This window comes from Myiozetetes cayanensis, unplaced genomic scaffold (assembly GCF_022539395.1).
Source record: "Myiozetetes cayanensis isolate MyiCay16 unplaced genomic scaffold, myiCay2020 scf4, whole genome shotgun sequence".
In the NCBI taxonomy this organism is placed as follows: Eukaryota; Metazoa; Chordata; class Aves; order Passeriformes; family Tyrannidae; genus Myiozetetes; species Myiozetetes cayanensis.
The window spans coordinates 69,821,372-70,109,729 of NW_026087631.1; the positions used below are offsets into that span (position 1 = coordinate 69,821,372).

Sequence of the window (288,358 nt, forward strand, 5' to 3'; positions counted from 1 at the left end):
TTGGGCTTTTGCTTTTCTTACTTACAAATCAGAAAATATATTTGTTGATTAATATTTATTTTTTATTGAATATAGTATTTTTCACCTGCTTTATTAAAAATTACCTTCCTACTTTACCTCTTTGTGTTCACATTCCACTGCTCTACCTCTTTTTCTTCATTTGTTTTTCTAAATATTTGCCATCAGGGTATTTGAAAAAAAATGAAAATAAAAATAAAAAAATAAAATATATTAAAAAAATATTAAAAAAAAAAAAAAAAAAGGAAGTCCTCATAGCTTTCAGGAAGAAAAGACTTAAGCAGGCTGATGATTAGTTTATACAATGATTTGTCTCTTATGTTGTTTAGAAAGCCTTAACTGTGAGACAGTATTTTTTGTCATATATCATACACACTCTTACACTGAAGCAGCCTTTATTTGACCTCTTAATCAGAGTGCCAGTGCAAAGAAAAAAGAGAGATACAAGATAGCTTATATAAACGCCAAGTTGGCTGTGTTCCTCTGAACCATCTGCACTTCTAGCCATGGTCAGACTAAATGTCTGCTAATGGCCCCCTTCTTCTGTGATCCATTTATATGTCCCTCTTTCTCTTTTTTGCCTTTTTTTTTTTTTTAAGTGAAAAATAAATGGCATTATTGGACTTGCTCCGCTTCAATGCAGCTGTGAATTTCAGGCCTAGAAATGTAGCCAAGGAGAAGTCAGACAGCAAAGCCCTTCTGCTTAGAGAAGCAAGGCCAAAACTCCTGATTTGGCTTCATTTTGATACATGATATAATTTTTTTTTTAACCTATAAATTTTAATGTGGTCCTTAGAAGACAAATTTCAAATTGATTCTTTTTCTATTTCTTTACTTCTTTCTCCACCCTTTAGAAGCAAAGAGGTTTGGTGGACTTATTCTGGGTTATAATTACTGGACCTTGTAATTTTTTAATCCATCTGCAGGTAGGATGAAACCTTTAATCCAAACAAGTCGTTTGTGGCTGATAAGACAGTCTCCATGATTTGTATCCTGGAGGAATAGGCATTGGCCATAAACACTGTCATCTCCATAGTGCTTTGGTAGTAGTGGAAGGTGTATTTTGTGAGAACCAGGAGAGAGGAAGAAGAGAGGAGCCACCAAACAAGACCCTGAGTCCAGTTGAGATCTCCAGGTACTCCTGTCACATAAACAACAGCTAATCATTGTTCCTTAAAGCTGCATCTGAATCTTTAGTGCTTCCTCTTAGAGCCTGGCTTTTTGCAACAGTCTGTCTTTGTGGTGCTGATTTTCCCTATAGTCAAAAGAGACTTAAATAATCAAGTATTGAGTCGTTTTCAGCAGCATCAACCCATTGTTCACAGGTTCCACATACATCTGTAAGGAAACTACCCATCTTTGCTTTTCCAGGCTTTGTGAGTGAGGCCTTGCTCTGATCTGGAAATCCCACAGCTGGGCCAAGGTCCTGTATTAGGGCATGTACATGGCCCTGTGAGCAGCTCTTCATTCATATCAAGATGAGGGTTTGGACTCAAACCTGGCTCACTCTCTGTGAGGTCACTCACTACACTGAACCCTTCCCTATAGTGCTCCTTTTTGCTTATGATAAGAAAGCCTCCAGGCACGTCACCCCAGGACTGAGTGACTTGGGGAAACACACAGCTGAAGTGTCAGCATCAGCAAGGGCCTCCTGAGGGTGTGTCGTGTAGGTTTTACCTACTGAAGGGCTGTTCCTCCTGCACACAGCCACCCACTCCTCGCAATTCTCTATTGCCTTGTCAGGACAAGGAGAGAACTCAGGGAAAGGAAATGACTTTTTAAATTAAAGCAGTGCACTGCTGTGCCACTTTTAAATAAATAAATAAATAAATAAATAAACAAATAAATAGCAGATACTAAGCTCCATCAAAAAGTCATATGTAAAGTTAAGCTTTTGGAGTTCCTCTCAGAGTCTTTAAACTGTAAACTAACATATACGTGTGAACAACCTCTCCTAAAATCTACCTAGAACCTGTGACTGATGTGATGTGTTGATGCACTCACACCATCAAAATGCCTCGTTAAAGTTGAGGGCTGGGATGTTCAAGGGTAGCAAGATTTTCATTGGAAATTAATAATATCTCAAATAGTCTTTACTGAGGGTCTTGAATTAGAGCCCCCACGTCCATATTTCACAAACTACACATGGATTCTCATTTTCAAAGGTGCCAAGCACTTAACAGCCCTTACTGACATCAGCAGAGAGTGTGTTGTGCCCAGGGCTGCTTCTGAAGAGGAAAGCTGCAGTGGATGCTGAGCCCTGCCTGCCCTTTGTTATGGCCAGGTGATAAAACTCAGCTCTCCCATGTGTCTCCTTTGCTGCAGGGTTATTTGAGTGCACAATCCACTCCCCTCCAACTGGAGGTGCTCAGCACAAGGGGCTGTCCTCAGATGAAGTTCACCTTACAGTCAGTTGATTTGGCAGAATATTTTTTTTTCCTCCATCTCCTTTTTCCCAGGAGACATCTCTGTGAATGTGTGTGTGTGTGTGTGTGGGAGTGGGGGGAGCACGTAACCTTTTGGAGGGTCGTATTTTCTGGGCAGAAAGCCAAGTGCTACACATCCTCCCCAGCCATGGGCTGTTTCAAGCCTTGGTGAAGACAGCAGGTTAGATCAACTCTTTGTGTAATGACTGGCTCCGCCGGCTTTGGCACCGGGGGAGAGTTTGTGTTTGGAGATTCCTGAAATTAAAAATAAAATCGGCGAGGAGTGCTGGGAGCAGAGGCCCCTTTCAGCTCTCCGCGTGTTAAACCCTGATTAGGGGCGCGCGGGGAGGGGTTCCCAGGCACGTTGCAAATGAGGCCGGTTGAGCCAGCGCTAATCGCGCCTTTCTGGCAGGTGTGGATTTCCCGGCAGACCCCAGCCTGACACCTATTCATGAGCTGCTCTCCCCACAGCCCTGCCTCCGAGGCCCCCGAGGCCAGGTTTCAAAATTGCTTCCTTCAGTTTAATCCCAAGTTCAACAAAACTGGAACAACTGTGGAAATCTCAGCGGTGGGGAGCGCTGAAGCAAATTGCGGGTGCAGCTCAGGAGTTAGAGATGAGCTGTGCCTCCTCTTCCTCTGTTCTCCTGGAACTGCAGGGACTGATTTATATGTATAGGCAGATTCTACTTGTGAGCAGAATCACACAAGCTCACATCGCCAGGAATAACACCATTACTTTTAATGGAAATAAGCCATTCGTGACCCAAAGCTCCCAAATAGTTCCACACAGTGTGTTGAATACATAAAGTCTAAGGTTTCCTTCTAAAGAAATGTGCTGGGGTTTTTGTTCCAATCCAGAAGAAAGGGAAAAAAAAAATAATTGCTTCACTATGCTTTCTCCTCCCTATGAAAATCTTCTTTGTGGAAGCAGCAGGTACTGGTTATAAAAGCAGAAAAAAAAATTAGTGGTGAATAAGACTATAATACAGGAAAGATAATTCTTGTCAAAAAATAGTATTAATTATTGCAAAATTCTATTCACAGATAAGTAGAGCCAGTGCAGAAATAACCAAGATCCTCAGCCAATCACTGGTTTCAGTTGTTGCAAATTATTAATTATGGTGGATTCTCTGTTTCATTTGAAATAATCTACCCAACAGCCAGGGTTGTAGGTCATGCACTTGTAGGATAGCAAACAGGTAAAACCATGAGTCTGCTCTTTCATAAAGAAATGTTTGACCAGTTTTCCTACAAAAGCTTGGGAATAGACTAAAATCCTAAACCCTGTCTGTATGCACTAGATACATTCTGGTCCTGATCTTATACCACTGAATTTAGTAAGAATATGGTTAAGCCACTTTGTGGAAGAGGTTCTTGGCTGTGTTTTATATGTATTTCCTTTTACTTTCTAATATTCTTCAAAGTTTTATGCTATGAGATTTGTAATTGCAACAAAGAGGATTAGTTTAATATCAATCTTGCATCTGTATCAATGCACAAAAGTACAAGAAAAACCTACTACTTGGATCAAATCCAGAGGAACATAAACACTGGTGTGAGCAGGGGAGAGAATATTGAAGGTGCTACAATATGAAGTCTAATGAAGATTAATAGAGGGAGAAATGTAGCAAAAAAAAAAAGTGTGTGCCATGGCACATACTGAAGGAAGCATTTGTAGATTTTAAATGACTTCTCCTCGTCCCCTATTGTGCAATTCATACAGTTTTGTAATTACATACCCTGTCATATGAATAAGTAAACAGGTGCCAATAGAACTGACTTTTGGAACTGGGGGTCTGTAGACAACTCCTTCACTATTTTTTTGAGGAAACTTCCCCAGAGTATCACATAAATCCATACAGTGGCCTCAAATGAGGGTGGTATCTCATGTCGAAACACAAGAAAGAGAAACAGAATTTTATGTGTCCTCATGTGCCCATGGCAGGATGCAACTGAAACACAGGTGTCTGTACAGGGCTTAGTGTAAATACCCAAAGTGGTTGTTCCTTCTTCCATGAATGATTGATCCCATAGCTTAGAAAAAAATATATGTTCTAGGTTTGTGGCCATGTTCTAAACTTGTAATAAACTTGGTGAACAAAAGTATCGAAACATTACATTTCGAAGCTTCCGAGCATCTATTTCTATAAATTAGATTGTCTGCTGCTGAGTATTATGCAAATACTGTGCTAGTAGTTACAACTCAAGATGCAAGAAAATCAACTAATTAATTGATTTTCGCTTTTCGTAGTTTCTTTTTTTTTTTTCCATAGCAAAATTAACTTGTTCCCAAGGGCTCATGTCTTCTTTGTAAAATGAAAGCGAATGAATAGAGACACAAAAAAGCAAAGGAATTTAGCTCTTCTTTCTCAAGCCCAAACCCTGTTTATATGTTTCCTTCAGTCACGTTCAGCTTCTCTAGTTTAGGAGTCGTGGAATGAATTGTTCCTTGTATCACAGTACTTCCCAGAGACCCAGCTGTGTCGATCGAGCTCAGTGTACACTTAAGACACAGGCTTTCCCTCGTGAACTCAACTGTCTAAATTGAGAAGATAATGAGAAAGGGGAGAAAACTCTCAACAGGTCATCTGTTTTAGAAATTAAACACGGATCTTCCAGTCCGACATGGACTGGGCCCATTAGCCCTGTGTTGGAGATGTTTGGAGACCTTATAGAGATGATTGTGTACTCAGCTTGTTACTAAGATCACTAACAAATTTAGCACAGCCTATTAAGTGTTCAGGTACTACGGTAATTAGCTCGGTCTAAAATCCTCACCAGATAAAAAAGTGCAGCAGAATGACCTTTAAATCCCCTTGCCTTGGTTTTGACATCTTATCAGCATTTCACAGTTCCTTCTTAATATGTGGTGGTGTAGAGAGGTTCATAATTCATTTCAGCTACTGAATCCAAATACGCAATTATTGTAGGAATACTCACAGGCACTTCATACAGAGAACATTTGTATTTGAGGCCTGAAATGGGTTCATCCATGGAAACCATTTCTAACGACTCAGATGGTGTCAAGCTCAAAATGAGCAGAGAGCTTCATTCCCAGCAGAACACAGTACACAGTGTGGCTAAACCATTCCTTAGATTATTGTCTGCAATTTAAGATGAGTCGGAGACAGGCTCTTCTCCTTCTGTCAAAATCAGCATCTGAAACCCTTTCAAATAGCCCCTGTGTTCTTTGAAGTGACTCCTCTCCTCCCACAGGGTTTGTTGGCAGTTCGGTCAGAGTTTAAGGTGCTTTGGGTAAAGCCCCCCCTTTTAGTGTTGCTACTCACAGGGTGGTGGACAGGGATGTGGTCTGTCCTTAGGAATACTCTTCACAGAACAGAGAGACGAACAGAAGACATGTCACAGTGGTGGGAGCAGAACAAGGCAGTACTGATAGCTCTTCTTTGGAGGTTTGATCTCTACATCTTCACATGCCAGAGAGTCTCATGCTGTCAGCCTCGCAGAGGGAAAGAGTAGAGCTATTTCACCAGCACTGCTGGATTGAAGCCCTTAACTAGGATTGAAATTTGTAAATGTTGAGCTTTTGATTATATGTCAACATTTGTAGAGTGGTAGGAGCAAGAAATGGCAAATTTGCTCTCTAAGGAAATTTTTTGTAGCTTTTCACTGGGTACTTTTTCACATAAGACCAGTTCCATTCACCGTTTTAGGTGAATAGGTACAAGTTCAGGAGAAGAGTTCTTTATCAACAACTATGAGCAACAGCCACCTGTGATGCTGCTGAGGAAAACTAAACAAACCAGGTCTAAATGAGTAGAGATTGCTCCTCTCTCTTTTGAGAAATCCTTTGACTTCAACTAAACCTTTGACTTCAACTACATTGATGAAAACACCATCCTACTACAGCACCAAATATATCTGAAAGAATAAGGTTGTCTAAAACCTCAGGATTTCCTAAAAGTCTAGAGCTTTGCATGCATTTTCCTCCTCAATATAATTGTTGTCTAGTAGAGCTGATGAGGAAGAATCAACATAATTATACACTTCTAGCATACAGCTAACCTCAATCAGTCAGGGAGGGAAGTGAACAGAGCTAGTATTTCAGGGTGTCTTCAAAAGCAAAGAACGAGCATTTTTTTTTTAAGTTCTGAACAAAGTATTGTGTGCTGTAATATTGCCATTGCAATTAAACTGTTGGGCTTGAAACCTCAGGCTATAAGAGCTGTGGATTTCACCTACTTGGAGACAGATTACATTTTCCTTTTCCTGGAACCTAGTTATAGCAGTGACAGATAGAGAGAGATACTCTTGTGATTTATATCATAGCTGCCACCATGATATGTGATCACTTACAGTGGGACACAGGGATGCCAGTAAACCAAGAGTTACTTAGATTTCAAATCCTATAATGTGTTGGCAGAAATCTTATGACTCCATTAAGTTGTGTTATTCTGTATGGAAAATAGACATATCAATCATCTTCAGTTACATATTTAGAACTCACGATATTTAAAAGAACAATGATCTTTAAGATATAAAAATAGTATACTCAATTAATCTATTCTGCTCTCTCACAGACTCAGTTCAGGTTACAGGGCAAGTGAAATTGTCCCAGTGATTTAAATCCACAGCAGGGAGTACTAAAATTAACATAGTGCTGAAGGTTGGGTGAGAATAATGTGCATGGACAATGGAGCTGTGATCTATCCCAGAGCTTTGTGCAGCCTACCAGAAACAAAGACAAAGTGAGGGAGTGATCGGTGATGCAGTAGGAAGAGGAATGATGTTATGGGTGCTTGTCATTCTCTCCGGGAGGGTGGAGTTTTGTATCCACGGCTGGAGGTTTGAAATTCATGGGCTGAACTTCCACTGCAGTGAGGGAAATCAAGTCAGGGATAGACTGCACCTATTTTGGAATACATGGCTACATAGCAAGCAGAACGACTGATACAGAGGAGGGAAATGGCAGTGGACACTTTTCCTGGAGAATTCTATCTTCAGAGACATCACGGTGCAGGATAGTTTTACTTTCTGTTTGCCTCCACCATCCTGTACTTAAAATCAGGTGTTCAGAGGTAAGGGGAACACTGCAGGAAAAACAAACTAATTTTCTCCAGTTATGTTTTACCACTGGTAAAAGGGGGGGAAAGAGCCAGAATGAAGTGAGAAGTGCCAGATTGGATCAGACACATGGACTAGCTACTGAGCATCCAGCCTCCAGCAATGGTATCTGGGCCTAGAACCTGCATGGAATGTGTACTAAGGGTGTAGAAGGCAGATGTTGAGTGATTTATTCTCAGTGAGTGTTTCAACCTGAATCATTGCAGATTGGTCTTAATCCTGAAACATAAAGTCTTACATTTCTTGATCATTCTGGATACTCCTGTTGCTTGTGTAGATCTTACTAATTTCTTGGCCCCAATGACATCTTGTGGTGAGAAGTTCCATACCCTGGTTCCAGAACTTCAGCCTTTCCTTGGTTTTGAATTTCTTGCCTTTCCGTTTATCCAAGGTTTTATGTTTCTAGTTGTTTTGCATAAACGTACATAGTTCATTGTTTATTCTTGGTTTTCCAAATACACTTTGTGTCCCAGAACTAGATGCTGAACCTCTTTAATGTTGAAAACTTTTGTAGGATGGACTAAATGTCTCTACCCATCTGAAAACCAGGGTGAGAAAGGCAGGAGTTCAACTCTCTCTTTGTACAAGAAACAATAGTTTTACTTTTCATTGAATATCCTCAGATGGAAGGGACCCACAAGGATCATCGATGTCCAGCTGCTGTGTCATTTATCTCTACTGTCATACCTCTAAGAGTGAACAGATTTCCCACATACAGCAACCCCAGACTTCCTTGTATCACTTTGCATAAAACAATGAATAATTCAGATGGTTTAAAAGAGGAAATTTAGGTCTGTTATTTCAACATAGTGCCCAAAGGCATATTAATAGTGGGGTGCACGGATTACACAAAACCAAAACCAAAATGAAATGGCATACCTCAGGAGCCCAAATTTCTCGTCCTGTTTCTGGATGCTTTGCATGCACAGATGCAAGCAAAAATGCTTAGGCAACACAAACACTAAAGTGGAATCTAACCACAGTCTTTGACTACCAGAGGGGATTTATCAGATTGAGAGATCCAGGCCCTTCTCAGAGAGGAATCACCAGATGTAGCAAAGGAAATACCCACTGGATATAAAGAAATCTTTTTCACTTGTAGTATGGTTATTATACGTGGAAACAGTTATGCAGATCTCCTTCCTTAGAGATTTTCAGGGCTCAGCTGAACAAGACCCTGAGACACTGGATCTAACTTTAAGGCATAACTTGCTCTGAGGAGGAGGTTAGACAGATGACCTTCAGAGGTTCCATTCCAGTCTGAACTATTCTATAAATTTGCAGCACCATATGATCCCTACCTGGGAGTAAACCACATGAAATTTGTCCAAGATACAAAATGGTATTTAGGATTCAACTATTCAGAGCTCTAATTCAAACCTTTAGCTTCAAAAGCAAACTTCTCAGGAGAATTAAATGTTTCAGAGGGGAAAAAAACCCAAAATTTTACTTTAGGAAGATTTTTTACTCCCACAAACATTGTCCAATGTTAATTAAATTCCGTAATTGAACTTCAGTCACTGCTCAATGATGAACCTGCTGCCATCACAGCCTGACAGTTATTTGGATTTATGACTGTAGAGAAACCTAAAGCTGAGGAGGGATTAAATCAAGCTAAGTAAAAGAAAGAAATAAAAAAATAACACTGTGTTTTGACTACAAATTTAAACCACCAGAAGAAAGGCCTAAGATTTTGTGAGTCTGATTATGCAGCAAGTGCTGATGTGAAGCAGTGGAGTAGTTCCATAATTATACCTATATCTCCTCTACTTTTCATCAGAAAGCAGTGTTTTGGCACTAATGAAAAACTCCTTCCTGATAAGTAAGGGACAGAAAAGGTTTGGGCCTTTTTTTTTTTTTTTTTTTTTTTTTTTTTGCATAAAACCAAATTAAGAATCCTGTGAACTGTCTGTTCACTAATCTTCAAAACATGATGGCATGAGGACATTTAATCCTGTTGTTCACTGGCAAAACAAGTTCAGGTCACTCTGTCCCTTGGAGACCTGGTGCAGAGCACTGCAGAGAGCAACACTGGTAATGAATGGATAGAGTGATGGTGTAATTACATCTGACATATGTTGTTATAAATCAAACCTGACAGAAGTCCCCGAATTATTTTACAAAGCTCTGCGCAGACTGGAATGCCCAAGTCTTTCAAGCAAAACATAAAACTAAAGTCCTGACCCTTCTTGTCTTTAATGAGACTAAAACAATATTTTAAATAACCGAGCTGTGATGACTGTGAGGGCAAAGAATTTCCTGATCAAGGGCAGTAAGATATACATTAAAAAGAGGGGGTAGATTGAGGTTTTTCCCTCTCTTAGGGATGTAATATAAAGTTGCAATCACTAGGTGTATAATATTGGCACCTGGACTTATTTCTGTGCTCCCGGCAACAAGAAAAGAGCATGATGATCAGATCTTTAAGATAAAACAAACAAACAAACGTGTATATAAAAGAGTAAAAATACTTTTCTCTCAAAAAGATAGAAAGGTGGTTCTCAGTGAAAGTTGTCCACACTCCATACTGAATGCAGGGAGAATAAAAGTCATAGACAGGAAGGGTGTCTGGAAGTCATACCATAGAATCACAGAATTGATTGGGTCAGAAAAGCCCTCTAAGATCATTGAGTCCAGCCATTCCCCCAGCACTGCCAAGATCACCACTAACCCAGGTCCCCAGATGCCACATCTACAATGCTTTTAAATCCTTCCAAACACCATTGCCCTGGGCAGCCTGGGCTGGACAACCCTTTCCCTGAAGAAATTTTCCCTAATATCTGATCTAAACCTCCCCTGGCACAGCCTGAGGCTGCTTCCATTCATCCTGTCCCTTGCTCCCTGGCAGCAGAGTCTGACCCCCACCTGGCTCCATCCTCCTCTCAGGGAGTTGCAGAGCCACAAGGTCCCGCTGAGCCTCCTTTTCTTCAGGATGAGCCTCCTCAGCTCCCTCAGCTGCTCCTGCTGCTCCAAACCCTTCCCCAGTTCTGTTCCCTTCTCTGGACATGCCCCAACCACTCAGTGTCTCTCTTGTCTGAGGGGTTGTCGTGGGTTTGCTCTGGGCCAATTTTCTCTCACCCCCCACACAACTGCTATAAGTTGAGAGAAATGTTTATGCAGACAAAAGAGATCTGATTAGGGAGAATAATATTAGGATTTATTACTAGTAAGATAAAAACTATAGAACTATATATATACAATAACTCTAACTAGGCGAAAGTGCTATGTATTTATAGAAATACCCCTCCCCCCTTGCATCAGTTCAGGAGGAGAAGCAGTCTCTTTTCCATTTCTGGAGCTACAGGTCTTTCAAATCACTTTACAGTACTCGAAAGTTCTTATTCTATTATCTCTAGGGTGACAACTCCGATTTGTCACAGCTGGAACTTTTTCCCTTTCTCTCTCTCCTATGTTGACCTCAGGGCTGGGCCTACCCCGCTCCTGGGCCAAGATCGGAGGCTGGGGAGTTACCCAGGCCCTGAAGGTCTTCTCTTCCATGGACTACAAAGGGGCACTTGTTTTACCATGGATCTTCACCACAAGGCCACAGGGGATAATGGCTTTTGAGTCCACTCCTGTTTCTTGTGGGGTCCCTCCTCACGAGAGACAGTCCTTGATGGACCTTCCTACCATGAGTCTACCTTCAGGCAACAGTTCTTCCATTCTCTGCTGTCCCTCAGGGTCACAAATTCAGCTGCACCAGCCTGGATCCCTCACTGGGATCACACAAATCCTACCCAAGCCAACTTTCTCCAGCGTAGGTCTCTCCCTCCATGTGCCACAGGTCTCCAGCAGGACTCCGTCTCATTTAGGCTTCCCACAGAGCCCACTTCATGCCCTCTGCTTTGGTGTGGGCTCCTTCATGAGCTGCACAGGGGGGTCTACACCCTCCAACAATCTTCCACAGGTGGCAAGGATTTTTAGTTTTCAGTCTTTTCCCTGCTGAAGGGAGAGAGAGAGATGGGGAGAAAGGGAGTTCCCCCCCACCACCCCTTCTGGCTTCTCTTCTCTCTCCTGCAGCTGCCAGCTTTGACCTTGGTGGCTCTGTTATCTCTGCCTGGAATTCCCTCTGCAGTATTTTTCGTCCAGGCACTCTTCTTTAGAGTTTTTTTTTCTTCACTCTGTTACATGTCTCATTCAGGGGGGCTTCAGTGCCACACCTGCCCCTGGCCCAGGGCCGGGGGAGGAGGGAGGACTGGCCCCCACCCGGGGCCTGACACCACTCCCTACATGGCTCCTAATTTCACCTGTGCAACCACCTTCCCTTCCATTTTGTTAAATATGTAACTGGCAAGGTGTCACTAAAGCTTTTGATTGGTTTTGTTCCGGAAATCCACCTGGAAAAAAAAACTGTTTTCAGCCTCAGGGGGGCTAATTTGGTAAACACATGACAGGGGCCCAGAACTGCCCCCAGCACTGGAGCATCACTGCGGGCTCCTGGCAACTCCTTCTGCTCCCCCTGAGTTTCCCTGAGCTTGGGAAACCCCTCTGTGCATGGCACTGATGTGCTCAGCTTCCAGTCGTGTTGGCACTGGAGCTGCTCCCTTGGTGACTGGTCACGACCTCCTTCCTGCCCTGATTCCCCCACGGTTTTGATTGGAAATAGAGCTATACAACGTGTCCTGCTCTGAGGGCAGTGTTGGGTGAACTGCAGAGGTCCCTTCCACGAGATTACTGCAAGATTCCATGATTCCCTCGTAAACCGTTGTGTAATAGTCAGAAACATCCATCATACTTGGCTGTAATCCAGTTCATACTTCTTTTTTTTCCCTAGCAAAGATTGAACTAAAGAATTATACAATTTTGCAATTAAAATAAGAAGCTTTAATTAAATTGTGTTCTCTTGTTTCTCCTGAGACTACACGATCTTTGAGTTCCCACTGACAATATTTCACACTGACACACCAGAGGGATTTATTCCTAGAATTTTTTTGTTATTCTAGTTCCAAATGTTCCATGAGAAGAAAGGAGTGGCTTCAAAGTGAGATTTTCTGTGTTTCCTGAAGTTTTAATCTACCAAGATTTCCAAACACTTAGTAACTATAAGAAGTGAAAACAGGAAAGTCTAATGGCAAGGTTTATAAAATCAATCCAACACTGAACTGCAAAATATTAGTACTATATAAATTGCTACAATGTCATTGGGATGCATACGCCTTCCCTTTAGGCATTTCACCTATTTTCCCATGATGACCAGAAAAGCAACAGCATCTTCTTGTTCTTAGTAACAAAACAGGGCAGTGGTTTACAAACTTTGTCTCTCTCCAGTTAAGTCACGAACATCCATCCTGTCACTTTCCTCTAACAAACCAGTTCATCTTACAGAGCTGGCAAGTGCTGAATAGTTTTCACCAGGCTTGCCTGTGTAACTGCCTTACAAAGTACTCAGAATTGGGTATCAGTCAAAACAAGCATATGCAAAAATTTACCATTTTAGCAGATGGAGTCAGAAACAGCTCACTTGCATGCAGTAAAAGCCATAATATTTCCACAGCTGGCAAGTTTCCTGTGGTCAAAAGGATTGGAGCTTTTGTTTTCTGAGACAGAAGACGTCAATCAAGCTGTAATTCAGAAAACATTTTGTGTTTCAAATATCAAGGTGCTTTACAGATTTTACCCCCTCAAAAGACATAACTTAAAGGTTTAAGCTATTTGGAAAGGGAAATTATATCCCTCATCTTCTGTCCCACATTCTGAAGCAAAGGCGGTGATATGGTATAAGCTCAGTTTTGGCTTCTGTGCCTTTTTTTTTATAATCAAGCTTTTCTTGATTGCTGTTCTACAGCCAGAGATCTCACCTCTTGCCTCTCCTGACCAATATAATTGTGTCAACAGAACTCTGCAGTACAGAGGAGATACACTTCTGAAATTTATTGTGCTGCTTCTGTGAAGTCCAGTGTAACAGGAGAGTGTGTTATGAAACCAGGCAATAATATTACAGTGTTATGAGTCACTTAATATACACTGGTTTTGTCAAGAGCAAAAACCCTTTATCGGAAACAATGTCTGTTGGAAAGTTAACTATTTCTGATAGCAGGTCCTTAGACTAGAGCTGTCTTGTTTATGAGGGAGCCAAAATCTTATTATGACACTATGTAAATTGAAGCAGTATTTGTCCACACATTTCCTGACATCAGAACATTTTAAACCAAAAGAAACTTTACCAGAGCTGAAAACTGTTATGGAGTTGCACTGGTTCCAAAGGATACTTCAAGGGAAGGGATAATTTTTCTCCTACTCTACATGGCTTGGGGGTAGGTACTGACATGAAGTTTATAGCTCTTGCCCTGACACTGAGGTGGATGAAGGATGGCCAAACCCTGTTCAAAATTAGAAAGAATAAAGTCCTGAAATTTTAACCCACATCTGCGTTTTAGCCTCTCCTTAAACTACAAGATTCAGCTTTACCTCAGAATGTGGATGTTACCACCCCCATGCTAAAGAAGTCAAATGTCATATTTTCTTCCCAATGGGATCTCCTTTTGAAGCAGACACAAACTGAAATTGAGAAAGTTGCCTTGAAATGGATCTGTCACTATCCAGCCCCCTCTATTTTAGTGTGACCTTCTCTTCAAGCACAGGGGTGAACTGAAAATCTGGGTTCTCCTCCCAGCAGTTGCCGCACTGATGGGGCTTTTTGGATAAAAAAAAAAGGTCAAAATATGTTTCCACATTTCTATGACTGGTAGAGCTTGTTGTTGTTGAGAGGGCATTTTGTCACTTCCAGCTGCATGCTCTATTATTCAAAGGCAGCATTTCAAAGGAAAATTACTTTCCCTTGTCCTACCTACCTGTTTTCTACAGGCTGCTGTTGTACTGCCACTATGCTCTGTAAAATCTCTGCTAATACTGCTCTCTGGATAAATAGAAAAGATTTATCCCTCTGATTGCATGTTGAAACTGCAGTTGTAAGATTGCTTGACTAAAGTCTAACCACATTCAGGCAAATAAATGACCGGGTTTCAAGGAAGCTATCCATGTATATACTCACAGTCTAGATACAGCAGTTAATTCTTCTTAAATATAGTAATCAGAGCAAAACCCACATGAATGTGCTTGCTTTATACAGTCCTGAAGTGTTTGGGCTGATGCACCACTTTACACCACCTCTGCAAGTGAGAAGTTTTGGCCCTTTGTACAGATAGCAGCTTCTGAAAAGTTTGGAAGTATCCATCCCTCCTCTCTAACAGTCCAGCTGACACAGTTACTGGGACTCACATGTGGACATTCAAAGGTCCAAATGGACTCAAACAATTTTTACTATCTTTTTCACTTTGTTTTTTTTAATTAACTCAAACTTCTTTACTATCCCAGCCATCTAAATTATGGTGGCTATGTATGTCCCAGCTATATAGGGAAGATGGTGCCCTCCATCCCAAATTTCGTGGATGTAAATGGAACACGTATCAAGCTGTGCTGCATCATGTCTGCTTTATCTCAAGAAGTCATACTATACTCCTTTCTTTCTCACACTGTTTTTCATCTGATTGGGGAACACTAAAAACAAAACCGCAAAATCCAATTGATTTTAAATTTGTTCTTAGCAAACGAAAGCTGAAATAATAATAATAATAATAATAATAATAATAATAATAATAATAATAATAATGTTTTTTTAAAAAGTAAAAAAAAAAAAAAAAAAAAAGTAGAGCTGAGTCCTTGCTGAGTGCAGACCCTGATGAAACAGGACCACCTGCCTTCATTCTAAATTCACTCTGGCCACTCCTGCTTTCCCACCACCTCTTGCTAATAGCATTAGATATCAGACACCTTCTTAAATTTCCACAGATCTCCTGTTACTTTTCATTAAAGAAAGAACCCATTGATGCAGGCGGAATTTTTCCCCTCTGGCTAGATAACACAGGACACAATGGTGAACCTGCACAGAGCACAGCACTGGCCTTGACAGGGAGCTGGTTCCTTGTACAATATTTTAACAGACAAATATGCAATGAAAATAAAAAACAATACAAAACAAAACAAAAAAGGACAGTTACCCTGTGAAATGAAAGCTCTATGATTTAAAAAGCAGCAGTGTGTGCGAGGGAAGGAAGGAAGGCTGGGGGATGGGATGGCAGATTTCACTTGCCAGGTCAGGGGTAACGAAAAATTATCCTGATCCAACAGACCATGTGAAAGGATATTACTGGGGTATGAAAAAATTCTTTTGGGGGGACAGAATGTATTTCTCCTGCCCTTTCTCTAAAGCCCTGTTATTTTTCTGTTCTTCGCTTGCATCTGTTAAATGCTGGAATGTCTGCAGGGACGTTTTTAAAAGCTGCACAATGTCAATTAAATTTGCCGAGCAGTATATCTTTTTGGAGTACGTGTGACCTTTTCTGTTTGTCATTTCCTGGGCATCACACCAAGTGATCCTCTTAGGATGCTGGCTTTGTGAAGCAGGCCCACAGCAGCAGGACTGCAGGAACTGCAGGTTTCTGGGACCGCTGCCAACCTCCGGATAATTGCCATCAGCAGGAAAGAGCTAGAAAAGCTTGGCTGAGTCCATCTTTTACAGATAGATTGACCCCTTTCTGCCACTGCAGAATCACAGTCAGAGAGAAGCACATATCCAAAAAGAGAGAGAAGGGAGGGGAGGAGGGGGGAGAGAGAGGAATGATTACAGCAGGAAGGCTGCATCTGATCTGAACAGGGGAGATTTGGAGGTTACGCTCGCTGCTTCGCCATCGCCAATATTTATAACATCTTCTGTTTTAAGACAGACAAATCTGAGAGCGGAGCTTAAATGCTGAGCTCTGTTACAGTAAAACTGATGCTTCTGTGTGAGTAGTCAGAGCTCTGAGGGAGGGGTGGGAAGGGTGGGAATTTAGTACCTTCACGCGATACATCTGCTGGGAAATAACAATTTGAACATATATGCAGCAATCAAGAGAGAGACAATGAATGCATGCTGAATGCCACCAAAGGTGCTTGCTGAGGGGATGGGGGACAGGAAGAGGGAAGAGAAACGAGGCTGCATGCCCACAGTTTAGTAGCTAAGCTGAGGTGCTTTGTAAAGCATCAAGAACCACTATTGCTCTTTATGAAAGCTGGGAGTGGAAAGCAGTGCCCTTAACATCCCTGTGTCCAGCAAGTTGCTGAGTGGGGTAAGTGGTGGTGACGTGGCCGGGGAGTGATTTCAGTAAACGAGGTTTCAGATGCATCACCTCCTCCACGTGCTTGCTCACCTCACTTACCTGCTGGGTCCAGCCAGTGATGCTGTAAAATACCTCCAGCGACTGCAGCACAGGAGCCCACAAACTCAGTGTGGGAATTTCCAAGCAACTGCTGGGATCTCCACCCCGAGCTCGAGCTGCCTGCCCTGGTATATCTCAGCTGAGCTGGAACAGGCAATGGTCAAAGTCTGACTCAAATATCCAGCCTCTCCTAGGCAATCCCAAATTATAAGATGCAGGAGCAATTCTCTCCCCACATGGGAAATGAAAAGAGATGAGTGGGTTATGGGGATAAACAGTTGTTCTTCACTGCAGTTGTGTGATCTGCTAGGTATGGGAACTGCAGTTCTGCTGTCTCTCTCCTCTCTTGGAGGAAAATCCTTCCATCACTCACTGAACTGCATTTATCATGTAGAAAAGAGAAATTCTGAGCCACAAAAATGTATAACAATATGTGCAAGCTCTGAAAATCAAGATCTTTATGGAAAATAAAGCTTCTGGGACAAAATCTCTCTTCTGTGTTTAGGTTAGTGCAGCCTTGTATTAATATTAAGATGTTTGATGCTGTGAGGGACGTAGCACCCAAATTCATTCACTAGCAGTGCTTCTTCTTCTCTTTCCTCACCCATGATCTATCTCTCAGTTGCCAACATAAATAATACTCATGTTACAGTAATGTCCTGTGGCTCCAAACTGGGGGAACTTCACTGCATAAGGTGCTGAGCAAACATGTATGGAGGCACAATCCTGTCAAATGTTATCCAGGTCATACAATCTGTATCTATATTCCTCCCTGTAGAGAACACACTCAGCTCGGCAAATGCTTGGCCTGCTTCTGTATGTGACACTGAATGTCAGTGAGTGACATCTCACAGATGATACTTTATTGGTAGAGCAGGTGCTGGTGGCAAGAACTATATTTATACAGCAGAGGTCTAAAAATGGCTCTGTGCTTAACAGGTCTCAGTCACTTCCAAATCAAATCTGAGTCTTTCGTAAGACCTTTCTCCCCTTCCTTCACTGCTCACAAAGTTTCACCAGAATGAGAAAGCCAAGGGGTGCTTCCCTGGAACCCCAGAATAAATACAGGATATAGAATCCATATCCTTTAAAGGAAAGGAGGTGTGCCTGTCAGAGGACTTTCCAGATCCATACATCACAGGGCAATCTTTTTCACAGGATAGAAGGCAAACACTGTAACATCAGCACTGCAGCAGCTTCTGGTTGTCACAGCCCAAGATTTCCAGTAGTCAAAAGCACATGAACATATAATCATGAACCAAGCAACACTGTGCATTTTTGGCATGTCACCCCTCTGTGATAACACTGCCTATGCAGACCCAGTCAGAGGAAAATGTGAGATAACCTCTGTTGGAGTGGCAGGAGTAAGCACATGTGTGCAGCACTCTCTGGAGGATACTGGACTACCCTGGGGTCACTTCTCTGTTTGCCCTTGTCCTGTTACATTTTCTCTCATAAGCACCCTAAACTGTCAAAGCAGTTTGCACTTCAGGCAAAAGGCACATTTCTGGGAGCCAGAAGGTAACTTGGATCTCTTCAAATGATGTCCAGCCACCAGCACACCATCTGCAGTGTTTGGGATTTGATGACTGACCTTAAAACTGCACTTTTATATGAAGGTCTTTCCAGCTGTTAGAATCCAACACCCTGTGCAGAGGTTAAGTCTGGATTTACACAGAGAACATCCTCGACAAGGCAGAGAAGCAGTTGAGGCATTTTAGTCTGTGCCCAAGATGTAAGTTTAATTTTGTTTTCCTGGAGGTAGGTTTCATATGATCCACCTGTGGATATGTGCTGGGTGCAAGAAAAGGTGATGAGATACTGGTCTACTGGCCAAAAAAAACGCTGCTTTTTGCTCAAGTTAAATTGAAAAGTATTGCCAGACCTCAGCTTGTAATATGCTATTTAATTACACTTTCCACATGCTGCCTAGAGTAATGCTAGTCTGAGTGTGGTCCATGGTAAATACGAGGGACCAAACTTTAAACTTACATCAGGAAACCCATTTGGTCATTCCTCAGAAACTAAACAACAGGGAGTTTTTAAAAAAATCTTTAAGAAACTATATTGTGGCTGCAGGACCTGTCAGTGTCAACAAAGTAATTTGCTATTTTGGGCAACATATAAAACCTCTATATTTCGTTTTGTTTCCGTTTTCCACCTCCACTTGCAGCCGAGACATGTGAATGGTCAGAATAGTCTCACTGAAATCAGGAGGACAACTCGTGGGCTTAGAGGGAGGCACATGGTGGAGGGCTTTTACCAAATCACCCTCCAACACCAGATGCTGGAAGGCACAGCGTTGGTAGCTGCTGGCAGCTGACCTGAAGAAGTTAAGCTGAGCAGTGAATGGAGCCCCCCAGGCTCCGCAGCTCAGCTTCCTTTCCTCTCTTTGGTACAAAATATTTTAAAAGAAACTGAGACCAGCAGTTTTTCCCAAGCCAACAAAAACAAAAGCACTTGCAGCACGGTGAGGTGCAGCATGCCTGCCTGACTCCAGCCTGCTATGCCAGGGAATCAGAGGGATGGATGGCTGATGAACAGCAATTGAAAGATGGGTACAGAGGCCACAGCACCGTGGCTGAGGTTCAAATCCAGACCAATGAGATATCCACAAGAACTATTGCAATTGTCAGCAGTGGAGAAATGCAATTTGTGATTTGCAGCCTAGCTCCTTAAAACAAAACAAACAAACAACAACAAAAAAAAAAAGCAAATACCTCAGCTGTGTTAGCTACCTGGTCAGGGAATGGCTGCCATATAATGTTGATATAAACCCCACAGGTCAGGCAAGTTCCACTGGATGGGTTTGATCAAGGACCAGTGCATCTTTAGGAATGTGAGTCAACTGGAAACAGATGTTTTCATTCTGTGGTGCTGTAGAAGCAAAAGTGCCTCCCCTCTGTCCTTTTGCCATCTTTTCTAATCTTCAGATATATTTCTAATACATTTTTTCATCTCATTTTATCCGTGTGTGTTAAAGCATTCCTGCTGTACACTCCTCAAGTGGAGGGAAAAGAAAGAGAGAAAATGCCAGCAGATCAGTCCACAAATAACCAAACCACTTACAAACCTACCATCAACAAACTCTTCTCATAAAACTTCCTTTCTCAGTGGAAATCCCAACCTCACCCACTAAAGTCCTTCCCAAAAGCACTGCAATTGGCACAGTGTTCTGATTGTATTAAGAAATTTAGGTTATTCCAGAACAAGAAAGAACGGAAAAAAGCCCTGAGCCCTTTGGAAAAAGTGACCTTCTTGGAGCTCTGTTACTGTCAAGAAAGGGGAATTAAGAAAGGGGGACTCAGTTTAGACACTTTAGTGACACTCCACTGAAGCAGGCAAGTCTGTCGGAGAGTCCACACCTGAGACAAGGAAAATTCACCTGGTGTTATTTTCTTTTTTACATTATTTAGGAGAAAGAGATGCCCATTCCCTCTCCACTGCTGCAGTTCTCTGTCAGGTTCCTCTCATGCAGAACCATCCAGACAAGCACCACCAACCAACCCTGCATCTTTCCTGCTCTGGTCCTCCTCCTGGATTGTGTGTCAAACTCTGTCCCAGGATGGTTTCTGCTGACACACCAAGTCTACCTGTAATAATTACCCCCAGTTATTCTGCTTTAATGCCCTTTTTGCATCCAATTTCCCACCATCACTACTAGAGACCCACCAGTACTACCAATCTGCTCACATCTTCTCACCCTCTGGTATTCAGGATGACAAGTTGTTCCACCTTTCCTCATCCAAATTCCTCCTTAATGCTCACACTGTCATTACCAAAATAAAGTAATTAAGGATCAGTTGGATCAGTTATGTGTTCTTGTTATAAGTTATGGCACTGCAAGAGCTGTTCCTGGGCAGGAAAGAATAGAAAAAAAAAAAAAAAAGAAAAAGAAAAAAAATCCTTCTTATTTGTATTTTGAAGGGAAATCTAGGAAATAGGAGAGGGTGTGCTCAGACCATATTCATCTTCATCTCAGGTGAGGTCCGAAGTGTGGGGAGGGATATGAAACATACCTCAAGAAGGAGAAAAAGCCTAGGCAGAATATCAGGCTTCAGATGCAAATAATTGGAAAATGCTTGTCCTAGGGCCTGACAGGGATCATAAAGAGTTTGTCTCCACTCTGATGGCCACTAACTCTTACTGGGTTGAGTAAAACCATGTGTGGGACAATTTGTTAAAGAGCTCATTTGTTAGAAAGAAGTATTTTTATGAAGGAGAGTAAGATGTGCCTTGTTCCCACAACTATCTACACCCTTCTCCTCATGTTGCCACTTGTGTCAGACAGCTCTGTACACATTAAAGTTACCCTGAGCTCTGACTCGATCAGTGAGTCAATGGCTCCCTGGAAACTGGTGAGAAGAGACCTGTGGATGCTCAGGAAACCTTTGGAGAGTCTATATGAAGCTTCAAGGTTAAAAGAAAACCAGAAAGAAAGCAAGTCGTTTGTGATTTTGCAGCATAAGGGTCACATGTGAAATTTCCTGATCTCTACTCTCTTTTGGGGTCCCTTCTTTATCTCTTTTGTATAGGAAAATTAAAAATAAGTTTCCATTTAATTCCTTTTCTCATCAGAACTTGGTTGATGGACAAATAAATCAATTTACAAAATGGTGAAATGTTTCTTTCTCACTCATCCTAGGTTAAGTATGAAAATCTAACCTTCTTGTTCTCATCTATCCAGGTCCCTCCTTTTCTCATGCAATAAATGAACAAAAAAATCCTACCCGTTACCTCTCTCCCTTTCAAATTTCTCTTCAAGTTAGGAGAGGTAAAAATGACCTACTGCAAGAGCGGGTAATAAATTACAGCCAAAATGGCAAAAGAAAAATATTTCTCCTCTAAATATGTTGTTTTTCACTTTGTGTGTCTTGGCAGTTTAACCCTCTGAAAACACCCACCTGAATTCTCTGCACTCAACAAAGCAGCCCAAGGATAAACCCTCCAGTAAATCCTATGTGACTGAAGATATAGGAGCCTGACTGTGAGTAGAAACATTTTAAATATGATTGCTATACCTGTTAGTAACCAAAGAGCCCTTTTGGAGCAAATAATTTTCCTTGGAAACATCTGAATCCAATCATCCAAGCCTGGGAGCCCACGTTTAGGTAATACCACTGCTCTCCTCTTTGCATTGTCTGTCCCCTGCCTCAAAAGAAAAGAGTTTGTCCTGTCCATCCATCATTTAAATGGTAATGAGCTAAATGAATTCCACCTCACTTCTGAGCTTCAGAGTAAGCTTGGGTTTATTTATTCATTTAAAGGCATGGGAACTGGTTTGACATTGCTGAAACATGTCCCAGATTTATGGAAAATAAAACTGTACTAATCTGGTGCGTTTATTAGCTTTTCTGTCGGATGCCTCCTTGAGTATTCAGAGATGTGAGTTTGCCCTGCAGTTCTGTTCTGACTGGAACAGCATCTCCTGAAATGTAAATGTTATCTTAAGGTCATATGCTGATGAAAACCCCTGTTTTGCCAAAGTCTAATTTCTTGGTCATTTGACAAAGCAGCTGCTGTGCAGTTACAGGGCACAAAGAAAGCCATGAAAGATGGATAAGTTACATGTTTGATTTGGCATATATTATACTGCTTATAAAGATAAAAATTATGAGGGATGATTATTTTTCCTGATTTAGCTCAGTAAATAAAAGACCTCTCACGAATATATACACAGCAATGATACTTTTGAGTGAAATTGTTCAGCTTCACCTTATGCAGTCCTCTGAGCGCTTCTGTGACGCATTTTAAAGGGTCAACACAAATATCCTAACGTGTGATAAAATTTATTTGCGGCATCATAGATTGGGATGGAGAAAAAATTCCTGATTTGGAGGAGAATACAGAGATTAGACATTTGTAAATGTTATGTGACAACAAGCTCTGCAGCTGATGTACATTAAGGAAAATAAAAATTACAAGGTTTAGGTAACCAACAGCTGGTGTCAGCTGGTATGGTACCACATCAGTGCCTCCAAGGTCTGTGAAGATTATTTTTTACCATCTGGAGGCTATCTAGCATTGGTCAATGTCAGAAGTACAATACTGAGGGCTTCTGCTGCTGCTTTGACAAACCAGGACAAATGCTCACTTGTGCAAGTGGGGAACATGCGGTGTGGAGAAAGACAATAATGTGACATGTTTTAGGAGGTGGTGCTGTCAAATCTGGTCATTCCAGGCTTTTTTGAGTGTGTGAGAAAGTGCTGATGGGGGAATCACAGTGCAGGGATGTGAGTTTTGGGTTACACAGAGGTCCATGTCCAGGAAGAGCTGGAGTGTTCAAGCTGTAGCAGGGTTTGGTCTCCATGTTTGAGCTCTGAGGAGTCAGTTCTGGAAGCAGAGATGCACCTGAGAGCTCAGTGTCTGGTGATGGATGGGGAGGAAAGTGTTGCCTGCACAGTGTTTGACCTTCATCTTGCAAGGATAAATGTCAAATATCCTCAGAAAAATATCAGCAGTGTTTTCTCTCACCAAAAATTCCTCTAATTCAGGAATAATTGGTACTTTGCAACAAAGAATTAAGAAACCCCTGGAGTTTTCTTTTCCTCCCTTCCTCCTCTTCTGTTTTCTTTTCCTCCCTTTCTAGTTATGAAGTTCAGAGAGGTTCCAAGTGACAAACACAATTTAGCATTTCAGATAAGACTTTACTTATGCAGCACATCCAGCATTCATTTACACATTAACCCTGTCACTACCCAAGGAGGTAGGAGAGTTGCCCCAGTGAGAAATAAGCATAAGTAATAAAGAAGAACTCATTTTCAGATAAGAAATTCACTCAGAAAGAATAAGAATAATTCAATATTCAAAGAAAGATACATTCTTCTAAAAATTTGTCTAGCAAGTTGGCAGGGCATCTCCCTTTCCCAATTACTTACAACTTTGACAGGTTACATCTCAAAATTTAGTTTCCAGATCAAGATTTGGGATCAAAAAGCCTCTTGGATATATTTTAAAGACTAGGCCAAGCATCTTGTGTTTAATGATTGCATCATTCATTTGAGGGATGTGTGGTCCTCCCAGTCAGCTGCAGACAAAGAAGGACTTCCCTTCTTTGGGACAAACGAGGGTTTTTTGCAAGGGATTGGGTGGGACTTCATCTTTTCTCAAGGAAGTTTTCCCTGTTTGCTTGTGACTGCCACTAGTCTACTAAGAATACAGGAATAGCAACTGAGCTCGCTGTGTGCCTCAGTTTCCTAACACAATATCATTCACCTTCCCTATGGAGGACTCTTTTTTTATTTACAAATTAAAAATATTTATTAATAATCAAGAACAAATACAGGCTGGGTGGAGAATGGATTGAGAGCAGCCCTAGGGTGGGATATTGGTGGACAAGAAGCTCGTCATCACCTGGTAAAGTGCAGTGACAGCCCAGAAACCCCCTGTGCCCAGGGCTGATCCCACAATGTGGGCAGCAGAGAAGGGGGGGATTTTGCCCCTCTGCCCCATCAGGTGAGACCCCCCTACAGAGCTGCCCCCAACCCTGGGGAACAACAGCACAGGGACATGGAGCTGTTGTGACAAGCCCAGAAGTCCAGAGGTGGCCACAAAGCTGATCGGAGCGATGGAGCACCTCTCCCTTACAGCAAAGGGTTGATTAAAGGTCCCTTACAGCCCAAATCACTAGAGGATTCTGTGACAGCTTCAGCTGTCAGCCCACCCAGTTGACCTGCTGCAGTCTCTGTGGGATGGGATGGTACTGCCTGCAGTTTTTTTTCTCAGTACAGGCCTCTACCATGATAAGAACATACTGCACTTTGTGTGTCTCTTACAAAATTTAATTCACATGCTGAGGCTTCCTGCTCTTGCAATTTGCTTTTTTGAATTAGCCAAGATACCTCTCTGTGGCACATAATTCTTGTGAAACTCCTAAAAATAAGTAACTAACTAAATAAATAAGCAGGCTGGAATTCATTACTGAAATCAAGTAACAGCCCAGCAGAAAATTCAGCAATAAAACATCCATGTAGTAAACCAACAATATTTGCAGTAAACCATGAGCTGAGAGAAGGCTTGATATAATAGGTTCTTCCACTCATGAAATACCATAACTTGGCTGTCAAAAATATAGCAAGCCACAAACTGAGCTAAAAGAGAATTGCTGCAAGGCAACTGCACAGCACCTTGTCCTTGCTTGAGGTAATCCCTCTTTGGGCAGAGCGCATTCCTTCTCCAGAGCTCCAAGTACGGAAAGGAGAGATCACCAAAGGAGCCTGGTGATGAAGTAAGGCTTATGTACATCTTCTCTACCTACACAGGCTTTATGTCACCCTTATGGTCCCAAAATATCCACTTAACATCCAGCTACTTTTAAGGTGTAAAAAGTGAATGATATGGCGCTCCTCATCATAGAAAAACCTCATAGTTTTTGTATATAATTCCTCTGCCTCTCCAGCATTTACACTCTGGATCTTTTTCCATTGCTATATAGAGCTTTGCTCTTTACCATCCCCATTTTAAGGCCAAAGGATCATCTTGCCTAGATCACCTATGTCACAGGTTACTAAGTTTCACCCAACTGCTCCCAAGGTTGATTCCAGTAATTGATGTCAAGTGAAAATTCTCTTCCAGAGAGACATCCAGCTTTGATTTCCAGGAAGGATGAAACAGAGAACATGCTGCTTTCCTTAGCAGTTTGTTCTGGCTTGTGATCTTCCCCACTCCAAATCACACTGGTCCTCTTTTGTCTGATGAAAGAGCTCTTTTCCAAACATGTTCTTCTCTTCATACAAATATTTCCCCAGTAGTCAAATTACGTCTCCATCTACTCCTTGTCCAAGTAGGCAGTACAATTTTGAAAGGCCTCTTTTTCACACTCTCAGGAATTTTCTGCTGTTCTTGTCTGGAGCTTTTCTGACATTTCTTTGGGTTTTAATCTTTTGTTTTGTTTTGTTTTTTAATTTGCATTCTAAATAGAAAAAAAACTGGGATGCATGCAGCATAACCATTTCACTCACCCTCATTTTTTGCAGACGTAAGTACCTATAGATTTAGATACTTCTTGACTCTGCAGACTAGTAGCCATAGGAGCATTTATTCTGTAGTGGTGTGGACTGTGCTTTCAAGTAGATTTAGTGGACTAAAGCCAGTAAAGGAAAAACAGGTGGAGAGAAGTCAGAATTGGGATGTGTCAGAAACTTGGAATTAATCAGGGTCTTGCATAGGCGTGCAGAGTGAAAAACCCAATGAGGTTGGTAGACTTGCTTGCCTTATCTAGATCTAAATTAATGTTCAGCTCTTAGTGGAGACCTGCTGCTCTGAACTCATGGTCAGACAGAGGTTCCTGCCTGCTCCAAGATCTTTGCTAAAAATCTGATCTCTGGATCACAGGTAAAACTTAGTTCCAAACAGGCTGGGCTCCTTTAGTATTACCTACAACAGAGTTAATTTTTTGTGCACATTGCCATATGTATCTTTAAGCAGTACCGTTCGTACTCACTCATTCAGGAATTCATCATGTTGCATTTATATCACGTTCCTTGTTCCCTGACTGTATCACTTAGTCAACATTTTAATTAAAATACTATCACATGTATTGCTGTGAAGGCATAGTTTCCGTGGATTGAGCTCCCTAGTTCTCATTTCCCAGATTTTTGTCCAGGGCAAAACAGGCTTTACACAACACAGCACCACTGCTGGTAGTGGGGGGCATCATTCTACAGGGCTTTCTCTCCCCCCCGCCCCCCGTCCATCACCTTCCATTGCCTTTTCCTTTGAAAACTAAAACTGCAATGTTCTTTTCTACATCATCTTGCTGGCAGCTCTGTTAGGAGTAGTGGGTTCTTGTCCATGGGAAAGCATGTGATTATGCTGAGCCACAATGTAAATTGAAAGGTAGAGGCCATTTCCTATGTTCTGAAATAAATACAATCCATGACAATAAAAAATAAATGCACATAAATACAAGCTAGTTCATCAAAACTCGTCAGTTCTTTTTGCAGGTTTTGGATATATATTGCAGATAGGTTTGAGGTTTATGTTTGGTTTAATTTTTAGCACTGTTCTTAAATAAACTGATTGATTCTGTCTATGTGTTTTGCTTTAGCAGTGTGGTGTTAAACACATCCAAAATTTTTTAGTCAAGTAAAGATTTAACTTTGTCCAAAAAAAACCCCAACCCACAGAACTGCAGAAACAGCCAAGCATTGTAGCCATTCCCCAAATAGGGTGTTAGGATTTGGCTATAAACCTAATCTGTTTAATATGGTTTGGGTTTATGCAGTAGGTCATGGTGGTTAATGTTTAGTGAGCTGAAACAAGAATGGAAGAAAATTATAATGGAAAAGATTGGTTTGAAAAAAACAACTCTTCATAGATGACTATGAGGGGATGATTGGACTCGTGGTGTGTATCACATATTTTGGCTAAGCTGGGCTTTGAAAGCCTTTCAGCTGAGATAAGCATGATCATCCAAGCAGAGCTTTTTAGCTCAAAACACTCTTAATGCTGGACTATTGGCACGAGGTGGTGACAGCTGCAGAAGACAGAGGGGGAGAAAGCAGGGGGAGAAAGCTAACTTTGATATGGGGAGCAGCAGCCCAGGAGAGACAGCATGGCCTAAATCAGTCTGGTGTGATTTGGCGGGGAATGATGGTCCAACCCTGAGCATGAGCCCCCAGCACTGCCATCCCTCCCTCTCCTCTCCTGTCTGTGCCACCACAGGCTCTCCTCTGCTGCTTTCTAGCAGTTCATACAATCACATAATATCCTGAGCTGGGAGGGACCCTCAAGTTTTTTTAGCCTGTTCACCATCAGGGTCATGTCTCCACCATGCTGATACACCAGCTTTGGGATCCCAAAGCCCAACAACCGGGGGAATATGGTGATAAATGCAGATTCATTAAACCCAGGGCACTGACTAGGTGAGATATTGATGATGGTTCTGCAGCTAGTTTGGTTTCTCTCTCTACCAACCTCCAAAGAGCCAATATATAGACAGGTTCTAGAAATTATGCACCAAAGTTTTGCTTGCTCACAAACCTCTAAGAGCATTTGGCCTTTTCAGCCCTCCTCCAGGTAGTTTGTGGAAGCCCTCTGTCACTTCTTTCTCTAGAAATAACCATGTTTTAGAGATAACCCCATGAGCTTGATCAGGTGGGAGAATCCAAACCATCCTCCCTGTATAAAATGCAGAGGAGAAGATGTGGCCCACGTGGTGATAAACATGCCTACACACCAATCAACATCAACTCCTCTGTTTCTGTGTACCTTTGAATGACCTGATGTTCCTGTGGGGTAGCCAGGGAGCAGTCTGCTCTCAAATACTGCCTTTTGCTTTGTCCCTGGCTTCATGGGGCCCTTCAGAAGGTCCTCCAGCCTCATCATGTGGCTCAGGGGTGTGGTCTGAGGTGAGATGAACGATAGACAGCTCTCAGTTTAAGTGGTGAGTTGGGTCAGGTTGAAAGAAAGAGTCTTGTGAACTCAATGCATAAAACTTGGGGAGAACAATCCCATTTTAAGTTACTTTCAGGTCCAACTGGTTATAATGTTCTTATATTCTAATACCACCTCCAAGCCATGCAAGGGCTTTTCCTCAGTCTGTTTTCTGCTGGAGGGAGGATCTCAGGGGAAACACCTGAGAAAGTGAAAGAATCACTTCCTTTGACTCCATCCTCTGCCCTGGCACTTACCTGCTAAAATCCTTCCAAGCACAGCAGAACTGGTTTAAAAAGGTTTCTGAAAGAAATAAAATAAAGTAATAAAATCATTCTTTTTAACATCAGTGCCTGCTCATCACAGCCTGTTCAAAGGTGTTTTTCGTCTGACACCTGGAACACCTAACTGGGGAGTGAGTGATTTTGAATAATATTCTTAGTTAATGATCTAACAAATACTTGATGTGCTAGACCTGAGATAACACCTCAGGACCTGACTTTTTAGAGGCACAGATTCACATTTAGTCCCACAAGGGCTCTTATTTTTTTTAAGAAGCCTTATCATGCATTTGACATGGCACAAATATGAACAGGTTTCCCATCTCTGTTTTGTTGCAAAGCCACCTTTATTTCACAGATCAGTTGTAGAGCTGTTATTAAAAAGCAAAACTCTGAACAACGGTGAAGACACAGCTCCCACATCTTTCAGAAACCCCTTTCTACCTTCCCTTCCTTATCCACTCTGACAACATTTAACTGTGTCAAAAGCCCAAGTTTTAGCGACACAATTTCCTTTCCCCTTGAATCTTGCAGTGCAAGAAGAGATTTGCTTTTATAAAGACATGTGGTTTAGTCCTCAAGTCATCAAGGAAGATCATTGGCATCTCAAGTGCAGCATCCCACCTCCAAGCCAGCAGCAATGTGCTGGAGAGGCTGTTAGCCCATCATATGTTCCTTGATGTTCTGGACTCATGGTCTCGGGGGAACCCATTAGCATTTACACTTTCAGGCAGTTCTCTCCTCCCCTGTTAACAATTACCCAGGGAGGGGATAATTAAAATAGGTTCTGAGGCTATGAAGAACCTCTGTCCGCCTTCGCTAGTTACAGAGCCAAATGAGAACTTTAATATAGATTTGGAGACAACTCCTAAAGGGTTTTGCACCTTTGTCATGTTCTTGTTGTCATTAAGCACGATCTAATCCTCCATTTCATTTCATTAACCTGAACAGAGACAAATTTTGAAATGTGACTGCAACACAGCACCGGTAAAATTTCCCTAGATACCTGATAGAGTTCTTTCATTATAAAGCAGACAATGTCATGGGGATAGACAAGAATGCAGGAATTAGTAACTGGTTAGCACAGATTTCCTACAGCATTCCATCCAAATTACTGAATCTCTCTATCTTGATATTATCACATAAAATGGAAAATTTTCTTTCATCCAGTCATCAGTTAAACAGATTTTGAGCAGGGATGTCTTCTCTGCCACGTGTGTTTGTCTTGTGCTGCAAACAACCAACAACAGCACCAGAAAAACCAGGTCTGTGACTGAGCCCTTTTGGCTGGGCAAGGCAGGAAAGGGCACAGGTTAACATGCTGTGTGAGATGTATTTTAGCAAGACTTAGTGATGGCTTTGAGAGCCATCACAGAGCTGCTCATCACTGCCTGGTGTGAGTGTGCCCGCAGCGATCACTGCTGATGGCCTCTTGACACTCCAGCAAAATAATATAGTAGTCAGTGTTCGTGGTACAGGAGCCTCGCTGCAAAAATAGTATGGGAAGTCTCATGGCATATTAGGAAGAGCTGATTTAAATTCAGGCTCAAACACCTTCACAGTGTGTCCTTTTTTAAAACTGAACTGAGGTGGCTTGCACTGGGTTTGTACTACCCATTGCACTCCCAGCAGTCTGCAATGGGAGCAGGGGGACACATGCAATGCTCTATGCACATCCTGGCCCCTGGACTGGAAATCTTTGGCCTGTCTCCCTTAGAAGATTACAAAGATTGGAAATCTTTGGCCTGCCTCCCTTAAAAGCTGTCATTCAATCCAACTTAAGGGGGGGTAAAAAAGAGCAGATGAAGCAATCGAATATAAATATGCCTCCCATTTCTCAAGATTTGATCTTTTTTAACTAAAGCCTATATTATTCATGTGCTATATATTTTATTGCTGTTAGTTTCAAAGCTGTTCGAAATCACAGATCAGTTCCTCGACCACGATGTCTTTATTATGCGTACATAAATCATGCATGGAAGGGCCCTGACAGTTGACGACGTAAACTCTCAGGAAGCAAAGCCCCTAAGCCATGTAAAAAATGTATGTCGCAGAAAAAGGAGTATGTCATCTTTATTTCCTTTTTATGGACATTTTTGTCTTGTCATTATCAAGGAAGGTTTTGTGTTTTTTGTGGTGTTTTTTATTTTTTTTTTTTGGCCCCTGTATTTCTATTTAAATGTAGTTAGCGCAGAGGTAATTTGCAATGGTATTTCAATGACACAAATGGAGTACACTTCCCCACATCTGCCTGCATCTTCAAGGATGAGCGTGTTGTAATTATTCAGTTCCAGTTTCATTAACAGCTCTGCTGTGCCCAATATGGTTCATAAGTATTCTGGTGAAATGCAGGACAAAGTTCATTGAATTGTCAGGAGCATTTGGGTGATATAGGACTCATGCAAATTATATTAGAGTTGGGTTGTTTTGAAGCCGTAGGTTCGTTACAAGATTTGATCAGATTATTGTGGGGGGTTTTTTGAGCAGAATAAAAAGTAGAAGCCTTATTGTGCTGCAGCTGATAACAAAAAAAAAAAAAAGGAAAAAAAAGAAAAAGGCTAAGAAGTGGAAATATTTAGCTAAGAATATAAAATTATATTATATATATATATATATATACAAAATATATAAAAAAACCTACTTGAATTTCCAGTTCAAATCTTCGGTTCCTCAAAGGTGGGTTTTTCTCTTCACTTGCTTGACTCTTTTTTATAGGGGGAGCAGTTCAGTAAATGTACATCTTTAACAAAAAACATTTTTTTGGTGAAAAGTTTGGTGATAGTCATAAGTAGTAAATGGTAGCAGATAAAACCTGAAAGGAATCTTCTGTTCAGAAAGCAGAGAATAACCTTCCAAATAGGAAACTGGAGAAACTACCTACTGAAACAGTGGGTTTCTGTATGTTGGGCTAAGGACCAAATTTTAAATAAATAAATAAATAAAAAGTGACGGGGCAAAAATTAATTTATTTTTTCCTGCTATGAACATTCATACACTGAGCTTTCAAAAGCAGGGCACTGTTTACAGACTGGTGATCCCACATTTCAACACCTGAAGAGCAGTGAGCACTTAACAGCTACCCCCCCTATTCCTATGTTTACTGGAGTTTAGGGTGTTGTCCTGTGTGTTGCCACTGCCTGGTGAGAAGGTACCTCCTAACTGATGTGTGTGGAAAAAATTGCACTTTTTTTCCCAAGCAGCTCATCAGCTTTGAGCTGAGTACATCCCCCTCTGCTCACAACCATCTTCCACATCCAACTTACTGCTGTGTGATGCCTCCCTTTACTGAGCAACTAAGACTACTTTACTCTAGCTGCAGGATAAGACAGGCACCTATATAGTCATCAAGGGGGAAATAAAAGCTCATTCTTCAGGCTGTGCATTAGGAAAACTCTCTTCACCCAGGGGGTGGTAAGGTACTACAGCAAGCTCCCCAACAAAGTGGTCACAGCCCCAAGTCTGCCAGAGTTCCAGGAATGTTTGGACAACACTCCCAGGTAGATGGTAGGATTGCTGGCATAGTTCTGTGCAGGGCCAGGAGTTGGATTCGCTGATCCCTGTGGCTCCCTTCCTACTCAGGGTGTTCTATGATTCCTCCTTTGTTCCCTCTCAACTGTTTGTGGCATTGCTGATATCTCGCTCATGGCTCCTCTTCATTACTCCAGTGCTCAGTGGTCACGATGGGTGATTCACCAGAGCAAACATGAGCCCAGATGAATAGCTCTTGTTAGGCCAGAATTCAAAGAATCACAGAGTCATTAACAGCCATAGACCTCTAAGATCATATAGTCCAAATGTTAACCCAGCACCACTGTGTTCACCACTAACTCATCTCATTCCTCTCCTTCTGATGGAGTCAATGTGTTCACCACTCATTGATCTTGTTCCTCTGCTTCTGATGGACTCCCTGTTTCTCTGCAAAATCTTAGCACTAGAGACTTTTGCTCAAAGAAGTCCCACTCACTGTGTCTCGGCTCCTTGGGGAATCCTTTTTGGGATGAAACTAAAGAGAACCAGGAGCAGTGAGCGAACACCATACTGTCTGTCTCCTGAGAGAAACAGGCAGAGAAAAGAGCAGCAGACATACAATTCTGTCTGTGGGGGGAAATTCATAACCAGCTGAAATGTTTGTTACTGCTTTTATCCTCTTACCCATGCAAATTTGAGGGGTTCAGAATTAAACAGAAGTGCGTTTGAAGGAAATCTGAAAGCAGGATCTGTTTCATACACTAGTTCTGCTCTCTTCCTTTGGAAAGGCACCTGTGGATAGATTTTCATTAATAATTTCACCCTGTCTCTTCTCTGATGTAAATTTACAAGCAAGAAGAAGGAAAAATGCCAAATCAAATGTTGCAGGCAGACTGGTGAGATAATTAGCATATGATGCATAAGAAAGAATCCCAAGAAGCAAAGCTAGAAGTACATGTACCTATTTGTGACAGCCTTTGGGGGAAGATTCAATTCACTGAGGATCAGCTGTGTTTGCGTTTTGCTCTTTCCTTCTCTCACGAACTGAATCTCTCCTAGGAACCTCCTTTTTCCTTAAGCTTTTGAACTGATGAAGTACCTGCAAGAAAGAGGGGGGGGAAAAAAGGCAACTTTAAAATAGATAAGCTGCTTATCTCTTTAGCTGACTTGAATTTGCTGCTGTGTGGAGGAGGATGCTATCAAAACCAGAAGTTTAGAAGTTAATAATGCTGAAAAAGTTTCTAGATGTGCATCACCAGTACATAACTTGTGCTGCATGTTATTCTCTATATTGCTCCTAAATCACTGCTGGAGATAAGATTAATCCAGGTACATTGAATTTTCTTTTTCAAAAGTTATTTGTGGTTTTCAGCTGAGAAAACAGGACTTCTGTGATCATACTTTGTGCCTGTCCAGCTACCTGACATTCTCTTTCAATAACCTGTAAACCCACAGATCAACTTTGTCAGAAGGGTAGAGGTCTCAAAGATATTAAATTTCAGTGTTTTTCATGAACGCAGAAGCTTTCCTCTTCAGTTCTAGCCACACTCTGGATTTTATCCATGAAATTACTGGTCACTAATCAGCACATGAGTTTCTAAGAGCCACAAGTGCTGCTTCTTGCTAATTGGGACTCAGAGGAAGGATTAGAGAGTGCTCAGAAAGACAGGAATTGGGGATTGCATTCCCTTGGCAGCACCTGGGGGAACAGAAGGAACTCAGGTAGCTGAGGTCATTCCGATGAGGGGGGAAGGAAAACATGACACAAATCCAGAAGAAACTACACTTTTTAAATACCTCAGTTCATTCAGAAACCCCTTTTTTTCAGAGGCATTTGATTCAAGACCAGTGAATATTAAAGCAAAAATTCCCAATGGCTTCTGGGATCTGCTCAGGGCTGGGGAAAGATTTATGAAAACAGCAGCCATTCATTAAAAAAGAATTTTGAGAGATGCTTAGTGCTGACATTGTGACTTGGTTTCTTGTACAAATAAATAGTTATTTGAACAAGAAAGCCATCTTTGGACTTCAACAGGAAACAAAATGCTATATTTAGAGGAAAAAAGATAGATATCGGCTTACTGTCACAGACAAATTTAAATAGCAAATATTGCATTTTAATCATCCTTACTTTAAACAGGGTCTTTGATTTGGTGACTTTCTGTGTTTTCCTATGGTTTTAAAAAATCAAATCTGTTTTAGGAGACAAAATACCACTTACTGTGACTTGAATAGTGATGAGATCCAACACTAACCTGTTGCTTTCCAAGACTGACTATACTGTTTGTATGAATAGTAACACAATATCTGCCTAAATCTTCCACTCCTGCTTGGCCATTCTTAGTGGTTTTCTCTTAAAACCCCAGTTTTTTCTACCCTTGACAGCAGACCCAGCTCCTCTCGTACACTGCTGGAAGTGAATTGAACCAAACTCACTCTGTCTGACTATGAATCTTGAATTCTTTCCTACACCACTTTACAGCCTAGTGGTTACAGCAGTTTCCTGAGAGGCCAGAAACAGGGATTTGACACCCTCATGGAGGGAAAAGAGTGGGTATGGATATCCCCTTTGTGCAGGAGTTCTGCTCTCTGAATGAAGGGTCTCCCTTCTGGTGTGGTAAAAAATGGCAAAAGTCAAAAACCCTGGCTTTGGAGGTAATTTGAGAAAACCTATTGGCTCATGCATCTCATGGGAGAAAACCAAAGTCACTGCTGATTTCTGGAAATTTATTGGGAGTGAGGGAGGGGAAAAAAAAAAAAAGGCACAGGCATCTGGAAAAATTAACCATAAAAACCTGAGGTGCCCTTGAAATGTAACTCCTGTGGGGCTACCTAACATCTGAATCAGCATCAGGGTGCTGGATTCAGGCCTTTGAAAGTCACACTTGAAGCACCTCTCCTTTTTCCAGGCTCTGGCCTCTCTGCTCTGTGACAGGAGAGGTAGCTACAGCCCTTCTGGTGTGCACCCACCACCAGCACCAGGGGAGCAGGCAGGAGATCCCGGGCTGTAAACGTTCTGGTTCCTGTGTGTGCAGCATGTGACCTTCCTCGTGGCAAAGCATCGTGGAAGGAGACAACCTGAGTTCCCAAAGAGCCTCACAGATCTCATTTGGCTCACAACTGCCTTTGTCTTTGATACTCAGAGAGGCCTGAAGCCTGAAGCTATGGGAACAGTTTGAGAGAACTGGGGTTGTTCAGCTTGGAGAAACTGAGGGAAGACCTTAGAGCCTCTTTCAGTGCCCAAAGGGGCTCCAAAAGGTCTGGAGAGGGACTTTGGACAAAGGCATGGAGAGACACAACAAGGGGGAATGGCTTTAAGCTGAAGGATGGTAGATTTATATTAGATATTAGGAAGAAATTCTTCACAGTGAGGGTGGTTAGGCCCTGGCACAGGTTGCTCAGAGAAGCTCTGGCTGCCCCTGGAAGTTCAAGGCCAAGCTGGATGGGGATTGGAGTAACCTGGTCTAGAGGAAAGTGTCCCTTCCCATGGCATGGGGTAGGAATAAGACTATTTTTAAGGTCTCTGCCAACCAAACCATTCTATGATTCTGCAATTCTCACGATTCTGGTCTCTGTTTTTTAGCAGGGAAGTGTTCATTGCTGTGCTATGATTTATGAGTTTTAGGGGCAGAAGAGACCAATAGTCTGACCTAATTCACAGTGCTGGCTACACATTTCACCCAGTGGCTCTTGCATCTGGCTCCACAAATCAGGGCTATGGATCTGCAGCATATTTATTGCATGGGAAAGGTATCAGGTTGACAGCACTGGCTATTGAAAACCTCTACTCAGCCACTCAGATACACCACTGTGGAGAAAGCTTTCTCTCCCACCACTACCCACTGTCCCAGTTATCTCAGCTAATGAGATTTGGTTGCTGTCTTAATACATCTTTAAAAAGAAAGATGCTTTTGTCACTGCTCATTAATCATCTGAGTCATAAATTTCTCATCTAGTATTTATTTTATTTTTACATTTTCGTGCCCTTTGTATCATGCCGGAGGCTACTGCATGCACAAAGTCAGGCTCTAAAATAGTATCAATATTGCTTCTTTCATGCCAACTGCATTTTACTTCAATTTTCTTATATTGAAATTTTGGAGATATTAGGCTACCTTAAAATAGGGTTCACCCTTCAAGACAGTTAATTTTCCAGTGTGCTCTCAGTCATGTTCTTTCCTCTTTCCTTGGTGAAAATGCCCCAGCTTTCTCCTAAAATATTTTCCAGTGTTGAAATTTTGTCCTTAAAAAAGTCCTTGTTCTTACTTCTCAGTGGAGGGACTCGACAAAGGGCAAGAGGAATGTTTGGAACATGTCAGTTCTGACTTAGTGGTGTGCTATTTCGGTGATACCCAAAGTTGGAACACCCCTGTGAGTTTGTGTCTGTGGCATATCGTTGTAAATAGCACCCCACAGAAGATGCAGCAGGTAACCCTTGGCATGACTGCACTGCAAATGAGCTGCAATTGCAACTCATGTAATGCACCCACTGCTTCAGATCAGCTCCCTTTGGGCAGCAGTAGCACTGCAGTGAGTGAGCTCAGGTCTTGCCCAAAATCCTGGTTGAACCCCTACGGGGCTGATTCATGCAGATCCAACCAAACTCCATTGGTAGCAGTGTTTTCAATATCAATCCCATTGTTCTCACACAAGGTACCATCCCACCCTTGGCCATAGTACAGGTATAACTTTTGAACCTGTGAGTGCTCCGTGCTACAGTTCCATCCTTCCTTTTTAACATTTATTAACACAACTACATGTTTCAAAACAAAACCTTTAGGTTTGAGGAAACAACCATTTCACTACTTTGAGCTTTACTGATCCTTCACAAAGCTCTCCTGCATGTAGCTGATATTTGCCTAGCCTGTGCCAGACAGATATTCTATAAACCCTGTGCTATGGCACTGTGTAGCCCAAAAATATCCTGCCCACTTCCATACATCCACTCTAAACAGTGACCAGTGGGTCAAGATGAGACATTTTGGTGAAATTTTGAGAAACATTGTAAGAAGAACACCAAAAACAATTGCTTCATCCTCTCACCCTCCTCCTCAGCCCAGATGCCAAACTGGGGGTCTATAAGTTGGCTTTCACTTGGAAAACACTTCCATTCAGGTACAATCAATAAAAGTGGGCTGTGAAAGAAAGGCATAAACTACAGTCTTACCCCAAACTGGATATTCCCCATGATCTGGCTTCACCCAGCCTGCAGCAATAATTCTGGCTCTGCAGACCCACACACACACAGAGAACAGCCTTGGGCTGTCCCTATTTACCACGGGACCACGCATGGGCTTTTTGGGGTGCTCTGCTCCAACCAGCAGTGAGCATGCTCCTGCAAGGAGGAGCAGAATCCTGTTGGTGGGAAGTACTTTTTACAGCAAGTTCATGGTTAGCCTGGCATTTGGATATCAGCCAGCAAGTTACATTCGCTGCTTATCTAATTCTTTATGTCTTTTTTTCCGTCGAGCATCCTTTACACTGGTGCTGTTGGTAGGCCTGGGGATGTTCTCGGGGTATTGAGAAGAAACAGGGAGGGAAAGGAGAAAACAGCAGAAAAAGCAGAAGAAGAGGAAAAGGATAAGGATAAGAAAGGTTAAGAGAAAGCAGAATTACTCTGTATCCATCAATGAAACAGAAGGATACACGCACTGGGGGGGAAAGAAAATAAAAAAGAAGAGTTGGCAAATACTTTGAGGAGAAAACTGGAGGAAAAGAAACATGGAAAAACAAAGAAAGACAAACACAGCTGGGTGCAGGGTTTTTATAGTTTAATACCAAAAATATGCAAACAAAGCAATGTAAAGGCTGTGGTGTTATTTGAGTATGTAATGGCAGCAGCTGCTGGAAAGAGTCAGGTCCTCACCTGCAGCAAGCACACACAACCCCACCAGAACAACACAGCTCACCCCCACCCCACCCCCAAGGAGCCAGTTCAGCTAAAAAACTGATGCGTGATATACAAAGGATTATAAATTTTAGGTATTTTTCAAATCCAAGGTGACATTTCTGCCTAGTTGAGCACCAGTCAAAACAGCTCCAAGAAAAAAAGAAATACATTATCTGAGAAAGCATTTTAGTAGAGGCAAGAGTTTGGTTGTAGAGCTTGGATGGACAGAACTCATGTGCAACCAGTAAACCCCTGTCTTTGTTCAAGCTGGGTACAGCAACGAGGTGGGTTTGAATTTGGTGAAATGAGAGAAAAATTGAAGGAGGGCAGGAAGAAATCCAGAGCTTTACGTTTTCAGAGAAATGTTGTTAATTTTTTTTTTTTTTTTGAGTTGGAAAAAGGCAATCTGGCTTGGATGCATACAGATCTGCTTGGATGCCTTCACTTCTTTGTAGCTGAATTTAGACCCTTGGGGGTAAAAGCTCTTTTCAGCACTAATAACATGCAAACACACATGTGCATTAGTGGATTTTACTTTTTTACAGAAGTTCCTTTTTCCTTATATCATCTGTCTCTTCTTGTATCCTTCAGAAATAGCTTAGCTGGGAAAATAGATGCAGCTTTTAATGTGAAATCAGATTTTTTTTACGAGATTTCCTTTACTTTTTAGCCAAATTTTTCCATCTGGACTCTGAAACTGCCATCTCCTGATATCGCCATTAAAAGCAAGCAAACTTTGCATAATTTTTAGATATTCTAGTGCAATCTCTCTGTCCTCTCTTCATCAGCTTTTGCCCTTTCAGTGCCAACCTGATGGTATTTTTTGAAATGAATGCCCAGGAGTGTAGCATAGAACTACCATTTCAGACTGTCGGCAAACTCAGCCTTGGTTGAACTGGTGACAACTCACTGAAGTTTTAAAAATACTATTTATTTTTGGCTGGACAAAGAGGGTTACAGGACTGAGACACCACCAATTTAATAAGGATTTGGGAAATCATGTGAGGCTTTTGCTGTCACATAATCAAGACACTATGAGCTGCATCAGGCAGTGTTAAATGAGGAGTGAAAAGCCGACTGTCCTTAAACTCCCTTCCACAAAAAGATGGAACAGGAAATTGTCCTTATTTCTTACAACAACCCAACTTTGAACCCTGCAAAGATAAACAGCATATAGCAAGTTAACAGCACAATTCCAAATTTAAATTTGCACCCAGCACAGACACAATTTAGGTTTATGTTAGTTGCTGGTGACTAACACTACCCCTGCCTCTTGAGCCTGATTTAATGGATAGTGAGCAGAGCTCTGACAAAATATAAGACAGTTTGCCATGCTAAGTCATTACATCTTTGTTAAAGGCAAAGGCTCTCCAGCTTCAGTGGGTCCTTCTTGGCACAAGGAGACATACGAGCACTGCCAAAACATAGAACACCTCTGCCCTTTCTTAAAGTAAAAGCCAACATATTTGGAGGACTGCCACTCATTTAACTAGACTCCCCAACTGCATCTTTAATTGCAATTTATGGAATGCATTTATTGCTGCGAGATAGGCACAATAAGCTTTCACAGTTGGTCTGTAGCACAGTATCTCTCCACAATCTGTAACTCCAAGTAAAAGGGTCTCCAGAGAAGAATATAACAGTCCATCCTGTTTTAGCAAACAAACAAAAGCTTAAAGGGCTCAATTCCCAACAGCGCATGAGAACTGAAAAGGAAACTACCATTTCTGGAGAATATTGAGGGTTTCAACCATTATTCCGGTGTATTAATCTTGAAAGTTAATTTCCTGGGGGCGAGTGGATGAGCTCTAGGAGTGCTCTAGCAGGTCTGCTGTGCCGGGGTAAGTACCCAGCAGACCTCCCTGGCTAAGGTTGGATAAACTCAGCGAGTAGGTAGATGTCAGATGCTGTCACTGGTGATTCAGTTGCTGGATCTCTTCCATCTGACTCAGTGTTGAACGAGTGCCCACACGTATGCCTCTGGAGAGGCCATCTCTCAGCAGAGCAGAAAGCCCAGACTACTAAGTTGTCAGAGTCATTAAAGGTTTCCTGGGCATTTTCTGCATCATTGGAGGAGTTTATAGATGTCTTTACAAAGTAAAGCCTGGGTCATTCTGTTTTTTATTTGAACTGCGCTGAGATTTAACAGGGCTGTGATGGTTCCCAGTACATGCAGAGCCCCGAAGCCAGGGCAAAAAACTTGGTTCAGCTTGTACACAAAGGGTGCACAGCATGGAGGGGGGAAAGGTTTTAAGGTGTTTTCTCCAAGCTTTGTGCTCTCATTAGTCATAAAAGGAGTGTCTGAGGTCACCTGGTTTCTTCAGTCTGGAGAAGAGGAGACTGAGGTCAGACCTCATCAGCGTCTGCTCATGAGGGTTATCAGAGGGACAGGCACTGATCTCTGCTCTCTGCGACCAGTGACAGGACCCCAGGGAATGGCCTGAAGTTGTGTCAGGAGAGGTTTAGGTTGTATATGAAGAAAAGGTTCTTTCCCCAGAGGGTACTGGGGCATGGAACAGGCTCCCCGGGGCAGAGGTCACAGCACCAAGGCTGACAGAACTCAAGGAGCGTTTGGACAGCGCTCTCTGGGATGTGATGTGCTTCTTGGGCTTGTCCTGTGCAGGGCCAGGAGCTGGACTCAATATGCATCCCTTCCAACTCATGATAATGTATGATCAGGAGCAAGTCTTGGCTCCATGATGCACATTGCCCATAGGATTCATGGAAAAGTGCAGCCCACATCATACTCCAACCTCTGCTCCCCACACACACGTATTGGTGATTTGCCTCAAACCAGTCTTCTGGTAGCAGAGTAACTTATTTTCACTGCATAAAGACCTGTGCAGTGGGAAAGGGGAAAAAAAAATTATCGAAGCGACCTAAATCTTGAGGAGATGATATTTAGCCCGATTTTCCAGCCCCATCACAGGTTTTAGGCCTTGTCACAACTCAAGATTCTGAGTCAGCAGGTTTCAAACCTGCTCAATAGCTGCTGGCAACTAGTTTCATGAAGATTCATTAGAAAAATGGTGGCAAACTCCTGTGTCACTCTCTCAGCCTCCTCATTTCAAGGTTATTTCTATTTTAGCTGCTCTCGGCACTTAGCAGTGTTTTTATTGCTAGGGTCATGTAGGCAGTGCAGAGGCATGGAATGATTGCCATGCTACATGGCAGCTTGGTCATGCATTAAAGCTGGTTGTTAATCAAGCTCCTAACAAGACCATTAGCTCTGTTTTCTCCAACAGGCCAAATGTCCACCGAACCAAGGCAGTGTCAAATGAAGACAGTGTTTCAAGTGTCAAATCTTTGATTTCAACTGTAATATTTATGAGTTGCACTCAAAAAGACAGAACTCAAGACTGTGGTTTGGTTAAAATTTACCTGGCCTGTGTTTTTCTGTGAAGATAATGCTCAAGATGCAGGAAAATAATGAGCTTCAAATGGCCGCTTCTTGCAGAGATATAAATTTATTTTCCCCTAAAGTCTGTGTCCTCAGATTTTAGGGGAAAACTTATTTGATAGGAATATATGTGATTTCACCATGATTTCAGATCAGTGGTCCCCCTCTGCAACAAGAACACAAAGCAAGAGCCAAAGTGATATTTTGCTTTATTGCACACAGGGAAAGGTGGCCTTACCTGAGGCAGGAGAGTTAAGATCCCAACTAAGACCTTACCTCAGTCTCCCCATGTAACTGCAATTTCAAGTTCATTTGCAACAGGTTTGATGGCTTAAGCTTAGCTAAGGCCTAATATGACTCAGTGGTCAGCTAGGCCCAAGCAAGATGCTGTCCTGAAAGCCAAACAACATTTCAAGTCTGGGGCTGTTCATAAAAGGGAGTTTCAGTCCGTCTGTACCCATCAGGATGGATACCCACCATGAGATTCTCCAGTGAAAGTTCTACCCCAGGAGTATGATTTTGATTTTTTTTCTCCGCCTTTTATTCTCCTTTTATTTTCTCCTCCATTCCTCCATTCTGTGAATAGCACTTGGACTGCACAAAGAAATAATTCTTCAGTTTGCCTGGAAAACAGGAAACACAAACTAAAAGTTGCAGAACTATAAATAAAATAAAGCTTTGCAAAACGCTCTAACAAAACAGAGAAATTCCCCCAAACATTGCTGTTTGAGCCAGGATCTGTTTTCAGACAGGGCTACCAGAAGCTCAGGAAACAAAAAAACAAACTCACAGAACACCATCAGCATCTGCTCCTGGTCCCCTTCCTCCCAGCAGTCTGCTCAGGAGTGGTCCGAGTGTGGGGATCCTCTTTCCCTGGGGACCTGCAGGTGTTGGCCTGGAGACATCTTATTTCAGATCCATTCTAAGCAACAGGAGAGAGAGGAGTGAAAAGCTTTCACCCCTTCAGGACACCCTCCTCACCAGCAGCTATGCAGCATGGAGGGGATGAAAGTACAAGTTAGGCAAGATTGAGGTTAAATGGGCAGCAGTCCTTATTAAATACCCCCAGGAAAAGACCTTCTAGGGTAACTAGAACATGCACTTCCTCAGTCTATGGTTGAAACCAGATGAAATTATTACACTGCTGAAAAGGACTTTCAGCAGCAGCAGTGAAACATCACTTCCCTTGGTTGATGTTGTATTTCTCTTTTAGGTTCAAGACTCTACAATCATATCAGCAACTTCTTTCCATATCTTTTTGAAAATTCCCTCACTTTTTCCTTCTAACACTGTCTTTTGTTATGAAAAAAAAAAATTTATTTGGATTTACACTTGGAAGGGGTGACATCTGATCACAATAGAAAAAAAATTCATACCCTAACAGTAAAAAAAGTCATTCGTAGCTACATGGAGATAAACATGAATCTCTGCCACATGCCAGCTCCAGGAAAACAGAGGGAAAAAACAAACTTAAAACAGATCCAGAGCTCTTCTTCAGCTGTGGTCCTTCAACCCTAGGAATGCCTCCTTGACAACTGGATGCTTTCTCTGCCTTTGTTTATCTTTTTAACTGGATTTGTATATGGGACAGCATCCACAATATGCAAGAGGTCACTATTTGTGAAGGTATTAACGTGACTTGCCCAATAAGCACTGTCCTGCTTTTTTCTAAGTTAATCCAAGGTGAATATCATTAATTTTCTGGGAAAAGAAAACCCACATTTAAAAATGCAGGGGGCCTGCTTTCCACAGTCTTTTTGAGGCAGTGCTTAAGACAGGGACATTGCAGAAGCTGAAGGACAGAGTTAAAATTTTACTACACATGTTTACCCATCTCTAACTCTAATAGTTCCATGATAAGTTAATAAATTAACATACCAATAGTATGCTAGGCTAGTTGTTGACCAGATTTTGTAGATAAGCACTCTGGTGGCCAACAAAGCCCTGGTCAGGAGCATCTATAGGTGTCAATGCTTTTGCTAGTTTGGTAGTGAAGCCTTCAGGATTCTTGGCTTAATTTTAAGCTGTTTGGAAGGAGTCAGTTGGTCCCACAGGTCATATGGTTGTGCTAATAGCTGAGCCAAAACTGAGCCTGTTTGCCTTGTCTTTGACCACTGCACTCATATTTTGTTATTTTTACCTAATCATCGTGTGGCCAAGGACAGCACGGGCTCAGGTTCACAATATCATACCTTAAATCCCACCGGGGATGGACTAATTCTGCCCCACTTTAGACATCAACAATATGAGATACTTACATCTGAGCTAGTTCTCTAGAAATAGCACTTTTGGGACATGATTCATCTGATCTGCAGAACCAGACGTCTAAAGCAGGTCAGTCTAATTCTGCTTTCCAAGTCTTACTTGTACCAGCTAAAAAAGGAGTTGGGAGCTACAGAGCTCTTGGTACTTTGTTAATGCTGCAGCAGATGATCACCTTTGACTCTCCTCAGATGCTTTTAGCTCACCCAAATGTATGCACTGAGCCTGTGCTGTGTTCTTCTATGTGGTGATCAGTGACACGACCCAGGGGAATGGCTGTGCCAGGAGAGGTTTAGGTTGGATCTCAGGAAAAGGTTCTTCCCCCAGAGGGTGTTTGGGCACTGAACAGGCTCCCCAGGGCAGTGGTCACAGCACCAAGGTTGACAGAGCTCGGGGAAATGTTTGGACAATGCTCTCAGGGACAGGGTGGGATTGCTGGGGTTTCCTGTGCAGGGACAGGAGTTGGATTCAATGATCCTTGTGGGTCCCTTCCTACTCAGGATATTCTGTGATTCTTTGTGAGTGAAGAGACATTTTAAGTCTCAGCAAAAGGGCCCTGACACAGGCATTTCTGGCAGCACAGCTCACCTGTATCATGTTCTCAGGCCATTACAACTTGAAGGTGAGTTTGATTCCAGTGCAAGGTGAGGACTAAAACAAGCATCTCTTTACACTCCAAAGAGCTGTCAGAGAGCAGCAGCTGTCTTTTAAGACCAGTGTAGACTAGACCAGCAAAGTGAGCATTCACTGGAGATGAAGGTGTGAAACTGTGGCTAAACAACACCCTCCTGTTCCTCTTGATTTCATCTGAAAATCATGCACAGTTAACACTTCTAAAAATCACAGCTCAGACTGCTACATCTCAAGTGTTCTAAATCAGGATGTCACTTCCTCATAGAGTAATTTTTTCCTTTGATTTTTTTAAGAAGTTTAGATAAGTTTGAAGATGAGATTTTATTTACACCTATTTGAATGACCCCAGAAAAACAGGCTTGGGTGACCACACAGGACATTCCACATCTACAAGGGCTAAATATTGACTCTTGGGCGTTGTCTTGCTAGATTTGTTTACAGTGGAGCATTTTTAGGAAATAGGTGAATAATAACCTTTATGGTTTCATTGTTGAAGATGCTAAAATGGCTTTTCCAGTGAGAGGAAAGCTTCAAATACTAACTTATAGATTCATCAGGAAGCATTTCACCTCTGGGAGGTGTAAGAGCATGCCAACTCTTCCATATACCTTCATGGTGCAGAGCCAAGGTAACATGTCACTGCTACTAGAGAAACAGTGAGGTCCACTCCCAGAAAACCCCATGTGATCTGCAGGAAAACCTTGCAGTTTGAACAGCCCTGACTTATAATATTTGCAAAGGAGTTTTAAACCGAGTCTGTTTAAGGTTTTCAGGTACTTATTACAGCGAATTTTGCACGACTGAATCTGCGCTACCCGAGCCCAGTGGCTTTTTTCCTCCTCTTCGGTCTCCTTCGCACACCACAGTGCGTTATTGCCAGCTGACATTTCACAAAAGCCATTCTTCACGCTGGATTCAGCACTCCCTCTGTGACCAGCGAGTCTTCAGAGATGTTCATCTGTGGTTCAACAATGCTGCCAGCATTCAAAATCTTCCCTGATCTCTTGTCAGGCCTTACACTGGCTTAACCCTTCTCTCAGAGAGGCCAGGGAGGGGGTTATTCTTATGCTATCTGAAGTGCTTTATTTTTATTTTCCTAATAGGATTCCAGCTAAATTGCTTTCCCATGCAAAGGGAGAAAGATGTATTTTCTGGGCTGAAGGGTAAAGTCTTCAGCAAAGTTTTGAAATTTCAGTCTGAGGGGGTGAAGCAACCCCCTTTTTGACAAGAGATTACAGTAGCAGTGACCTGAATAGTGACTGTGAGACCATCATACCCACGCCTACCGTTCCTGATCCAAAAGCAGATGCTTCTGAGGGTAGCATGAAAGGGCCAACAGGGCTCTGAACCCCAGCTGAGGAAATGTCCAAGGTTATGTCACAACCAGCTTCAGGGTTTGATCTGTGTGTTCATACACAAGGTTGCCAACCAGTCAAGCGTCCCCCTGAAATATTGCTGAATACAGATAGCTACTGGACAGCCTGGCAGAGGTACCTATTGAGAGGACTGGCAGACTGTCTAGCACTTTGTGAACAGTATCACCAGTTGTAACTTCCAGGAAAGGCTGCCAGTTACCTGCAATCTGAACTTCAACAGTGATTATCAGATTTCCTTCTTTTACTTAATTCTGCTTCAGTTTAAGCACCCAGGACGCTGGGTTTTCTCTTCAGTGCTATAAAATAAGTTGTTAGAAGCTCCAGTGACACACCATGTCACGTTGCATCAGCATCACCATGTAATCAAGGGATTACACAGTCTGAGAGAGAAACCTGGTGAGGCCAGTGAGGAACTTTGGAAGTGTTTTTTTTTCCATGCAGAACTCAGCCCTACTTATTACAGAGGGAAAGGCATCTCATGGTCTTCAAGCAGGCAGAATTCATCTCCTTTCAAGCCAGGGTTTTTCTGTCAACAGCTCCAAAAAGGTTAGGTAAACTTTACTTAGTGAATTCTTATCATCTGAGGAATTTTTGGAGCAAAATGTTTTGTCATCAACAAAATGAGTTTGATGGAAACAAAATTGTTCAGAGAAGCACATATGGTTTAAATTTTTTTCCTTGAAAGGAGTTCCAATCCACGTGACTGCTACAGAATGAAGGTTCCTTCCAAGCACCTGAAAACATGGACTTTTAAGTGCTAGAAAGTCCCACATTTTAACCCAAGAGTGAATTAATTGGCTGTTTTGAGGATAGATCTCTCCTATTTCCCACGAACATTCCCAAAGATCTCAGTTTGGAATGCAGTGGTACTCTTTTTTTAATATAAGTTGCTCAGCCCAGGAAAAAAAATGCTTCCCACACAATTCAGTTATATCAACCCCAGTAGATGTGATTCCCCTCTTCCAGAGAAAGACATTTTAGTTATGGGAGGTTTCACACAGTTCAAAGGAAGTGACAAAAATAGAAGCTGTAACCAAAATGCCCTCTGTGCCCCGTCTGTCTGTCTGTCTGTCTGCTCCGTAATCTGAAAAGTCAAAGGGGATGAGAGATCCCATTTCAGTAGCAGGTTCCAGTCTACAACATCTGGAAAAATCTGGAGCAAAAGAATTAAGTTCTCTTTTTTCACTGAAACATTTAAAACAGGAGTTGATCTTCGGCTGGCACAAATCAGTTCTGCCACATTAACCCCACCAGACCTGCACTAATCTATACTGCTGAGGGGCACCAGAATAACCCCAATACCTCATGATGAATTATAATCCTCGGGCTTTTGGAAAAGTTTTTCGGTTAATCCCATGTTATGCACACATTCTCCATTTAGCAAACGTTCAACAAAGTGTAGGAAAAGACCCAACAAAGGTGGAGCGAACCCTGTGTGTGACCTACAGATTCCTAGCTGGCTGGGAAATTCAGCATGGCTCTTCCAATCCGTCACTCAAGCGAGGTTACATGTGTGTTTTGTTTGGTCCAATTCCCAGCTGACTTTTACAAATTGTCCATCAACTCAGCCTCTCTGAGGGTGCCCGTTCATCACTCACAAATCCTCCCTCTTGCATTTGAATTCCACGTGGTTCCCATGAGTGGTTTCTAGGCCATGAGGTAGCTTGTTTCCAGCTAGACTGGCTTTGTGCTGAGCTGTGGAGACGAGCAGAAGTTCCCTTTTCCTCTCACAGACATCTCCGTGATAACATACGAATAAGAATCATGTGATTGACTCCTTTCCCAATCTGCACATTTTTTTCTTTCCCCCACTATACAGGATCACCATGAAGCTTATTATAGAGAGTTGATCTCTGTGAGAAACAACATTTTCCAGACGTAATATCTTTGAAACAGGCTGTTCTTTGCCGGGTTTGGCCCATTCGCTTCTAGACTTTTAGTAAACAGAAAAAGTATATTACACCCTGTCAATCCCCCTCAGTTTATGCAGAACTGTCCAAGTCAGCACAATCTTGCACATCATATTTTTGGGAAGAGCCATCTGTCATAAACAAAACGTGGCCATGTGTGGCTTACTACCATGCACTACAGCGTGGAATCCCAGAGCAGGATTTCTGATGTGCTTCCACCACCAGGTTTGGAGGTGAGCAAGGGGTGTAGGACAAGGAGCAGCTGGTCTCCAGCCAGGAGCTCCAGGTAGCTGGATTCTCCTTTGCCTGTAGCTCACTGCAATTTTTCATATTTACGTGCAGAATGTAATCTTGCTGACTTAGCATATTTTTTCTAAAATTGATGGAGTTTTCTTAAAAACTTAACTCATTAAGTTTTCCTGTGAAGACAGGCTGGGAGAGCTGGGGGTGTTCACCTGGAGAAGAGAAGGCTTCAGGAGAGCTGGAGAGGGACTTTGGACAAGGTCTCAGAGGGACAGGAAAAGGGGGAATGGCTTCCCACTGACAGAGCATGGGGTTAGATGGGATGTTGGGAAGAAATTCCTCCCTGTAAGGGTGGTGAGGTCCTGGCACAGGTTGCCCAGAGATGTTGTGGCTGCCCCATTCCTGGAACTGTTGAAGGTCAGGTTGGATGGGGCTTGGGGCAACCCGGGATAGTGGATGGTGCCCCTGTCCCAAGGGGAGCTGGAACTCCCAGAGGAGTTGAAACTGGGTGACCTTGAAATTCCCTTCCAACCCAAACCATTCTATGATTGAAAATAGAGTTGCAGACTCAGTCATTAGGAGGATATGCATGAGGAAGGAAGGCCTTGGATTGGATTGTAACTGGATGTAGCTGAGAATCTGGACAATGTGTACAAATTTGACTGTATTTGGCTTTTTCTGTAGAAATTTCAACCTTTAAATGCCTTTGAGTTGGTACTACAAGCACCCAGAAACTCAAACTTTTGTGGGTGCTGTGAACATGCTAAAATTATGTTTGCATATTGAACTAGAATAAAAAATAGGAAGTATTTGAAGAGAAACTTTCAGACAGAAATTTTGAAGGTACTCATGAAGAATTGTTGATGTACTGCTTCAGAAAAGTAGAAATCCTTCATTGATGCAAAGTTGAAAAACGCTGTAATGAAATATTTAATATACTAGACTATATTAAACTACATGATGAATTCAGTAATTGCTGTAAGTCAAAACAAAACAATATGGTAAATTCAAAAACACATTTTTTGTTTTCTCAAAGAAAATAATTTCTACATTAGTGGCACAAATGAGAAAATCAAAGCAATTTGCTGAGACAATTTTCCCGTAAAAAATATCATTGAAATAGTCATGTTCCTTAAAAAATATTCCAGCTTCAATCTGCTTTCATTTTAAACACTAAATTGTTTTATCAAAAACATTTTCACTGGATTTAATGCATGTATATCATAGGCTATGAAGTTTATGTCTATATTTCTATTTGATTTTGCTTTTTTATGATGTTCTAAAACTGAAAGAAACTTGCATTAGCAAGCAGTTATAAAGTCATGAGACACATTTCTGAGCAGTGTAAATACACAAGATGATACCAGCAGAGTAATTGACTTTGTGTTTTGAATTATTGCTACATAAAATGTAGCTTCAACACATCTGATAAAGATAAAATACATAATATTAAGATTATGATTCTTGGCATTCCACAGGGCCCACTCTGTATTAAATATGAAGAATCAGTGGGGTGGTTAAGCACATTCTTATTTAGTGTATGAAAAAACCTCACCAAAAGCCCTGAGATAACTCCAATACTGGAGGCAGCTGTGTGCTGCAGTATCTCACTGAATCATGGCCACACACTTTGGGAAGACAAAATTGCTGCCCTGAAGGGGCTGACCCAAAGCTTATTGAAGTCAGTGAAAGTTTTCCGTTCAGTTCAGAGGTCTTTGGATGAGACCCAAAGAAGACAAGTAATGCATGAAATAGGCAGAGGGGGAAGTTGATATGTATTGTACTTGTTTATTTTATCCTCGGGAATATCTGCAGCTGAGATCTACAGATACAATCTCCCCATATTTCTTCATCTCTAACAGTATTTGTTGCTTATTTCTTGTAAGTCTTGCTGTAGAGGAACAGTGTTGACTACTGGGAATTTAACCACTACGTTGGACATACCCATCAAGCACCAGTAGGTTAAATAAAGTTGATGGTAACTTAAATCAGCCTTGAGGAAAAGAGCATGGATTCAAGTAGCAAAGTCAGTAAACCAGGAGCCAAACGCTCAGTTCAAAGGTGTGTGAACACAGGGCGGATTTATCACACGATAAAGGGCACAGGGTTTAAGGCAGTCGTTGCTGAGACAGCAACATGAAAAGTAAAATTTAGTTTGGAACTCAGTCCCTCACACTGAGATCTGTTAGGTAATAAAATTGTCTCTCAAGGGAAGTGACTGCAGCCTCGCTGTTTTGAGACATTAAATGCTTGACTGGACAGAGCCTCAGAAAGTGTGTTGGAGGGAACAATTCTACACTTATCAAGAGAAGCCAGGATTTCCTAACAGATCTCTTCTACCTTTCATATCTCTGATTTGGTGATAAACCTATGCCTGACCTTATCAAGAGTACAGGGGAAGGCAGTAGTTCCACTGTTATCTATAAGGACTAATCAGATTCCTAATATTACCTTTTCCTTTTTTTCTTTTTTTCTTTTTTTTTACTGCATAATGTAAAAAAAATGAGATTAAAATTAAAAACGTTTTGGAAAATTTCTAGTTGGGTAGTTCTTTCACTTTATTTCCTTGCATAACTCTTTATATCCTATAAGAAGATGCCTTGATCATTTTTATCTGACTGGAAGATTTGACCATGCAGTGTTTCAACGAGCAGGCTTTTAACATGTGAATATGTATGTTTAAAATTGTCAGGAAGTTTTATGGGAAATTAAGAGAGAAGCACATGTTCCATTTTGAAACTTAATAATTGATTAGAAAGATAAGTTTTCTTAAGTGCAGGAACCCAGAGCTCTGAGTGGAAATATAAAATTTACATGTATCTGTTTCACTTTCCAGCCAAAACTGGTCCTGTAATTAACTTACCGAGTTTTCCGTAGAGAATAAAAATGATCACATCAAATTTCCTTTCTACTACCAGTTTTTGGTAAGAGTTACATCATGTGTTTCTTCTGGGCATTAAAGGACAACATGCAGAGGAGAAATTCAGGGTCCTGCAATTATGATTGATTGTATGGTGAGTCATTTATGGTTTTGAAGGCAGCTCATTTGAATATATTTACTGAAAGCAAATGACATTGTGAATTTTAATGTAGTGTGGAGGAGCCCAGAGCTTTGGATGAACGCCTGTCATTGTTAAAAATTCAATGAGAGAGAGGAAATAAATGAGTGGCCAAGACCAATATGACCTTTACAAGTATCCAAAAGGAAAGGGATGCACAAAGTCTGACAGCAAAAATGCCCTTGCAACGGGCGTGTAGCAAAGGCTTATGTCTGCCAACTGAGATATTAGGTAGAGCTTTACATCAGTGGGTTTCTGCAGCAGGTTATATTGGTGTCAGAGGTGGACATCAAAATAAATCCGGGGGGATTTCTTGAGGTCTCCCCTGGAGCTGAGCTGCCAGCCTCTGCAGAGAGTTATCCATCATCCAACCAGCACTCGTGGGACATGTGCTGACTTTAGAGCAGGGCTTATTTTGGCATGTTGGACCTAGTTCACGAGATTCAGGAGCAAGGAGAGGATGACTGCCTGAACCTGACTGTATGTATACACTCAGAAACTCCCAAAGTGGCTGCAAAACAGTCACCAGGAAAATGACTTTTTACATGGGCAGATAGTCACCAGACAAGGCCCTGGTACCGGTTACCCAGAGAAGCTGTGGCTGCCCCTGGATCCCAGGAAGCGTTCAAGGCCAGATTCCACTCTCCACTGTGCGAGTGGAAAGTGTCCGTGCCCATGGCAGGGTGTTGGAACAGGATGGTCTTTAATGTCCCTTCCAACCCAAACCATTCTGGGATTCCATGATGGCAATACCAGACTAGACCACCTACAGGGCTACAATAGTGAATTCAAATCACCTCAGCACATAAGTACCCTCACTGTGAAAACACCCTCAGGAAGGTTTTGTAGCTGTGTCCTGGTTTTTGATTGACCTTATATTTCAAAGCATGTCAGCCACTAAATAACGGAGAGTTCTAGGGGAAAACACTACTCAAATTAGGTTAATCTGCCCATATGATGTAATTAATGTCACTAGCATATCTGCATGCAGATTAGAAGAGACTTTTCGTGTCAGGAGGTGTTAAACTCCTAGCCACAATTTTTGGGAATGATTTCCTCTAACTTACGTTCAGAGGCAGAATTGGAGAGTAGTGGGTGTCTGGGTTTTTCTAATGCTGTCATTCTGAGACTGCTTCCCCACCTATAGAGAAAAACATCATTCAGAAGGGCACCTGCTCCCTCCAGGTGATCACGTCAGAAAACTTGGGCACACTGAGCAGTTCCAGAAGGCTTGACATTTCTGTATTGCATTTGGTGGCTGAGGAGTGATCAATACTGTAGTAAGATAAATTACCTCCTTTGTCAATTCCTTGTATGGTCTTGTGGGTTTTATTGTTTATGTGTCTCCAATTCTAAAACATTACCATGCTCTGCCAGAAGATGACAAGATGATGACTTCAACTTTGTCAGCAGATAACCAGGTAATACTGATACACCTTACAAATGCTCTTTGTATTAAGGCTCAATAATCTTTGCTGCTCTGTGCTTTGGTATGAAGGATTACCAGCTTTTAAATCATCCTAGGGGTTTTCAGCTGCTTAGGGGATGTTATTATACCCCACAGGTTAAAATCACTCTTGCTAAATCAGGAAGATCATAGAGACGAGCAGTTTATTTTCAGCAAGCTGCTACTTGTGCCTTGCATACTCCCTTCCAGTTGTTTACCCATTTTCCTTCCTGGCTCTGGCCTTGACTGCAATATATAACACACCACCACTGAGAGGTCCCAAGCAAGACAGTACTGCAGCCAAAAGCATTTGTGCTGTATCAACTCAGTGATAATTAATCCTGCTGAAAGGCCAGGCTAATTAGCAGGCTGCTCAGCCCAGGCCACAGCACAGCTCTGCTTCCAAGACCTCAGCTGTTGTCTTTGCATGGCAGGAGCCGTGCAAATGAGATGTACCACACAGTGGGAACTGTCTCAGGTTTTTTAGCACAGGTGAGCCCGAGGCACTTAGGCCTAGGATGGTTTGCCCTGTTTCCTCTCCAGCTTCTGCTTCCTTTCCTTTGAAAGCACTTTACCAGGGGCTTGATCCAGCTATAGGCTTGCCTTTGACTCATCCTCTCAGGGCCAGCAGACAGAAAGCCCCCCTTATGGAATCGTAGAATAGTTTGGGTTGGAGGAGATCTTAAAGATCATATAGTTCCAAACCCCTGTCATGGGCAGGGACACCTTCCACTATCTCAGGTTGTTCCAAGCCTCGTCCAACCTGGCCTTGGACACTTCTAGGGATGTGGCAGCCACAGCTTCTCTGGGCAACCTGTGCCAGGGCCTCACCACCCTCACAGCCAACAATTCCTTCCCAATATCCCATCTAATCCTGCCCTCTGTCAGAGGGAAGCCATTCCCCCCTGGCCTGTCTCTCCATCCCTTGTCCCCAGCCCCTCTCCAGCTCTCCTGGAGCCCCTTTAGGCCCCTGGCTCTTAGGTATCCCTGGAGGGATACTCTTCTCCAGGTGAACCCCCCCAGCTCTCCCAGCCTGGCTCCAGAGCAGGGCATCTCCATGGCCTCCTCTGGACTCCCTCTAACAGGTACATGTCCTTCTATGTCTTATGGGAAACTTGACTCATTTTGGCATCTGGAGACCAGACGTGAAAGGCCTCAGTGTCTGAAAATACACTGAGTTGCCTTGCCTGGGCTGGTTTAACCCTTGGGGGGGGTTCATAGAAGTGGCAGCAAGTAGTTAACAGTATAAAATTCCAGACTGTCAAAACAGAAATGCAGGAAGCATTTGAAAGTTAGAATTCAGTGAAGCCAAACAGTCACTGATTCTCAGTGCTCAGTGGGATTCACCTCCTCCCATTTCAGCTATCTACAATTTATAGTCTTGCTTAAGCTTTATTCTAAGTTCCCTGAATGGAGAGGAGACACAGAGACAGAGAGAAAAGCACCTCTAGGAAATGATTCATCTGCTCTTAAGATAGTTGCCCATAATATGTGGATGAATAACAGTTGAAAGGGGATTATCTTTCTCCTTTGGTGTAAAGAGGAACTAGATGACCTGCTGAAGCCTGCTGAAGTGCAGAGTCCCACCATCAGGGACTTCAGCTGTGTTTTCTAGCTAAAGCCTGAGAAAAAAAAAGTGGTATTGCAAAAAGTGTCTAAAGGACTAATTGTGATTAATTCTCGTTTCTGAGATAACTCTCAAGTAGACATTGGTAGGAACAGATACAGGCCAACAATGGCTGCTTTTGAAAGATATTCTTCATAATGGACTTACTTCAGGGAAGAAAAAGCCTCCCTGAAACCTGTGTGGGCTGTTGAGTGTTCAGTGTTTTGTTGTTTGGGTTTTTATTATCCATTTGTTTAGATGGATAATACACACTTAGAAGTGCAACTTTGGCCACTTTTATTCAGAGACATCAGCCAATGCTATGAGGTCTGCAGAGAGAATTGACATAACCATCTCTGTTCACTCCAGGGGTAATAGGAGGGAGAGAGAAAGATGCCCACCTCCAGAGCAGCAGTAGATGCCAAACTGGAAGGCATCCAGCTCAGTGGTATGCAAGAAATATAATACATTATTTCAATGCTAGCATTTGGGTTTATTTGGGGAATCAATTAACAATAAGTGCATACATCCATTTACAAAATGGTAGTGTACCAGACACATACACACACAAGTTGTAATTGAAAACTGAAATAACACCAGAAGGAATAATCATTAAAGCAAAACAAAAAACGTCTCCAAAAAGCCAAGAATAATATTTAATAAAATAAAATAACTCATCCATCTGCAGTTACATCCTTAGGGGGAGGCCACAGACTAACAAGCAAACAAATCTAGATGGAAATGAAAATAATGTTGTGAAGGTGATGGGAGGAACAAGGGGGAGATTTCTTTGCAGATTAGCTGCTTATGAACCAAAGGTATTTCAATTTGATCACTTGCTTGTAGATATGTTTATCAGAGGATGGGGAATTCCATCATATGCTCCTACCATCCTGAAGAATAATTATTCTTTTCCTCTTCAGACATTTCACTCTATTAACTGGCACAGCCACAGAATTCAGGAGCTCTCATCCAAGATAACAGCTGAGGTCTCAAGAGGTTACTTTCTTTCCTTAAACCATAGGAATCCCACAGGCTGATCCAATGTGGTTCCCTTCATCCTTGCTCTGAATATGTACAACCTGAGGCACCTAAAATCCCAGCCACCAAAGAGACACTAAACAGCACCCAGTGGACACTCCCAGGGAAGTTGGATGCCCTACGAACCTCGAGATGTGTTGACCTCTAACTCAGTTCCCTTAACTTAACTTGTATGCTGGGATTTATACTCTTTAATTATAGATTTTAAAATAAAATTAAAAAAAAAAAAAAAAAAGAGAGAGAGAGAAGGAAAAAGAGAGAGGAAAAAGCAATTCTGTATTCTGTAGATCTGGACATATGCTACATAACCAAATGGGCCTCAGTGGAAGAAGTCTCAGGGGGCCCTGTAATTAAGGCAGTGATTTTATGGGAGACACTCATTGAATATCAACCACTGCACTTCCATTAGTTTCCTGCAGGTAGGATAGCCCTGCAAAACAACCAGTGCACTGCTTTTGTTTGTATCTTTCTGTTTTTCCCAAGAATGCCATTCATAGAAATTAAACCTCTGCTCATATTGGAATTTTTGTAACCTGCAGAAGATATGAATTTTTTTCCATATCATATGAGTCAGAAATGGAAAAGATTTGCTAAGATATAGGAAGAGTCATGCTGGATGCAATTAGCAATTCTTTTAATCCAGTATCCTTACTCCAAGAGTTCCTCAGAGGAAGACACAAGAATTCCCTTTGAGCAATTATGGACTAATTTTGCCATATAAACCTGTCAGCAGTAATGATTGTATACCCTGAAGTGTGAGTGTTTATGTTATATTGTATTTCCATTATGTATTTATCCTCTGTGAGATAACTCAGAGTATTCCCAACTATACCTTCCTCCTGCAAAATTGCCTATGCCCAGTAATACTTTATAGTAGTGAGTTCCAGAAATCAATTAAGCGTTGTAGGAGGAAAAAAAATAGTCTTAATTTACAGTAGTGAAAAATGTTTCTCCCCATTGCCCAGTATCTGACTCACCACGTCCTTACCAGGCCTTTGCTCTAGTCTCTGGCCTAATTCTAGAACTGCATGCCTGTGCTTAATCTCACCAAAATACCTCACCACCTTCCAAAAGTAACTTTGCCACCTTCAAACCGTGCCTCTTTCCTTACCTACATTCCACTGGTTCCTTATGAGGCACACAGAATTAATTTGTCTTTTGCCAAACCCTTCTGGAACCTTTTCCTATTAGAAGACTACCACTTGCTCTTTGGTGGCTTATGTGGCCCCTAATCAGAGATGAGGGGTGAGAGTGGGATGTCCTGAGGCAGTCTGTCCATCTGTCCTCTGCAGTGTCACCCTTTGGGCAATGTGCAAAGGGCTCCAGTAGAGAGGAGGATTGTGTTTTTCCTTTACAAAAGCTAGAGGCACAGAGTTTCAATTGTTTCACATGTTTTAACCAACTTAGAGAGTGGTTTGGGTTGGAAGGGACCTTAAAGACCATCTCATTCCAAGCCTCTGCCATGGGCAGGGACACCTTCCACTGGACCAGGTTGCTCCAAGCCCTGTCCAACCTGGACAGCTTCTCTGGGCAACCAAATTTACTTGGCCACTAACCAGTTTCTGAAAGTAGAGTTTTCCTTCTGCTGTAATAGAATATGTCAGGTATTGCACAGCTCTGTCTTGCTTCCCATTGCAATTAATCTCCGTTGACTGATGGTTTAATTCTAGGTGTTGATAATTTAACTTCCTCGTTCCCTCCCTCTCTCAGATCTCTCTGTGATTTTTCTGTCTCTCCAGTCATGTATCCCTCCATCCTGGCAAGCAGTTGCAATCCCGATGGCTCTTCTGATTGCTCAGCATTCCAGTTCCTCTCCCATTTGTGGCAGACTAAATAAGGAAGGGAAAAAAAGGAGGAGAAAGGTCAGTCTGTAGGATGGGGCATTGACCTCTGGCCCATATTGGTCCCAGTTAATCCCCGTGCACTCAGAGAAAGGGGGTTGGAAGCTTTTTTAGCAATCTGAAAAAAAGTGTACGAGGAATGGGAAAGCTTAGGGTCTTGGACATTGCTTGACCAGGACACTACAGGCATGGCAGGGGAGGAAGGAGATACGCAGCTTGCATGGAACGTGGGGAGACAGCTCAATAAAAGTAAGTGAAAACATGGCACAAAGTTTGCTACTATTGAGGAAAACAAGAGACAGTGTGAAGGGTGGTTTACAGGCTGAGGGCTAATCTTCTTAAAGAAATCCTAGATTGCATCTGGAAAGCCCTACAGCCTACCCTTGCCTTCCCTTGCCTACTCTGTGCTCCAGCAATGAATGCCTCACAAGGAACAGCTTTCTCAATTGAGGTAGTCCAGTGTGATACACCCCCCCTCAGACTCTCCAACTTTCCTCTTTTAATATCCACCAGTTCATTTGGAGTTGGATCTCAAGCCACGTGCCAACTGACCACACTACCTCAGTCCCACCTGAAATGATGGTCACTGCCTGCTCATCATCACCAACACTCTCAGTACTTGCCCCTGTTGAAATTTGGCCACCATATATTTCTGTCTTACAGACTTTCAGTGCAGGAAATACATGGACTGAACAATCCCAGGCTCACAGTTTACCTTCTAATTTATTTTTTTTTGCTTCTTTTCCAATTTGAAAATAATATCAGAGGTCTCCATGCTTGAGGAGTGTAAGCTGCCCCTCCTCTATCCCTCCCCATGGCCACAGCATCAGCTTGCAGAGAATTTATTATTTTCCTCTAAAGCCAAATGTGCTTCATTTTGCAATATCTAGATGAGCTGACTCGGACTCCTAATGGAGTCCTTACCATCAAGGGTGAGTGATAACCACACTTAGTGCAAAGTCCTCTAAATGTACCTTAGATATCTATTTTAAGAAGACAAAATAGTATGTTTAAAGTGCTTTTGTCACTGCTAACAGTAAAGAGGATTCATGGTGAGCAACTCCTCCACAGAAATTTACATTTAGTCAGATGACTGCCACCATGGGTGGACAACCTACATATTGCACGACTGAACCCTGCCAAGTTTCTGTGACTCACAGTTTTCCATTGCACTGATAGCGTCCTCTAACTTCATGTCGCCAGCAAATTTCATCAGTGTATTCCTGCTTTGTGTACGTATTAAATCAGTTCAGTGAGATGAGAAATTCTACCAGCAGCTACCCTCCATGTGAACAATCAGCCTCTCACTGAGACCTGATGCAGTTTCCCATGCAGTCAGTTTATCAGTCGCCTCTTGGTTCCTGCATCTCCTCTTTAATGAATGAATTGTTATGAGGCAGCGTGCAAAACGCTTTCCAATGGCTGAGGCTTTTATTTTTTAAGAACTTTGTCCTAAGAAAAGAGGATAACAACTCTCTGTCCCTCCAGGTAGCTGCAACACAGCAGTACTCACTGTCTGCAGAGCTGTTTCATATAAATATTACGTGTGTTTAACAGATGCCTTCTGATATCAATCCCATCCATGCATGTGTTTTATCTCCTATATTTTCTCCCATTGCATGATTGTTGGCTCTGTTTCACTGCACTGTAAACGTGCTCAGCTCATGACAAACAAAAAGGGTATCGGCAGGAGTGATGGTTGCACCTTGAGGTAATCAGGGCTGAAGCACATACCACTGAGGCCACCTGGTGTACAGAGCAGAGCTGCAGTCCATCTGCCTGCTGCTTCAGCACAGCCTAGCACAGAAAATTAAACACCAAAAAAAAAAAAAAAAAAAAAAGGAAAAAAGCCCTCAGTGTGTTTAGTGAGATCCTCTCTGCCCTTGCTCTGCAGAGGAATGCGTGTGGCTGCACAGAGGAGCCTGAAAAGCAAAAGAGTTCACTAGTGTGGGAGGGAGCAGACCTATAAAACACAGAGGGCACCAAAGCGGAAAAGCCTCATTTTGTGAAATGGCTCTGCAATGCTGACAGCACCAGCAAGAGCGAACAGGGATGGGCTCTGTTCTTGTTTGAGATATGGGGAAAGCATCCCTTCAGCCTCAGCATCCTTGCATGGTGCCCACTTCCCAGCACAGATGGATAAACTTGAGTGTCATCCTCCTTTATTTTACATGGTTTTTTCCCTTTTTTTCCATACATCTTGAAAAGGAGTTTGTCTCACTGCTTGGGTGTGAGAACAGCCACAGTAAAGAGAGAAAAAAATTCCTCCATGAAATCAGGATTTGGAGTGACCGCATGTAACTTGAGCTTAAAAGACTTTCATTGCCCTTGGCTTATACACATCTTACAGGCATTTGTAACTGAATTTCGGAGGCCAGGACCATATGGCTGTTCAGACAGATGTGGCTTATGGGCCTCTCAATGCCTCTCATGCCTTTGAATATGTGAAACTCAGTGCTATGTCCTGAGTGACAGTAGCACATCAGATTTGTTACTACCATGTGACTGACACCCAGATGTTTTTGTGGCCACCACGGTCACAGGACAGGCACAATCCTGCATGGGCCAATAAGCTGAACTGTGGCATTGTCTTGACAGCTGGAGCTCATTAGGAGCCATCCTTGGGGTGAGGAGCTACTTGCCCACATGCAGAAGGTCCAGCATTCGCGTCTCCTGCTCTGTGTGGGTGATGGAGCCATCTATGAACCAGCCTTGGATATTCTCCAGCCTGCCTTTGTGGTTGCTCTACCAGAAACCTGATAAGCTGAAATTTTTCTCTGGTTTTGAGACTCTAGTGCTGCTCTGCGAAAACACAGAATGTCATAGAGTTGGTCAACGGAGAGGAAATGGGCATCAAATGTACTATATTCTCCCTGACTGAAGAAAAAATTAGCATAATCAAGTTACAAATTATTTGAAATTTAAGCAGAGCCCTTAGAGAAGTCAGTCTGCATAGAAACTTCATGGGAAAACCATGCAGTCTCCATGAATGTGAAGTAGATTATTTTTGTTAAATCAAAGACAGAGTGCTGTATTTGTCACCCATCTGCTGCAGTCTGGCTTGTACAAAAAATCCTGCCCATACATCTTCCATATGTTAGGAGGCAATTTGAGTGTCTGGAAGTTAGTCATCGAGATAAGAGAGAGATGCAGTGTCATCTACAACGAGGGCAAGACTGCTCCCTGAAATACATTCCACAGCAGAGACAGAATATCTTTTTTTCTATTTTTTCTGTTCAGTGCCCTAAAAGAAAACCAAGAGAAAATCCTGGGCAGGTCTGCTATAAAATATGTTCAGTATTTCCAACTCAGCAAAGAAAAAAAAGCAAAATAACCAACTTCATTTGGGGTCAACTTGAAGGAATTTGTTCACTTCAAAAATAAACATCTTCTTATGTTCTGAGAGTATTTAGGTTTTTTTTTTATTTAACCTTTTTTTTTTCCTTTTCACTATAATCAATTTTTAAATTAAAAAGAAAATGTTTTGAAACAAAAGTCAAAATATTTCTTAAAAAAATACTGACAGGAATTGCTTTGGCATTTCCTGAAATGAAACATTTCATGTGGAACAGCATTTCAGTGTGAATGCTTTCAAAAACTGTCTTTTTTGGATAAAAGAATTTCCTGAAATAGAACTAGGTTCGTAAACAGTTTGGGGTCTTGCTCAGAACTCCATCTCTTTACTTCCATGTCATGTTAATTGGGGGATACTAGAAAGTCCCCCACTTACATTGCAACTGCTGCACAGAAAATCTCATTAAGAATTACATTTCACCTGAATGTCTCTCTGGTTTAATTTTCTCACTGCTTGGGAATATCTTTCCCAATTTTCCAACAGAGACTCTGCTGACGCAGCTGCTTTCAAGCACCCAAATTGCCTACTAGCACAACAGACACATAAATGGCTTTTTAGAGGCCAAGAACTCAGCAAGTAGACAACATATCAACAGCTTTTGTTCCCTCACGACCAGATGCTAAAAAAGAATTTAAACAACCAAAGAGAGTATCTTCTGCAGTGTCCCACATGGGTAAATACATTCAGGGTACCATTATATCAGCTAGGACTAGGTCTGGTCTGGAGGTAATGCTGAGTCTAGACAAGCTGTTCTTGCAGTGACAGCCAGGGCAGGTGTGGCTGTGGGTACAGAGGATTTTTGTGTGTTTGTCATAGTGCACAGACATTTACTGCAGAAAAACAGTTAGGGACACACCAAAGATAAATGAACCACAGTAACCTGGTCATTACTAAAGGGACTTACCCTGTTGAAGCCATCAGGGAGAAGAAATCAAAATTACAGAATTTAGATAGAGAAGAAATCAGTCAGACTGTCCAGGCAATTTTCTTATTCTTGTGAGAGTTATCACCAGAATATTTGCTGATGTTCTGTTTTCGCTGGCTTAGAATCTTTCTTTTCAGGGATTTCAAATTATTCCTTACCCCCATAGGTCTCTTTCTCAGAACATTTTCCTGTAAGGTCTGCCCAAATTTCACATTTTCTCTGTCTTAATTGAATCTTCTTGCTGCTATCTTTACCCTGGGTATCACGCCAAATAATTGCTGTTCTCCTTCTGTGTTAACAATCTCTTGAAGTTTGGCTTCTCCTAACTCCTCTTAATTGCCTCTTCCACTGTATGCATATAGATATGATTCATTTAATTCTCCCTATAAATCCATGCCTCCAGCCTTCTGATCAGAGGAGAGCAACTAAAATGAAGCGATTCTGCTCCTCAACAACTTTCTGGCAATACAGAGCTATTAATCAAATGCAGTTTTCCAGCTGCAGTTGAATCATATATAAACAGAGACAGACTATGCAGGTCAGAGATGCAGTGATTTGTTTTTGGCTTACCTACCTATCTTTACATGTCTAAAAGTTAGCTGGCTAATCTACATTAGGCATCTGGCTGTCTTCTGAAAACTCACAAGAGAGAGATATTAAGTTCTGGGTGCCTTGCAGGCAGCTTTGAACAACCCCCTGAGGGAAGAATGTTTCTCTCTGTGTGTAGGAAAGCCAGGCAAGTCTCTTGGATGCAATGTGAACATGCTGACATTTAGTCAACAGTCTTCCTGAGTTTAGTGAGTGAAGCCTAAAGAGGGAGGCACCTGACCAAGTGCTGGTGTTTTGGAAGAGCAGAACTGGTCTCTGTCATCCCTTCAGTGCATGACCTGGGTGGCCACTGACTGCAATGGGAGCTGAGACATATGCAGGTGAATTCATAGAATCACAAAATCACAGGTTGAGGTTGGAATGGATCTGAAAGACCATCTAGTTCCACTCTGCAAGGACACCTTCCACTATCCCAGATTGCTCAAAGCCCCATCCAACCTGGCCTTGAACACTTCAAGGGATGAGGCAGCCACAGCTTCTCTGGGACACCTGTGCCAGGGCCTCCCCACCCTCACAGCCAGGAATTTCTTCCTAACTTGTAATCTAGGTGTCAAATTTTCAGAAGGCAATAAGGGGAGAGATGTGTCCCCTTCTAAGTACTTTTTCAACTTCAACCCTCCTCACCGAGGGTTTTCCTTAAGCTGCTCGAAAGTGTTCCAAATTTTGACAGATCACATTCCCATCTTTATTTCCAGTTTTATAGGTCAAGTTCTTGGTAATGTTGTCAAAGGGGTTTCCCCTGAATTAAAGAAAAACATGGATTCTTTCAGGTTCGACTTAGGGATTTTTGTGTCTCAAAGGGGTTTTATTTTCATTCATCAGTATGCAAGAAGTATATCTATCAAATTTTTTACATAATAAACTTTTAGTTCACTATGAATCACCTTGTATTGATAGTTACCTAATCATTGAGGTTATTTCTCTTGGTGAGACCACAACACTGGTGTTTCCAGAATGCAAAAATCTGATCCATTAATTAAAGGCAGTATGTAGAGGGTTGGGATAGCTCTTTCTGCTTCCTTAAAGCTCCATAATCCCATCTTTCAGAGTCCAAGTCTTTTAATGGTCATCGATGTTTTCCTGTTACGTCTTCTCAACAAAATACTTAAATGGCACCTGATTTTCAGGAGATATTCCTGTCCTTTCTGCTGAAAATCAGGCTGCTCTGATGAAAGGTGCAATAGAAGTCTCCCTGTATTCATGTTACTTGGAATATTTCATGGATTTACTCAAACTTTAGCCCAGTTTATGACCCTGAAGAACAGTGCTTTCTAGCAAGGCTCCTGTGAGGTTACGTCAGGTTGTGAGAAGGGTGACCTTCCAACCAGGCAAAGACACATCTGAGTTGCAGAGCCCTGAGAAACAGACAGACTTCTCAGTGGAGTGAGGCAAAGAAAATCTGGAGGTTTCTCGCTGAACAAAAATAATTTCAAAACTGAGTTTTATCACCATCGTCATCACCATCACCATCATTATTATCCATTACTTTAAGCAGTTTCCCTTAACCTACTCCAGGCATTGCCATTAATTCATTTGAGATAAGAGAAAGTTGGGTATCTTTACTTCTGAGAAAATGAACCTTTTATTCAAATAAAATTGTACCATCAGGAATTATTTTGAAAATCTGGCAGTGCTGGGAACTGGAAGGTAGTCTTGAATTGCTACACAGCTCCTGAGAAGACACCAGAAGTGTGAGCTGTCCCCTCGGTCACCTCTTCACTCTCTTAGAACAGTTTTGGGTAGTTAGATTTAAAAATGCACTGCCTTCCAGTTTCAACCTGACATCAGTGTCTGCTACCTGTATCAGAGTCTCCCACGAGGGGAAGTATGGACCTAATTGTTTTTGTTTCATGAGGGTGTGGGAAATTATCGATCTGCATTAAATTGTAGTAGAACTGAGCTGTGTTGTGTTGAGTTGAGTGTGTTGTTTTATTTTTCTCCTTGCCCATCATGGAATTCCAATAATTTGTCTTGAAACACCTAGTGCTGATGCTCATCTCTAAAATGTGGGACTTCCTGCAGCACAGAAGCTGCCAGCTTTCAGAGACAACTCAGCAAGAGTCAACAAACAAACAAACCATGAGGGTACTGCCTGTTGAGGGTTTCTGAGTCCACCTCCTTCTACTCTCTCGTAATGTGTGTCTTAAAGCCAACACGGTGAAGCAAGAAAGCTCCATAACAAAGGGAAGCATGGTGGATTTGTTGGACTTTGACCAAAGGTGGCCAAACACCCTGGTCTTTACTGGGACACAGAGAGGTTTCTCTTGCCCCCAGCTTGCTAAAAGATACCCCAAACTCCTATGTGCTTTTGGAATAATTAGCATAGGGTTTTGACTGTGTTAATTTTAACTGTGTTTAACTGTCAGCCTCCTAAGGAATAATTCCCCCCTGGTGCCTGTGTGTCCTCTAGGAATAGCCTCCCACAGCTCTTTCCAAAGCTGCAGCTACACAATACCACGCTCGTTGTCAGTAAAAAGTAATAGATGTAGAGCCTGGGCCTAGAGAGGAGCATTATACCCACTACAGTAAATATAATAATTACTACCCAAGTATTATAATTCTAATTTGCCACTGCCTTGATTTGCCTGTGACTATATAAGTTCATCCATACACTAAAGAGAAAACCAAAATAAAAGGTAACTTCATATTAAGAAGATAAGTAAATAACCTACATTCTCAGAATGCTTTTCATTAGTATTTAAAGCAGTACTTGGAAATGAGGACATTTATTTGCATCTCAGATTTCACTTGTTAGGTCTGTCCTACACGCATTGCTAGTTCTCATTTCTTAAAGTAAGGCCAATACTGGCCATTTTGTTTAAAGAAGTACCAAAACTGATGATTTGTCTGATTCCTGGGCATTAAACAAGTATGAATACAGCACACAGGATTTTGTAGAAGGTGATAGACATGCATCATAACTGGACACGTTTGACTTTCTAACCACACTACAGTTTAAAGAAGCATTGGCAGCCTTCAATAAAAACTCTGCATCCATAGGAAAATTTCTTTAACTCTCCTACTAGCACACCCCAACTGGGATTCAAGTCCACTGATGTCGGTCTGCTCAGGACTCAGCCATGGATTTGGACACATGCCTTTTCCTAAACATCACTGGATGGGAATGTTCTTGGTTGGTGTTTTGTTTTGTTTATTTCCTTTGGAGTCAAGCAGATCAAAGCATTCAGTTTAAGGAAAAAAACAAGCCCATCCTGCAAAGTCACTGAGCAAGTCCTGGAGATTGATGCTGATGTTCTCCAAGTGCTGGAATTCATTTTGCAGAGTTTGTCACTTTTCTAATTGAAAAAGCTGTCTCCGCAACATTTAGCAGCTAAAAATGCCAAGTGATGAAGCACAAGGAGGGGAAAAAAAAAAATAAAAAAGCCAAGCACTCAGCAGCAGACATCTGGCACCCTGATTTCCAGGCTGTACAACAAGGACACCGAAAAATGGAGCATGGAGGTGTCCCCATCAGCACATCTCCAGGGCAATGCACCATGGAGTGGGGCATGCAGGTTTTCAGCAAAGACAAACAAGGAAAATCTTATAATCAGCAGTTGACTGTAAGTGTGGGAATAAAGATTTGCTTGACACTTTAGTGCTTAGTATTAATTCTGCATCCCAATGATAGGCAAGCCAGATACAAGACTACAGATCTTAAATATTAAGATAGGTTCAGCCTCAAAAAATGAATTCTGCCCCTGTGCCTTCTCTCTATATTTCCATATCTTGTTTTGTAGTAAAATTTATGGTAGAAAAAAAACCATCTGGTTCTCAATTAACTTCTGCATAACACACAAAAAGAAATCAGATTCCAGATCTTCAAAAGTTAGCCTGAAAGAAGATGAAGTCACAAAGTACAATTAGTGATTATTTTTTTCACCACTGTTTTAGAGGAGTGTGGTTGTGCATGTATTTATTTCATTGGTTTGGGGGGTTTTTTTTGATGCTTTATATGTGTAAAATGGATCTGCTGAATGAAAGACTCAGCACCAGTGCTTCTCTCACTGACTTTAATCAATGCAAAGGTCTAATTGAGTTAGCACTTGGATGAAGTAAAGCTGCCCAAATTTCAGGGCTAAGGATCTCTTAGCTTCTATGGGCTCCTTTTCACACCCATAACTTTTACAACAAACTTGGAAATCCATCCAGTTCATTATGATTAATGCAGGTCTGCCAAAATGTTCTGAAACTTGATATTTCTTATGAAACAAAATTCTTACTTTCCAGAAAAATGGGCAGTTAAGAAGAAAGTAAGTATCTTCTTTCTCTCACTGAGAAAATTCAATGACTTATCAGTGGAAAATTTTTATGCTTCCCTAATTTTAACCATGTCAAAGTGGGGGATTAATCTAAACTAGGGGAGCTCTTCTTGAAAGGGGTGTGGAGCATTCCAAGAAGCTGCTCCTGAGGCTGGAGCCCTTCTGCTCTGCAGACAGGATGGGAGATCGGGGGGTGTTCAGGATGGAGAAGAGAAGCCTCCTGGGAGACCTCAGAGCCTCTTCCAGGGCCTAAAGTTGGAACTGGATGATCTTTAAGGTGCCTTCCAAGCCAAACCATTCTGTGATGGCCATCTGTGACTGTCCCAAGAACCACACAGAGCATGTGGGACAGCTGTCTGAGGTGAATACCCTTAACCAGAATACGTTTTTCTATTACCTATAAAAACAGTCAAGCCACTTAGCAAACATCAAAGCGTCTACATTTTACATGACTAAACTGAGGCCACAGAAATCCTACTCTTTGGATCTTAAGCTGCTCTTAGCAGTTTCTGTAAGCTGGCAGAGTGTTTCGATGGGTTTTGGAGTGAGAAATGTAACTGTGATGCTTCACCAGTATCAACACCAAAGCACAAAACGCTGACTGCTGAGAAGACCTTGGCAGCATTTCTGTAAACAGGCACTTGAATACATTGAGAAGCAAAGGAAGTCAAAGTCTAAAAGGAGCTATGATCTATCTCCTGATGTAAATGGAACGCACTGCTGTTATTATTCTGCCCATCAAATGGGATGCCAACGCAATGCCAAGCACACTTCAAGAAAATTTCAGTACTCTAGGAATTTGGGAATATGCATTATCCCCATAAGGATTCACTGAATTTTTGCTTCCAGCCCAGGCAAAGCCACTGAGTTCAGAAATGTAGAATTCTTCATCTCTGCCCTTGTCCTATGCAATTTGACCCAAAGTCATCTCAATGTGACCTCACACACAAACAAACAAACCCTGCAAATTTTTCCAAGAGGATTCAGAGCTAGAGGAGTCCACGTAGGATTATGAATCACAAGGATATAAAAGCACTACAATATAAAAGCCCTTTTCCAGCTCTGTTGACTCTGGCCAAGTTCCTTAGCCCAACTCAAACACTGCCCTTTCTCATTACTGTAAATAACAGTAATAAGGCCTCCTTTATCCTCAGATACTGGAATTCTGAGTGAAATGACCAGTTTTGTCTCAAAAACACAAGAACATCCAAGGAACTCTCTGCACCTTGCCTTTTACTGCCTTGTCTAGTGTCACTGGGGTCCTGACTCTGCATTTTATGTCCCTCTAACTCGACTCAATGCACCATCCCATTTGTGTACTCTTTGCCCCCAAGCTCTTGCTATGGGTTGCTCCCCTCAACAGACCAACTTGGCCCCATTATTCCCAGGGGCACCTCCTGCCACAGAAGGTCTTGTCTGACCTCCAAAGCCCTGGATGGACCACTGATCCAATCCAGTGGGAGTGTGCTTTAGGATAGTCTACAAGATAGCAGAAATGCCACAGAAATGCTTTGTCTTTCCACCACCAAAGTTGGATTCAAAGGGCAAATTCAGTCCAACCACACATAGACCAGATCTGCATTTACTTTAACCTCCTTAAAGAGATTATTTCCTACAGTGAGGTGTCAGCCTCTGCTCATTACCTGCTGATAAGAAATACAGGGAATGATTGAGGGAAAGAACAAAATAACAACAAAGAAGGAGAGTAGGAAACAAGTCAGCATGGAAATCTGCAAGCCTGGGACTTTGGCCACAAAAATAATAGTTCCTCTTTCATCCTCCTTGTCATTACTAATATTTTCTTTTCTTAAATTATCCCTTCTTACTAAAATTAGGCAATAGCAGAAAACTTGATGCAAACTGAGCAACATATCCCTCAAAAAAAACAACCTGACTGGTGGATTGGCAAGGGTAAGGTCTTCACAGGGCTGGATCCTGTTTGCCACTCCCAGCATGACTTCCCAGCTGCAAACAAGCCAGTGCTGCTCCTGGTCCAGGGCTTGCTCCAACGTTTTGCCAGAAGTAGCATGGCTTGGCTGGTCACTCTCTCCTGTGATCTGCAGCCAGCACTGTCTTTTGCCTGAGGATCCAGGCTGGAAAAGAGCATAGGAGTTGTCACACCGGATCAGTCTAATGTTCCAGTGAGCCAGCCCTTGGGTTTTGAAAACTGTTTTTTTAACAGGTGCTTCAAAGGAGCTGGGATGGCTGGAATGGAGCTGTCTGTGCACAGGGCAGGCTTTTCAGTCCCAGATAGTTTGTGGGTTGGCTTGTGCCCTGCAACGTGGAAGTTTAACATGTTCTCTAAGAGAGAAAACATCCCAGATCAGGTCACCCAGACCCCCTCACCCAGCCTGGGTGAGGATGCAGGCTGGCCTGAGCTCCACACAGGCTTTGAATCTATGGGGTTTGTGTCCAAACTGGGAGCACCCCCTTCCATGCAGCTGCAAATGCTCCCACCACACATATAAACCTCTAACTTCTGCTCTCTGCTGGGTAGAGCAAACACCCTGCACACTATACCCATTGCTGTCACTCTTGGCTTCAGTTTATTTTTCTGAGGGCTGTGAGCTGCTCTTTAGTGAAGAGCCGTGCTCTACTTTCTGGTGTGTCTTTCCAACCCATTGGCAACAATGACAGCTTGAATTTCACAGATTAATCCTAAGATAGGTACAACAAATCCCTTTCGTGCATTTGAAATTCTCCTGTCTTCAGATTGCATCACCTTTCCCCCGTTGTCTTGACTATAAAAAAACAGCTAATCCTACACTTCTACAAGAAATCACAATAAAAGCAAAAGATCAAAGGCTTTCTCAAACCTCACAGAAGTCTCAGGCCCCAGTTTTAGCTCTTTTTAGGGGATAAAGTGAAGGAAAATAAGTATTTTCTCTCTCTAGCACATCTAATCCAGGCAGAGATGCCATCACAGAATTTGTTGGCACTATTTTTCAGTGTGCACATCGGGTTCCTCTCTTGAAGTCCACAACGGCATCCCAGCAACCCAAATGTCCCTGCTGTTTTTCTGGAAATCGATGACACTGCCCTTAAAATATGTGACAGAAAACAGCATCGAGAAACCTGCATATCCGGCAGCGCTGCCAGGGCTGTACAGATCCCCAAAAGCTAACAATGGCCATGGCTTTGAAATACTGCTGATTCCTTCATTTCCCATCTCCCCCCGTCCCAGCGGTGTCATTTGGAAATACATTACAGCCGAAAGACTTTGGGATGTTTTAATTACATGTGACTAAAACTTGCTGTTGCTAGAATTAGTGCGCCTGTGCTTACGATTTATAGGTCTCTGTTTCGACACTAGCGAGGCCATAAATAACACGAAATGGGCCCTTTAGTATTAGAAAATTCAGCTCTCCTCTCTAAGCCTCGACGCACATGTACACTCAGAAACCCTCGTACGGCCTGTGCCGAGTGTGGTGTGAAATACTGTGCAACTGCAGGGGGTGGGGGAGAGGAGCAGGGCAATAAATAATTTATCTGTAGAGCAGGAACGTTGTCCCTTTGGGCAAGAACGTCCCGTTGCTTCACTGGCGTGGGAGAACTCGCTGCGCCTGTGGGTTGATGTGGGTGTTTGACGGGCGTGGACTCCACTTAGACCTATCCTCTCCCAGAGAAGTGTGTACAAGGGAAATAAAAAAAAAAAAAATTAAAAAAAAATTAAAAAAAAAAGGTAAAGGAAGCATTTTTGACCTCCTGTTTCAAAATGTGAGGGTGTATATTTCAGGTGAGGAAGCATTCAGGTGGCACGGAGCTGTGCAGGGTAGCGAAGAGCTGTCTTCCTGGGCACTCCCTCTGACTTGCATCTCTTTGGCAAAGGAGCTTGTGGGGGGAAAATAGTGGAGGATTACACTTCAAATAGCTGAAGTCTGGGGAGGATTTCACGTGCTGGATAATTTTCCATGCTGGAGTATCCACACCACCCCCAAATTCAGCTGACCTATAGGGGCAGGGTGGGAAAAAGGCCTGTCCTAGCTCAGGAGAGAGATACATGAGCTGTGTCTCAGGCATGATTTTATCTCTGTAGACAGATGGTCTGGGATTGCTGTCAGGAAAATGCTTTCAGATTTTTCCATTACAGGCACTAGAGAAGTGTAAAGTTTTAACATGATAGGAGTAACACAGACAAAGTTCACCTTAAAAAACCATTCTGTGAATTTTGCCTTCATTCTGCTCTAAGATCAGGTGAGAAACAGTTTATATTCTGACTCTTGATGTTCCCTCATTTGCTAACTAAGTAGTTTGTGCATGTGGGACCCTTCATGCAGTTCCTAAGAAACTCACTTTAGCAATTTATTGTGTGGAATTCAAACTTTAAATGGGTGTTTTTATCTTGACACACAGCTTTTCCCAAGCTATTGTTTCTGTTCACCAGTGAGCCTGAGCTTCAGGATAAGGTGTGAGAACCTGAGTAATAAATACAGCATTTTATTTCACTACTTGTAATATTCTCTATTATTTTCAAGAAGAGTAGGTACATTTGCTGATTATATATTTTAAAAAATGGCTCTTATTAAAAAAGCAGTGAAATAAAGACAAAAAGACACTCATGAATTTTCCACTTGCAAGAGGGAATAATAACTTAGCTACTAAGGCAGAACAAGTGACTATAAAAGAATTGGGTTTGATACAAATTTGTCTCAAAGCAGCCAAAAATTTGAGGCACAGAGCTAATTCAGACAAGGATGTCCAAGGAGATGTAGTCTCTTGTACTGCTTTTGTAGAAAGTATGGATTTTTTTAGGAAAATGACAAAGGCAAAAAGTTTACAGCCAAAAAAGCAATCTATAACTGAGAGGTTTGGTTTGTCCTGTTGTCATTCTCTTGGAAAAGCTGAGATACCTTGCTCATATATATCGTCCTCATACCCTTTTTCTCTCTTCATGGTGAAACCTGTGTGATTGGCCAAGCTGCAGTGTGAAATAGTAGATGATAGAGAAAAACAAGAGTATAAGGAAACAGAAAAAAATGTCATCAAAACATGTTCAAATGTCAGTATTTCTGGGGCTCTGTATAGTGTTTGGGAGGAGAAGACAATTTTGTTTCTGTGGAAAACAAGCATCATAACACATATAATCGCTGGCAATAGGAAAAATAAAAGGTTAAAAATATGTTGCACAGACCTCAAGTACGTGTTTGAACCATACTTGCAGTACTTAACACTGTAACTCTGCTTGCATCAGCCTGTAGCAAATGCTGTGATGTGCATAAAATCATAGAATGGTTTGGGTTGGAAGGCACTCTGATGATCATGTTGTTCCACCCCCTGCCACGGGCAGGGGCACCTTCCACTAGCCCAGGTTGCTCCAAGCCCCGTCCAACCTGGCCTTGGACCCCTCCAGGGACGGGGCAGCCACAGCTTCTCTGGGCAGCAGCCCAGGGTTGGGTGTCAATGCCACTGCTCAACTTGGTGTCACCTTCACGTTTTACTGAGCCTCGAAAATTTCAGATTATGTTCCACATCTCTTTCCGTTGCCCCAGTCACAGTTTCTTTTTGATACTCCTGTGTGTAATTCCCCTATTATCATGATTACAAACTCTGTCAAGAAGGGACCTTTGAGACTATCCATCTGAGTAATTTTGTCATCTACAATCCAGTCCTGCTTGTAGCTTGCACCAGCTGTATTTATTTAGGATTTTCTTTTATAAACTCCTTAATAAAAACCCACAGCAGTGTCAAAGAGTATTTTTGTGTCATAAAAAATGATCCCTGGTGGGATTATAATTTATATTTTTAAATTGAAATCCATTGTCTGAGTCATAAATTTTTTGATTACGAAAACCTGTGCAGTTTTTGTGATTGCAGATGTTATTCTTGACTGCACTTTTTCCTCCCTTCTTAATCTCAAAATACTGTATTTAAAATAAAGAAAAACAAGATAATAACACAGATGATAGATGATAGAGGAAAGGTGTCTTTACACCTAGAATAATAGTTTGTTGAGTTTGTTAAAATACAAGCAAGGGGAAGACAAAAGACAAACCAGAAGTGATCTTGGATAAACTTGATAAGATCACTGGAATCATGGACTGATTTCCTGGCTCAGGCCCATACCCCTTGTGTTACCTGAGATAATTCATGTTGCTGTTGGTCAAGGCAGCAGTTAAAAAAGTTTTACATACATGCTCAGGACCCACAGATTCTAACAGAACTTAAACAATAAAATTCACTCACTTCCTGAGATATAAGCTGCTTCCTGAGTCAGGAAGTATCTTAGTCCCTATCTCAACCAGGAATGTAATAACATTATTTCCTCTTATCCTTTATTTTTCTTATTTCTCTGCATTGTAAAGTCCTGGATTAAGGCCATTTCTTGGACACATTTGCACAACACCCAAAATACTGGGGCCTGTAATATCTGCAGTACACTCTGGACAACTTAACGTTTTTTGAAGAGGCATAGTAAAGAGAGAGATGTAAAGAGAGAATTGGATGTAAAAAATAATATGTTGGCGTGAGCTGTGCAGAGGGAGATTCCTGTCGAAATGGGAATGGGGGTTTGGGGAGCAGACAGGAAAACCAACTGGTGTCAGGTGGAGGCAGAATAAAGAAATGAAATAAAAAAGGAATGGGGAAGGAGGGAGGGAGGGAGGGAGGGAGGGAGGGAGGGAGGAAGGAAGGAAGGAAGGAAGGAAGGAAGGAAGGAAGGAAGGAAGGAAGGAAGGAAGGAAGGAAGGAAGGAAGGAAGGAAGAAGGAAGGAAGGAAGGAAGGAAGGAAGGATGGATTATAGGGTCATAATGAGCACATGTAAATACAAAAATCCTTGTAATTGAGAGCTGAACAGCACCCACATCAGGTGAAAGCAATAGATTCTGTAGTATTCTTTGTGATTGTGAAAAAATTTTGTGGTTCTTTTTGCTGGGTAAGGTAGCCCATTGAGGCTTTGGTCCTTCAAAATCTGCTACCAGTGATGTTGTCTCCAGCCTCACTTCTAACATGCCTCATATCTCCACCACCCTTTTCTTTCCACCTTCATCCCACTCACAAAAACTATTCTGCAGATTCGTGCTGGAGCCTCAGACTCAGCCATAACCACAATGGCAATATCCTGGGATGGAATCAGTGTGCATGAGAAGACTGTGATTTAGAGGGAGTAATAGGCAAACATACAGTCCAACAAACTTTATAGGTTTTTTTTTTTTTTTTTACTAATAGAGACATAGCACTTGGCAAAAATGTCCAGCTTCTCAGCAATAACAGTATCATCCCATAAGGAAGAATCAAAACTTGGGCAAGGTCTCAAAACGGATTTTTATGCTTTCAAGGTCACAAGAAAGACACTATCCCAAGGCTATGAAAGGTTTCTAAATTTAAAACAGACCCACTTACCATGGTAGGCAATTGAAACTGTTTATCCACTTTGAACAGATAGAATTACCTAATCCTTCTATGATTAGAGGCTAGTGAAGTTAAGTTAATTCTGTTTCTGCAGGCACTGCTGCCTTTGATGGAAGCAGCTCATCTCAAGGAATGGCCTGCTGGTGTGGTGGCGAAACAAACAGTTTTGTCCTTTTGAGCTAAGGGGAAAAAAAAAAAAAATTGCTATTGATTTTGGCTTAAGAGTGGTAAGTACGATTCTCATCGTGGCTAGAGAGCTATTATTTTGGGCATTAGCTTCACATACCTTGCTGTGGAAGACTGCTGCAACACAGCACCTCGCAGAAATCATCTGAGGGGATCCTTAGGTCTCTCCAGTTTTTGGTTTTCAAGCTGGGAGAAAAGGGCTGAGTATATGAAACAGCCTCTCAACTGGCACACAGTTCAATAGGCTTGACAGCCTACACATATTGACTATTCTGGGAGAAAGGTCAAGAGAACACACGAGCCCTGCTGTTTTCCTACCAGCAGCTGGGGGTTGGTTTATCACAAAAGACCACACAACTATTGTCTAAACTCCCCTTTAAAACCAACAGCCTCGCAGGGCTTTCAGGCTGGTTACAAAGGGTCACAGTTGTTTTCTGGATGGAGGCAGCGAGCCTGGTGAAGCCCTGCAGACTGGCAGGGCTTGTACAATAGTGCTGCAGCGAGCAGAGCTGGGGGGAGCACGATCAGAAGTGCTGCTGGGGGAGGTGAAAAAGCAGCAGAGGAATTCCTGTGGTGGTGCAGCACGCTTTGAAGATCAACCTTGTAAAGGCTAGGTCTTGAAAATGGTCCTTCCACTGAGATAGATCACCTGGACTTCGCAGAAAGAGTGTTTGAGCCAGTAATAGATCTCCACCTCTTGAGGCTATATCTAAGGGACACAAAGATTTGTTGTTTTTTCCTGTGTCAGTCTTCTGCATAACCAGAAAAAAGTCATTTACCTTCCCCTTTTTAGGTGAGTGAAAATAAAATGTTCTCCTTACTCTTAGTTACACTGAGGAGAAGATACATGGAAATCCTCTGTAGAGAAAAGCAGCTCTATACAAGGACAGCTTGACAAATCCTGATGCTAGGTCTGAAAACTAGAAGTAGAGAAAGTCAAAAAAACCTTTCCCCTCAAAAAATTAAAAAAATAAAAAAATGAAAAAAAATATCCTGGATGTAGGCTTTAAAAAAAAATTCATTTGCTTGAGCAGTTTCCAAGAAAACCCAAAAGGAAAATTATCACAGGTTGATGTTTCAAACCAAAATGATGGGGTTTTTTAAATGTGGGGGACTTTTACTGAAAAGAAAAAAAAGTCAGTTTAAGTAGTACTGTAACACAATATTTCATCATGTTTTGAAATAATCACTCAAAATGGCTTTTTTCTTTGAATTTATCACCGGTAAAGTTCTGCGTATGCACGTACATATAGCCGACATTCTCTTGCCGAAAATTGGGTTTGACAAAACTGTATTTCTTGGCAGGAATTCTTTCCTCCTGAAATTTCAATAAGCCCTAGCTTTAAGAAACAGATATGTTTAAACAGAAGGGAGAGGAGAAAACCAAGAGATCCTGGGCTAGACACCGGGATAACAGAGGTGCTGGGTCAGCTGGAGAGCAGAGGAAAAAAATCCATCATGAGAGACACTCACTGCTGAAAAGAGTCATTGATGAATTGTGCATCAGCAAGTATCTTCAGCTATGAACCTTAGTCATGTGTGAATGTCTGGGTGTGGGACGGCTGTGAATGAAGGATTGTTCATGAAGGCACAATAAAATAATGTTGCTGATGAATTTTTACCCCAGAGCACATACAGACAGAGTTATAACAAAACTTTATAACAAACGATTACTATTCCTTTCCCCATGCCCAGCTACAAGTGATTTGCCACCTACCAAGACAAATTCCACAGTAAGAAAGGAACTTTCTTTTGTCTAGAGAGTGGCAAGTGCTGCCCACAGTGCTGCTCTGGCCAGCGACTTCCACCTACGGTGAGAAAGGATTGCTGCAGCTGCACTGTCAGGCCTACAATATCACATGCAGATGCATAGCTCACCATAAAATCCAGAAGATAGTCAGCTGAAAGCCTGTACATTGCACTGGGCCCCAAACCAGGCATGCAGCCACGACCAGTGCTTGCTGAAGCTGCCAGAGATGTTGCACTAGTCATTTAACAACTGGAGGAGCCACATCAAGCTGCTGCCTACTCCAAGGCACCAGCCCTTGGAGTCCTGAAGGAGCTTCTGGTGGAATCTACCACTTTTTTCTATCTGTAAAACTTAGCTTGGGATGTAGGTGGTCAACTTTATCAAATGTAAAAGTCTGATCACCCTGCTTACTGGAAGCACCCCAAAGAACAACACTTCTAATCTTAAGTCTGATAATTGAGGAGACCTCTCATCATTGACCTTGAACCAAAATGAATCAAAGATGAATATCTCACATGGAGACATCTACATTTTAGGCTTCTTTTGCATTGGAAGAGGTTTTTTGTATCAACAGGGAAGTGGGTTTCTACTCTATTATTCAGGTCTCAAACACTTGTGATGGAAAAATCAGCCTCTTTGACATGTAAGATATTGAAAATAATGAAAGGCTTCGGGAAAATAAGAGAACAATGAGAGATGCTTTGTCTGAGTTGAGATAATGCCTTTGAGTGGGTCTGTGAGTTTATACTTGTGTAAAGAAGGACTCAAAAGTCTAATGACTTCATAGGAAGGACTCTACTCTCTTTGCATTTTAGGATGACACTTGTAGACCCATGGTCTGTTCTCATTCAGGGGAACAGGCCATGTTCCAGTGATTAAATGTCAGTGATATGGTATTGCATGCTGTGATGAGAGCAGGAGAGAATATACTCAAGATTTTTCCAGACACCTCTGTCTTTGTATGGGATATTTCTATGAGGTATTTCAGGATGGTGAAATCCCATGCCACCTGTGCACTGAGCTGGCAGGACAAGTGTCTTCCACTTCTGAGGCTGATGAGTCTGTTCAAGCCCTTTGTTGACTTTAGATGGCCACATGGATGAGGGGACAATGATGCTTGCAGCAGAGAAACTGAAGCAGAGAAAGACTCAGACTTCTGAATAGTACATAACCCTCCTACAATCTTTTTCACCTCCTCTCCTTGGCCTGTTGTGTTCTAAAATACTACATTAACCCCTCTGACTGTATTTTATGGGAATAAGCCATAAAATCATAGAAACACAGAATCAGAGCATCTCAAATTGAAAGGGACCCACGAGATCATCCAGTAAAACTCCCTGCTCCTTGCAGAACTACCTAAAACTAAACCATATGACTAAGAGCATCATCCAGATGCTCCTTGAACTCTGACAGGCTTGGTGCCATGTTTCTGCCTATTTGGTCTACAGATTTTGATTAACTTTACTGTGAGATAATTATATCCTTTTCCTAAGCTGCCTTTGGTACCACACTGAGGAAACCTAAGGGAATTTATATTGCCTAACTTGGACATGATTTTCAAATGTGTCTTGTACCCTGTAATTCTTGCATGGACAGGGCTTGCCATATGCTCGCCAGGTTTAGATAATTTACCAGCTTTTGCGGGGGGAAATAAATGGGAGTTTAGGCATGTAATTTTCACCTACCTATTTCCTAATTTTAGTTCTGTCACTTAAGCTATATAATTACGTGTTATTACTAAGACTTTTCATTCAGCTAGCAATGTATTCAGATGTGTATTCATCAGGAACAGTCACAGGGGCATCCTACACAAGTGCTACATCTACATCACACAGAAAGCACCTTTGCATCATGATGTCCAACTCATTTCTCAGTTCCTTGTTAATGGGAGTCCTGAACCCTGGAATCATGCCCACAGAAAACTGTTAGGGAGTTACTTCCCAGAACAGATTTGCATCTTGAATAAACCTGTAGTAAAGCTTTCATGTAGAAATAGAAAGAGAGATAAAAACTCATGAGACATACTAGACTTAGTCTAGTAGTTTTCAGCTTATGACCTACTTTTTGGAGTAGTTTTCAACTTATGACCTCCAGGGTATGTAGGAACTACACCTAAGGAGGTGGCAAAAGAAGAGCTAACTAAGAGAAGAATACCTGTAGTCATAAGCTTAACTTTGCAAGTTTGCAGTCCACATCTTCACTGGGGGAGGGGGGAAAGTAAGGAAGTAAAAACTGAAAATCACTGGCAAATCAGCAAAACTGACTCAAGAATGACTATTGGCTTTAAAAGAATCACATAATGGTTTAGGTTGGAAGGCACCTGAAAGACCATCTTGTTCCAAACCTCCTGCCATGGGCAGGGACACCTTCCATTAGACCAGGTTGCTCAGAGCCCCATCCAGCCAGGTGTTGTGAACACTTTCTTCTACTTTCATCAAACATAAGGAGCTACTCCAGTAAAAGCCACGAGAACCACCTACCCTGTGTCCTCAGGAACTAGAGATAAGATTCTTCACAGGCATACATGTGCATACAGAGAGTTAGACCCACTGTAGCGTGGTGGAAATGGAAGGAAGTGTTTCTTGTTCCACCCTGATACCTCACACATGCTCTTCAGGAGGCATTTCAGTCAAGTCTATTATCTTGTCCAAAGAGGCCCCAAAGAGATCAGCTACACAAACCTCCTTTCAGTAGAGAATATAAAATACATATCCTTTTATATATATTAAAAAAAAAAAAAATGGACTCACCTGGCAGGGTTTTCAGTCTGGGGTTCTTCTGCTCTGGATCTCGGCAGTGTGAATGGTTCTCTGCACTTCATATTGCTGCAGAGGAAAGCCAAAATCCTAATTCAGCTGCTAAAAGCTAAAAGGAAAGCTGAGGTGTGGGGCATAATACTTGGAAGGTGGTTGGAAGTGTGAATCTACATTTTTTTATCTCCAGGAATGTGGGTCGTGGTCAAGCTTTGCAACAGGGAGCAGAGTAACCTACACAGAGCACTGGAAGAGCTTGTTTATTGGGTCCACAGGCTTGTGAGTAGTGCAGGAAGGTGTTACATGATAGATTTTTAAACTCTGTTCTGATGACTTCAGAATAGTTTTTAACTGTTATTATTTTTGAAGACTGCTAAAGCACTTGCTGTGTTGGTTAGGGGGTTATTATTCACTCTGAGGTTGTAAGTGATGTCTTCTGCTGGTCCTCTTTCATAATACTGCGTCTCAGCCAAGAATCATAAGGTTGTGTAACTAAAAAGGGAGAAAACTGCTATGGAACTATATAAACACCCATTTAAATATTACATTGTTAAAATAACAAAAATACAGGACCGAATTCAGTTCTAGCAGTGTGTACATAACTCTTCTGATATCAATGAAATCGAGACTATTAACACCAGCAGAACATGTAATCCGTAGCTGTAAGTTCTGGTCACACCAGAAGAGTTCCAGGAGGCAAATGTTTTGCTTGGTAAAAGAATATGTGGTATCTGATTACATGCCCAAATTCAAAACATGAGATAGCCATATCCATGCTGTATAAGCTTGCAGGACATTCACAGGGTATTCAAATACAAAATTCACCCCAAAACCCCCACAAAAGTAGCGCTATCAAACAGGTACTCAATAGTACTCAAAAACAACCCAACAGATTAATTTACTAAGAGTGCATTTCTTTGTCACTTTCTTGACCTTTAAAGTAAAGTCTAATTCCAATTAGTTCAGTTATAAAGTCCATAACTCTTGTAGGTACTGCAGTGTGCAACACATTATCATTTTACAATGTTCTCCCTGATTTGCAGCACAAAACATGCACTCCTTATGGGAATTTGTTGGCAGGCATTTGGGGCAGCTGGAAGTGATCACGAAGTGCAATTACTGTCTGTGCATATCCACATCTGGAAAACAGTTCTTTGCAGATTTTAAAATAGCCTTAATGAAGAATGGAACCTTGTACTTGAATCGATGGAAAGGGTGAAGGGGTCTCAACGCTAAATTTGTTAGAGGGATAGAATGAAAAGAGCACACTGTACAGAAATAGAAAACAATTAACGGAAAATTAATTATTGTCAGAAATGTTTGCCATCGTTCTTCATGGAGGGAGAAGCATCATCCATGGGCAGGGGTGAATGGAAGTTCTCCATTAAAAAAAAATATTTAACATTTGCAGTGTAAGATTTATCAGTGTTGATATTGTCTGAGTGAAGGATGTTAGGTGATATTATCTTCAACGCGTAATCTCACGATGTCTTGCGGGCACGAAGACACCAGTTGATGTGAGATATGCTACGAGGTTTACCGAAAAAAAAAGTCCAAGGGCAAAATGGAGGCAAGCCAAGAAACACCAGGATTAACATTAGGAGGTTGCAACAATGGATTCCTTGTGAATTGCTGCACCACGTGCAGGATCCAGCCCTCTCATTGCTTCAGAGAATCTCCTGTGTGTACACTTAAAAAAAATGCACAGTATTTATTACTGCATCCCTGTGATCTTGGCCACACTGGGCACATTTCTAGTTGCCTCAGGAGGACAGAGAGCTCAGGATGGTCTCTTTGTGACATGATGCAGGTATCTGTTAGTTAACATGCCCAAGAACCCTTGTCTGGAAATGTCCCAAGTTCAAAAACTCTTCACTCTGTTTTGATGTTGTATTGATGTCTCTCAGCTTGAGCACAAAACAGTGGGTTCTGCTGCTTCTCAGCACCTCTGAAAATTCAGTGAATAAAACCTAAAATATGCAAAGCAGAACACCCAACATGATTAAGACACAAGTTTTGCACATTTAAATGTACATCCAAAATCTCCTCAAAATTGGTTCAATGTTATTCTTAGACTGTGGAACTATGAAAAATTTTCTCTTTCACTCTTCCCTAAAACAAGTAATCCCTTTTTCTCCTTTAAGTGATCAATTCTCAGGTTCAAACCTTCCCCCTACATGCTTTGGGATGAAGCTACAATTGGTCAGTTGATCTTTTCTCCCAGGCAACCAGCAACAGGACAAGAGGACATGGCCCCAAACCAGGGGAGGTTCAGGTTGGACATCAGGAAGAATTTCTTCACTGAAATGGTTGTCAGGCATTGGAAGGGGCTGCCCAGCGTGGTGGTGGAGTCCCCATCCCTGGAGGTTCCAAGGAATGACTGGACATAGCACTCAGTGCTCTGGACTGTTTGACAACTTGGACCCGATCATCTTGGAGGTCTTTTCCAACCTAAATGATTCTGTGATTCTGTCATTCTGATTACTCACAGCTGACAGAGATCTCAGAACATCACGTTCTTCCCGCAGTCTCAAAGGTGGGAAACCATTTCACCTGTCAAAATCCACCATAAACTTTCTCTACATTCCTCCTTCCCCGTGTTTAGTTACTGATATTGCTAAATAGCTTCTGCTTTCTGTTCTGCAAGTAGGTGTATCCTTCTTTCCATGTTGAAGATGCGCAATTTGTAAGGTTCATTTTGGCCCCTTCCATTTGAAACAACCATTAAAGAATGCATATGGGCACTTCAGGTTCCTCTCTTTTTTTTTTTTTTTCTCAGAAGACCAATCTAAATCACTGAGTTTCATTCATTTCAACAGAAGGTGAATCATGACCTATGTGAGCATTTCCACACTTAGAATATTAATTACCTTTAATAGACCTAAGACAAAATAGTAGTTAACTCAAATATAAACAGATCTCTACCAACATCGAGAAAGATTTTTGCAACCAAGCTAAGAGGTTTTCTTCTTTTTTTTTTTTTCCTGAGTGAGGAAAACTGAGGTAACAAAAGCTCTGAGGGAGGTTGGCAAAAATGGAGAAATCTAGCAAGGCCTGAACAGCTGAGGTGGGAATAGTGAGTTTCTGCTGTCTTGAACTAACCCTGCTACCTGCACAGGAGCAGGCCAGATGGGTCACCACGCTGGATGCTCTATTAGCTACGTTACAATCACACACCACGGCCAACACACTGCCCAGAGCGAGGAGTGACCCCTGACTTCCTCGCTGGTTGCAGCCTCCAGCTGGCTTTTCTGCACAGTGGTGCAAAAAAAAGGAAAAGTATAAGCTGTTTCTCTGGCAAGTCGTGAATTTATTCATCACCTCAGTGCTCCCCAGGCGTGGGCAGGACCTCGCCTGTAAAGCAGAGCACGTTTTGGCAGCGCTGAGCAGCCAGTGTTTCTGCCAGCGCGGCTCTCCAAACGCTCTTTGTACAGCCAGATTTCATCAGAACAAAGCCAACGCTAATGCAAGGCTAGGTCCCTCTAATGATGTTTTATTATGAGTAAACACTGGGCTAAGCACAGCTGTATTAAGTGGATTTTGGATTCCTTAGTTGTGAAGAACCCTCGGGAGCATCTGTCCCTACATTAACATCCCTGCAAGAAAGGGGCTTCACCCAGTAATTCCTGCAGCAAGCCAATAATTTCTGCTAGAAACTGGAGGATCTCAGAAAGTGCTTTGAGGGCTTTGCAGTGCTCCTGAAGCTATCTATTGTTCTGGGAATCTCTGCCTCAATATCTCCCATCTGGCTTCCTTGTGTGTTGCATTGCTCTCACCCTTCTCAGCAGCTCCATGGGACCCAGGAGGGTGAACAAGCAAAATACCCATTCGTGGTCTGCCTGTTGTGGATAAAGTCTGCTCTCAGGTACACCTCAGACAAAGGAGCATTATTATTATTATTATTACTATTATTATTATTATTATTACTATTAAAAACAAGATACCGAGTCAGTCAATTGATGCACAAATTAAAAGCATCTCCCTTGCAGATCTCACAATACAAAACCACAGAAAATGGTAAGCAAAGTAGTAATGTCCACAGTTTCATGGATGCATTTCCTCTGAAAATGTCTTTACATCAGTGTGTCCAGAGAAGGGAACGGAGCTGGTGAAGGATCTGGAGCACCAGGACCAGCTGAGGGAGCTGGGAGGGCTCAGCCTGGAGGAAAAAAGGGTCAGGTGGGACCTTTACACTCTCTGCAACTCCCCGAGAGGAGGGTGGACCCACATGGGGGCCAGGCTCTGCTCCCAGGGAACAAGAGACTGGACCTGAGGAAATAGTCTATTGCTGTGCCAGGGGAGGATTATATTAAACATTAGGGAAAATTTCCTCACCAAAACAGTTTTCTATCCCTGGCACAGCTGGCCAGGGCACTGGTGGAGTGCCCATCCCTGGAGGGATTTAGAAGACATGTGGATGTGGCATCTGGGGACATGGGTTAGTGATGAACATGGTGGTGGTGCTGGGTTAGTGGTTGGACTCAATGACCTTAAAGGGCTTGCGCAATCTTAATGATTCTATGATTAGAAAATTGGTGCTTTAGTGAAGATCAATTGTAATTAACACTTCTTTTCCACAGAGATTATTTTATGTATTGCTTTTATACTAGAAGCACTACCATCACAGCAGTAAATATTTTTGACAAAGGGAGAATTGTTGGGAAGGGGAGAATTTTGCTGCCTGCCATCCCATTCTCACCTGGAAGCCGGACTCACGAGCAGGACTATGTGCCCCTTAACACTTCACTGCCTGAGGTTTCCCAAATGTTCACTTTATCTTCAACGAGAAGAGAAACTATGATATATTACAGACGGTTTAGCAGTAAACTCCAATCTCCCTGTGGCACAATATTCAAAATATTTTGGGGGCTGGATTCATTTAAAATAAGATGTTATGTGGAAAATCATAATAAAACTGAAATCCTGCCTCTGAACCCCCACCCCAGAAAATTATTCAGGAAGAAATTTCTGCTCAGAGTTATTTTCCCACTTTTCAGATAGAAAAAAAAGCATAAGGAAAGTAGATGCATTTTCCAATTGATACATACTGAGCCTGTGACAAGGTATAAACTCAACATCAACACATCATTCCTAGCACTACACAGATTTCTCTCTGCTGGAAGCAGGAGTACAATTACACATAAGCCTCCAGACAGCTGGCCTGCAGTAGGACTTTTTCAACACTTTGAATCTGAGATAGATGAGAAAAAGAAAAAGCATCTATGCCACAAAACCAGTGGGAGAAGTTTTGCCTATGGGAGATGATGAATATTCAAATCACAGCTTCCATGAAATGCCATAGTGTCTTAGTCAAACAGAGTTTGAAGCAAAATCGTTCCTCAACTGTTTTGGGTCTGGTCCATAGTTCAAAGTGTTTCAGTTCAAAACAACAAAAAATTAAAGATACAATTTATTTTTTTCCTATTTAAAATAAAATACTTGAGCTAATAATATTTTTTTTCTCAAATCCCTCTCTTTTCCAAAGCCAATATTCTGTGCAATTTGCATTCTCTGTCTTTATCTTCCAAAGAAGGATCTTTAGGCATGCAAAGTTTAAAAGGTTTGCCTGATGGTATTGTCATGTCTTTGATCCTAAATAATTATCTCACACATGCTCAAAGTGTCTCCATCCTCCTGTCCTGTGACAGGGAGTCCCAAAGTTTATCCTTGCACTGACAGAGAAAGACTCACAGTAACAAATACAGCCTGACATGTGTTTGAGGATAAATTTATTTACTGTATCAGATACTTTGCCTGCTTGTACAGAAGGTGTAAACAGTAATAAATTGGCAGTCATGAAATTAATGACGACTGTAAATTACTGAGGTACTTAACTACTTCTACCAAGTGTATCCTGAACTATAAATTAGAGGAAAATGTATTTGGAGATAAGGAAGACCTCATAAATACTGTGAATTAAATTATGGAGCTCAGGGAAGTCTGGAACAAATATATCAGTAGGTCCATGTGATAAGCAGTAGTTGATAAGAGACTTACTCCCAGTTATTCGTGGGGGTCCCCAGTGCACAGTGACCACCAGTATTTCTTATGAGTCAGAGGTCAGAGCTGGGTTGGGAATACAATTAAAGTGTTCAAACACATAAAGAAAAACCACATTGTATATTACCCCCAGTTTAGGTGCTGGGCAGGGATCCACTGTGGGGCATGAACAGCCCAGGGATAGCAGTCAAAATCCACATGCTCATTACAAGCCTGACAGATGAAAGCTGTCATGTAGGGGATTATCCCCTCCAAATGATTGCAATAAATACTCAGCACCTCAAGAAGTGGCAGAAAAGTCCATACTGGGACCCACAAACGGAGAAAATGAGACCCCCGAAGCCCAGTTCCACTTCAACAAAATTCCAGTTGCTCAAATGCTGGTGCCAGGGCTGGGCACTCCTAAGCCAAGAAGAAAGAAAGGCACCCTCAGTTGTAATCCCCCTCCTACATCACCCTATTTCCCCTCCAACTGCAATTCAGTGGCAAAGAGGAAAGGTGTGGACCCCAGCCATGACTACTGCCATCTTGGATGCATTTCACCCTTTTTCCTGCATCTGTCACTCCTGAGGACCAAATTCTGCTCTGCCTCACTGGGGAAAGAGGCCTGTAAACAGGCAGCTTTGACAGCTGAGGAAAGCAGACCCCTGTGGAAGGAAAGTCATTTTCCTGGAGCTCTAGGATTCTTTTTTCCCTTCTATGAGGGGATGGAAGAGTGATGTCAAGGGACTTTGGATCCAGCCTTTCAAGCCCTGTGAAGCAGCCAAGGAGTCCAGCCAAAGCTACACAACTTTCCCCAAATGCTGCCCCTTCCTAATTCTGCTTCCGAAGTGATTTGCTTACAGTGTCTCTGGCTCCCTTCTCCCCACCTGCCACTCAATCAGAGCTAAATGTCAAATGTCTCTGCCATCAGCCATGCCAGGCATGCTATAAAAAGCAGCTGTCTCCCTGACAAACTGTGCTCTCTGAAAGTCCTGTCTTCAACTTTTCTGTCATTTGCACTCTTCCTTTAATTTTATTTTTAACACTCTTGTCGGTCTGTCTCCCTGGGAGCACTCTGCGTAGCAAGGGCATCCCAGAGGAGCACACTCCCCCCCACAACACCCTGCAGGAGCAAAGACAGGTGGGAATATCTGAATCCCAGTGCTCCCAGGGATAAACTGAACGATACAATCATCCCATGGTCTCCTTAAATCCTCTTGGGAGTGAGATGTTCTCAGGGGGGCTCCTCAGTGACAGGTCCCGTCACCACCATGCTCCACACACTTGAGGCACAGCCTAAGGCACCCTCACACCCTGCTTTTCCCCATGGGCACTGACACCATAAGCAGGTAGCACAAGTCAGAGAAGGTTTGGAGTTGCCCAGGGTGACTGTGGGGGCTAAATTTAAGAAAAGCTGAGCGGGGTTTACCCAAGCACAGTCCTCCAACCTGGCACCCGAACTGCAGTCCTCTCCTGCACATGGGCATGTTCCTCACTGGATGCTGAGGCTTGTGGGCAGAAAAATGCTGGGGTTGAAAAACTGTGAGTAACAAAAAGCTGTTGACTTTCTGACAGAAAATTGCATATTCTGCACTGTTTTCCAGGGAAGTAGCATTGTGGGGATTTATAATGCATCCGCCTATTTCCAAAATTACTTGGTTGAAAAAGGATTTCTTTATAGCAAAAATGTATTTTTTTTTTTTTCCTTCCTCCTTTCCCACTCTAAAAAGTTTCCAGCTGGGAACACTCAGCATTTCTTTGCCTCAGTGCAGAGGGACACAGCCAGATCCCACCCTGCCTACTAGCCTGGGCACTGCCAGTGCACATGCTCCCGCAATTCCAGCTCGCTCTGGAATTAGCACCATTCTACCTGCTTCTTGCTGAACCATTGGGAGCTCAGGTACGAGAGAGAAGTGTGGGGTTTTGGGTGGACTTAGCTCAGGATCCCATCACCATTCGTCCCTTCTCCTCCTGTAATCACTGTATCACATTTTTGTCTGCAATCTTCACCACTGAGTCCAACCTTGTGATGTCTCCTGCAAAACATTGCTGCCACCACCAGTAAGTTTTTCAGTAAACATGGCATTTTACCCTTCCTTGTGAAACATGCTTGCTTTGAACTTACTTTCAATTCTGAAAAGGGATGTTTTTCAGAGAAAATTACCATATTGACTACCATGTTTATTTGAACACTCATCTGCGTTGCTGAGCAGGAAAGGTATTTTTAGCCTGGCTGTCAGCCCCACAAATAGTCCAGAATTCAGATTTTGTTTTCTCCTGTCTCACTTGTTGCCACCAATAAAAATGTTGCAACCAGAAGTACTCTTGCAGAGTGAAGTGTTAGCCACAAGAGTCCAGACCTTATTCCCAGGGACATGTCAGCTCTGCAGAGATACCAAGCAAAACACAAAAAAAAACCCTGCCTTTGTTTGTACACAAGAAGATATGACTGAAATACAAAACCATGTCTATAACACACAGATCAAATGGGACTAGCAGTAAAAAAGGAGTCACTTCCAATTCTTCCTTTACCAGATTACCTCTGGCAAACTTACCAGTGTTTATACATGTAGAAATGGCATTGCAACTTCAGGGTGGACCCAAATTAGAAATATGTGATGATGGAGTTTATTTTAAATACTGCTGAGGCAAGTCCATACGTGGGTGACATTCTCTCGGAGGATTTATTTCTGATACAGGATAATAAAGGTACAAGTGGAGTCAAGAAAATTTACTGTATGCTGAGTGTGGTGTGCCAGACAGTTGATTTCATCTGTGTCTTTGCCATGTGCTTTCATCTATGCTCTCTTCTTCCCTCTTAACTCATGCACTCACTTTCTGAGGCTTCATTAAAAGCTAAATTGACTCGGGTAATAATAGAGTGTCCTGATGTGGATGTAAAATTAATCTCATTTCCAACTGAGCCCCTGCCCAAAAGCTTGAGAAAGCCCACTTCAGCGGAGTCTGTAAGCAGATGCTTAAACTCATCCCTATTAAACACAACACATTAGTACTTCCCTGAAGATTTTGCAGATTTGGGGCTCCTGCCTGATTTGTAAATGGTGAGTAGCTTTGATTTTACTGTGCCAAAGGAGTTGGAAAGCAATTTAATTTTTATAATGAGAATATTTCCACCAACAAAAGACGAGTGGTTCTAAGTAGGCCTTTTTTTTTTCTGTCTATTTAAATTAGATTAAATAAGATTATGGTATTATTAGCATCATTAGGGTTATTATTAGGAAATTACTATTCACAGCACTTTTATTGTCACATTCTACAATGAGGAAAGCACATCTATTAAAATGATTGAACATCAATACATAAGCTCCTAATAATCCAATGGTATCAATGAGTTCATCTTTTAGATTCAGTTGCAAAAGTGATTCAGTTTGCTAGTGATTATCCAATTGTTCATTAGAAGAGATTCTCTGAGACTCAGCAGCTCCCTAATGATGATACATAGTCATTACATTTCAGTCAACCTATTCTTAGTGCAGCCATTGGATGGCATTTAGCTGTTGCTGTTTTATTGTTGTAATTGACCCAGGCTACCACATCAGACTTTTACCTTGTCATACACTTTAAACCACACCAGTGAGATGTGGCTGGTGCTCAGACTGTGATTTTGGGGGCAGTTGTTGAGATGGTAGATATGCTGCATATACTGCTCATTCCTCCAACTCAGGGCTGAACAGCAAGTCCAGTAGGTCTATATATTAGAATATAATTATAGATAGATAGATATAATTATATATATATAGTACAAATGCATATTCTATACAGAATATAGAATATAGCATATAGAATATAGTAACAGTATATACCAGAAGAGACCTCACCAGTCTGAATGTGTTTGCTGTCTAAGAACTACCTGTTGGAAAACCTTAAAATTGCAATTCTGCCTCCATGAGTGTAGTCTGAAGATGACTGCGGCCATCACAGGAAAAGTATGAGGTGTAAATATCTAACATTGAGTGTGAAGTTAGTCTTTGATGGGCTGAACTCTGAAAATAGCTTCCTTTTACCTTCCTTTTGCCACTTGACTCGTTCTGTCCATTCAGGAAGCACATGATGGGATCTCATGTCTTTTAGGAGGGGGATTGACAGGGAAACAAAGGACCTGAATTGCTCTGACTTCATTTGGACAGTTTGGCTTTAGGGAGAGGTTGATCCTTCATAATTAGTATTTTCTGCTCATGCTGAAATCAGTGCCAGGACTTCCTTAGAATTCAACAGTCATGGAGCTTTCCAGGATACTTCCAGAATAAGTGGGAATCAATTTTCAGTTATTTTAGACTTGTTATTCTCACATTAATTTGCACTGATTGGACTTTTGCACCTTTGAAAAACTGCAGATTTTGTGCCTGCATACAACCATTTCATGTACTCACTTTGTTCAGATATTCCAGCCTTGGACAGTATATATCTGATATTGCACCTGGAGCTAGATATGAGTTCTCTTTCTTTTCAGCTTAACAACCTCCATTATGTTGACTCAGTGTGAATACAAGAGATATCCTTAGAAATCACTCTGTTTATTCGTATATAAAACTTGTCAGAAATCCATATAAAGCTCCAGCAAAGATGGTTTCCATAGCTGAAGAAAGATGGTGATTTTGCACCTGCATCAAAATTTAGGCTTAGTTCTTATGTTCAAATTGCAGTTGTTGTTGTACACATTCAAGCTGTGATATCACTTTCAGCAACATTTGCTGGCCAAACCTGTCATCGGTTCAGTTTTAGCTAGAATTTAGATGCAGAGGTTCAGGTTGGCAAAGAGACTCACAGGAGAAGAATTCCAGTGTACATTTCATATGGAACACATGCCTCCATGCTTTGCTGAACAGGGATGTATTCAAACACGGCTAAATTCCTCGCTGCGTGTGTCTTAGCTAAGTGAGAATGAGTGCATAGAGACAAGGTTAGTTGTGGACCTAAGGGAGAAAGAAATGCATGACTTTCTCTTTCTTAAAACCTCTGAACTGCTTCAGAACCATTCCTTGAGGTGGCTTTTCTCCCATTTATCCTGTAGGAGTTCTTAAGGCATGATGACTTAAGCCATAAAATATCCCCAGCTCCTACTCTCCAGCCATAAACTGGTGATGTCCATCCTGTCTTTGCAACCCTTTAAGTGCCTATTCTGCCTTAGAAAAGAAATAAGCAATCCAATCTTTTGAGGAACTGAGGCGTTCATTTAATCTCCATGCATGGCAGCTGGGGGAAGAGAGGGAACATCATAATGGGAGTGATGTGGGTTGCCATTTGCCAGCAGCCCCACCACCAGTTGCAACATGCTGCCTGGGGCCGGCTGCAGTACCTTTGGGACTGGCCACAGGACAATCCCAACACTGAGGTGTTTCCAGAGGAAACACCAGTGGCATCTGCCTTTCAGAGCCAATAGGGTTAGCAGTCTCCTCTACTGTGGCTGGACACTGTGTGCCTGGCCAGATATTTTTCTCTACTCCAACTCATTCTTTGGTCCAGCTACGGGTCTTATTTGGGCAGACAAGACACTTTGGTGCCCTTCTTAGCACCTTCATAGTCCTAGAGGATTTTAGAGAGTTTCCAGTCCCAGTGCAACCCCCCTATCAAGCTGCCATTTCTCCATCTGGAAGCACAATGAAACAGTGTGTGACATTATGGCTTGTGAATGAAAGACTGAAATGCTTCAGAGAGGCTCAGCCCTGACTTAACACATAAGAAAGAGATTAGGGAGACAAGGGAAGCCAGAGGTCTCAAGAATAAAGATGAAAAACTGTAGGATCTGGCTAATTCCAGAAGCAACACCATTTATGCTATTACTTGACGCTGATAGATACAAAAATAGTAACTGTGCTCCCTAGCCCACAGTGATTCTCTCAAACTGGCTGAGAACAGCCACACCACTAGCAGCAAAATCGTTGCATGTGTTTGGAATAAAAACCATAGGAGGAGTGCAAGAGATGTCACAAATAGGTCGTTACTCACCCATGTGCATGTCTCTGGGGACAGTGGCACTCATGTGAGCTATTCCTGTTGATAAGGGTGAGACTGCCTTGCTGGGACAATATTCTGGCAAACAGGAAAAGATCCACGCCATTGACTGCACAAGACTGCAGTTATCTTCAGGACAGATAGGGAAGCTGACTCAACATCATCTCAGAGGAGTGATAATGGTTGGCCACGGCTCATCTGCTCCCCACTGGGAAGAAACAGTTGTCAGTGAGAAACGACCAAGGAAAACGTTTGAATGCTGAGCACGCAACTGCAGAATGAGGTGACACCTATGTATGAACAGATTTATACAGTTGAAGATCCTGGATTCCCATCACTGAGCTGTCAGGCAAGCAAAGACCAGTGCCAAGAATGGAGGATAACTGAGATCTCTGTCCAAGCTATGAAGCTGAACCCAATCCAAGATGCCCTGCGGCTGTTTAACTAACTAGGAAAACTTAAACAATCCCCCACAGTCACACTCAATCTTCTGCACTCATAATACCTCAACAGTTCCTCTTGCCATGATAAAGGCTGTCAAGAAACAAATCCACAGTATCTGCAAGGAAGTTTTTCAGCCAGTCAGTAATCATTTGTATCCATGCCTTCAAACTCAGCAGGAATGTGGGGTGGGAATATGCTGTTATATGCACATTCCAGCTGCAAAATATTAAAATCTTCTACAAGCATCATGACCTAACTCATGATTTTGGCAGCTACCACTCTCACAGGGATCATCTGCTTATGACACATTCCTTACTTCATTTAAAAGACATATTTTCAAACAACTGTCACGTGCAATTTCCTCTGCACCTGAGATTTTTCTTACAAGAATGAGAGAACTGCAGAGGTCTGGTGGGGTGGGACTCTGTGTGCCAGTGCTGCAGTCATTTGCAAAAGCAGGGCACATCCTCGAGCAGAGACAGCTCCTACACCAGAAGCTGTGAGGGGAGCAGGACTGAGAACATCTGTAGAATTGGATACTGCCATAAGGGGCACTTTTATTCATTTCTGGCTAACTTCTGATCATGCCAAGGTCAGTCAGTGTGTGTCTTCTCTATCAAATAGAATGGTAATGTGAAGAGCAAAAACTGGGAAGGACTGGGAAGGCAGTGCTCATGTACAGAATTTTTCCATTCACCTTAGTATTAAAGGATGCTTGTGTAAGATGATGAGTGCCACCAAAATGATCAGAGGGCTGGAGCACCTCTTCCTGAAGGCAGGCTGTGAGAGTTGGGTTGTTCAACCTGGAGAAGAGAAGGCTCCAAGGAGACCTCAGAGCCCCTTCCAGTGCCTAAAGGGGCTCCAAGAGAGCTGGAGAGGGATTTTGGACAAGGTCTCGGAGGGACAGGACAAGAGGGAATGGCTTCCCACTGACAGAGGGCAGGGTTAGATGGGATATTGGGAAAAATTCTTGTCTGTGAGGGTGGGCAGGCCCTGGCACAGGTTGCCCAGAGAAGCTGTGGCTGCCCCTGGATCCCTGGAAGTGTCCAAGGCCAGGCTGGACAGGTCTTGGAGCAACCTGGTCCCTGGGCTTGATGTCCCTGCCAATCACACAGAAGTTGAAACAAGATTATCTTTAAGTTTGCTTCCAACCCAAACCATTCCATGATTCTATGGTAAGCCAGTGGCGTCATTCATCAGGAACCACCCATCCCCAGCTTCACCTGGAGGAGGCCAGCTGCTTTCCTGGGTGTTACAAAAGTTCTATCAGAATAACCTTGGATGGGTTAAGACAATCAATTGTAAACACCAAAATGAGAAAGACATTTCTTAAGTAAATTCAGAAAAAAATTTCATCCAAACTAAATGAAACCCAGAAAAAAAAAACCACTAAATTCCATCTTACATATGCACAAACAGCCTTGTTTGTGCTAACAAATCCAGTTTAATGCATCTCCCAGTCAAAAGTGATGTATATATAAATGCTATCACATGTAGCAATTAGAAACACCCTGACATCCTGTTCTTTCTTCTTCTTCCCCCTCTCCAGTATTCAAAATACTTCAGCTCCTAAAAACACTCACCGTCATATTCCATTCCCCTTCATGTCAGCACCAACCAACTTGCCCTCTTCCTTACCTTCTTTAAGTGTTCAAAGGTAATTTTAAAGAACACCTCATTTAGCTTTCATTTTACTGAGATTCAGCCTGCCCATAAATCAGAGCTGAAGGGGAATTGGAGAGGGTCTCAGCTAATCAAAGCTCCAATCTCTAAAATGTTTAAATATAAATCAAAATAGTTGAAGGCTCTCCAAAGCTTCAATTTTCTTTGAAAACCCTAGTTCTTATTTTTTCTGTGCTTAGCTCTCAATTTCATCCTCATCCCTTGAAGGTATTTTCTAAGTATTTTTTAGTCGTTTTCTCCCAGACATTGAGCTGCCTGGTTCAAGAATTATATTAAATTTTGACCTGTGAGTGAGTTACTATTGCTCCCAAGTAGGAGTGCTTTGTCCAAATTAAGGTTTTAGGGTTCAGCTCCTAAATTGAAGTTTACTAATGACTTTAAGGCTAAAAATGTTCCTAGAATCTATTGAAAACATTACTTTGATCATCCATTCCATATTGCAGTCAGAACTACATGCTCCATATGTCAGAAATGATAAAATGTTCCTGTCTCCCTCTTTTGCTTCAGAAGTCTGGAAGTCTGCTAAATTAATCTGCTTACCTGTCTTTATCACATCTTATAGTTCTGGGATGAAATATGGGTTAGGAAAGTTAAGAATATAAGCTTATTTCTTTCTCTTCCTCTGTCCTCCCTTCCTGTGTTCAAGTTATTGAGAGAAAGGGAAAAAAACCTACACATTGTAAAAGATATTTTAATCCTTGTGTTTAATCATTCAAGTATGTGAGTTTACCCAAACAGTTCTCATTGAAAAGCAGATCTTTTTTGCTCTTCCCAGTATATGGAGTATCAGGATGTCGTATCAGTGTGTTTCATTTTGCTAAAATACCCAGTCTTTCAGAAACCCCTCTTGTAAGAAGTAAGAATGGGAAATGTGGGGCATGTGAATATTTGGACGTTTTTCTGGGTGTGTGCACAAACATCCACAGGGCAATGTGCTTTTGTCCAAAACTACAATAACTATTAACAGAAGATGTACACAGGGGTTTGATTTGATGTTTTTACAGCAGATACACAAAGGTTAGGTGGTTATGCAAATCAGGATTTAAGAATATACCCTGCAACATACCAGACTGACACCTCCACTATCTAGCTCTTCAGTTAGTTGTGTGACCTTCTCAGATCTCCCTTAGAGGTTATATATTCATCTGAGTTAGGGTAGATGAACCTCAACAAAAATATTGATATCGGAGGAAGGGTTGGTAGATTACTGGACAAAATTTTCCACACAATACATATTTTTGTTTACTTTCATTGTGAAACAGATTTCTCTGGATTAGACTTAAACAGAATTTTGAAACTGGATCAGTTTCAGCTGCCTGCCACAGTAAGAAAAAAAAATAAAATGAAAAAAAATTGAGAGGAAATGTTTTTTTCCTACAGAAACCACACTTTCTACCAACAAAATATTTGATTGATCTTCAGCTGCATGTGACTAAGGCTCTCTCCAAACTTTATTTTGCCCCCATATAAAAGATGTAGTCAGAAAGAAAATCCAGGAAACTACCCAACTAAACGGGCTAGTGATCCCTGAAAGCAACAAATCCTATGTGAGAAAGGGAAAGGGAAAGGGAAAGGAAAAAAGAAAACTCTTTCCCTCCCTTATATGTAATAGAATAGAATGACAAATATAGGATCCTTAGGCTGGCTGACAGTCAACTTTACCTTCAGAAGAAATTAATTACCAAGATCTTTTATAATATTTGGCCTGACTTCATGGTCACTTTTCTCTTTCTACAGAAGGTAGGTTGCAAATTTATTTTTTTTTTCTCAGTGGCTAACTTCTTTCTATTTGGGAACAGCCTCACAGAAAATAATGAAAAAACTGTTTCCTAGCAAATTAAATATTCTGCCCCACATTCTCTTGGTTTTTTGTATTATTATCATCCAAAAATACCTAGAAAAAAATTCAGAAGAGAGAAGCACCAAACAAAATAGTAAAGCTTTTGTACCCTGTTCTGAAACAAAACCTCATTGATACTAAACAACTTTTGCAAAGCCACTTCCACAGGTGAGACATCATTCAGCTGGAGTTTTCTGAACAGGCTAAAATAGAAAGGAGAAAGAAAATGCACTTTTCAAACAGTTATGATCCAAAGTCTGCCATAAGGCATGTACACAGACAATGTATACATAAGCAAAAAAGTGTTCCTTGAAAATATGGAATAAAACAGTTGTCCACATTTGCAATAATTAAGTACACAGAAAAGTAATATAAAGGAAAGAACAATATTGCCAAAAAGAGAAGAGTTTAAAGCCTCCAAGGCTGCATTCAGTCTGGAAATGAGAACATCATTCCTATGCACACAGGAAATTACGTCCTGGGATGTCCATCATGGCAAAAGGAAGAAGGGTGAAACTTCTGCCATGATATTCATTGAGTTTCTGAGCAGAGTGCCGTGACTCAGGACCTGCAGCGCAGGGAACTGGGCTTGACGACTCCGTTTCTGCTGCTCTGGTTTTCCCCAGGACCTCAGAAAGCCATGCCCATCCTACACCAAATCACCAGAGTGCCACTTGAAATATCTTTGGAAAACCAAGTGATGAAGGAAAGGCAGCAAAAATTGGGTCCTTTCATTCAACAAGGAAAACTCATTTCTTTTCGTTCATGCCTGACAGCTAACCAGACTGCAGGTGTCACTTTCCAATGTGCAAATGAATGACCATATAAATATTACTAATGAATGACAGATATCAAAACTGTAATTTTCTCAGGACTTTGTAGGATCCAAGTAAACCACAAATCAGACAGGGATCTGCTGACAGACAGACAATACAGGCCATTGTATTGCTCTTACACAAGCACCTATGGCATGGGAATATATTAATTTTTCATGTAAAATGTTATTTTTAATGGTCAGCTCTTTCAGCAGAATCATTTATCAAGACTGACATCAGATACACTAAGAACTGATATTAACATGAGGGTAGGGGGAGATCCAGTATTTGCAAATGGCAAAGCTTTTAAAACACCGCTGCTTAGAATCAAGTGCAATTACACTGTATTTAAATGAGTATTAAAGTATTTGTATTGCCAGTTTGCAAATGCAGCATCTTGAGAAGCCCGGATGGATTTTCATGTAATTATTGTCATTAACTCAAAGGAGCAAATGCTCAGCAGAGATCTGCTTAAAAAAAAAAAAAAAAAAAAAAAAAAAAAAGCCACAAAGGCAAGTGCATAAATGTATCATTAAATGGCACCTTCATGTTTAATTCCTCACTTGATCTTCTAAAATATACACCTCATAACTGCTGAGCACCTTGGTGACATAGCACAAGTCTCCTATCTGCATACCATTAGCATCAGGGAGGCTATATTTGGGGTCACCTGAAAAGTTTCTCTTAGGAAGGTGACATTGAGAACTTTTCTTTCCCTAAAGCCTATTTGTCTGCTTTTCATACTAAGATATCCTTGCCTGCCTTTTTCTACAAGTACTATGCACAAAAACTTTGTGCTCCACATTCTCACTCTCACGACTGATATTCTCTAGAATAATTAGAAATCACACGTATTGTGTGTTCCACACCAAATTAAAATTACCTGTAGTATAAAACCATAGAATCCCAGAATGATTTGGCTTGAAAGGGACCTTAAAGATCATCTATTCCAATGTCCTGCCAGGTTGGATGGGGCTTGGAGCAACCTGGTCTAGTGGAAAGTGTCCCTGGAACTGGATGATCCTTAAAGATCCCTTCCAACGCAAACCATTCTGTGATTCTGTGATTTGATGATTCACCTCTCTTTTAGAGATTACCAGTATTTTCTCAAGACAAAATTAATTATTTGTTCTTGACAAGTAATGATGAGTTTAGAAAATAGTCAGATCAAGGAGCTCTTTCACCATACTCTCTCAGACGCCTTCATTCATATTCTCAGTGCTTGCCCCATCACCATGTAAGGAACATTTTTCTCTCTTTATTGCCACAAGCAGGTCCTTGTTCCACCAGGATGTACTACCTGCTCTCAAACTGATACATGAACTCAATTTCAACTGCTACAAGAATAATTTCAAACTCAGAAATGTCAGTGTCTAGCACAGGGCTTTGCTTTATAAACATTCCTTTGTTAATGAAATTGGAAAAGTTCAGAGGAGGAATTTTCCATGAGTAATTCCTCATGTAAGCACTACTTAAAAGTCCCTTCTCTCAAATTTGCTTTGACAGCTGCTTGGGAAATAATAATAATAATAATAGTAATAATAATAGTAATAATAATAATAATAATGATAATAAATCTTAGCCTTATTTTTATATCAACATAGTGGACATCTGCAGGTTCAAGCACTGGAATCAAAATTTCTGTATCTTCATCCAACATGGTGCTCTCTGCTACTTTGTGGCTGGAGTGCACCCACCCAGATAGGGGACAAGAGTCAGGCTGGGGGGTTGACTTCTGATGACCACGACTTTCAGAGGACAACAAGGGAACACTGATGCCATTAGCCAAAGGGAAACATCCCTTTGAGGCATTTGAGTATTTTCCAGACCTTGTAAGTCTTTTTCTTTCCCCACTCCTGTCCATAAGCTGTTTCCACCTACTTAGAGACAGATTGCCATGTCGGGGGAAGGGGGCTAGATCTTCACAGTATGTTTCTACGGCACCCTGTGAAATGGTGATGGGATCTCCAGGGATTTCTGAAGTACAGATAATTAATCTGACAGACTAGTCTGTGGAGGGGCTGTCAATCAACAGCTAGCTATTCACATCCCCTCTGTCAGGCTCCCATCAGTCCATCAAGCTGTTGCCAGGGTTTCAGCAGCCAGAGCAGAGGGGAGAGGAAACAGCCAGGGCCAGGTGGTGCAGCCCGGGCCAGCTCACAGCACAGGCAAAAGAGGCAGTCCTCTGGGGCAGGTTATTGCTGCACGGGGGCTGGAGCAGACTGAGATTCAGTAACAAAAAATAGATATGGCCCTGCAGACTTTGCACCTTGGAACATTTCAGTATAAGATGACAACTCCAGGCTGCAGCTCCTGCCTGTACCTCCCATACTTCCCAGAGCTCTTCCACCACCAAGTGTTGCCAAGCTCTCCTGCTGTGGCTTTATCACTCTCCTGATATCCTGAGACAAACACTTACCCGGATTTAGAGGAGATTAGGGATTGATGGAGACAATCCTCTAATTTTAGACACATAGCCTGAAGACCATTGAGGACATACAGTGAGGAACCAGAGCTGTGAGTACCTACAGGTCTCCCTGCAGCCATGAACTGTCCCACTGGACTGTGTGTAAAATCCTCCATGAACCAAAAACCACATGAAGTGTGGGGAAAAAAAAGCAAAACGAAAAATAAATTAATGAAAAGTTGTTGCACAGACAACATGAGAAACAGTGGGTGAAGAAGGCTGAGGAACAGCCAGTGTGCAGTGCTGTCGCCATCAGAAAACCAGTGTGCTGACTGAAAACCAAGGAAGTTCGCTGGAATCAAAGTATCTCTTTGGATAGCGAAACATGAGCCATGCAAAAAAAGCAATGCTTGTTTCACTGCACTGCAGTGGTAACACAAAGGTTTTCCAAGAGATAAATATTCCTATCGTGACGAGTGATCTTTAAGGCTGCAGCTACATCCTCCCTTGAAAAAAAGAAAATGATGGAGTGCTGTTAGCACTGCCCTGTGCTGGCTCCTTTGATTTCAACACTATAAATATTTCCCTTGTCACTGGTACTGGCCACAACAAGAACTGGCTAAATAAAGGCCCTGTGAAAATCAAAAGAGCGGAAATAATAGGGAGTAGAGTTGGGTTTTGCAATGCACCTGGGACACATGGATCTTTAAGGTCCAGCTCCTAGGAAGAATGACCTGTTTAAAATCACACACTAATGTTACCCATCACTTCCTGGTCTTGAACTAGCAAAGACCAGACAAGAAGGGAAAAATAAATCTCGCTAGGCTTTGACTAGACATTGTCCTGGGATGATCTATTCAAAGCTTTATTATAGAATCATAGAATGGTTTGTGTTGGAAGGGACCTTAGAGCTCATCTTGTTCCAGCCCCCTGCCACGGGCAGGGACACCTTCCACTATTCCAGGTTGCTCCAAGCCCCATCCAATCTGGCCTTGAACACTTCCAGGGATGGAGCATCCAAAGTCTTCCACCACTCCTCCCAGTAAGAAAGAGGACATGTGAGGGGAAAAAAGCAAAAGCATCACTGATATTTCTTTCTTATATAAAGAAAGCTGGTGGAGTTTTTTTGAAGAACTTATTTTCTATTTTCTACTTTTATTATGTCTAGTCTGAATAACTGTCTGATGACAGACAGTCTATTAAAGTGTAGGAGAGCAAGATAAGAAAAAATAGAGTAACTGAAAGAGGAACTTTTGTTAACTGTTTATATAACATCAGTGCTTAAACTTTGGTCTTCAGAAAACCTATCTTAAGATTTAAATACTGGCACTTGAATTGATTCACACACTCTCTGTGAAACAACTCAAAGATTGTTCACTAAAAGTCTCAGCAAGAACAAACAGTGAAATACTAGAACTGAAAATGTAAAAGCCTTTTGCCAAGGTTGTGTTCATCAAAAGGATGCACAACAAGAATTTAGAAAACTTGTAAAAGAAGACAATTGCTGAAAAAAAAATTAAACACTCCTTCCCCTACAGGTCATAAATCATACAGAAGAGAGAAGCCAAGCTGCATCCCTTAGTATCATATCCCTTTATAAGATAGAAAAGAGTGTAAAGATTTCCATAAATAGCCATTTTCTGCATTAAAAGCTGCCTGTGGAGAATGTTTCTATCCTGGATTCCAAAGAAAACAAGGACTTACATGATCCAAGCTATGTGTGTATCGTCTCATCTCTTTGTGTCCCCCTGAGAACTTTTGAACCTGTTTCAACAAAATTTGTTAGAATCGTACATGTTTCATGAAAATTTACAGCCTGGGGGAAGACAGGGACTTGATTAGTTGCACCAGACAGAGTAAGGGAGGCTCCAGTTACCCTTTATCAGAGAGAGGAGAATCTGTGCTGGGCAGAGACATTATTCATATCACAACTACGGGAAAATCTTAAGCTGGCACCCTTGTTTAACCAGAAAGCTCAAGACTAAGATACACATCTACAATAAACATGGTTTCATTATTTGGCTGCTCATGGAACAGCTTGTTCTCACTAACATGTTTGGTTGAAGATATTAGCAAAGATGACACTTTTCCCATTAACACTGTAGTTTCCAGTAATCATTAGCTATTGATAGCAAAACAAAACTTTTTTGGGCTGGTGGCTCTTCTACACCATGTGTGCAAGCAAACTCCTTACACCAGCATGTCTCTGTTTTGTTGTGTTGAAATGTAGTGAGCGTGTGGGTCAGCAACAATTCAGAGCTCCTCTGAGTGCAGTCGGGGCATCTTGTACGCAAGGAGAGTCATCAAGGTCTCTGTCTTAGTGTTCACACTGAAAGATCTTTTAAAATCCCAGCAGAAAGGACCTACTTTCTGCTCACCACTTGGGGTGGGACCTGCCACACCATCACTGTGGTTCCTGCAAGTCAGTCCTTAACACCATGGACCCTTGGGACTACTCTAAGCTCTTTTACACCCAGAAAAGTTGTTGTATGTTACCCTGTATATACATTCACCTTTTGTTTACTGATTTTCTGTAAAGCCTTTGACACTGTCCCCCACAACATCCTTCTCTCTAAATTGAGATGCATTCAATGGGTGAACTGTTAGATGGGTAAGAAAGGGGTTGGATGGTCACATCCAGAGGGTTGTGGTCAGTGACTCAGAGCCCTGATGGACATCAGTGACCAGCAGTCCCTATTGGGACCAGTGTCCTTTAATATCTTCATTAATGACATAAACAGAGGGACTAAGGGCACTTTCAGCAGGTGACACCAAGATGAGGGTGAAGGTGACGCCCCTGAAGGACAGGGCCATCCAGAGGGGCCTGGACAAGCCCACGGGAATCTCACACAGTTTAACAAGACCAAGTGCTGGTGCTGCACCTGGGTCAGGACAACCCCCAGGATCAATCCAGGATGGGGATGAATAGATGGAGCAGCCCTGGGGAGAAGGACCACATGCCCTGGGCTGATCCTACAGCATGGGCAGCAGGGGAAGGGGGGATCCTGCCCCTCTGCCCCATCAGCTGAGACCCTCTTGCAGAGCTGCCTCCAGCCCTGGGGGCCCAGCACAGGAAGGACATGGAATTGCTGGAGTGAGTCCAGAGCAGGGACACCAGGGTAATTATAGGGATGGAGCACCTCTCCTACAAGGAAAGACTGAGAAAAGTGGGGGTGTTCAGGCCAGAAAAGAAAATACTTCAGGGTGACCTAATTGTGGCCTACCAGTACCTGAAGGAAGTTAGAAGGAAGATGGAAAGAGACTATTTACAAGGGCCTGGAGGTAATGGCTTCCCACTGGCAGAGGGCAGGGTTAGATGGGATATTGGGAAGAAATTCTTTACTCTGAGGTTGGTGAGGCCACAGTACAGGTTGCCCAGAGAAGCTCTGGCTGCCCCATCCCTGGAAGTGTTCAAGGCCAGTTTGGACTGGAGGCCAAAGGCCTGGAGCAAACTGGTCTAGTGGAAGGTGTCCCTGCCCAAAACTGACAGGGCAGTTGGAGCTGAATGATCTTTAAAGACCCCTTCCAACCCAAACCCTCCATGATTCTATGGTCACTCTTGCTCTGCGCCTCTCCAGTCTGAAACAGATTCTTGTATCTACCTCTTTTATTTAGGAAGACGTGACCAGGAGCCATTCCCGCTTCCCAACACGCTGCAGGCTGGAGTAGACAGGCTCGACTCTGCAAGAGGAGACAATCACTCTACATTCCCCTGGTGAGTTCGGGCTCCCCGAGTGTGTGTGTGGGGTGCTCTTGAAAGCATCATGAAAGACCATGAAAGTCTCTCATCTGGGTATGCTGTTCACCTCTTTACGAGGCCAGGCTCTTTCATTCAGGCCAGAAACTCTCGTTAATATCCAGAGAAGGCACTTTCTTCCCAGCTGCCTTTCGAAGTAGTTGCTCAACTGCACAGGGGAAGCACAACCAACCATGCAGCTGTATTGGAGGGCAGACAATGCACCAGGTGGAAGATCTTTGCAGCACTATGAACACATCCAGGCTATAGTAAGGCACTCAGTACACTCTGTAGTTCAGACACCCCCAAGGATCGCTTTCTGGAGCAACTGCTTCTCCAAATGAAAATCTATTTAGTTCATTACAGGTTATATGTGAAGATGGGGTGGCACAAGAGCTACACTGTAAGTAAAAAGGCACCACTTCCTCACTAAGATTGGTACTTGGGGAAGGGAGGGTTGTGCATACCCACTGCCTGTGCCAGCAGAGCTTCTGGTTGGGACTCTCTCTCCTCACAGAATAGTTTGGGTTGGAAAAGCGCTTAAAGACCATCTAGTTCCACCCCTCTGCCATGGGCAGGGACACTTTCCACTAGCCCAGGTTGCTCCAAGCCCTGTCCAACCTGGCCTTGGACACGTCCAGGGATGGAGCAGCCACAGCTTCTCTGGGCAACCTGTGCCAGGGCCTCACCACACTCACAGTCAAGAATTCCTTCCCAACACCTGATCTAACTCTGCCCTCTGACAGTGGGAAACCATTCCCTCTTGTCCCGTCCTTCCAAGCCAAAGCCCAAAGTCCCACTACAGCTCTCCTGGAGCACCTTGGAAGTGGCTCAAGTGCACATTAATGGGTCATGCTGAGCTTCTCTTGACACGGTTTAATCTCTAAAAGGTTAAACAGGGCATGGGCATTGAGTCTATTCCCTTCAGCTCAGATTCCATGAACAGTCTAATCCACAGTCTTTCACGAGAAATGGCTTCACCTTGTACAGTCAGTCCCTAAGGGACTCCAAATGACCCCACTTAGTGAGCCCTGGCAGTGCAAGATCCCAGTTTGTGGATAGTAATGGTTACACCTGATTTCTGAGGTTTTTTTAGGAAAATCAATGCCTAATGAAGGTACTCCAAGTGTTATATAAATACTCCAAGTGAATATAAATAGTATAACACTGTAACCCATGCCCCTCCATTTCTGTCAAATAACAAATTATCAAGTCAATAACAGTCAAGAAGGTTCTACTTAAATTACAAACTCCAAATACTGTCTTACTTTGAGCTAGTTGATATTAACTAAAAATCACATTAAAAATTTCTCATATTTTGGAAATACACATCATCTGCCTTTGCATGATGGCAGCCAAGGAAATTTTGTTCAGATTTTCCAAGGTGATTCACTCTCTGGCTTCTAACAAACACAGTTAATGCCAGGTGCCAAAAATTTCTTCAGCGAGATTTTTGAGCTGGAATAAAAGTTCCAGTCCCAAGAGTAACTTCAATAATTGTTCATGCTACTGCATTTCTATTTTGGTTCTTCATAAGAACACCTCACAAGAAACAGATCCTTTAGCCGATATCTTCAGCACATTTTCAAACTCTTAGGGGAAATGTCAGTCATGCGGTTTTGATTTTGAAGGTCATCTAGGGACGTGAACTTTACAGTTGTTGAAGATGTGCTGCTTTTTCCTATTTTTTCCTTCCAACTCTGCAACACAGAGGCAACATTTGCAGTGTTTTTAATGTCTTTTCAACCATTCTTAACTGCCCTTTCTGAAGGTAATTCGACCAAAGGTCCTGATTTTTGGAATATGTTAGCTATCTTCCTCCTGAAACTGATTTGCAGATTGAAAATCCAAACAGTGAGGTGCATAAAAACATCCAGTGCCTTTTGTATCACTGAGGGTCCTGAAGGGCAAAATCCTCTAACTGTGGCAACAAAGTAGGAACAACCAAAGCAGGTGAACTATGGTCAGCAGGTGAACACAGGTTACCTCACTCTAGAGAGAGGAGCAGCTTTGCCATTACACTTCCCAGCAAATACAGGAGCACTGCAGAGCTCTGTGGGCCTTCTTTACAGATTCCATGCCATGTGCACTTGGCTTATTAATTAAAACATATTCTTTACTGTTTTCAATACATTACATTGAATGTGTCTAATGAATATCCAGCTGCACTCTTCTTTCTTTACACATAATAATTTAGAATCATAAATTGCACTCGTTCCAACCCAGGAACATTTTGCCCATTATATGGCTGCTGGTGATAATGTATCAGACAGCAATAATGATGCTTGATTTTCATAAGCTGCACTAAATGGGAAGTGCTCAGAGCTACATGTTTTGATTAGCAGACTAAGCAAACCATGACATGAGAATCCTTATTTACATGGAATACTAAGGATTCTTTCACAAAGTGATTTATTTAGACAGAGGGACAATTTCAGTGTACCTGACATGCCTTAACTGAACTCTAGATCATCTCAAGGTGGACATCTCTGACACACAAACGACTAGATTGATTGTCCAATCTAAGCTGGATACGCAAAATCATATGCTAGAATTCATTCTGTGGGATATTTACCAAGAATAGCAAAGGCTGTTCTCATGCTGTATGTGTGGAAGTTGAAGCAAATGCAGAGTATACTCTGGAGAGGCCTATATAGATTGAAAAGGTATTTTGTTCCAGATGTACAATTCTATGCTCTCCATTCCTTTTCCATCACTCTTCCATCATTCTCCACAGCAGTCTGGTCTCCCTCCTGCCTTCCCTTCACTGCACAGCTACACTTCTGTCATTTCACAAGCTCAATCCCTTCCTAGCACACCACAAAAAAAAAAAAAAAGCAAACAAACCCATATATATGTTCACTCGTGTGCTCTGCGTTGTTCCTTCAGCTCCACCTATTGACGTCCCGAAAAATGAGTGCTTGGGGCAGCAAGTCCCATCCATCTGTCCTGAGCACACTGCACAGCCTTGTACATGCACACAGGTGACCCCACGCCCCTCACAGGACTGTGGTTTAGCAGTCTGAGGGACATGACTGACCTCTGCGGGTTCAGGACAGCTGATCTGACAAAGCTGCACTCTACCATGTTTAACTGGAAATTGTTCTTTGGGCTGTGACAGGAAGCTGTGCCTGAGTTGAGAAAAACTGAATACAAGCCAACCGAAAGGAAGAATAATTATCATTGCCATCATTACCAGACCATTTGTTTTCAAGGATATCCAAAAGCCTATTAAGTAACTGGAGGCAATCAGGATAAACAGCAAAGTGAAGAAATGAAGATGAAAGAGCGAGTAGCCACATGAAATCTGAGCTCCTATTTGGCTCCAGCTCACTCCTAGTGTTTGACCTTGATTACAAAGTACTTTTTCACTTTATGTCTCTCCTGGCATCTTTCACCAGTAGCTTTTCTACGCTCCTATTTAAAGGGGTGTGTCAGATAATCCCCAGCTTACCTGGAATGGCATGCCCACAAATAACTGGTGGCAAATAAGGTCACAGTGGAGAGAGGTTCAACTTCCAGCAAAGTTACACCACTCCAGTTCCTGCTGGGGAAATCACCTACAGCTCCGTGGTCAGACGGAGCTGGTGGTGGAATGGGGGATTTCAGGGAGTTGCTTTGAAACCCTGAAATGGTTCATACTTCTAAATAACTTCTTGATTCCCCCAGCTGGAAGGAAATTGTCAAGTTTTAAATGTCATTTTGAACCAAAGACCAGGAAACTTTTCTCCAGCAACGTATTTGGTTTAAGGTTGGCTTGGTAAGTGGCCAAAACTACTGGATATGCCTCTAAAAGCATTACTGGAGATGACTCTGAGTGCTGATTGTATTCAAAGACACAGCTCTGCAGGTCTCCACATATCATCTGAACCTTCCCAGCCTAAAAATTGATGCTGATAGCCACAGAAAAATGGGCTTTTACATCATCTCTGGTAGAAATATCTTGACAACGGACTCTTCATATCTTGGCACTTCTAGTTCCAGCAACCAGAGATGGAAGGGGAGGGGGAGGTTAGAAGTATTTTATTTCCACGGCTGTAATGAAAGGTTTTGGTCGGAGACATCCAACACAGAGACTGAGCAACACATCCATCATGGGGAATGAAGGGCAACATTACAGCTTTTATCTTCTCTCCTACAAAGTAACTTGGAAAACCTTTCTGGAGATAACCTATCCCCTGGAATGTTTACAACATTGCTTCTGCTCTGCCCTACCTAAAGGAGGGAAAGAGGTGGGCAAATCCATCCCCATGTAACTCAGCTGGGCTGAGAGGAGTTAGCACAGGGAATAAACATGGCTTGCAGCTTGCTGTTCTCTGATATGAGTTATGAGAACTGAAAGGATATGATCTGGGTCAAGGTTTTGCAACAGCAAGGGCAAAAATTGCATATAGGCATCTCAGGAACAAGAGACAGAGTTGAGATAGAAAGTCTTGTAGTGGAAACCCCAGAGAACTGAATTTGCAGCTCCTCCTGCTGCCACAAAAATTGTCTACTGTTCCTATGAGGGCCTGACATCTCCTGGGAGGAAATATAATCACAGTCACCCCAGTCTCTCCCAAGCAGCAGTGCCAGCAGCCAGGGAGTCTGGCCAAAACCAAAGAGACAGGTACGAATACCACACAGCAATCTGACCAATTGTTATCATGCCCACGGAGCACGCTGTTTCCAGCTGTCTATTTTCTTTATATCTGGGGCCCTGTGGTGCCTGTAGCTTGGAACTGTTGTGTCTCTGATCACTACTTCCCTGCTTTGAATTGCTCTGTAGGCATGTAGCTGCAGGAGCCTGGCTTTATGTCGAGCTGCTGCAGTCAATAGAGACAAGTCCCCACCCCGGGCCCTTGGACAAAGACTTTTTCCTCACTCTTGAAGTTTTGTTTTGTTTTGTTTTTTTTTTTTGAACTAGCATAAAAGCAGTTCCAACCAAAAGGCTGGTGTGGGTGGGATAAGAAACAGGAGATGCCCATTCTAATGGATGGAGCATAGGCTAAGGTCACAAAAGACTTCTGTCTAGGAGAGATATCTCAGGATGGAGCAGCACCCCTACACCCTGCACTCAGGCTAAAAGAACCATGGAATCATGGAAAGGTTTGGGTTGAAAGCTTAACCACCCATTTCCATGCCACTGCCATGGGAAGGGACATGTCCCACTGGACCAGATTGCTCCAAGATCCATCCAACATGGCTTTGAATCCTTCCAGAGATGGCGCATCTACCGCTTCTCTGGACAATCTGTGCCAGGGCCTCACCACCCTCACAGCCAACAGTTCCCTCCCAATATCCCATCTAACCCCGCCCTTTGTCAGTGTGAAGCCATTCCCCATTGTCCTGTCCCTCCAAGTCGTTGTCCAAAGTCCCTCTCCAGCCCTTCTGTAGCCCTTTTAAGTACTTGAAGGTCTCAATAAACTCACCCTAGAGCCATCTCTTCTCCAGGCTGAACAACCAGATATGGTTGTGGCTGCATGGACAGCCTGCCAAGGCAATGACCTGAAATCAAAAACACCAGATAAGACTCGTCATTTTAGATGGGTACAGGGACCCTGGGCATTCTGCAAGGCGAAAAGCACAGAGGCCATGTGGCTGGTCCAAGTCCAAAACAAACTGCCTCCTTATACATCAGTCATGAGGCTCCTGACTTGTTCCACAGCACCACACTATTTCTGCCTTGTTTCACACACGTTTAGGCAACCAGAGCATAATCCTTACAGCTGCATATTTGCACTGTAAATTTACTGGCTGGTTCATTACCTGCTCCTTGCACACACACATACACACACACACACATGTGCATATAATCAATCATGCACAAGTCCATGCCAAGGCTGCAAAACCAATTCAGAAACTGCTTAAAATTAAGATAGAAAATGTTGTCCTCGACCATCATGTTTCTGCAGGATGAGAGACTAGGGTCAGGTATAACACAAGGGCAGAAATGGTTTAGATTCTCATGTAGAAACGAGCCATGAGGGTTTGGGGGGTTTTTTGGGCATCAGGGAAGCACAGGCTATATCCCTGGAAGCTGCTTCGAGAAAGTCGTGCAAAACAACCCATCATCCTCCAATCCTTATTATTCCCCTTCCCCCATCACCTCCAAGTTATTATCTGTTTACCACATTTTTAAACTGTAACAAAGAAAACAGAATAAAATCAATAGCCCTCTTTACAGCTAGGAGGACAGAAATATTCAGCTCCCCGGTGGGAAAACTGGTTCTTTCTTTCTTCCTTTCTTTCTAATTTTAAACTTCACTTAAGGTTCAGTGATTGAACAAAAGCAGACACAAAATATTGCAGTTATCTGACGTACAGAAGTGTAACATGAAGTCTGCTCATTATGGATAATATTTATGGCAGATCATAACGTTAAATTACAACTCAGCCGCCTCAGCCAGAAATTTGTAACACCACACATGTGCTTCTAATTAAGGGCTTTTGAAGTTGCCCTGGATATTTATTTTCAAGGGATTTAGTGCACAGAACGATTAAAGTTTGGTCTTGTTAGGAGTTCAGCAATCAAAAAAAAAATTAAGAGAGATTGAAAATGGACCTCAAACTAATATATACATTCGTTTTTGCATGAGTGTATACGTGTACATCTGTTTATCTATATCCATAAAAAAATAAAAATGTGTGTGTTAACATAGATAAAATAATATATTAAAAAGAGGGAGACAAAGGGCCCTTTGTTTCAAATGTGGTCTGAGTCCAAAATTTGTGACCGTAATTTTGTTTATAGGAAATCCTTTATAATGCTAGTTTAGTGTTTCCATATGGAATTCTCATAGGACTCTTTTCTCCCTCCCCCTCTCCATCTCCCTTTTTTATTTGGATAAGGCAGGAGAAAAGTGAATGTACATTCCAAAGATGCATAGTCATTCCGGATCAAATTCAATGGATTCTGGCAAGAGTTGAAAAACACAGATGCAGTGTTTTAGGTCTCCTGCTGTGCAGCCTCCAGCCATGAGTGTCTGGTTGAGGCACTTTGTAAAATCATGAAAACCCTATTAAATTCATGAAATATGATACACTGCGTTTTCTTGCTAACTTTCCATTGAACTGTCCATGAAGATGGAATTTGGCTGGCTTGCTTATGGTGTTCACATACACACACACACACTCTCTCTCAGGGGTCCCTGTATGCACACCAACAGACACAACCAGGAGCTGCTGCAATCATTCAGAAGGCTCTTTTCCCGCTCCTTCTGCAACTGAATCTTCCTCTCCAAACCAGCAGAGCCTGGATTAAAGCTCAGGAGTTCCCATCAAGTCTGCTCTACCTCTTGCACCACCCAGCTCACCCAACGACCTCCAGCAATTAAAGAGGTCCCGATGTTTAGGAGGAGGAAAAGTGAGCGTCCAGCACAGCTGCCCCTCTTCCAACTTAAAACAAAATCCCTTGCTAGGAAACTGCCCAGCTGAAAGCAGCCTGATATTCTTACTTCATTTCCTATTGGGTTTCACATAATAAAATCATCATATGTTTAGGATTGGGTTTCTGTTCTCCTCTTTTAAATGAAAAAGTGAGAGCAGTCCCCTGAGGAGAAAGGTCTTGCTGTTAAAATTGTCCTGGAGACACAGGCGGTTGCGGCCCCTTGCATGCCTGTCAGAGTGAGAAAAATATGTATTTTAGCAAAGCTGGCCTGCCCTCGCTTATTTATGTCTAGGCACCCACTTGGCTGAAAGTTGTAATAAGTTTAATGAAATGTGCATGCACCTGAGCTCGCTGTGCAACTGTGTGAGGTTTTCTTTACCTCTGCATAAGGCAGACGGAGCTCTCCCATAAAATACGCTGTACTTCCAATTGTGTCTTTTATTCCAGGATCTGTAGGTACTTTAGAAACACTGAAATTCACAAATGCTCAGGCCAGACGGGACATTTCAGCAATTCAGCCCATGTAATACTGACTGTAAATTTCATCCTGTAGCTGCTGTGTTGAGCGCAGCAATGTTGACTTCCAGTTTGGAGGTGAAGACTCCGAGAGGAGAGGGATCCACTGCCTTCCCTGGTAGTTTGCTCCAACAGCTAATCAGTCCTTCTGTTAAAAACATTACCAGCAATAAATAACCCATGAGGCTTAAGATAATATTGCTAATAGGAGGATTTAAGTTGTATGTCTGTGGTTATACTGTCCTCAGGAGTCTTAACTCCAACAGTTTTGAGCAAAAATTATGATAATGTTCCTCCTTTTCTGTCCATGGTCTCTATCTAGTTCTGCTCCACCACATCCACAGATAACTTTTAAGATTCTGTGTAGAAATGTATGGTGGTGATATCTGGTGATATCAATATTTCCCATTTCTGTTGTGTACATTTTCAATCAGTGGAGGCTTGATGTCTATTAATTAGGTTCATATCTTTTGACGAACAGTGCTATTGAAAGTAGTAAATCAATTCAAGACCAGAAGTTTCTTCATAAGACAAATATCCAGAAATTTTTCCATTCACTTTAAAATTCCAGATACCTTTGGAATGGAAATAAACGCCTGAATTTCAGGACCACAGTGCATGTTTGACACATTTACTGGCCTCATAAATGCCAAAAGAGAGACAATAGGCTGTCTGCGATTTCCCATTCAAAATAAGAAAGGCAAGGAAATGCCTGAAGTCCCTTAAGCACACACTTTTTTGGTATAAATAGTTTTGAACTGGAGCTTCTTTCAACGTTGCTGTTTCCATAAGCATTAGACAGGAATTCTCTTTGGTTACAATTAGATGATTTACCTTTTGAAGCTGCCTGTGTATCTCCACTGATTAAAAAGGAGGTCTAGGGTCTCTTATTTGGACTTCCATGTCTTTTTAGGCATTTATTTTGGGTAAGAATCCCTTTTGCTATTCCTTAGGAAAACACATTGAAATAAAGACATTTACCAAAGTCTTACCACAGCCATAATTGTCTAGGAACATAAACAAAAATGGATGTAACAGAGATAAGACTTTTTTGTTGATGAGGTTATAGGGTAGTATAATTCTGTATCATGTACCAGCTAAATTACTTTACATGTCTTTAAATGTCATCGATTTTATGATTCATAATACAATTCTATGTGGTCTTCCCATTTCCTTTAAAAATCTGAATCATACATCTGCAGATGCTAAAAGAACATTAATTAGCAAGGTTTGTGTTAACAGACATCTTGAGAGGATTAATGGGCAAAAATTAGATAACGAAGTGCATGCCATTTAGGCTTAAAGTGCTACTCCTGCTGTGTCATGTGAACATTTTACGTGGAAAAGCACCTGTATTCTCCATTGTGCAACAAAGTAATGGACTTAACAAGCTTTACTAATTCAATATATAAAAGTGGCACCTACAGGAAGCATGCATTTACTGCTCTCTGCATCATGGCAAGAAAGACTGTTCAAAAGGAACGAGCAGAAATGACCTGGGGATATTTTACTGGATATCCAATAAGAAAGATGAGGGACAAGAAAATCTGGAATACCCATGGCATTGTCCTAGACCCCCCGCTCCCATCCCAGCCCTTGTAGCACAGGGTGCACAACCCTTTTGACAGGGACTCACTTAAACCTATTGCTCTTCACTTATACAATAAAACGTACAAAAGGAAATAGAGCTGCTGGATGGAGTCCAAAGATGCTCCAAGGGCTGGAGCCCCTCTACTCTGGAGGCTGGGAGAGCTGGGGGTGTTCAGCCTGGACAACAAGAGGCTCCAGGGAGATGTGAGAGATTCTTAGAGTGCCTAAAGGGCTCCAGCAGAGCTGGAGAGGGACTTTGGAGAAGGGTCTGGAGGGACAGGACAGAGAGGTTGCAGATTCCCCATTCCCTGGAGGTGTTCAAGGCCAGGCTGGATTGGGTTCTTAGTAACCTGGTGGTGGTAGGTGGAAGGTGTCACCATCTATGGCAGGGGGGTGGAACAAGAAGATCTTTAAGATCCCTCCCAACCTGAAGCATTCTATGATTCTATGGCAAGGGAGAATAATTCCAAGCTGAAAGATGACATATTTACATTAGAGATTAGGAAGAAATTCTTAACTGTGAGGGTGGTGAGGCCCTGGCACAGGTTGCCCAGAGAAGCTGTGGCTGCCCCATCCCTGCCAAATGTCCAAGGCCAGATTGGACAGCGCTTGGAGCAACCTGGGATAGTGGAAGGTGTCCCTGCCCATGGCAGGGGGATAGGACTAGATGGTCTTTTAGGGTCTCTTCCAACACAAACCCTTTTAAAATAAACAGAAAGCCCAGAAAAAGAATGGCATTATATACTTCTGTAACTAAGCTCTCTCCTCATTTCTGTATGGTTTGAACTTGGATCAAAGTCTCTTTCTGAATCCACAAATACCTCTGAAAAGAGGATGTCTTGGTTCTGCATTCATACAGTGTATTACAGTGCATCCAGCTCCATGGTCAACACAGAAGTTTCTACCACCACACAAATAACACTACCTGGTGGAACACTTCTCATTAGGATTGGCAGCAATAGCCAATGGCTCCATAAATTCTCACTTCTGATAACCCCAGCTATTTGTCACTTCAAATCCCATTTAGGGGGGTTTTGGATCACAATGGCTCTTCTCCCTCCCCAACAGCAATAGGACTGTTAAAAAGAAACCTCGTGCTCGTTGCTTAAATGTAATGAAATTGTATTGTCCAGCACACAAGGCACCACATCCAGAAGCCTTCCCTTCTGCCCGAGGCAAAATTCCAATAAGACAATTCAAAACGACCACATCATTACTGGTATCCTGCTTAACATGCATGGGGGTTTGCTGTGAAGTAGCAGGGATGGGCACAGTTCAACAGTTATTTCCCAAAAATCCTGTTTAGAAAATTTGCAAGGGCAAATGCTAATTTGTTCAAATACAGCTCCCCATCCAGCTGCAAATCCCAGTGACAAAAAAAAAAAAAATCACTTCAAATTAATTTGATCTCTCTTGCTTGTGGTGATGTTACATGTTCTATGGCAAGCTTATATTCTCTCGTGTTATTCACATTATTCTTATTATTCATATTGTGCCCCTTGTGGAAGCCTTAATCATAAATCCCACTGGGCTACGAGTTGTTCATGGTCCATTCAAAAGGATGGTCCTGCTCCAAGATAATTTTGGGTTGAAACATGAAACAAGAGAAAAGATTGACACAGACAAACGTGGGAAAGCACAAGAACAGCATGAGGCAAACCCGGTCAGCTGAGCAGGCGGCACACCAGAAGCCTGATCACTACCATTTTTATGTTCACAACTTTAGGCTAATTTCACTCTGTTCACTTATTTCTAACAAGGCAATCAATCTCTCTACCACCACCTCCCCATTTTCCCAGTGAGCCTGGAGAAGACAGAACAAGAGAAAATAGGATGGACCTGATAAGCATCAATTTTGACAAAGCTCTTGAACAGCCTTTCCATGGAAACACCCAGGGAGAAATCTGGATGGTTCTCAGATTCACAAAGATGGATCTGCTTATGGGGTTACGAAATGGGTTGCCTGGTGGCAATCAGGAGGAGGAATTGATAACCCAGGACTAGTTGTGTATATATAGTGGGTTTTTTAGTTTTAGACTCCATGGAATAATCCATAGAGATATGTTTCAGAACACCAAAAGGATATAAATAAAGGCTATTAATAAAAGAATCTATATAACCCCCCCCCAAAAAAAAAACTTTTTTACAGAGAACAGAGGCCACATATAACTGAAAAGCGGTGTTTAATTTTATCACAGTATTACAGAATCACAGAGTTTGGAAGACATCTTCCAGATCACCAAGTCCCACCATCAACCCAGCACCACCATAATCACCCTGAAAATCCAGATATCTCTTGAACACTTCGGAGACAGTGATTTCACCACCTCCCTGGGTAACCTATTGCAATGCCTGTAATTTTTCTGATATCTCCTCCCCTGGCACAACATAAGTCCATTTCCTCTTGTCATTTGAGACATGACAAAAGAAACTGGCCAGCACTTCACTACAAGCCTCTGTCAGGTAGTTGTAGAGAGCAATGAGGTTCCCCCTAAGTCTCCTTTTCTCCAGACTAAAAACCTCCAACTCCCTCAGCCACTCTTCATAAGAAATTTTTTCTAGACCCGTCACCAGCAAGATTGTGAAGAGTAACCACACCTGTACTGCAGATATCCAAGTAAAACTCCTATTTTCTGTGGCACATCCCTGGAAGTGCTCAAGGCCATGTTGGATGGATCTTGGAGCAACCTGGTCCAGAAGAAGGTGTCCCTGCCCTTGGCAGAGGGATGGAATGAGATGATCTTTAATGTTGCTTCCAACCCAAACCATTCTGTGATATTATGATTCTGCAATGGGCACACTTTTTGTTTGATTCTTTGAAAGATTCCCAATGAGAATACACCATCATCTCTTTTCCCATACCTCAGAAGAGTAATTTAATGTGTTCAGAACTCTGTACTATTGCAGCCAGGCTAGTTCTGGCCCAGATGTTTCTTGCCATATTAGCTAAAGAGGTTACTTCTGTTCCTAAAGAGACACTTCAGATAAGGTGGCATTTGCTGAACATGTCCTGAGGTTACACTGATTATACTTTCTGTTCAGAAATCACTCATTTACACTATTTACAAAGTACAAGAGATTGTTGTTGGTCTATGTTCAAAATGGAGCCTGCTCTAGAACCAAGACCAGGACAGAGAGAAGCAAGACCACCACACTTCCATGTCAGGCATTGTTTCACAGGGAACTCAGACTCAGATGTCTCTTCAGCACATCAGAAAAGTCAAGTCACCTGTTCCTGGTGAGACACCTCAAACCTCCTGAAGCATTTAGAAGACTCCATAAATAAATAAAAATAACGGAGTTAATGTACCCATGAATGCACATGTATCACAGTCATGAAATTCATGGCATTCATGAAACTGTAAAGTCCCATGGACCAAAGTCACCTCGTGTGTGAAGAAGGAATCTGACTATCTTATTTTCTTCCAGTGCTTCAAAGCAGTAGAAATTTCAGACCAATATTTAGTTGGGCAAAACCTACAGGTCTTCAAGAGCAAAGAGAATCATCCAGGTTCGGAGAGACTGGAGAGAGATCAAGGAATAGCCAGTGGCTGTCCCTTATAGCTGTCTCCTTCCCATGTTCATTGTAGGCTGAGCTCTTACAGGGCTGGAACTCTGTCCTTTTCTTATCACAGCCCAGCCCTCTCTGAACGTAGCAGGTATCCAGGATGAGTGGACTCTGCATGCCCACAAATCCTCATGTTTAGATCAATCATCTGCATAGGTCTGATGTTTAGAGAAAAAGGCATGGCTTTCCCTACTCTAATTAGCTCAGGCCCACTTCAGCTAGACATTGACAGCGGTTTTTATGGCAATTAAAAAAATATAAATCCCTGCTTTAACGATGGTACAACAGCTCCCAAATCATAGAGTTGTCCATGAGCACATTTTTCTCGCTCCATTTGTTTTTCTAGCCAGTGAATCTTGTGATGGAGGCAATAATAAGTATCCACAGCTTCACTAGGCATGAAATTTCCCTAATGCTGGCATGGGTGACTGGCAGCTAAGGCAGGGTTTTCTTCCCCAGAGGTTGTGACCATGAGGTCACTTGATGACTTTGTTTTCTCCCCTCATTTTCTCTTCTCACCAGTTAAACTTGCTGGGCTTTGTAAACAGATTTCTCTTGCTCTTTCCACCTACAGGTTTCACATGTTTGGGGATACACATCAGTTGAGACCCACAGTGACAATCACTGGCTAAAGTTTGCTTAGCTCCTGAAAAGGCTGTAAGTGTAGGGTGACAAAGACCCTCACCCAGAACCCACTGAAGTCAAGAGAAAGACCTAAAAATTACTTCAGTGGGGTCTGCATGTAGCCCACGAGGATTTTTTGATTTCTCAGGCTGTTGATCTGTTGCCTTCCATGAGCACTAATTTTACTGATATATTTTTCAAAGCAGTCCAGCTATTGCTTGGATAATTTCAAATCTGCCAAGTCAAATGGATGCACTGCACGCCATGGTCCATAAAAATGAAAGGTCAGCTATTAATTGGCTTCACTTTCAGCTTAGTGACTTTGGAGAAGTCCCTCTTGCAGCCACAACATTTAATTTATCGAGAGATATATTTGGATCTATTTATTTCAAGAGGAAAATTGTCTGGTTTGCTGCCATTTATTTTATAAAAGAGATAATAAAAATGTAATGAGTATGGAGATTCAAAAGTGGAAATGACATGAAGAAAGTAATAACCATTAAAGTAAAAATATAAACAAGTCTATAAACCAAACCCTCAAGACATTTGCCATGTATAATGCAACTTTTATACCTCTTACTTCATAATGCATAACTTTACAAGAAAATTAATTTAATGCTTTTGCTAACCTTACTCAACCCCAATCAAGTAATAGGTAGCAAGAAAAACAATTATATGAACACACAGTAAGCTTTCATTTAGTTCAAGTGGTGATTCAAGTATTTCAATAGCATAATAAAGGCCTGAAACCCATTTAACCGATAGCAGAACTGAAATCCCTAAAACTCTATTTTTCACATGAGACTGCTTGGATGCTTAAACCCGCTTAAACTTCTAAAACAGGGCTCCTGTAGGATACTTGTCTGTACTGGCCTCTATAAATCTATCGGGTGCTTTACAGAAATAAGCTCCATATACAACAGCAGTCTTGCAGGAGGGACAGGGCTTATGGTTAAGGAATGCTGACAGACAAACAGCCACTAATGATGGAGAGGAGTTCTGGCCCCCAATTTGAGTGGGCAGAAAGGAAAGGACCAACACTCACCAGCCTACCCACGGTAGGATCACCCACAGCAGAGGGTATAGCTGTGGCAGCTCATACCACAACCCCAGCCCCACCCCTGGAAGTGTTCAAGGCCAGGTTGGACAGGGCTTGGAGCCACCAGGTCTAGTGGAAGGTGCCCCTCTCCATGCAAGGGGCGTAGGACAGGATGGTTTTTGAGGTCCCTTCCAGCCCAAAGCATTCTGTGATCCTGTGTCAGAGCCCCTGTTGGGATGCCCAGTGGTCACTGTGCCATCCATGGGATGTCAGGCAGGAGACAGCTCGCAGGGTTCTATGAAGGGTTTTTCAGAACAAAGGCAAAGGGCTGAAAACCCCTTTAAACCCTCACCTCACTCCCTGAGGTCCTGTCCCAAGCTCCCAGCAGTGCAATTCCCACTTCACTGCAGAAGGTAAGGCTGAATCATAGAGATATTTAAGTGGGTAGGTTAAAACTGGGGCATTAGTCCTTACATCTACACAGAGACATATGGCTTAATTTTCCCTGTCGTGAGGCCTTTCTACCTCCTGCTGCCTTCAAAAGACATCAGACTGCACACACACAGATTAGAAAATAGCACTGACTGTTAAGATGTGTGATTGCAGATATTTCCATAATCACAAGCAAACATGTCAACCTTAAATGGTCCTACTCTTGGGCTCCCCACCTGTAAAAATAAGAAACAAGGCACTTCACACACCTTTCCAATGCTAGGACAGGGTTATTTCTGGAGCTGACTGAGGCCTTAGGCAATGAAGAACCATGTTCAGAAAGTCCAGAGATAAGAGAAAGTGTATGCTGCATAAAATATTATTAAGAGGCTTTCAGAAGCAGGGGAAGTTGCTCTGTACTAAAAAATCCCTGAAGGCTTTGCTGCCCTTGAGTTCAGTGACACAGCTGAGATATCTATAGTCATATAAAGATTGCAACTGTCTAAGCAGCTTTGTTGGTAGCCAAAGGCAAGATCTATAAATGAATCATTATCGTGATTCATATCAATTAGTTTTAAAACTGACGAAAAGCCAAAAGCTTCAGCTCAGTAGGTGGCCTTGTTCCAGTGCCTGATCCAGAGAGGAGCACAGGGCAATCCATGTGTCCTCTGACTTGAATGGGGCTTGAACAGGGACTACATGTCTTTGAGTCACAAATGCTGGAGCTTTGGACAGATCCTGCTCTCCAACCAACCCTGTGGGGACCAGAGTATTCAGGCACTCACATTTCTGCAGGACAGCATGAGTTTCGTCCAGGTCTGATAACATCATTCTTCCATCCGTCTCCCTCATTTTCATCTCAGTTAGAAAACTAGGCATTCTTCCATCTTTGGCAAGGAAACCACACAGAGGAAGTACTTTCTGAGCAGGTCTCATCCCAGGACAAGAGCAGCCAGGAGACAGCTGCCAGCAGAGGTGGAGCAGCTCATCCAGCTGCAGCTCATTGCACCCTGGGGCAGGAGGAAGGGAGAGGCAGCTGCCAGGTTGGATGAATATTTTTGGCAGGCTGAATGCAACCCACAGGTCACCTGCCCCTCTGCCTTGTGCATGTCCATTCTCCAATGAGTCAAAAGCCCTTTGCACCAAGCCACGACCTGCGTTCATGTCTCAGGAGCAGAAAGCTCCATCATGAGTCAAGGTACAAGGCAGCAACAGCAGCGCCCGAGGTCCCCTCTCACCACTCCATCTGTCTGGCTACAAATGACTGCTGAACTACAAAACTAATACCCCTTTCCAGATTCTCAGCTCCTTTTACTGCTTGAAATACTTCTCTCTCCCATTACCTCAACCAACATGTTGATATGTCAGTTGAGGAACACGTTGGCAAATTGGCTGCAAATGTTTCTTCTCCTTTCCCTGCTGTGTCCAAAACATACAGTTACGCCATCCTGAACTCGCATAAACTCCCAACTGTGTTTATTTCAGAGCTGTAAAGCTGATTTGACTGTTTAAATTGATACAAGGAAATAGAAACAAATCACTTTACAGCCTCCAAGTTGGCTTCTGCTGCCCAAACATCTTTTTTTGTGCCTCAGGCCTCAACAATTCTCCACCAAATACGTCTGAGCCCAAGCCATTTAGATGAGTTAGTCCTCACACATGTATTTTAGGGCTTTTCACACTCAGATCTTGGGTTGTTGGGTTTTTTTCCCCTCATTTAAGTTCAAAATATCTGGTTCTCCTTAATCATTCACATACTTACTAAGGACCTTGCCAATGTTCATTTAAACCAAATTATGCCTTCTTGAGTGGTACTGGGTCAGGCCATCCAGAAAGCTACAACTTATTTTTCTAGTAAAATCTATAATGAGAACTGTGTGAATAACTGGTTGTTGGTTTGTGTTTTGGTTTTTTTTTTTTTTGCTCTTCTTTTAAAGCTTGAACTGAAAAACTAAGAAAAAAAAGTATTGGATGAGCCTTAAAACTGTTTCATTTTTCTCAAAGGAATGAAAACAAGCACAAAAACACAATAAATGTTTTATTGCAGTACTTCTCTCCTTTGAAAAATTATCACTGAATTTAGCTAAACTAGGCTTTAAAACATGCAGACTGTAACTCTTTGATTTTCCCTTTCTTCATTTGATCTTTTTTATTTTCTTCTGACAAAGTACTCTGCTAAATACAGCTGTTACTGCTAGACGTGGAGTGACCTGAAACTGCTTTTTTAGCAATAAATGAATCTTTCTCTCTAAAATTATTCTTTTATATCCAGAAAGGGAAATAGATCTAACCTTTTCCTCTCTTATAGCACAAAACTAAATGATACATTATTCTTTATTTTTTTCCGGAGGTTTTCTTTGGCTGAGGTGCTCGGAAACATTGAATAAAATCTCTCTAGTAGCTTCTGAGGTAGCTTCTGCTTTATCATCCATAATCCTGCCTAGAAAGCAGTATGTACTCATGCATGGGGATCAGTCATGGGACTTGGCTTATACCATAGCCACAGAAAACATAACCATGGCACAGAGATGACGTATCTAATGTCAAGGGCAACATTATTTAAAAGTGAGTTTCTTTCACTGGCTGCCATTATAACATTTGAGCTCTTGCTAAAAACACGGGAGATCCCAGAGCAGGTATTTTGGCCCATAACAAGGACCCCTGAGTCCTTGACCCCAGGTCTAACCCCACCTTTGGCTGCAGATGGGGTTCAGATTGAGGGATTCAAAGCAAGTGGAAGCAGCCCTTGGCACTCCTCTTTGCAGCTGGCAAACTACAGCCAGGCCTCTGGCTTTCCAAGTCAACTTTTCATGACCCTCCAAACTAATCCCAACCTTTGCTCTGGACTCAGTACAACTGGTAAATTTGTATCCTAAGGCTCATTAAGCATCCCCTGGTCTCATAAATCCTATATTGCCCCAACACTGGCCATGGAGGAAGCACTGAGGGCGACACAAGCCTAAGAGTATGGCATTTAAATAAGCTCACACTAGTTAGATATTTCCCACACATAACTGGAAGCCTTCATTGAAACAAAATGTTGCATTTTAAGCATTACAACAGAACCTAATGCTAGACCTAACCTTGGCTATTGATAAGGCATACTCCTTCATGTGAAAATTTACTGTGAGTAAAACAAGCTGAGGCAAACTCCGTATTTTCCTTCACCAACGTGCCAAAGTTCAGCTGTAAGGGTCTGCAATACATCTTTCAAGTGCTGTAAAAACACTTGAACAATAATATATGGAATGAGAAAGGTATAAAGCACATCAAGAGACTTCAGCTTAAAGTATAGGAAAAAAAAGGGATATCTATATTCTCCATCACAGGACTTGCAAATTTGAAAATAGCTGTAGCTCTGTAATCACCATTTTCATGGATGTTATCCCTGACCTTGGGCCAGCCTGTGCCAGAAACACATACCAAGGAAAAATTCAGAATAAGGCTACCAAATCAACTGAGAGCAACACAGCTTTCCTCCACAGGGTCAACAAAACTCAACCCTAACCATCATTCTGCAGCAATTCATTTAATGTTCATAGCCCCGCCTGAACACTATCTTCTTACGTGTTCATACTGCTAAACAAAAATTAGTAATACAACATTTTTTAAAACCCCTAAACTTATACAAATCATGAACATATCTGGCCTGAACAAATTCTAAAATCTTGATTTTTTTTTTTTTTTTTAATTTTAAAAATTCTTAAACAGGCAAGTTTGGATTTTAAATTTTGAATTCACCGACACCTGCCTCCGCATTCTTCCAAATCACTTCTGCCCCTGCAAGTAACCCTCAACCTCAGGCAATGCACTCTCCTCAGCCTAAAAGCCATCCCTAAACTGGTTCACCCAGTCAGTTGTGAGTGAATCCACACACACCTCTTTCCACCTGAAGAACTAAGTGTTCATTGTATAAATTGGATGCGATTGTCTCTGCTTCTCCCTGTTTCAGAGAACCTAGCTCTAGTCTGCTCCCTATATCCCACTCCTTCCTTTCCTTTCCTCTGGATGAGTCCAACGTTGACCTAATCCTGGATGTCCAAACATTTTTCTCTGGAAGCCCAACCTGAACGCCTCTCCAAGCCCTGGCTGGGTTATTCTCACTCCTCACACTTGCAAATGACACACATAAGGAGGTCTGGCAAAATGCTCTTTCTTTTTTCTCCCCCTTCCTTTTCCTCACAAACACTGATGTTTCAGCTAAAATATATGTGACACAGACTGCAGTCTCATTTATCCCCTGTACAAGGGGTACTAACCTTGTCCCCAACGTTGCCTATGGACTAGACACCCACTGATCCCAATTCCCACAGCCAAGAAATTGGTAAAAAGTGCCCTCTGTATGAAAGAAAATAAATCAATAAACTGGGATGTGCTATGCTGAATTTCACAAATCTTAATCCTGAGACTGTTTTTAACCTGTAACTCAGTCAGTCTCCAGAAAACAAGGCAGTTTCTGGTGTTAGTTGAAGTCCTCGGCCAGGAGAATGTTTGGAACAAGGAGATAACACTTTCTGCATCCGTGGGGGAGGGCTGAACCTCAGACAACAATTGACATAACTCAAGGCAGCCTCAGCATGATCCAGCAATGTCCCCATTGCCCCCACAGCACACAGGGCACACTTTAATGTGTGATATTGCATATATAGGGTACTGCATTTTTTTTGAAGATTAAAGCTAAATTAAACATTTTGAAATATCAAAAAATTTTTAAAATAGTAGTTTTATTTTTTTTCTCGTGGAGATGTTTTTAAAGGAATGGGGTTGCTTTGCACACACCTAGAAAAGGAAGAGCAAGAAAAGCCTTGCTCCACCTTGCAGTAAACAAATCCCCACTTTAAAGCAGCAAGCAGCACCAGAAACATTTTTCATGTACAACAACACGAATCCTGAGCAGCTCCAATGAGATTGATGGATATGACCCTTCTCTTGCTTTTATAAGTGATATTCTATTAACTAGAGAGGAATAAAACCTGAGATGACAGCCAGACTCCATCACATCCTCTGGGCTAAAGCTGCTGCAAGAAAGGGAAGCAGAGGGTGTGGAGCAGTGCCAGGGGCTGCCAGGAGTCCCAGCAGCCACAGAGTTGTTATCTGCAGCCCCCACTCCTCTCCATCTCTTCCACCTCAGGTCTGACAAAAAGACAACATTAGAGGAATCCCTCCATTGCATTTCCAAAATTCATAAGGCCATTTCTCCAGCGCACAAATGCCAGTCACCTGCCACGTGAACAGCTGAACTGGGGGTGGACACAAACCCCCAAATCACGCAATCCTAGAATGGTTTGAGTTGGCAGGGACCTTAAAGTTCCAACTTTAGTTCCAACTCCCCTGAACAAGGGGACACCTTTCGCTAGAGCAGGTTGCTCAGAGCCCTGTCCTGCCTGGCCTGGAGCACCCTGCAACACACCCCACTTCTCCGTTTTATTCCAGTCGCTAATTCCCAGCGCTGTTAACCAGCTCGGGAAATTTGTCCTGTCGTCTCTAATCTTTGAAGTGCAAACTTCAGACTCATGCAGAGCAGGGAGCAGAAGCGATGCCTGTGTTTTCAGGTGAGCAAAAGCTGCAGACTTCAAAGGTTCCGCATTAAGTCTGTGAAGCTTCTTAAAGATTGTCACCTGAGCTTCTCACAAGCTGGCTGAAAACGCACCCATACATGCAGATAAACGTATTCTTTGATCTGAGCAATAAAAACAACTGTTTTTCTGCGTGTAAACCACTTTTTTTGTAAATGTTTATGAACTGTGGGAAATTATGTCTCTGCCAGAATTTAAAATAAAGTGATTCAGTGGGTTTTGCCTTTCACTTACCATTCATTATTGCTCACAAACATTGCAGGAATCCCAGCGGAGTTTTCGAGGCAGGTTCACGGTGTTGTAGTTACCGGGGAAACACATGATAAATTGTTGCTATCTAAAAAAGAAAATCCCCATTAACTTTCTATTAAAGAGCAAGCGATGTGAACTATATGGAGAAATGCCTTTACGGTTACCATATTAAAATGCCGTATGTTTTGTTTCAAGATTTAACCAAATACTAGCCAAGCTCTGACATTTTTATTCATTGTGAACAGTACCCAGCATTTTACAGTCTGTGGTTTACCATGCATTGTTAAAGACAGTCCAGTGTTCAGCTGGGTCAGCCCAGAAACAGCAGACACCATGTGATTTCTCCTGCAGTTAAAATCTTTACAGGGAAAGCTTTGCTAAGCTAGCCTAAAAAAACCAGCGGTGTATTTCACACCAAAATGAAGTCTTTTTGTCAGCTCCCTGTGGCTTGTTTGGGATATCCAGTCCCAGATGAAGAGTTCACGGGTTTAGCAACCAAGTAATTTTGCGTAGCGTAGACAAGGTTTTTTCAGCCTATGTTGAAGTTAGGTTTTTTTGGACTTGGAGCACAAGTGTTGCAAATTACCAGCCACCCAGCCCTACAGATCATGATGGAGACAGGGATGCCTTGTCCCTGATGCTCCAGGGAGTGAGAGTGCCACATGGTATCACCTAAGCAGCCACACAGAGAAACAACAAAGCTTCCTGATTCAAAGCCCTCTTTGAGCACTTGCAGATCGTGTGGGCAGTTTGAGAAGGAATCATCACCCTCAAACAGCACCTCTCAGAGGGAGTTAATGTCCCTACTGTCTTTTGGTCAGTCTCCAGCCTTTGAGACTGACCACAAGAGCTGCTCTGACCTTACTGCAACACGAACTGCCTAAAACCACCTTTAGCAGAAGCTAAATTAAATCTGCCTTCTCCCACACTAAAATGTCCTAAAGGCACGTTTCCTTCCCTGTCCTCTCTTTCACACCCATCAGTTATGGTATCTCAACCCAGCAGAAGGCAGCTTTCAACAAAGAACAGTAATTTCACTGGCAGCTCCAAACTGATTCACATTTGACTGCCCATGTCTGTCACACTCAAGCCTTACAGAGTAAGACCCTGAATCTCTATAGTGAGTTAAAAGGATTTATTCTCATTTAAGAGGTCACCTCTGAATTGATGAGATACATTCAGTAGCTGACTTACCCAAGTTTCCACTGTGAATTAACAAGAAAGTAGAGATATTGTCCACTTTCTTACTGTATTATTCCCATCTCTCTACTCTCTGGATTAAAGAAGGCATTAATTTCCTTGGAGCTTGTGTTAGGACATCTAAGCTTTATTCCACAGGACAGGATCTTTAGAAGATTTCTGGCAAGTAGAGGCAGTGTTATGGGATGTAGAAGTTAATTTTTCCCTCCTTGTGTGACAGAGCAGTGACCGGGTTTGGAAAGTGAAGACATGCAGCTCATGGTCAATGAAGGGGAAAGACACAGGGTCACATCAAAGTAATGTGTTTAGCAGAGGCTGGACATGAGCCCAGGAGTGCCCAGGGGGGCAGGAGGGCAATGTCCCCGGGGATGTCCCAGCCGTGGTGTGGCAGCAGGGCCAGGGCAGTGCCTGTCCCTGTGCTGGCCCTGCTGAGGCTCCTCCAGTGCTGGGGCAGTTCTGGGCCCTCAGACAGGAGAGACACTGAGGGGCTGGAGCGTGTGCAGGGAAGGGAATGGAGCTGGGGAAGGGGCTGGAGCAGCAGGAGTGGCTGAGGGAGCTGGGGGGATTTTATCCTGGAGAGAAGGAGGCTCAGGGGGAACCTTCTGGCTCTGCAACTCCCTGAGAGGAGGGGCGAGCCAGGGGAGGAGGGGGTAGTATCGGGCTCTGCTGCCAAGGAACAAGGAACAGGACAAGAAGACAAAGCAATTCTTCTCTAAAGGGGTTGTCAGGTATTGGAAGGGGCTGCCTCAGGAGGTGGTGGAGTCCCCATCCCTGGAGGTGTCCAAGGAATGACTGGACAAGGCACTCAGTGCTCTGGGCTGGGTGACAAAGTGGGGATAGGTCAGAGTTTGAACCTGATGATCTTGGAGGTCTTTTCCAACCTTTAACATCCTATGAAAAAATCTTCAAGATTTAGACATAGCCTGGACATGAGGCTCTAGACCAAACTGAAAGAGCAGTGAGAGCTTCATGCAGGAATGAGGGCAGAGAGAAAGAGGAAAGAAGGTGGGAAAGGGAAGGCACAGTGAACCCAGGAGCTCTAGTGGTAGGACTTGTTCCTTGACATGTCTGTGGACCCATTCCTGCTCTGGGTCAGACAGGATGGCCATCTGAAAATGTCTCACACCTTCCCTGTCCCTGCTCTTGAAAGAAAAGGCTGGTCCTGGTGATGGTCACAGCTCTAAGGCCATAATACTCTAGAGAAGGGAGGGATATTGGGTTCTCTTTGAAGGCAGGAGGCCCATGCGACCTCCCTTACCTGGCTGGTTTCTCTGAATACCCAGAGGCACTACTTTAGTTAGAAATTTGAGTTCACACAGGGCTAAATCCTTGTTCACACGTGGATTTAGCCCTAGCTTTAAATCAGTGTCACCAAGATGCAAAACGATGGAACAAAAGTTTCATTTTAGTCAGTTGACCTGTTTTCTTTTTCCTCATCTTATTTTTACTTTTACTGCTCTGCTTCTTAAATTCACTCCTAAAACAAGCAAACCCTTTTTGTTTCCATTTGCAAAGGATTAAAAAAAAAAAAAAAAAAGTGAGAGAGACACACATACACAAAAAGCCAAAAAGAAACAGAGAATCCAAGTGGAGAGGTATGTGTTATTGGACAAGTGTTTAATTTATGGAACTTGGCTGGCAGAACAAGAGTTTGAATTGTACTTCAATAAGTGGAGCTCTTAGAATAAATGTGGCTTGTAAAATTGTTTTACAGTCTGCTTTGCTGAGCAGCCAACACCTCATGGAAACCTTTGAGAAACATTCTGTTTAGAAGCAACGGTTTTTATATTTCATATTTTCTCTATTTGTTTTCCCCTCTGGTTTTATAACTGAAACCATATGCCGGAAAACAGGATTTTTGTGTCTTAAAATATCTACCTGATCTGACTACTTTTATTATTTAAAAAAAAAAAGAAAAACAACCAGCATTTTGAAAATTCTTCATGTATTAGGTACTTGGTTCAAACATGAACGTGTCCTTGTTTGATACTCAAGTCAGCTGCAGGCTTCCCAAATAACCTTGGGATAGTCACTTTGCTGAGATTCATCACCTCTCTTCCCATGTACACGTGGTGCAGATGTGTGCATCTAAAAGCTGTCTGTCTTTCCCATTATAAACAGAAAATGTAACAGAATTTGAGACATGATTCATCTGTGTAGGATGGGAGGGGATGAATCATGCTCTAGATCCATATATTGTCCATCTCTTCACTGGAAGTCAAATCAAGATGCTCAGATGCAGACATTCACACTGCAGATACCCACAGTTACCCTCACAAGCCCCACCTTAGTCTCTTCTGTGACACTAAAAGGATGAGAAAGATCATTCTGGAAGGAAATCCATCCCATCCAATGCTGATGTCCGACACGGCTGGGTGATTTGCCCGGAGATTATATCGATCGGTTTGTGTCGACCCTGTGTAACTGTAAGCCTTTAAATGGTTATAGGGAGTCAAGAGGAATAGATCTGGATTCAGGTAATATATTAGGAAGAAATGCTTCCCTCTGAGGGTGGTGAAGCACTGGCACAGGTTGCCCAGGGGTGCTGTGGCTGCCCCATCCCTGCAAGTGTCCAAGGCCAGGTTGGATGTTGCTTGGAGTAACCTGGGGTGGTGAAAGGTGTCCCTGCCCATGGCAGGGGAGTGGAACAGGACGACCTTTAATGTCCCTTTCAACCCAAATCACTTTATGATTCTAAAAATCCTTCTCTACAAACACCATTCAGGAGTGGCAAGGAAGTCAAACCCTCCTTCTTCACAGTTACACGCACACATGTCACACACAAATAGTGCCAGCACAGGTTCTACTCCAGACACCAGTGCATCCATCAAATAAACTCTGTGCCTTCACTGGTAGACTGGGACATACTGCTGCAACAGAGGGGAAAGAAGAAGCAGTAAAGTTTTGCCTTGGAGCAAAGATAAGTGTTGCATTACACAGTCCAGAGACTGGGAAAGGAAGACACAGAAAGGCTCCAAGACCACAATGTAAAAGCCAATTATCTAAATAAGGATGTAAGAGTCATATTTAGCCCCCTAAGTTAAACTATCCTGATTGCTAACTGTCTTGTGGTAGTTGTACTTGTACAGAAATGACAGAGCTGCTCTGGAACGTGGCTTCATTTAATGCCTGTGATAGGAAATTAGATCACTTGAGCATTTTTTTTCTTTTGGGGTAGGTTTGTTTCTTTGTTTGTTTGCTTGGTTCTGTTTGGGCTTTTTTTTTGTTTTTACTTTAAAGGTCTGTGGCTAAGGGTTTCATACCTGTTCCCAGAAACTGTGCTGCATTCACCCTCAGCAGCTGTTCCAAAATGCCCTCCTCCATTCATTTGCCTTCAACATCACTGTTTGATCCCTGGTAGAGCCTCACTTGGTAAAGTCATTATGACTCAGCCAAGCATTCTGTCACCATCCCAAAGCTTTTCCCTCTATCTGTACATGGCTTTTCTTTTCTATTCCTTTATGGCTTCTTAGGAGAGAAATGTGCTTTTGCAAACTGCTTCCTTTCAAGGCCCTTGTGTGGCCACATCCCTCGAAGCCAGTGTGTTTCTGATCACTCTGCTTTCAGCACAGATGTGGAAAGATAAATTACCCAGGCTTGGCTTCAGGTACCTTAGCACAGGGCTAAGTTCCCAACACAAACAGCAGCCCTGCAAAAAAGTTGGCTCAAGTGTTACTCATCACCCACCACCATCTCACTACTCTGACCAAAAAAAAAAAAAGAAAAAGGTGTTTTTTCTTTTCATGAGACAACCAGATCACTGCAGGCTGTGTGATGGTGCTACGCTGGGAACATTTTCTCCAGCAGCACAAAGAGAAACACAGAGCTTGCTCTGGGAGGCTTGAAAAATACACATCTCTGTGCTGTCAGCACCCTGTGCCTCAAAAGCAGGCTACAGCAGGGGTCTGTTTGGGGATGAGCAGGCACAGGTAGGTCTGGAGGTGACTCCTAATCACCCAGCATCACCCTGCAGTCTGATAAATGTCCTTAACGAGCAGGACTGCTCATTACCACACTGATGAATCACTGTTTGCTGACAAAAAGGCCCTTTTCTCAGGGAATTCCTCATCAGCCCTAGGTGTGCCATAAGTGATTCAGGCTCTCATTAGCCCTAATTAGATAATTGTTCAAATGATTTCTCTATTATTCATGGAGCCTGTACCACTGAGCACCAGCCTATCCACAGACTGACAGGCGCTTGCTGCAAAGAAATGGTGCTTTTCCAGGGTGATGTTCCTGCAGGGATCACTGTGCTCATCACAGCCCTCCAGGATCTCACCCAGCTGTTGCAGCCCCTCAGGATTATCTGATGTAAAGCCCCATGTGTAGAGGTTTTCAGCACCCCCAAATCTCTTTTTTTTGCACTTCCTCTTTCCCCCAAAATTTGGTAGTTCTTCAGCCATCTCCTCCAGTTGTGTCCCAAGCTGCCTTTCCAGCTCTGGAGGGTACGTGTGCTCCCTTCAAGCAGAGGTTTAGTTCCTTCCAATTCATAAGAAGAAAGCAAAGAGGAATTGTAAAGAGGCAATAACTTTTTTCTTAGCCCCAGAACTCTGATGCCCTTCTTGATGTGGAATACAGGCCTGTTACAGATGGCCCAGTTATTCAAAAGCAATAACCTGGGACTACAGATCCCACTTCCAGAAACTTCAAGGTTGACCTTGGCAAAATCTCTTAGGCTGGAGTTCTTCTTGCCTGAAAACAACCCTCTAAAAGCTCAGCCACCGGGCTCCCTCTGCAGCCAGTGGAAAAAAAGAGGCAGACACCCTTTTTTTCACATCTCAGATAGGTATGTAAGAACAATGGGATATGAATCGCTCTCTGGGGATGTAGAGGAATTGACTGCAGAGGGGTCTAACACAACAACTTTGCCCTTAACCCCTAATCGTTAAATGATGTGAGCAAAGACAAGAGTTTTAAAAATTCACAGCTCACACATCCCAGTTTCAGAGGGAACTGAGCTGTGCAATCTTATAAATACACGGTTTAGGAGCTCTGCAGTCATGCTGCTGTTTGTAAAACCCACAAGCAGTTTTTCCAGGTGAGGTTTTAAACAACCATAAGTTTTTCAGGTGCTATGATGAATAGACACAACTACTCAGTCTTTATCCTCCCTCCTGGTTAAAGCTGTACTGCACTGCTCAGGGTGATTACTGCTCACAGCAAAGGGACCCCTGGCATTTCTTTATTAATGGATCCTTGAGAATTCCAGGACGTAAGAGACATTTCAGTCTCTTTTACGTGGATCCACTGCAGCTGTTTGAGCCCACCTCAACCCTTGGAATTCTTTCGCAAAGACTTCTAGAAGGACATGAGCAAACAAACAAAATAGGCAACGTGGAAAAAAATCATGGAATTGTTAAGGTTGGAAAAGCCCTCTAGGATCACCGAGTCCAGCCATTAATGCAGCGCTGCCATCCCACCACTAACCCTTGTCCCCAGGTACAACATCCACAAGCCCTTTGATCACAATAAAACCACTGCACCCCTCTTCCTCTTCTCATTGCTTGTTCCTGCATTGAGTCCAGCTGGGCAGAACCTGGGAACCCCACTGTTTATAACCCCCTGGGACACTCACCAGCCAGGACTGGATCAATTCTCCTTTGGAGACAGTATGGGAGAGTTGGGGTTGTTCAGCCTGGAGAAGACTCTGGGGAGACCTTGGAGGCCAAGAGAGCTGGGGAGGGACTTTGAGCAAGGGCCCGAAGTGACAGGACAAAGAGGACTGATTTTAAACTAAAAGAGGAGAGATTTAGGTTTGATATAAGGAAGAAATTCTTGGCTGTGAGGGTGGTGAGGCCCTGGCACAGGTTTCCCAGAGAAGCTGTGGCTGCCCCATCCCTGCAAGCATCCAAGGCCAGGTTGGATGTTGCTTGGAGCAACCTGGAATAGTGAAAGGTGTCCCTGCCCATGGCAGAGGGGTTGAAATGTGATGTCCTTTCAGGTCCCTTCAACCCAAACCATTCTCTCTGATTCAAGGTTTGGAGGCTCCTTGCACAACCGCATTTCTTGCTTTAGACCACTCCACACCTCCTACGCTTCTCCTCCGTCGGGATCGCGCAGACTGAGCGATGCTTAGGCTTAGTTTACACAGCTCCGCAGAGCAACACCTCTCGCCGGCACATCCCTCCCCCGGGCTGGTGCTGAGGTCATCCCGAAGGCTCTCGCTGCCGTGGGGACGAGCTGCCGGCAGAGAGAGCCAGAGCACTGGGGAACAGGCGCCGCGCAACGCGCTGCCAGGGATGAAGGGAAAACAGCTTTTCGATGCCCGAGGACCTTCTCGGGAGGCCATTCAGAGCAGCAGATCCTTTTTTACCATCCGCCTGTCGGTGTTCGCCTCTGCAGAACAGCCTTCCCTGCAGCCGAGCATCCCTTCCCAGCCCGTCCTGGCTGCCGCCGCAGCAGACAGCCTGCCTGCCTGTCTGAGCTACCCGAAAACAGCCTCCCACCAGGAGATGGTGCCCATATTCCACGGCACTGGGGGCAAGCCCCTCAAGGCAGTCCGCTTTGGGGAAACACCTAGAAGAAACCCAGTCCGGCTTTTCCAAAGCCATTAGAGCAAAACCCACGGGTGATGCCAGACTCCCTCAGGCAGCAGGGAGGCAGATTTGCGGGTGTGACCTGCGGTGTAGCGCTATTTTATGAACAAACAAAACAGGCACCATGGAATAGAATGATAGAATTGTTAAGGTCGTTAAGGTTCTGAAGTGCAGCGTATTTTCTCTTTAGAGTTTTTATTGTAATGGACTTTTTAATGAACGAAGCCCTGCAACTGTAATGGTGAGGTTAATAAAGCCCTACTCCTGATGAATACAAACCTGCTAACTAAAATACACACAGCCCTGAGCCAGAGTGCTTATCTTTGTCGAAAGCCAGATGTGTACGCTGATTTCTGTGCAACACTTTGATGCTACCCCAGGTTGCTCTTGATAATCCATCAAAGGCAGATGTGGAATGAGAGGTGATACATGAAGGCACCAGCTCAAAACATCAAAAGGGATACACACTTCAACCTCTCCTCTGGTATTTTCTTGTCCCCTGTTCTCTGCTACTGCACTGGCAATTTGCATTGCTTCCCTCCAGCTCTCTGCTAGCCAAACATCAGCAGTCTTCCTCCTGAGCTATACTCAGCCAAGCATGGTGAGCACACAGGTACCACTCAGTTACTTGGGAAATGTCACGTGCCCTGTCAAGCCAGAAGCTTGCTGGGCTGCAAAAGGAGCAGGAGTGATGGTGGGATGCTGCAGGGCACCGGGGCCACATCCCTCTTCTCCCCTGAAGCTCTGTGCCACAGCTCCATGACAGCAGCGGGTCACTGCCTGGCCCTCATCCCCAGGAGGGGACACCACTGCCCTGGGCAGCAGCAGCACACACCACTCTCAGCAGTGGATCAGGCAGGTCCCTCCTCCAAGAACATCCCATCTTTGGAAAAAAGACGTCACCACGGGGTTCTGAAGGCTGTCAGGGCCCAACCCAAAAGGTTTTTCTAACACACCATCTCTGTGATTTACAGTTGTCCTTCACCCGAAAAGAGATGGAACTCGGCGAGATCGTGGTGACTGAACATTCCAGTGAGAGGCAGATGTACAAGAGGCGGGCGCCAAGAGCCCAGGACCTGCTGTGGAGAAGCGGAAACTGGATCCACCAGGGTTTTGGGTATCTCACAGGAGAAATGAAAGAATATGGAGAGTGGATGAAAAGTAAGCACGGGGACGTGTTTGGGGCTCTCTGGCTGGGTCCATCTCTATTGCCAACAGTACTTTCAGTGCTGGGGCACGACATGAGAGTCTGTTTCACTCCCCGAGGCAGAGCAGAAGCAGCACGGTCCAAGCTCATTGCAAACTTCTGCCTTTTTAATTATCTCATTCTCAGGAAGGAAATCCCACTGCATCCTCTTTCCACCACCATGGCTGCACGCAAAATTCAGCACAGGCCAAAGACATCTTTTACACTTGAATCAGCTATGTGTCATTAGCATCACACTCCTTATAGCAGTGCCCAGAATCACACGTCAGGGCCAGGGATCGAGTCTCGTTTGTAACTGCTTTGGATCAGCCACTGCTCCTCACCCACATGTGGGCTGACAATGGGAATTGTGTGGGCAAAGGCTCTTGTCTTGCCAGCTGTGGGGCAGCAATAGGCACTGTGGGTGTTATGATGCTATAAAATTCAAACCGAGACTGATCTCAAAGGTTTGCTGTCCAGACAGGAGCACTGCATGAGCAGATGGTCCCTGTTACCCAGAATTACCAGGAATGTGGGTTTTTGAGAGTCTGTGTAAGACTGTGGGTCCCCCTGTCAGGGCTAGGTTTGTTAGCAGAACCACTGCAGCAGTGGGAGAGAAATAAGTGCACAGACAGGCTGTGCAGCAGCTGTCACTGGTGGAGAAGCTGGGATGAAATGATCCAGACAGACCTATCAGGCTGCAGTGTGTGTGACCCCCAGACGCAGGGGAACATCTCCTCTTGTTTGCCTTTGCTCCAGCAGTCCATACTCAATGTTTTGAAAACCTTTGGCCACTGTCCTCTGGTTATATTTGAATTTTTACAGTTAACACTTGCATCTGAATCTGAGCACACTGTTGATACGTGTTTCACATCTCAATATCAAATATGAGTTAAAATTAATTCAGACAAGGCTGGTCATTTTTATCTAAGGAACTCATTCTTACTCCTCCTCATTCCTCCTCCTTAACCCTACCTGGAAAGAGGTTTTTTAGGAATAAGTCATTGCCCATATTCAAAAAGTAGCTTGACACTTTATGCTGCATCTAATTAACAATCTAAGCTAACAGAATTAATTGCAAATCTTTAGGAAGGTGAGAGCTGCAGACACACACTGCCTGAACATTTTGTACATGCAAGCTCCTCTTTCTTGCCTACTCTCCTTACACCTATTCTCCTGCTGTGTGTTTAATAACACACAGCAGTTCAGAAATGGTTACAGTTCTCCCAGAAGAGAGGAAGAAAGAAAAAATTCAAGCCAAGTACCAGCAGCAACATTTATTGCATGCTACAAGTCCCTCCTCTGCCCAAGGAGATCACTGTACATAAATGCCCTCCGACAGGCTGCCCTCATCCCACCTTCCCCTTGCACTCACCTGAGGCACCTGAGCTTAGTGCCTGTTTGCTCTGTCCAGGTTAAATAGCCTTCCCTAGAGAGCAATAACTCTTTGTCCCTTGAAAATGCCTCTTTGCCCTGAATACAGTCCAAGACATAGTATCTATTTTCTTAGTTTAGTTCTTTTAGCTCTCAAAATACTTTTTAGGCACCTTTGACCCCTTTGATCTCCTATATGCAGTGTACCTCCATGTTCTCAGTTGCTGATTTTCTCCCTAAAACAGCAAAACTGTTTCCTTTTCATATTTCCCTGTCTACATACAAACCAGTTTCAGAGTCCCTCTCTGCATCTGAATCATACACTAAAAAGGGTCTGTTTCCCCATTAAATTTATAGCAGAATCTAATGTGATCTACCATGCAAGTAACTGTTTGACTATTCTTTGACCACCATAAATAAATCACTTTTTTATCAATGCCTCCACGAACTTTATAGCAGTGCCCAGTCCGTCCCTATTAGTTTTCAAGTGCCAGATGCAAAATACGCTGAGACAGCAATGAATCAGAGAGTGGCTTTACAGTTTCTCCCATTAATACATCACCTCTGTTCTGTGGACCAGAAAGCAGCTGCAGGGATGAGGGTGCCTTGCTCAGATGATGCCTTATCGACAGCATTCTCCTTTGATCTCCTCCAGACAAGCCCTTAATGGTCCAGCTGGTGGACTGGATCTTGCGAGGGACCTCTCAGGTGATGTTTGTCAACAACCCCTTCAGTGGGCTGATCATTTTGGCGGGGCTTTTCATCCAGAGTCCCTGGTGGATGCTCACGGGCTGCACCGGCACCGCTGTGTCCACGCTGACCGCGCTGGCTCTCAGTCAGGACAGGTAGGTGGCACCTCATGTCCTCGTGCACTTCATAAAAACTGTTTTGCTGTAATACCTGGAGCCCACTGGTGGCTCGTAGCCACTCGTTATGGACAGCAGACTGGCTCTCCTTACAGAGGGTTTGGAAGCAGTTGGGTGAGGACAGAGCCGTGGCCCAGGAAGCTCTGGCCTGTCCTCACAACTGTCTGTTTCCATGAAAATAGATGATTAACTCTCTCTGATAGCGACTGTCACCACCATGCAGCTCCTACAGGTCATTAAGGAGCCCCCTAGACCACCATCATCCAAAAATCCCCAAACTCTCCCCTTCCACACACCAGTGAGAGACAGTACATCAGCAAACTCACTGCTTTTTTATCCCTCCCTTCCCTGGGAGCAGAGCACTTACAAGTTGTTTCTCCAGCATGCCTTGCTACCCTGCAGACATTTATTTCCATCACAGATCAGCCATCTCAGCTGGGCTGCACGGCTACAACGGGATGCTGGTGGGATTGCTCATGGCCGTCTACTCCAGCAAAGGGGATTACTACTGGTGGCTTCTCCCTCCTGTGGTAGTTATATCCATGGCCTGGTAAGTACCCCTGCTCCTCCTCAGGACAATTCTCAAGGATATATATACCATTCTCTGGCCATAAACAGCTTGAACACACTGAAGTCCCCTCTACACCAGTAACTCCTGCAGTGGTGGCAGTGGAATGATGTGCTCATCCATACACAGAGCTCCTGAGGGATGTCGTAGGAGTTGAGGGCACAGACAACACTGATTATAGCACGTTGATAAAGCAGCCACTCCACCCCAGTTCTCCAAAAGCATCCCTCAGCAACTGGACACATTCGGGGTGGAGGTCATCATGCCCAACACCACAACAGCTCCTCCACACCCAGGTACTGAACCGACCCTGTGCTCTCCCTTGGGCTGAATTCAGTATTCAGTCCCTTCTCAGACATGCAACCAGCCATGAGCAAAATTAATTCCCCCAAGTAACTCCAAACGCCAGGCTGTGTCCTTCCAGGATTAAATTTGCCATTCTTAAACACGGACCCTCACAGCACTGCAGAATCTATTTAACAGCCTTAACTGGAATTAATTTGACACATTTTAATCACTGTAAGCAATAAGATGCAAGTCATTATTGGATTTCACTGCTTTTAAGATCAGATTTTTATATATATATATATATTTCATTTCTTTAGTCTCTCTCAGCAAAGGTCATTTTATAAGAATCTCTCAAAACCCAGTGCATGCTACAAGAATGTTTAGCTTGTCTTATCTGCCAGAATTCCTTGAGGCTTTTTGTTCAAACTTTTCTTCATTCTTTTAGTTCACAAGACTCGAGGGTAGAGCTGAAAGATTTTAAAATTAGACAGTTCAGTGATGTTTTAACTGATATTTTGAATTTCAGCCTTAGAAGTCAGCATTTCTTTAATTGTTTCCTTTTTTCCTGACAAGATGTATAAGCGGCAGAAGCTTTGTGTTTCAGCACAGAAATTAGGACACCATTTTCACTGAAGTACTGATTTTTTTTTTTAGTTTCCTACAGCTAGAAGCAATAAATCTGTAAAGTCCTTTGGGGACCAAATTTGTAAAAAAAAAAAAAAAAATAGGCTTCATCTGAGATTATACAAGGAGAACAAAGCATTTTTCCCACTGATAGCATCTACACAGCAGGACACAAGATGTTGCTTTTGAAATGCCAAATAGTTGGGGTGGGGTGGGGTTTTTTTTATTATAACCAGCTTAATGACCTTCTAGGACTCAAATAACGGCTTCTTGAAGAAATTAAGTCTTTAAATTGATTTTTTGCGTACTGTGCAATGTCCACTTCTGCTTGGAGCGGAACATAAGAGCTGTTCAACTCACTTGTATCAGAGGAGCTCAACTAAAAGCAGCAGAATACACGCCATTTCCATCAAGAACAGGACCTGGCCATTTGCTCTCTTCCACAAGATTTCTGGGCCCCATAAATATCATATATTACCTTGCCAACATGGTCCCATAAAGAGTCCTTCATGTAGGACACACACTTCAAGTGGAAATCCGGCAGTCCTGAAAATGATCCTGAGATCTGGCAAAGTTTGCATTCCAGGTTCTACAGACAAAAACTTTGGAAAAGGTCATGGCATTTCAAGGTTTGAATGCTTTTTAGTGTTCTGCCCCTAATAGGTTGAGGGTCAACCCACACTCTTTAATGTTAAATATATTCAATCAAGCTTTTTTTTTTTAAAGATGAATCTCAGTTTTCAGAAAATGCCATGTGATTCTGGATGGTACCTAGGCAGCACAAAGTAACATCACTGTCTTTGACATACACTCAAATATCAGTCAAGGTCTGGGTGATGTCTGGCACCAATGCATTGCACAGCTCTGTTACACTGGTGGCTTCATCTTACACTCTGTGTAAGACTCTGAGGAGTCCTAAGGACTTCTCATTCCCCAAAAAACAGCGTCTAACATAACAAATATTTCTGTGTTCCTTAGTGGAAGATTTTCCACCCTCCTTGGTCACCTCTTCTGCTTTATTTCTCTTCCAGAGCCATCTTCTGATATCCTTCCCACTGTTTAAACAAAAACAAAACAAACAAACAAACAAAAAAAGGTAAATTAGGTAATTTCCAGCTCCCTCTTGCCTCCTCAAGAGAGAAGCTTTTTTAGAGCATCTCAAGTGCTCCACAGTTTTTCACAAAGCATTCCCAAAATTTGCTCTTCTGTTTCTTGTTGAAATTATCTCCTGAACAAGAAGTCAGATTACCTGTCTCCGTCCATGCCTAAATGCTGTATTAGATACATTTCTTTGCTGATTCCCTGAGCTCAGCGTAGCTACCAGAGTAGCTGTCCTGAGAGAAGGGTGTGGAGTCTGCACCATCCATGAATGGATTAGATGATAGTTTCTTCAGAAAGATGAACAGCATTCTGAAACTCTTTGTCTGATGCAAACTGACATATTGAGGTATTCACTACCTGATGTTTCTAAATGTTCCACCACTATAATTGTTATGAAAAAGTTATATTCACATCCCTTCTCCTGTTCTCAGCCCAGTCCTGTCCAGTGCTTTGGGATCCATCTTTAGTAAATGGGACCTTCCTGTTTTCACTCTGCCCTTCAATATTGCGGTGACTCTCTACTTGGCAGCCACAGGACACTACAACCCCTTCTTCCCCACAACCCTCATCAAGCCTGTGGCTGCAGTGCCCAACATCACCTGGTCTGCAATCAGTGTGCCACTGGTAAGCTTCCCACCAACAGATTCATGCTATTTCACAGAAAGGTCAGTGTGAATTTATTAATCTCTGGATGACACCTTCACGTGGCTCAGAATGACTATGGTATGTACAGCCAGGACAATTCACAGAAACACCGTTCAGTGCAAAGAGAGCAGTGCCATAAAATCCCCAGGCACAGTCCTGGCTGATCCAGCAGAAAGGCTGGTGGAGCCTGAGGGAACAGAGATCCTGAGCCTTTCACTCCACCTAAACTTGGACTGCCCCAAAACAAGTCTCTCACGTGCTGTCAGTGCAGGAGCACACATGGACAGTCCCTCCTGCTGTCCAGTTTGGGTTAACAGGACATCAGCAAGACAGTAAGTGGCAAAATGAAAATTCAGAGGAAACATCAGGATTCCAAAGCGACAGAAACTCCTTTTTACCCATATCTAGGTGTAGATCTGGAGGGTCACCTTCCCAAAACAGCACAAAGGTTAACTGATCCAGAGGGTAGCAATCAACAGCAGCAGCCCTGGGGAGAAGGACTTGGGGGGGTGGTGGGGGAGAGGCTGGACATGGCCCAGCCCAGAAACCCCCTGTCCTGGGCTGATCCCACAGCATGGGCAGCAGGAGAGGGGCAGATTCTGCCCCTCTGCCCCCTCAGGTGAGACCCCCCTGCAGAGCTGCCTCCAACCCTGGAGAACAACACAGGAAGGACATGGACATTGGAGCGAGTCCAGAGGAGAGAAACCTAGTTAATTAGAAGGATGAGCACCTCTTGCACAAGAAAAGGCTGTGAGAAAACTGGGATTGTTCAGCCTGGAGAAGGGAAGGCTTTGGGGTCACCTAATTGTGGCCTTCCAGTACCTGAAGGGAGCCTACAGGGAAGATGGAGAAGCACTTAGGACAAGGGGCAATGATTTCATACTGAAAGAGAGTAGGTTTAGATCAGGTATTAGAAAAAAATGCTTGACTGTGAGACTGGTGAAGCACTGGAACAGGTTGCCCACTGCCCCACCCTGGAGGTGTTCAAGGTCAGGTTGAATAGGGCCTGGAACAACCTTGGATAGTGGAAGGTGTCCCTGCCCATGGCAAGGGATTGGAAGGAGTTTGTCTTTAAGGTCTCTTCCAACCCAAACTATTCTATGACTTCATGATTTACTCACAGTCCAACTCAGAGCCAGGGTCCCTTCCTTTCCAGTTCAGCCAGTATCTTGGAAAAAATAACTGCTGTATCATTCAGGGTACAGAGAGACAATAACATGCCCTTTTCTACCCTCTGCTGCAGCTCCTACAATCCATCCCAGTTGGAGTTGGTCAAGTGTATGGTTGTGGAAACCCCTGGACTGGAGGCATTTTCCTTGTGGCTTTGCTTATCTCCTCCCCACTGATTTGTTTACACGCTGCAATTGGATCAACAGTGGGGATGTTTGCAGGTAAGAAATATTCACCAAGGTAATCTTTACGACCAAGATATCTTGACCCGAGCCATTACACGACTCTGTCCAGGCTTTACAGCTATGTGTGCTCATAGGTAATTGGGGCAACACTCTCATTTTTCAACTGTCTCTAAATTTGGAAGCTCTTACTGAAGGTCGCAGAACAGAGTGAAGGCAAGAACAGAACAAGATTTTCTTTGAGCTTTGAATTTGTTAATAGATTTGTAACTCAGGCATGTGGTTTGTTCCACCTTGCTTAGCCCTCCAGCCACTGGGTGTGGTGAATCCCACGGAGATGATCTCAAAGAAACCTAGAAAAAGAGTTTCAGAGCTGATCTCTTGCCACCACAGTTGTTTTAAATTACCACCATAAGCAGATGTCTGCCTCAGAGCTGATCAGCCCAGCAAAAGGAAAATACTTTTCTAGGTGCAGTTTGCTCTATCCTGCTGTGGATTTGTAAAAATAGCTAAATGAATGCTGCTAAAAGTGGCTATGTCTCCACTAACCAGAGAGACCATATTAAGTTAAGAGACATGAACATGACCTTTGAAGTTAGACAACGTGAGGAACCCTGCAAAGGTTTCTGTGAGGTCAGATCTGGAGCAGACCCTCAGCTCCCACCCCCCTGGAGAATTTCCGCAGCACTGATGAAGGGACCATCTCTAGCAACTAGACCACACCTAGCCAAGGTCACTAGGAAGAAGAGATGGAAACCCTGCCTACACTCTCCCAAAAGACATGCAGTTGTGTCTCTGATATCCAAGATCAGGGTCTGTATGATTTATATTTAAGCAGTATGTGTGAGCACAGCTTTCTGCAAGGAGGACACCCAGGGGAGCAGGCTCTCGTGGCCGGACCCTCCACTTCGTCATCTTGGGGGACCAACTGCAACACACTCAGTGCATGCACAGAAAGTTTTTGCCTAAATGAAACTTTGAGACTGGGCCAAATTCCAACCCCAGGGACACTATCAGGGCTCCAAGATAATGGGCTTCCTTTTTCTCCACGTGCATATTATGCAAACGCGAGTACAGATAAGTCCATCTAGACATCAAAGCAAAGAGACAACGGATTCCCAGCAAGGGACAGGTCCTCCTGCAGATACTTCTCATGCCTGACCTCCCAGCCTTGCCTTTTGTCTTGCAGCACTGAGCATTGCATCCCCATTTGACAGCATCTACCTTGGCTTACACAATTACAACTGTGCCCTGGCCTGCATCGCAATCGGGGGCATGTTCTACGCCCTGACCTGGCAGACACACCTGCTCTCACTTGCCTGTGGTAAGTACCTCTTGCATAAAGGGAAACCAAAAATTTGTGCAGCCAGGCAGCCTATGAGTAGTGCAGGTTTAGAGTCAGCCACCAAACAAAGGTACCATGCAAGAGCTGTTTCTCTGATGGCACCAGCGTTGAGCCTGAATGTGCAAGTGAGAGTACACAGAGAGCAGCATTAGAACCCTGATAACGTGGAAGCATCTGGAAAGGGTGGAAACACCATTTGTGAAAGGAACACAAGCTATTCCACAACAGATTCACAAAAGCAGCCTTTTCATAACTGCAGGTATCGTTAGAGGAAGTATGTCATAAGAAGAGAGCTGTTGCACAAGGTCAGTTTAAAATTCCATCTGCAACAGCAGTTTCCCTTTTAAGGAATTCCTTAGATTCACCCAGCCTCCAATTATCTTCATTTCAGTAGTTTTCTGGGCTGAGCACAGTTTCTAGATTGGTCAGTGGCTTCTTCCTCCTTGATTTAGTCCTTGCTTGCCTGACCTTTGCTGCTGTTTTCCCACCTCTGGCACACGGGGAGGAGGAGACCACTGCTGACTGCCTGTGGTGTGAAGGCATAGGACAGAGAATTACTGCATTCCCACCCTTCTGGAGAATTTCTGCAATTCCCTCTGCATAAGGGTCAAGTGTCAAGTAAAAAGTAATTAAAGATAAAAGAAAGGCCACCATCGCTTGCAAAGCGATGACAAAACTGAGGTTTTCATTCACCATCCATCTCTACAGAGCATAGAGGATGAAATGTAGTCATAGAATTGTTTGGGTTGAAACCTACCTTTAGGATCACTGAGTACAACTGTTTCCCCAGCACTGCCAAGCTCACCACTCACCCACGTCCCCAAGTGCTACATCCACACAGCTTTTAAATCTCTCCAGGGATGGGGACTCCAGCACTGCCCTGGGCAGCTGTGCCAGGGCTGGACAGCCCTTTCTGTGAAGAAAGTTTCCCAAATATCCAATCTAAACCTCTCCCTGGTGCATCTTGAGGACGTTTCCTCTTGTCCTATCACTTGTTACCTGGGAGAAGAGATCACAACATTGGGACATTTCAACTGATTGTTGAATTATAGCATCAATCCTCACACCAGGTAGCTGTGCATTTCGACAGTCCTACTGTTTGTGATAATTTCTTTGGAGGCTTGAACAACATTTTCCACATCCTAAGCTCTCTTTGATCTTCTTTTCTCAGCATTATTTTGTGCCTACTCTGGAGCGGCCCTTGCTAATGCTCTCTCTGTGGTAAGTTTGGGTCCTTGTTTTAAAATTGGGGAGGGGGGGGAGGGTGTTATTTCTTTGTTTTAACCATGTTTTGTTTTTTCCTCATATAATGCTGAGGAAATCCCTCAGAATTCCCCGTGTCACCTTTGACAGCACTGAAATGAGAATGCTGCAGCCAGTGACAGGTCTTGTACAAACTCTGGGTCAGTTGAATTGTGCCCTTGGAGACTCTATGTCTGATAATAAGATTTCAAAGACCTTTGTAGCATGTTATCCACAGCAGGGTTGTGCATGTGTATGTGAGTTCCAGGAACAGCATATGGTTTGAGATTAAACGCTTAGTTGAACAATATCTTTTAGCAATTCCCAGTGGTCTAAATTTTCACTTTCTTCTTCCAAGGTCTTTCTCCAGCTACACCCACAGATATTATTAAAGTTTGAACTGGATGTAAGAACTAAAATGAGGGAGAGACTGTTCTCTTAAGTACAAAGTTAATATATTTGGACAAATCAAGAAAGGGGTGAAGCCAGAAATGCCAGGCTCTGTTTCTTCTTTAAGATCTGAGAGATTAAAGCAAAACCATATTTTAATAAAATTGATTTACTAACTTAAAAGAAAAGAAAGAATAAAACTTGCAGCTTCATGCATTAAACGTATTCATCTGGCACCCACTCAGTACCATGTAGGTCCCTGCAGATGGGCTGCTTTAAGCACACCTTCTCTTGGGATGCATCAGGAAAAAGGACATCCACTTTTTCTCCCTGAGATCTCGCTTTTGGCAGACCTCAGGTCAGGTCAAGAGGTGGGGAAACAGAGAAGGATTGGGTGTCAGATGTAATGCCAGTGACACACAGTTCCAGTGGAGGGTGAGTGAATAACACTCTCAATACAGGACATTTTACAGAGCAGAGAGGGTAGAATTTGGCTCTTTTATTAGAGAATTTAAATGTCCACCAGTGAGCTGGGTGTCTTGGCTTTCATTGCAGTCATCAGAGCTCTGGAACCTGATTCAGTTGCTTCAATATTGGTATAAGGTACCATCCAGTACCAAGAGCTGCACCTCCAAAAGGGCTGAGGTCTCCAGTGTCAGGTGCTTTGTGTAGCCCCACACACTTCAGATAAATTAGACACCTCTGTGCAAGCAGCTGAATTGACATTTGGTAGCAGAGGAGCCTCCCAGACCCTTCAATGACCAGAAAGAACCTTGATCACACGTAGCCCCCAACAGCTGCATCTCTGAATCCAGACAGGAGGACTCTGCACGTGGGGGGTTCAGGAATATCCTATTACACCCTGTCCTCAGGAAGAGCACGGGCTCTCCCAGCTCCTCAAATGCAAGAATTCAGCCACAGGCAGACATAGGCAGAGGGGACAAGCAAAGAGCAGTACCAAAATCACCTCTCTGTCTGTTTTCTCTTCCCCCCACAGCTCGGGCTGCCAGTCTGCACCTGGCCTTTTTGCTTCTCCGCACTCCTCTTCCTGCTGATCAACTCAGAAAACCCAGCCATCTACAAAGTCCCCCTCTCCAAAGTCACCTACCCAGAAGCCAACCGGATCTACTACCTGAGGATGAGGAGAAGGGCCTCGGAGAGCAGGAGAGCGGGAGAGCAGAAGCGGAAGGAGCAGAAACCCCCCCACGACTCAAAAATAAGCACAGGAGTCACCCCCCTGTGCACCCCCAAGAACCGCCACGCTCACTGATTCCACATATCCACAACTGCACAGTTTTTTGGGGCAGCTTTCCAAACGTCATCCAAGCACACAGCACAGCCACAAGCAACACCTTTGCCAGCGGTCTGCAGGCTGGGGATTCAGCATTCCACATTCCAGAGGAAACACGGTTTTACCCTTGAGCTAAGCTTTCCAAAAAGCACTCAGGTAACATAATAACAGCTGCCTTATCAATCCACATGCTGTTAACTTGAAAGTCACCTCTTATCAATAATAATTACAAGAATAGGCAGAAGAACATTAAAGATGACAGGAGGCTGCATTTAATTTCAGAGGTGTAATTTAACAAAGTAAGTATGCTGAGAAGGCATTGGTGTGTAATAATAATAAATAATGTAAGAACTACGTCAAGAGCTGCACTTCAAATTAAGAACATGTGTATTTGAAAGTGGAATAAACAGACTGATCTCTTCCTCTCTTGTGTCCCATCAATGTCTAACCCTTTTAGTACCTCTTAAGAGCTGCAACACACACAAGTAAATATTCTTACAGCTTGCATAGCATTTTTGGTGCCACCTTCTGGCTCCTTGTTAAGTGAAGATATGAGTATATATGCTTTAATCAGACTGGAAAAGAGACTAGCTAGAAATGATCAAGCAGTCTTCTTTTCCTTGAATAATTTTCCTTCTTACAAATAGCTCTCTTTCCTGCTGATTGCAGGACAGCAAGATGGAATCCCTACATGCATTCAGTGAGAAATAGGAAAACTCCATACAAAAAGTGAGATGAACAGTTACTGCTGGTGGCAGTTACTGCAGTTCATTCTCTCCCTTTCCTGTGGGAGCAGATCCTTTCCATTAAGCCATGAGAAATTAACAAGTCAAAGGTTCCCCTTGATGTTTGTTGGGTGTCACACCAGGCTCTTCACGTGTCTCGACACTGCCAGTTTATGCCTCCCCCTTTAAAACAGGGGAGCACCAGCTGCCCTAAGGAGGGCTTTTCTTGGGAACCTTTTCCAAGACCTCTGCAGAGGAAGCCTGCCAGAAAAGGCTTCCTCATTCTAAGGTTGTTTTAAATGATCCGTTTAAAATCGCACACCCAAAGGACGTGAAGATTTAAAATCCAAAAAGACTGCGCAACCACAAACATTCAGATCAGGCGTTGTCCTCTCTGCCTCACAATGTGGGGCTGTTTTGGAGATCTGTTAGTGGGGGGTGTCTTTGAGAAAGTGGGATCCCAACTCCAAACCTCACTTTTTTAAAAACCTTATCCTGGGTGCTTGTCATAGGACTAGTTGTGCCTTTATCACCAAAAAGCCGCAGCAACAGCATCTGCCAGCCCCTCTAAATGTCCCCTAGAAGCAGCATCCAAGTTGCAATTCAACCTGGTGAACAAAACCATAGTCTGATTTATGTTCCAGTGCTTTTTGAACAGGTGAGACCATTCCAGGGACTGTGGTAAAATTTAAGCTTCCTTCCCCTCTCTGCCAAGATACCCTTTGAGCCAGGATGCCAGCAAAGCAAAGGGTCAGTCTGGTATGGTCACTACAGGCTGCAAGATCAGGGGTTATCCTCGTGTTTCTGCTGCTGTAGAGAAACAAAGAAAGGCGGAGTAAGACATGAGGTGATACACAACTGTCTGAACACCGTCCCCCTGTAGCAGTCAACGAAATATGAAGTACACAGAAACTAGTGGAACCCGTTCAATATAGTGACAGAATCGTGGAATGGTTTGGGGTTGAAGGGACCTTTCAAAGTTGTCTGGTTCCAACCCCCTTCCACAGGCAGGGAAATCCTCCACTAGATCAGGTTGGTCCAAGCCCCGCTCAATCTGATCTTGAATGTTTCCAGGGGTGGGGCATCCACAGCTTCTCTGCCAGGGCCTCATCACTCTCATCAAAAAACAGTTCTTTCTTATATCTAGGCATCTGCTCTGCACAGTTTAATTTAGCTCATGCACAGTGAAGCATCAGAGAAAGATTTGAATAGCAGCAACACAAAATCAGCAAAAATACTGTAAAATACTTCTAGAATCATATTTTTGAAGAAAAAACTCAACTGTGGTTAGTTATGCCCGGCATATTATTTGTTTTCTTAAAAATAAGAGTGAAGTCCAAGCACAGTATTGGCTATTGGAAAGAATTTGTCATGTAAGTGCCACTGCAGGCATTAATTCCTCAGCCACAAGCAAATCCATCCTGAAATCAATTAGTAAAGCAATTTCTAGGGTTGAAGTCTTCCATAAAAAATAGTGTATAAACAGCTTTATTAAGTCTCTAGCTAATCAAAAGATTTGAGTAACTATAGGCAGTACTAATAATTCTTGAAAACAGGCAAGACAAATCAAGTGTCTCCTGTAAGGCAGCAGCAGACAATAAAAGCACTAACTGAAGTTATCCACGGTAGCCCAGCAGCCTGCTACCTATTGAGCTCTACAAAATTTTTCATTAAGAGAAATAAAATGTACATTCTTTGGGGAGACTAATAATTTTGAGACAGTTCCCAGAGAGCTAACATAAAACAAGCAGGCCCATTAAAGAAAAAATAAAAGTCTCTTCTGTAGCTGGAGTGGTCACTCCATCCAGCTCACCCCCAAAGAAAATTAAATGCTCCTGTACAAACTAACACCTGGACTGGTAGTAGCATATATAAAACCAGCCCCCCTGAAAATTTGCCTTCAAAAATTAAAAAGCAGAGGCAAGTGGGAGCAGACTAATAAATGTGAAGGAATTGCAGGAGAGCTCCCCAGGGAACAGAGAAGACAAATCTGTTATAACTGGAGTCCAGTGTAAATGCGGTACATATGCTATGTGGTTCTAAGAAAAACGCTTCCTTTATTGCTCCAAATACAATGTTTGTTACTCTTGTATTTGCTCTATACCCCCTAAAAGTAAAAAAAAAAAAAAAAAAAAAAAACCAAAACAAAACAACAACAACAACAACAAAAAAACTAACTCTAAAATTTGTCTGAGCAGGACAAATCTCTAAAATTTCCAGCTGCTGGGAAGTTGCTCTGTGCTCTGTCCATGCCAGACATCTCCAGTCTGCAACAACAGACACATTGACCAACACTGCAGACTGACCCAGGTTTCTTGTAGATCACTTTTACCAGGGTTACAGAAATACCACCACTCGCAGGGTGAGATCTGTTTGCTGAACACTATCCCCTCACTTCCCCTACAACAGTTTTAATTTGGAAGATGGAAGGAGTTCAAACAGGAAACAAGCCCTTGGTTGCAGTTGATTTTACACTTCTCAGGAGGGTTTTTACAGACTCCTACAGCTGTTGCCACAGCTGGAATTCACACATCCCAGGGGTGGGATAAGAAGACCTGGGATAGCTCTGTGGGAAGCAAAGGTTTCTTCCACCACTTTTCTGCCTGGGAACAAGTTTGGGAATCTTTTACTGCTCACTCAGCAGCTCCTGAGCACACCCAATTACCTCAATGAATTTAAGTACCTTAAGCTCTCATGGAACTGCATCCTCACATCCTTCTCCAGGGACAGCCCTTTGCATAGACAGTTGAGGCAGACCCAAATCCCTGCTCCCAAAATGTGCACAGGGCACAACAGGGTTGAAGCACCAAGTTAGCGCAGAAACCCTTCCAAAAAACATCCAACCACATCAAAATGCAGAGGTTTTCAGGCTGCTTAGCACATCTCAGCATCTGCCAGATAGACAGTGCTGTGCACTGAATTGCAAAAGGCAACAGAGAGACAGAGACATCCTCGACCTGTGTAACTTAGGATGATCTGGAGCCTTCTTTCCCCTGCACACCCCAGCCTGCACCTGACCCTCCTTCTCCACAGTTCCCTCATTTCAGCTAAGTGCTGACAGCTCTGTCATCCAAAATCTCTGCTCTGCAAAACCGCTCAGCCAGAAGTCAGGCAGAGACTTCCTGGCTGTGGAGAAAACCAAAAAGGCAAAGGTGATGACAAACTGTCAGCCAGCAATGCTTTCTTACTGTAGTCAAGTGAGTTTGTTTCACTTGTGCAAATTAAATCACGTTTAGGTCATTTTGTTTTCCCAGAAATTTTGTTATCCTACACATACGACCTTTTTTTTTTTTTTTCTTTTGTCAACTGCAAAATGTGCATCTTTACTGTAAATGGATTTATGCCTGGGCGTGCATGTGCATGAAAATGTTGCTCTGTAGTACTGCTTGCAAAATCCCATAATCATCCACAGTCAGTGAAACTTTTCCTCTATCCTATTATTCTCAATAACTACTTTCAACTATTCATTTTCAGTTTTTTCCACTGTTTGATGGTACATTTCTGGATGCCAGCAGTCCTCTTTCTCTCGTTGATAAGATCTGCAACCCATGCTTATGTACAGCATCTGCCACTTCTGTTAAGAACTACTTGGCAAGAAAATAGTAATCACTGGGATTTACAGGCTGAGAGACCTTCTTGTTGGAAGCATTATAGCATTCTGTTCTCTGTTAAGGCCTAAGGTATTCATCTCCTACAATGTATAGGCTTGTGAGAATGGATTATTTCCTCAAGAGCAGGCAGGCCCTGGGTGAGAGTCACAACCCTACCATCAGGCCAAAGGATGCAGAAAGGGCAGGAAACCTTTTTAAGCTAAGAACAGATGCAGGGAAGTTGAGGGAATTGACTCTGAAAATGCAAAAGCAAATGCAGAAGCAGAAGAACACCTTGCCTTGTGCCAATAGAAGTGAGGCAAGTCTGGCCAGCTTTGTCATTCTTATGGGAATCCTGCTGCCTTGAGGCAGGTTGGGTAAAAGAACCCCTTTGGATTTGGGTATTTCCCTGGAGCCAGGAGAAAAGGAGAGGGCTTCCAAAACCCTCTAGCATATCAGGTTGTTTCAGCGTAGTGGTTGGACTCAGTTATCTCAAAGATCTTTTTTTTTATTAAATCCCAGCTCCTTTTATATCCTTTTCAAACAGCAGCAAGCAAGTAGCAACATCCTAATTGGCCACTCATCATTACTGATACACTTTGCAGCAATCATGGGACACCTGGAGATGTCCAGGGACAAGGCTGTGGTTCTCCCATACCAAATCCAGGGACTCGCAGTCCGACCTCACTCTCCAGTCAGCCTGTGTGTAAAACTTACTCATCTTCAAGGCCACACTGGAAAGTTTCCCAAGTCAATCTCCTCTTCCAGGGAGCTAACAGACCCACTGTTAAACCCTACACAGGGCAAAGAGGAGAAAAGGATAATGCCAAGTGCCAGGCATCCTGCAGAACAGATGCACAGGGCAGGGAGGGAAGAGAGGATCAGAAGGTGACCAAACAAGAGGCCAGTGTCTTACAACCCAAGTGAATATTATCTTCTCTTGAGAGTCAGTGTGCCACAGTAAGCAACTGGAGTTAGGATCGTGGTAGGGGTGAAGAGTGATTTCCAGTGGAGGTGCCATAGGTGCTTCCAGCTCAGTGTCCCTTCCACAGGTATCCAGGCCAGCTTAGAGAAATGCCCATTGCTGACAAGAAAAGTGATAGTGCTGCCTGGAAAGAGGACTGGGAACACAAAACCAAACAAGGGAAGCCAGCCAGATGAATGAACTTGGCTTTTTTTTGACCTGTATTTCACTGGGTTTCACGAGAGATATGACTACCTTGTCTCTCTCCTGGGGTCTCAGAGACATTTCTTAAGCTGGACACCATGGGCACCTCTACACTGGTGAATGGACTGATGCAAGGTGGCAGGTTCTCACCTCCTAGATGCTGAACCACCACATGTTGGCCTTGGCTAACTAGCTCCTTTCCACACAGTTCTCCACTCCCCCTGGCAATAGAGTTTTGATTCAACACCTTGAAAAATCTGAATATAGATTTTTTTTCTCACAGCTGAAATAGATGTGTTGTTTGCTACCCCAGCACTCCTGTGTTCAAAGCATCAGCCTGCAGAAAAGGAACCTGAACCTCTGCCTGAAGTTGGCACCTATTTGCCATGAGAGTGGAGAGCTTTTTTACACCCTATTCTGGCTGTGAAACATCTACAACCCACTCTACCAACTCCTGCCCTACTCCTATCCTGGGAGACAGGGACTGTTGCTTTTAATTAATAAGCTGGTTTCCAGGTTTCACTTATGCACCCTTGGAGCTGCGTGGACTGAGTAGGTGAGTTATGAGAGCATGCCAAGATGGACAGGAAGGTCAGTGGGTCTCCAGAGCAGGTAGGCAGAGGAGGGAAGTGATGTGTGTGCATCAGGAGAACTGTTAATTTTGGGAGCACACATCAGCAGCAGTACACAGAGCAGTACACAAGCCCAGAGCCTGGCGAGTTTGAACTGTGGCAGGGCCAGGGAGCCCTCTGAAAATGGAGACATAAGGATTTGCTGTGATTTCCATAGCTGCACATGTGGCTGTGCTGGAGACACACCACGAGAGGGAGACGGACACCGGAGCAGAGAGTGCTCTGCTCCAGCCATCCCCACCCATCCCACCCATCCCTCTGTCACACAGAGGAATGTCAAACAGCAGCTTTTTGCAGGTCAGAATGCAGGGCCAGAAGCGCTGCCCACACCACATAAACCCAAAAGTATTTCCCTCAGCCACCAAGGGCAAGGCTGTGACAGACCCCACGGTGCTCTGTGCTGAAGCAGATTTTTCCACTCTGCATTCACTCATAAAAACAAGATGATGAAAAGCAAGGTGGCCACAGATGTTGATGAGGACAGACTTATTCCTCCAGGTACCCTGGGGGTCACACAGGTCAATCCTTACTGGCCAGAGCAGCTGTCTCCTTACTCAGCACATGGTAAGCATCACTCTCCCTCAGTACACCCTGTGGTTATCTCCCACTCCTGCCATACCTCCATTACCACTGCCACCTCTCCACACACCTCCAGAGGAACCACAGACTGTGAAAAATTCTGGAAGTGGGTCCTAGTCAGTCTTACAACAAGAGACTACACTAGGTGGGCTTCAAAGGTTTCTTATCTTACCAGAGCAATTTTGGAGCATCACCTGGTTCTGACACTCTCTCCCATAACATCCTCATGGACAACTTAATGGAGTATGAGCCGGATAAGTGGATAGAAAGTTGGATTGAAAACTGGCTGAATGGTTGGGCTCAAAGGGTTATAATCAGTGACACAAATTACAGGTAGAGGCCAGTCACTAGTGCTGTAACCCATGGCTAATAAGTTTAACATCCTAATTAATTACCAGGGTGTTGGAGCAGAGTGCATCCTTGCCAAATCTGGGGAAGGTATAACACTGGGAGTAGTGTTGGGTACACCAGAGGGTTCTGTTGCCATCCAGAGGGACCTCAGCAAGCTGGAAAAATTGGCTGACAAGGAGCTGATGAAGTTCGGGAAAGAGAAGTGCGAAATTCTAAATCTGGAGAGGAACAATTCCATGCACCAGTACATGACTGAGGCCATCCAGCTGGAAATGACCATGGCAGAAGAGGCCCTGGGGGGCCCTGGTGGTCACCAAAGTGACCACAATCCAGCAGTGTGTCCTTGCAGCAAGGAAGCCAACATCTTCTTTGGTTTCATTAGGAGAAATATCAGCATATCAAGAGAGGTGATCCTTCCCTTTTACTCATCACTGGTGACACATACCTAGTGTGTAGTGTCCACTCTGGAGCTTCTCAGCAAAGGGCAGGGTCATACCCAGCACGTCCAGCAAAGGACCACCAAAGTGGGATGGCAAGGAGCCCATAAATATTGTACGCATACCACTTTTCCACAGCCTAACCCAGCAAAGGTAGACCAGGGCCTGAGTTTTAGCAATCTGCAGAGGATTTACTGAAGCACTTGCTGGAATCCAAGAGCTGATGTGGCTCCCAGTGCAGACCTAATCCCTGCAGTACAACCTGAGCCGAGGAGCACGGCCAAAACCAGCAGTAAAAGGCAATCTGCTACCAAGTGGGTTTCAGTGCACCTCTTCTTGAAGGCCACTGAGCCTTGAGAGAGGCGTGAAGCCAGAGCGTGTGAAGCTGGATTAGGGCCCTTGGAGTCTTTCCAGGCACAGCTGACCTGTTCAGGCACCGTACCCAGCTAATCCAACCAGACAGCTCCTGCCTGGCGAGCTAAACCAGTCAGGGATCATTCAGGCATTCTTCAGGTGCTCTGCCTGGTTGAGATCCAACGACCAACCCCTGTTCTGACCATGTCAAGCGCTGGGCTTGGTCCAAGGGGTGTTCTCTGAAGAGAACCTTCCCACAGAGCACAGCGTGCAGAAGAAACACATCAACCAGCTTTGCCGGCAGAGAGCTGGTGAGGCAAGTCATAGATTCAGACGTCCTAAACCACACAGAACTTAGCTGTCAGACACCAACACCAGCAGCCGTGTCCTCAGCACCCAGTGGTCTTCACGCTGATGCCTAAAATCAAGAGGCAACTCACTACTCACCTGTAAGTGTTCCCTGAAAGATCAGTTTGCACATCCTGCATTAATTACACCGTCACCCAGAGCTGGTGGCCCACTCCCAGGCAGGTGATACCTGACAGCTACATAACAGGCACGTGGCACACCTCGATCCTTTTGGCAAAGAACTGGCACTGCTGGTTGGGCCTTCCACCTCTGAATCCCAAAGTCCAAATGGCAGGAGACACCTAAATCCTTGAGCGCCCAGCACTGAAGGTTAAGTGATGAGCACCTGAATTGGTATGGATTGAGATATAAATGGGAGGTTTTATATCACAGCCACCTTTCTACATCGATCCTGTAGGGTATCTCAGTCCTCAGGCAACCAGGAGTGCTTTTCCTGCCCAAGGCACACAGCTCCAGGCAGGCATTCCTGCACCTGACTCCAGCACTCAAGATGGGATCTCGTCTGGACCTTTCCAGAAGGTAAATTTCTGGAAATTTATTGATTCCCTAAGGCAGTTAGTACATGAATAAAACCCTCCGGTAGCCGGCTGAACCCGGGATCCAGTGAGCCCGTCACATGGCAGTGGAGATCTCCATTGCTCTGCCTCTATCTCACAGGGCAGGCTGATGCCAGGGACCTCATTCCCACGCAGGAATCAGCAGACTGTGATCCTGTTACTTATTAACCAGCCCTGATAATCTGAACAATGCATCGCTCCAAGATATCCATCACTGACCCGTCAGCCAGTGGCTTTTCTGTGTGTCACTGCAACCTGTCAAACACCTCATTAAGGCACCAGAATCAGACAGAGCAGTCCTAAATCTGGTTCCTTTGTACGAGCACATGTGGCGACAGAACAAGGCCCTGGCACAGGCTGCCCAGAGAAGCTGTGGCCGTCCCATCCCTGGAAGTGTCCAAGGCCAGGCTGGATGGAGCTTGGAGCGACCTGGTCCAGTGGAAGGTTGTTTGGAGCAACCTGCTCTAGTGGAAGGTTGCACACACCCCCTCCCATGGCAGGGAAGTATTAACAGATGAGCTTTAAGGTCCCTTCCAATCCAAACCATTCCATGACTCTGGGATTCCCGGGAGGGAAGAACCACCACACAGTTCTGCAGGTGGAGGCGGCACAGCAACAAATCCTGCCTGTCCCCTGTGCTGCACCCATTGACAAAGAGCTGAAAAGAAGCTGTTTCAAGTAACTTGAAGCCAGGCCTGAGCATCCCTGGAACAGGAGACGTGTGAAGCCTAAAACTCAACCCGAACACACTCCCTAGGAGGCTCTCCCATCCAAATCACCCAATGCATTTCCCTTCTTTTGAGATGCAAGGGTTCATTCTACCAGCGATAAAGCAAAGGCAGCCTGAGGAGAAATTATTAGTAAAGGGACAAAAATTTACTGCACTGGCATGATGCAGCTTCCCCTGCAAAATTCTGTGTAATATGTACTGCTGGCTGCAAAGTCAGAGGATGACGGTGTCTGGCTCACTCACAAGGGCTAGTGCTTGTCTGATCAGAGGAAGCCTTGCTCACGCAGCGTCACTGACAACTTATGTCAGATGCCCCTCTCTTAGGGGAGAAAAAGTCCAGCTGGCTGTTAAAAACATCTCCATCAAAAGAGATGGACTCTGGGAACGGTCACGGTGAGAATAACACCGTGTGGATGCTGAGGCTGTTCCCATGGGGCTGGAGGAAGCGGAGTCACAAAGCTAGATGGGTTCTGGTTCAACAATAAACCATTCCCTCCAGCACCCAGGTGAATTTGCAGGGTTGCCTCCCTAACTCTTCACTGTAAAAGAGTCCCAAAGTGAATTATACCATGGTTTAAATTAGCCTGACAGGTTTCTTAACTTCAGTAGCTTCTTTCTGCCCTTTCTCCTATAACTCACTCTCTCAATACTTCCCTCTCCAGCCTCTTCTTTGCCTTTCACAACACTTTCACAGCCTTATAAACCTCTTGAATATGCCACATTTCTGATATTCCAGATTCATCCAATGATCAAGGGAGGACAGGTTAAAAAAAAAAATTAATTTCTCATATAGTTAATTAAAAAAAACATTAAACAATGGAAGGTCACCAGGTCTTTCACTGCACTGTGTTAACAGAATCATGCTTCTGAAAACTGCTCAGAAAAAGGAAAACTCTGACAGGTTGCTGAACACAAAATGTGCTGTGAGGCACATTTCCAGGTCAGAGTTTTGAGAGGGAAGGATGCTGAGTTGTGTTAGATAAGGAGAATAATGCTGGGGAGGTTGAGCTCAGGTACACTGAGAGTCCAGTTTAAAGCCTTCAGTCATTTTAAGCAGTAGAGAGGAGAAAGGATTGAGTTAAAGGAGAACTAACAACAAAAAAAAATACAAAGCAAAAAAAAAAAAAAGCAGCAGGGAAGAGGACGTTTGGAGAGGCTTTTGGCACGAGACCCAGGACAGAGCAGGAGGAAAGGTGGAGAATTCAAAGGGGAACCTTCTTAACATTCGCTTGGAGCTCACAGAGTGGGAGGAGAAACAAACTAATTAGTAATGTCAGGACAGGAGCCATGCTAGCCTATATAAGCTGGTGAGACATTTTCTTTCTCCCTACTTTCCTTCTTTCCTATTCAGCAAAGCAACAGCTACCCCTGAGCTCATCAGAGAGGTAAGAGCACTCTGTTCATTCCTTTTAATGCACAGCAGTAAACATGCACCCCGTTACTGACTTACCTGGGTCCCTCCTCTCCCTCAAAGCACCTGACAAACAGCATTTGATCAGTCCTGCTGAAGGACAACTGGTAAGGCTCAGGAGCAGGGAATGTCACAATATCAATTATTGAGAAGCTTCTAGCAGAGTGAGGATTTATTAGTACTGCTTAGCCCAGCTGGGTGAACTTTTGAGGAAAAAGAGAAAAGAAAAAATAAAATAACTGGAACTCTTTAACATCTTTTACTGCCTTTCTATTCTGCAAAATGAAAAATTCCCAGATAGTCATAATACACAGTTAATGTGATGATGTCTCTGTATTCCTCTGTCCCCGAGAGACACATCTCTGAAAACTGAATTGCGGATGGGCTTAATGAATATTTGAATCTGAAGGATAAGCCTTCTTTTGAACTAACACTTTGAAATGTATCTTCTACGGGAAAACCTGAAGGTTTGTGGGGTTTTTTTTCCCCCCAGTGAGGGTCAAGTGCATTACAATCTCTCTGTTTGGAGGAGTGTGCTTGTGCATGCTTGTGCTCCTATGCACAACACAACGCTAATCCGGCTTTACTAAACCCCTGGTAACATTACACAGCCTGTGCTGGAACTAGAGTTGCTGAGAATACGGCCCTTTCCTCCTATTGTATTCGGATGCAGGAATTCCTCTAAAAACAGGCTGCACACAGAGAGCTGGCTGCCCCGCAGACTTCACGGCAACAATCCAGAGAATGCGAGAGATACAATGGCCGCAATTGTGCGGTGGCAGGTCCTTGGACAAACAAATACCAACCACCCCGCAATTTAAACCCTCTCGATTTACGGAGAAACCACGAATTTTGGCGGGGAGGGAGGAAAATTCCAGAAAGAAGAGAAAATACTAGGTAACGCCGCTGCATTTGCAGAGATGAGGGGGAAAGCCCAGCATCCAGCACCAGCTTGGAAGCGCCTATTATATGACCTGGGAGTGTTAACCAGCCACATTAAAGGCTCTATTCCTCTCCCAGATGCAAGCACCACACCGCTCTTACCACGCATAGCACATAATGGGTGTGTGGCCGGGTTTGTCTCCGCTTCAGCAGGTGAATAAAGGAGTGTTTGCCGGCCCCGATGTGGCAGGAGAGCAGCCCCGGCTCCGCGGCAGCTTTAACGAGGCATCGCTGGGATGCCGCGGGTACGGCAGGGCACGGCATGGCATGGAGGAAGTGTACACAAGTGGAAGGAAAATTGATTTAGGGAGACACAAAGTTGCATAACGTCAGCGCTTTGGCTGCAGGGCATTTATTAACTCTGAAAACGTGGTTAAAAAAAAAAAAACCAACAAGAGATTAGCGACCCGGCCCTGTGATGGTTTACATCTGCATGAAAGAGGAACATCTTTCTTTCTGTCTTCTGTTTTGTTTCATGGGAAGCTCTCTCTTCCCGTGGAAAAAATAATAGTTTTAGGTAGTTCCTCTGCACTCACAGCAGAGCACAAATCAGTCCTTGCACCACTGGGATGAAAATTACATGCAGACTGGCTCTGCCTGGGTCCTGCTGCAGCTCCTGTATCTCACCACTTACACACCAGAACCGGGAGCTCACACCAGCTTCGACCTGTCTGAGGACAGGACTTAGTCCCCTGTTAAGAATATGACATTAAAAAAAAAAAAAAAATTACCAAACCTACCCCCCTGCAGAAGCCGAGCAGTTTGTTCCCACCTTCTCTGGGCTCCTTTTGTAATTGTTTCTATTTCCTTCCTTTGTGCACTAAGGAAAAAAAAAAAAAAAAAAAGGCACTCTGAGTGAAAACCACATGTTATCATAACTTCAATAGCAGGTCTTCAAAAGACCTGCTGCAGACTGGTCTTCATGCAATCCCCATCAGAACATGCACACTTGAGTTTAAATTAACATTCAGACATCACTGTCTTAAAATTCTCTGAACATCTCCGTAATTTTGAGATAAGACAACTTTTGTATTCTCTCCTTTCTCAAATACCTCAAATACCCTAGAGCAAGGTAACATGTTAACAAATCTTTCATCTGAGCTTATGTGGCAGGTACTGCTTTGTAAAAAGTCCAAAAATTATTTTAAAAAGTCCTGAAAAATTCAATGCTGGTGCCAGTTTTGAAGTGGTTCGCCATATCCTTATATTTTCATTGGACAACTAAGCAGAAGTAGTGCAAGTCCTCCATGTTCTGTGTTTGGGACAGATGGGGCAAACCTCAGGGCAGTGGTGACAGCCAAACACCCCCACGCAGGAGGCAGCGCCTGGAATGGGTTTCAGGAAGACCACAAAACCAGTGGGGCTGGATCTGGGTCTTTACAGTTCCGTGAAGACCCCACCAGAAACCAAAGGTCCTCCTGGCCTACCCATTTCCCACCAGGCTGCTCTGCAGCTGAGGAAATTGTTCCATAACAATGTATGTAAACAGTCCTTAGCATGTAAACAGTCATAGAATCAGACACTATTAAGGGGTTGGAATGGACCTTGAAGACCATGTAGTCTCAATCCACCTTGCCATGGGCAGGGACACCTTCTATAATCATGGAATGGTTTGGGCTGGAAGAGACCTTAAAGATCGTCTCATTCCACCCCCTGCCACCAGGCACACCTTCCACTATTCCAGGTGGCTCAGAGCCCCATCCAGCCTGGCCTTGGACACTTCCAGGGATGGGGCAGCCACAGCTTCTCTGGGCAACCTGGGCAAAGGGCTTACCACCCTCTCAGGGAAGAATTTCTTCCCTATATCCCATCTAACCCTACTCTCTGTCAGTGGAAAGCCATTCCCACTTGTCCTGTCACTGCATGCACTGCTAAACAGATAGGAAAGGTGGCACCTGATCCCTCTCCAGAGCGATACATCCCTTGATAGACTGGGACTTTCTGGGGGCTGGACTAGGTGACCTTTAAAAGTCTTTTTCAACCCAAAGTATTCTATGATTCTATGATTCTGTGACATAGTGAACATGAGTTTGACCAGCACTGTGGGCCAGAGGGTAACTGTGATCACCCCACAGTCCCTGGGACTTTGGATACTCCAGAAGGACAGGTATGCAGAGTACTGACACAGCCTTCATCGGGGATCAAGCTGGAAACAGCTTAGTGGAAGTGACTCACCAGGTCACCTGGTGTTTTTGCCATGCCAAGTGCGTTGAGCTGACTTCATTCCTGCCCATGGGAACCCACAGCAAAGGAGTCCTGCTGGCTCAGACTTGCAGTTTGCACTTGACTGCCTTTATATGGCAAAGCAATACATCAGTTTTTGACAAATTAGGGCCCTCAACTTGATTTTTTTTTTTTTATTTCTCCACTGTGCAAGTGGATCAGTGACTCCAACACCTCTTCACATGCACACTGCACCCCACACTGCAGCATCCCGCTCCAGGTCCTCAGCCTTGGGCGTGGGTCACACAGCATCACTCTGCAGTGCACCAGCACCTGGCTTTGCAGGTTAGCAACAGGGAAAGCCTAACTAAAGAGGAAGATTCTTTAAATGGAAAATGTAAATGCACTTTCACCAAATGAGGAGCATTTATCTTGGCCGGAAATTTTGATTTAGCTGGAAGTGCATCCAATTCACTTATTCCATTATTTCAGAATAAAAAATGAGAAAAGCAAAGGTTAATGAATCAAGGTAATGAATTATAACTGAGCCAGGAAAAAGCCTTCCAGCACCAAGACACCATCCCTTGAAACTCTTTTCTCCTTTTCTTTTCTTCCTTAACCTTTTCGTTTAAGGTCCTTGCCTTTGTGTCCTCCACAAAGTCAAATTCAACACCCTTCTGCATACCAGTCCTGAAATCAGCATCTCATGGGGAACCTATCCTTATATTAGCTGGGCTCTTCTAGAAGGCCCAAAACGTCTGTTTCTTATTTGTGCAGATATTTACTGCATCCTGTAAGGTGACCACCAATCCTCCTGTAACACACAGAAAGAAACTAGCCAGGATGTGCATTAACAACCCATTCCCCTACACAGACTCAGAGCTGCTTAACCACAAGTCTGGGTCTGGAAGTGTAATGCCCAGGGGTGAGGCTGCTTAACCTTCAGTGCCTAGCACCTGTGTTTCTGAAGTATGGATTCTCTACCCGAGCTACTAGGAAGGCTTTTACTGAAGTTTCAAGTGAGTCAAGGACTAATTCAATGTTTATGTGTTTCTATCATCCTGTTTAGGCTATCGACCCCCTACCTAAATTAATTGCTTTTTTGCACAAGCCAATACTCACCAGTGAGACCTGAAGCAGGTCTGGTTCTGTATTCACCCAACAACACACATTGTCTTGTGTTTTCTTTGCCTTGATAATTACCAAGAATTAGTCCTACTCTTCAGGAAACAGAGTACTCTCCAGGGAAAGGTTTGGCTGTTTTTAATTTGCTGGCTTCGTATTGAGAGCTGGCTCCTAGACAAATAACCATTTGGCTATAGGAAACTGTTTTTGAAATCCAGTGTTTACAGTTAGGTATAAATCTCTGATCCAGAGACTTACAGCCTGAAAAAGCCTGTCTAGAGCTGTATGAGGTGCCAAAGGGGTTTCCAACAGCTCCTTCTCCAAAGGGAGTGTGTCCCGTAGGGAACCCCATCTCTGCCAGCCCTGCGTGGATACCCCAAATGCCTTATGTAGGCCCAAAACACCTTTGTTTGACCTATAACCTTATTTCAATCTTCTTAGAGTACCTGCTGAATTTAATAAGTGTCTTTTCATTAGTCCCTTAGGGCTTACTGCAGCTTCCAAAATGTGGTCCCCTATCTTGGCTTGGCAGAAAACAAAGCAACGTGACTGAGGCAGAGTGGAAGGCAAGCACTGTGAATTTGGCCTTTAGGCTGTTGGATCAGTGCTGGGTACTTCTAAAGATGGGCAGCTAAAAGTGAAGTTCTGTTGAGAAGGGAAATGTATGAATGCATGTGAGTAATGGAATAAGGCACCATGGACATCCCTCAGGCTAAGCCCATGAGGGAGGCTGATCCCAATAGGTGACAGTACAGACACCCATAAACCCAGCTTTAGGTGCCTTTTATTGATGGCTGATGGACAAATTCAAATACAGGTTATGCAGCAGAGGAAACCTAATGACTGAAATGTCTTTTTATATGGGGTGGATCTCTGTCAAGCTGAATCTTGAGGTAAACTTCAACCTCTGTGAAGCCAGTGCCCTCTAATGCTGTCTTGCTTTTTTTGAAACCACCCTTTAAATCAAGAGCTGCTTGATTTCCAGAAAAACATGGTATAGATGAGAGGGGCGTTAAAATCGGGTGAAACACCATGACAAACACATTCCCTGTGGTGTTCAAATCTATGACTGCATGGAATTCTGGAAGGACAGAGCATAAGTTCATGGAGACATGAGAATCAGGTGTTCAGAATAAGGACTTTCCTCTTCCTGGCTCCAAAGTAGCACATGGTGAGCAATAATATGTGGTAGAGAGAATAAACAGGAACCAGCAAGAGGCATTACAACAAACTGTTTTGTTTTCTTTTTCCCTTTGATTTTACCAAAGGGCCAGAACAACAACATGGAAAACATTGTTGATGTCAAGATAGACACCATGGGGGAAAGAAAGCCAATGAGGCAGAATCCACTGAGCAAAGGTGGGAAGAGAGTCTGCAAAGCTGTTGGGTACATCACTGGAGACATGAAGGAATTTGGAGCCTGGCTAAAAGGTAAAGCTCCTTCATCACGAGTAATTAGGGGATTCCAAATCAAAAATACATCCAAGGAGTAATAACTAACTTCTCAGCTATGTGATTCAGGTCAGAGTAGTACAGAAACTACCTTTAGCCTGATTTATATCTGTTTTGTAGGGGTGAAAAAAAAATCAGCTTTGTGCAGAGATTCACATACGGCTTAAATCTTGAGGATGTCTGAGATGACATTTACCTCCCAACAAGCCATGTACAAAGGGAATTTAGTCCCACAGAACATAGCCCCAGATGGTTATTCCGGGCTCTGCCATTCTTCATAACACTCCATGTCCTTTCAGCTGAGCAGTTTCTGTCAAGCCTAATGCCACTGTGAAGTTAAATTACACATAGGTAGGTGCGTTTGGTCCCCTCAATAAATCAGCAGTGGGATACACATACGATTTGCCATCTGAGCCACAGACATCATAAATTAGCTGGTTCATATGAATCCAGTCCAGGGTACTTTATAACACGGGGTTCTGGCAACCACGCCGTTCATCTCAGTTTTCCAGCTGTAAGGCTGCAGTATAGGCCATAATAAATCCCAGTCAGGTTTTACAGTCTTGTTGATTCATTGCTTCAGTCCTGGTGCCAAGTCCCACCGCCAGAACTCTTCCTGAGTTTCAAAAATACATCCCGAATCAGTACCATCTGTGTACCTTAGGGGGCTTGTTTTATGTTTTATTTTGATATCTTCCAGATAAACCTCTCATGATCCAGTTTTTTGACTGGGTGCTGCGTGGGATATCCCAGGTGATGTTTGTCAACAACCCCCTCAGTGGGCTGATCGTCCTTGCTGGCTTTGTGCTGCAGAACCCTTGGTGGGCACTCACAGCGTGTTTGGGCACAGTTGTCTCCACCTTAACAGCACTCATTCTGGGTCAGGACAGGTAAGTCCATCCTTTTCCCTCTCAGAAGCAGGTGGGCACTTCAGTGCTGACTTATGTGTTAAACACGTGATGTGGATGAGAAGCCTGAACGTAGAGGAAGGCGTCCCTGTCCCTGGCAGGGGGTTGGAAGTAGGTGATCTTTAAGGTTCCTTCCAACCCAAACCTGCTATGATTGCATGATCCAGCCTTCACTGGCCACGTATCCGGTCTAGCAGGACCAGACAGAGCTTCCCACCGGCTGCACCTGTTGCAAAGGGGTGTTGGGCACACCTACCGAAGTTGCTGAGGGCACACAGGATCAAATGTGCGAAATTGAACGTCGGTGGATGAGTCCTGGCAGGTTTTCATCACACAGAGTCACAGCTGAGTGGGGTCGGAGGGGGGGTGATGCAAGCAAAGCCTTCTCAGGTGAGGAGATTTCAAGGTAGTTGTTGTTCGCCTTCCCACAGGTCAGCCATAGCAGCCGGCCTGTATGGATACAACGGGATCCTGGTGGGATCACTTATGGCCGTCTTCTCTGCTAAGGGGGACTACTACTGGTGGCTCCTGCTGCCCATAGCACTGCTGTCCATGACCTGGTAAGTCAGATGGCCCCTCTGCTTATTTTTCCAACCCCAGTGTCCCCACACTGAGACTGAGCTGTTGTATTTCCATGCACAGTCCAATGGAAAGGAAACACGGCTAACACACTGCTAAATCCGTGTCGTTATTTGCACTTTTGAACTCAAATGTAATCCAGAAACAAATAAAAATACCCACATAATCGCAAATAAGCCCAGTGGGGAGAAGGAAAATCGATGGCTGATCACACGTAATTCAATACTCTAAATGTGAGTCATATTGCTCTGATGAGTCAATTCATTTTTGTTTCAAGAGGAACATTATTTTCGCCATTCCCCATTGTCATCAACCACAAGTGTTTCATCTATTTAAGCCACCATATAAAAATGTCATGAAAATTTACTTCTCCAGGCACAGAGGCTGTTCAGTGGTCCCAGGACACGGTGGTTGACGCTAATCAAAACAAACAACTAATAATACTTTACTCATATATATGACACAATAATCCTCTAGGCATTTGGACAGCAAAAAATTCTGAAAGGTGGTCTTTGACCCCAAAATGTCCAGTTGCAGATTGCTGAAACCACACATAAAATTTGTCTGCCTGAAGTTCATGTAGTGTTACAGTCACTTTGGTATCAGCTTTTACTTCTGATTCACAAGCTCGAGCAAGGGCACACGGCCACATTCACAGTTCCCTCAGACCTGGCAAAGGTGTCCTGTATTCAGTCCAGTTCAAGTGCTGAAGGAAAAAAAAAAAAAAGGTGAACACTGGGACTGAGCTGGGGAATACCTCTATTAAATCATTGGATCTTGTCTCCTTCATGCTCACCAAATTCACCATATATATTCTATAATGTGACAGGAATCTGGACATTTATAACTGCCTGGGAAAGGGTAGGAAATTTATGGGGTGACTCTGTCATGTGTCTGATTTGATCAGAAAGACTGAGGAATTAAACAGATTTAAAGTAAATAGGCTAAATTTGCTGCAGTTGGGTTTATGGTTGGATTTGGTTCTGGTGAGTTTTTTGCCTAGCTGACCAGTGAGACCATTTTATTCTCCTTTCAGCCCTATTTTCACCAGTGCTTTAGCTTCAGTCTTCTGTAAGTGGGACCTGCCTGTTCTCACTTTGCCTTTCAACTTGGCCTTGACCCTCTATCTGGCTGCATCAGGACCACACAACCTCTTCTTCCCTACCACTGTCATTCAGCCTGCAACAGCAACACCAAACATCACCTGGACAGATGCTGAAATCACAATGGTAGGTTGTCTTAAAGACAGCAGTTTTCTTCCCTTACAAATGAAACCACTACAGAAATGTATTATATTCCTTTATAGGATCCCGGTTTGGAAGGTTTTTGGTTTGGAAGGGACCTTAAACACCATCTCATTCCTCCCCTCCTGCCATGGGCAGGGACACCTTCCACTATCCCAGGTTGCCCCAAGCCCCATCCAACCTGGCCTTGGACACTTCCAGGGATCCAGGGGCAGCCCCAGCTTCTCTGGGCAACCCATGCCAGGGCCTCCCCACCCTCACAGGGAGGAATTTCTTCCCAATATCCCATCTAACCCTGTGCTCTGTCAGTGGGAAACTATTCCCGCTGTCCTGTCACTCCAGGCCCTTGTCCCAACTCCCTCTCCAGCTCTCCTGGAGCCCCTTTAGGCCCTGGAAGAGGCTCTGGAGTCTCCCTGGAGCCTTCTCTTCTCCAGGTGAACCCCCCCAGCTCTCCCAGTCTGGCTCCAGAGCAGAGGGGCTCCAGCCCTGGGAGCATCTTTGTCACTCTGGACTCATCCCAACAGGCCCACCTTCCTTGTTACTGTCAGATGGCCTGGCAATACAAAATTTGTTTCATGAGATGGCTGTTATCCAAAATGTAAATGTTTACTCTAGGAATGAACATTTTTGACAGCTGAAGAACGCAAACCTTTTTGGTATCTTCCATTTGCAGTTGGGTCTAAATCTTCAAAGAGTCTCTGGAATCTAATTACCCATTTCTGTGGGCAACTGATCACCTCCCCATAGCTAAGGTTGAGCTGAGACTTCCAGTTAACTCACGGGGCAATTTGAGTTTTTCAAGTAGAGTGTTTATAAAATTGCATCTTCCTAATCAGGCATGAGCAAGTAGATACTACAATGGTAGAATAGTTACAAATGGGTGCAGGCACACATTCATACATTTTTTAATTTGTATTCAAGTGGGAACTTCCCAAAGAAAGGTTTTATAGTTGAACACTATAAACCATACAGATACTAGAGTAACTGCTTTTCCCCAAGGCTCAGCAGACTATTTTGAGGGATTCCCAGGGAGTGATTAAGAAAAGGAAGTTAATTGACACTAAATATCAACCCAAAAGTGACATTTCGGAACACTTACCCTGGTGCATAATTTTATGGGGATCATAATTGGAAAAGTGCCTCAAAACCACCTCTAAGCTGTGACCAAGCTGGGCTCTGTCCCACCAACTCAGCCACTGCATTCACATTCCCAGTGAATCCCAAGGGAGTTTCAAGTCTATAACTAAATCAGGAATAAAGCCTTTCCTGAGTAAAGTCTCTTAATTCTGACCAAGCCATTATTGGCCATATCACCCTTGGCACTGATCTGCCCAGTCAGAGGGGAATGTCCTCTCAAAGGCATCATCTACCTGAGCACTTCCATGCCCTGGGCTCCCTGTCGTGGATCATTTGGGTATGTAAAAATGGCCCAGTCAGCAGCAGGGGCAAATATGACGAGTAAACACTTTCACAAAATATTTATCTGTGATATAAGGCCAAAAACCTGGCAGAGGATCTCGTGGCTAGGGAGCAAGTCATAACTCATTTTCATAGAAGGGGAAACCCTGTGGAAATGTCTCCCAAGAGGCATCCAAATGCTCCACTTAGAAAGACAGGCTGCATCCAGCAAATGCCAAACTGGCCAAGAAAAATAGATTAAAACCCAAAAAGTTATAAAGCTGGTAACAAATTAAAATTTGTCTTGGTTTGTTTGTTTGTTGGTTGGTTGGTTGGTTGGTTTTGCTTATTTTTTTTCTTTTTTTTTTTTTAATTCTTACAGCTCCTGCAATCTATTCCAGTCGGTGTGGGTCAGGTTTATGGTTGTGACAATCCTTGGACCGGGGGAATTTTCCTGGTGGCTTTATTTATCTCTTCCCCACTCATTTTTCTGCATGCAGTGATCGGCTCAGGAGTGGGGATGCTGGCAGGTAAGGTGATTTGAATTGTGTCACAGATTTATATAAAAGCTTGGAGAACAAAAGAGGAACTGCAATAAGTAGAATACTTACAATTTTTTCTTCCATTGGAGAACTGCTTGAAAAAACAAACCGTACATAGACTTCTCTTTTAAGAATTCTTTTGATTGACTTCCCCATTCTCTTGCCTTGTCTTATGATGGTGGAAACCTTCAGAAGCGTATTTTGGCCTGAGATTAATTTTTCCCATGAAATACTTAATTTCTGGACATATTCTGGTGGGTTTAGGAGCAGACTAAAAAAGTCATAGCCATCAGTGTGGATGTGTGGGCCCCAGGGGATGCATTTAAGGTTCACACACAGGCTCATACATCTGCTGTTGAGATCACATCGCCAAATTCAGCTCAGGGAAGCTCTGCCATGGCTTCATCAGATTAAAGTGGCTTTGGCCTTGGACTGGAACACTACAGCTACAAATAGGAACTCCACACACATATGGCTGGCTAGAACCCTTGGAAAGCTGGATTCCTGCCATTCCTCCGCTGCTTTCACCTCTTTGGCCAAGGAGTGACAACATCTTTTGACTTACTTTTTCCAGGGCTGAGCTTAGCAACGCCGTTCAGCCAGATCTACTCCGGGCTGTGGGGCTACAACAGCTCCCTCTCCTGCGTTGCCATGGGGGGCATGTTCTACGCCCTCACCTGGCAGACACATCTGCTGGCGATTGCCTGTGGTAAGTACCTGATGGGTTCTCACCTCAGCCACTCCTCCTTTGGAAGTGATTCGAGAGCCTTTTGTAGTAGAGGTGGATGGAGCCAGATGGGCACCCCCAGGGCGGGCAGATGGGCGTAGGTGAGGCCGTCAAATGATGGAGCCGGGCGTTGGAGCCGTGGCTTTAAATGTGCCCTGACAAAATAAAAGCTGTTCTTTTATTTTCAGCCAAGAGTTGCCTTTAAAAACCAAGAGGTGTGATCAGTGGACACTGATTAACTCAGCTCTTTGAAATTGGTCCATCCATTTCGAGATGTTTATTGTGTTTGCACTTCCGTTGCTGGATGAATCGTAGTGGGTTTTCCAGTCAGAGATACCAGCTCAGATTCCTTCTTTGAAGAAGGACATACCTAAACTTTGAGAAAAGTGGAGCTCAAGATCAGTCCACAGCTGTAGTTAGACAGTACACATTCCCCATTCTGTTGAAATGGATACCAAAGGCATGAGCTAGGTAACACAGCACGACTGAAGAATTATTTATAAGGCAATTCCATATGAAATTTCAATATCAGAGTAAGCTGGGAATGAAACTACTGCTCGTTCAGTGCTCATATAAAAAAGATTTAGCTTTGTATCTCATTGACCCACCTTCAAGCCCTAGAGGCAGGACAGATGAGGGTGGAAGGGTTATTTTCCTATTTAACCCCATCCATCAAGCTACATACTTTCCCTGTGAGTGTATTTTTCAAAAGCCTCTGATTCCACAGCACATTTTTCATCACTCCAGTTAGTTAGTTAGTTAGTTAGTTTGTTTGTTTGTTTGTTTTGCCCTTTCTGTAGGCTCCAGGTTGGAGAGGACACAGTGCCAAAGAAAGAGCTTTAAGAGGGTGCTGTTGAGGCAGGGTCATGATCACTGGTTGAGCTACCCAAGGCAGGGTGAGAGGTGTTTGCCCTTGCTGTGCTACTCTGTGAGCAGCTGAACTCACCAGGAACTATCTTTCTTTCTCACAGCACTCTTCAGTGCCTACCTGGGAGCAGCAGTGTCCAACATGCTGTCTGTGGTAAGTAGTGCATCAGCTAAGGTCTGGTTTCCAACAACAGATCTGAGCACTGTATTTTTCCCTGGCTTGTCAGGCAAAACACCAAGATGCAGAGAGGAACTCAGCCAAAGGCAGAAGTGATCCCAAAGAGGGGTGATTATCTGCCCAGGGGGGATGGTGTGATTCCCACTGGAATAGGTCACTTAGAATCATCACTTATCAGTTTTCTTCCTCCGAGTTTGAATGAACTTCCGCAGCTCAGTTCTCAACACTTACGAGGCCACAGAATCCCAGAATGGTTTGGGTTGAAAGGGACTTTAAAGCTCATCTCATTCCCCCACTGCCATGGGCAGGGACACCTTTCACTATCCCAGGTTGCTCCAAGCCCCGTCCAATCTGGCCTTGGACACTTCCAGGGATGCAGCAGTCACAGTTTCTCTGGGCAACCTGTGCCAGGGCCTCACCACTCTCAACTCTCACAGGGAAGAATTCCTTCCCAATGCCCCATCTAACCCTGCCCTCTGTCACTGTGCAGCCATTCCCCCTTGTTCTGTCACTGCAGGCCCTCTCCAGCTCTCTTGGAGCCCCTGAAGGCACTGGCAGGCTGCTATAAGGTCTCCTCTCTTTCAAATATTTACATTTCTACATTTTGTGCCTGAAATAATTGAGAAAGGGTACTCCACACGTATAAAGAAACACTACATTTGATTTAATTACCTTTCTCAATTGCCAAAAGACAATCAATATAACAGCCCAGGGAAAAGCTGAATGCTTCTGGTGTCCATTCCTGCCTCATCTCCACCCACTCCTGCCTCATGTCCATCCAAGGCCACGGTAGATGCACAAAGAGAGGGCAGCCCTCTCACCAGAGCTGGTAGATACTGCAGGCTAATGCACAGTGTCAAGATCTCATGAAGAAATCCTGCCTCCCTAAGGAAAGGCTCAATGCAAAACCAGGTCTAGACTCCCTTGAGAACCCTTTTTCCAAAGTACCTGGCTCTGGGTTTTATTCAAATAAAAGAAAGACACACAGTGAATAGGTTGTTTTTTATTTTTCATTGCAGTTTGGGGTGCCATCAGGAACCTGGTCTTTTTGCTTGTCTGCACTGACTTTCCTGCTAATAACCACGACCAACTCTGCCATCTACAAGCTGCCACTCTCCAAAGTCACCTACCCAGAAGCCAACCGAGCTTATTATCTGAAGATGAGGAAACTCAAGAAGAGAGATGCTTGGCAGACTTTTAAGGCAACACCACAAGATGCTTCCTCAATAGACTGTAATTTGTGTGCTGCAAAGTCAAACATCACCTTCTGAATGGACAGACTTTCTGCACCACACCTTGTTTGTTCTAAGTAGAACAAAATTTCTATTAGATATAGAAACTGTGTTGGAAGGACCTTCTCCGAGACAAGCCTGTAATGATTTTAAAGCACATATGTCTGAAAAAACACTTGAATAATAAAGGAATGGGGAAATCACATAGAAGTTGTAAAGAAAAATCTCTTTGTGAAAGTCAAGGCACAGCAATCAGACGTAAGGCAATGAAGAGCATCTTTCAGCATCTGAGGGGACTCTTAATAGATGGCTAAAACCAGCTAATGACAGCAATAGGATACATCTTAGATAGCTTCATAGTAGCAGAGAAGTGCAATAAAGAGTATCCTTTGCCAAGTATGAAACAGGTGGTGAAGAATTCTACCTGGAGGACCTCGAGCCCTGTGGAGAGAGATCTGAATTAGCAGCCATCAAGCATAAAATGGGGACGATTTTCATGATTTTTGTGTTAATCTCATGATATTTTTTTTTTAATACTTGAACTTGGTGATGGGTTAACACAGGAGGGGGCAGCAAAAAAAAAAAAAAGTCACTGCTGTCCCTTTCCTGTGCAATAAAGTGGCTCTGTTCAGTCTATGCACAAGTAGAACAAATTTGAGCTGACCTCCTTGACCTCTCTATATGCACTGCCCCCCTCAGACCACCAATATCAAACACAGCAAAATGCTGTTCTGTCCCAGCCTTCTGCTGATGCTCGGGGGGAACCTTCTGGCTCTGCCACTCCCTGACAGGAGGGTGGAGCTTGGGGGGGACCCGGGCTCTGCTCCCAGGGAACAAGGGACATGATGAGAGGAAACAGCCTCTCGTGGCACCAGGGAGATTTAGGCTGGATAGTGGGAAAGAATTTCTTCACTGAACAGGCTGTCCCAATATCCATCCCTGTCACAGCTGCCCAGGGCAGCGTTGGAGTCCCCATCCCTGGAGGGATTTAAAAGCCCCATAGGTGTGGCATGTGGGGGCAGGGGTGAGTGGTGGGCTTGGCAGTGCTGGGGGGCAGTGGTTGGAGTGGGTGGTCTTAGAGGTCGTTTCCAATTCGTAAAAGATTCTATGAAGCTGCTGCTCTGCCACTTCTCTCTGCCCCACAGTAGGAAGGGGGTGGTTGGGCGACCAGAGCAGCAGAGCTCTGCATCAGACCAGCCACGTCCCACCTCTGCACAGGCTCCTGGGGTTTGCAGGGGGAGAAGGGGAGAAGCTGACCTTGCACCCACCAGCAATGGTCACCTCAGTGTGCGTTAATTCAACCACCTTTCTGGCTCACAGAGATACTCCACTTCATGGTGAAGCTGATACCTTCACCAAAAATGCTCCACATCCTCAGGTCCTGCAGTTGGCATGACCCTTCATGCAATAATGTTGCCCCAGGAAAAGCAAATCTAACCCTGCTCTTCTTGTAGCAGATGAAATAAAATCCAACCTGGGAACAGTGCTACTGATGATTTTTGAGGAGGAGGGGTTGGGGGGAACGAGGGGTGGACAAAAAAAACCCATGCTGTTTTCCAAGCATCACAAGGATCTGAGTGTAAAATATTTGGGATGAATTGCTGGCAGTATATTCTGATGAAGTTTCAGATTTTCAGATGCTCAGCAGTATTTTTGTGTGACTGCCACTCCAGAGATCATTTGTACCACTTATGGTGTTTTACTTAATAAATACCTACATAATATTGTGTGGAGTTAATTTTTAAAACAAATATTCATCCTTTTTTTGAGTTTGGTATAAGTTTTTCTCTATTTATCATCACTAAGCTTTCCAAAGACATGTTACCTTTTAAACAAATAGTGAGCAAGACATTGGAAAATACAGTTTTTGAATCAGTGTATGTGGGATATTTAGGAAACTCAACTTCTGTTCTTTGTGCTTATCACAGAATCCTAGAATCATAGGCAGGTTTGAGTTGGAAGGGACATTAAAGACCATCTCATTCTATCTCACTGCCATGGACAGGGTCAACTTCTGCTAGACCAGGTTGCTCTTTCAACATGACCTTGGATACTTGCAGGGATGGGGCAGCCACAGCTTCTCTGGGCAACCTGTGCCAGGGCCTGCCCACCCTCACAGCCAACAATTCCTTCCCAATATCCCATCTAATCCTGCCCTTTGTCTCTGAGAAGCCATTCCCCCTCATCCTGTCCCTCCATCCCTTGTCCCAAGTCCCTCTCCAGCTCTCCTGGAGCCTCTTTAGGCACTGGAAAGGGCTCTAACGTCTCCCTGTAGCCTTCTGTTCCCCAGGATGAACAGCCCCAGCTCTCTCAGTCTTTTGGCATTTTGCTGCATCAATACCTCCTTACATGTAACAGGCAAACTCTGTACAGGAGGCACAGTCAGCCAAAGGCACAGTGCTGGGCCAGCAGAGCTGCAAAAACCTCCTATAGACCAGGCAGTGACTCATTCCTAGGGGAGATGCTGCACAGGATCCCACACTGGGGTTGGATGAGGTCATGTTCTGTCTGGAATAAGCTTTGAGCAGGTCCAGAGGAGGCCACAGAAATGCCCCAAGGACTGGAGCCCCTCTGCTCTGGAGACAGGCTGGGAGAGCTGGGGGCGTTCACCTGGAGAAGGGAAGGCTCCAGGGAGACCTTTCAGTACCTAAAGTTCCCCTTAACAAAGATGGGGACAAACATTTTACCAGAGCCTGTGGCAATAGGACAAGGGATGACTGTTTTAAATTAAAAGAAGGTCGATTCAGACCAAATATAAGGATGAAATATTTTATAATGAGTGTGGTGAGGCACTGGCACAGGTTGTGCAGAGATGTGGTGGATGTTCCATCCCTGGAGACATTCGAGATCCGGCTGGACAGGACTCTGAGCAACCTGGTCTACTTGAAGATGTCCCTGGTCACTGCAGGGGTACTGGACTAATGACCTTCAGGCGCCCATTCCAAACCATCCAGTGGTTCTATGGTTTATCAAACTGAAATGCAAAAGGATATTTTAGTGTTTGAACTGACACCTCCCCACTCAGGACCATGTGTGCCCCAGAGAGAGCCAAACCTACAAAGGCTGCTTTCATTCTAATGTCAAAATCTGCACTCGGGTAAGAGAACACACTTTATGGCCAGTGTAAATCAGCAGATTTTCTCCAACGGGTGCTGTTCCAGCTTGCTGTTGCTGAGCAACGGGGACATTTTGGCAGTACCTTAAAGAAATCATATGCACAGAACTGAAAAACAACAGAAGATGAAGGCCGTGTCTCAGCCATTAGAAAGATTTTGCTTGTCATTCAGAATTAATTCTACATTTTGTGCTATCTAAAGAGTTTATTCTTCCCATCACCCCTCACGAAGAAACAGCTATTTGGTAATTTGACATGTATATCAGTCAGTCATGCTTCTTCCCATTATCATTCATAACACAGTTTTGCTAACAGAACTAATTTATGTTGTTATTGAAACTGTTCCTTTTTTTTTTTTTCGTTTACATCAAATAAATGCTATTCAAGTCACCTGTTTGGTTTTTTTTTTCGAAGCACTCTCTTTTCATTCTTTTTGTGACGTGCAGGTGTTAACCAGGCTCAGTAAGAAACAGTTATGTTGGGCAGGAATTTTGGGGTATTTTCCTGGACTACCTCCCTCCCAGTGCCAGCATAACATAGCAAAAGAGATGTCACTTTGTTTACAGCTCTTAAAATAAATACATACATATACACATACACAAATACAGGCATATAAATACATACATCTGTGATTCTAAGATGTTCATTTCCCCTTCCCCTAGCAAACCAGTATCTGGTTTGGGCTCGGGAGGCCAATATTTAGTCATGCAGGAAACATTCAGCCCAGGTTACCTGAGTACCAGACCCAAGGGCTGCAGAAGCAGGACCAAACCTGAGGCATGACTGCTGCACACCAGCGTTTTAGATGCTTAAATCTGGGGACGTGCAACAATGAAACCTCCTTTATCTGATGATCCTCCAGCACTGCTGCGGGTTTTGTTTGGTTTTACCGTGCTGCAAATGAAATATAAGCAGTGTAAAGAATGCTCATGTTGATTGTTATCTAATCTCTCGAATCTTGACATTCAGTGTAAAGGGATTGACACAGAATTTGGCCACAGCGAGGAATAATTCACCTGCTAAGAAAGATGCTACCCGTGAGGAAGCAGTGCTGTGCACTGAAAAGATTATTGCTTGATTAGTGCTTGATTATTTCCCTCTCCCTCAGAGTGCAAGCACCGCAAAGATCGCTACGGCAAGCGAATTGTTAGGCACAAATTAACACCTCTCTGAAGCTTTCTCTTTTTTCCTGCCACAGAAAATTGCCCTCAGGTGATAAGGCCTTTTCTGCTACCAGAGCCTTAGTTTACTTCAGGTTTGGGATGAGATGAGGAAACAGCATAACTGCCAAAGCAAATACATCCCAGTGAGTCAAGACCCTCACCCTGCTTATTCTCAAAGGTACAGACAGACCACAGTCATCAGTTTCACATGCACTGAGAGTGTTTAAACAGGAGCTGGCAGTCTTAATATTTCATAGATCTGGGTCAGAAGGATCATCTTAGGTCCCCAAAGGTTATGTCCGTGCTGGAAAATGAAAAGAATCAGGTGTGTTGGTGCAAACACCCGTCCTGCCCTACTGAGGATACATGCCCTGGCACAGTCCCAGCATTTGCCAGCCAGCATCCTCCAGGCCAAGCCCAGACAGAGCGCAGCAGGAAGCGTGGACACCTCTTGGCTCCTCCACATTTCCTACATAGCTAATATTTAAAGATGCTTTATTTGCAAAGGGGCTCTGAAGATTAAATTACTCATCTTGAGATTGAGCTCTCCTGAATTTCTGTTGCATTCCAATGCAAAGAAGAATCACAGAATAGAATCACAGAGTTTTTTTAGGTTGGAAAAGCTCATCAAGTTTCCCCAGCACTGCCAAGGCCACCACTAACCCATATTCCCAGGTGCCACATCCACTTGGCTTTTAAATCCCTCCAGGGATGGGGACTTCAACACTGCCCAGGGCAGCCTGTGCCAGGGCTGGACGACTGTTTCAGTGAAGAAATTTCTTCCCTAATATCCAATCTAAACCTCCCTTCTTGAGGCTGTTTCCTCAAAGCAAAATAAAACAGCTCAGCTTCACAGTGTCCCTGTGCATTCCATCAGCAAGAACTCTTTCATGCCTGACTGTTCGCAAGTGCGACCTCCTGGTCCAGCACAGGCTGGGGTTTAGCTCCTGCTGCCCACACTTCCCTTGGCATCAGGCACAAAGATGTCCCTGGCACACACACAACAGGACACAGAAGTATTGAAGCCCTGGCTTTTGCTGGGCACAGCAATGCTCGCCTCGGGGGGTGGAAAAAGAGACAAAGAGGGAGGAGGAACACGAATAACTCTGCAACCTGGTGGTTCTGGGCACCACAAAAGGGTATCACTGAAGAAGGAGACCAGCAAGAGCCAGAAAAAGGGAGGCTGAAGGGGCAAGGTTGTGACAGAGGAGCTCATATCACTTGTTGTGCAGTGGCAAGAGCCTCAGAGACTGGGGTAACAAGATCCAGCCTGAAGCGGGAAGGAATCCAGCCAACAGCACTAGTATTTCAACCTGCCCTAGGGGGTGATGCAGCCTGAAAGCTGGCCCCAGATATGAGGCATATTCACAGAGTCATAGAATCATCATTTAGGTTGTAAAAGGCCTTTAAGATCACTGGCATAAGGAGGATTTCTCACCACAAATTCAGACACTTAGAAAGCAGCAACAAAACCAGTGCTGCGATCTCACCTGAGAGGGAAAATACAGCTCAGCTGTGCTTGGAACACAGGAGCAATTGCTTCCACTTTTAGGCCTGGTGATGTCAACAATATCAATTTTTAAAGTAACATAAAATTACATGTGCACTTGATTGCAAAACTGGGAGTTCAAACGAAAAACTGTTCTGGGAAAGCCCTTCTTTCATTTTGCCTCTCATGAGAAAGTATAGATTATAAAATGGAAAGGAGCTATGGGGCTTAGGAAACTGACAAACTACAAATCCCCTCACTTCAGTTTAAACATTCTTGGATTGTTCATCAGTTTAATCGGATAAAGGTGAGATCAGTGGGAGGTTAAGGATCAGATTGGTTAATTAGTTCGCTTGGAGAAATAATTCTAGGAAAAGTGTGCCCCTGGAATGGTGCACTGGGAAGGAAAAGAGGGAATTTTTTTCCAAGTGGAATTTTCCAGCAAACAATCCTGGTGCCTCAGTCACAAAGCAGCTGTAAAACACATTGTGCTATATAGATTTCATGGGGGGGAATGTGATACTCTATAAGGAAGTGCAAGTCCAGAGAAGGCCATGGAGATACTCCAAGGGCAAGAACACCTCTTCAGTGGAGCCAGGCTGGGAGAGCTGGGGCTGTTCAGCCTGCAGAAGAGAAGGCTCCAGGGACAACTGAGAGCCTCTGCCACTGCCTAAAGGGGCTCCAGGAGAGCTGGAGAAGGACCTGGGACAAGGGTCTGCAGGGACAGGACAAGGGGGAATGGCTTCAAAATGACAGGGGGAAGGTTTAGATTTGATGTTGGGAAGAAATTCCTGGCTGTGAGGGTGGTGAGGCCCTGCCACAGATTGTCCAGAGAAGCTGTGGCTGCCCCTAGATCCTTGGAAGAGTCCAAGGCCAAGCTGGACAGGGCCTGGAGCAACCTGGTCTGGTGGAAGGTGTCCATGCCCATGGCAGGGGGTTGGAATAGGGTGAGTTTTAAAGTCCCTCCAGCCCAAACCATTCTATGATAGATTTGTTTGTGTTGAGATGCTAAAACACAAACAGATCTCCTAGCAAGTAGCAAAGGGACATCTGTCTTAGACCTCTTCACTTGTGGTCTATAGAAATGCTGTCACCTCATCTGCCAAGCCCTTGTGAACTGGTCATTCACCTCATTAGCCAACCTGACATTAATCACCTTTTCTGTGGGCAAAAAAGATAGGTGAGGTTTTGTTAGTGATGGCAAAGAGGTCACATAAGTAGTAGCTTGTGTTACACACATGCACACATCTCTCTCCCCATGAAGCTTCTTTAGTCTGTGGAACAATAAGAAAACTTCCTGTATCTGGAATTGTGACTTTTTTTTTGTTACGCATTCCCAGCCCATCCCCATCTTCCATTTGCTCTGTTGTTTTCATCTACTCACATGACAGAGAGCAACTATGACAAGTGGCAGCATCTGACAGAAAATGCAGGATCCTTGGCCACCTTCTGCTGTCTGGAATGTCCTGGCTTTACTCCCAGCCAGAGAGTTCATGCACTCCCTGCAGGCAACGCAGCAGTTTTCTCCTGGATATAAGGATCCAGACTGATAATCTCCTTGGCACATTTCTCCAGCTCACTTCAGCATAACCCAACGAATCACTTACCTTCAACTTACCCTTATCCAAACTGTGTGAGGTGGCTCAGCTCTACCTACATATAAAACATCTTAAAGTACAAATTCTCTTTCCCTGGAAGGAGATAAAAGGAAGTGTCATGTCATGGTGGCCTAGCAACAACAGGCACTTCTTTGTAGCTTTTCTGCAGGGCCCTCTGAGCAGCCAGCTGCATAATAAACTCAAGTTTTATCCAAGAAACAAACAATAAAAAAAGCCCCCTAGGGGGTATTGAATTTCTGTTCTTGGTCCCAAGAAACCCTTTCCCGTTTTTGTCTATCCCACCACGATGGCTCTTTAAGCCATCACACCCTTTTCCCATTTTCCCCAGTCCTGATTTGCTTGCCGTGTGTTGGTGGTGGTGGACATGGTCACTGACCCCTCTGGGAGAGCATTCTGGCTTCTCCAGCAGCACTAAACACTTCAGATTCACTAATGCTTAAAATTTCTTAGCCACAACACCCTCCAGTTCCTAGCAGAGCTTATTCTGGGTCTCCTTGCACCCGTGTTCCTGCCACAGTGTCCATCCATCCCATGAGCAGGACGCTTGCCAGAGTTCACTCAACCCCAGCTGCCCTCAGCAGCTCACTGGAAAGTACATGCCATTCATTTCTCTCCTGGAACACCTGAAAACGCAGCATTACACCTCTGTGGGGTGGAGAATGGTGAAACATATGTAACCTGGCAAGAGACTCCGCAGCACCAGAGGCTCACTCTATCCAGGTACAGGATCAGCACTCCCAAAGAGGTAGAAAAGAAACAAAACTATTGAGGCATTCAGAAAAGGTTCCATGCAGGCAGATCACATGCCATTTGATCACCTATCAGTCACACAATATAGAAGACACTGCTAAATTACATTAATTTAACTGGAAAATTTAAAAAAATAAATAAATAAAAATAAAAGGATTTGGGGAAGAAAGGATGCATCAGAAAGAGCTGTCCATCCGAAATGTAGCAGGGATTATAAGGAGAGATAAGGGGACATGAAATTACACACAGACAAAACATGGATGATACTGGTTTGGGATGAATTTGCCATGTTACAGTTTTTCATTTCACTAAGCCAAAGCTGAAAGAGGATACAAGGCATAGACGGAGGAAGTAGCTGTCTGAAAGGGCAAATGCCCAGTAATATAGCAAATGATACAAGTTTGAAATGGCCTCAATCTGCACCAGTGGGAGTATAGATCGGATACTGGGACAAATTTCTTCACAGAAAAGGTGGTCAGACATGTGTCCAAAAGGTGTCTAAAAGGCATGTGGCGTGTGGGGACCTGGTTTAGGGGTGAACTCAGTGCTGGGTTAACTGTTGAACTTGATGATCTTGGACACCTCTTCCAGCCTTAAGGATTCTATGATTTTATGTTGTGAATTGGAAAGTCCTGCTGGGGAGTAAGAGCAGAATAGCAGAAACAGAGCAGAAAAGGAGGTCTGTGCTCACCCCTTAGGTGTTTGCAGATGTGCTGAAGAGGAGACTTGTCATAGAAATAAGTTACATCCAACATGCCTGAGAAGCTGGCTTTCCCCACTGAATATCAAAGGCTTTCTTTCTTTATTACAAAAGTGTTTATTGTTGCATATTTTTCCTGCAATGAAAATTCCAAAAGAGTATCTTTCCCCTGACACGTAACTCCTGAAAGCAGAAGTTGTCTCTCATCCTCAGCACAAGCAGGTGCCAAAGGAGGAATTACACAGGAGGGGAATTACACAATTAGGCTGCATAGCTCCAGCCTAAACTCTGCTACAGCTCTACAGAGTGGTCCTTAGCAGCAAATCAAGCCATCCATCAGCTCCTTTCCAGCAGAGCTGGGAACCACAACTCTAAGCACTTCACTGCCTCCCAGAGCAACAATTCTGCAAGGGATCCACAGGGCTCCCATAAAGGGAAAACCAGGGCCACCCTTCAAGCTGGAGCACGTGGCAGGCCAATGGATTTTGGAGCCCAGATGGCTGAGGAGGAATGTCCATGAGAATGCCATGCAGGGAAGTCCCACTGTCAGCCCCTTCTCCCAAAGGAGGCTGACAACCTGTATGCTGCAGATTCAGGTAATAAATCTGAGGTAAAAGAAGTCCCATTTGCGACGTGACTGATAATCATGTCAGCAACTTTTGCACATTCCTTTGTTCCATTGTCCTCCCAAAGAATGAAGGCCATTTGTTAAGACTTGCAGAAATATGTGGGTTTAGATGGAGCTGTGAGCAAACAACAAAACAAATGCACCCGAACAGTCTGACTTCAGGCACGTGGGGCTGTTCTTGTGCTCCTCAAGTGCAGATTTAACATAACCTGATTTCCCCTGGTCATGGGAGAGGTAACCACAAACATGTACTGGAGAAGAAGCTGCCTACAGACATGTCACAAAGCCGTTCAAGATTTAAGTTCTTCTGGGAGCTTATCCAAAATAATTCAAAAGATAACTAAGAATTGTTTATATACTCAGAGAAGAAAGGTCAAAGGGCTGATTATTCAAAATAATCAAACCTGACAGGTAAAGGAGTGACTGCACCTCAGAGGATGCACATGTCTGTTCTCCCTCCCCTTGCTAAATCATGGGCTAATCTTTCCACAATATGATTATCTGCTTTGTGTCCACAAGAACTTGTCTCTGTTTCATCAACATGGACTTAATCAAAACTTCTCTTTAGGACAACACTGACACAGGTTGCCCAGAGAAGGCTGCCCCATCCCTGGAAGTGTTCAAGGCCAGGTTGGATGGAGCTTGGAGAAACCATTGTGCAAAGTGTCCCTGCTCTTGGAAGGATGGTTGTAACTAGATGAGTTTTAAAGGCCCTTCCAACCCAAACTATTTTGTCATTCTGTGACCTGCATCCTACTCTTTAAAAGCCTGCCTGTGAATGGCCTTAATCACCCAGTTCCTCAGTGGAAAGAGAAACCTCCTTCCCCCTCTTACCCACTGGGAACTACAACATGGGCAGTTCAGGGTCACATATTTTTAACTCTTTGCATACTTAAGGACATGCTGCAACAAGGCAGTGTGGTTTTCAAACATACCAAGATAAGCTCACAGCTCACCCAACGGATTGTGGGAACCCTGGGAAGCATTTACCTTCAGAGATTGCAGATCCTCTCTAATTAAATGCATGAAGGTCTCTGAGGATGAGAGACCTCTCTTTCTCACATGAGAAGCGAACCTTTGTGAGAAACCCACCTGCCCTGTCTGCCTGGAAGTGCCATTAACCACTCATTCCACTTGTCACGGACACTCCTAACCACCACATTCCCTTCAGCACCTGCTCTACCTGATGATCCCAGCTTTAGACCACCAGTATTTTAGTTACCCTGCAGTGTGGCCAAATTTCAACATGCTGATGCCCTGGCTCCACCCCACCATGCTTTAAGGCAATCCATCCCTTCATAAAAGGGACCATGACCAAAGATCACAAGCCATAAAGGGGATTCAGGATCAGACAGCAGAGGGATGATTGTATGGAAAGGGCAGGCACTGATTTCTTCTCTCTGGTGACCAGTGACTGGACCCAAGGGAAGGGCAGGGAGCTGTGTCAGGGGACACAGGTTGGATATTAGGAAAAAGTTCTTCCCCCAGAGGGTGGTTGGGCACTGAACAGGCTCCTCAGGGTAGTGGTCACAGAGCTCAAGGAGCGTTTGGACAACACTCTCAGGGACAGGGTGGGATTGTTGGGGTGCAGGGCCAGCAGTTGGACTGGATGATCCTTGTGGGTCCTTCCAAATGCAGGATATTCTCTAATTCAATGGAACATCCACCTCACAGAAGGGCCATCCTCCCCTCATCTGCTGATCTTTGGCACTGTAGCATCACCTTTGCCCAAACCCAAGATGCATCTCTTCTCCACCCCAGGTTCCCACCACGCTTCCTCAGCTTCCCCCACTTCCCAGCTTCCACTTTGCCACCTCTGTGCCAAGCATCTTCCCTGCTCCGGTGCAAAGCTCCTCTTTCCAATCCTGCCTGGACAGGAACGCTGAGCTCTCAACAAGGTCCTCCTGCCAGTGATCCAGCAGCCACGTGCACACACGGTTGTGAGCAGGGAGCATTAAGGAATTTAAATTGTATATTGTTTGCTCCAACCCCTCACGAGGTGAGAGCTGAGGTGAACAATGCGCTCCCCGTAGCACTTCTCCGCGTTATCAGCCTCAGATCTTAATCCCAGGAGTCAGTGCCATAATCCATCACTTTTAATGAGAGTGAGCTCCCCTAGGCAGGGCCGTTATCTCACTCGGTATCTGTAGGGACAGATGAGGTTATGGCAGCGGTGCAATTAAGTAAAGGTTACACTGGCCTGAAAGGGTTAGCACTGGCTCTTTGGGAACACTTCTGTGTTATCAGAGACCAGAGCAAGCAAAAGTGAAAAAAAAAAAAAAAAAAAAAGTTGGCTTCAAACTGGCAGAGAGTAGGTTTAAATCAGGTATTAGGGAAAAATTCTTTTCTGTGAGGATGGTGAGGCCCTGGCACAGGTTGCCAAGCGAAGCTGTGGCTGCCCCATCCCTTGAAGTGTCCAAGGCCATGTTGGACAGGGCTTGGAGCAACGTGGGATAGTGGAAGGTATCCCTCTCATGGCAGGGAGACTGGAATGAGAGGATCTTTAACATCCTTTCTCAACCCAAACCATTCTCTGATTCTATAAATGCATTTACATACTACAATTCACATGTTAATTCTTGCACTTCCATTGCTGGAATTTCCAATCCAGCAGGTCCCAGTACCAACAACACAGAAACAGAAACAGCTGGCTTTGGGCACCTACCCCTACATTTTTCCATCTATTGCCACTAAATGTTTCGTTTTCCACCAGAAATGTTTCCTGAGGTTAAAGTAAAGAGTAGTTACACTGATTCTGTGATTTCGTTTTGTCCCGTCCTGTGTAGCAAACCAAACTCTTAGAACCAGAAGTAAAATTTAACAGCAACAAAATCTCACCATCAACCTGCCTGCTGGAGAACCCCTGACACAGAGCAAAAATGAGTCCTTTCCTTGGCTCTTCCAGGCTCTGGTCACTCCATCAGGGCAAGGGAAGCTGCTCCTTCACCTCATCTAATTCCTGTCCCAGGAAGAAAGGGGCTGATCCTGCACTGAGAGGCTCTGCCAAGAATTCAAGTAAAGGTCTCACGTTTCAATAGTACCTACACCTTCATACAGGTCATGAGGTACCTACAAAAATTAGTTGCAGAGGTCCCCTTAAAGGCACAAGTGTCTACCATGCCCTTGAAATACACTTGCCTCTGCCTACGACTCAGTTGCAGATTTAACTGCAACACAGACAATCCTCGGACTAGCAGGGCAAGGCTGTCAAAGAATATTGCCTCTGGACACATCTTTGCCTCACTTGTCATCTCAACAGCTTGGCTTCAGGTCTGCAACTCGCCTCTCCTCCCACGCTTGGCCAGCACAGGGGGCTGCAGGAGCTGTGGCTCCCCTCACCCTTCCACACATGGTAACCCAGTACCCAGGTCAAATCCAAGTTTTGGAGTTCAGATCAGGAGCAAATGGATAAGTGCAATCCACGCCGTGCTAGAGATTGCACAGCAGCTCAGATTAGCTGGTGCAGTGGTCTCCTCTGGCCGTTCAAGCTGTCAGTTTCAAACACATGTTGGGCCGTGTTGGAGAGCAAACACGATGGTGAGGTACCCTTGCAGGATGGAAAACCTGTGGTTGATGCTTACAGATGCTGAGAAGCCTGTCAAAGCATTTCTGGGTACAGAGGGCTGGGTACAGGATCTCAGTCAAGGCAGGATGAGAGTGGAGAGTTATTGTCCAGAGGCACATCTAGAGAGTTGCCGCATTCATCACCACAGCTCTCGGTCTAAGTGCTTTTGAATCTATTTAGACTCTGAGAGACAGCACAGAGGTGGTGACCAGAGCTCAGCCCATGCACCAGTCCCACAGCTTCACGGGCCAAGAGTGTTCTCTCAAGGAAAAGTTCAGGATGTGCTTCAGATGTCACATGGCCCGATGGATAGAACCAGCCCACACTCCTTCCCAAGGGTGCAGTTCTCAACCCAGAGAAGGGCTATGAAATCTACAGCCAAAGGACCATAAAACCCTTAAATCACCATCTGTGCCCATTCAGCAGGGAAAGACAGAGCACATAAATCTCCACAGGCTCCCTTTTAGTAAGAAGGATAGGCAGGGACTTCTTTTCTGGTGGCATTTCAAGTGCCTTTAATCAGACACGTCATCTGGATTAGTCTAAAAGAATGTTTAGTGTCTATATCTTGCCAGCTGGCTTACCCCCTTGTTCAGGCTAATCCCAGCATCACACAGAGACCAGACCAGACCTTCAGGGCTCATTTGAATGAGAGTGACCAGGGTAGGAGAGGACACTCAGTGGCTGGGTTCAGTCCTAAAACATTCCACTGCTGCCATTAAGCAAGTATCCCCTCTGAGTCAAAGGTCTCTTAGGGTTCCCATAACAATGAGTGGCCACATCAGGACTGTCAGGGCAAATCAGTGATTAAATCAGGTGTCTCTTACACTGTTGGTTGGGCTTGGGATGAAGACCAGTGCTGGGATGGGACAACCCCACTCTGCAAGCTTGTAGTAAACAGCTGCCTGATCCCAAGCTCTTGTGCTGGCTGGAGGAGGTGAGTGACAGCAGTGGATCATCCTCTCAATGGCTTTGACTTACCCTTGGTGTGGGCAAAATGGAAAACATCCCATCACTGCCTGCCTGCAGGTGTTCCAAACATAGTTCTTCATAGTGGATGATTTGAACAGGCAGCAGCAGGGACAGAAATGCACAGGTCTGGGAAGTCAGGTCTGTTCTCCATGTCAATGCACTGTGATGTGACTGCATCACAGGTTAAGATTGCATTTTAGGAGAAATTTCTTGACCAAAAGGTCTGCCCAGCCCTGGCAGAGGCTGCCCAGGGCACTGAGGGGTTTAAAAGCTGTGTGGATGCAGCACAAACAACTTACAAACACTTCCTAAAGTCTTCTTCCATCCACCGTGCTCCGCCTATAATACAAGCTGTGCTTTTCAAACCGTAATTACCCACCAGAAGAACATTACCCAAATATCCATTTAATTTTCTGTAGCTGAAGTTCAACGGAGGCAACAAGGGCTCACCAGCTCCACAGATTCACCCACACAGCTTTGGTAAAGGGACAGCTCCAGAGCCTGGAGCAGTGATATGAAAGGCAGGAGGACTTCCCAGGTCAGGAGCATTTGTAAGGGGCTGAGCAAACACCACAGGCAAGCGGCTGAGCCTGTAGACTTTCAAAGTGGATCAGGAGGAGCCTGATGCAGTGGTGAGTGTGTTCTGCAGCAACACTCAACGCCAGGAAGCAGGATCAGTGTCACCTGCAATAATGGTGCCTGGCTTTGATACTCTCCATCCGTCCCACCCCTCCCACTTTTCCTTGCACTGCAGGTTTTTCTGTTGCTGTTTTTCTCCCTCCAGCTTGGAGAGGATGAAGTGGACGCAGAGGGGAGATGGGCAGCCCACGGCAGCTCCCCGAGAAGGAAGGGGGTACAGCTCCACTTTCTCCTGCTCAACTGACAGAGACCAGACAGAGGGAAAACTCCTCTGGCCTCCCAGCTTGCCCTCCCAGCACTTCCCAGAGCCAACCCCTTCAGGGAAGAGAGCCAGATGTGACAAAACACGAGGGTTTTGTGCCGAACATGTGCAGGTTGGCACACGCAAAGGACTGGGGAGGACTCACACGTGCTGCTGAAGTAATTGAAGTAGAAAACTTTGGAGCTGATTTTAAGACCTAAAGGGAGGGAGGGGGAACAGTTGCCTTCACCCTGGTCACTGAGTGAGTGGCTGCATTGTCATCATGGACACAGCCACACATAAAACTCCTCGTTTCGATCCTCAGTGACAAACCTGGGACCAGGAGGGACGAGCTGTGCCGTGCTCATCTCCAGCCACGTGCTGCAACCTGGATGCAGGTCATCACTGGCTAATCATAGAGTCATGGGAACATTTAGGTTGGAAAAGCCCTCTAAGATCATGGAGTCCAGCTGTTCTCCAGCACACATCAAGCTCAAGCCATGTCCCCAAGTGCCACATCCACAGGGCTTTTAAATCCTTCCAGGTATGGGGTCTCTACCACTGCCCTGGGCAGCTGTGCCAGGTCTGGACAGACCTTTTAATCAAGAATTTTTCTCTAATATCCAATCTAAACCTCCCCCGGTGCAACTTAAGGCCATTTCCTCACATCCTGTTGCTTATTATTGGTGAAAAGAAACTGAGTTCTCCCCCACCCCCCAGCCTGATGTCACAGAGTCTGTGGATTGTATTGCCACAGATGGTCTTGTTTACAAAATTTTTTGGCTGATTCAAATAGGTAGTAAATATTTTCAGCTATACATTATCAACTCTGTATTTTAAACATTAAAACGCTTCATTTCAAATATCCATCGCATGGTCCAAAAAGAAAATCAATCCACAGACAAAACTCAAAGGATTTGTACTGCTGCATTGATTTACCAGGTATTTTTCTAGATGCTGGAGTCAAATATTAGAGAGGAAGAGGTTCATACTAAGTGTTAACTGCAGCTATTCTTTGCATTAATCATTTATGCTTCACTGTAACAAGATGTTTTTAGCATGGATTTCACTTTAATCTTTTACTTCAATCCACTAAATCCCACGGGGCCAAGAGCGGTGAAATGCTTAGAAAGAGTCACAACACCAAAAACTTTACATCACAAATAGATGAAATCAAACAGCATATGGAGGAAGAAGAAGGGAAAAAGGCAGATATCACAGAGGGGATAAGGATACAGGTCTAGCATTTGCTGTTTCAACCACCCATAGCCTCAGATTTCCCTGCTGCTGATGGCATGAATTATGTTTTACAGCTCGTAAGGACAGCTTACAAAGTAATCAGACCCCGGGTCCTGATGCACAGGACGGCATACACAGGGACTGGGCAGGGCTCTAAGCCTTTATTTGAGGTAACACCACCCTTGCCTGAATAGCAACCATAAATAACATCTGGGTACTCTCAGAGCCTCCTCCTAAACTCCTGGGAAAAAGAGAAATCCTTTCCTTCACAAACACTCCAACCAGGACAAAGAAAGGGCTCAGAAAGCAGCAAACACACTTCACGCTACCAAATCTCAAAGTCCCTCTTCTGGGAGATTTTGCCCAAGTTAAGAAGGGAACACAGGAGGAGAGTTTCAAGAGAAGGGGTGAGAAGCAAAGGGGAGCCCTGGCATCCCTGCTGGGGGGTAGGGCTCTGGATCCTGGCACAGAGAAAGTGGCAGCAGCATCTTGCACTGGCTCTGGGAGCCCTCCAGTGGCTGCGAGCCCACCGCTGCCTTCAGAGGGAATCGGGGAATTGTTTGGAATGCGAGGGACCTTAAAGCTCGTCTCGTTCCAACACCCTCCCGTGGGCAGGGACACCTTCCACTAGTCCAGGGTTTGGTCCAAGCCCCGTCCAACCTGGCCGTGAATCCTGTGGGTGCTGCTGTCCCTGTCCCCACCCAGGAGATTAATCAGGCACACATCAACCTTTCCCTGACCTGAGGCAAGAGAAGCAAACCTCAAGCTAAAGGCAGACAGGGAATACCCGCCCCCAAGGTTAAATTTAACCAAATCATGGGATTACCATATGGGAGATGATGTAAGGAAGGGGAGCACAGTCAACTCCCCACAAGCCCCCAAATTCTGGAGATTAGCAAACTGCACAGTAAATTGAGAGAAAAGCTAAAGCCAGAAGGAAGGAAGCGAGCATTTGCACAAGGATGCTGGGCAAAAGCTGGAATTTAGCTTATTCCAAACACAGGTTAACAACAAGCAAGGAATGACTCATAACTCATCAGGGTCATGTGGGTCTGGACAAAGCGGGGTCACAGGAGTCACCAGCACTCACCCACTACTGAACCTTGGCACGAGTGCTCAGATGATTTCCTAAAAAAGTGTGTTTTGGGGTGGGGTTTTTTTTTTTTACAACAACAAGTGAGCACAGTTGGCTTGCAGGCTCCAGGTTCAGGAGGAGGAACTGCCTCAAACCAGGAGAGAAAGGGTCTTGCTTGGCAACCTTTCAGGCAGATTGCAAGCATTTCCTCCAGACTGGTGAGTTGGTAGCACTGGAAAGTGGTTCCCTCCTGCCCCATCATACACCTGGTGTGGGTGTTTGCAGCCCCAACCCTCAAATGCCTTCCTTCAGCTGGAAAATCGTTATGCCCTGATTCCCTCTGGTGTAATTTTCATATGACTGACCACAGAACTATTAATATCTGAACCCAGAGCTGGTTCAGCTGAACAGCTCACTCCCTCCAAGGACAGGAAAACCACAACTTCTTCCATCCCTGGAAAAACCTTTTGTGCCTGCAAGACCATCAGCTCAGATGTAATGAGGCAGTTCTGGTTTGCTGATGCACCTGAGGGGAGAAGGTCAACCAGCATGAGAGAGTTTGGCTTGGTTCTCCTGTGTCTGCTTCGCATCTCCAGGAAGGGTGAGTCCTGCGTTTTGCTGAGGTTGCTACCAATCCCTGTTTGATCAGGGCTTCTCCCCTCTGCTCTAGACAAAGCGCCAGGGGGGCATTGCCTGATGCAACAAACTCTCCAAGGATTGCACCATCCACCACGCTGCTTAAAAGGACCGTGAAATTCCAGGTGCATCTGAGAACACTGGAAAAAAACCTCAGACTTGGCTTAGCAGTTGTCAGAGAGGTCTTTGGGTTGGAAGGGGGGGGGGTGTGGGAGGGGGTGGTTTGCATGTTTTTTGGGGTTTCAGTGAGGTAAATGCAGCATTTCCATCTCCACCCAGAAGTGCTTCCTAGCATTCCTGGGAGGTATTATGCAACAGACACAATTTTCTCCAGTTCCACTGATCACTTAAGCTCACATTTAACTTCAGTGTGCGCTTAAATTCCATTAAACTCGACGGAATTTGCTTAGATACAATGTCAAACAGCACTTGCTAGAGCAAGGGCAGTGCCTGGGGTGGTCTGCAGCTCTTACTGTAGTCTTCTCAACCCTTCCATAGACAACCAGCAGGTGCTGTGACCTGACAACTCCTTTTGGTTGTCGCCTTCTGTAAGGTGGGCAGGCTATTTGCCCACGACCTTCTCTCTCTCTGTTACGAGAGCTTCAATTCCAGGAACAAATGGAGGCTGGATGTTAGCAAGAGGAATAATAGAAGACCTGAATTTTTAAGGTTAAGGGTAAATTATACACAGAATGTTGACAACTCCCTCCACTCATAACTAGGCAAACTGTGTTTCCATGGAAATGGGTGGAGCTGGTAACATTAGAAGCACTTATTTTTAACGTTATTTTTCATCTGGAAGGCAAGGGGAGGCTTATGTGTTAAAAAAAAAAAAAATAAAGTGTTCGTTGCTTAAGATTTAAAACAAAAAAAAGTCAAAGAGGTGGCACAGCAAAAGCAAGTCAGGTACTCAAAAGCACATGATCTGCAGTTCTCAAGAAGTAAAGGTTACAGTGACATGCTGTAAAATAACTAGAACAAGGACAAATAAACTGGAAAACAATAGCAATTTCTGTTTTCACTGCCAGGTCCTTGTGCTTAAAGTCCATGAGCTTCCTGAAGCTCCTGCAGTCCTGTAGCCTTGTATGTGAGATTACCTGGGCAGGAAAAGGTGCCCATATTATTGAATGACAGGGCAGCCTGAACTCCAGATCTCAGTAATCAAAATACTGGCTTGGAGCTGATTCCAGGTAAATAAATGAACAGCAGAGAACCAGCCCTGGGATGGCCTTTGTCCATTGTGCAGTGCACAATAGATTAATACAAGGTGCACTGCCCCCGATGTATTTGTCAAGTGCTGTGGACAGCAGACACGGGAACAAAAAACAAATCTTATCTTTGAGTCTACAGGATTAATCTGACAGCTGAATGCCCACAAAACGTGGTGAAGCCAGCTAGACCAGGGCAGGAATTACTTGCAGGGCACCTTTACGTTTTCTGGGTATTCTCAGCCGCTGAGGGGAAAGCTGATTTAATGAAGACATCAGGTCAGTTTTATAAGACAGGAACATCGACACAGATGTTTCTGAGACTACAGTCTGCAGCTACAGCTGTTGATTCTAGCAGGACAGTGGGTAGACAGACATACCTATATATTCAACTGAAGGAGGGGAGATTTAGATCAGATATTAGGAATAAATTCTTCCCTGTGAGGCTGGTGAAGCCCTGACACTGGTTGCCCAGAGGAGCTGTGGCTGCTCCATCCCTACAAGTATTCAAGGCCACACTGGACAGGGCTTGGAGCAACCTGGAACAGTAGAAAGCGACCCTTCCCATGGCAGGGGGTTGGAACAAGATGACCCCCTCCAACACAAACCATTCTGTGATTCCATGATCTCCTCTTGCTCCCAGGTGTGCAGTCCAACAGCTGGTCCGTCCACGTCCCGTCTGATGTTACTGGTGAGCTTGGGAAGATGGTGATCCTGCCCTGCACCTTCACACACCCCTACAAGGCCTTTGACCGGACCCTCACTGCCATTTGGAGGATCAAGGAGCCTTACAACGGCACCATAGTGTTCAAGTGCGTGAGCCAGAGCACCAGCGAGCTCTGTAAGACTGCCATCAGCTACAAGAACAAGTACAAACTGCTGGGCAACCCCCGGCACAAGGACCTCTCCATCAGGATTGACAACCTGACCTGGAGCGACAGCGACAGATACTTCTGCAGGGTGGAGCTGGCCGGAGATATCCACGACAAGTATGAAAGCAGGAGTGGGATAAAGCTGCACCTGATTGGTAAGGGGGCACGAGAAGCACAGGAGGCAAAGCCTTCCTGTTTGGAAAATGAGAGCCACAAGGTGTGGAAACTGATGAGACGGTAACAGGAGTTTACCTGAGGCGGTTTTCCAAATGGTTGGCTCTTCCGGCTCTGTGGATAGTTTAGAACATATGGGCAGGGCATATTCACTGTCTTCCTCAGTCTTCCAGTGTGAGGCAATGAACACAATGAATGGGAGGGAATAGGAGCAGAACTGGTAAGGAAATAGCAAGGCTCTGGCAGTTGGGGTAAGAGCCCACCAAAACCTGGGCATCTCACTTTGCATGCAGGAAACAGTGAGTACAAACAGCCTGAAAAAAATCAAACAGCCTGAAAAAACCAAACAGCCTGAAAAAACCAAACAGCCTGAAAAAACCAAACAGCCTGAAAAAACCAAACAGCCTGAAAAACCAGCTCAGAGCAACAAATGTCAGATGCTAATCCCGCTTCCCAGAGTGAGGTGGGATTGCAGATCAAGGGAGAGCTGTGAGACCCAGGTGGCCTCGGAAACAGACTCAGATCTTACTCATGTCATGAGGTTGGATGGTTCTGCTTGTGAGGGGGAACCTCCTTATGCCTGCTGTGCACTGTGAGCATCCAGATGGGACTCGAGGTTGGGGGGAATTTGCACAGTCAAGGCTTTCCTTCCCATGGAGCAGCTCCTAAACACCCACACACATCATGACCAGGGCAGGATGGCAGCAAGACCTGTCTCTCATGGGCTGTCTGGACTTTAGCACCAGAGGAATGATAACACACACAGATACAGCATCCAGGCTTGGGAATGGACCCTGACAGTATGACTGGGAGGGGCCAATTAATGCTTAAAAGGTTAATTTAGACAGCAAAGCACACAGACACATGACACACCACCTGAAACTCCTCTTGCATTATATAGACAAGGGGGAAGATGTGCTGTAGGTGGTTGCAAAAGATATTTTTGTTCTTTACCCTGTAAAAAAAAATAAATTAATTAACTCCTGCTCTTCCTCTGTGAGGGCAGTCACGCAGCTCCCTTCACTTTTCACAACATCTTTAGAAACCAAATGCACTAAATGGGTCAGGAGAGCCAAGAGGAGAGCATTGGTGGGTAAGACAAGCTTGGTCACAGCAGCTACACTTCCTTAGCAGACTAGACTGACAGTGACGTGTTCAACAGCACATCTCTTGACATTTTGCATCCCTGAAATGGTCTAATCACATCCATGTGTGCTCTGGAGGTCAGAGACCAAGGGAACAGCCGAGAGAGGCTTGTGGAGAGCACCATGGTTGCCGCGTCCTCGACCATGAGGAGATGCAGCGAGTCCAAAAAGGGTCACCACCTGTGCCTGTGTGGTGGATGGCACTTCTCTGCCTTCTGCCATCGTGGAAGGTCACAACAGCTGGAGTTGACTGAAGCTCAGAAAACTGTGTGAGGTATTACAGGAATAAAACACAAACAGAGCATCCTTGCACCCACACTTTGCTGGGTAAATCTCTTTGCTCCTCTATCCAACAAAGGCAGGAGGAGGAAATCTAGGGGAAGAAGGTGGCAAGAAAAGTAAGGAAGGAGAAGGCTGATCCCAGCATTCGTAGGATCATAGAATTGTCTGTGTTGAAGAGGATCTTTGAAGCTCATATTGTCCAAACCCCCTGCCATGGGCAGGGATATTTTCCACTAGCCCAGGTTGCTCCAAGCCCTTTCCAGCTCGGCCTTCAATACTTCCAGGGATGGGGCACCCACAGCTTCTCTGGGCAACCACCATTTTAAAAAACTTCTTCCTTATATCCAATCTAAATCTCCCCTCTTTTACTTAAAAAAACATCATCACCACTTGTCCCATCACAACAGGTCCTGCTAAAAAATTTGCTCCCGTTTTCCTTGTAGACCCTTTAGGCCCCGGAAGGGGCTCTCAGGTCTCCCTGGAGCTTTCTCTTCTCCAGGCTGAACACCCCCAGCTCTCTCAGCCTGCTTCCAGAGCAGAGGGGCTCCAGCCCCTCAGAGCATCCCCATGACCTTCTCTGGACTCTCTCCAACAGCTCCACGTCCTTATGATGTTGTTCCCCAGGGCTGGAGGCAGCTCTGCAGGGGGGTCTCACCTGAGGGGGCAGAGAGGCAGAACCCCCCCTTGCCCTGCTGCCCACGCTGTGGGATCAGCCCAGGGCACGGGGGGTGGTTCTGCGCTTCAAGTGCATCACTGGGTCATGTCCAACCTCTCACCCACCAACACCCATCACCCAACTTTACCTTGCCATGACACACCCGGGGTCCGCCAAGACCGAGAGCTCCTTCCAGGTGTCTCTCACCGCGCCTGCCTCTGCAGCCTGACACGCTCTCCTTCCCTCCCCTGTTGCCATTCCCTGCTGCAGCTGCCCCCAGGATCATCAACATCACGGTCAGCTCCAAGGGGGATCACACGTTCCAGGCCCGCTGCACCGCCGAGGGGGAGCCAGCGCCCGCCCTGACCTGGACAGGGCCCCCCTACCCCAACCTCACCTCCACCAGCAGCGCGGGCCACCGGGTCACCAAGGAGCTGCGGTACCTGACCCACGACGGGAAATACACCTGCACCGCCGTCAACAGCCACGGCAGGGCCGAGGGGGCCGTCTACTTCTACAAATTCAAGGCCTCCGACAGCTCCTTCTTCATGGTCCTGGTCTTGGTGCCGCTGGGAGTCAAGGTGCTCGTTCTGCTGGCCATGCTGAGCTGCACTGTTTTCTCCAGAGAAGGTCAGTGTCGTGCCTTCCCGCCCAGGGGGGGTTTGTTTGGGGTTTTGGTGGTTTTTTTTTCCGAAGGATTTTGTTATTTTCCACCCTAGGAGAAGGGCGTTTCCAGCGGGAAACCTAAGTACGAGTAAGAGGGAGCTCCTGGCTGGCTGGTTGCAGCCTGCTGACAGAGGGTCTCCTTTGGGAAGGGGCCCTGGAAAAGACAGAGGGAGCGGGAGTTTCCCCGCATCCAAGGAGAAAGGTTAATAAGCTAACAGATGGGCAATTAGCAGAGAACCCAACGACTACCCAACCAGATTTCCAATTCTTTTTTTTTTCCTTGGAGCAGGCTAATTACTACCTCTTCCCCTGCAGCCCACAGCCAAGATTTACCTTTGGTGCATCCCACACAACAGTTTAATCCCCTGGGATGGGCATCCTCATTTTACAGACCACCCCCCTGTGCTTTCCCATCACTGGTGAAATCCCACCTCCCAGCAACTCCAAGGCCATGAGAGCAGGGAATGCCCAGCTTACAGGAGATAAGAATCATCTCATGGACTGAGGGATGAGACATCCCAAGAAGCCATTCCTGCTGTGTGGTGGCATGGGCAGGAGAGGACCAAGAGGGACACAGGGTTCTGCCTCTCAGTCTGGACAAGATGACATCACTGTGACTGATGTCACACTCATGGAAGCCACCACTTGAACAGCAGAAGCTGACAGACCAACCAAAAATGTTTCCCTCCTTATATCCCACTGTCTGATTCCCAAACCCATGAAGAGGGCCACATGCCTGACACCAGGTCTTCCTCCCAGTCACTGGAGTGTCCCAAACACCCTCCAGTGCAGCTTCCCCGCAGCTCTAGGTCAGTCCTGGTTCCCCAGCTCACTCTGACCTCACTGCTAACCCACATCATCCTTCCCACTCCACAGGTCCCTCCTCTGCTCCCTCCAGCCTGGTCAGGTAAGGATGTCCTGCCTTCTACTCATGTTATCCCACAGGAGGGTGGAAATGGCTAAGGGTGACAATGCAGCGTCTGTGGTCTTGGTAACAATTCTCTGGCCTGAGAGCAGGATCCTGGGACAAGGAGAGGGTTGGGCTGACAGCCAGGGGAGCCGGTGTGAGGGACCAAGATTTGGGCACAGCTGAGAAGAGACCCCAGTGATGTGGGGACAAGGGACTGGGGCAGCAGCTTGGAGAGACCGTGGCAAAGAGATGCTGCACCAGCAAATGACTGGAAATTGAGGTTTGCCATAAGCCCAGGGCACAGTTGGAAGGCTGCAGTCAGGCATGCAAATAGGCTGGGGGAGCTGGGGGTGTTCAGCCTGGAGAAGAGAAGGGTCAAGGGAGACCTGAGAGCCCCTTCTAGTGCCTAAAGAGACTCCAGGAGAGCTGAAGAGGGACTGGGGACAAGGGATGGAGGGACAGGACAAGAGAGAATGGCTTCCCACTGCCAGAGGGCAGGGTTAGATGGGATATTGGGAAGGAATTCTTCCCTGTGAGGGTGATGAGGCCCTGGTACAGGTTTCCCAGAGAAGCTGTGGCTGCCCCATCCCTGGAAGTATTCAAGGCCAGGCTGGAAGGGGATTGGAGCAACCTGGGATAGTGGAAGGTGTCCCTGCCCATGGCAGAGGCTGGAATGAGATGGTCTTTAACATCCCTTCCAGCCCAAACCATTCTGTGGTTCTATGGTGCCACATTAAACAGTGGACCCTCCACCCTAGGCATAAGTGAGGGGATGAGGCCTGTGCTGACACCACGGAACAGAAACTTTCCATTCCCTCTGGACCCCAGTTTCTAACGGAGGAGAAAAAGTGCCCACACCAAAACTGATGAGCTCAGCCAAGGGTGGAGGAAGGTATGGAGGTTCCAAAGAGCCCACCTCAGAGCCAGGTCAGGTGTGACAGGGCCTGATTCCTTGGCTGGCACCCACACCGTGCTCCCACAGACCCTTGGCATTTCCCATTACCCAGCACAACACTGATCTTGGACAGTACTGACAGCTGGGGTGGGAAGGGATGGAAAAAAAGAAACTAAAAAAAAAAAACAAAGCAGCCCTTAGTCTTAAGATGTAAAACACTGGTTGCAACTCAGACCCTTGAAGTTCAGCTGCTGCAGAGGGACGATCGGTGTCCGAGCGTCGCAGACACTTGCTCTAACACTCCTTAGCTGCTTGCTGGAGCCACTTACAAAGCCCAGAGCAGCCAGGGGGATGTGTCCTCACCTTATTCCTTTCTCCTCTTGCCAGGCCACAGCTGCCAGACTGCACCTACGAGAACTTCGACCGCAGGCTCGGCGGGAGCCAGACCCTGCCAGGGGGGAGAGCAGCGCCCAGGCGCAGCTGAGGAGATCCCACCCCCACCTGCTCCCTTGCACAGGTGTCCTCTCTGCCAAAAACCCATCTTGGCTGATGCACAGAAAGTCAGACGGTGGTGGGGGTGTTGGAACTGGGTGATCTTTAAGGTCCCTTCCAACCCAAACCACTCTATATGCTATGACTTCCAGCCCTGCTGCTGCTCACAAGCAAGAGCAGCCCTTAAAGGGAAAAGAGGAGAAATATAAAAGAAAAAGGGATGGAGCTGGAAGAGCAGAAGAGGATCTGCACAGGATGTCAGTTTTGGCCAATCTGTGTGGTTTTAGCCCATATCCTATTTAGCAAGCAGGTAACAGTATACAAATCTTCTCACATCTTTTTGCTTTGGCAGTTTTTCAAATATCATCTCACGACTCCGCTGGTCCAACCACACGCAGCCTGCAAGTGAGCTGCTGTCATGTTTCAAACACCAGCTGTGACAGAACACTACTGGAATTTCTGCTGGTGGTCTTGGGGATTTTTTTTTTTTTAATCATTATTATTATTATTCCTTACCTTCCAGAAGAGTTAATTTAAGAGTTTAAAGGAAACCTTAACTTTCAAGAGGAGTCCAAGAAAAAAGAAGAGGTTTTTCCAAAAGCTGGTAGAGCTAAAAGCAGGACATGCAAATTCTAATTAGTCTCTGTTCTAACTCTACCTAGTGCCCAGAGCTTTGTGATAAATACACTGTGAAAATGTTCTAATATAACATATTGCCTTTTTGCCTTTTTTTTTTTTCTTTAGAGCTAAAAAACTTATTTCTAAACAGTTTCCACCTCTGTGTTACATGGAAAAGTTCTGACTTGCAAATGGCTCTGTGCAACCATTCCACTGTAGCAGCTCCAAAACACTTACCCAAATCATCCTGCTCCTGGTTAACAACCACCACTGACAGGCATCCCAAGCTGCCACTGAATCACCATCAGGCCTGTGGTCCTGTCTGCAAGCTCAATCCCAGGCTAGGAATCGTTCTTTTAAAGTTCATGTCTTCATTAATACCTGTGCTGGGAAACTAAGGACACAATTTTGAATGACTGAGCCAGGATAATCAGACAAAAGAAATGCAAGGAAATGTTTGCACTTGTTTTTTTTTAAATCCCAGCCTTAAGTCCCAGCAGTGACAAAGGTTTAATAAAAATAAGAAGGGGTGCAGAGGAAAAGGAAGTTACAGCAGACAGTGTAGTCAGAGACCTGTAAGCTCAGTCTCACAGGTGTCACAGAGAAAAGAAATCTCAGGGATGTTAGTTGGACAAACCAAACTGAATTTATGAGCCCTTATGATTTACAGACCCAGAATAATGAAGAACCCATTCCTACCTGTGTATGGGATTCAGTCTTGGCTCACAGGATTTTTCTCTCAAAAACTACCTCTTCAACTGAAGTAGTTTGAGTCCAAACAGAAGCATCGGACCTTGTGCCCCAAAACCAACTCATTCCCCTGGTCCTCATGGGAGACTCAAACCACCCACTCAAACCAATATAAACTAGAAGGACAAAACACAGCACGGCCCAAGCCAGGAGGTTTCTAGAATTGAACTCCCTTGGCCTAAAAGGCGTGTCCCAGTTCCTGCCCTTCTCCTAAACTGCTCAGTTTATGCACATTCAGGGTTTAGGAGGATTTGGCCACTGCTCTCTATTCCTCCAGGATAAATGATGCCATCTCCCATCACCACAGCCCCTGTGGGATGCTGCACAGTCAGCCTGCAGAGCAAGCACTGCCTGCACATTTCAGGCACCTCGCTGCTCAACTTCTGCTTCTCCACTCCCCTGAGTGAAGTTAATGCCACTTTCAGCTGTTACATCCATTTCTGGTGGGGTGCACCAAGCATCCAACAGGCACACTCGTTATTGAGTCGCTGACACAGCCGTTTCATCTCTTTCCATGCAATCTACAATGTTAAAACCAACATAAAACTCAAGTTTTCCTTCTGAGAGAACCCGGTGGCATTAATGACGTGAACAGGAACGTTGTAGCTTTGGGCATGAGGGGCAGTGGGAGATGCTGGGAATGCCAAAGCCTTTCCAGTGAAACTAGAAGAAACGTGCCCAACTCTGCTGGGCACAATTTGGAAAATAAGGTCCCAGGCTCTGGAGTTCACATTTGCTCAGAGAACTGCCAGTGGATCTGTCAGATCACAAAACTGCCCCCCTGTGTTTGAGGAAAGCAAGGGTTCAGACTTCTGCCATTACCACACTGACCAAGAAGCCAGAAGACTGGTCTGTGGGTGACACGTACAGCAATTATGTGCTACCTGATGTGTATTCTTCCAGCAACTTGAAAACATCACAGTGTCTGTCACAAATAATACTTTATTTATTTATTTTATTTATTTCATTTTTTTGCATGGTCTTTGCAAACATAGCATGTTATAAACACGACATTTGTAAAAACTCCACAGCTGAAACAATTCCTCATTTTGAAAGTGCATCTCAAACACGCATTTCTGACTTTTTCACATTTATATGCAACTGATCAGTAACACTGAATCTCATAAAACCAGTGCTTTTAAGTCTTTGAGGGTGGGGTGGGTGGAAAGCAGACGAATGTATTCCTCCAGACCCGAATTTTCCAAAAGAGTGTTAAAAAACATGCTGCATTTGGTATCTGGTTAATATACAGAGGGATGTACATATGTATATCTATTTATAGGCTCGCAGACAGAGCAAAGAACTCTAAGACCACATTAATATGGCGGTGATCTAATGACCCAGCTGGCATAATTAGCAGAATCTGGCAAGAAGAAAAAGCTGATCTGCTCTGCAGCACCAGAACCACGGCTCGGAGCAACAGTTCAAAGCATCACTACCAGACAGTAGGTAGCACATTTCTATCCCCTAGTGACCAGAACTCATGTGTTAATGTGCAACCGTGTCATAAACACAAAGGCACAATTAATGGAGGGGGACAAAAAGCCATCAGTTCCTTCACAAAGGTGTAGGGACTGGGACTTTAGGACCTTGGGCCACCTCAAACACATCAGTGACAAAAGGGACGTCAAACAAGCCATGGGAAAAATTCACCTCCTGCTTTCCCTAAACAAAAGTGCATCTTATGATCAGACAAGGCAACAAAACCAGCGATCACTCAGCTAAAACTACAGATTTTACAGGCTCGTGGTTCATGCTTTGGCAACAGAATTGTAACAAGTGATCACCAAATTTAACACAACAAAAATACCCCTTCACTGTGTCCTCTAAAAATCTCATCATGTTGTGCCCAGCCAGGCAGAAGAAAATAAACTTAAGTGGTGGGTGGACACTTTGTTAAATCAGTATTTCCTATACAACCAGACTTGAAGAATTAAGGAATCCTATGTAACATGATCATAACTGACTGTTCCCCTCCCAGAAACCAGAGATCCAGAAAATCTGTTTCTGGATTTAAATCCCCTTGAACTTGGCTAGAAGTTACTTGCATTTAACCAAGCAATATATATGCAGACACACTAAAATATTTAGAAAATAGGAAAAACCCCAAAGTTTCTCAGTTCCAATTTTTCTTCATATTTACAGAAGTGGGTGAAGATTGTAGGCATGCCTTTCAACTACAGATTTCTGTGGGATAGCAAAAAGAAATCGAAATTTAAAGAACCATCTTTTCAAACACAGGGATTTCACAAAAATCACTAGACACACACTCAGGTAAGACTCAGAGGTATCCTTGGTTAAGAAAGTCAAACCTCTTTTACACACAATCCCCTAGTAAATTTGAACTGGCCTGAGTGATGACACATCGGAAAATAAAAAAGGCACCACGCAAAAACTTCAGACGCTCCAGGATGAGCTTTGCTAATGATTTGTACACCTGTCCCCAGGTACCCTCCTCTCAGAAGTGCACCACACACAGGAGGATATTCAAGTGCTTTCAGTCAGTCAAAAAAAAAAAAAAAAAAAAAGGCAATTCCACAGGCCTAAAAAAAAAAAACAATCAAACCATTCTGACTTAGTTAAAGTGGAACTCTGAAGGTAAAAGTTATTTGTGCAGCAGGGACAAAAAAAATACTGTTTGTAAACCAGGGCAGTGGGCACTGAGCGGTGGCCCCGCGAGCTCAGCGCCGCTACCGGATGGTGTCCAGGTAATGCACTTCTGGGTACAGGGTGTTGACAAGGAGAGCCAGCAGGTTGTTGCCATCCCGAAGACAATGCTCTGGATGCCTGATGAACACAGAAGCCTGGGAGAGCTGCTCTTGGTACTCCACGTATTGCTTGTTTGACGCCATGGATTCGAGAGTGCTCAGTGCCTGTGGGCGCAAGGGAGGATTCTGTCAGATGAACTCCGGTCCGTAACAAACCAGTTCATGAGCCACCACATGCACAATTCCCCTAGAACATCCTTACCCAGAGTTTTCAGAACAAAACAGCTGTAAAACGCAGCCACATAACAGTGTTTCGAGTCACTTGTATTTTTCAAGGTGTTCTCTACCCCAAGATCAGGACAAAAAATTGTCAAATACTTAGTTCATGAACTCAAAAAATGGCTTCACAGAAATCATGCTGAACTACAAACACACTTAATATTTGCTTCATGCTGTTCTTACGAACATCTTAGCTTTCATAACAGTACCATTTTACCCCTGTTAATAACATTAAATTTCGATATTAACTGTCAAGTTAAAAATTATACATAGAAAAGTCTAGTCTATGTTGGCAGTACTAGCCAAGGCAAATGTTGGATGTATTCCTGAACAAGTTTCATTCTTTTCTTAAGAGAAACAAGTTGTACCAAGCTACTTTGCTTTGGTCTCTGATCAACTCCTTCCTCTTCTCACACGCTTACTGAAAGAACACCATGGTCAGTGCACATGCTAAAGCAGGAATGTTTATTTGTCACGGGGCTTTCAAGCCCTGACCTCTCATAAACAAATGTCGGTGTGAATGCAGCCCAGCTTTATCACTGAAAACCAGTGCAACCACCAGCAGCACTGTTTTTTTTCCTGTTTGTTTTCAATTCCTTCCACCTGCAATGCTCCAAACTTTTCAGAAGTCGAGGTTTACAGGCATAAGTTTCATCTGCTCCTTTTTGAGTGTGTAAGATTAGAAACTGATGCCTTTATATTAATACAGAATACTGTATAAGCGGTTTTGCCTAGGATCACCTCAGCACAGAGCTCAAACACACAGTCCTGCTGCCAAAGTTCAGCAGCAAGGTGAGAGCAGGATTTAGCTAGGAGAAATGCTTGCAGTGGTTCTTATTATTACACTCCAAAAGCTAAAGAAGCATGCACAGAGGGCATGTCAAGCAGCCAGAGATGGGCAGAGCTCACCTGCTGAGCCTTCTGAGACAGCCTGGGCTCCGACCCGGCTTTCAGGCGCACTTGGCTCTCTGCAGGAATCTGCACCAGGAGGAAAGCAGACAAACTGCGGGCAACCACCCGAAACCTGCGTGGGGGAAGCACAGAGAGAGAAGGGGGAGTCAGATCTGCAGGTCTCAACAGCAGGTACACTGGAAGTTCTACACCACAGAGCATCTCTTGCATGAGGAACAAAGTCGAGGCTTTAGATGACCTTTTCCAGTGCATTAGAAAAAAAGAAGTCACTTGAATATCATGGAATCACAGAATGCTTTGGGTTGGAAGGGACATTAAAGCTCATCCAGTTCCACCTGGTGTCATGAGTAGGAACACCTTCCACTAGACCAGGTTGATCCAAGCATATCCAACCTGGCCATGAACACTTCCAGAGATGGGGCATCCAACTTCTCTGGATATACATACAATAGGATATCACACATACTAGAGGATGACATAATGTCACACATATGAAATGGTACATCTATTTCAAGCCTGGCTGAACTCTTGAGGCCACATCTGAAACACTCCTCACTTCAAAGACTGTGAAACATTCTCACCACCCAAATCAAGGGATCGACTGAATGCCACCAAGAATTCACATCGATTTCAACCTTATAAACAAAACCTTATAAACAAAAACTTATGTTTAGGTATTGGTGCTCCACAAGCATTTATGTTTTTTTTTCCTTGGCATTCTCTCCACAGTGAACTCGTTTTTAACACCTAGCAATCAAACTTGGTGTCTCTCTTTGGAAGGCAGAGTGAATAACCAGCAAGCACATGCTTCCTTTGAGCTTCTCTTAACATTTCCAATACCTCAGGGTTAAAACACAAAAGGCAAAGTGTATGTTACTATACAAAATCTTGTCAGGTCAACTGAAAGTCTTCTACAGACCAACTGGAAATATCTTCCTCTAACAAGCAGTCTGCCTACAAGCTTTGCTGAAGGTGGACACTAAGTCAGCATCACAACTGCATTTTCTTTCCTTCTACACCACTAGCTTCACAGAAGTTCATACTCATTTCTTAACCAGATTATCACACTGCCTGTGTTTTTTCTGTGACTGGCCCAAACAACTTTATAGATCTGGGGACAGCTTGGATTCAGAACATCTTCTGACAGTGCACTGGGCAGTCTGGACTCAAAGCAATTTATTTATCACACTCCACCCCTTACCTGGGTGACAGAGGAGACCTCCTGCCCAGTCCAATAGCACCAAGTATTCCAGAAGTCAGTCTCTCTTCAGCCATCAGGCTCTGCCTGCCCTGGATGGACAGCAGTGTCCTGATGACGGATTCGATCAGAACAGCATCATCCTGCTCCATCTGAATCAGGGATAACTGCATGGCCTTGTGCCACCAGAGAAACAGCTTGGCCTCTTCGTTTGCTGAGCTTTAGGTGAGATTTAAAGAATAAAATAAAATAAAATGTTAATTAAAGAGTCAGTTGCACAGACTAAGAAGTCTGTTTCTCTCCCCGCTCGGCCCATGAAGAATTCAGATGGTTAATTAGTGACAGTAATCCTCCTGTATGAGGGTAACACGACTGTACACCCCACCAATTATCACACTGCTGTAACTGCTACTGTTGTGGATTTGAGCCATCAGCTAGCAGGTTTTAAGAGCCTGTAAGAGGACAAAGAACAGCGCTTCCTTTTAAGCTTTACAACTGGAAATAAAGGATGCCACAGTCCTAAGTGGATTTAAACTTTACTAAGACTTGGTGTAAAAGGAATGAAGCCATATCTCTACTCTTTTGTTCTTTTCTTCACTTACCAATAAAACACTTTAGGAAGCACTAGCTGTTGTTTCCACAACAATTTAGACTTTTAATATGATCTTAAAAAAAAAAAGGAAACATTGAATGTTTTTGTTGAGTAAAGCACAAAGTGAAGTTCCCCCTACGATATTTTTAATCTTTCCCCAAACAGTTTGCAGCTTAAGTTAACAATCTCAGACTTTCCACATAAAACATCAGCACGAGTTTCCTGCATCAGACTATCCTCACATTACCCCACCCAGCCATTTCCCATCCCAGGCAATCTCAGATCTGATGTTCAGAACAAGGTTTTATCTGCTCTGTACAGTGGCTTTGATATCTTTCACACTCTGGCAATCAAATTACTACAGCACCTACAACAGTGAAAGAATTTGTTTTGAATTTCAAGAAACAGTGAGAACACAAATTTTTCCAAATCACAGAAAATATGAACATTATCAACATTATTGTGGAAAGATGTTCATCATGTTTGCTAAATCCTGGAAATTTCAGCAGCAGCTCTAAACCCAGTTGTTACATACTTTTGAGGATTTTTATTTCGACCCCAGGGCTATGCATCTTTTCCCCCCAGAACACAGTTATCTTGGAAGCTGTTCTACAGCATTCAGGCCCCTGACTCGAGGCACCCCACCAGAACCACTGTCTCCAGATTTGATTCAGAGCTGCTGAACAGGCCCCATGGAGCAGCTTTGAACCCCAGGTCTCCCAGAGTGCCAGACTGAATATTTAGCACGTAACTCATCCCACCTAGTGGACATGCTGCAAAGCGGAAGCCTGAGTGCTCTAGGGTTTGCTTCGAGTCATTTTAACTGAGCACAAACCATGTCACTGAAATCGAGCCTCTCTGACTGAAAAAATGAGTGAAACTCACTAGTTTAAGTTTTAAATAAATTCCTTCTTCTGTTTAACCATCACAACTATTAGTGTTGGTGCTGCAGATGGACAAACTCGTAATTAGTGGACATAAAAGGACAGGCCATTCCATCTAGCAGCCTCTTGAAATTCCCCTAAATAACTGGGACACCTAATTATCCCAGCTCTGCAACTACAAATAAACTTGATCTAGAAGTCAAGGCACATTCAGAAGCTCCAAGCTTCGCACCTGGGGTACACCTGCTCCAGCCATTTGCTGATGGTCAGCAGGATCTTCATTTCGTTGGTGAGAGTTTGGTCAGTGTTCAGGCACTGCAGCAGGTAGACATACAGCGTCAGGTAGCTTCCTAAAGAAAGACACTCCTGCAGGAATTCATCCATGGTTAGCTCAGGAACTTGGAGGGAGGCAAGTACAGGGCCCCAGCTTAAATCCTGGTTGTGAGGAGAATCTATGAAGAAAACAGAAGGAAAGAACAAAAAGAGAGTGTGAGAAAGCAGCACGTAGTAAAACCTAAGAACTAGGACTACTGTTTACAGAATCTGGGCTGGTTTTAGCTGTTTTCCAGGTAATCAGCATGTCATGAAACTCTGATGGAGAGAAAAGAAAAACTCCACTATCAAAGGGCACCTCCTTGAGGTTAAGGTGAGATACTTTCCCAGCATTCAGACAGGACTAGAATTTGAACATTTTAGCAAGGAATTAGAAGTATTTCCTTCAGGTACATTAAAATCTTCCACACAAAAAGCGGAAGAAATAAAAATGTAGTTCCACAAGGATTATGTAAACTGAAGGGGGGGGGGGTAACAAAAAAAAAAACCACCCCCACTACAAAATTTCAGATTTTTACCAAACAGGATTTTTTTTTTTAAATTAGCCTACAGAACACTACAGGATGGCACAAATGTCTTTTGTTCTCTGGCAATAGTTCCTTTTTTAAGAATTCCTCTCCTTTAGCTGTAAAAATGGCAACACTCCACAAATAAAATCAGATTTCAGAGAGACAGGCATAATTCTTAAGAAAACACATAGTTAGAGTAGTTGTAAACCCCAAATCTCAATCACAAAATCACAGAATGGTTTGGGTTGGAAGGGGCATTAAAGACCATCTTGTCCCACTTCTCTGCCATGGGAAGGGACACCTTCCACTAGCCCAGGTTGCTCCAAGCCCTGTCCAGCCTGGCCTTGGACACATCCAGGGATGGAGCACCCACAGCTTCTCTGGGCAACCTGTGCCAGGGCCTCCCCACCCTCACAGGGAAGAATTCCTTCCCAACATCCCATCTAACCCTCCCCTGTGTCAGTGGGAAGTGTGTCACTCCCCCTCATCCCTATCCACGGCACAGGGGCTGGAAGGGGACAATCTTTAAGGTCCCTTCCAACCCAAACCAACGGCACCCAAGAGTGGCCCAGGCCCCTGGGACAAGCAGAGGAGGTCCCTACCCTGGCTGAAGTAGGCGGTGATACAGGCCTCGGTGGTCTCTGCCATGTGCCGCACCGAGGCCAGGCTCTGGCAGGCCGCTGTGAGCAAGGGCATGGCCAGCAGCCCGTGCACTTTGCTCTCTATCCACCTCCGCAGGGTCCCCCGGAGAGACTCGGCCGTGGTGATGCTGGAGTTGTTCAGCATCATCAGCGTTTCCGTGAAGAGGCTGCTGAGGGCCAGGTGGCGCGGCTGCAGGTCCGTGTCTGGAGGCCAGAGAGCACAGAACCACGTCAGTAAATCGGCACTGGAGCCCAAATCCAGCTTCACCACTGGACACTTTCTGTGGTCACTGGGAAAAACCCTCTGGCTCGTGACACACACCCCTACTCCTTGTCCATGCTTGCCAGCACACCCGTGTCTCTTCCTGCCCGTGACCCACACAGCTGCTGGCAAGCATTTCTGTGGAGTGAAGTGGGACAACTGATCCCACCTGAAGTTACAGCTTCACAGAGGAACCTCAGGATGGGACTAGTACTGACAATAAGATCAGTATAAATCCTCTGTGTGTGGACACACCACAGCACTACTGCACACCAGTGTAACTCTCATACTCTCAGGTTTTCCCAGTTTTACGATTTAGAACGATTTCTGAGAACCCAGTCATAGAATGATGGAATGTTAAGGGTTGGAAGGGACCTTAAACTTCATCTACTCCCAAACACCCTATAAGGGGGAAAGAAACCATCCACTAGACCAGGTTGCTCACAGCAACATGGCCTCGAATACTGACAGGGTTGGAGCACCCAAAACCAACCTGGGCAACCTATTCCAGTAGCTCACCACCCTAAAAGGAAGAATTTCTTCCCAATCTGGCCTAAATTTCCTCTCTTTCAGTTTGTACCCATTACTCCTAATCCCTCAGGACCAATAGAATGTATTTCTGCCATTCTTCCTTTCAAAATAGATGTAAATGACCAGAAAAATAAAAATTTTTTAAAAAAATTAAATTACATTAAGCTAAAAAATAAAAGACAGCAAAGAAAATCCCTCAAGCCTCCTGGATATCAGCCTGTTTCACTCACAGCATAACCCCTGTTTTAAATGGTGGTTGTGTCACTCTTGACAGCTCTACGGGGTAGTTCATATTTTTTGCTGTGTGCTAATATACCACCTCCATATACAACATGACCAAAGCAACATCCCTGTAAGAGAGACATTGCAGTAATGCAAGTAATTACAACGTCACAGACGTTCATCAAGCCATGCGGCAGAGTAAACAATCTTGGCAGCCTTGGAGCAACTTGCCATTTCTACAACACAAACCTGGGGGATTAAAGACGACTACATCATCCAGCAGCTTGGCCATTTCTTGCTCCAAAACTGCAAGGGTAATCTTCCCACTCTGCTCCAAGGTGCTGAGGAACTGAACCACCTGGCGAATGTACGCTCGGCACTTCAGCGTCGCGTCCTGTTCAGCAACATCGAAGTTATTGAAAAGCAATTAGAAAAGCAAAAAAATCATACCTGGAACACTCTCCACAACACACACAACCAGAACGTTGCAAGGAACAGCCAAGGACAGGTCAGAGGCACTGCAAGACCAGTTCAACTCACGAGGTGGATGTGACTATCCGAAGACGTCCCAAAGCCTGCTGAGACCTTCAGGAGCTTCACGATCAGTTCAGCTGCAGCATCCTTAGCAAGGATAACAGAGGGAGGGTAGTGACTGTTGAAGTAGTTGATGATGCTTTGATAAGATGAAATGCCCACAAGCTGCCAAGGAAGGGAGCTGGTTTGCCCAAGAAGATTTATGAGTGGCGACTCCTGAAGATTTAAAGACATCGGTCTAAGCTACACCTTCTCTGCAGTTTTAAATTAATATTCACAGTACTCAATATTGGAAGGAAGCCCCTGCTCCAGAATTTGAAAGAGATGGAGCAGAACCCCCACTGCTGTCTATCCCCCACAGGGATAGATGACCAGGGGGAGTCTGATTGAAAAGCAGTAAGCTAACACATGCATATCATCTCTAGCACTCATTGAACAGTATTCAGGGAGAAACACTAAAATTTAACATATAAACATTTAAAGGCAGCTAGAAAGAATGAAGACCCTGCAAGTTAAAGTCAATTCTGTACAGATTTAAAAGAAGCATTAAAATATTATTTAAAAAACCAGGTTGGTCTAAGTTCAACGTAGAAATGGGGTCCCCTAACTTTCCATTCAACAAGCCGTCTACCAACCTGATCAGGGGACTCCCCAAGTGCTTATTCTCACAAATAACACCCTGAGTAGCACAGCAGCCTTCGGTGCCCCCAGCTCACACAGGCAGCGCAAGTCTGCAGATGGAAAAGTCTCTCTGTCCACAAGCAGCTATTGCCTGTTCTCAAACACCTGCAGTAAAAAAGGGTCCTTGTGCACACTGAGAAACACTGAATGGCATGGAGCTGTGTCAGGGACGGTTCAGGTTGGGTGTCAGGAAAAGGTTCTCCCCCCAGAGGCTGGTTGGGCACTGAACAGGCTCCCCAGGACAGTGGTCACAGCTCCAAGGGTGACAGAGCTCAAGGAGTGTTTGGACAACGCTCTCAGGGACAGAGTGGGATTTTTGGCGTGTCCTGGGCAGGGCCAGGAGTTGGACTCAATGATCCAAACGGGTCCCTTCCAACTCAGGATATTCTACACTCTACCCTATGATTCTATGATTCTACAGGTTTTAGAATGAACAAATACTGGAATTGCACTGACAACTCAGAACTAACCCAAATTAAACTACTTCATCGAGGACGTGACACTGGTACAGCAAGTACTTCTCAAGCTGCTCCTGCCCTGGAACACAGGGCTGAGAAAGTCTGAGATTTAGGTCAAGGTGTCACAGGAGCTTTCTGGGGGGCAAAAACCTCCTGACAGTGTATCAGTATAACACACTGCTGGAGGGTAGGAGGGAATTCCTGAGGCTGACTCATACCATGTGCAAACAGGTATCTTCTGAAGCTTGAGAAGCTTCTGATAAGCAAATACATTCAGGTCAAAGCACATGAACTCTGGTAATTTTCCTAAACTGAAACACAGTGATGGTCAAAGGCTGCTGGTGACATTTTGTTGCAGCATCTCTCAGTGCCTCAGAGGAAAAGGAAGACAGAAGATGTTGGAAGTGGGAGCAAACTGACAGATGTGAAATGGGACTTCCTGCAGACAATCCAGCCCCTCTGGAAGAGCTCTCCAGAAGCAATGGACTGAATGAGACTGTGCTAGATTTACCCACAAAGAGCTCTTAGCAAGGGTAGGATTTGGAAAGTACAACCTAATACGCACTGATTCTCTATCCTATTACAATTCAGAAAAATACTGGAATGCAGCTGTAAATGGGAAAGGCACTGAGAAATCAGAGATGATCCAATCCCCCTGGGGAGCAAGGGAACCAGAAAACTCATCCTAACATTCAACAGATGAAGTAATCTGTCCCCCAGCAACTCATCAGATGCAGACAGTGCCAAGCTTTTTAAAGACATATCTGGTCTTCAAGGTGCTTTTACATCATTGTGACTTGTCATCACATCACATGGAGCATTTTATGGTAAGAAACAACTGTTTGCAAGAGCAGTTCTGAGTAAGGGCTGAACAGCTCTCACTCTTGAGAGTTCACCCACATGTTCAGACAGACACATATTTCCCTTTCAGAAAGCTACAAAAAGAACTACACTGGGATCAAGAGCTTCTCCAAACCTCACAGGGACTAATTCCACTGCTGAGCTGTGCTCAACCCACCTCAAGTGCCACCAGTACTGAAGATCAGGTTGGAAGACATCAGGAACACGCACAGTAAGACTCATAAGACTCATAAGACTCATCCAGCCATAAGCTTTCCATGAGCGGGTCATTCCTTACCATCCCTCCACACAGTCATGTTTGCCACGCAGAAAAAGGAGCAAGGCACACATGAGGTTTACACGAACGGCCTCGACAGAATAAATGTGACTCAGTGAGCCCCCCAAAGGTGATCCAGGCACAGTGAGAGCTGCTCCTACACTCTTTTCGCTCAGGCTGTCAGAAGCTTCCCCTTAAGGTATATGTCATATTGCCCTAATGAAATTAACATATTTCTTCCTTCCAAAAGCCAGACTGCCATTTAATAACTCCAGGGAAACTGCTTACTCCTTCCAGCACTAATGGATTACAGCACCAAAGAAGCTTCTTAAAATGAACAGCAGCTCTTCTTTTTTTTCACAGAAGTTACACAAAATGCCTGAGCTATGGAATTACTCTTGGCCACCTCTGGAATACTATTTTGGGTATTTTACACGTGCAAAAACCACTTCAGAGTTACTCGTTCTGCCAAGTGAGAAAGAAGTGCCATCCTGTGTCATTTCTAGTAAAGGATTATTTTCCTTTTAAGACAGATGGGTATAACCATTTCCAAAAATTACCTCTTCACCAATAAGTTTTTCCTCCTTTGCCAACAGGACCATCATGTACAGCAAACAGACAATCATGCTGTGAGTCTGAGGGTGAGGGTTGGGATTCCAGGCATCAGAAAGGACACTGACCCAGTTTAATTCACACAAAACATAACCCAAGAATAAGAAACAACTCTTGGGGCTGCCCCTTTCGATCTAGGAAGGAGAAAGAAAAAAAGATGCATAAAATGACGTCAGTTATTAATACTTGCACATTTTTCAGTTCCTCAGTCAACTCCAGCAGCATTTTAGGTCAGCTTTGTGTTGTCTCAGACAACTTGGAACTGAAAGAACCATGGCAATAGTAAAAATATATTAAATCTGACTAAATATATATTAAATATGTATGTAATAAGTGAGACATTCAGATAGAGCAACAGCAGATTACAAACACTGGCAGCTTTACAGCTTCCCACAATTTTGTCTAAGACACAAATACAGCTCTTCACAAAAACCCACCATGAAACAAGGAGCTGTGAATGCCACAAACAAACTTTGAAAGCCCATTTGCTAAAAGAACTGTCTCCGACTCTCCAGGTATTTTCAAGGGCAACACTGACTACGAACTTAATTCAGCAGATGCCATGTACTCACTTTGAAGAACTCTTCCATCAGCATCTGGTCTGGATGCATTTCCTTCCATGGGAGCCTTTTGAACTCAGTGTGGAAGGCATAGAGAATAAACTCTGGCATTCTGGGGCCTGTGCAACACTCACAGTAATGTATGAGATGTAACCAGAGAGCCCCATGATGGCTTGGCAACAGCTTTTCTAGAACCAAAGAAAACAGCTGAATTAACAACAGAAAAAAAATTCAGGGAAAGCTGGATTTCAAAAGAAAGTCTAATTTTGGAGATAAAAAACGTGTAAGTTACACTAAACTACAATTATTAAAAAAAAAAAATTAAACTTTTAGGGTTTTTTTCTCAAAATCAACAAGTGGGGGGGGTTGATGATTCCATGCCCTGACTTGCCCTTTTGAACAACTGCTGGACAATAATTTGAAGTTATAAAATAGTCTTGCAATGTAGACCCTAACTACTTTTATGATGGACCGTTTTGCTTTTTTTCAAAGAAGATCTTATGCATCTCGAATATTATAAAAACACGATTATCCTGTAAAAATAACACATAAATCTGAATCTAGTTCACCCCTGAAAGTTGCAAAGGGATATTGAGAAATTAATCTTTCCTATGCCTAAGTACACACCAGGCACAACAAGCAGTGCTAAACAGGAGCTCAAAATGATCAATCCTGAAGATTAAGTTACTCCCCAAACTGGCTATTGAAGAACACGTACTGGTCACGGTGACATGATACTGCACATGTTGCTTGGGAACAACATACAGACCTGGAAAGAATTCATGCACTTCTCACGACAGCTCATTCTGTTTGGGCTTTCCTTCACATCAAATTTGTTATCTGACCAACATGCACTTATCAACCACGTTATCGACCCTGGCCAAGGAGAAAAGCTGCCTCTTCAGGATGGAACAAGTGTGTGCTCCTGATGCGACTGCAGAGGCCATCCTGAGTAAAACCCCCTCCCGTCCCACATCTCAATCAAAAACCTTTTTTTTTTGCTCTGGTAGAACAGAAAGTGCCCCTCCACTAGGAGTGCGTGGCTTTCACCCACCTTTAAAGCTCTCGTGCAAAAGCTTGATGCAATCTGTAAACAAAGAGACCACGGTGGAGGCTACAGGGGTGTCACTCTCCAGCCAAGGGTAGCAGGGCTGGTTACTGAAAAGAAGCAGCAACACAAATTTCAGTGCCTTGATCATGAACATTTCAGCAATTTAAATATTCTAAAGCACAGTAAGTCAGTATAGCACAAGCATCAGCAGTCTTCTCAAACTCAGTTCTTTAGGACTGTCTCCTTCTTCCTTAGAAGAGATGCATATTTCAATATCCCAGTGAAGAGTCACAATAACACTGAGTAAACAGAAACAACTTGTTTGATATTTCAAAATGGAATTAAAAACCAAAACACTGGAATTTCTCCATGACATTACACACCATGTGCGGTCAACCTTCCAATATAAGTGCTGAACGCGCACTCACAAATCAAAAAGGTTTTAGTTTTGAAAGAAAGCAAAATTTAAATATATAACGGTACAAATAACTGTTCATGTGAAGACAGAGGTACACAAGGCAGCAGATCATCATAGCACTGATTTAGCCTGAAGTTTCTTTACATATCGCTGACATTTGGGGCTGTATTTGGCTTTTTTTTTTCTGTTTTATTTTAGACTGAGGTATTATAGACACTGTGGAAGCTAAGAAAGGAATCCAAAATTCAAGCTTCAGTGTTTTCAGAACTGAATGCAATACTTACTTGGTTATCATCAAGCTCTGGTCGTATTATTATTACAAGATATTCTGTTTAATAATAATTACTGAGATAATTATTCAATCCAAACCTTGGAATATCTGATGTAAATCATGAATTAGTTCCATAATTATTACGGATATGAGACAAGTAAGAGCTATTTAAATGGAAGGTCATAAGACAGTCATGAATTATTAAAAAACAGGTAATAATGAAAGCCATTCTTACAGGGTTAATGTCCTTACTTTAGCAAAAATTCATTTAATTTTAAAATGCAATACATACCTTGCATCTTCCTTTTCCAAGACCAGTATCCATGGTTTAAAGAGTCCAGAAATAATTGAATACAAAGACTGCAGGACTAGAAGGAAACAAAACAAAAGTTGCTTTTTTTTCTTCAAATCAACAACAGTGGATATATTACACCTTTCCAAATTTGCATACCATGTCCTTTGTTTATTCTAACATTCATAGAATCACAGAATAATTAAGGTTGGAAAAGACCTCCAAGATCAATGAGTCCAAACACTTCAATCAGTTTGTTTGGTCAAATAAAAATTTAAAACACAAGAGGCTTATTAGTAACTCTGGTTAACAACATGGTTGTTTTAACAAGAGTCATAAGCATTTTGCATATTTTAGGTGTTCTATTAGTATCACTTTAATAGCACAGCAGAGAATGTGGAGGTAAGGATGATTCACACTTTAAACCTGCATGTATAAAAATAAAATGTGTTTAGGTGATTTTTCTCCAAATCAAAATCACACCAAATTCAGCAGTGTCACCCTCCAAAACCTCTGCTCGGTGCAAAAGACTGTATTTTTCTTGAAGAAAGTAAAATCTCTTCATAAAATTATTTTAAAGCAAGCTCAAATTAAAAAAAGCTTTCTCCACAATTATGAAGCATAAAGTCCAAATGGCCAGGGAGTATCATCAGAATTTCCCATCACTGCACAAAGGCAAAACAAAAGGTTTTACTGTGTATTTAAATTGCCTTTAACAAAGGAAATTAGAAAAACTGAGTGTCTGTTTTTAAGGAATTCGCTTTTAAAGACACGTTTACCTGCTAGAACTGTGCTACTGCCCACAGGTTCTTGGGATAAATTAGCAACTTCACTGTCAATAAGTCGTTTAACAAGATACTCCATGAATACATTCACTTCAGCCACGTAAGGACTCCACTTTGAAAACAGGCCAAAAGTCATGAAGTCCACTGAAGCCAGTCGGAGTTTGCAGAAGGATGTGGAAAGCCATTCTATCGTCTCTCTGACCTGTAAAAGGCAGGAATCTATTAATCAGCTACAGAAAGGCTGCACAGCGTGTTATTTGTCACTGGAGGGCATCTGTTTCAGCTGAAAAACATAATAAGTCAACCACCCACCTGTTCTGGGGACAGGAGAGTTTTTGCAGCATCCCTCAATGCAGGAGTTTCAGCAGAATCACTCTTCCTGAAGCTTCCCTGCTCAGCCACTGGTGAATCACACCCCAAAGCTTGAAGTGATGCCTTCCAACAGTCAGGGCTTAGGAGCTGCTCTGATGAGCCTTAGGAAAAAGACAAGGGAATGCATTTGTGAAAACCAGAAAGACACTGGTCCCTTTCTCCAGTAGTCAAAAAAAAAAAGGTTGAAATCAGAGCTCCCAACTACCAAAAAAACCAATAAGGTAAGGCATGAATTTGAAAATCCCAAGTTTAAGGGTGAGAGATGTCTCTAATTTGCAAACACAATTCATTTGACATTTCTTTTTGTCATCTACACGCTCTCTTCTTAAGAGTGTTTCCCAGGCACTTCATACATCTCTGGCTACAAATACTCATTAAGAGGCAGCTGCTGCCCCAGCACATGTGGTTTGACAGAAGGAAGTACTTGTGTTCTCACTGGAGAGGCACATCAGATTACAGGTGGCATCTAAACATCAACCAAATGATCAACCAGCAGATTTCAGTATTAGTTCCATGCCTCCATAATTCCAGTTTCTTTTAGTAGAGCTACACTACGTCTAATAAAATCACAGCACGCACACAAAAGTACATACAGAAAATTTAAAAAGTTTAAATCATTCTGTGTTCGTTGCTATTTGACTCTGCTGCATGCAGTTCACATTTTAAACCAGAAGGGTTCTGCACAAAAGGCTTTGTGTGCACCAACTCGGGTACTCACTTTGCACGAACAGCCTTAGGAAATCACTGTAGTGGTCAGGGAACTGATACTGGAGGAGGTTAGTCCAGTGCTTGCAGAAGATATTAAATGGCATCAAAATGTCCTCTTCAGGTTCCAGGCCACATGCATTGAGAGCCAAATGAAGGGACTCCAGAAGCTTGGTACGCTCAGCGAGAGGTGGCTTAGCCAGGCTTAACCACTGCACGAGGTCGAACTGGATAGAAGAGAGGACAGAAAGCATCTGTAAGCAGAAGCTTTAACAGGCTCAACACCTTTAGGAGAAGGGAGAAATTGTCAGGGAAATTAAATCCCTACGGTTTTATATATTTGAGAAAATCCTAATGAATTTGCACCTCATTATCCCTAACTCCAAACCAAGGCGACGCTCTCCAAAGGTTATGATTTAGCATATCGCAGAAGTCCCTGTCTTTCTGAAACAGCCCTTGGCAGGGGTTCTCAGATTCATGAAGATGTGCCCGAATTTCCACACTTCACTACCACTGCCAATCACAAGCATTAAACTGGGCTGATCTCCACAGTCCATAAATTTTCAGGTGGAGGTGAAAAGCTTTCGTAGCCCCTTCACCATCTGTTCAGACTCTGGTGAGCAGGGACAGCACTGATCACTCCCTGCTACAGATATCCCAAAACAGGCTGCCTGCTGCTCCCAGCTGTCGAGCCCTGTCTTTGTGTAACTAATGCAGAGAGAATCAGACTGATATCAAAGCCCAAGTGTAACACTAATTTCCCCACTGACCATGGAGGCAGGCAGTATCCCACCGAGAGGAGAGATGTGCATGTCACTTGCTCTGACCTAACTCTGTATGTTTTAAGACAGGCAGGAAGGACATGGGTGCCAATCAGAGGCGGGAAACTCAGACACTGTTCCAAATTTTGTTTTGTTTTGATTGTTTAGATACCTGGGATCCACCGGCTATCTGAATGAATGTCTCTGCAGAGAGATCAGGCAGAAGAAGCCATGGAGAGCCTGCTTTAATTTCAAGAGTAAGCCCTGAGAAGTACATATTGAAACTATCTGGGCTAGAAAAGGATATTTAAGCCACTTGCTTTTGAGTCCAGCCCCTCTTGAGCTTAAATGCAACACATACCATTCAGGATGCGCAACTCAGCTCTACAGAACCTGTCAGTGCTATTTCAAATTACCAGATTTTGCACCTCTTTGTCCCTTAGCCTAAAAACACACCCACAAACCAGACCTCACCTTTGTCAGCAGCATGAAGACAACATCACTGTTATCCTCGCTCAGAAAGGCCACGACTTTTTCATACAAAGCCACGAATTCACTGGGAGAGGCAACGGGAGTAAAGTAAGGAGAAAGGAGGGTACAGAGCCTTCGGTTCTGCAGGATGGTCTGGAGCAGACGTCTGCACTCTGACTTGGTCCCACTGATGAACACCTGAGAAAATTGGGAGTGGTGAGAAAAATAGCCCAGTATGAATCGACTTAAAAATGCACCTATCAAGAATTTTTGGTCGAGACAAGCATAATTTTGGTCCTTCTATAAAAAGGACCTAACTAAATAAATAAATAATAAATACTGTTACTCCACAAGACATAATGAGAAATAAACATGTTTCCCTAGTATATTTTACACATGTTGTCTAAAAACACCTAGAAGTACTATTTTTCTGAGGGGACAGCAAAAGAAAATGAATCCAGATTTCACCAGTCCTGCCCGATAACAAGAAAAATTTAGCAGAACTACAGCTCTGAAGAGCTTTTCAGCCCTTCAGTTGTTAGAGGTGCTTAAGGACAGATGCATATAGAAACAAACTGTATCTAAGAGATGAAAACACCTATCTGGACCTAAAGCTGTTTCTCAGAGAATCCATCTAGTATGTTCCCCACAGAGACAACATTACCACCAACCAAAAGCACTTTTCTTCTCTACCAGAAAACTTCTGGCAAATTCTCTGCACAAAGAACACTGCAAGGCTGTAGAACAAAGGTGTCTAAATACTGAAGTTGACAAGATATACATCAACTAGAAAGCGACAGGTAAAAGCAAAGTATATGCTGAAACACACTTTTGTGAACTGAAAGTATCCAGACTTCAGTTACCTGCCCAAAATTCCAGCACTTAACTAACACAGTGAGCATTTATTAGCACTGAGGAGGTGCCTCAGAACAAGAATATTTTATTTTTGCTTAAATGCAAGCTTCAACTCTCCTAAAGACTGTATATTATAGCAGTTAGTTGAAAGGAAAATGGGACACAAGCTCAGAAGCTAACTTTCAGGCTTCTGAATGTGTCAGACCCCAAATATCAGCAGGCAACTGGAATAAGAATTAGGCATTCAAAAGTCAAATTTTATTCCAAAAATAAACTCACTTGGCCCAGGATCTCAATGCAGGATGTGAAGAACTGCCTTGTGGGAGGGTTGCGTTGAGTTTCATCACACACATATTCCACCAACATAAAAAACAAACTAATCCCAACTTCCTTAATTGCAGGCATGGGCTGCACCTTGTAGATATTTATTAAGGCCCTAAAAGAAATTAAAGTCAAAAGTCAAATTAAATTTACGTGTGGAGAATAACCTGTGACAATAAAGAAAGGTTTCTTGCAAATACGAGGACTTGAGATGGGTATTTCTGATGCTCCCTGACCTCAAGTAATTTTGCTGCCTGAAATTGGTACCTCCAAACCTTAGAAAGTCTCCATAATCGGAGTCAGAAAGTGATCACTGAAAGATTTTCATGGCATAGTTTCAATGGATTATTTCTTCCTCTAATCAAGTGTTCATCACTTTCTTAAGGCATCTCAGCTACACTTGTACTGCAAGAAAAATGATCTCTTTCACTTCACAGGCTCGACAATAAAAGAATTAAAACAGAATCTTTTCTTATGCCTTGCCGAGTATGTGTTTTGTGGAGATCAAACCCCCATCTTCACTGAGCCTGAATCAAAGCATCTGAAGGATGTGCAATTCCACAGACTTTAAATCCCAAGAACTAGATCATCCACAGAATTTTTCAGATTAGCGGTCAAGAATGAACATGTAGAAATATTCAGCAAGTATTTTCACTTGTAGAAGGAGTGCACTCAGCAGTAAACCATCTACACTACGAGAATCCCAGTAGAAATCTGGAAGATTGAGAAGAATGAAGCTGCAAAACCAGACCTCTGGGATGAAGTCTAAAACGTCTTCAAGAGGAAGAGGGCCTTGGAGCACCCCACTTATTCACATCCCCCAGAAAAGTGGTGTTATATAGTCCTCTTCCACTGCACAATTTTGTTTCACATACTGAAAAACTACTTCAAATCATAATTCTCTATTGAAGAGCTATGTCCTGCACTATAACAGGGAAAAACCCACAGAGAGAAATATTAAAATCATACCGTTTTGCCTATGGCTAAGACAGCTTGTAGTACAAGTCTGCCACTCCCTGAAGTTTAGCACAGCATCCCTGGCATCACCCAGTGTGCTTTTGCAGAGAGAGCTTTTAGGAGAGCACACCCAGTGTGCTTTAAGGAGAGCTATTCTAATATACAGAACAATAACCAGAAGTAGAAAGCACTGCTGTGTGCCTACTGAGGCTGAATGACCTCGACAGAGTTATTCCTTTAGAGGCCTGTGTCACAAACACACAGGTCCCAGGATTCCTGCTCTGTTGTTGACCCAAGCTGATGATAAGCACAATAAAAAAAAAACCAAAAAAACCAAAAAAACAGCACAAACAGGTTCCACATTTTAACTCTTAACATACAGGAGGAGAAATACAAAACATCACCACCTAAAGCAGTGTCTGAACAACCTACGTTATAAAATTCTCCACGTGCACTGCTGCTTCCACAACGCCCAGGGAAGGTGGCTTCGTAGCTTCTGCCTGCAGCTGTCTCACTTCTTTGTACAGAGCATGAAGCTGCTGGCTCACTGCTTCATTTTTGTGCTTCCCTTCAAACTAAATGACAAAAGAAAAAAAAAAAGACATGTATTCACCTCAGAATTCGTTTTGTTTTTTTTTTTTTGCTAAAACTCCTCCGTGTTGCACCTATTTGTAAAAACGAAGCGGAATCCAGTAAGAGGACTCTGCATACAGATGGTTCTCCCCCGCTGAGAGCTTTGATCAGATTTAGTACACCGTGCCCAAGCGCACATCCTCGGTCATGTTCCTACTTAATTATCACACACACTAATATAATTCATGTCTTTTATGTAAGGCTTTTAATCCACCGGGACTGAAACTTAGAGGGGATCAAGAAATTAATTTGCCAAGCAACATGGGAGTATTTCTATAAACATTTTCATCCCTCTGTTCCTATCAGCGAGTATATTCCCATATCCATGCACTGGGAAACCCTTTAGGATGGACGCTACGAGCAAAACAAATTATGCAGCCACCTATCCTTCAGCTGCTGATCTGCTCCTTTCGAGCACTGCATATGAGGTATTTCAGGTAACTATTTTGTGCACAGATTTATTTGGTCAGCTGCTACCGTTCCTGTAACGATTCAGACATTTCACATTCATCCTCTGTGTCCAGCAGCCCCAAGGCAGAAGGGGTGACACGTTTCTGACCTGGATGGTGAGCATAGCTGCTCCCTGACAGCCCTTATTGGAAGTTCCCCGGCACTCCAAGTGGAGGGTGATCTGCTCTTCCCTGTTCACAAACAGCTTAGGCATCGTGTCCAGTAATTCATTATTCAGAGCAACGTGCTGGGATTCCCAGAGAGCTGCAGTTCTGAAAAGCATTTATTAATAAAATTACCAAAATCTGTATCGAAAACGGTAATGCTAAGAACTCATAAGCAAGAGACGAAACCTCAATTTAATGTGCTGTACAAAGGCTCATGACACTCTCCTAGAAAACATAAAAGGTTATTAAATTAAATTGAGTTAAAACTTCAAAGTAATAGCACTTCAAAGTAATAAAAAAAGAGGTTCATAAGAACAAAACTACTCCAGTACGCTTGAGTTCCTTTGAATTATTTTATACGACAACCTGGAAGGAAACTCAACAGAATATCCTCTGTAGAAAATGCAATTTTCCACCAGACCAAAAAAAAAAATATATATATATATGTATAAAGCTGGACTGTGGGATGATTCAGTCAGGGGGAAAAAAACCAAACCCACAGAAAATCGCTGCTGAAATTGTTTCAACACAACCTCTCTTCAGCTTAATAATTTTTTGGTTCATAATATTGTTATTAAGTGACTACACTGCGCAAGAACAGCTACAGATTGATCATTTGTGTTTGAAAATAATTCAGCTGGATGCTCTGATTAGGAATATTAAAAACAGAGAGGTCCAAGGACAGTTTGGATGGGGCTTGGAGCAACCGGGGATAGTGGAAGGTGTCCCTGCCTGTGGCAGGGGCTGGGCCTGGATGAGCCTTAAGGTCTTTTGGCAAACCATTCTGTGATGATGCTCAGACACTGCTGGACACACCAGAGAGGCAGAAGGAACACAGCTGTGACTTACTTGGCGTGTTGCTGCAGCATGTTTAGGTCCGTACGCATGAGCTGAACTGCTTCCTTTTGACTCACTAGACTGGCAGAGGAAATAACTGGCACAGGGGCTTTCATTGTCTGGAGCGGGAGAGGGGGCTTGGGAGTATCAAACTTCTTCAAATTATTCAAGATCCTCTCTTTGGCTACAAAAAGAAAGTAGAATCAAGTTCTGTCAATTAGAAAAGTTCAGGGGAAGCTCAACAAAAGCATTCATTTTTTCGCATGAAACATTTTTAACAGCAGACAAGTATTTCTCAGGATTCCCCCTTTTAAAAAGGAAAAAAAAAAAATCACTCAAGTAATCTTCCCATTTTTCTCAAAGTCTATTTTACACAGCTAATTTTCATTACCAGCTCCTCCATCACAAACATTAGGATCAAAAGCCACACTGCTTTTCTCATTTCCCCCAACCAGTCCTTCCTCATATCACCCCATTTATTCTTCTCATCTGACAGAGGCTTCCAGATCCAGTCTAAGCAAAATTTACCTTCCTTTCCCTACAACTCATCCTCACCTTTTCTCTTGTCAACTCCAGTTCCTCCCCAGAGCACAGCCTCTCCCCAGGTCAGCCTTCTCCTCCTGCTGACCCACTCAGTTTCTTTGTCCAAACCTTGGCAATTCACCTATGAAACTATTCCAGTTTCCTTCTATTCCCTCCCTCCCCTTTTTTAATCAGTCACACAAAAAAATCCACTGTTTTGAGTTACAGTGGGTTTTACCTTTGCTTGCAGCTGTCTCTGTCTAAACTTGGGAAAAATTCAGCCTGTATGGTACATGCTCTGTGCAGAGGAATTTTTGGGGAGCTCACCCACAAAGCTCTAGCTCTGCTCTGTGATGTGGCAAACTTGAAGCCAAAACCATCCATTAACCTCTTCATTAATAACATGCTTATCTCTTACCTGATAAAGGGTTGGTGAAATCTGCTTGCCCTGCAGGAACACAGGCTGTACGTGATTCAAGCTGAACCTGCAGCCAGAGATTTAGAGCTTCCTGAAACTCGTGGTGTATGAGTCCCACATTGACATACTCCATCCACAAATCCTGAACCACAAAAGAATTAAATTATCATTCCTGTTTTGGTCAGTACCATGCACTGAGCATCCATCCTAGCAGGTGGGGAACTAAAATAAGTGCATAAAAACAGACCCCGTGGTTTAAAGTCGTAAGAAATTTATTATTAAGGGGGAAAATTATCTAAACTGAAGAATTCTCATCACATATGCAGATAAACTACTGAAAAGTATTCATGACACATCGAGAAAAAATCTGACATGCAGTATAATTTCTGGCAAATAAGAGACAAAGAGTACTGATTATTAAAAATCTGTTCTTAAAAAGGGAACATGGGGACCAAGATAGTCTAAAACATCATGGCATAACTAACAGCAGCCAGGCTAAAAGAAGTTGCATTTCCAGCAGTCCCATACACTGGAGGAACAAAAACAAAGCAAGCATGAGGAAATGCCCTTCCAAAATCTCCCCTCTCACGGGTTGTTTAGTCTTGCAATTCTTTAGGTTTGGTGGACAGAATAAGACATACTTCCCACTCACAAACTTATATTTGAACCTGACAATTTACAGATTACCAACACGAGCAGGTTTTGGCTTCCAGTCCTTTGTTATTTAAAATTCCAACTTCAACAATTCTCTGACGTTACCTCAGAATGCAAATTACAGAACAGTGCAGAATAAGGACTGTTCTCACTAAGATACGCAAGGAATCTGCTTCTGAGCCCTCTTTCAAACATAAAGGAAGGCAGTTTGCTGCATGTGCGTTAAGGACTAGTGACACCAAGTCTCTCACTGATTTCAAGGACTCATTTTAACAAGTGAACTTTGGATCCCAGAGTTTCAGCGATACTAGCACCTCACCTGTTGATTCTGCATGATTTTAGCAAGTCTGTGTACATCAAACTGCTTTGGTAAAGAGGGAATGTATGTGTCTCCTTTCTGGAAACTCTCTTCTTCCAACCACAAAACTAAAACATTACAAAGCCTGAGGGAAAAAAAGAGAAAAGAAGGGAAAAAATATATCAGTGTGAACTCTGATTGTTTTGGGGTTCAGAAATAAGGCAGCAAGTAAGGCTACAAGGTGATGTGGCTCAAAACTTGAGGTTTCAGGTGCTTTTTAAGTAGTTTGCTGTCAGTTCAAATACCACCAGTGAAATGAACCTACTCAGAAAAATATAAAGAGCAATTAACAAAGAGTAACAGGACAAATTCTGAAAAGGAAAACATTTATTCCAATTAGCATAAGACCCAGGATTGGAATAGTCTCTTATGTCAGGGAATCTCACCACCACCCTACTCAAGAGACCACAGGAAAAAACAGAGTACATGTAAGTTTGCCTGCTCACCCCATGACTCCTCCAGACTGCCTGCTCCAAAAGGCCACAGTCTGAGCTGAGTCACATTCTTCAATATTTTTTTTTTAGAGTCTCATTCATGGCCAGGTTATTCTAATTTCCTCCTCTGCTAATAGTGTACTTTTACATAAATACACCTATTTCTTTGGCTGTCATCGTTCCACTGAGTGGTACCTTTTTTCTAAGCATACCATCCAAGCCTTCCTGACAAGGAAGCTCTAAAATGGCATTAAATCTTCACACTCTGGTATTAAGTATCACTAGCAAACTCCTGTTCCCTAGATCAGTGTCACTGGTGAAAAAATGGAACTAGTTTAGTTCCAAGAAATCAGCCCTTACAAACCCTACCAATAATTCCCCTCCTGTCAAGGAAACTAGACAGGTCATTAAACTTCCTGAGCCTAAGATTTACTTGGGTGTAGAGCAGTCTGGATTTATGTTGGAGTGGGGAACTTCTCTGAAACGAAAGACTGAAAATATTAATCAAGTTACACCCAGTGAGCATCTCTGGGCTATTTTTCACAAAGGACCAAGTAGGATTTATGATCTCCCTTGTTTGTTGGCACAGTACCTGCTGACTGCTGAGGGGAGCACCCCACGGGAGCTCAGATTCCATACACCCAAAGCCCCTGAACAAGGGACTCTTTCCAAATAATCCTTTCACCTGGGTTCTGGGACTATTCAAATACTGTCATACTGCAAAACACTTCTTAGGGAGGACTTCTTAGACCAAAAGTCTCTGTGTTACAGAACCACTGACTTCTGAACAGCAAAGCTGCAGTTTTAGTGTGCCTGAGGCATCTCTTAGAAGTTACCATCCCTTACAAAAGTGAGGGATCAGCAGGTGAGTGGCAGTGAGTGACTGTACCCCTTTCCTTAGCCTACTCCAAGACAAAAAGAGAGCCTTGTGCCAAGGCTTTGGTTAAGCAAAAGGTTACCATTTTTCAGGTGGCAAAGCTCACCTTCAGCTCACTAACCAAGCAAACTGCACAAAGTGAACCATGTGCTCAAGTCCCCAGTAAATCCTGATGAAATCATCTTTTCCAGACATAAATTTAAGCCCTTGTCTGTGACAAACAGATATATACACACCAAGTAGCATCTTACATTTACAGCTAGTGATGCACATGCAGGTACGCCTAAACAATAATGATTTTACCAGCACAGGGATACCACTCATCAAAAAGCAAAGCTTCTCCCCTAAGGGGAGGCCAACAACTATATCAACAATGTTTTATTTTTAGGAGTAAAATCAGCCCCCTCTCCAACAAAACACATTGTCCCAACGGAGGAACTGATCTGACCACAGCTCGGGGACATGGGTTAGTGGTGGCCTTGGCAGTGCTGGGTTAATGGATGGCCTTGATGACAAGTGCCTGCAGCACATCTTAAGGTCACATCCCTTCATGTCTCCCACAGCTACAACTGTGCCGTAGTAGTTACTTGGGCATTTGCATAGAATAAGATGGAACTGGGAAGGCTTTTTTTTTACCTGACAAGCTCCTTATGCAGCGCAGGTGAAGTCAGGTACGCAGGTGAGCAGCTGGCCTTCTCTGGTGACCTGTCAGTGCCCTCAGCAGGGCTCTCCACCCTCAGTGCTTTGCTGGCAGCGTGGTGGAAGTCTGCCACCTCTATCAGCCGCTGCTTCATCTCCTTCAGCAAGTTCACGTGAGCTGCACTCTGGAAAAAATGCCTCCCAATGCAGCCATCTACAGGTAGCCTAGAAAACCAACCAAAACAAGCACAGCTAAGTCTGGCTGCAAGCGCCAAATCAGCACCTCCGCTTGCTGATGTGCAGGAGCAGGTCTGGCTCACCCGTACTGTGGTCCCGGTCGGTGAAGGTACAGGAGGAAGAATTTCTGCCAGATCAGTGGCATGAGAGGGTGATCTGCCGGGGTAGCAAGGGCCTGGTGAGCCCAGCGGTAGATCATGAGCCTCTGAAGGGAAGGGACGATGGGCAGCTTCAGCTGGTCCTGGGCTTTCTGCAGAAACAACACTTTCAGGCAGGTGTTCTGCTGTAACAGGCTGTCACAGGTTAATTTAGCAGAGTAGCACAGCATGTACACTCGGTAATTACGGAGGAGAAAACTTTGGGAACAGTCACACATCTGTTCCAGGTCTTGAAGGATGACCTGCCCAGCCCACAGCTATGCTGGAGAGCAGAGCTACACCTCTAATGCTCAAAAAAAAAATAGTATGATGGCTCTGATGCACGGCCAACATATGGTCCATTGGTGTTAATTACACCTAATTACTGTTCTTCCTCACAAAGGTAGATGCTCCTGGTTTAGACTTCCAGTATGCTACTTCCATCTTTTTCCAGCCTACATTCCACATAGCTCTAGTGAAAATTCAAAATGTAAAGTAAAACTAACGTGAAGAAAGAATTCAGAAGGAAAAGCAGAACAAAGGGAAAGCAACATCTGAGTAGCACCACCCCCTATCAGCAACACCACAGACCCACTAAATCATTGAACAGTCCCCCACCAAGCCCCCCTGGACTGTGCCTGATGCAGGGGAATGCAAGGCTTTTCCCCAGTTCCCAAATCTCAGAGCAGACCCCAGTACTACCTCATCCCCTCCACCACACCTTGGGAACCCTCAGCATCCTTTTTGCCACACACTACCCACATTCTATTTGGCTAAATCAAGACATGCAAGCCGAAGGACAAATGTTTTCCAGACTAGTTTTCAAGGATGCAAGACATGCACCAGCCTGGACACGGCCCAGGCAAACCTGTTTTCATGGGGCTTCACTAAAACACACTGAAACAGCTGAGACGAAGGATGGGCCAAAAGTCACACTTTGAGACTGGACAGCTTTGCTTTCCACATGCTTTGCTCCAGAATCTCTAATTTGAATCGGGTCAAAGAACGTGGAAAATGCTTGCAACGTGGCCCAGAGCACACCTGATTAAGTGCCTTGATAAGGGAGAGACCTAAACAGTTCTGAAAGCCTTGGAAAATAATTCAGAAAATAGAGAAAAGTAAAGGTAAAATTCAGATCATCTGAGAAATCATGTGTTTGAAATGTAGACCTTTTTTCCCACCTGAAAAATAAGCACTCCCCACCCCAGTGGTATAGAGTAAATCCATGAGGCACTCAGATGACCCAGAAAGTCATGCAAGAGCACAAATTAGTGAGTGAAGTCTGAAATTTTCTGTATTATTTGCACGGTAGCTTTTAAACGTAAAAGAGCTCAAATGTACTCAAAGTGTAAAAGAAAACTTCCCTGGGGTATATTTTGTCCTGTAAAGCCAGATAAAGCACTATTTATTCTTTTATCCTGGTAAGAAAAAGCACATAAGACAAATCTAAATGATACAAGGGAACACTTTTCTCTCTAATAAAAAGGGATGAACGGTTTTCTCACCTTCAAAGCTTGATCAGGAGTTAAAGCATTAATAACCAGCTCCCCCTCCACAACTCTGCGAAGCTGTGAATCTTCCTCAAATATTGACTCCATATTTAACACCATCCATGAAAACCAGACCTGGACAACACAGAAATAACAGAAAAATTGATAACAAAATAGTAGGGGTAGGATCAGGAAGCTTGCTGCTTTCTTAAGAGAAGTATGTCTTTGACAGATTCCCATTACAAAGCTGGAAAAAGCAGTATCACATCTCACGAAGAAAACCAGTTTCCTCTTTATCCTCACATTCAAACTTCCCCTCTGTATTTTGTACTATCTTGGGAACGAAAGGGAAAAGGAGGGACAACAGACAGAATTATCCTGAGAGTTCTGGAGGAAACAAACTTCTCAAACTCAGTAAAATAAGATCTCCTCTCTCCCACCTGCACTACACATTTGTGGTACTGCAGGGTTTTCTTCCTTTTTGCTTGAACAAGGAACTCAGGTAGAGAGAAAGCAATTAAAATTCAAAATATTTATCAGATAAAGACTGATCTAATAGAAAAGTCAGGCTTTACGTATTTTCTCTTATTAAATAGATCAAGAGCAATTGAAGATTAGAAAGAAAACTTAACTATTAAATCCTATCATGTGAATTCTTGGACACAGATTAGACAGACTCTCTCACTGGAAAATGTCCATGTTCCCTTTTGTGTAATAAACCCTCAGAATTCTCTTATGCTAAACTGGGATTTTATCACAAGAAAACGAAAAAAGAAAATCAAAATCGCTCTGGGATAGGAAGAAAAAGGGAACAAGAAAAAAAATCTGCAAAAACCCACAAAAGCAGGGAAAAAAAGAGCCCCCAAGACACCTGTACGCTGCTTATCCCAGGGCAGTTCACACAACACCATCACTTACCTGAGAGGGATTGGCATTGCCCTCCACGAAGGATGGTGTCACATTGCCTGCCACGATCCAGCTAACAACAGAAGACAGCAGACTTTTGTCACAGTGATAGCCCAAAGCATTCTGCACAGAAACAGAAAACATTTGGGTTTTTCTTTGTAAGAAGCAGTACGATTTAGAAGCTTTAGGTAGTTCAATTTAGAAGATTTAGGTATGTCACTCTACCTTCGTCCAGGTTCCTTTCTGACTCATATTGCTACTTTCCCACCTTAGCTCAGTCAAGCACCACTGAAATGCCTGCTTGTACTTCATTTCTTTTTTCAGTGAAAACATCCTGTTTCACTGAACAGTGCCTGTTTTATTCTGGAGAGGAAGCCCCATTTTTGTTCTAAACACACTACTGAACATATGGAATACGAAGAACACAAACTATGACAGAACTCATGTGAATGAAAACTGTGTTACAGGTCGGTTTTAATAACTACTATCAAAATATCAGACGTTTCACTGATTTTGACCCACTCAGAAGCAAATCAAATAACCTCTGCATCACTTATGTCAGATTGTCCAGAGAAGTTGTGGCTGCCCCATCCCTGGAAGTGTCCAAGGCCAGGCTGGACAGGGCTTGGAGCAACCTGGTCTAGCTGAAGGTGTCCCTGCCCATAGCAGGATCCTGACTGTTCCTGTAGCACCTCAGGAAAACACATTCACATCAAAGCCAGAGTGAGCAACAAACAAAGTGACCATTCACTCAACAGCCACACCAATGCACCACTACTATTTATTACCTTGTGCTGTTGGTAAAGCAGCTTTTGCACACAGTCCTCTTGGCCGTACTGAAAAGCAGCTTTACACAAGCCATCCAGCAAGCAGAGTGTTGCCCTGTCCCTGTGCCACAGCTGCTGGCTGGTGAGGACCTGGACCCAGAACTCCAGTACTGCAGCTGGCCCCACTCCATTTGGCCGGTCGCTTGAAAAAATGTGAGTCTGCCAAATAAAAGCGTAAAATCAGTCAGCAGATTGCGGCGTCGATTTAAGGTTAAGCATCTATTGAGGAACTGTTTAACTTGCTGTGGGGGCATCTATTTCCGAAGTGTCACGTGCTGTTCCTGTAAAAGGACTTCCCAGAGTAGGTCTATTTCCCTTACTCTACTCTAATTGTTAGATGACCTTGCCCCTTGACCTCTCTGCACTTAGAAAAACACTACTGTTCCCTCACACAGCAACATTTTTATCATCCCAAAATGAATCCCCAAACGAACAGCCAAAAGCAAAGCTTTCAAACAGTATTACACTTGCTGCATTCCTCAAAAACACAAATAAGACAGTAGCGCTTGCATATTATATTTCCTTTTTTTTAGGCAGTTTTGGCCTGGTATTAAATTTAAGTAATTAAATTTTCCAAGAAGTCTGGAAGGGAAACGTTGTTATGTCCAATACCACATGCACTGCCAGATTTAGGCAAGTTTAAGCAGAAGCATTTCAGGAAGCCAAACCCAAGTATTTAATGCCTGATGCAGGGCATTCCCTGGCTGCACAGTTGCCAAATTCTTATCCTTTCCAACCTTAAACACCGACTTGGTCAAAACAGCCTGGTTTTAAATACTCTCAGCCCCTCTTTTTTTTTAAATAATCTTCTTACCTGTATCATACTACTGAGCAGCTTAATGTTTTCTCCGTAGTTCACACCTGTCAAGTGCTGTGTCACTTTATGGGTAACCTGCTGGGTAACTCCTTGAGGGACTCCACTGTCCAGATGAAGGAACAGTTTGATGTAAGTTAAAAACCTAGGGATGTCAACAAATGAAATTAACTCTAAAATACCTTCTACTACATAACAAACAGGAAAGCTGCATCTAAGGAATTTAAAACCAGCTCAACTCCACTGCTGACAGATATATCCAAGGCTCTGGCTCACAACCACAATGCAGATTTATCTGCTCCATTTTAGCCATATAATGGGCACAGTATGAACATTTCATGGCAGACTGTAATTCAAGGCAGCTGATGAGGACTAAATACAGTTCTTGATCTACATCAGCACTCAAATCTAGCCCAGGAGTTGTTTGGGAGACTGTCAAGTGGTCCAAGACAAAGGCACCTCAGCAACTACGTTACAAACTGACCAGGACAGACATCTGAAGTACAGCGCTTGACACACTGTGTCCCTACTGATACTGCCTGCTGGTCTTTCTCACTCATCTAACACCACAGCTCCTCGAAACACAGCTGTCTGAAGAACACTTCTGTGGCACAGCAGCAGCATCAGTGACAGCTGTGCATGTGGTGTCAGCAGGACACACTCCTACAACTACTTCCCTCAACCACAGTCAATGCCAAAAAGTTACTCAGCACAGAAACCAGATGTGCTTCCACCATCACATTCTCGCTGGATGCAAAACCCTGCGTGAAGCCACGCAAATTTAACAGGTAAGATTAACTTTCCTCGCAATTATCACAAAGGAAGCAAATAAATATATAAAATAAATACATAAATAAGCATAGCATGAACACAAAATGCTTACTGTTCATTCTTCAGGAGGTAATACTGGCAAGAGTAAAACAAGGGTAAAATTTTATCCAGCACGTGCACTACTGTTCTCAGATGTCCAGACTGGACGAGTACACCCAAAAGAGGGATCCCTTCAGCACAGAACTTCTCAATGCTGTCAAAAAAAAAAAGTATATAATTAAGAAAAACACAATGACTATCAGTAGAAAGGAAGACTGGGTGTTGATTTAGTCTTTATAAACTGAGATGTAAATACATTCATAACTTCACTCTTCATCTTTGAAAACCCAAACAGCTAAATCCAGAGCCTTTTATTCAGCTATAGGAATCACTCAATTCCTGACAGACTAGGTAAGCATTTCCTGCCCTTCTGTGGATTTGTGTCCCATCTTCCGAAAATTCCCGGAGATGCGGGTCTTCATCCATCTATCAGTTTAAAACTTGGTGGTGTTCCCTTACCTAACCAACTTGCCTCCCTGTTCGGGCAAAAGAAGAGCCCACAAAGGGAGTTTCAACATGTTCTGGCTTTGACATCTCCTCAGTTTGGATGATGCTCTGCACATCTTTCTTCACTATTTATAAGTGGACCTCAGAGGGTTTCCTTACAGTAGGTACTCAGGTGGTTGCAGCCAGACGAGATGAATTCTACTCTTAGTGTCCAGAAAACTCAGTAGCAGCAACTTTTTTGGTGCATTGCATCAAGTTTTGCCAACTGAGAAAAGCTGCACATTGGAAAAAGATGTAAAACGTGAATCCTGAGGTCTACTCTGAGGTCATGAAAATGAAATACTGTATTAAGTCACAACCACACAGTACAGCGCTTTGTTTCTTCTGCTCCTAAGCGTAACTGCCCTTGAGTTTTATCATGTGATTAATAATTGTGGTAATTTTTATACAGGAGAAGGATATCAAATGATTTTTTGCAAGGTCAAACAGAGAAGGTGCAGGGGGACAAACTAAAGAGGTTCTTTGGTTTTTTATTTCATGCTGGAAAAATTGCCACCCTCAACCAGAACAACTCCATATCAGCCTCAAATTAATCCAGTGCTTTGAAGTATCTATAATGGCATAATCTTATTATCAAGCCACGGCTTGGAGAAGGAGAAAAAAGCTCAGTTTCTCTTGAAAGAGTAACATAATATTATACACAGAAAACGAGTTGGTGAAAATTTTCAATAACAGATAATTAGAGATCACAGATTCAGGGAAAACAGAGCTGGTAAAGACTAATTAAACTTTGTGCATCTCTGTACTGTTATCAACCAGTATATTTGATTATGCCCAAAAGCCTTACCAACAAATGAGCTGAAAGCACTGGTTAAGACTGTGTTGAAACTGAGTCAGGGTTATGAGGTTCAGTTTCAAGGTTAAAAAGCTCTTTATTTCAGTAAGTGTGGTTAAAAGTTACTCCTGTCCAGAGAAATCATGCTAACCCCACAGTTTCAGTACTATTTCTAATGACTATTTTCACCTTAACATGCAGAAGGCAAAAAATACTATTAGCGAAATAAAGGAGCTACTGCGTTGTTTGAAAGAATTCAGGAAGAATTCCTTCACAGAAAGGGCTGGCAGGCATTGGAATGAACTGACCAGGGAGGTGGTGGAACTGTAGTCACAGAATCACAGAATAATCAGGGTTGGAAGGGGCCTCTGGAAATCATCTAGTCCAACCCCCCTGCAAAGGTAGGGTCACTTGGAACAGGACACAGGAATGCATCCAGATGGATGTCTCCAGAGAGGGAGACTCCATGACCTCCCTGGGCAGCTGTTCCAGTGCTCTGCTACCCTCAATATAAAGAAACTCTTCCTCACATTGAGGTGAAACTTCTTGTATTGTGGATTACGGCAATTGCTCCTCTTCCTATTGCTGGGCACCACTGAACAGAGTCTGGCACCATCCTCTGACACCCACCTCTGAGATGTTTATGTGCATTAATGAGATCCCCTCTCAGTCTTCTTTAGGCTGAACAAGCCCAGCTCCCACAGTGTCTCCTCATAAGAGTCCTTTTTTGATTCAGACAGGCACAAAGAACTTTAACAACCCTCGGCTCGCCATCAGGGAGGTTGCTCAGCCACTGGGGCCACCCATCCAAGGCAAACACACATGGGAAGCAGTTACCTGTGCCCCAGGGCGGTCATGGCCAGTGCCAGGTAGCAGCCTATGGGGATGTTTGCCTTCACAGCCTTGAGCAGGGGGTGCAGCGTGACCGACTCGGCCGTGTCGAGCGCGCTGTCGCACACGGGCACGGGCGGCCCGCCCTGCGGCACCCCGCGGTCGTTCCTGTGCAGCTTCAGCCTCAGAATCAAACTCCAAGCCCACTGGTTGAAGGAAGTCTCCGGTGTTTCCCCGTACCGAACGATGCTGGCTAAGTAGGAGACCTGGGACAGAGGAGCAGGAGCAGAAATGAGAGGGAGCGCAGCCCTAATAACAAAGCACTGGGGCTCCAGTCTGGGACCTGGGGTAGCTTGGATGGGCCTGCTCTTCTGTCACAACACCGTGACACAGGGGCTGGCACGTGGTGATCTCTGGGGTCCCTTCCAACCCAAACCTTCTGTGATTCTACCATCAGACCAGCAGCAGTTATTCTTTAGACGCACCATGTAGTTTATCTAAACACTCCATTCCAACTGCCTTGATTTCCACCTCCTCTCCCTACCCCTCCCATCCTTTTTAGTAAAGGCTGTCAACTTAACACTGTTCGCCCAGATTTTTCCAAGCCAGATGTGGATCTTGGATTGAATTTTGATTTTTTACTAATGAAAAGAGAAGGCCACGCAACAACCTGCCGCAGTGTTTACAACGTTTAAGACTGCCAGTGAAAGGAAACAGAAAAATAAATGCAAAAAAGTAGCAAGTGTCAAACACACACACCCCCCCCCCAAAACTAAAACCTGGCAGCCTCTCCTTAGAAAGAAGTCTGTAATGTAGACAGGTAGAGTCTGTGCCACGTACATGTGTCCATGGTCATGAAAATTCTGTTTAGATCAGAAAGAACTATAAATCTTGGGAAAAACAAAATATTGTACATGCTCTGACAGAGTAGAGTAAATTGCTCTCAGAACAAGGGTACAAAAACCTAAGCACTATTTTCTCTCTAATTCCAGTTACAAGCTCAGGCAAGTCAGGACAGATTCCCCAGTACAAGTGGCAGCTGAGGCTGAAATAGGCTTAAAATAGAGAACTCCTCTAGCTGGCACAAGACAATGAACCATGGCCAAGTAGTGCAGAGGGGCAAGTCAGAAAAGAGCAGAGACAACAAGGAACGTGAAGAGTGTGGGAAGAAAACACGGGAGGAAAAATCACATGGGAGGTGGAAACACTGTAAAAGAAATACTGAGAAGACCAGGTACAAGACAAGACAAAGACAATTTAGCACAAGGCTAAAAGCTCTGAATAAATAAATAGAAGTATCTTGGATTGAATAATGAAAATTGGGATTTTTTTAACCCTGATCTTTCTATCCTTCCATTCCCCTTCTGTAACTTGGAGCTATCCCTCCCTCAGTGACCAATGTGCTGTAAAATCAACGTAACAGACATTTGTGGGGTGTTCAGGTCACACAGCACTGACTGAAAAGCTCCTAAAGGGATTAACACCTGAGTCTTGAAATAAGGTAAGACTAAGAGCTGGAATCACAGGGAGGATGTCTCTTGTGCTCCAGGTTGTGACTATTCAACTACAGATCTACATGGGGGTGAAAACTAAAATATCTACTTCAAGAAACATGGGGAGAGAATATTTGCAAGGGCCTGGAGTGACAGGACAAGGAAAACGGCTTCATACTGACATGGGGCAGGGTTAGATGGGATATTGGGAGGAAATCCTTGGCTGTGAGGGTAGAGAGCCCTGGCACAGGCTGCCCAGAGAAGCTGTGGCTGCCCCATCCCTGGAAGTATCCAAGGCCAGGTTGGACGGGGTTTTGGAGCAAACTGGTCTAGTTCCTGCTCACAGTACAGATGATCTTTAAGGTCCCTTCCAACCCAACCGAAACCATTCTATGATTTTATGATTCTCATACAAATGTTCCACATAAGCCTAACAGCTGTTTTCAAACAGCTCTGTGGGTGCAGACAATACTGAACGTTGGTAGGTTATGGTATTCTAGCAGGATGAAGAAAGGGCATCTTTAAAAAAAAATAAAAGAAAGAAAACAAGGTCTTGACTTGCAGTTCTTCCTGTTTATCACCATCCATAAGCTAGTGCCTGTAATTCTGAAGAAGGGATACCTGTTTTATGCTTTCAGAAAGCAGCCCAGCATATGGTTTCTCAGAGAGATATTTCTGATACGCTTCCAGGACCATCAATGCAACTTCAGAATGGACAGCTGAATCCAGATGAAGAGTATCCTGCTAAACACAGAATCAGAACACAAAACTCTCTGTCCACTTAAAAGGTCTCTAGAACTGTATTGCTCAGTTGCACTACAGAGAAATAAATATTAAGCTCTTTCTGGCAGTTTAAATTAAATATTGCACCATGCAGGCAAAATCTTGCCCATAAGAAAAATTCAGCCCAACATTTAAGAATTCTGGGCTCACACAGGGCAATACATAGGTAGATTATTAAAAAAAAAAAAAATGTTGATCACAATCACTTTCCACGTGCATTTCATGAATTTATAGCAATTAATCCAAAAACCCCTAGATGCCATTTTAAATTAAGTAACACAGAAACTGGAATTCTTCCCTTTAAAAGCAAACCCAAACCACATCACCACCTTTTTTGTATGAAAACACAGAAATTCCTCTTATCAACTGCCACATTACAGAACTGTTTTTCTCCATATCAAAAGGCACAGACATGGTCCTGTCACTGCACAGCAAAGAACTCTGTTCATTTTCCCTACCTTTTCCCCTTTTATTCACATGTCATCAAGAAACAGGGAGAAAAAGTCAGTATTTTTATAAAGGCATCCACACAGCAAAGAGAAGAGTTCAGAATGACCAAATGCACAGGCTGCAATGCTAAAATGGATCACAGAACACAGACAACAAGATTTTTTCTCCCAATCTATTTCTGTTTCTCTCTGACATAGCATTCACCCTCTAGTGGATCCTGAACTGATGGAGCTCCTGGAGTAACCCAACACATGGACCAACTTCCAATCATTCAAATAGTGCTCAGGGTTCTGAAATTTTTCATTTCAAATCATTGGTTTTCTTGCATTGTGAAAGACATACTTGGATACCAGCAGGCAAACTACAGCCACACCAGTCTCCTACACACTTCTTGGAAGATTCCTCAATTTCTGCAGCCACAGGTATATCTTAATCATAAAAAATTGTCCTGCCAGCTGCTTTCTCTTGTTTACAGAGAGGAAACTCTCTCTTAAATGTCTCTTTTAATCTCAGTTACAAGAAAGCAGCATGAGCACAATGCTGTAAAATTACTGTGAAGTTTCCACCCTGTGCTGTTAAGTGCACTGACATTATATAAAGCCTGTAATTAACTGTTTTCTTGTTCATTTCTAACCCCAGGTTGTGTAAAGCTTTTGCTCTGAAAATCTGAGGAGTTTCAAGACTGTTTTCAATACATACCTGCTCCCCAAATCCCCAGTTCAGCCCTTCTAGGATAATGCAGGCAAGCTTGTTCTCCACTGCTGTCAGGCTGTAATTTAATAACCAGTCACGAATCAGCGCTATCTCGGATGCGGAAGGCTTCCACAGGTACAATGGCAGCTCTTTAAACAGGTACAAAGAGACCTTTGAGGACAGAAAACAAAAAAGGATAATCAGGACTCAACACCATAATCAGCATCATGCCCTTTCTGTCCTAAGGAGTGGCACGACCGAAAAAACCCCACAGACAGGTCTTTACACAGTCCATTCATGCCAGGACGTGTCTTGTGACACAGTCTGGTTATGGCCTCTGGTTTTAAGTGCTTTAAATGATGGACACTGTCACTTACCATCCCAACCTTCTCAATGGTCTCTCTGATTCGATCCAGCAGTATGGAAATAATCTGTGTGTGGATGCTGGCAATGGCTCCCAGGAGTTCTCGACCGACTTTGGAAAACGCCTCTCTTGTGGCAAGGCTAACATAGGACACCTGGGAGTATCAGCAGGAAGAAGTTACTGGGCTTGGCTGACCTTCACTGGCATTGAAATAAAACGTCTTTTGGGAAATACAGAACAAAATTGCTCTGGTAATTGGTGCACTAACATTACTGATAAATGCCAACATTAAACTGAAAATGACTGCCCCAGAAGACAAGGGAAGTACTATGTATCAGTGCCAAACACGAAGTCCAAAATTAAACACAGGACCAACAAAAAAAATTACAATCAAAATCTAGAGGCAACAACAAAAAAAAAAAAACACACCACACAAGCAAGTTCAGAGCTACAGGTTAGATCTGCACTAGAAAAATAAAACAATGCAAGAAAACCACCAAAAAAACAGAAACAAAAAACCACCAAAAAAACCCCAAACAAACAAAACACACCAAAAAACCACATAGACACAAAAAAAAACAACAAAAAAAACAAAACCAAAACAAACAAAACAAACAAAAAACAAAAACAAACACAACCAACACGTTTTGGATTTGTTTACATAAAAAGCTGTTCTTTTTCCCAGAAATAAAAAACAAATCCTTCAGGTTATTTTCATTCAGTGACAGATTACAAATCTCAGAAGCAGTACTTTCTTAGTTCCATGGAAGAATAAACAACAGAAGCCAAGAAAGTTCCACACCTTCCACTGTTAGAAACAGAAAGAGCACTTCCATCCTTCTCCTGAATGGACCAGTAACATTACCCACCTCATATATCTCCAGAACAATGATTTTGATAAAATCCTCATCAACATCGGCACGTTTGGTTTGTGCCATCTGAGCAAATGTGGTGAGCAGACAGATTTCTTCCGAGCAGTTCATTGACTGGAGATACTTTTCAAAATTTTCAAGGTGCTGTGGGTCTAGAAAAAAAAGTCAAGTGAAAGAAACATGATACAAGAAATGTTATAGGACGGATATCAACATTTATACACTTACTGACACTTCAGTCCTACAGAAGGAACCAGTGACAAAGGAATTATAATCACTGGAGTCTTGTAAATTAGTAGCCTCTCTTCAGGAGTGGCTGAAATTCAATTTTTAATATCATTTTAACTATGCCATGTCCATCATCCACAGGGAGAACTGCTTGAATCTTTCTGCTTTTTAAAAACAGGATCACAGTTTTGGCTTCCATTACATACCGGAGCAGTTAATTCCACAGATTAACCCAAATAATATTAAAGGATTCTAGTTTTCATCAGGACACAGCCATGAGAAGATTAAAACTCAGTCCATCCAAGCACAGCAGAGAGATTTTGATCAAGTTGAGAGAGACTGCCCATTTCACATCCCACGATCCCAAGCAGCAGTTAAACTGGGGGGGACCATCCTATGCTGATTACAAACAGAAATACTGCAAGTATCTTACCCTGGGCTTAGATTAGGCCTAAGAGTTACAAGGAAAGGCCAGACTCAATCTCTCAAATTCAACACAAGAAAAAATAGTGCATGTACTTCTTTGGAACATATCTCTGAGAACAGAGAACTGAAGCTGCACAGGAAGGAAGGCTAAGAGATGCTCTCATTCAAATTTAGGACAGGTTTCCTCTTTAAACCCAACAGCAAGATGGTGACAAACACAAATAAATATTCCATTCCTAAGGGTGGGGGACACCAGGAAGGTAAGCGTACAAGGAGACCTCCACGGGGCTTTTAAATAATTTAAAATTAAATAATATTAAATTTTTTTTTTTTATAAAATAATTTTAGATTAAAATGACCTATAACTAAATAGAATCTCTGCAGCAAAGCAAGGACTGAAAGCAGCACTTGGGCTGCAAAAAGGTTTGGAGAGTGGTCTGCCTCCCCTGAAGCACAACAGTGTGCCAGTAAGCACTTTTTACAGTGATTTTACCACAGCAGTGGCATACACAGAAAAAGCATTCATTGTGGCACTCAGCTACCCAACCTGCACAGGCACGTGCTCAGCGGGCTTGTGATTAAACTCTTGCACTTGGGTTACAGTCTATGTTAAGGGCTTTCAAGAATTTTGCAACTGTCCTACAACCTGAGAAGGTCAGGCTTGTACAGGCAAAGCACCTCATGAACAGCAGGCCGGAGGATTGTGCAATTTAAGAAACGTTTTTTCCATACAGTAGGATAAACTATGCTCCTGGCAGATACAGCAGACATAGAGGGGATGTCTCATCCATCAGCCCCCCCTTTCCTAATGTTATATTTAATCCTTATGGCAGAAGTTATAGAGAATTGTGTTCTCTTATTGTTAGCAGGTTTTTTAGGGTAATGCAGAAGGACATTAAGAAATGACCATGCCATCACTGTATCCAAAGGCATAGCACAGTGACCCACAGCGTGGGGAAGGCGTTGCCTGTGGGCTCCTCAAAACCACACCAAGCCACCGCCTGAGACTGAAGGATGGGGACAAGGAGTAAGGCCAGAAGAGACCCTCCACTTAAACCCTGTCACCTCACAGTGGAGCCACAACATTTTCACCATGCACTTGCCAACAGAGCCAATTCTCTTCCTCAGGCCACACTACAGCTCAAGTTCACAAGACACCCTAAAAATCAGTGGCTCTTCAAATCTTGCTACTGGCAGTAAGGAAACTGACCAGGAATGGAATCCCACAATGCTAGAAGGGTCTGGCTTAGAAGAGACCTTAAGGATCACCTCATTCCAACCCCCTGCCGTTGGCACGGATGCCACTCACTGGAACAGGTTGCCCAGGTCCCCATTTAAGCAGCCTTTGAACACTTCCAGGGATGGGGCAGCCAAAACCTCTCTGAGGTTGTGTTGTTCAGCAGGTCCTCACTGTCATTTGCAATGGAAGCAAAGACAAAACCCTACACTTATAAAACTTAGAGAACACATGCTTGTGATCACACAGGGATGAAATATCAAGGGGAAACTACTTGGTCCTTGCTTGTCAATGAAAACATGATATCCACAGCAAGTTTGTTAACATACTCAAGAATACCTCAAGTAATTGGATTTTCCTTAATTCCCCAGGGGGGTATTTTATTATATCTAGTATGTCCGTAGAGGTTGTCCTGGCAAGCTCAGCTCCCTCACAGCACTCCATTTCATCAAGCTATTTCTGACTATTCCTTAAAAGCAACTATGCTCCCACCTCTACATCATGGAAGCTTAAGCTTCCATCAGTTACCAAGGTTTGCTTCCACCTGCAGATTCGCCACTCTTGTCTGAAGCTTAACTGGGGAAGGAAAATCAATAAAAAAGGTTCTCTCCCAAGGGAATGTTAATGTCATGGTCTTCCCGGGTATTAATTACAGTAAATTAAGCTTTATATCAATGTCAGTGAAAAAAAGATATTTCAGACAATTAGATGGATTTCACTGAAAGAACTGTTGGTATTCCCTGTCTAGACATAGGTGAAAAACAGCAAAGTGCTGACATCACCCACTGAGGAGAATGGAGAGGATAAAAATATCCTGCATCAGCATACCAGGGAATTTAAAACACAACAAGTTAGCTACAAGCAAAACAATGCCTGAAAAAAAAAATAATTTTAAAAATAAATCGGTGTTTGTTACTGCAACTCACAGCATCACATCATATTCTCCTTGAGATGCAGTAAAAACTGTACAGCAAAAATAATAAAGTCATTCTACTGAAACGGTGTTACTGTTGCTGTTTTGGCTGGGAGGTGCTAATCAGATCAGCACTACTTCATCAAGTGCACTCAACTATGGTGTTGAAACATCTCTCCTACTCTGTGTAAATTGCATTAAACATTAGCTGAGCTTGCACAGAGTCAGGACACTCAGTGACCTCTCAAGATCCCCGTTTTCTTCCGCTTCTCCACCAAAACAGGCACCTGGGCTACCAGCCAGCTGAAAAGTAAAACTGACAAGAATGAGATTTGCTCTCCCACATGACAGCAAAGAGGCTGTGAAGTAGGGAGTTCCTGCTTTGTTTACCTGTCCCCCTGTCCGTCAAGTCCCGAAATATTTCCCACGAAGGCAGCAGCAAAGGGAAAGTAGCATTCCACCTGGCCTCTAAACAACTCTGCTACAGCTTAAGCCACCACAGTCACTGTGGAGATCAACACAGGACAGAAGGCAAGAGGAAGCAGAAAGGAAAGGTGCCATTTAAGACAAGAAACGCATCAAAAGAGGGCTTGAGATAAGGGAAACACGTAATTGTGGAAGACAAGGAGATCTCCCATAATGTAAGTTACTGAAGTCGAAATTAGCAGGTTTGGAGGGGGGAGAAAGGGAGAAAAATATTATTTATAGAACTGCCAACAGCTCAACAGTCAGCTCACCAAAAACAACCAACCAACCAACCAAAAAAAACCCAACCTACCAAACTAACACTAAGTGATACAGAATTCTCTATTTTAGGATTTAAAACTCGCTCTCAAAATACTATTGAAAGTCAAGATGGGAAGTGGTAGAAGAATATACAAGATGTACCAACTCCATGGCACTCTTGCAGCTCTGAAGCAGCCAGGGAGGAAAAAATAAATGGACAGTATATCTGAAAATTGCTGTTAAAATAAGAGCTGGACAAACAAGTACTGGAAAACCATGAAATGCCCAAGACACTTCTAAGGCCACTGGACCAGCCATGCTATTGAGGGTGTATTTAGCAATGCAACCTGCAAAGAATTAAACCCACAGCTGCTACAGCAGCAGCTGAATGGATTAGAATCAGTTCTGTGGGTAGGAATTCTACCTTTGAGTCTTTGCTTGCAGTCAGCAGGTTGCAGGGCAGAGCAGAGCTCTTCCAGGTTCTCGTTCTCAGCACAGTGCATGACAAAGAAGAGCCTCCAAAGCATGTTGCTGGATAGCGTCCCATAAGGCATCTCGGACATGAACAACCAGACTCCCAACCTGTTGGATTTGAAGAGGCAATTAGAAACAGTTTCACCCTGATAAATCCCAGCATCTGAAAAAGGAGACCTATGCCCACATTTCTGCTATACAACAGAACTGGGAATTGTGAGGGTGTGTATTAGCACCTCAAACTCTGAGTTAACATCATTCTGAACTGAGTAAGTCCTTACAGCTTCTGCCAGATGCTACAATCAGTGGCATAATTCCTCCCCATATTGATGCTCCCAATGCACTGAAAAAAATCCCACGTATTTCAGTCTTAAATTTAAGTCATTTAAGCATTTAAAGTTACTCCAAATCCCATTTTCAAACATCTAACCTCCTCCAAGATAAACCCAGTACAAATCACAGGGCACAACCCACCTTTTGGCCTTCAGAACATGTAGAACAGTCCTAAAAAACAGCTCATCAAACTCCAGTTGCAATTTTTCCAGAGAGTAGGGATGTGCTACTGGTCCAGAGTGTCTGTTGCCACTAACGTATTGGGCCCAGTGGTCACTCACATGACAAAGTATCATCCTACAGCAGAGCAAATAAAGTCAAAGGGGGGTCATTAAGTATGTCATCACCACATGAAAACACAGGCAAGGCCAACCAGATCAGAGTCTACTCACAAGATACATGGCCCACCTTTTGCCCTCTGCCTTCCAGAGGTTTCTACAGAAATTCCATTAACCTAAAATTTCTGTGTTCTCCCTCCTTGGTTTTGCAGGTAAACAATACAAATTATTCTGTTACACCAAATTAATTTGTGTGTGACCTTCGGAGCCTTAAGATAACCGTACACCATGAAATGGCAGTACATGCAGAAAGCTCATTCAAGAAAAATTATACTGAGAAAGTCACTGCTCACATAACACAAGAAAAAAAAGGATTTGTTACTGATTTAACTGTATTCCCTCTTGAGAATGTGCTCCTAGAAGCCATATATAAAGTGACTGACAGAGATTTAAAAATAAAGAGCAACTTTTAGGTCTTGATTACGTTTACTTACTGCAACAGTATCAATGATTTTTCAAGGAGCAAATTAAAAACCCTACAATAATTCTGGGTAACAACAGAAAGAAAGCAGTGAGCACTGGATATAAATAGGGGTGCTTCAAGGAACTGTTTGCTGGATTTCAGTGACTTCCCAAGACAAGCCTAACCACATCACTGATGGAAGTCAGCCTCGTGTTCCACAGATCACCCAGCTCCTTTGTGCCATAGCATGTAGATTCTGCAATTCCCCACTTCACAGGCAGAGCTTCAGAGTCAAGGACCCTGGGATTTCAGATTCCCAGACTGCCTAACCCTGAACTGACCAACTCTGAGAGCAAACTCTACCCAAGAACCGCTTGGGTGGGGTTTGGCTTTTTTTTTTTTGGTTGTTTGATGGTTGGTTCTGGGGGGTGTTTTTAGCAGCTCTGAACTTTAAACCAGACTGTATGAAACGGATTCAGTCACATCACAGAGAAAATGTTCTCTTACTTGATGAGATGACCAATTCTCTTCACAAACTGTCGGTACCGTGCTCTGTTAAATGTTTCTAACCCCACAGACAGAACTTCCACTAAGGAGTTTGCAAAGGCAAAAATCTTCATCATCTCCTGAGGAGATGTTTTCTCAGGAAAATAAGCAGCTAAGACCAAGACAGAAAAAGAAGACCAAAAAAGAGAGTGTAAGTTTGGGGTTTTTAAGTAACTTAAGAAGCACTCAAAGCAACCACTCACCATATGGCTGTCAAATAGTGCATGATTTGCCAGCTTTATAGCGAATTGAAATGTATGGTTTTGTTTATGAAATGAACAATAATACCTGTTAAGTATCAAAGTACAAACAAACTATGGAGGTTATAAGCGATCTCTAGCAAGAAATTATCTTCTTGCACTTGTCCAGAGATTTTGCAAAAAAAAACAAAAACCAAAAACAAACAAACAGAAAAAGAGAAAAATCACAGTAACATTACAGCTAAAAAAGGCAAGGGGAAAAACAGTTCTGGAAGCATTTTTGGGAGTTAACTACCAACTAGATCAAAACTCAGGGAAAATACTCTGATGTTGTGCATGTTCGTAATGCTGTAAGTTTCCAATTTATACATATGCTTCCATATATACTTGCATGTCATCCATTTAGCCTGTGAGTTGTCACTCAGGTTCATTATTACTTCACTCAGAGTCTCAAAATGCAGCAGCATTCTTGGCAGTGGTAGCCATTAATACAATTAGCACAAGCAAAATGAAGAATAACTTTTTAGCAACTGATTTACCTCCAGACTTAAACCCGAGGAACTGCTGAAAGAGCTCATGGAATGGAAACTGTGACAAAAGAGCAATCAAGTCGTCTTCCGAAAGCAGAATCCAGCTTGTTTCAGGATCCTCATCCTACAGACAAACACAGGTGCTCTTAGTGGGTTCACAATAAAACAAACGGTAAAAGTGCTTCACTGTTGTGTTAATTACAGTTTTGTGGGCAGTAACTCAGACATTTGAATTCCATCTGTTAATACCCGTTCTAGGAAGCTCCGTGCTCTGCAGGGGTAAAACCAGAGTACAGCAGAAGAAAAATTTCAGATCGTGCTCTTTAACTTAACAAGTCAGCTTTTCTTCATGCTTTTCACAAGGATCAATAAGCTTGAGCAAAAGCGTAAAGGGAAAAAAAAAGAGAAACAAAAATAAGTCATCTGACATACCTCTTCTCCTCCTTCGTCTACCAGGGTCCAGTTCCCAGATTCCTTCCCAGATGAAGAGGAACTCTTCCTTGGTTTCATATGGCACATGAAGTCCATACGATTTCTGGTTTAAAGTGAAAGATCAAGTGTAAAAAAATTTTAGAAAATTAAAAGCTCTGAATTAAGTCATCTTTAGTTAAGAGAGGGTATTAAAAAAAAAAACAGATACAAGAAATTAACAAGTGCAGCAGAAAGCTGCTCAAGCAGAAAAGGCCCTAGTGACAGCAGCTTAGCACCTTTACTCAGAGGGTTCTGTTGCAGAGACACAACAGGCCACCATGCAAAGCCAGAGCTATTCCAGAAGTCACAGTAAAAAAAATCTGCAGGTCTGTCAGTGTTCAGAAGCTATTTCACAGTGGACAGCAAGCTGCATCCTACTGTGTACAGCAGGAGAAGGTACTGCCAAGGCTGAATTTTAAGGTGAATGAGTAAAACGTGTTTATAAAAGCACATTCATACTCACTTGACAGGAGACATCAGCAAGGCAAGAGACTGCATGAAATGAAAGACACCCGACGGGTTATCCAAGACCTTGATCTGAAATCAAATGCACAAATCTAAGAAAATCTAAACAAGTAAAACAAAGGGCAAATTAGTTTCAGCAAAGAAATTCACATCTTTCCCAGGCATTTTGTTAAGACTGAAAAATATCCATAAGAGACAGCACCCACACACTGGAGGAAGTATTGCCACGGAAAAATATTGCGAGTTGTCCAAAAGAAATACTTATAAAAACTACAGGAGGTGAAAAAAAACCCCAAACCATCACAAAAAAAAAAGAAAACTTTTTTGTTACATATGAAGATCTGGGCACCAGGGGGAGTTCAGACATTGAGCACAAGGAAAGTTGGTATCCTACCAATGGTTAACGATTGGGCTCAACGATACTAGGGGTTTTTTCCAACCTAAATGACTCTATTCTATACTTTTATTGCACCATTTGACTTTCCTGTTAGTGCAATTGCAGTCCCTTTCCTCTGGCTAGATTTCCAACATTTTCTCCTCTTGGAGGAGCAAATATGTTCTTTGAAAGAACACCCTAGTGCCTTTGAGTATCTGCACTCCCTATGACCTTTACAACCCTTTCCTCTACCCCTGAAATTAACTAACAAACTTTCCATGGAAACCAGTCCCATTTCCATGTGTAGGATACAAAAACCTGTTCTTCCTCATCCCTTGCACATCACAGAGCTACCTCCAATCTCACTTGTCTCATACACAGCTGCTGCTTCAAGTCTAAATGTTCTTTCCACTTCTTGGAGAACACTCCCAAAACCTGGTGCATGAGGTACATGGCAAGCCCTTGACTCCCTTTCCCAGAATCTCTCTAGTCAAGAGTGAAGTGTGCTCCCCTGTTAACCTGCACAGGGTTGGGCTATCAGGGGTAAGTTCACCCCCTGACAAACCCCTCAGCTTCACCACGATTCCACACACCTGGAAGGAGTGTCAGTCATGAGGGAATTGCTAGGCAGCAGACGCTCTCCTTCTCTTACCCACTCCCACTTTCTGACAATAAAGAATTAAACATTCACACCTGAATTAATGGAGAAGCCCACTGGCTGATCCCAGATGGACACCGAAGGATGTGGTTTAAGAGGAAGAGATGGTCACCAGGGCAGCCAACTCTTTGCAGCACAGACCCCTAAAGGGAAGTGTATTGGGATCATGTAAATAATTTCAAAGTAATTTCTTTATAGCCTTGCTAACTAGAGTAATACTGTTTGTTCATTCCTTTTCCCATGTTTTCTAACAAACCTCAATTTTCAGAGCACGTTACAAGAGAACAATATTTAAAAGTCTGCTTCCTTGGCTTATAAGCCACAAACGGTTTTATTTGGTGTAGAATAATTAATTTTTCTACAACTTCATTAAAATTATTATTATTATAATTTATTAATTTATTTAGAAATCAGCAAGAAGACACGTTTCTCAAACATGACAAGTCTGAATAGTTTTAATGTCAAAATGAGTAAAAGCATAATGAATATTACTAAGTCCGCTATGAGCAGTGCTGGCTGCTCAGGTGTCAGTCCTCATTAATGCTGCATGACTTCATCAAACAAGGGAATCAGTTTTAAAGATGTGCTAACAAATTCTGTCCCTCAAGTAGAACAAACCACATCCAAAAAAAAAAAAAATAAAATTACTGCCCATGGGACAGTGGGAGAAACAGTAACACTTTCAGAAATGACTCCTGAATTCACCCCATGTGTTGGATCAGATATATCCATGCCTGCTCCCTCACCAGTCTCTGCAGCCACATGAGAAGGTCACTCTGAAACTGAGGATCTTCAATAACTCTGCGAGTGAAGCTGAAGAGGACGCTGATACATTCCTTCAAGTGGCTCAAGTCTGAAGAAAGGTTCTCTGACTGCTTTAAAACTGTAAATTAAGAACAGAATTAAAAAGCTTTGACAAGCAAGTAGGAGCAAAAGCAGTGGGTTTGGGGCCACATAAAAAACTGCTCTCTGTATCTACAGATATGAAGACATTTAAACACAGCTGCTTGCTAAATCTGTGAGAGAAGAACACTTACACAGAGTACTTCATTTAAGTAGTTTATAATTAAGCACTGGACACTAATTATAAGACTATATCATGGTTACTTGCACAAAAGGCCGTCCCTCAAGATTAACTTCCTAAGAACCACCAAACATACAAACAATCCAGGAGGTGGGGTGGAAAGGGAGGAGGACTAAGAATTAAAAATATCTGGGGCAGGAGGAGGAGAAATACTTTAGCCCCAACACTACATTGGCACGAACTCAAATGAAACACTCAGAATGAAAAACAAAAAGATAATTCTAAGTACTACGGCTGTAAGATTTCAAATGGCCTTCCAAGAGGAAGCAAAGCAGTCAGTTTGCAGCTCAAACAGAAGTCACTCCTGCATTCAGTTTGCACTCTCTAAGTGAGTAATTTAAGGGAATTGAAGTATTTTTCCTGTGAGAAAAAAGTTCCACTGATCCCTATGTAAGATCAACAGCCTTTTGAATCAAAGGAGAAACACTCCAGCACAGAAATCCCACCATAAGACTCCAAAACTGCAGGTAAACGAGGCGCAGGGCACCCTGACCCCCCCAGGGAATGCTCCAGACCAGCAACACACCTTGTTCTTGCTGCTGAAGGGCCACAGACCTCAGCAGGGACGAGCTGATGAGCAGCCTGTAAACGTAGGACTCCACTTGGAGCCGGGACAGCACCGAGGTGTACGAGTGCAGGGCCAGGGTCTGGTGCACGTGCTCTGCCTTGGCCTCAAACAGCTTCTTCAGCTCCCCCAGCACGCCTTCGTTCATCTCCACGGTCTGGTAGCGATGGTGACCCGTCACCTTGCACTGGTCTGCACAGACACCCTGAGAGGAGAGCAGGTATTTCACGTGAGAGGTTTTTCCCACCTTGTTGGGTCAAGCTTAAAGGAAATTAACTCTGATGCAACCCTCTCCTCAACACACTTCAAAGCTTTCGTAAAAGGGGATGCTCCATAAACGGACAAGACAAACGTTTGGGAACATCCTTCACACTTCTCCGACCTGCTGGTTACTGAAAACTCGTATCTTTGACTTCTGGAAAAAAAAATACTCTATATACCTCTGTAACTCAGATCTAGGAAAGGTCATAGAGTGGCTTTTCTGCAGCACTGAGAGACGTAAACAAAACCAGGTGTCTTACTCCCCGCAACTGCACCTGCTTCTCAGTTTACAGACTTTCCATAAATATTTGGATCTGCTGTTTTAAAGCTAAAACATGCACTGAAACAAAATAAGTATTTTCTCAGCTCCCAGAACTGATAACCTGTAGCAACTCCCCACCGAGTGTTTAAAATTTTCAGAAGTTAACTGCACTCTTTTTCCCAAACTGATATCAAAAGCTGACTCCAATCTTCCTCTGCCCCATCTCTAACTATTCAGCACAAGAAAACCACAATAAAAAACATTCCTATCATTCTTTTAATAAATAACATTCCTGTTATTCTTTAATAAACAACATCCCAGGAAACATTCTTCAGAACCAGCACTTTGAAAGCTTAGCTTGAAAGTACCCCTGTGTTTCCTAAATACTAGAATAAGAATTTTACATTGGTATCAAGACATACAATAAATATACCATGAATTGGGATGGAATAAAGCAAGTAGAAAGCTTAGCCAAGTGTCTGATGACCAGTGGGGATGCAAGAGTGAAGCCAGAATTGTTTTCAGTGTAGAAAGTGATTATCACAAAACTGAGAGTCCAGTGAGGTTCAGGGTTATGCCCCAGGAAAAAGGAAAGGATTCAAAACTGTTCCGTTTCTCATCTCTGAGGAGCTGCACTCACAGAAACAGCTGTGAAAGCTACCACATGCATAGCTATTTAGCACCCTTGGACAATTTGGATGATGTGCTGGCTACAAACAGAGTCAGAACAATTTCATTCACTCCCACTGCAGTGCTGAGCTTCAAAGACAAGTGACACAGAACAAGTCTGAGGGAAAACTTTTCTGATGTGTGGCCCAAAGAGCTCCCTAAACCCCTCTGGTTTGCAGACAAAGACGTGGCAGAGTACCATGACCACCCTGGAAGTAGCTAAAGCCATAGCTACACTTACAGAGCAAGTTACTAAACGTGGATGGACCCCTCACACCCTCTGCTCTGAGCAACAGGGCTGCCCCCAAGCACAACCAGAGCTCCTCTGCAGCTGCCAGCTTTGACAGTAGGAATGACATCAATGGAAACTGTCCCTGCAGGCAGCAGGCCAGATGGGACATCACTGCTACAGTCACTGCACCACGATTCCCCCGTGTCTGCCTGGAATGCTGTGGTGCAAACTCCACCTGACGCCACGGGCAGAACTGGGCATCCACAGCTTGTTCTGACTGACTGCAGACACAAGACTGATGCCAAAAGGGACTACTAACACACATCCCACCACCCTACACCCCTCAGAGGTTAAAAATCAAACAACAAACTGGCTTAAAGTCTCAGCAGGATGAGACTCTAAAATACTGGGGGTCAGTGGTGAGGTAGAAAGCAAAGGCAATAATCTCTGGATGTGGAACTGTTGGAGCAAGTCCAGAGGAGGGCCACAAAATTGGTGAGGGGAATGGAGAACCTGCCCTGTGAAGACAGGCTGAAAAAGCTGGAGCTGACAAGAGAAGCTTCTGTGGAGGCCTCATAGCAGCCTTCCAGTACCTGAAGGGGGTCTACAAAAAAGCAGGAAAGGGACTCTTCATCAGGAAATGTTGAGATAGGACAAGGAGTGACGGGTACTGATTGAAAGAGGAGAAATTTAGGTTAGATGTTAGGAAAAATTCTATACTGTGAGGGTGGTGAGACACTGGAACAGGTTGCCCAAGGAGGCTGTGGATGACACAACTCTGGCAGTGCTCAAAGCCAGGTAGGGTAACCTGGTCTAGTGGGAGGTGTCCGTGCCCATGGCAGAGGGCATTGGGACTAGCTGACCTTTAAGTTCCCTTCTAACCCTTAATATTCTGTGATTCTTTTTAGGCAGAACCCCTTAAGCCTGACAAACTCGGCAGCAAGTAAAATGAAATTCCCCGAATCACACCCAAAAAGTTTTGGGTTCAAAAGCAGCTTCAGCAACAGCACCTGCACAGTCTTCTGCTGTTCTTTGAAAGTCCATAGTCTCCCCTTCAAATTTTGGCAGTCAGTTGTCATGGCCTGCAGCTCTGCCTCAGCCAGCAGCAGCTGCTTCCTGCAGCGCATGTAGTTCAGGAGCAGCTCGTAGAACTCGTGCCTGTCCTGATGGGCCACGCTTTCGAATTCCTCGGCATAGGAGTCGACATTCTCCAGCCACGAGCAGGGCTCGAAGATCTTCAGCTGCTCCCTGGTGAAGGGCACCAGCTCTGGCTCGCTGGGCAGCTCTGGGTACAGCCTCTCGTGGTGCAGCAGGGGTTTCACTGCCATGATGGTGGGTCTCTCGTAGGACAGCTCAGCCGACAGGTCTGGGTAGATCGACCTCAGTCGCGGCCGCTGGACACACACCCTGGGCTTCTCAGGGAGCTGTGAGGTGCGGGGAAGAAGCTTCTCTGAAGACCAGGCAAGAGGATTTTTAGCATCTTGCACCTTACTAGCCCCTCTGTCCTGCACAAAGCCCGGCGCTGTCTGGGAACCAGCGGCTCCTGGTTGGAAGGTACTGCTCGATAAATCAGGATTTCTTGATCCACTGGCAACCACTTCCATGGGGCTGTGAGATTCATCCAACTTGCTTTTCCCACGCTCTTCAGCATCCCCCACACATTCCTCATGGGAAGGAGCAGCGCTGAGCTCTTCTGCACCTGTGGGAGGCTCCAGAGTCGCTGTAAGAGCCCCTCCACTCGCTGAAGGTAAATGACGCTGGGGGACATCACGCGTATCATTTACAGTTTTCCCGTCCTCTACTTCATCTCTGAGCCGAATTTCTGTAAATTCTCCAGGATGTTCCACTTGCACCTCCCTGGCTCGAGAAGGCCCTTCTGCCAGAGGAGGGAGGAAGGCATCATCAGGCTCTTGTACTTGGGACTCTTCACTACTTTTCTTCTTTTTTTCCTAGGAAAAGGAAGAATTAACAGTGTCACTGCCAAGTGAATCTCCCCACCCTGCATCCCAAATACCACCATCACCAAAAGCAGTATTGGTCAACACCACATCTCCGAAAGCCTTTAACATATTAAATTTCATAATATTAAAAATAAAAACTAATGTATCAAAGAGATCTTTGCTCTGTATCTGCCCTTAGAAGACTGCCTGTCAGGGTGTATTTTCTTGGTCAGCTCTTGCACAATGCTTCAAGGTTTCTAAGTAAATATCTATAAATATCACAGGACAGAATGTTTCATTAACAGAGAAAATAATCAACATAACAGGACCCTGGCCTCTAAGGAGAGTCACTGCATTACAGTGTATTCACTGTATTACAGAAAAAAAAACAAAATTTGTGATTCATCTCAAGTTTTACAGAATACTTTACTGAATAGAAAAATATTTTCAAAAGAGCAGTTTCAGAACAAAGTCTGCAATATAACCCCTGACTACATTCCAAAACCATCACAACATCTGAACAACTACTGAAATACCTACTTTCAACAGGTAATACACCCCAGAGACACTGAAAAACTCAACAGCGCCATTAAAATTTTAAATCAATTTTAAATTAAGGTTAGTTTGAGCGTAAATAATTCCCATAAACCTAGTCCGAGGTGTAGGCTAGCCTCCTTCCCAAAGCACAGCACAGGGTGTCTGTACACCTACCAGTTTATTAGGAGTGAAACTGAGGAGTTAGGATAAGGTCACAGTGCTCCAGTTTTGGATGGCCCAGATAATGTGACAAAGAACTAAGGTGAAACTGGTACAAATTCTTAACATCCCTTCACGACTGGGGAAAAGATGACAGCTTTGCAAACTTGCTGACAGCGTCGCATATATTTTTACTAAACATCTGATATGCCTTTGCCTTAAGAGAAAGCATGAATGAAAACAGTCCAAAACAAGGCTCGACCTTGATCTCAAGCCTAATTTTACTCCTCGCACATGCTCACAGCCCCTTTACAAAATGGAAACACTCTGGCTTTGCTTTCAAACTGTCTTCCAGTGTATTAAAACCTGTGAACAGTTCTGATCACAAAACAGCTCTGACTCACTCCAAGGCCAGCTAAAGCTGCAAGTGAGAGGTTAAAAACACATCAGTGCAATTCTTAAAGCTGGGACTTGCAATAATAAACACCTCCTGACAATTAACTCGAATTTTGTAATATCCACAGGATACTGTATCACTGAATCACATTTCTGACAGTGTACTGACCCACATACTTCACAGATACCTGCTGGTGCTTTCCTCTCTACAATCTCAAAGTTCCCTCTTGCAGTCCTCATACAGAATAAACTCCCTTTATCTCTCAGTATCCTGTATTCCTCCCAAACACTGCTGTTTGATGAAACAACTTAAAATTTACAGAGCACCTTTCAGCTCTCTCTTTCCAAGGCAATTAAAAAAAAAAAAAAAAAAAAAGCCATAATCCTTAACAGGGATTTCATCTGAGAAAGGATGAAGATGAGAGAAATCAGGTTCTGAACTAACATGGAAGCAAAACCTGCTGTTCTACCAGAATTATGAGGTTTACCCCTAAGTCACATACCAAGAAATTCCAGAATGGTTTGGTTTGGAAGCTTCAGAAACCCTAAAGCTCATCTTGTTCCTCCCCTCTGCCATGGGCAGGGACACCTTCCACTAGAACAGGTTGCTCCAAGCCCCATCCAACCTGGCCCTGGACACTTCCAGGCATGGGAAGATGACTAGGCTCATTAGCCTTGTCCCATGGCTGAGCACTCTCCTCTCCTTGCACACCATCCATGGCACCTCAAGCTCCAAGGACACATGGTTAACTTTTCAGGAAACACACCTGGAGTAACTGAGTGCCACCTACAGAAACAACTAGACACCAAGGCTCCTCTTCACCATTCCAGCTGTACTGGCTTTGCCACCCCGCTGTGTTTCAATCAGCCTGGTGCTACTGGTGCTGCACAAGCTTAACTTTGGGGCTACTATTTTCAGAAAGCCCTGGGCTCCGTTCCACCACTTGGCAGCTCCGCAGCTGAGCCAGCCTTTCTCCCAGCTCACGAGAACTCCAGCTTTTCAGAGGATTACAGCTGCTTCTGAGGCATGGGAGCGGAAAAGTCCTTAATGTGGCTGACCCCCAAACTGCATCCTCAGTACGAACAGAGGTGGGCACAGAAACAGAAATACCAGGGATGGGTCATGTGCAGCACTGGAGAATTATGGGTTGTCACATGTGACACGGCCACTGAATTGTTTCACGGTGAATTCCACCTGGAAGGGAGGGCTAAGGACTGGAGTCACCACACACATGTCCTTAATGAACCGCCAGTGGCACCCGTGACTCACCACCTTCCTGCAGGGAAGCAATTCTCTGAGGCAGCAGTTTTAGGGTTTGACTGCCTTGCACACACCACGGGGCTGAATCAAAACCAAAACAATGACACACTCACTCCTCTGGGACTGCTTTTCCCTCCAATTTTAACTTGCCTTCGGTTCAGGAATCACAGCCATACCTGACATTTAGATTTAACCTTTTTTTTTTTTTACACCATACCAGTCAACTAATTCATCATTTTCACAGAGCCTTTTCTTACTTTAATGCCCTCGCTCTATGCTGTGCAGTTCACAAGAAGAAAGAGGTTAAGATGCTAAGGGTAGCACTTCCATTTTATGAGGTGAGATATTTCAGCTCAGATCATTCCCACAAGCTATTGACACTCTGTATAAAGTAAGTCAAGCCTTCAGAAAGCTGTCAGTACTACTACCGTGAGCAGAGAACACCCTTAAAACAGCATTAAAGCCTAGGAAGAGCAATACTTAAAAACTGTAGCACCAACTGATGAAGCAGCAGCATTGCTATGTGTTATACACGGCCTCGCGTTCTCAGCACTTCACAGACAATTCTATACAAATGAAATGTAGCATCACAGAATCACAGAATAGTTCGGGTTGGAAGGGACCTTAAACACCATCTCATTCCACAGCTTGCCAGGGGCAGTGACATCTTCCACCATCCCAGGTTGCTCCAAGCCCCATCCAGCCTGATGTTCGGACACTTCCAGGGATCCAGGGGCAGCCACAGCTTCTCTGGCCAACCTGTGCCGGAGCCCCACCACCCTCACAGACAACAATTCCTTCTCAATATCCCATCTCACCCTGCCCTTTGGCAGTTTGAAACCACTCCCCGTTGTCTGCCCCTCCACTCCCTGTCCCAAGTCCCTCTCCAGCTCTCCTGGAGCCCCTTTAGGCACTGGAAGAGGCTCCAAGGCCTCCCTGGAGCCTCCTGCCTTTCCAGGCTGGACATCCCCAGCTCTCTCAGCAGGACCGTGCGCTAAAATCCCGTAAATGCCGACAAATTCCATGGCTGCCCAACCGCGGGGCCGTCCCGCAGGACACGGGACACCTGAGGAGGCCGCAGGACAAGAAGATAAACACCTTGTTTACACCCTGCCCCGGCGCAGGGCCTACCACACACACCGCCAGCTGCTCCAAACCCGCGCTGTTAGGAGCGAAAGGAAGCAGGAACCTTTTTTATAACACAAACAACAACCAACAACAACAACAACAACACTCCCTCCCTCCCTCCCTCCCTCCTCCACCAGAGGCCGCGCGAACGCGGATGTAAAACACGGCCTGGCTCGGACACCGCCGAGCGCCGAACGCACCCGGCCGCCGCAGGGCGTGCGGACGCCGCGGGACGCGCCTCGCCCTCCCGTTTTACCCCTCCCCAATCCCGGCTCCCCTCACCCCCGTGCCCTTTACCTTGGCGCGGCCGCGGGGCGCGGCGCGGGGTCCGCGGCCTCGGCCATCGCCCGCTGCGCCCGCGCCCCGCCGCACCGGCCGGGCCAGGACACGCCCCGCCCGCATCGGCCAATGGGGAGCAGGACGGGACAGGGGCGGGGCCTCGCGGAGGGAGGGGAGGGGCAGGGCAGGGCGGAGTGTGAGGGGAGGGGAGGTGCGCAGAGCGGCCGTGGGCGCCTAGGGATCGGTTTGGGGACCCACGGACCGGCCTGGGGACCCACGGAACGCTGTGGGCACCCACGGACTGCCCTAGGGACCCACGGACTGCCCTGGGCACCTACGGACCGGCCTGGGGACCCACGGAGTGCTGTGGGCACCCCCGGACTGCCCCAGGGACCCACAGAATGTCCATAGGCACCCACGGACTGCCCTGGGCACCCACGGACTGCCCTAGAGACCCACGGACCGCCCTGGGGACCCACAGAATGTCCATAGGCACCCACGGACTGCCCTAGGGAACCACAGACTTCCCTAGGGATCCACAGAGTGTCCATAGACACCCACGACCTGCCCTAGGGACCCACGGAGTGCTACATAGGACCCACAGAGCAATGTAAGGACATGCAGAGCGCTGGAGAGATCCACAGGCAGTCCGTAGGGACCCACACAACGCCCACAGGGAAACACTGTCTGTAGGGACCTGCAGACTGCTTATAGGGACCCACAGGCCATCCATGGGAACCCACAGCGCTGTAGGGACCCACACACCGTCCATAGGGCAACACTGTCCATAGGAACCCACAGACCATCCATAGGGACCCACAGAGTGCTATAGGGGCCTACACACCACTGTACGGAGCCACAGACCATCCACAGGGAAAGAGTGTCCATAGGGAGCCACAGACCATCTGTAGGGACCCACAGAGTGCTGTAGGGACCCACACACCATCCATGGGGAAACACAGTCCATAGGGACTCACAGACCACCCATGGGACCCTCAGAGCACTATAAGGAACCAGAGGCTGTCCATAGGGAAACACCATCCACAGAGACCCACAGACCATCCACGGGACCAACTCACAGACTGTCCATAGGGAAGAAGGGTCCGCTATAGGAACCCACACACCCTCCATAGGGGAGCTGGTGTCTGCTGTAGGGACCCATAGGGGTCTGGGGGAAGTCAACATCCACAACAGGGACACACAGACTGTCCGTTCAGACCCACAGACCACTATAGGGCTGGGGTCTCCTGTATAGACCAACAGACCCTCCATAGCGGCTGGGAGGAGCCCAGGCTGCTGCCCAAAAGGAATATGGAATGAGAAGCCAAGACCCCAGTAGCGAGGATGTCGGGTGTGAGATCTACCTGTCTCGGCTCCTGAGGCACCTCCAGCACAGTGGAAATGCTGGCTCAGCCCCGGGCCAGGAACTGCTGCCTCTCAGATCCCAGTCCTGGCACCCACACGTCCCCAGGGAACTATGCCTGGAACAGAGCCCGGGCTCCACAGGGAGGAAGAGTGACTTCTCCCAGTCCCCAGATGGATGAGCCCTCACAGGGTTCAGTGTTACCTTGCAGAAGATATCACAGTCAAGTTAATCGCCTTGAACAGGCAGTGTTCACTCTGTGGGACCCTGGACTTGGGCCTTGAGAAGCCCCTGTGTTATTAGTGTAACCTGAAATTGGTAATATCTGTGGGTATAGGAGGGATGCATTGATCCTGACCACCCTCCTGGCCCTATCTCTAGCTGGAAGTGCAAGAAGTCCTCATGTGAACTTCCTTTACAAACAGAGCTGTTTCCTTATGATAATTTCTGAATTAGCTTGCAGGATCAGAGAGAGATCTGCCGACTGTGCCTCCAGGCAGAGTGCCCAGCATCTGAAGGATGTAAGATTTATTTGCAGTCCGTGTTAATCAGAGTCAGAGTATGGTTTGTGTTGGAAGGGACTTAAAAGCTCATCCAGTTCCAGTCACCCCTCGCCATGGGCAGGGACACCTTCCACTAGCCCAGGTTGCTCCAAGCCCTGTCCAACCTGGCCTTGGACACTTCCAGGGATTCAGGGGCAGCCACAGCTTCTCTGGACAACCAGTGCCAGGGCCTGCCCACCCTCACAGGGAGGAGTTCCTTCCCAAGATACAGTTTAACCCTGCCCTCTAGCAGTGAGAAGCTGTTCCACCTTGCCCTATTCCCTTCTTATTCTGTCTTAGGAAAGCTGTTGTGTCGCCATTATGTCATGATGGTCCAATAAAAAACACACAAGAAGGCTGATTCAGGGCAGCGTAAGAAAAGCTCCCTCCTTTATTAAAATCCCAGCTCCTTTCATATCAAACAGCAGCAAGCAAGCAGTAAGCAAGTAGCAAGCAAGCAGTAAGCAAGCAAAAGCATCCTAATTGGCCACTCATCATTACTGATACACTTTACCACAATCATGAGACACCTGGAGATGTCCAAGGACAAGGCTGTGGTTCTCCCATACCAAATCCAGGGACTCACAGTCCGACCTCACTCCCCAGTCAGCCTGCGTGTAAAACTTACTCATCTTCAAGGCCACACTGGAAAGTTTCCCAGGTCGATCTCCTCTTCCAGGGAGCTAACAGACCCGCTATTAACCCCTATCCTGTTGCCTTACTAAGCATTTGTCGTCTCACTTAACCTGAGGAGAGAAGGCAGGAGCTGCACAACTGGTTACCAGGGTCTATAGGGAGGCCAGGCACTCCTGCAGGGTGTGGAAGCCACCAGATCCCCCTGCGAGGTAGCTCACCCTCAATAAAGGGCTCAGGGGCAGGCTGGGCTCCTCCACAGGGGCTTGGGAGGAGGCCAAAGTCTTCTGCACCACTTGGAAAGCAATGAGGCAAGGGAAAATGATGGAGATTATGAAGATAAAAAGCCATTTTGGCACCCATGGACACACAGACTTGTTTCCCAGTAGCTCCATGTCTGGACACTCCTCTTCAAGGCTGGGTTTTTTTGGCCTAGGTATGTGCGAGCAGTTGGTGTTTTCATAGAATGCTAGTCATTTAGGTGGTAAAAGATCTCCAAGATCATCGAGTGCAGCTGCTCCCCCCAGCACTGCCTAGGCCCCCACTAACCCAAGTGGCACATCCACAAGGCTTTTAAATCCATCCAGGGATGGGGACTCCAACACTGCCCTGAGCAGCCTCTGCCAGTGATGGACAACCCTTTCAGGGAAGAAATTTCCCCTAATATCCAACCTAAACCTCCCCTCACACAACTTGAGGACATTTCATCTTGTCCTATCAACTGTTCTCTGAGAGCAGAGACTGATCCCCCCCTGGCTCCACCCTCCTATCAGGGAGTTGCAGAGCCAGAAGGTCCCCCTTGAACCTCCTTTTCTCCAGGATGAGCCCCCCCCCCCAGCTTCTTCAGCTGCTCCTGCTGCTCCAGACCCTTCCCCAGCACCCCTATTTTGGGATCGCCTCTGTGCATTTAATGACCGTGCAAGCTGAGTTTCAGCCTCACTGGGGACCTCTGCATCCAGAAAAGCGTAACAGCAACTATTGTGCTCAGCGGAAAAACCCCGATAGGGAAACCAAGGACTGAAATAAAGGCTGAGCAAGGATATGCTTTGAAGGTGTCCCACCCCAGGCCCTACAGAAGGTGAACGAGACAACCTTTTAAAAAAACCCACATATCCAGCACACGAGACTCAAAATTCATATTTTTAAGATATGTATTTAAAGAGCTAAGACTACAGCAGGCTCCTCCAGAGTAACACTTGTGTCCTTGGCCTTTCAGAAATAAAACAGGACAGCTGATTCTTTGGCACGTGCACTTTGCAGGACGACAGATGTCAGAGAGCTCCCTGCCATCTTCCCCACACAAGAAAACGCAGTAAAAAGCCCCAAGGACTGACAGGCTGGGACACGTGATGAAGCCGCGCAGATTCAGCTAGAAAAACATCGTACAAATAGCAAACCCAGTCAGTCACCTGGCACCAGGTTTAGACAGGTAAATTGTGTGTTTATCCCCATGTTCTGTGTCCCTGTGTCCAGTGTCGTGGGGCACTGAGGGGTGGTCAAGCAGCACTGCACACAGGGACATCAGAGAGAGAGCAGCAGCCTCGAAGCACGTGAGCTTCTGAGTCAAAGCCATAATCATAAAGATATATATATATATATGGTAACAAAAATGGCAGGAAGTTTGAGGAGATCTGGTCAGAAAAGAAGTTTCATGGCTCCAGCAGTAGCTAAGTTTGTTTCCAGCGGTGCACAGTCAGAACAAGTCCAAAGTTTAGAGACAGTCAAAAGCTAATTAAATCATAGAATCATAAAATTATAGAATGGTTTGGGTTGGGAAGGACCTTGAAGATCGTATAGTTCCAGCCCCCTGCCGTGAGCAGGGACACTTTCCTCTAGACCAGGGTGCTCCGAGCCCCGTCCAGCCTGGTCCCCAGAGCCTACCAGGGACAAGCTGTACCATGAACCTAAAAACTCACAGGCCCCTCATCCGAGAGGCATTTGGGAGAGCGGAACAAAGTCCTCCAGATCCTCAACAACACCGTGGGATGTGGGACCTGCCAGCAGGTTTCTGGTGGCACAGCCCCTCACTGGGCAGCTGTGCTGTGAACTGCTGCAACAGGCAAGATGCAAATCAGCTTCCAGTGTTGGCACTTAAGCCTGGAGCACACCTACAGCTAAGCCAGACACACGGTGTAGCTGTTGGTGCTCCCCTAAGTGAGATCCCCGAGAGATGAGAGAAAGATTAAACCTAAATGACAAGTTAAATCCCCACTAATGAAAGAGACAGGCAAAAGAGTAACCTGAGATCTGAGGGGGATGCAGGTGCCCTGAACACAAGCCAGCATGCCCAAAGCATCGTGCAGCACTCCCCTCGGCACATATGAGCTATGTCATCTGGAGAGTGGGACACTCCAGCCTCTCCCAAATGGCTGCACTTTAGAAGAACTTAAAATAAAGCACTTCTTCCAACACAAATCGCCCCTGTGTCAGGTCCTTTTCTTCCTCTGAGTTTGAAGATAGGATATCCATCCAAGGAGTTTGCTGATCAAAGGCACAGATTTTTTAGTAGGCGCTTTCTGGATGTACAAATAATTATCAGTCCTCAAATTTTTTTTTTTTTGAAAAGCAGAAGCACTTCAGCTCTGTGTTTCTGGGAATAACGGGAAACAACACCTCTGCCACTCTGGTCAGACCAATGCTGTCTTCTGCCTGGAAAACCTACAGAACAGGATCAACAGTGTCTAAACCACAGCTCCAGCCCAGAGAAGTGAGGGCAGGAGCATCCAGTGAGTAACTTCAAATATCACCCTTTAATCAGTGGCCTTTCTTTCTCCACTGTCCCTCCTCTAGGTAGCTTCAGAATCCAAGAATGGTTTCCGTTGGAATCTCGTTCCAACCCCCTGCCATGGGCAGGGACACCTTCCACTATCCCAGGTTGCTCCAAGCCCGTCCAACCCAGCCTTCAACACTTCCAGGGATAGGGCAGCCACAGCTTCTCTGGGCAACCTCTGCCGGGGCCTCATCACCCCCATAGGTAAGAATTTCTTCCTTATAGCTAGCCTAAATCTAACTTCCTTTAGTTTAAAATTCCCCCTTGTTGTGTTACTATCTGCCCAGGTTAAAAATCCCTCCCCCTCTTTCCTATAAGCCTCCCTTGTTCATTAAAAGTGAGTACTTACTACGACTGCTAGAAATGTACCAAGCTGTAGCCATCAACTGTGGCATAATCAGGCTCCCCTGAAACAGAGAACACACAAAAAAAATTAGGTTTCCTCATGGGAAGTGCTCATTATAAGGCTTCAAACAGGACAGAAACACCACACACTGGCCATCTGTGTTAAAGGGATGGGGTGCAAGGGTGAATGAGGCTCAAAGAGGTGTCCTGTGGAGCCAGCCTGGGAGAGCTGGGGATGTTCAGCCTGGAGAAGAGAAGGCTTCAGGGAGACCTGAGAGCCCCTTCCAGTGCCTAAATGGGCTCCAGGAGAGCTGGAGAGGGACTTTGGACAAGGGCCTGGAGTAATAGTTCCTCTCTGGGGCCAGAAAGCCCATAAAGCAATAACTCACCTGGTGCACTGGTTGGGGTGGGCAGAGGTCCCCTCCTGCACAGAAGGAGACACAGAAGTGAGGATCTGCATGGATACAGATAACCTTTGCCCTGGTTCTGCACTCCCCAGCTGCCCTCCCAGAGCTGGTGGGAAAGCAAGAGGTTTGGCAATCTGGGCTTTATACAAGACACCTGGTGGGCTCACCACCCACAGCCTGCTTGGCAAACACAGGAACTGAAGCTGATATGGTGCAGGAGAGGAAGAAGCAACCAAAAAGCACTAAACTGGGGAAAAATTGACAGGTGAGCCTGTAATTTACAGGGTATGCCTTTATGCTGGGGTATGCCTTTGCCCAGAGTGAGACATCAGGAAGCCATAACTGGACATGACTCCTCTCCCAGTGTGGCAGCCAAAGTGGCACACTCACCCCCAGCATGAGTCTTTGGCCCTCACTGTCACCTTGCCCCCCAGCAGAAACACCTTTCAGCCTGTCCTCCTGGCCCAGCTTCTCTCCCAGGGGAGTGAATTTGGCTTTGCAGTTCCTCCCTCTACCCACACATGCCTTTAACACTCCTCAGATGGACAGATCACAACAAGAACCATGCAAGGAAATATTTTCCTCTAATACTCCCAAGTCAAGCTTCCAACAGACTAAAAGGAACAAAATACGTCTTTTTTTCGGGGGGTGAGAGCATAATTTGCAACAGCAATTGCAATTGCACATGTTATGTCCCTTACCTTGATATAGGTACAGGCAGTGGACTTCTGGCAGGAGTCACATTTCTCTGTGTATTGTAGTAGTTTTCATAAACAACAGGAGCTAGGAAAAGTCAACAGTAGTAAAGCACAGGCCTTTTATAGACATAAAATACTTGTTATACCAACAGTTAGCTCCTAAATCTTTCCCATCTCTGTGAAAATGCCTGATCAGGAGATTAAAACAGGGAGTGTTAAAACTTCAGGGACTGTTGAAACTGGCAGAGACTCGTGCTGCATGGCAGTGAACTAAAGGAGGAATGTTGCAAAACCAATGTTTTTTGCTCCCCAACTGATGCTGACCAGAGCAGCAGCTCCGTGAGCAGTACAGGGCTACTTTGTGAGATTGTACTAAGCCCTTACCTGGAGCCAAACTTCCAGTTTTGCGCAAATTTACAAAAAAATCAACATCCTTCTCAATGCTGCACATTTCTAAACTCTTGCGGATTTCCTCATATTTCTGCAAAAGGGAAATAAAATGCATTTCTGTTACATCAGGTCAAAAAACAAGGGGGTTTTATCCAATTGTCCATTAGACACGGGGAGAAATCCCAATATTATTGCAGGGCACAGGCTTCAGTGACAGGGAATCACAGAATCTTAGAGTGGTTTGGGCTCAAAGGGACCTTAAAGCCCATCTCATTCCACCCCCTGCCATGGGCAGGGACACCTCCCACTAGACCAGGTTGCTCCAAGCCCTGTCCCACCTGGCCTTGAACACTTTCAGGGATGGGTCTTCTCTGGAAAACCTGTTCCAGTGTTTTAGCAAACTCAAAAAAAATGTGTGAATCCCAGGGGAAAGCTCATCTTGCCAGAGTTTTGGCCAAACCTTCTGCCTGCCCACACATGCTGGTGTCTGGTGGCCACTAAAGGGCCAACTCAGACGTAACACAGCTCAGAGCATGGGAAAACAAACTGGGCTCTGCTTTCCACATGGGAAAACGAAGAATTTCAGCTGAGGTACCTCATCATTCTGGACACAGCCCAGGGAGAGCTGGTTGACATGAAGCCAGAGGGCGTTGCGGACATAGCTGATCCGATCACACTCCTGAGTCTCAAAGAACTGAAACAACACAGACATCAACACAGGCCACAACATCTTTAAAACAAGGGCAAATCTCCTTAATCCTTTACTGCTTCTCATTCCCAAGGGCCATGAAAAGACCACTGCAAGGAGCAGGTGGTGTTGGTCTTCTGCAGGAAAGAAGGAAACCATGAGTCCTCCAGATTGCCCAGAAGAGAAAAGATCCCTCTGTGCAACCAGGTGAGTTTAAGATGAGTGTTTGTTAAGCTCAGGAGGCCTGCAGGACTGATGTGAAGGGGGTCACCCAACACCTCTGGGGAGAACAAGCCAGATTCCTAAAGGCAGTACATGTTCCCTAGGTACCCCACGCTCCTGTGGTCCCAGCTCACTTCCCTTCCACAGGCGTCCTAGAATCACGGAATTATTTAGGTTGGAAAAGCCCCCTAAGATCATCAAGTCCCACCATTTCCCCAGCACTGCCAAGGACACCACTAACCCATGGCCCCAAGTGCCACACCTACGTGTTCTTTTAGCACTTCCAGGCTCCAGGTATGGAGCAATAAATAAACACTGGGGATGCATGAAATCAGAGGTGCATTGGCTGGTTGGTCTTCTCCCTCTTTCCAGCCCAGACCTTTCCCAAGCAGGTTTCAACCCAAGACTTTTGACGTCTGGCGTACCAGAAATCATAATCTGGTATACCTTTTGAAATGTCCCCATCAGAGAGGCTTCCAGAGACCCCAGACACCAAAGGCACACCATCACTGAGACACTCATGCACACCATGCAACACAGACAGCAAATGCCAATTCAAAACAGAAAAGTAAAATTGCAGCCCGATGAGAAATAATGTGGGAAGGAATCAGCACAGCTGGGAATGGGAAGGCTGTTTGCAAACCTGGGATAAAACCTCAGTCTCTGCAGTCCCTGTCCATGGGAAGTCTCTCAGAGTTACAGAGTCTTCCAGGTGTTGCTGAGGCTCTAGGACATACTGGCCTTGAATCACTGAGTATCCAGAGGCGACCACGGCTGTTCAAAGTGACAGCCATGCCAAACAGGTAAGTGCGTCATGGGCAAAATGTCACTACCTTGACTCTGCCAATTTTAAAAGGTGGTGGTAAAATAAAAATAATTTTTAAAAAGTGGAAACCTTGAAGTAGTGGGGCCTCGAATCAAGAAGCCAAGCTTTATGCACACACAGGGTTAGCTGCAACACACCCTGCAGCTTCACTGCCAGGGGAATACACAGAAAGCAAGTCTGAGCTGTCCCCAAGCCCTGCAGACAGGCATGGACACCCAGAGGACCACGCTGCCAATCAAAGGTGTTTTGGGGCATTTACCTCACAAGCTTTGATGTGCTCCTTCTGCCACTCTTCCCGGACCTTCTCCAGCGTGGTCACACTCTGCTGGTAGCTCCTGTCTGAGAGAGAAATCACAGTGTCAGCTGAAGGTCGATAGGCAGGGTGGGTTGGAATGAGGTGATCTTAAAGGTCCCTTCCAACCCAAATCATTCACTGATTCCATGATTAACGCTAATTTAAAAAAAAATTGTTCACTAGAAGGTAATATGTGAAGGCTGAAATGGCTGGGACATCAGGGGCAAAGTGGAAGGACATGGGCTTGGTGGGATCACGCAGGCTTCTCCAGGGCAGGTGCTCATTGCTGGTATCTTGGGCATGTGTTTTCGAGGAGCTGTGCCTGATCCAAGAGCTGGAGCTTGCCCACGAGCCATGCCATGGCTTCACAGCCCCCTGCCCCTAGAAACACATGACCCTTTCCCTCCCAAAGTGGCATTTCCACACTCACCAGAGTCCTCCAGAGCTGATTTCGTCTGGGCCAGCTTCATGAACAACTGCCAAAAATGGGAGAGAGAAGGAAGGTGGAGGAGTGCCCGGGTGCATCCCCGACGGCGCTGCAGCCCGACTGGTGAACACCACCAGCCCTCCCATCGCACCCCAAGACCCAGAGCTGGCAGAAGAGCCGTGGGGCAGGAGAGCTGACAGAAGAGGTGCCCCTTTCTCCCCCTGCCCCACCTCCCTGTACCTTCTCCTGCTGCTTCTGCGTCACCAGGTTTGCGTTGCGGTGCACGGCCTGCTCCGCCTCGTCCTTGTCCCGGCACCGCTGCTCGTACAGGCGCTTGGCCTAGGAGAGACACCAGCACGCAGCTGGGGTGGGAGCTCTGGGGGAAAGAACAGCCTACGAGGGCAGAGGTGGGCACAGCCTGCCAGAGGAGCAGGGGGTGGCACACAGGGTCCCACATTAGGGAAAGCCTCACAAGACAAGCTGCATTTACGGACGAAAAGCTCATGGCAACCAAGTCCATGAGAGTGCCCAGAGGAGGGCAATGGACATGGGGAAGGTTCTGGAGCACAAGTCTGGTGAGCAGCAGCTGAGGGAGCTGGTGGGGGACTCAGCCTGGAGAAAAGGAGGCCCAGGGGGGGACCTTCTCACTCTCAGCAACTCCCTGACAGGAGAATGGAGCTGGATGGGGGTCAGGCTCTGCTCTCAGGGAAAAAGGGACAGGACAAGACACAACAACCTCAAGTTGCATCAGAAGAGGTTTAGAATCAATATTCGGAAAAATTTCTTCACAGAAAGTGTTGTCAAGCCCTGGCACAGGCTGCCCTGGGCAGTGGTGCAGTCCCCATCCATTAAAGTGCTCAGAAAAGGTGTGGATGTGGCACTTGGGGACATGGGTTAGTGGTGGGCTTGGCAGTGCTGATTAATGGTTGGACTCAAGGGTCTTAGAGGGCTTTTATAACCTGAACAGTTCTGTGATTCTGAATCACATTTATCCAGCCCTGAGAAGCTACCACTGGCCGTGTCTTCTCTGTAGTAACCAGTGACAGGACCCAAGGGAATGGCCTGGAGTTGTGTGAGGGAAGCTTTAGGTTGGATATCAAAAACAGGGTCTTCCCCCAGAGGGTGGCTGGGCACTGAACAGGCTCCCCAGGACAGTGGTCACAGCACCAAGCCTGGCAGGGCTCCAGGAGTGTTTGGATGATACTCTCAGGCACATGGTGTGACTCCTGGGGATGGACCTGTGCAGGGCTAAGGGTTGGACTCGACGATCCTTGTGGGTCCTTTCCAACTCAGCATATTCTGTGTTTCTGTGATTCTGTGTCCTTGGTGTGCCTTTCATGTTCTGAACACCCCCTGCACACCACTCACACAGACTCAGCGCCCCGTGTCACAGCAGAGGAGGAAAACCCTCTCATTGAAGCCTGCCCCAGCTCTGTGCTTGTGTCTGAGCAGTGTTAACCCACAAGGCAAGAAACAGCAGCAGGTTTGCTTTACCTCCATGGTCTTCTTGTACTGCACATTCCTGTTTTTGTGAATCGCCTCCATGATCAGCTCTATCTGTGAAGACAACAGGCCCAGAATCAGCACATCACTGACCATCAAAACTCCACTGTGTGGACTGGGAAAGAGTCACAGACCAGACTGAGATGGGCTTAAGGGCCTTCATCCACCCAAAGCATCTTCACAAAACTCATCTTTTATGCTTCTGTCTAAGCCTTGACTTGTGTATGCAAAGGAGCTCTACAAACTAAATCCTAGCAATGTCCAGCACTGTGTCATCTCCACAGGCTCTGACAAAGCTGGGAAGCCCACTCCCCTCTGCTAGTCCAAACCAGCCCCTGGTTCTAGTGGTTACCTTCATTTACGGACAAAGGAAAAGTTAAAAGGCTTGGCCTGAGACCCTGTGGAGATCGTACTGCATGTAAACGCTTTGAAACATTCCCAGCTGAGGCTGGTATCCCAGGGCTGAGCTCCTGCTGCAGCTGGCCCCAAAAACCACCCAAAGGAGATGATGTGGCAGTGAGAAGAAGGAAGTTGGAGGTTGCTGCACAGTTCACCAACGTGGTTGCAACATGTAGGAAGAAACTCAGGACTTCCCGGCAGCAGCAGGCACTGGGGGCACGGAGGGGGCTGGGGAACAGCAGGACACAGCACTGGGATCAGCCCATTGCTGGGGTGGGATCGACATCCTGCGGGAAGGCAATGTCTTCCCACAGCGCCTGACCTTCTTCCGATGCAGTTTTTGCTTTTCCCTGAAGTCCTCCATCTTCTTCGCTTCCTCTCGAAGGGTTTGTGCCAGCTGGATGTGACCCTGTCCCACATTGTCTACCTCTGCAAAGAAAAAAATAACTTAAATACATATATACATCTTCCTAAAGAGACTGTGTTTCTCAATTCAAACTGACCCCACGTCACACATCCCCTTTCGGAAACGTGGAAAAAGCAGCAGGTTGTTTGCAGCAGCCTCGGAGCAGGGCTCACCTACGTAAGGATCAGCCCTGCTGGGACCTGCCTCCCCGCCCCAGCCTGAGGAAAATCCAGCTGAGCGAAGTGACTCAAACAATCACGGTCACATCTCCCCCCCACGCGGGTGAATTCAGGCGCGTTTCGACACATCGCACCCCGGGCGCAGCTGTGTGAGGGATGCACTGCCTCAGGCCAGCAGGTAGCAACTTGGGACACAGGAAAAACTAAGGCTAAAAAGAAATCTGAGGCTCCTCTTGCCAAAGGTGAGCTGCCACACCACGAAACGCCACCCCAGTCAGGGCACCAAGGCAGAGGAGCCAAATGGCAGCTCGTGATTCCACAGCCAAAGCTGTTCCAAACCCACCGCTTGGAACAGTCAGCAGCGGTGAGGGCAAGCTGTGTTAGGGATGTCCACAAGGGCAGCAGACAAACCTGGCAGGCACAGGGTAGCAGAGTGCTCACCTTTAAGGTGCTGCCTGCCCAGTACCCTGGCAGGCTGTGACACAGGGACTGTGTGTGGCGACCAAAGCATCATCTTTTTACATGTTCCAGTTCGAACCACTGAACCATTTAGGCTGAAAAAGCCCTCTTAAGATCATCAAGTCCAAGCATTCTCTCAGCCCTGCCAAGCCCACCACTAACCCATGTCAACAAGTGCTACAACTACACAGCTTTTAAACCCCTTCCAGGGATGGGGACTCTACCACTGCCCTGGACAGCTATGCCAGGGCTGGACAACCCTTACAGTGAAGAAATTTCCCTAATATCCAACCTAAACTTCCCCTGACACAGCTTGAGGCCCTGGGAGCAGAGCCTGATGCCCCCCTGGCTCCCCCCTCCTGTCAGGGAGTTGCAGAGCCAGAAGGTCCCCCCGAGCCTCCTTTTCTCCAGGATGAGCCCCCCCAGCTCCCTCAGCCGCTCCTGCTGCTCCAGACCCTTCCCTAACTCCGTTCCCTTCCCTGGACATGCTCTGATCCCTCAATGTCTCTCTTGTCTGAGGGGCCCAAAACTGCCCCCAGGATTCAAAGTGTGAATTACTTCTGTGTGTGTGTGTGAAGAGGACAAGCCTATCCAATAAACCCCAAGTGAGCTTCCCATGCACAGCTTTGATAAACAGCAAAACCACAACCTCTGAGCTGCAGCCAGACCTGAAAGTCCAAGAGATCCCCCAAAGGACGACCTGTGGGTCTCTCTCCCACCTATGTCCTGTCAGACTTCATCCCAAGCCCCACACACTGGGAAGAGCCAGGCCAGGAGTACAGCCTGTGCCTGACCCCATCACCACAACTTCAGAGGTTTCCCTGCCATTTTCTTCCTAAGAAGTTGCCTTCAAGCTTTGGCACAGCCAAATATCCTTGATACATGACAAGCATGAAGAACTACTTACGTTGCTTGAAAACATCCAGGGATCTCTTCAGTGTGCTGAAAAAAAAAAAAACAAACAGAAGGAGCATTAAAAAGATTGGGAAAGCATGGCCAGGCACAAGTATCAGTAGAGCACCTCTGCCAAAACAGTCCCTCACTTGACAGCAGTCAAAGCAACTCAAGGCAGGTTATTTACCCTCTTTACATCTCTGGTTTTTTCTCTCTCTCAGGAATAGCACAGCTCCCTTGGTTTGAGATCTGCTTCACATCTTTCTGAACACTGGGTGCTATCAAAATTCCAAGTTTTGTGATGGCTGTACCAGGCAACCTCCCTAAAGCATATTTTCGGGCACACAAACACGTTCTACATGGTGCATTGCCCTGTGGTTGGAAACGTAGAGAACTTTTCTCCCTATTAATTTCAGAAACATTTTATGTGACACAAAACTGTAAAAAAATGATCAGAGAATGTCCGACTGGGCGTGTATGAAGTACAGAAACAAAGGAGGGAGCAGAAAGTGCCAAGGGTCACGGGGGAAATGAGACCCACTCATGGAGCCACAGGGGTCACAGCATGCTGGGCCTTGGAGATTTGCATGGTTTGAGCCAGCCTGAACTTCCCTCTGGCTACAAAACCAGCCTTGAGTGAACCCCAGGTCTCATGATCCTTGGCTTTCTGCTGAACCACCACCCCACACCTCATCTGAGCACCTGCAATGCTTTGGTTAGTCTGTGACTGGTGGGAACTTGGTGGAGTCCGGCTCAAAGCAAAGCAGAACCCAGCTGGGGCGCTTTTCATTCATGAGAATGATTTCAGCTCATCTTCTGGGCATCCCTATCACATTTAAAAACACTGTTTCATCTCTCACAATCTCCTTCCTTCTCTTTCTCCTTCTTTGTTCCATGGACACCCATAAAAGCAGGGCACACACAGCATTGTGGACTTACTTCAGCTCTGTCTGCCCACAGGGCTTCTTCTTTGACAAGTTGATGAGCTCTTTGCCATATTTTTCTTCTATAATTGCCCTGTTGAGAAAAGAGAGAAATGAGAGAAAGTTCCTAATTCGGATGTAAGGCTTGTTAGCAGTGTAGGTCAAGACCTGCTCTGAAATCCTGACCTGTGCCAACCAGGTTTTCCAGTGAAAACACCTGGCTTTGCTGTGTCTGTGGTCCCGAAACGCTGCTCTCCTCATCTCCCCTGGGCTGATGGGTCCAAGGATCAACTCCACAGGTGATGGAGTACTGAGCTGCCAGTGCCTGGCTGGAAGATGCAGCCAGGTGACTCACCTAGGTAGGTTTTTTCCCCTCTGTTTTCTATGGAACAGGGCTCGTGATATCCCTTGGCCATCCACACTAACTCTGACCTGGCTGATTTATACCAAACGTGACAGGAAGGGAACAGGCACCTCAAAGGCAGTTTGGCCACGATGCACGCACCCCAAAGCTCAGCTTTTCAGCTCTTCAGGGCTTTTCAGAATGAGGCAATAAGTACTCTCTGGACCTGCCTCTATCCTTACAGAGAATGCCTGAAGAAGAGGACAAATCTTGTGAGGTAACAGAAACAGCACCTTTGAGAGATCCTTTTGTCCTCCCCTCTTGAAAGAATGAGAGAGGGGGAAAGAGAGTCTGTGTGTTGCAGCACAGGAACAACCAGCTTTCTGCAGCTGCTTTGAAATCAGCACAGACAACCAGGGCTGGACTTGCTTGGTCAAACGTAGCTATCTCCACCCAGGCAACGCTAACTGCCCTCAGTCAGTGTAAAGAAACAAGTCCTGATAAGGGCTGCATTAGATGGACTACTGGATAAAATAAACAGCTTCCTAAAATGCCTGTGTCTCCTAACACAGATGCACACACCTGTGTTGTTGACTTCTCGAGTCTGGCTGTGAGGTTCACCCAGCTCAACTCTTTAGAAACTCCCAAAGCTTGTAGAAAAACGGGAAAAAGATAAATATCATAAACTGATTTTCATTCCTTCATTCAACAACATCCCCATGAACTTTGTTTGGGACAAAGCATCCAACAGGCACATTCCCCATGGCTGGAACTACGTGACAGCCGTGCTGTGCAGAGAACTGAGCCACGTTCAGAGAGAGGCACCAGTAGCAAGTCCAGGTCCAGCCTCTAATCTCCTTCTGGAAAGACACGTTGGTGGCAACCTACACCTACTTCAAGAACCAAAAGGACACGGGGTGTGGAGGAGGCTTTTGGCACTCTAAGTGTTGACACAAATGAGAGGGACACAATTCTCAGGGTCCAGTTCCTCAGCTGGAAAGCCCAAAATTTTCCTGGAACATGAGATTACAGCCTAAAGAGATGTAGGGGCATTAGACACTTTTAAGTTCAGGTTCTCCTCCTCTTCACCCCCATACGTCCCAGGCTGCTCTGCACCAAGTCATCCAGTCACAGGTTGTTTTTTTCCAGTTCTCTTTACCAAAATTACATTAATTCAGGGTTGTTCTACAATGCCCTTCATATTTAGCCACTGTTAAACAGGTGAACCATAAAAAGCCAGACCATCTCAGTTGTTTTTGTAGCCACAGAACCTCTGCTTAAGTCATCTTCTCTGATTAATAAAGGCAATACCTAATTCTACTACTTTTTAGCATTAAATCTGTGGGCTCTTCGTAACGTACAAAGACAAATTCAGGACAAAGCCCTGCCTCTCCCAGGCCAAAGTCCTCACCTGATCCTCTGCAAGGTGAACAGCAAGATGAACTTCAAGGGAGAGCATTTTAACACAGTGGACAGTTAAACATAACAGAAATCAAACTGGGAGTACCAAGAGTGGGAGCAGAGCCACAGCCTCACTTCCCAGGATCAAACCAACCCGTGATCAGAGGCAGCTCCCTACCTTTCCTTCAGAAAGTCTTCAAACTCCTTGCAGTTCTTCCTGCCATCATTCAGGTGCTGGATGATGCTGTCATAGCCAACGGTGCTTGTCAGATCCGTGCTCTGAAAACACAGGAGGAGCAAGTGTGCAAGTGCCTCTTATGAAATAAGATCTTTCTCTTTTAGGGTTGGGAGAGACTCCTGGATGAGAGCAACGGTAGCAGTACGGGACAAGATTTTCAGAAAAAAAATAAGTGCTCAGTCCTGCAACAACGTATGTTCCCATCCATGTTCCCAAGTGCCATATCCACACATCTCTTAAATCCCTCCATGGGAGGTTCCCAAAAGAGCTGTTTCCAGGCAGGAGGAGCTCCTGGCTCTGAAGGAGCTGGGCAGGGTTGTATGCTGTGAAACCAGCCTTAACAGCACCTTCTGGACGGGTTTGGTACAGAAAGAGTCAAAAGGACCAGCATGACTGGGAGTGTTCACCTGGGGAAGAGAAGTCTCCAGGGAGACTTTAGAGCCACTTCCAGAGCCTAAAGGGGCTTCAAGAGAGCTGGAGAGGGATTTTGGATAAGGGATGGAGGGACAGGACAAGGGGGACAAGGCTTCCCACTGCCAGAGGACAGGGTTAGATGGGATATTGGGAAGGAATTGTTGGCTGTGAGGGTGGGGAGGCCCTGGCACAGGTTGCCCAGAGAAGTTGTGGCTGCCCCATGCCTGGAAGTGTCCAAGGCCAGGTCGGATGGGGCTTGGAGCAACCTGGGATAGTGAAAGGTGTTCCTGCCCATGGCAAGGGGGTGGAACTGGATGAGCTTTAAGGTTCCTTCCACTCCAAACCATCCTGGGATTCTGTGACTGCCCAAGGCATGTCCCAAAGGAAGGGCTGGCAGCTGCAGTGGAAGAGGAAGTGCAACACAGAGAGAACAGAGCCACGGGCACAGGAGACTTAAAAACATAACAGACTAAGCCCAAGACAGGTATGGAGGGTGGGGGTTGCACCCAGCCCTGCCCAAACAGAGCAGGGCACAGGGACAAGGATCTCCACTCCTGCCCTCCCACGGCTGTCCTGGTCCTTCCTGCTGGGCAGAGCTCTGAGCCCATGTGCTATTTACAGGACAGCCCATGGAAACTACAAACAGATGATTTCAAGGTGACAAAGCAGCAGCTGATGTTTCCCAAGCCCACAGGATGTGCTCCCCCCTTCCTGATATGCCGCCTGGATTTGCACCATCCTCCCAACAGACTCGATGAGGAGAAGGGTTTTGCGTGCTCCTTGTGATGTTTTGGGGGTTGTTCGCACTTGCAGGCAAAAGAGGGGCTGAAATGCTCTAGCGGGGATGTGAAAGCATGAAATGGCTGAGTCACAGCTGAAAGGCAAGTTGCTGAGCTTGATGATTCCACCTTCTGCCCCACTTTACATGGAAAACCCCTGAAGACACACACCCTACAAAATAATGACGTTGGAGAAACACAGAGTTATAGAATTGTGTAAGTTGGAAAAGCCCTCCAAGACCACCGAGTCCAGCCGTTCCCCCAGCACTGCCAAGGCCACCACTGACCCATGTCCCCACGTGCCACACATCCACAGCTTTTAAATCCCTCCAGGAGGGGGACTCCACCACTGTCCTGGGCAGCTGTGCCAGGGCTGGATAACCCTTCTTAGTGAAGAAATTTTAGCAGACAGAAACACTGTGCAACCATAGCTGGCTGTGCTGTCCTTGCTCAGAGTCCCCGTAGCCGCAGAATCGCTCAGGGTCTTGCAGAGGTGGCTGAGACAAAAAGAAATGCTCGTGCTGGTGTCTGCAGGGAGCAGGGTGAGGAGGTGCCACACAAGGCTGCAGTTCCTCCCCACCCCATAACCAGGTAGGTGCAACAGGAGAGACAAAAAGTCGTCGCAAGGAGGAAAAGGACTCGCTGCAAATTCACCCGCCTGAGACCATCATCCCGCAAAAAGCGGGGTCGCTTTTTGATCAGCAATTTTCCCTTTGAAGTTTCCTTCCCCTACACCAGTGCACCTCGTCCCAGAGACACCAAAAGCAATGGACTACCCTGCCTTGATGAAATTACCCCTCCCCACACAAACCCCACCTTGTTCCTTTGAAATGACGACCTGAGGGTTTCATAACGCTGCTGATTTAGTTCCACCAAGCCGGTCCCTGTTCAGAGAAGGACAAGAAGGGGAAAGGGGAAGTGAAACAGCCCAGCCAGCATCACACCATGAGTCAGCAGCCAGGGAATAAATCCAGGAGCCTGGGGTCGCAGCCCCCCCAGCCACGGGTTGCTTTTAGCAGCATCACTAAATACGCTGCAGAGAGCAGAGTATTATCTCAGTAAAAGCAAAACGATCAAAATTTCAGCCTCCAAGCTGCAAGCTGTTAGCCCCCAGATCAGAACTGAGGTGGTTTTTAGCGTTATTGTCATTTCTATTTTTGGCACATAGTTTTACAGGACAAAACTGCTCTGATGAGACCCAAAGCTTTGCTCTTGGGCTAACTAAAACACGTGCAAGATCAGGCTTGTGGAGTGCTAGACATGTACTCAGAAAGTGGAAAAAAGTGCGAGAAAAAGCCTCCTATAGTGAAAGAAGAAGAGCAGGTTGCAAAAACAAGTGAAAACAAAACCTCGTGCTTGCTCAACGTGCGGCAATCACTACAGGCCAGGCAAGGGCAAACAAACATGGGTTTGGGGTATTTTTGTTTTTGCACAGCTGTCTCACAGACATGCAGGAAGCAGAGGTTGTGGGAGGGAGCAATCTGGGAGTGGGGACTTTCAGGGCAATGCATGTTCAGCTTCAGGTATGTCTGGACTTCGGTCCCTGGGCGAGCAGGAGCTGCAGCAGGGTGCAGAGAGCAAGACTCGTTATTTAAGGAAGTTTACCATCTTGTGCTGATACCCAAGAGCATGAGCAAACTCGAGTGCAGAGAGCAAAGTGGCCCCATGCCTTCCCAAATCATGGACATGATGCCATCAGCTCCAGCAGGGACCAGGCTCCAGTGCAGGAGTACACACAGCATCCATCAAAGAAACCAGAACTGGTGGGGTTTAAACCTCAGTCAGTCCCCAGGTGAGGCTGGAAGCACAGCCCTGCTACACTGACAGAGAAAAGGGTGGGCTGCAGCTTATCACAGAGCTATAGATTCTCAGAATGGTTTGGGTTTGAAGGGACCTTAAAACTACCACCTAGTTCCAGCTGTCTCCCACAGGCAAGGGCACCTTCCACTATACCAGGTTGCTCCAAGCCCCATCCAACCTGACCTTGGACACTTCCAGGGATAGGGCAGCCACAGCTTCTCTGGGCAACCTGTGCCAGGGCCTCCCCACCCTCACAGTAAAGAACTCACTACCCTGTCCCAACAAAGAAATTCAGTGGTCACCACTCACAACCAGTCACATGTCAAAGCTGGAAGATCCAATACCAAAACTGGCCTAGCTTTTGAGGGTTTGGGCTGTCGTAACTGCTACAGAATTGTCCCTCACCAGAGTAAAGTGCATTTTTTGGCAGTATTGAGGGATTCTGCAGGCAGAGTGTGATGGTGAGTTTAATCTGGGGGAAAAAGAAAAGTCCTGGACATTTTGTTGGACCACCAGATGAGAAGCTGAGCCAGCAGCACCACTAAGGAACAGAGCATGTGTGGCAGAATCTGCCACCTGCCCAAGATCATGCAGAGGTGATCCTCTTGATCTCACCTTGTTGGACAGGTCAAGAACCTACTCAAGATGAGCGCTGTGCCTCACCACACTCTTTGTGGCACTAGGACAAGAGATGATACTTTCAAACTAAAAGAGAGGAGATTCAGATTTGATAGCAGGAACAAATTTTTTAAATTCTTCACGATGAGGGTGGGCAGGCCCTGGCACAGGTTGCCCAGAGAAGCTGTGGCTGCCCCATCCCTGGAAGTGTCCAAGGCCAGGTTGGACGAGGCTTGAAACAACCTGGGATAGTGGAAGGTGGCAGGGGATTGGACTAGATGGCCTTCCAAATGAAACCACTCTATGGTTCTAAGAGATCACTTGCTGCAGCAAAGACTTCTCCTCCCATTTTCGCCTCAGGCAAAGTAATCTAAGAGGAAAATTGCAGGAGGAAGTGTGTGCGGACTCACAGCACCCAACAGCAAACGGAAGCTGGACCTCCACACCTCATCTAAATTTGGTTTCTTATTTCCCATCTCTTGCTCCCCCCTCCCTCTCCAGCCCTCGCAGCTGATGCACAGTCACCAGTACGTGGTGTGGATATCGCTTGGGGTGGTACCTGTGTTTTCCATGGGCCAAACCACAGCAGCAGGGCCTCGATCTCTCCACTGAGTCACTCTCACCACCCTCCTGTCCAACGTGAATGCCAGTTCCTGCCCCAGGCATGTTTCCTGGGCTGGGGGGTGGGGGTGGGGGGAGCGGCTGAATCACAAAGGCTTCAGAAATGAAAAAAAGCAAGCAAAATCCTGGCAGCACCAATGGTTTTGGGCTCAGCGAGGGTTGGGGATTATTCAGTAAATAGCCATATTTGAAATGAAAGGGGCGAGGCAGGAGTGAGCACCCCATAGCATGTCCCACCTCCTCCTTGACATGGGGGCTTGGCACTGCTCCAGCCCCAGTATTTTCTCCCACTAAGCCCCCTCCTCCAGGATCCTCCTTCAAAAAGCTCCACGCCACAGCTGGAGAGGGACAGAAATGGCTGAAGTCAGCCCTGTGGCGAGGAGATCTTCTTCAGCCCAGCGTGCCATTGAGGCACCACCAACCACGTCTGCTCAGCGTTCCTGGCATCGCAGTGATTCCCCCTCAGCCTGGGGGATGCGGCCACCACCCTCGCAGCCCTTCCCTCTGCACGTTCTCAAAGCAAAGAGACCACATCGCAGAAAACTTCTTGGCAACAAACACCTGAGAAGCAGCTGCCAGACGCAAAGTCGGCTTTATCCTCCGTGCCAGGTTTGATACCTGTGCGGGATTTGCATATTTGGCAGCCCCGTGCCGGTTAACATGCTAACAGACACTGGTGCTCTGCACTTACTGCACAAAACACAGGAGCCCCAAACCGGGTGCCTGCTCCCCCTGGGGCCTGTGCTCCTCTCCCCCGTCCTGCAAGATGGGAGCTGCTTCCAGGTAACATCTGGGGAACCCCGAGCACCATTCACAGATGGGGATTTTCGGCCCCAAAAGACACAGTTTTGTAATTTACTTCCTGGTTGCCGATACCTGGAACAAAGGTCCACCGCAACAAGAGGAACCGAGCGGCCACAGAGCTGGCTCTTTGCAGCGGATATGTGGCTTTTCTGCACTTCTCCTTTCAGAAAAGCACAATTCACACTCAGAAGAATAAATTGTGGTTTTCCCCAAAGTGTGGCTTTTCCTCTGCGTTTCGGCAGCTGACAGCAGCACACCGAGCACCAGCTCGTCCAGTCCGGGATTAGCTCCACATCAAAGCACCATTTTTGGCCATAGTGTCTCCAAGCAGTTCACTGATAGCCACTTAATGTCATCAGACCCTCAGACTGGCACTGATTTCCTCCAGCATGGCAGCGGCTGCTTGCTGGGATTATTTTGGCTGCACAGAGCAGGTTGCAAAGCCACGGCTCCCAGGATAAGTGTGGGTGGGCAGTGCCTGATGGGGATCACAGAACGGTTTGGGTTGGAAGGGACCTCAAAGCTCATCTGGTTCCAACAACTCCTTCCACTATCCCAGGTTGCTCCAAGCTCCATCCAACCTGCCCTTGAACACTTCCAGGGATGGGGCAGCCACAGCTTCTCTGGGCAACCTGTGCCAATGTTTTATCACTCCAGGACGCCCAGAGCTTTCAGCAAAGTCACCCCACGGCCACGATCGCTTCGGAGCCCTCTCTAACCAGAGAGCAGTGAACCCCCCACCTCCACACCAGCTGTGCCCCCTTGCTCCGGCTGGCCCTGCCCGCCGTGCCCCGGTCCCGCCGTGGTCCCGCTCACCCAGAAGTGGTCCCTGAACCGCGCCTCCCGCATCCTGCCGCTGCCACCGCCGCGCTCCGCCGCTCCCGGCGCCGCCCGGCCCGCCCCGACGAGTCCCCACCCACGCCCGGGAACACCCTCCGTGGGTCGGGCAGCGGGACGTGCGGGGTGACATCGGCGGGCACGGCAGGCTCGGCGTCAGCGCTCCGTGGGAGAAGCCCACCCGTGACGGCCGGACCAGGGACCCGCGCGATTTCCCGCAGGAAACGCGGGGCGCAGCCGGAGCAACACCCGGGCTGCGGTGCCCTGCCCGCCTGGCTTGGGGTTGGCAGAGCGTTCTGGGATGGTCTCGTCGAACCATAGGATTGTTTAGGTTGGGAAAGCCCTCCGAAGATCATCGAGGCCAACCGTTCCCCCAGCACTGCCCAGTTAGCAGTGCTAACCCCTGGCCCCAGGTGGTACATCCACACGGCTTTTAAATCCCTCCCGGGATGGGGTCTCCAACACTGCCCTGGGCAGCTGTGCCAGGGATGGACAACCCTCTTGGTCAGTTTCCCCTACTATCCAGCCTAAACCTCCCCTGGCACAGCTTGAGGCCGTTTCCTCTCATCCTATCCCTTGTTACCTGGGAAGAGAGCCCAAGCCCCCGCTCCTGTCAGGGAGTTGCAGAGCCAGAAGGTCCCCCCTGAGCCTCCTTTTCTCCAGGATGAGCCCCCCCAGCTCCCTCAGCTGCTCCTCATAAAACACAACCCTCCTTCACTACACACATCCCCTGTTACCAGCAGTTTATTAGGGGCTGTGCCTGAGACAAAGCACTGCATGAGCGACCTCCGAGCGAGCTTTGAAAATAGGAGACAGGCCTCAGTGTGCTGGAATGCCTGAATCACACCCCTGCCCTGACCTGCTGCCTCTGCGGGAACACGGGGACAGCAAAACAGTCCACTCATGCAAAAAGAGGCATTTTCCACTTACTGAAATAAAATGCTCAGTTGTAACCTGAGGCTGATTTAGGCAGACTGACCCTGTGCACGCTCCTGACAGAAGAGAGTGCAAGCCCACAGCAGGAATCCACACCACAAAGCAACTACAGGGGCTCCAGGAGAGCTGGAGGACTGGGACAAGGGATGGAGGGACAGGATAAGGGAGAATGGCAGGGTTAGATGGGATATTGGAAAGAAATTCTTCTCTGTGAGGGTGGTGAGGCCCTAGCCCAGGTTGCCCAAAGAAGCTGTGGCTGCCCCATCCCTGGAAGTGTCCAAGGACAGGTTGGATGGAGCTTGGAACAACCTGGGGTAGTGGAAAGTGTCCCTGCCCATGGCAGGAGGTTAGATGTCAATGATCTTTACAGTCCCTCTCCAACCAAATTGCTCTGTGATTCACTTGCCATTTCCCAGCCCCACCCCGTGGCCAGGGCAGCCCATGGTACCGCTCAGGACCCAGGGCCCATCCTCCAAAACCTGCCCTGCCCTTCACCCTGACCCAACTGGTGCATTTACCACACGGTGCTTTCACCAGGAAGTTCTCACCTTCCTACATCACAGCAGTAGAAAAGAGAACTTTGGAATATTTCTCTTATGTTACCAGAAACAAATACATCTCTGTGCAGTTTTGGACTAGGACACCCCTGGGCTCGGTGCTTTCCAGCTGCAGCACCACGTCAGTAGAGGATGGGACAGCAACACCAAGTGGTAACCAGCGCTCAGTCAACGCGCAGGAACAGAGTCACAAGATGTGAACGTTATCCTGGAAGCGACAGATCACGTTGGGCAGGCCAAAGTAAAAAGGTTCCACAACATTCCCTCACACCTGTGAAGCCCCTGAGCCACCTCTTTTGGACCTGTGCATAGAAGACACGAAATAGAAATCCCTCCTCCTGGAGCACAGCACTGACTCTTCCCAGAAAGGTGTCTGGTGCTCCAGGACTAAAAATATGTTTATTTTTCCCCAGTACAGCAGAGCCTGTTTGTTAGCCTGGGACTGTGTGAGAATGTTTCCAGCTGCGTGTTTGAGCTGGGAAGCAGGATGCTCCCGTGCAGGGAAGTTAACTGGGGACAGTGGGTGTGCAGGCTGCACGGGGATTGAGGGCCAAGGTCCGCTGTAGCAGACTGAATACACCACGCACAGTGGAGAGTTCTTTAACTCTCCCCCATCCCAGAGCAGTGCAGCTCTGGGATCCTGTGCCTCACGCAGCAGTCAGGAAATGGAAGAGCTTCAGCATGGGAAGAACATGGACCTGTTGGAGCAAGCCCAAAGGAGGTACGAAGTTGGACGGAAAACCTCTCATACAAGGAAAGGCTGAAAGAATTGGGATTGTTGAGCCTGGAAAACAAAAGGCTTTGGGGTGACTTAACTGCAGCTTCCCAGTACCTGAAAGGAACTCTCAGAAAAGACAGAGAGGGACTGTTTACAAAAGCCTAGAGTGACAAGGGGGAATGGCTTCCCACTGACAGAGGGCAGGATTAGATGGAATACTGGGAAGAAATTCTTTATTGTGAGGGAGGTGAGGCCCTTGCACAGGTTGCCCAAAGAAGCTGTGGCTGCCCCTGGATCCCTGGAAGTGTTCAAGGACAGGTTGGAGAGGGCTTGGAACAAGCTGGTCTAGGGGAAGGTGTCCCTGCTATGGCAGGGGGGTGGAATGAGATGGCCTTAAAAGGTCCCTTCCAACCTAAACTATTGTGGGATTCCTGTATTTCAGTCTCTGACTGTTACTATTGTAACAGCTACGCCTGCAGTTGTCCCAAGACTCAAGGGCCAGTCTTCCAAAGGCCCGGCACCAGGATGGGTCACCAGGCACCAATTCCAAGAAATACTCTGTCACAGTTTCAGGTGGTTGAAGAGATTCCTGTGAGGTCCAGTGAGTTACCCCTGTGACAAGACAGCACAAGGTGCCTCCCCAGCTGCACTGCCCTTCTGCAGGATAAGCCGCCTGGCACCAAGGATGAACACCCTGAGAACATCTCTCAGCTCTGTCACCCTCCTGCTCCACGTCAGGGCAGTTTGCCCACCCCACAGTTAGGATGGCCCCTGATGTCCAGGGGAGTTCGGCTCTGTGTTCTACAGAGGGAAGCAGCCAGTCAGCAGGCACTCATTCAGAACAGGGAACCTTTATTCTCACTGAGATCTGTACATTCAAGTCCCACATACTTTAGTCTCTGATGGAGCTGCAGCACTGGATCACAACCGCCTGGTCTCTGTTTGAACAGTTTTAAGAGTTTATGCCTCGAAAGTAGCCAGGAAATTTGTGACTATCTCCTTCAACTTCGCTTCTGTCTGGTCAGAGATCTTCCCTTCGGTCCTGTTGGAAGAGTTCAGTTAAACTCCTGACACACCAAGAGATACACAGTCAACCCGAGACAAAGACAGAAGCTTTACAACAAATCTCCCCATTTCTAACAAAATTAGTAGTAGATGACTTAACACATTCGTGTTTGGCGTATGACACCGTACCAGTGACAAAATGTCCCTTCCCCTAAAAACGTTAGTCTTGTTCAAGAACTGGTCTGTCCACAAATACTTTCAGAATCACCTTACGTATTCCACCAATCTCTACCTTCTACAGAGCTCTACCTCAGAGACAGAGGGCATATAACTTGGCTCACGACAAACCAAGCCAGGACCAGTTCCCCGGACAGGACTACGGAAATACTCAATCCCCAACAACCCACTCAGCAGCACTTAACCCACAGCTTAAAGCGGTCAGAAATATGGGCACTGACTCTGTAAGTGACTTCAGGAGCAGATCAGAGGGGACATATGCAAGCAGGTGCACTTTAAGTATAAGCAGCATTTCCCAAGAGCTGAAGACACAAATCTGAGGAACGTCGGTGGTAGGAAGGCTGATTTAACCTCCAGTTCTGGCACAGGCAGCTGAAGGCCTGATGTTCTAGGATGCACTAAATTAACAGTTCAGTGACCACTGTTCTGTACTCCAGCCATCAAGTCAATACCCTGGGGATGAAGCAAGGTAGACCCCCATACCTGATTGTGGAGAGGAGGGCCTGGTGCTGGCTCAGTACATGGGCCAGGAAAGCGCTCTCAAATTTAGTGATCTTGCTGGGCTCCAGCTTGTCCAAGTGACCCCTTACACCAGCGTAGATGACTGCAACCTGTTCCTCGATAGCCATGGGAACTGCAGGGAAGAGAGCAGTCACTCCATCAGAACTGTGACACCAGGACACATCAGAACCTCACAGAGTCCTTGGAGAACCAGCTGCACATGGGCAGCCTGGTTCAAGCAAGCCTGCATTTACCCCGTGCACAGAAGGAACGCAGTAACTGCAGCGCACAGACACTCACCGTACTGGCCCTGCTTGAGCAGCTCCGTCAGGCGCACCCCGCGGTTCAGCAGCTGCTGTGTGGCAGCGTCCAGGTCAGAGCCGAACTGGGCGAAGGCGGCGACCTCTCGGTACTGAGCCAGCTCCAGCTTCATGGTACCGGCCACCTGCAGCACAGGGCACGGGTCAGAGCCCATGGGGTCCCCTCTGGGGGTGTCCCAGAGTCTGCAGGTTGTCTGCAGCTCACAGCTGTCACCAGTCAGGTGACTACAAACACTGGCAGATTATGCACATTTCTAAAACACCCACCTTGTAAGATAAGCATGCTATTTCTCCCTAATATGGGAACAGCTAATATTAAACCTCTCATATTCCATGCCCGGACAAAAGCTCGGGGTTAAGTGAGCATTCTCTATTTCTAGTTGACGGCACCCAGTTCAGCATACCAAAACCTAATCCTACATCTTTATGCAGATACAATTTTCCTTCCGCCCCCACCTTTCTCAGCAGGCAATGGAAACAGCAAAGAGCTCTCCAAAGTTGGTCCTTTTATAATTTCATAAGGCTAAGGAATCCAAAGCTTTAATCCCTCCCTGTTCACAGTTCTTCCGAGTCAAATGGGCTGTAATGCCTACACATTAACTATCTCCAGCATGAGGAGGAGCAACAGTTTCACACTGACCTGCTTCATAGCCCTGGTCTGAGCAGCAGAACCCACACGGGACACAGACAGACCAACGTTGATGGCTGGACGGATACCTTTGTAGAACAACTCAGTTTCCAAGAAAATCTGTAGGAGGAAATTGTTTTATTCTCTTGGTCAAAAGGCTGGAGGCCTCCTCAGAGGCTGGCCAGTAGGGTACAAGGGGGTACAGGGACGGGAGGCAGTCCCACCTGTCCGTCAGTGATGGAGATGACGTTGGTTGGAATGTAAGCAGACACATCCCCAGCCTGGGTCTCGATGACAGGCAGGGCGGTCAGGGAGCCGCCCCCGAAGGAGTCGTTCATCTTGGCCGCTCTCTCCAGCAGCCGGGAGTGCAGGTAGAACACATCCCCCGGGTAGGCCTCGCGGCCGGGGGGACGGCGCAGCAGCAGCGACATCTGACGGTAGGCGACAGCCTGCGTGGGGCAAAGGGAGCGGTCAGGGCTCGGCACCTCACTCGGCATCTGGACTTACACACACCGAGGCCAGGCCACGAGGCTATAAACAGTGTTTCTGACCTGTTTGGACAAGTCGTCGTAGATGATCAATGCGTGCTTCCCGTTGTCTCTGAAGTACTCCCCCATGGAGCAGCCTGAATAGGGAGCCAGATACTGAAGGGGTGCTGCATCAGACGCTGTGGCAGACACCACGATGGTGTACTTCATGGCATCTGGAAAGGATTGGACACACACACCACTGAGCGTGTTACCTCATCAGCCCCAAGTCAGCAAACACAACACGTGTGTCAAGTACGTGTCGAAGCACGCCCAGGCAGTGTCACCACACTGCTACAGGAATGCCCCCCACACCAGCTCAACCTGCCTGTTCACTCAACTAACTCAGGAAATCCCAAGAGCAAGTTCGTGACAGCTAACACCCAATACCTGCAAACTTCTTTCCCATTTAAAATGAAATTTAAACCTCTACTGACACACTTTCATTCTAGAACTAACTCAGGCTGAAAGCCCATGGTTTCCTGGATGCTGCAAGGCTGTTGCAAAACCCTTCACTTTATAGTCCCAAACCAATTACTGTCATTAAAATGTGGGGGTTTCCTCCTAATCAAGGTGCTTGATCAGCAGATAAGAGGTCAGGTGCTGGTCTCTTGTGAGCTCTGTTATATGTGCAGCCTTGGTCATGGAGATCACCTTCTGAAGAAGTGCTTTAATTTAATGCCTTGTGTCTGGGCAGTGAAGGCTCCCCACTTAATTTGCAGCTGCCATTCACACCCACTGGCACAGGGAACAAATGCCAAGTCCATAAATACTTGTCACCAGGCCTGCCTGACTGCAAAGGGGTAGCTCTCAATTCAGCAATTTGGGGGGGCCTCAGAATGATATTTTCCCCAGATGCCTAGAAAGGCTTCTTCTCCACAAAGGCAAGTAACTCACTCATTTAATAAGAATTCTGTCTACACTTGCAGCCAGCAGAGGGCACAGCAGTGCCCAGCATTACAGTGAGAACAGGATGTCACCGAGTGCCATCTCCAAGTATCTGTACCTGCGTCAGTGAGCCTCTTCACCAGCTGAGCAACAGTGGATCTCTTCTGGCCAATGGCAACATAGATACAGTACAGCTTCTTCTTCTCATCCGTCCCATCGTTGAATCGTTTCTGGTTGATTATTGTGTCAATTGCAATTGAAGTTTTCCTGTGGAACACAGAGGCCGGTAAGTTAAGCTGCCCCAGGTTCTCCCACTCCCTACACAGCCCTGTGATCTCTGCTTAAGGAACATTTTAGGCTTGTGCATTTAACTCACCCTGTCTGCCTGTCACCAATGATCAGCTCGCGCTGGCCACGACCAATGGGCACCAAGCTGTCCACAGCCTTAATCCCAGTCTGCATCGGCTCACGCACAGAGATCCTGGGAATGATCCCAGGGGCCTTCAAGCCAACCCTCCTGCGTGTCTTGGATGCAATAGGGCCCTTTAAAGACAGGAAAAAATTGCTGAGGTCTGTATCACATAGATAAAAGCAGAGGTAGTTCACACCTAGCTACACTTACCTTCCCATCAATTGGATTGCCCAGGGCATCTACAACACGGCCCAGCAGCTCTTCCCCCACCGGTACATCCACGATGGCTCCAGTCCTCTTCACAACATCCCCCTCCTTGATCAGTCTGTCATTACCAAACACTACAACACCAACGTTGTCAGGCTCCAGATTCAAGGACATACCCTGGGACAGAGATCACATTATCCTTACAAAACCCATACCAACACATGTGAGAACTGCGACAGTGACTCTTTTACTGTTTACAAAACACCAAATAATCTACCTCAATCTTATTTGTTACAACAGCCAATGTTCTGCTTTTACATACAAAGCACTTATTTAACTCCACAGTGCTTAAAGAACCTGCCTAAGCCTTTAACTTACCACATAATTGTACCACAGCAGTCTAGCACTGAATCTCTCTACAAAGACCAAAAAGGATAAGTAGGGTTCAAGTACAACAGTTTTCTCTTGCCTAGGAGCTGGACAAGAGAAAACAACTGGCTTCTTCAGTGCCCAAGGTGAGACAGGTCATTAAAAGTGCTGGAAGAGCTCTTTCAGTACTCTTGGAACAGTGAACAGGCTTGTGACCCACTCTCAGGATTACAAGCCAGCAAGTTCTGTGCTATATTGGAGCAGAGAGGCCATTATTCAACAGGAAATAGAAAAGCCACTCTGAAACTGAAGAAAACGCAATCCAGTGCCAGGTTAGTCCTAGTACTTCCCAGATGAAGACAAAAAAAAAACCCCAAATGTTGGCTTAGAACCAGATACAGATACTGAAAGCCAAATGTTACAAATTAAAACATTTCCACTAGTTACTAGGCACTGAAGGTGCAGTGAAGCTGATACAATGTCCACACAGGTATCTCCGATCATTTTTACTGCCCCTGGGCTAAAGGAACTGCTCTAGTGACAGCTCACCTTCAGCCCAGAAGAGAATTCCACCATCTCCTCTGCCTGGACATTTCTCAGGCCGTACACACGGGCGATACCGTCACCGATGGAGAGCACACGGCCCGTCTCCTCCAGCTCAGCCGAGGTGTCAGCTCCCAGAATACGTTCCTCCAGAATTGAGGATACCTCCGCAGTACCTGGAAAGAGAGGTTAAAAGCACATTAAGGCACAGTATGAACCCAATATGCTCACCTAGAATTCACAAGGTGTCCTTTCTCAAGTGTGCCACAAAGTCTAGCAAGCAAGTTAGGATGTATAAGATGAGTAGTTAGTTAGGATGTATAAGATGAGTAACAGCCTCTGTATTCCCAGATAATGGAAGCAGCTTTAAAACATCATTAGAAGCCAGCCTCAACCGGAACACAGATGGCTGTTCAGTTATCAATTTTCTTCATTATGTCCTACACTACTATCAATCTCTCTTCCTAGAAAACAATTAATTAATTAGCCTCAGCTCAGAGAGAACACACATGCTTGCTCTGCTTGCAGAGCAGTTACTTAAGACTTGGATGCATCAAAACACCCACCCAAATGATTTGTAATCCAAGAAACATACCCAAAGGAATTCCATACATTTAAGGAGCAAGTTGTTTGTAAATTGTAAAATGTATCCTCTATCTTCCTCAAATTTGTTTGGCTGCATACCTCCAACAACCCTTTATTTCCACAGCTAACAAACAGTAAATAACACTGTGAAACTGTTACTTCCCAATAACCTTTAATTGCCCTAAACCACTTCAGAAAAACGCACATGAACCGCTGCCAGAAACACAGCCACGCAGAGCAGCTGTCTTCTCCGAACGCCAAACTGCTGGCAGAAAAAGAGCTGTGCTCAAGGACACAAGGTCAAACCCAGGCAGGCCTGGGAAAGTCATCTGCTCCTTCATACTGTCACAGGCAGGGCAGGAAACTCTAACTTGGGGCAATTTTTTTCAAATAACTCTGCTGGAGCTGAAGGCTGACTGGAACCCTCGTGAGGCAGGTAACTGTGTAAGCCAGCTGACATGTGGCCTCTCCCTGGTTAGGGCACATTTTGGATTTTACTGAAGTGCAGCTTGTGGGATGTGACTGTGTAACATCTCACTGTTAAATACTGTCAGAACATAAAGGTCCTCGAGTGGTGTCAAATAACACCCATCATATTCAAATTCCCATTCTGTCTGACAGACCCAGTTCTTAAAGCATACTCAAGACCTTTCTCAGACTCACCAGTTTTCTGAAAGCATGGTTTGGAGGCGTGGAGGTTTCGTGTAGCAACAAATGCTGCACCCAGGGTGTTTCTGGAAATCTAAAATAAGCAATTGTTTCAGAACCAGTGAGATTTCCTTAATCATGCAAAAAAAAACATGCTAAAAGATAACACACTGGGATTTTTCATCTTGACCTTATGATCTGTCCCAGTTTTGAGCTGAACTCCACATTCACAATTACAGAATTAGTTATGGAGTTCCAGAACCAAGCCCAGCACCACCAAGAAAGGACACACGGTAAAGGAGGTTGCTCCTAATCCCTCACTGTGTTCTTCTGCAGTGCTGATGTCACCATCAAGCACTGCAGCAACTCCCAGAGCAAAACCTCTGCGCTAAACATCAGAACCTTGGGGCACAGAAAAATCACTGCACCACTCAGGGTTCTGCACAGGGAGAAATAAGATTGTGTCTCTTAAGAAAAATCTAACTGTAGTGTTTTTGGCATGACTAACACACACAGCAAAAAAACCCCACTCCAGCAAAAGAAAAGAACCACAGAATCAATTAGGTTGGAAAAGACCTCCAAGATCACTGAATCCAACCTGTGAGAGAAAATCACTATGTCAACTAGATTATGGCAGAGTCTATTCTTAAACACCTTCAGGGACAGTGACCGCACCACCTCCCTGAGAATCCCACTCCGATGTCTAATCACCCTTTCTGTGAAGAATTTCTTTCTAGTGTCCAACTTAAAACACTATAGGAAAAAAAAAAAAATCTGTGCTAATGAGTGCATTAGATTATACTCCTGCATCCCAAGCAAGGCTCCCATGCAGCACCGTTAATGCAATTTGTTTAATGCCCTGTACGCCGGGCAGGCCTCTCCCTCATTCACCTTCACTGAGGACAACGGCGGGAGAGGCTCTTGACGGCTCTTCCCACGCTTTCTCTCTCCTCAAACACAGGACAAAACCCTCCATCCCCCCACACATCACACCCCCAACCATGACCTTGCCCTGGCAGCTTTCAGCCACTACCCTGAGCCCGGTGAAGGACACCTCACCCCTCAGCGGGGTCTGCCCCACAGCGCCGAGGGGATACCCCCCGCTTCCCTCCCCACACTCCGGTGTTCCCCCTCAATGTCACCGCGGCCCCCAAGATGGCGGCGGCGGCGCGTCCCCCCCGGCCCCGCCGGCTCCGGGGCGGGCAGGGCGCTCACCAGGCCGGCCTGCCGCGGCAGGGAGCGGGCGAGGGCGGCGGCCACGCGGGCGGACAGCATCGCTGCGGCGGCAGAGGCGGCGGGACCCGGGGAGGCTGCGGCGGAGGGACGCTGAGGGCTGCCAGCCCCGCGCTCTGCTCACAAAATGGCGGAGGCGCCTCACGCCCCTTTTGCAGCCGAGGCCGCGCCCAGGGGGCGGGGCGGGGCGTGGAACAGCTCCGCGCCCCCCCTTGAGATATACTTAAAAATATATATGTGTATACACACAGGCGCACGTAATATGCAACGGAAGTAATTAAAACATCATAAAAAAAATCTAAATGGGGCTTTTATGAAATAGCCCCCTGCGGAAGGTGCCCTTGAAATGGCCCTCGGCGGGCGGAAGGGGCGGGGGCTGTTGTGAGGCACGGAAGGGCGGGAAGTGAGGGAGGATCGGAGATGGCAGCTCAGGGAGAGGGGCAGGGACAAGGGCAGGCATGAGGTAGGGACAGCGATGGGGTCACGGAAAGGACGGGGACAATGGTAAGGGACAGGAGCACATAAAGAGACAGGAACAAGAATAAGGGTAAGGACAGGGACAAGACAGCCAGGATCAGGGACAGGGCTGTTGTCCCCTCTGTAGGGTCGTTCCCCGGTGCGCTGCGCCAATTTACACACCGATGCAAGGTATTTCTATTTCTTATTCTACTTTGCTCAAAGTAGGGGTCTGGGTGTTTAACCCACAAAAGTCTACACACCAATCACCAAAACTTTACGCTATTTATACAAAGGTATCAGCATGCATTGGTTACAAATTACATAACTTTTCTCTTAATTCCTACGCAGTCCCCTCTTTGCTAGCTATATCTCTCGCTTTATTTGCTGCTTAGGCTGCAATTGCAGTTCTTCCCTCCATTTGAGTCTGGGGTTCCTTTTTCACAGAATTACAGATTATATTGAGTTGGAAGGGACCCACGAGGATCATAAAGTCCAGCTCCTGGCCCTGCACAGGACCATCCCCAAGAGTCACACCATCTCCCTGAGAGTGTCATCCAAACACTCCTCGGGCTCTGTCAGGCTTGGGGCCATGACCACTGCCCTGGGGAGCCTGTTCAGTGCCCAACCACCCTCAGGGGAAAGAACATGATTCTAGTATCCAACCTAAACCTCCCCTGACACAACTCCAGGCCATTTCCTTGGGTCCTGTCACTGGTCCCCACAGATCAGTGCCTGCCCCTCCTCTTCCCCTCCCAGGGAAATTGTAACTACAATGAGGTCTCCCCTGAGTCTCCTCCAGCTGAACACACCGAGTGCCCTCAGCCACTTCTCACACGGCTTCCCCTCAAGGCCCTTCACCATCTCCATTGCCCTCCTTTGAACACTCTCTAATGGCTCAATATCTTTCTTACGTTGTGGTGCCCTGAACTGCACCAATACTCCAGGTGAGGACACTCCAGGTCAGAGCAGAGCAGGACAATCCCCTCCCTGGCCCGGCCAGCCATGCTGTGCCTGATGCCCCCAGGACAGGGTTGTCCCTCCTGGCTGCCAGGGCACTGCTGACTCATGGCCAACTGGCCACCCACCAGGACACCCAGGTCCCCTTCCTGGCACTGCTTTCTAGCCTCTCCTTCCCAGTCTGTTTGTACATCCAGGGTTGCCTCAGCCCATGTGCAGAATCCGGCACTTTCCCTTGTTGAACTTCCCATGGTTGGTGATTGCCCAGCCCTCTTATTTGTCGAGGTCTCTCTGCAAAGCCTTTCCTGCCTTCGAGGGAGTCAGCAGCTCCTCCAAGTTTTGTGTCATCTGTAAACTTGCTCAGTGTCCCTTCCAGTCCTGTGTCCAAATCATTTATGAATATTTGAAGAGCACAGGGCCCAAGATGGAGCCTTGCAGAACCCCACTAGTGACAGGTCACCAGTTCAATGTCACCCCAGTCACTGCCAGCCTCTGTGCTCAACCCGTGAGCCAGTTGCTCACCCACCACATGATGTGTTTATCCACCTGTGGGCTGGACATTTTGTCCAGAAGGATCCTGTGAGAGACAGTTTTGAAAGTTTTACTGAAATCCGAAAAGATCACACCAGCTGGCTTCCTTTGATAAACCAGGTAGGTCACCTTATCATAGAAGGAAATCAGGTTTGATAAGCAAGATTTTCCTCTCCTCAAGCTGTGCTGGCTTTAAGTACTTCCCAATACTGGCTTTCAATACTGTGCTTTTCAATACTTCCCAGAATAATCTTCTCCATAACTTTCAGTGAGTCATTGGCTGTGATCTCCCACTGCTGGAATTACCTTACCCCCAGGTACTGCTCGGTCCTGCTGACATCACTCCAGACAGCCCATTCCTCTTGGGATTGTCTTCCCTTTCCCCTAAAACCAAAGGTTAGCCAAGCCTACAATGCTCACAATGGAACTGCCTAATCATAACTGTCCAGCTACAGCTACTGACTAACAATTTTTTAAAAAATTGCAAAGTCTGACTTGAACCCCTGTTCAGAAGTTGAGGGGCTCAGTATCAGGGTTAGGGGAGGGGGTAGGGGCAGTCACAGGGTAGAGAAAAGGGCAGGGGCAGGAGCAGGGATGTGAGGGGCTGCAGTGCAGAGGACAGTGGTCTGGGCAGGGGGGTAATTGGGGCCCTTTTCCAGGAGCTCCAGGCTGGAAAGTAGCAGCTGGAGACAGAGAAGCGCTGGCATCACATATGTGCTCTGGGAATGGGTAAAAGGGATGAGATGCACAATGTCATGTTCGTTTCCTTACATTTAGCCAGTCTGTCGATAATGAGTGAAACTTGAAAGCCCTACAGGTGCGATCAGAAGGATGATGACAGTGTGCCAAGCTGAGAAGAACCTAATGTAAGAGGCAGTGGTGCTCATGGTGCCAGGGATCTCTGCCTTGTGGCAAGCTCTGCCACAGCAGGGGCAGCAGCTTAGCAACAAGGCAGATAACCACAGAATGGTTTGGGTTTAAAGGGACCTTAAAGACTATCTAGTTCCATCCTCCTGCAATCAGCAGGGACATATTCCACTTGACAAGGTTGCCCCAAGTGTAGAAGGCCAGAAGATAATGGGTTTTGGCAAAAACACACTGTGAGAGAGAACAGTTTGTGAATGGAGAAGGGGCCATGTGGAGATAGGGCAGCACTTTTCTGGGACAAAAATCCTTGTTCTAGTTCTTGGAGATAAGCACAATACAGCATAGCACAGGGATGAGGCCGAGAAGTTGTCTAGGACTGTAGTGGGGGGATCAAGATCACCAAAGACCCCCAAAGCCCTCTGACCCGTTTCCAGAAGGGTCTAGAAGAACAGATACATTTCCACATAAAGTGAGAAACTTATCTCCAAAGCAGAGAAACTTAACCATAAAAGGTCCACCCCAACCAAGACTAGCATGCATGTACCCCAGGACCCTGGACACCCCATCAGCTGGATCAACACTGGAGCTAGGGCTGGTGATCTCTTTCTTTCTTCCTTTTTTCTTCTTTAATCTATCCCACTCTCTTCACTTTCACCCTGCCCCTTTATCCAAAACCCACTGCCACGTGCTTGTATTAGGAGGGACTAACACACTAATATCCAGGCCAAATGTGTAATCTACTAATGAAACTTAACAAACTTTTGTCACTTTTTTTCAATAGTTCTTTTTGGCCATGAGCATCTACAAATCTTGGGTGCTCCCTTCCTCTTAAAGGTGGGACTCCACACCAAGCCAATGTCCAACCTGGCCTTGAACACTTCCAGGGATGGGGCAGCCACAGCTTCTCTGGGCAACCTGTGCCAGGGTCTCACCACCCTCACAGGGAGTAATTTCTTCCAAATATTCCATCTAACCCTTCCCGCTGGCAGTGGGAAGCCATTCCCTCTTGTTCTGTTGCTCCATACCCTTGCCAGCTCTCTTGGAGCCCCTTTTAGGCACTGGAAGGAGCTCTAAGGTCTCTCTAGAACCTTCTCTTCTCCAGGCTTCCCCAGCCTTCTCTTCCCCAGCTCTCCCAGCCTGTCTCCAAAGGAGAGGGGCTCCAACCCTTGGAGCATCTCCATGGCCTCCTCTGGACTTGCTCCAGCAGCTCCCCGTCCTTCTTATACTGGGCTCCCAGATTTGGAGGCAGCAGTGCAGTGGGATCTTACCTGAGCAGGGCAGAGGTGCAGAATCCTTGCCCTCAACCTGCTGCTGGGGATGCAGTATGTCCTGTATGTGAGACAGGGTTTGGTCTGCCAGTGAGAAAGTGCTGAAACTCAGGGAGGTACAGCATGATCACGTGCCCCTGCTAAATACAGAGAGGCTAGTAAAGCCATGGATGCCAGAAAACCTTTCTGGGAATTGAAAAGGTTAAGAGAAAAATCCTCAGCCATTCTGGTATGTGTTGTAGAAAATGTGATGCTTCAGCAATGTTTCTCATGCTGATTTCTTCAGTAGTCACTTCATGTTCTGTAAACATGCCTGAAAAGAAACACATTGACTCAAATAACTCACTCCACCACTGCCCTGGACAGCCTGTGCCAGGGCTAGACAAACCTTACAGTGAAGAAATTTCCCTAATATTCAATCTAAAACTCCCCTGGTGCAACTTGAGGCTGTTCCCTCTCATCCTGTCCCTTGTTCCCTGGGAGCAGAGCCTGATCTCCCTCTGGCTCCATCCTCCTGTCAGGGAGTTGCAGAGCCAGAAGGTCCCCCCTGAGCCTCCTTTTCTCCAGGATGAGCCCCCCCAGCTCCCTCAGCCGCTCCTGCTGCTCCAGCCCCTTCCCCAGCTCCGTTCCCTTCCCTGCACACGCTCCAGCCCCTCAGTGTCTCTCCTGTCTGAGGGCCCAGAACTGCCCCAGCACTGGAGGTGCCTCAGCAGGGCCAGCACAGGGACGGGCACTGCCCTGGCCCTGCTGCCACCCCACGGCTGGGACAGCCCCGGGGAAATTGCCCTCCTGCCCCCCTGGGCACACCCGGGTGTCACCAGCACCCACAGAGCCCTTCCCGCCGTCATCTGTACTTGTGAACTATCTGCTCTTAACTCGGAACTTTTAACGCTCCGATTCATTTTAAAACTTTATTTTTTCCGCCTAAACCACGAGCCGCCCGTCCAACCCTGCCCGCCTCCCTCGGTTCCCGCCGCGCCGCTCCCGCCCCACACACCGCCCACTCCCGTCGGGCCCCGGGCGCGATGGCGGCGGCGGCGCCTGAGGGAGCCCAGGGAAGGGATGAGGCGGGAGATCCGAACCTCCCCGAGAACGACTTGGAGGCGAAAATCGTCCGGGTAACGGGAGTCGCGAGGTCTTTTTGCTGCCGCGCTTGGCTTTCTCGCTGTGTTACGGTTTCTACGTCGCTAGCGGTGCTCGCTCCTGCGGCGCGATGGTTTGCTCTGGGGGTGTGGTGGATGCCGCCGAGATGCTCCGCAAGCATAAAGGGCGTGTTAGGAAAAGGTGTCTTTTAACGTTACACGGCTGTGTCCCTTCTCCATCAGGTTTCTTAGGCAGCGTTAAGAAAGAATTTATTTTCCCTCAGTGTAGAACTTCCATGTGTTCACTTACTGCTAGTCATAACCTAACTTTTCTAATTTAATTCCATTGGATATTAGGGAAAATTTCTTCACTCAAAGGGTTGCCCAGCCCTAGCACAGGCTTCCCGGCGAAGTAGTGGAATCACCATCCCTGGAGGGATTTAAAAGCCTTGTGGGTGTTACGCTTGGGGACATGAGTTAGTGGTGGCTTTGGCAGTGCTGGGGAAGGGTTTGACTGCGTGATGTTAGAGGGCTTTTTTTCTGCCTAAATGACTCTAAGGTTCTGTAATCACAGTCCTTCATGGGAGCACTGTGTTGATCTCTCATTTCTGACCTTGTTTTCCGTGGTCTTAGTGCTTTGCAGGGCTCGTTCCTGCACACTGTAGCGACTCTTTCTCCCCCACTATCCCACAGAGACTGCTCCTAGTGATCATAGTTTGGGCAGTTTTATTCCCCGTGCTTTAACGCAGTTTTCACCAGCTTCCCAAGCATACATTTAGCATCTCTTGGATCGTTAGTGTGTCCATAGCCAACAGGTCATGTGAATAAAAAGATAAGATTTTATCACGCGGAGATAACCAAGTGCCCAGAGAACAGAGGCAGATTAAAAGGGAATTTGTTTTCTAAACCACGCAGGGTGTTTAAAGAAGAGACAAAGGAATTTTTCTCCCCTTTTCCAACCCATGCCTGGACTGATGTAGTAGGAGTTATTCTTCAGGAATGCATAGTTCACACAGCAGTTCACACTTCTCACATATATCAGCTATTTTCTGTCATTTCACATGATTGCTTGCTTTTTTGTTTCTCTTCTCTGGCAGGTGTCTTCATGGCTAAAGAAAATATGTGGGGATCGGAGTATTCCATTGTACGAGGTGAATGAAAGGACGGTGGATATCTTGCACAGTCTTATGGAACGCTGTGAAGACAGAGAAAGGGATGTTTCTTTGCTGATAGAGGACATGAAGCATCAGGAAGCAGAGCATGAAGCAGCAAGTGAGTTTGAAGCTCCATTTTTCTGTTCCATCCAGGTTAGGATTTTCTTAGGGATCTTGAAGATTGTACTCCATTTGCTAGAATCTGAGAAATATATATATATTAATATATGTAGGTGAAACAAACTCAGCTTTTGTTCTGTTTTTTGTTTTTACTGCAATGAATCCTTTCAGCAAAATTTACGTAGTGACATCAGGTTGATCAAGACCTGATGTAGTTGCTAAAACCTCTTAAACTACTGGGCTGGATAGCACAGCATGGAAATACTGGCTGGATAGACAGGGAAGCAACCCTGCAGCTGGTGCTAAGCCACTGTTAAGGAATCTGGAGGAATCTGAAAGAATAGTGAGGTGATTAAGTTGTACTCAAGCAGTTTAGACTGAGTATTTGATAGCGTCTTGTTTTTTTTGAGAAAGGGAGTGGTTCAGGGAACAATAAGACACTTTTAACTCCATTACTAAAGGGTTGTCCCTTCACTGGCTTTTTTCAGTAAGGAATTTTGATTTCTTTGCGAGAAGATTGTACACGCAAAGACGTTTTTGTGGAAAAAAAAAAAAAAAAGGGTTTGTTTTTGTTACTTGGGCTCCTCTAGTGCCTTGCCATCAGACAAAAATGATGGAGACAGACCTTGACGAGCACGTGGATGCTTAGGAACAAGGCTAGGCTGAGCTGTGCAGGGAGAAGACCCGTGTGTGGTCATTGCCGTAACAAAAGGGTGAACTCCTGTTTGTCTGAGTTCAGACAGACTGGTCAGGGAGGGAGTGGAGCAGTGCTTTCTCCCTCAATACACTGAATTTATTTAACAAACGGGGCTGTGGCAGCAGTTTGGCGTGTTTAAGCCTTCTTTTAAAGTGTCTCTTTCACTGGCACCAGAAAGGTAGGCAAGATCCTGGTGTGGGACTGGTTCTAGCTTTGGAGAGTTCCTTAAAAGAACACAAATATTAAAAAATTACTGGGTTTGGGTTGTATTTGTTTTCCAGCTAAAGAAATACAGGACATTTTGAAAGACTTGGGTCTTTCCCCAACCGATCTGTCCAGAAATGCCTATGGATACCTCTGTAGTCTGTCAAGAAGTGCAATGATACTTGAAACAAAGGACACGTCTCTTACCAGGTAATTCTTCACATTCTGCCTCTGGGCTGATGATCTGTGCTCTTTCCCTCTGTCTTTTTCACAGCAGCAGCTTCAAACTTCACTTTGACCCCAGGAGTCTTGTTTTCCAGCTTATTTTGCACCACTGGGCAACTTTGGACCACACAGGAACTGAGCACAAAGTGCTGACTCTAGGTTATCCCAGCAAAGGAAGGCTCTCAAGCCTGAGAAGAGTCTCAGACAGAGTTAAATCCCTCTTTTATGCTCATGTTTTTGTGGCCAGTGGCTTCAGGGTGCTGCCACTTGGACTGTTGTGCCAGGCAGCACAAGGTAGGACAGTGTTCACATTTCTTAGGCAAGGACTGGGGAACTGTGACTGGTCTTCCAGTCTCAGCTCCTCATTCTTCTCTCTCATCTGGCCTTGGTTCATGTGAGGAGATTCCCTCAGTCACAGAGAAATGGCATCTGTTAGTCTGGTCTCTTTCTGGGCCTCTCTCCCCACCCTGGCT

General features: G+C 44.7%; 7 protein-coding genes across 7 annotated transcripts in view; 4 read left to right on the forward strand and 3 right to left on the reverse strand.

The window, feature by feature from the left end:
• The first annotated feature begins 21,795 nt into the window (after positions 1-21,795).
• On the forward strand, positions 21,796-141,577 carry LOC126647375 (urea transporter 2-like). Its single transcript, XM_050329554.1, has 10 exons — positions 21,796-21,834; positions 100,508-100,603; positions 130,301-130,487; positions 132,542-132,731; positions 133,174-133,302; positions 135,765-135,957; positions 137,222-137,369; positions 138,520-138,654; positions 139,847-139,896; positions 141,305-141,577. The coding sequence occupies exons 3-10, from the start codon at positions 130,322-130,324 to the stop codon at positions 141,575-141,577; spliced, it is 1,284 nt and encodes a 427-aa protein (XP_050185511.1). The 5' UTR covers positions 21,796-21,834; positions 100,508-100,603; positions 130,301-130,321.
• Positions 141,578-152,434: 10,857 nt separating this feature from the next.
• SLC14A1 (solute carrier family 14 member 1 (Kidd blood group)) lies at positions 152,435-166,063 on the forward strand. Its single transcript, XM_050329553.1, has 9 exons — positions 152,435-152,475; positions 158,000-158,162; positions 158,884-159,073; positions 159,523-159,651; positions 160,707-160,899; positions 162,695-162,842; positions 163,429-163,563; positions 164,553-164,602; positions 165,646-166,063. The coding sequence occupies exons 2-9, from the start codon at positions 158,015-158,017 to the stop codon at positions 165,895-165,897; spliced, it is 1,245 nt and encodes a 414-aa protein (XP_050185510.1). The 5' UTR covers positions 152,435-152,475; positions 158,000-158,014; the 3' UTR covers positions 165,898-166,063.
• A 17,539-nt stretch (positions 166,064-183,602) lies between these two features.
• SIGLEC15 (sialic acid binding Ig like lectin 15) lies at positions 183,603-191,001 on the forward strand. The gene is made up of 5 exons (XM_050329458.1): positions 183,603-183,654; positions 185,541-185,924; positions 188,296-188,655; positions 189,568-189,598; positions 190,884-191,001. Exons 1-5 carry the CDS (start codon positions 183,603-183,605, stop codon positions 190,978-190,980), a joined length of 924 nt encoding a protein of 307 aa, XP_050185415.1. The 3' UTR covers positions 190,981-191,001.
• A 2,281-nt stretch (positions 191,002-193,282) lies between these two features.
• EPG5 (ectopic P-granules 5 autophagy tethering factor) lies at positions 193,283-243,827 on the reverse strand. Its single transcript, XM_050330010.1, has 43 exons — positions 243,094-243,827; positions 240,621-240,864; positions 239,757-239,893; positions 239,046-239,153; positions 237,975-238,048; positions 237,473-237,575; positions 237,050-237,164; positions 236,272-236,422; positions 235,165-235,320; positions 234,641-234,798; positions 230,684-230,838; positions 229,828-229,968; positions 229,457-229,621; positions 228,146-228,265; positions 226,038-226,297; positions 223,932-224,072; positions 223,049-223,193; positions 222,196-222,393; positions 221,420-221,530; positions 220,517-220,636; positions 218,958-219,124; positions 218,635-218,862; positions 216,649-216,772; positions 215,676-215,817; positions 214,748-214,919; positions 213,841-214,003; positions 213,081-213,223; positions 211,650-211,806; positions 210,519-210,713; positions 209,297-209,510; positions 208,519-208,679; positions 208,201-208,408; positions 207,422-207,497; positions 206,444-206,547; positions 205,402-205,577; positions 204,778-204,963; positions 201,968-202,177; positions 201,677-201,821; positions 200,374-200,616; positions 199,162-199,381; positions 197,457-197,672; positions 196,253-196,367; positions 193,283-195,229 (listed from the first exon to the last, which is right to left on the reverse strand). The coding sequence occupies exons 1-43, from the start codon at positions 243,685-243,687 to the stop codon at positions 195,047-195,049; spliced, it is 7,344 nt and encodes a 2,447-aa protein (XP_050185967.1). The 5' UTR covers positions 243,688-243,827; the 3' UTR covers positions 193,283-195,046.
• Positions 243,828-251,431: 7,604 nt separating this feature from the next.
• On the reverse strand, positions 251,432-270,019 carry PSTPIP2 (proline-serine-threonine phosphatase interacting protein 2). The gene is made up of 15 exons (XM_050329854.1): positions 269,912-270,019; positions 264,075-264,175; positions 262,169-262,246; positions 261,243-261,277; positions 259,614-259,720; positions 258,884-258,946; positions 257,630-257,728; positions 257,393-257,438; positions 256,927-257,006; positions 255,527-255,625; positions 254,926-255,022; positions 254,545-254,626; positions 253,826-253,860; positions 253,441-253,498; positions 251,432-252,979 (listed from the first exon to the last, which is right to left on the reverse strand). Exons 1-14 carry the CDS (start codon positions 270,017-270,019, stop codon positions 253,449-253,451), a joined length of 1,080 nt encoding a protein of 359 aa, XP_050185811.1. The 3' UTR covers positions 251,432-252,979; positions 253,441-253,448.
• A 3,034-nt stretch (positions 270,020-273,053) lies between these two features.
• On the reverse strand, positions 273,054-280,456 carry ATP5F1A (ATP synthase F1 subunit alpha). Its single transcript, XM_050330011.1, has 12 exons — positions 280,304-280,456; positions 279,104-279,182; positions 277,862-278,031; positions 276,947-277,120; positions 276,701-276,867; positions 276,443-276,591; positions 275,461-275,612; positions 275,134-275,358; positions 274,922-275,029; positions 274,262-274,406; positions 273,944-274,094; positions 273,054-273,260 (listed from the first exon to the last, which is right to left on the reverse strand). The coding sequence occupies exons 1-12, from the start codon at positions 280,361-280,363 to the stop codon at positions 273,179-273,181; spliced, it is 1,662 nt and encodes a 553-aa protein (XP_050185968.1). The 5' UTR covers positions 280,364-280,456; the 3' UTR covers positions 273,054-273,178.
• A 4,946-nt stretch (positions 280,457-285,402) lies between these two features.
• The window catches only part of HAUS1 (HAUS augmin like complex subunit 1), a 9,115-nt gene continuing 6,159 nt past the window's right edge, over positions 285,403-288,358 (forward strand). The window contains exons 1-3 of the mRNA XM_050330017.1: positions 285,403-285,521; positions 286,583-286,757; positions 287,738-287,870. Coding sequence (XP_050185974.1) covers positions 285,429-285,521; positions 286,583-286,757; positions 287,738-287,870 — 401 coding nt within the window. The 5' untranslated portion in view covers positions 285,403-285,428. The remainder of the gene's footprint in view (positions 285,522-286,582; positions 286,758-287,737; positions 287,871-288,358) is intronic.

Coding starts and splice junctions, on each gene's coding strand:
- LOC126647375 (XM_050329554.1), top strand. CDS start 130,322: ATGGAACTCGGCGAGATCGTGGTGACTGAACATTCCAGTGAGAGGCAG. Junction 137,370..138,519: donor AACAGTGGGGATGTTTGCAG/GTAAGAAATATT, acceptor TTTGTCTTGCAG/CACTGAGCATTGCATCCCCA. Junction 139,897..141,304: donor TTGCTAATGCTCTCTCTGTG/GTAAGTTTGGGT, acceptor TTCCCCCCACAG/CTCGGGCTGCCAGTCTGCAC.
- SLC14A1 (XM_050329553.1), top strand. CDS start 158,015: ATGGAAAACATTGTTGATGTCAAGATAGACACCATGGGGGAAAGAAAG. Junction 159,652..160,706: donor GCACTGCTGTCCATGACCTG/GTAAGTCAGATG, acceptor TTCTCCTTTCAG/CCCTATTTTCACCAGTGCTT. Junction 162,843..163,428: donor AGGAGTGGGGATGCTGGCAG/GTAAGGTGATTT, acceptor TACTTTTTCCAG/GGCTGAGCTTAGCAACGCCG.
- SIGLEC15 (XM_050329458.1), top strand. CDS start 183,603: ATGAGAGAGTTTGGCTTGGTTCTCCTGTGTCTGCTTCGCATCTCCAGG. Junction 185,925..188,295: donor GATAAAGCTGCACCTGATTG/GTAAGGGGGCAC, acceptor TCCCTGCTGCAG/CTGCCCCCAGGATCATCAAC. Junction 189,599..190,883: donor GCTCCCTCCAGCCTGGTCAG/GTAAGGATGTCC, acceptor TCCTCTTGCCAG/GCCACAGCTGCCAGACTGCA.
- EPG5 (XM_050330010.1), bottom strand. CDS start 243,687: ATGGAAGTGGTTGCCAGTGGATCAAGAAATCCTGATTTATCGAGCAGT. Junction 224,073..226,037: donor ATGACCGCCCTGGGGCACAG/GTAACTGCTTCC, acceptor TTTTTTTGACAG/CATTGAGAAGTTCTGTGCTG. Junction 218,863..218,957: donor CGACCGGGACCACAGTACGG/GTGAGCCAGACC, acceptor TTGGTTTTCTAG/GCTACCTGTAGATGGCTGCA.
- PSTPIP2 (XM_050329854.1), bottom strand. CDS start 270,019: ATGCGGGAGGCGCGGTTCAGGGACCACTTCTGGGTGAGCGGGACCACG. Junction 257,439..257,629: donor CGCAGAAGCAGCAGGAGAAG/GTACAGGGAGGT, acceptor CATTTTTGGCAG/TTGTTCATGAAGCTGGCCCA. Junction 253,861..254,544: donor CTGCCTGTACCTATATCAAG/GTAAGGGACATA, acceptor CCTTCTGTGCAG/GAGGGGACCTCTGCCCACCC.
- ATP5F1A (XM_050330011.1), bottom strand. CDS start 280,363: ATGCTGTCCGCCCGCGTGGCCGCCGCCCTCGCCCGCTCCCTGCCGCGG. Junction 277,121..277,861: donor AATTCTCTTCTGGGCTGAAG/GTGAGCTGTCAC, acceptor TCTCTGTCCCAG/GGTATGTCCTTGAATCTGGA. Junction 274,095..274,261: donor GCTCAAGCAGGGCCAGTACG/GTGAGTGTCTGT, acceptor TCTTCCCTGCAG/TTCCCATGGCTATCGAGGAA.